Source organism: Rhinopithecus roxellana, chromosome 13, assembly GCF_007565055.1.
Source record: "Rhinopithecus roxellana isolate Shanxi Qingling chromosome 13, ASM756505v1, whole genome shotgun sequence".
NCBI classification, from domain to species: Eukaryota; Metazoa; Chordata; class Mammalia; order Primates; family Cercopithecidae; genus Rhinopithecus; species Rhinopithecus roxellana.
Genome location: NC_044561.1, coordinates 56143200 through 56431557, shown reverse-complemented (window position 1 = coordinate 56431557; position 288358 = coordinate 56143200).

Below are 288358 nucleotides of genomic sequence, written 5' to 3'. Positions count from 1 at the left end.
GGAGAGCTGCTTTGTGACATGTGCATTCCACTCACAGAGTTATACTTTTCTTCTCACAGAGGATAGGGGAATCCTGCTTGGAGAAAACGCTACCAGTGAACATTCTGGAGTATATGGAGGGCTGTGGTTAAAAAGGAAATATCCTCTGACAAAAATTGGAGAGAAGCTTTCTCTGAAACTGCTTTGTGATAGATATGTGTATTCATCTCACATAGATAAATCTTTCTTTCTATTATGCAGTTTTGAAACTGCGTCGTGGAAGGATTCCTGAAGGGACATTTGGGAGCACATTCAGGCCTGTGGGGAAATTGGAAATATCTTCAGTTAAACACTGGAAAGTAGCTTTATGAGAAAATGTTTTGCGATGTGTGCATTTCACTCAGGGAATTATACCTCTTTTCTCATAAGGCAGTGTTTGAACACTGTTCCTGTAAAACTCAAAAAGTGATAGTGATATTTTGCAGAGCAATGCAGACTATGGTGAAAAGTGTAATGTCCTGAAATAAAATTCAGAAAGAAGCGTTCCAAGAAACCTTTCTCTGAAATGTGCATTCATTTCAGAGAGTTAAAGCTTACACTACGTTGCCCAGTTTGGACACTCTGTCTTTTCGGAATCTGTGGAGGGATATTAAGTGGTGCCCGGAGGCTTCTGTTGAGAAATTAATCATCTTCCAATGAAAACTGGAGAGAAGCTTTGGGGAAACTGCTTTGTGATATGTGTATTCTTCCAATAGAGTTAAATCATTCTTTGGATTGAGAAGTTTGAAACCACTGTTTCTTTGGAATCTGAGCAAAGACATTTGGGAACCCTCTTAAGAATTTGCTGAAAAAGAAATACCCTCCAATAAAAACCAGATAGAATCTTTCTGTGAAGTGGCTCTAGGTCGCGTGAAGTCCACTCACACAGGTAAGCTTCTGTTTCATTGAGCAGTATTCTAATCCTGTTTTATTTTAGACAGCTAACAGATACTTGGGAGCGCTTTGAGGTTTACAGTGAAAACGGAAATATCTTCACACAGATACTGCAGCGAAGATTTCTGAGAAATTTCGTTGTGACGAATGCATTCCACTCCCAGAGTTATACTGTCCTTCTCATAGAGGATTTGGGAACCCCGTTTGGAGAAAAAGCTACCAGGGGCCATTCGGGAGTATATGGATGGCTATGTTGTAAAAGGAAATATCCTCAGACAAAAACTGGATAGAAGTTTTCTGATAAACTGCTCTGTTTTAAATATGTCTATTCATCTCACAAAGATAAAACTTTCTCTACATTACCCAGTTTTGAAACTGCGTCATGGAGGGATTCTCGAAGGGACATTCGGGAGCACATTCAGGATGGTGGGGAAATAGGAAATATCTTCAGAAAGAAACTGGGGTAAACCTTTCTGAAAAACTGCTTTAGATGTGTGCATTCCACTCGGAGTTATACCTCTTTTCTCATATGAGTGTTTGAACACTGTACCTGTAAAACTGAAAAAGTGATATTTCGCAGTGCATTGAAGACTATGGCGAAAAGTGAAATATCCTGAAATGAAACGCAGAAAAAGCATTCCAAGAAACTGCTCTCTGATGTGTGCATTCATTTCAGAGAGGTAAAACTTACATTACATTGAACAGTTTGGAAACTCTGTCTTTGAGGAATCTGTGAAGGGGTACTAAGTGTCGCCTGGAGGATTTGAGAGAAATTAATCATCTTCTGATGAAAACTGGAGAGAAGCTTTTAGGGCAACTGCTTTGAGATGTGTGTATTCATCTCACAGAGATAAATCATACTTTGGATTGAGGGTTTGAAATCACTGTTTCCATTTAAACTGAGAAAGGACCTTTGGGAACACTCATTAGAATATGCTGAAAAAGAAATATGGTCCGATAAAAACCAGAAGGAAACTTTCTGTGAAACTGCTCCAGGTCACATGAAGTCCACTCACACAGTTAAGCTTCTGTTTTCATTGAGAAGTATTCTAACACTGTTTTTGTTTAGTCTGCGAAGTGATACTAGGGAGCAGTTTGAGACTTACAGTGAAAACGGAATTATATTTAGATAGAAACTGGAGAGAAGATTTCCCAGGAGCTGGTTTGTAACGTGTGCACTCCACTCCCAGAGTTATACATTTCTACTTATAGAGGATTGGGGAATACCACTAGGAGAAAAAGCTACCAGGGGACATTCGGGAGTACATGGACGGCTATTGTGGAAAAGATATATCCTCAGACAAAAACTGGAAAGAAGCTTTCTGTGAAACTGCTTTGTGATAGATAAGTCTATTCCTGTCACATAGGTAAAACTTTTTTCTAATATGCAGTTATGAAACTGCGTCATGAACCATTGGCGAAGTGTCATTCAGGAGCATATTCAGGCTTGTGGGAAAAAAGCAGATATCTTCAGATAAAAACTGCAGAGAAGCTTTCTGAGAAACTGCTTTGTGATGTGTGCATTCCACTAAGGGAGTTATACCTCTTTCTCATAAGGCAGTGTTTGAAAACTGTTCCTGTAAACCTGAAAAGGTGATATTTTGCAGTACATTAAAAATTATGGCGAAAAGTTATATGTCCTGAATCGAAACCCAGAAACAAGCGTTCCAAGAAACGGCTCTCTGACGTGTATATTCACTTCACAGAGTTAAAGCTTACACTACGTTGCCCAGTTTGGAAACTCTGTCTTTGAGGAATCTGTAAAGGGATATTAAGTGGCGACCGGGGGCTTGTGCTGAGAAAGGAAATGTCTTCGGATGAATACTGGATAGAAGCTTTCAGAGGAACTGCTTTGTGATGTGTGTATTCATCTCATAGAGTCAAATCGTTCTTTAGATTGAGCAGTTTGAAATCACTGTTTCTGTGGAACCTGAGAAAAGACATTTGGAATCGCTCTGAAGAATATGCTGAAAAAGAAATACCCTCCATTGAAAACCAGAAGGAAACGTTCTGTGAAACTACTCTAGGTCACGTGAGTTCCACTCGTGCAGTTAAGATTCCGTTTTCATTGAGGGGCATAATAACACTCTTCTTGTTTAGTCTGTGATGTGATATTCGGTAGTGCTTAGAGGCTTACGGTGAGAACAGAAATATCTTCAGAGAGATACTGGAGAGAAGACTTCCCAGGAGCTGCTTTGTGACGTATGCTTTCCACTCAGAGAGTTATACTTTTCTTCTCATAGAGGATTGGGGTATTCCGTTTGGAGGAAAAGATACCAGGGGACATTTGGAAGTATATGGATGGCCGTGGTGAAAAAGGAAATATCCTCAGACAAAAACTGGAAAGAAGCTTTCTGTAACTGCTTTGTGATAGATATGTCTATTCATCTCACATAGATAAAACATTCTTTCTATTAGCAGTTTTGAAACTGCATCATGGACGGATTCGTGAAGGGACATTCGGGAGCACATTCAGTCCTGTGGGGTAATAGCAGATATATTCAGATAAAAACTGGAGAGAGGCTCACTGAGTAACTGTTTCGTGATGTATGCCTTCCACTCAGGGAGGCATACCTCTTTTCTCATAAGGCAGTGTTTGAACACTTTTCCCATAAAAATGAAAATGTGATACTTTGCAACTCATCAAAGACTATATCAAAAAGTGAAATATCCTGAAATAAAACCAGAAAGAAGTGTTCCAAGAAACTGCTCTCTGACGTGTGCATTCACTTCAGAGAGTTAAAGCTTACACTACATTGCTCAGTTTGAAAACTCTGTCTTTCAGTGATCTGTGAAGGGATATTAAGTGGCGCCCAGAGGCTTGTGGTGAGAAAGGAAACGTCTTCTGATGATAACTGGAGAGAAGCTCTCGGAGGAACTGCTTTGTGATGTGTGCATTTATCTCATAGAGTTAAATCATTATTTAAATTTAGCAGTTTGAAATCACTACATTTGTGAAATCTGAGAAAGAACATGTGAACCACTCCTAAGAATATGCTGAAAAAGAAATACTCTCTGATAAAAACCAGAAGTAAACATTGTGTGAAAATGCTCTAGGTCATGTGAAGTCCAGTCACACAGTTAAGCTTCTGTTTTCATTCAGCAGTATTCTAACACTGTTTTAGGTTAGTCAGCTAAGGGATACTCGGGAGCACATTGAGGCTAATGGTGAAAACGGAAATATCTTCAGGTAGATACTGGAGAGAAGATTTCCGGGGAGCTGCTGTGTGATGTGTTCATTCCACTCACAGAGTTTTACTTTTCTTGTCATAAATGTTTGGGAAATTTCGTTTGGAGGAATAGGTACCAGGGGTCATTCGGGAGTATATGGACAGCTAAGGTGAAAATGGAAATAACCTCAGACGAAAACTGGAAAGAAGTTTTCTGTGAAACTGCTTTGTGATAGATATGTGTATACATCTCACATAGATAAAACATAGTTTCTATTATGCACTTTTGAAACGACGTCACGGAAGGATTCACGAAGGGACATTCGGGAGCACATTCAGACTTGAGGGGAAATAGGAGATATCTTCAGATAAAAACTGCAGAGAAGCTTTCTGAGCAATGTATTTGTGATGTGTGCATCCCACTCAGGGAGCCATACCTCTTTTCACAGAAGGCAGTGTTTGAACACTGTTCTTGAAAAATTGAAAAAGTGATATGTTGCAGCGCATTGAAGACTATGGCGAAAAGTGATATATCCTGAAATAAAACCCAGAAGGAAGCATTCCGAGAAACTGCTCTCTGACGTGTGCATTCATTTCAGAGATTCAAAGTGTACACCATGTTACCCAGTTTGCAAACTCTGTCTTTGTGGAATCTGTGAAAGGATATTAAGAAGTGCCCAGAGGCTTTTGGTGAGAAAGGAAACGTTTTCCGAATAAAACAGAAGGGAAGCTTTTGGAGCAACTTCTTTGTGATGTGTGTATTCATCTCATAGAGTTAAATCATTCTTTGGATTGAGCAGTTTGAAATCACTGTTTCTGTGGAACCTGAGAAGGGATATTTGGTAATGCTCTTAAGAATATGCTAAAAGAAAAACCTTCTGAAAAAAACCAGAAGGAAACTCTCTGTGTTACTGTTCTAGGTCATGTGAATTCCACTCGCACAGTTAAGCTTCTCTTTTCATGGAGCATTATTTTAACACTGTTTTAGGTTAGTCAGCTAAGGGATACTCGGGATCATTTTGAGTCTTACGGTGAAAACGGAGATATCTTCAGATAGATACTCGAGAGAAGATTTCCTAGGAGCAGCTTTGAGATATGTACATTCCACTCACAGAGCTATACTTTTCTTTTCATAGAGGATTGGGGAATCCCGTTTGGAGAAAACGTTACCAGGGGACATTCAGTAGTATATGGACGGCTATGGTGAAAAAGGAAATATCCTGAGACAAAAACTGGAAGGAAGCTTTCTGTAAAACTGCTTTGGGATACATATGTCTATTCATCTCAAATAGATAAAACTTTTTTTCTATTATGCAGTTTTGAAACCACGTCATGGATGGATTCACGAAGGGCCACTCGGGAGCGTATTCAGGCCTGTGCAGAAGTAGGAAATATCTTCAAATAAAAACTGGGGAGAAGCTTTCTGAGAAACTGCTTTGTGATGTCAGCATTTCACACAGGGAGTTGTACTTCTTTTATCTTAAGGCAGTGTTTGAACACTGTTCTGGTAAAACTGAAAAAGTGATAACTTGCAGTGCATTGAACACTATGGCAATAAGTGAAATATCCTTAAATAAAACCCAGAAAGAAACGTTCCAAGAAACTGCTTTCTGACATGCGCATTCATTTCAGAGTTAAACCTTACACTACGTTGCCGAGTTTGGAAACTCTGTCTTTGAGGAGTCTGTGAAGGGATATGAAGTGGCTCCCAGATGCTTGTGGTGAGAAAAGAAACGTTTTCTGATGAAAACTGGAGAGAAGCTTTCAGAGCAACTGCTTTGTGATGTGTGTATTCATCTCATAGAGTTAAATCATTCTTTGGATTGAGCAGTTTGAAATCATTCTTTCTGTGGAATTTGAGAAAAGACATTTGGGAACACTCTTAAGAATAATCTGAAAAAGAAATACCCTTTGATAAAAACCAGAAGGAAACTTTCTGTGAAACTGCTCTAGGTCACGTGAAGTCCACTCTCACAGTTAAGTTTCTGTTTTCATTGAGCAGCATTCTAACACTGTTTTTGTTTAGTCTGTGAAGTGATACTCGGGAAAGCTTTGATACTTATGGTGAATACAGAAATATCTACAGATAGAAACTGGAGGGAACATTTCCAAGGAGCTGCTTTGTGATATGTACATTCCTCTCAAAGTGTTATACTTTTCTTCTCATAGAGTATTGGTTATTCCTGCTTGGAGAAAATGCTACCAGGGGACATTCGGGAGGATATGGACTGCTGTGGTGAAAAAGGAAATATCCTCAGACAAAAACTGGAAAGAAGCTTTCTGTGAAACTGCTTTGTGATAGATACATCTATTCATCTCACATAGATACAACCTTCTTTGTATTATGCAGTTTTGACAGAGTCATGGACAGATTCGAGCAAGGGACATTCGGGAGCACATTCAGGCCTGTGGGTAAATAGACATATCTTCAGATAAAAACTGTAGAGAAGCTTTATCAGAAACTGCTTTGTGATGTGTGCAATCCACTCAGGGAGTTATACCTCTTTTCTCATAAGACAGTGTTGGAACACTGTTCTTGTAAAGCAGAAAAAGTGATATTTTGCAGCACCTTGAAGACTATGGCGGAAAATGAAATATTCTGAAATAAATCCCAGAAAGAATTGTTCCAAGAAACTGCTCTCTGATGTGTGCATTCATTTCAAAGTGTTAAAGCTTACACTACGTTTCCCAGTTTGGAAACTGTGTCTTTGAGGAATCTGTGAAGCGATATTAAGTGGTGCCAGGGGGCTTGTGGTGAGAAAGGAAATGTCTTCCAATGAAAACTGGAGAGAAGCTTTTGGAGCAACTGCTTTGTGATGTGTGTATTCATCTCACAGAGTTAAATAATTCTTTAGATTGAGCTGTTTGAAATCACTGTTTTTGTGGAACGTGAAAAATCACATATGAGAATGCTTTTAAGAATATGCTCAAAAGCGTATACGCTTCAATAAAAACCACAAGGAAGCGTTCTCTGAAACTGCTCTAGGTCTCATGAAGTCCACTCACACAGTTAAACTTCTGTTTTCATTTAGCAGTATTCTAACACTGTTTTTGTTTAGTCAGCTAAGGAACACTCAGGAGCACTTTGAGGCTGATGGTGAAAATGGAAATATCTTCAGAGAGATACTGGAGAGTAGATTTCTGAGGAGCTGTTTTGTGATGTGCGCATTCCACTCACAGAATTATGTTTTTCTTCTGATAGAAGATAGGGGAATCATGCTTGTAGAAAATGCTACCAGGCGACATTCAGGAGTATATGGAGAGCTGGGATGAAAAAGGAAATATCCTCAACAAAAACTGGAAAGAAGCTTTCTATGAAAATGCTTTGTGATAGATATGTCTATTCATCACACATAGATAAATCTTTCTTTCTATTAAGCAGTTTTGAAACTGTGTCATTCACGGATTCGTGAAGGGACATTCGGGAGCACATGCAGGCCTGTGGGGAAATAGGAAATATCTTCAGAGAAAAACTGGAGAGAATAGTTTTGTGAAACTGCTTTTTGAAGTGTGCATTCCACTCAGGGAGTTTTACCTTTTTTCTCATAAGGCAGTATTAGAACAGTGTTCCTGTAAAACAGAAAAAGTGATATTTTGCAGCACATTGAAGACTATCGAGAAAAGTGAAATATCCTGAAATAAAACCCAAAAAGAAGCATTCCAAGAAACTGCTCTCCGACGTGTTCATTCACTACACAGAGTTAAAACTTACATGATGTTGTGAAGTTTGGAATGTCTGTCTTTGAGGAATCTGTGAAGGGATAGAAAGTGATGGCCGGAGCCTTGCCATGAGAAGGAAACGTATTCTGTTGAAAACTAGAGAGAAGCTTTCAGAGTAACTGCTTTGTGATGTGTATATTCATCTCAATGCGTTAAATAATTCTTTGGGATGAGCAGTTAGAAATCACTGTTTCTGTGGATCCTGAGAAAGGATATTTTGGAACACTCTTAAGAATATGCTGAAAAAGAAATACCCTCCAATAAAAACCAAAAGGAACCTTTCTGTGAAACTGCTCTATGTCACATGAAGTCCACTCGCACATTTAAGCTTTTGTTTTCATAGAGGAGTATTCTAACACTGTTTTACGTTAGTCAGCTGAGGGATATCGGGAGCAGTTTGAGGCTTATGGTGGAAACAGAAATATATTCAGATAGATACAAGAGAGAAGATTTCCGAGGAGCTGCTTTGTGACATGTGCATTCCACTCACAGAGTTATACTTTTCTTCTCATAGAGGTTTGGGGAATCTCATTTGGAGAAAAGGCTAACAGGAATATTTGGGAGTATATGTATGGCTATGGTGGAAAAGGAAATACCCTCAGACAAAAACTGGAAAGAAGTTTCTGTGAATCTGCTTTGTGATAGATATGTCATTTTATCTCACATAGATAAAACTTTCTTTCTATTATGCAGTTTTGAAACTGCATCATTGACGGATTCGCAAAGGGATATTTGGCAGCACATTCAGGCCTCTGGGGAAATCGGACATATCTTCAGATAAAAACTGGAGAGAAGTTTTCTGAGAAACTGCTTTGTGATGAGTGCATTCCACTCTGGGAAGTATACCTCTTTTCTCATAAGGCAGTATTTGAACACTGTTCCTGTAAAACTGAAAAACTGATATTTTGCATTGCATTGAAGAATATGGCGAAAAGTCAAATATACTGAAATAAAACCCAGAAAGAAGCGTTCCAAGAAACTCTCTGATGTGTGCATTCATTTCAGAGTGTTAAAGCTTACAATACGTTGCCCAGTTTGGAAACTCTGTCTTTGAGGAATCTGGGAAGGGATATTAAGTGGCGCCGGAGGCTTATGGTGAGAAAGAAATGTCTTCCGATGAAAACTGGAGAGAAACTTTGGGGGTAACTGCTTTGAAATGTGTGTATTCATCTCATAGATTTTAATCATTCTTTGGATTGAGCAGTTTGAAGTCATTGTTTCTGTGGAACTAGAGAAAGTGCATTTGTTAAGGCTCTTAAGAATATGCTGAAAAAGAAATACCCTCCAATACAAACCAAAAGGAAACTTTCTGGGAAACTGCTCTAGGTCTCGTGAAGTCTACTCCCACAGTTAGGCTTCTGTTTTAAGTGAGCGGTATTGCAACAGTGTTTTAGGTTAGTCAGCTAAGTGATACTTGGGAGCGCTTTGAGGCTTATGGTGAAAAACGGAAACATCTTCAGATAGAATCTGGAGAGAAGACTTGTGAGGAGCTGCTTTGTGATGTGTGCATTCCACGCACAGAGTTATACATTTCTTCTCATAGAGGATTGGGGATTCCGGCTTGGAGAAAACGCTACCAGGGGACATTCAGGAGTATATGGACGTCTACTGTGAAAAAGGAAATATCCTCAGACAGAAGCTGGAAAGAAACTTTCTGTGAAACTGCTTTGTGATACATATGTCTATTCCTCTCACAAAGATAAACCTTTCTTTCTATTACGCAGTTTTGAAACTGCGTAATGGAAGGATTCGTGAAGGGACGTTAGGGAGCACATTCAGGCCTGTGGGGAAATAGGAGTTATCTTCAGATGAAAACTGGAGAAAAGCTTTCTGAGAAACTGCTTTGTGATGTGGGCATTCCACTCAGGGAGTTACACCTCTTTTCTCATAAGGCAGTGTTTGTACACTCTTCCTGTGAAACTGAAAATGTGAAATTTTTCAGCGCATTGAAGACTCTGGCGAAAAGTGAAATATCCTGAAATAAAACCCAGAAAGAAGGGTTCCATGAAACTGATCTCTGACCTGGGCATTCATTTCAGATAATTAAAGCTTACAATACGTTGCCCCATTTGGAAAGTGTCTTTGAGGAATCTGTGAAGGGATATTAAGTGGCGCCCAGAGACTTGTAATGAGAAAGGAAACGTCTTCTGATGAAAACTGGAGAGAAGCTTTCAGAGCAACTGCTTATGATGTGTGTATTCATCTCATAGGGTTAAATCATTCTCTGGAATGAGCAGTTTGAAATCACTGTTTCTGTGTAACCTGAGAAAGGACATTTGGGAATGCTCTTAAGAATATGCTGAAAAAGAAATACCCTCTGATGAAAACAAGAAAAAAACTTTCTAAGAAACTGCTCTAGGTCAAGTGGAGTCCACTCACACAGTTAAGCTTCTGTTTCCATTGAGCAGTATTGAAACACTGTTTTTGTTTAGTCTGTGAAGTGATACTCGGGAGCGCTTTGAGGCTTACGGTGAAAAAGAAACTATCTTAAGATAGAAATTGGAGAGAAGGTTTCTGAGGAGTTGCTTTGTGATGTGTGTATTCCACTCAAAGAGTTATACGGTTCTTCTCATAGAGGATTGGGGAAATCCGTTTGGAGAAAACGCTACCATAGGAAATTCAGGGGTATATGGACTGCTATAGTTTAAAAGGAAATATCCTCAGACAAAACTCAAAAGAAGATTTCTGTGAAACTGCTTTTTGATAGATATGTCTATTCCTTTCACAAGATAAAACTTTATTTCTATTACGCAGTTTTGAAACTGCATCCCAGACGGATTCGCGAAGGGACATTCGTGAGCCCATTCATGCCTCTGAGGTAATAGGAAATATCTCCAGCTTAAAACTGGAGAGAAGCTTTCCGAGAAACTGCTTTATTAGGTGTGCATTCCACTCAGGGAGTTACACCTCTTTTCACATAAGACAGTGTATGAATATTGTTCCTGTAAAACTGAAGAAATGACATTTTACAGCACATTGTAGACTATGGCAAAAATGAAATATCCTGAAATAAAACCCAGAAAGAAGCATTCCAAGAGACTGTTGTTCGACGTGTGCATTCATTTCAGAGTTAAAGCATACACTATGTTGTCCAGTTTGGAATCTCCGTCTTTCAGGAATCTGTGAAGGGATATTAAGTGGCACCAGGAAGCCTGTGGTGATAAGGGGAATGTCTTCTGATAAAAACTGGAGAGAAGCCTTTGGAGCAACACTTTGTGATGTGTGTATTCATCTCACAAAGGTAAATCATTCTTTGGATTGAGCAGTTTGAAAACACTGTTTCTGTGCAACCTGATAAAGGATATTTGGGACCGCTCTTAAGAATATGCTAAAAAAGAAACACCCTCCATTAAAAACCAGAAGGAAACTTTCTGCATAAATTCTCTAGGTCACGTGAATTCCACTCACACAGTTTAGCTTCTGTTTTCATTGAGCAGTATTTTAACACTGTTTTATTTTAGTCAGCTAAGGGATACTCGGGAGCGCTTTGAGGCTTATGGTGAAAACGGAAATATCTTCAGATAGATACCAGAGAGAAGATCTCTGAGGATCTGCTTTGTGACGTGTGCATTCCACTCACAGGATTATCCTTTCCTTCTCATAGAGGATTGGGGAAACCTATTTGGAGAAAACGCTACCAGGGGCATTTGGGAGTATATGGACGGCTATGGTGGAAAAGGAAATATCCTCAGACAAAAACGGGAAAGAAGCTTTCTGTGCAATGGCTTTGTGATAGATATGTGTACTCATCTCACATAGATAAAACTTTCTTTCTGTTTCACCATTTTCAAACTGCCAAGGATGGATGCGCAAAGGGACATTCATGAGCACATTTAAGCCTGTGGGAAAATAGAGAATATCTTCAGATAAAAACTGTAAGGAAGCTTTCTGAGTAAATGCTTTTTGATGTGTGCATTCCACTCAGGGAGTTACACCTCTTTTCTCATAAGGCAGTGTTTGAATACTGTTCCTGTAAACTAAAAAGTTGTTATTTTGCAGTGCATTGAAGACCATGGTGAAAAGTGAAACATGGAAATTACACCCAGAAAAAAGCATTCCAAGAAACTGCCCTCTGAAATGTGCATTCATTTCAGACAGTTAAAGCTTATATTACGTTGCCTACTTTGCAAATTCGGTCTTTGAGGAATCTGTGAAGGGATATTAAGTGGCGCCCAGAAGGTTGTGGTGAGAAAGGAAACGTCTTCCGATGAAAACTGGAAAGAAGCTTTCGGAGCAACTGCTTTGTGATGTGTGTATTCATCTCATAGAGTTAAATCATTCTTTGGTTTGAGCAGTTTAAAATCTCTGCTTCTCTGGAACCTGTTAAAGTATATTTGTGAAAGTTCTAAAGAATATGCTGAAAAAGAAATACACTCCAATGAAAACCAGAAGGAAACTTTGTGTGTAACTGTTCTGGGTCAGGTGAATTCCACTCGCACGGTTAGGATTCTGTTTTCATTGAGCAGTATTCTCACAATGTTTTACGTTACTGAGCTAAGGGGTACTCGGGAGCGCTTTGAGGCTTATGGTGAAAATGGAAATATCATCAGATAGATTCTGGAGAGAAGATTTCCGAGGAGCTGCTCTGTGACGTGTGCATTCCATCACAGAGTTATACTTTTCTTCTCATGGAGGTTTGGGAAATCCCGCTTGGATAAAAAGCAACCAGAAACATTTGGGAGTATATGAATGGCTACGTTGGAAAAGAAAATATCCTCAGACAAAAACTGGAAAGAAGCTTTCTGTGAAACTGCTTTGTGATAAATATGTCTATTCTTCACACATAGAAAAAACTTTCTATCTATCATGCAGATTTGAAACTGCATCATGGTCGGATTCTCGAAGGGACATTCGGGAGCACTTTCAGGCCTGTGGGAAAGTCGAAAATATTTTCAGATAAAAATTGGAGAGAAGCTTTCTGAGAAGCTGCTTTCCAAACTGTGCATTCCACTCAGGGAGTTATACCTCTTTTCTCCTAAGACAAGTTTGAACATTGGTCCTGTAAAACTGAAAAAGTGATACTTTGCAGTGCATTGACGACTAAGGTGAAAAGTGAAATTTCCTGAAATAAAACCCAGAAAGAAGCATTCCAAGAAAGTGCTCTCTGACGTGTACATTCATTTCAGAGAATTAAAGCTTACAGTACGTTGCCCAGTTTGTAATCTCTGTCTTTCAGGAATCTGGGAAGGGATATAAAGTGGTGCCTGGAGGCTTGTGGGGAGAAAGGAAATGACTCCCGATGAAAACTGGAGAGAAGCTTTCAGAGCAACTGCTTTGTGGTTTTTTTATTCATCTCATACAGTAAAATAATTCTTTGAATTGAGCAGTTTGAAATCACTGTTTCTGTGGAACCTGAGAAAGGACATTTGGGAATGATATTAAAAAATATGCTGAAAAAGAAATACCCTCCGATAAAAACCAGAAGGAAACTTTCTGTGAAAATGCTTTAGGTCACATGAATTCCACTCACAGACTTAAGCTTCTGTTTTCATTGAGCAGTATTCTAACACTGTTTCAGGTTAGTCAGCTAAGGAATACTCGGGAGCGCTTTGAGGCTTGTGGTGAATACGGAAATGTCTTCAGATAGTTACTGGAGAGAAGATTTCCGAGGAGCTGTTTTGTGACGTGTGCATTCCACTCACAGAGTTATACTTTTATTCTCATACAGGATTGGGGAATCCCATTTGGAGAAAAAGCTACCAGGAGACATTTGGGAGTACATGGATGGCTATGGTGAAAAAGGAAATATCCTCAGACAAAATTGGAAAGAAACTTTCTGTGAGACTGCTTTGTGATACATATGTCTTTTCATCTCACATAGATAAAACTTTCTTTCTATTACTCAGTTTTGAAACAGCATAACGAACGGATTCGAGAGGATACCTTCAGGAGCACATTCAGGCCTGTAGTGAAATTGGAAATATCTTCAGCTAAAAACTGTAGAGAAGCTATCTGAGAAACTGCTTTGTGATGTGCGTATTCCACTGACGGAGCTGTATCTCTCCTGTCACAATGCAGTGCTTCAACACTGTTCCAGTAAAACTGAAGAAGCGATAATTTGCAGTGCATTGAAGACTATGGCGAAAAGTGAAATATCGTAAAAGAAAACACAGAAAGAAGCATTCAAAACATCTGCTCTCTGACGTGTGCATTAATTTCAGAGAGTTAAAGCTTACTCTACGTTGCCCAGTTTTGAAACGCTGACTTTGAGGTGTCTGTGAAGGGATATTAAGTGGCGCCCGGAGCCTTGTGGTAAGAAAGGAAACGTCTTCTGATGAAAACTGGGAAGAAGCTTTCAGAACAACTGCTTTGTGATGTGTGTATTCATCTCATAGAGTTAAATCCTTCCTTGGATTGAGCAGTTTGAAGTCACTGTTTCTGTGGAACCTCAGAAAGGACATTTGGGACTGCTCTTAAGAATATGCTGAAAAAGAAATACCCTCCGATGAAAATCAGAAGGAAACATTTTGTGAAACTGCTCTATGTCACGTGAAGTCCACCCACACAGTTAAGCTTCTGTTTTCATTGAGCAGTATTCTAACACTGTTTTTGTTTAGCCTGTGAAGTGAAATTTGGGAGCGCTTTGAGGCTTACGGTGAAAACGGAAATATCTTCAGATAGACACTGGAAAGAAGATTTCTCAGGAGCTGCTATGTGACGTGTGCATTCCACTCACAGAGTTAAACTTTTCTTCTCATGGAGGATTGGGGAATCCCATTTGGAGAAAAGGCTAACAGGGGAGAGCATGAATATATGGACGGATATGGTAAAAAAGGAAATATCCTCAGACAAAAACTGGAAAGATGTTTTCTGTGAAACCGCTTTGTGATAGATATGTCTATTCATTTCACATAGATAAAACTTGTTTTCTATTACACAGTTTTGAAAATGTGTCATGGACGGATTCGAGAAGGGACTTTTGGGAGGACATTCAGGCCTGGGGGGAAATAGAATATATCTTAAGATAAAACCAGGGAGAAGCTTTCTGAGAAACTGCTTTGTGATGTGTGCATTCCACGCAGGGAGTTATACGTCTTTTCTCATAAGGCGGTGTTTGAACACTGTTCCTGTAAAATTGGAAAAGTGATATTTTGCAGCGCATTGAAGACTATGGCGAAAAGCGAAATATACTGTAATAAAACCCATAAAGAAGCATTCATAGAAACAGCTTTCGAATGTGTGCATTCATTTCAGAGACTTAAAGCTTACACTACATTTCTGACTTTGGAAACTCTGTCTTGAGGAATATTTGAAGGGATGTTAAGTGATGCCCAGATGGTTGTGGTGAGAAAGGAAACGTCTTCCAAGGAAAACTGGAGAGAAGTTTTAGGAGCAACTGCTTTGTGATGTGTGTATTCATCTCATAGAGTTAAATCATTCTTTGGATTGCTCAGTTTGATATCACTGTTTCTGTGGGACAAGAGAAAGGACATTTGGGACCGCACTTAAGAATGTGCTTAAAAAGATATACCCTCCAATGAAAACCAGAAGGAAACTTTCTGTGAAACTGCTCTAGGTCACGTGAAATCCACTCACAGAGTTAAGCTTCTGTATTCATAGAGCAGTATTCTAACACTGTTTTAGGTTAGTCAGCTAAGGGATACTCAGGAGTTCTTTGAGGCTTACCGTGAAAATGGAAGTATCTTCAGAGAGATAATGGAGAGAAGATTTCCAAGGAACTGCTTTGTGACGTGTGCATTCCACTCACAGAATTTTACTTTTCTTCTCATAGGGAATTGTGGAATCCCGTTTGGAGAAAACGCTACCAGGGAACATTGGCGACTATATGGACGGCTATGGTGAAAAAGGAAATATCCTCAGACGAAAACTGGAAAGAAGTTTTCTGTGAAACTATTTTGTGATAGATATGTCTATCCCACCCAGACAGATAAAACTTTCTTTCTATTACACAGTATTGAAACTACGTCATGGATGGATTCGCGATGGGACATTAGGGCATACATTGAGGCCTGTGCGGAAATAAGATATATCCTCAGATAAAAACTGGAGAGAAGCTTTCCAAGAAAATGCTTTGTGATGTGTGCATTACACACAGGGAGTTATACCTCTTTTCTCACAAAACTGTTTGAACCCCGTTCCTGAAAAACTGAAAAATAATATTTTGCAGCACTTTGACGACTACGGCGAAAAGTTAAATATCCGAAAATAAAACCCAGAAAGAAGCATTCCAAGAAACTGCCCTCTGAAGTGTGCATTCATTTCTGAGAGTTTAAGCTTTCACTATGTTGCCTAGTTTGAAAATTCGGTCTTTGAGGAATCTGTGAAGGTTTTTTGAGTGGCACCCACAGGCTTGTGGTGAGAAAGGAAACGTCTTCCAATGAAAACTGGAGAGAAGCTTTCGTAGTAACTGCTTTGTGATGTGTGTATTCATCTCATAGAGTTAAATCATTCTTTGTATTGAGCAGTTTGAAATCTGTGTTTCTCTGGAAACTTATAAAGAATGTTTGTGAATGCTCAAAAGAATATGCTGAAAAAGAAAAACCCTCCAATAAAAACCAGAAAGAAATTTTCTGTGTAACTGTTCCAGGTCTCGTAAATTCCACTCACACAGTTAAGATTCTGTTTTCATTGAGCAGTATTCTCACACTCCTTTATGTTAGTGAGCTAAGTGACACTCTGGAGCATATTGAGGCTTATGGTGAAAACGGAAATATCTTCAGATAGATACTGGAGAGAAGATTTCCGAAGAGCTTCTTTGTGTCGTGTGCATTACATCACAGAGTTATACTTTTCTTCTCATAGAGGATTGGGGAATCCCGCTTGGATAAAAAGCAATTAGGGGACATTCAGGAGTATATGGACTTCTATGTTGGAAAAGGAAATATCCTTACACAAAAACTGGAAAGAAACTTTCTGTGAAACTGCTTTGTGACAAATGTGTCTTTTCATCTCACATAGATAAAACTTTCTATCTATTATTCAGTTTTGAAACTGCGTCATGGTCGGATTCTCGAAGGGACATTCGGGAGCACTTTCAGGCCTGTGGGAAAGTCAAAAATACCTTCAGATAAAAAGTGGAGAGAAGCTTTCTGAGAAACTGCTTAGTGATGTGAGTATTCCCTTCAGGGAGTTATACTTCTTTTCTCCTAAGACAGTGTTTCAACATTGTTTCTGTAAAACTGAAAAAGTGATACTTTGCAGTGCATTGAAGACTAGGGCGAAAAGTGAAATTTTCTGAAATAGAACCCAGAAAGAAACTTTCCAAGAAAGTGCTCTCTGAGGTGTGCATTCATTTCAAAGAGTTAAAGCTTACACTACATTGCCCAGTTTGGAAACTCTGTATTTGAGGAATCTGGGAAGGGATATTTAGTGGCACCCAGAGGATTATGGTGAGAAAGGAAATGCTTTCAATGAAAACTGGAAAGACGCTTTTGGAGCCACTGCTTTGTGATTTGTGTATTCATCTTATACAGTAAAATCATTCTTTGGATTGAGCAGATTGAAATCACTGTTTCTGTGATACCTGAGAAAGGATATTTGGGAACGCTTTTAAGAATATGCTGAAAAAGTAGTACCTTCCAATAAAAACCAGAAGGAAAATTTCTGTGAAACTGCTCTAGGTCACGTGAATTCCACGCCCACAGGTAAGCTTCTGATTTCATTTAGCAGTATTCTAACACTGTTTTAGATTAGTCAGCTAAGGGATACTTGGAATCACTTTTAGGCTTACAATGAAAACGGAAATATCTTCAGATAGATACTGGAGAGAAGATTTCCAAGGAGCTGCTTTGTGATGGGTGCATTCCACTCACAGAGTTATGCTTTTCTTCTCATAGAGGATTGGGGAATCCTCTGTGGAGAAAAAGATACCAGGAGATATTCGAGTGTATATGAATGGCTATGGTGAAAAAGGATGTATCCTCAGACTAAAACTAGAAAGAAGATTTCTGTGAAACTGCTCTGTGATAGAGATGTCTATTCATCTCACATAGATAAAACTTTCTTTCTATTACGCAGTTTGAAAATGCGTCATGGACAGATTCGCGAAGGGACTTTCGGGAGCACATTCAGGCCTGTGGGGAAAAAGGAGATATCTTCAGATAAAAACTGGAGAGAGTCTTTCTGTGAAACTGGCTTGTGATGTGTGCATTCCACTCAGTGAATTATACCTCTTTTCTCATAAGACAGTGTTTGAACAGTGTTCCTGTAAAACAGAAAAAGTGACATTTTGCAGCACATTGAAGACTATGGTGAAAAGAGAAATATCCAAAAATAAAACAAAAAAGTAGCATTCCAAGAAACTGCTCTCTGACGTGTGCATTCATTTCAGAGAGTTAAAACATACACTAGGTTGCCCAGTTTGGAAATTCTGTTTCTGAGGAATCTGTGAAGGGATATTAAATGGTGCCCAGAGGCTTGTGGTGAAAATGGAAACGTCTTCTGTTGAAAACTGGACAAAAGATTTTGGAGCAACTGCTTTGTGATGTGTGTACTCATCTCATAGAGGTAAATCATTCTTTAGATTGACCAGTTTGATATCACTGTTTCTGTCTATCCTGAGAAAGGACATTTGGGAACACTCTTAAGAATACGCTGAAAAGGAAATACCCACCGATAAAAACCAGAGGGAAACTTTCTGTGAAACCTCTCTACATCACCTGAATGCCACTTGCACCCTTAAGCTTCTGTTTTCATTGAGCAGTATTCTAACACTGTTTTAGGTTAGTCAGCTAAGGGATACTCGGGAGCGCTTTGAGGCTTACTTTGAAAACGGAAATATCTTCAGATAGATTCTGGAAAGATTTTCAAGGAGCTGCTTTGTGACGTGTGCATTCCACTCCCAGAGTTATACTTTTCTTCTGAAAGGAAATTGGGGAATTCCATTTGGAGGAAAAGCTACCAGGAGACATTCGGAAGTATATGGACGGCTATGGTGAAAAAGGAATTATCCTCAGACAAAAACTGAAAAGAAGGTTTCTATGAAACTGCTTAGTGATAGATATGTCTCTTCATCTCACATAAATAAAACTTTCTTTCTATTACACAGTTTCAAAACTGCGTCATGGACACATTTGCGACGGGACATTCGGGAGCACATTCAGGCCTGGGGTGTAATAGGAAATATCTTTGGATAAAAACTGGAGAGAAGATTTCTGAGAAACTGCTTTCTGATAGATATTTCTATTCTACTCACATAGATAAATCTCTATTTCTATTACGCAGTTTTGAAACTGCATCATGGATGCATTCGCGACGGAACATTTGGGAGCCCATTCATCCTCAGAGGAAATATGTAATAACTTCAGATAAGAACTGGAGAGAAGCTTTCTGAGAGTCAGCTATGTGATGTTTGCATTCCAATCAGCGAGTTATACCTCTTTTCTCAAAGGCAGTGTTTGAACACTGTTCTTGTAAAACTGAAACAGTGATATTTTGCAGTGCATTAAAGACTATGGTGAAAAGTGAAATATCCGGAAATACAACCCAGAAAGAAGTGTTTTATGAAACAGCTCTCTGACGTGTGCCTTCACTTCAGGGAGTTAAAGCTTACACTACGTTGCCCAGTTTGAAAACTTTTCTTTGAGAAATCAGTGTAGGGAAACTAAATGGCGTCCTAAGGCTTGTGTTGAGAAAGGAAACGTCTTCTGATGAAAACCAGAGGGAAGATTTTGGAGCAACTCTTTCTAATACGTGTATTCAACTCATACAGTTAACTCATTCTTTGAATTGAGCAGTTTAAAATCACTGTTTCTGTTGAAATTGAGAAAGGACATTAGGGAAAACTTTTAAGAATATGCTGATAAAGAAATACCCTCTGATGAAAACTGGAAGGAGACTTCTGTGAAACTGCTCTACGTCACCTGAATTTCACCTACACAGTTAAGCTTCTGTTTTCATTCAGCATTATTCTAACGTTGTTATAGGTTACTCAGCTAAGGAGTATTCGAAAGTGCTTGGAGACTTACGGTGAAAACGGAAATATCTTCAGATAGATACTGGAGAGAATATTTCTGAGGAGCAGCTTTGTGATGTGTGAATTCCACTCACAGAGTTATACTTTTCTTCTCATAGAGGATTGTAGTATTCCATTTGAAGTAAACGCTACCAGAGGACATTCAGGACTATATGGATGGTTTTGGTGAAAAAGGAAATATCCTCAAACAAAAACTGGAAAGAAGGTTTCTGTGAAACTTCTTTGGGACAGATATGTATATTCATGTCACATAGATAAAACTGTCTTTCTATTACGCAGTTTTGAAACTGCGTCATGGACGGATTCGCTAAGGGACATTCGGGAGGACATTGAGGCCTATGGTGAAATAGGAGATATCTTCAGATAAAAACTGGAGAGAAGCTTTCTGAGAAATTGCTTTGTGATGTGTGCATTCCACTCAGGGAGTTATATCTCTTTCCTCATAAGGCAGTGTTAGAACACTGTTCTTGTAAACTGAAAAAGTGATATTTTTCAGTACAGCAAAAAGTGAATTAACCAGAAATAAGGGATACTCGGGAGCCCATTGAGGCTTACGGTGAAAACTGAAATATCATCAATTAGTCACCGGAGAGATTTCCGAGGAGCTGCTTTGTGACTTGTGCATTTCACTCGGGGAGATATACCTCTTTTCTCATAAGGCAGTGTTAGAACACTGTTCCTGTAAAACTGTAAAAGTGATATTTTGCAGTGCATTGAAGACTATGGCGAAAAGTGAAATATCCTGAAATAAAACCCGGAAAGAAGCATTCCAAGAAACTGCTCTCTGACGTTTGCATTCATATCAGAGAGTTAAAGCTTACACTACGTTGCCCACTTTGGAAACTGTCTTTGAGGAATTTGTGAAGGAATATTAAGTGACGCCCTGAGGCTTGTGGTGAGAAAGGAAACGTCTTCTGATGAAAACTGGAGAGAAGCTTTCTGAGCAACTGCTTTCTGATGTGTGTATTCATCCCATAGAGTTAAATCATTCTTTGGAGTGAGCCGTTTGAAATCACTGTTTCTGTGGAACCTGAAAAAGGACATTTGCGAACGCTCTTAAGAATATGCTGAAAAAGAAATACCCTACGATAAAAACAGAAGGAAACTTTCTGTGAAACTGTTCTAGATCACGTGAATTCACCTCGCATAGTTGAGCTTCTGTTTCCATTGAGCTGTATTTTAACACTGTTTTAGGTTAGTCATCTAAGGGATACTTGGGAGCGCTTTGTGGCTTATTGTAAAAAGGAAATATCTTCAGATAGATACTGGAGAGAAGATTTCCGAGGAGCTACTTTGTGACGTGTGCATTCCACTTACAGTTATACTTTTCTTCTCATAGAGAATTGGGGATTTCCGTTTGGAGACATACCTTCTGAGTGACATTCAGGGTTATATGGACTGCTATGGTGAAAAAGGAAATTTCCTCAGACAAAAACTGAAAAGATGCTATCTTTGAAACTGCTTTGTGATAGATATGTCTATTCATCTCACATAGATAAAACTTTCTTTCTATTACGCAGTTTTGAAACTGCATCATGGATGGATTCACAAAGGGGCAATTGTGAGCAAATTTCGGCCCATGGGGAAGTAGAAAATATCTTCACATAAAAACTGGAGCGAAGCTTTTTGATAAATTGCTTTGTGATGTGAGCATTCCACTGAGGGAGTTATACCTCTTTTCTCATAAGGCAGTGTTTTAACATTGTTCCTGGGAAACTGAAAAAGTGATATTTTTCAGCACATTGAAGACTATGGCAAAAAGTGAAATATCCTGAAATGAAACCCAGAAAGAAGCATTGCAAGAAACTGCTCTCTGACGTGTGCATTCATCTCAGAGATTCAAAGTTTACACTACGTTATCCAGTTTGCAAACTCTGTCTTTGTGGAATCTCTGAAAGGATATTAAGAAGCGCCTGGAGGCTTTTGGTGAGAAAGGAAACGTCCTCAGATGAAAACTGGTGATACGCTTTCGGAGCAACTGCTTTGTGCCGTGTGTATTCATCTAATCGAGTTAAATCATTCTTTGAATTCATCAGTTTGAAATCACAGTTTCTGTGGAACCTAAGAAAGGACATTTGGGAACGCACTTAAGAATATTCTGAAAAAGAAACACCCTCTGATAAAAAAAGAAGGAAACTTTCTGTGAAACTGCTCTAGGTCATGTGAATTCCACTCTCACAGTTAAGCTTCTGTTTTCATTGAGCAGTATTCAAACACGGTTTTAGGTTTACCCACTAAGGGAAACTCGGGAGAACTTTGAGGCTTACAGTGAAAATGAAAATGTCTTCAGATAGACATTTGAGAGAAGATTTTCGAGAGGCTGCTTTGTGACGTGTGCATTCCCGTCACAGTGTTATACTTTTCGTCTCATAGAGGATTGGGGAATCCTGTTTGGATAAAAAGCTACCAGGGGACATTCAGGAGTATGTGGATGGCTATGGTGAAAAAGGAAATATCCTCAGACAAAAACCGGAAAGAAGATATCTGTGAAACTGTTTTTTGAAAGATGTGTCTATTCTTTTCATGTAGATAAAACTTTTTTTCTTCTATGCAGTTTTCAAATGGCGAGATGGATGGATTGGTGAAGGGACATTCGGGAACACATTCAGGCCTGTGGGGAAATAGGAAATAACTTCAGATAAAACTGGCGAGAAGCTTTCTGAATAACTGCTTTCTGATGTGTGCATTCCACTCAGGGAGTTTTACCACTTTTCTCATAAGGCAGTGTTTGAACACTGTTCCTGTAAAACTGAAAAACTGATATAGTGCAGTGCATTGAAGACTATGGCCAAAAGTGAAATATCCTGAAATAAAACCCAAAAAGAAGCATTTGAAGAAACTGCTCTCTGACGTGTGCATTCATTTCAGAGAGTTAAAACTTTCCCTACGTTGTCCAGTTTGGAAACTCTGTCATTGAGAAATCTGTGAAAGGACATTAAGTGGCGCCTGGAGGCTTTTGTTGAGAAAGGAATTGTCTTCCGATGAAAACTGGAGAGAAGCTTTCAGAGCAACCACTTTTTGATGTGTTTATTCATCTCATAGAGTTAAATCATTATTTGGATTGAGCAGTTTGAAGTCACTGTTTCTGGGGAACCTGAGAAAGGACATTTGAGACCACTCTTAAAAACATGCTGAAAAAGAAATACCCTCCGATAAAAACCAGAAGAAATCTTTCTGTGAAACTACTCTAGGTACCCTGAATTTCACTCACACAGATAAGCTTCTCTTTCCATTGAGCAGTATTCTAACTGTTTTTATTTAGTCTGTGAACTGATATACGAGAGCGATTTGAGGCTTATGGTGAAAAAGGAAATATCTTCAGAGAGAAACTGGAGAGAATACTTCTGAGGAGCTGCTTTGTGATGTTGCAGTCCACACACAGAGTTATACTTTTCTTCTCATAGAGGATTGGGGAATCCCGTTTGGAGAAAACACTACCAGGGTACACTCGGGAGTGCATGGATTGCTACAGTGAAAAATGAAATATCATCAGACAAAAAGTTTATAGAAGCTTTCTCTGAAACTGCTTCATCATACATATCTCTCTTCATCTCACATAAATAAAACTTTCTTTCTATTATGCAGTTTCGAAACTGTGTCATGGTCGGATTCGTGAAGAGTCATTCGGGAGCACTTTTAGGCCTATGGTGAAAAAGGAGATATCTTCAGATTAAAACTGGAGAGAAGCTTTCTGAGAAAATGCTTCAGGATGTGTGCATTCCACTTAGGGAGTTATACATCTTTACTCATAAGGGAGTGGTTGAACACTGTTCCCGTAAAACTGAAAAAGTGATATTTTGCAGTCCATTGAAGTCTATGGTGAAAAGTGAAATATTCTGAAATGAAAGCAAGAAAGAAGCATTCGAAGAAACTGCTCTCTGATGGTGCATTCACTTCACAGAGAGAAAGTTCACACTACATTCCCCAGTTTGGAAACTCTGTCTTTGAGCAATCTGTGAAGGGCTATTAAGTGGCTCCCGGAGGCTTGTGGTGAGAAAGGAAACATCCTCTGATGAAAACTGGAGAGAAGCTTTTGGAGCAACTGCTTCATGATATGTGTATTCATCTCATAAAGTTAAATCATTCTTTGGATTGAGCAGTTGGAAATCACTGTTTCTGTGGAACCTGAGAAAGGACATCTGGGAATGCTCTGAAGAATATTCTGAAAATGAAATATACTCCGATAAAAACCAGAAGGAAACTTTCTGTGAAACTGCTCTATTTCACGTGAATTCCACTCACACAGTAAAGCTTCTGTTTTCACTGAACATGATTCTAGCACGGCTTTAGGTTAGTCTGCTAAGGGACACTCAGGAGCGTTTTGAGGCTTATGGTGAAAACAGAAATATCTTCAAATAGATACTGGATAGAAGATTTCAAAGGAGCTGGTTTGTGACGTGTGCATTCCACTCACAGAGTTATACTTTTCTTCTCATAGAGGATTGGGGAATTACATTTGGAGAAAAAGCTACCAGGGACAGTCACGGGGATATGGAGAGCTATGTTGAAAAAGGAAATATCCTCAGACAAAAACTGGAAATAAGCTTTATGTGAAATTGCTTTGTAATAGGTATATCTACTTATCTCATATACATAAAACTTTCTTCCTATTATGCAATTTGGAAATTGTGTCATGGATGAATTCGCCAAGGGACATTCAGGAGCACATTCAGGCCTGTGGGGTAAAAGGAGTTATCTTCAGATAAAAACTGGAGAGAAGCTTTTTGAGAAACTGCTTTGTGATGTGTGCCTTCCACTCAGGCAGTTTTACCTCTTTTCTCATCAGGCAGTGTTTGAACACTGTTCCTGTAATACTGAAAAAGTGAGATTTTGCAGTGCATAGAAGACTATGGCAAAAAGTGAAATATCCTGAAGTAAAAGCCAGAAAGAAGCATTACAAGAAACTGCTCTCTGACGTGTGCATTTTTTTTCAGCGAGTTAAAGCTTACACTACGTTGCTCAGTTTGGAAAGTCTGTCTTTGAGCAATCTGTGAAGGGATATTAAGTGACTCCCGGAGGCTTGTGGTGAGAAAGTAAATGTCTTCTGATGAAAACTGGAGAGAAGCTTTCAGAGCAACTGCTTTGTGATGTGTGTATTCATCTCACAGAGTTAAATGATTCTTTTGAACGATCAATTTGAAATCACTATTTCTGTGGAACCTGAGAAAGGACATTCGGGAACGCTCTTGAAAACATGCTGAAAAAGATATACCCTCAGATAAAAACCAGAAGGAAATACTTTGTGAAACTGCTCTATGTCACGTGAAGTCCACTCTCACAGTTAACCTTCTGTTTTCACTGAGCAGAATTCTAACACTGTTTTCAGTTAGTCAGCCAAGAGATACTCGGGAGCACTTTGAGGCTTATGTTGAAAATGGAAATGTCTTCAGATAGATAATGGAGAGAAGATTTTTGAAGAGCTGCTTTGTGACATGTGCACTAAACTCACAGAGTTACGCTTTTCTTCTCATAGAGGATTGCAGAACCCCGTGTGGAGCAAATGCTACCAGGGGACATTCGGGTGTATATGGACAGCTATGGTGAAAAAGGAATTATCCTCAGACAAAAACCGTTAAGAAGCTTTCTGTAAAACTGCTTTGTGATAGATATGGCTATTCATCTCATGCAGAGAAAATATTCTTTCTATTACGCAGTTTTGAAACGGCGTCATGGACGGAATCGCAAAGGGACATTCGGAAGCACTTTCAGGCCTGTGGGGAAATGGGAAATATCTTCATATAAAAATTGGAGAGAAACTTTCTGAGAAACTGCTATGTAATGTGTGCAACCCACTCAGGGTGTTATAACTCTTTTCTCATAAGGCAGTGTTTCAACACTGTTCCTGAAAAACTGGAAAAGTGATATTTTGCAGCGCATTGAAGACTCTGGCAAAAAGTGAAATACCCTGAAATAAAACCCAGAAAGAAGCGATCCAAGAAACTGCTCTCTGTCGTGTGCATTCATTTCAGAGAGCTAAACTTTACAGTACATTGTCCAGTTTGGAATGTCTGTCTTTCAGGAATCTGTGAAGAGATATTAAGTGGCGTCTGGAGGCTTGTGGTGAGAAAGGAAATGCCTTCTGACGAAAACTGGAGGGAAGCTTTATGAACAACTAGTTTCTGATGATGTATTCATCTCATAGAATTAAATCATTCTTTGGATTGAGCAGTTTGAAATCACTGTTTCTGTGGAACCTGAGAAAGATAATTGGGAAGGCTGTTAGGAATATGCTGAAAAGGAAGTACCCTCCAAAAAAAAAAAAAAAAAAAAAAAAACAGAAGAAAACACTTTGTGAAACAACTCTAGGTCACGTGATGTCCACACACACAGTTAAGCTTCTGTTTTCATTGAGCAGTATTCTAACACTGAGCGCTTTGAGGCTTACGGTGAAAATGGAAATATCTTCAGATAGACACTGGATAGGTTTCTGAGGAGCTGCTTTTTGACGTGTGCATTCGACTCGCAGAGTTTTACTTTTCTTCTCATAGGGGATAGGGGAATCCTGCTTCGAGAAAATACTACCAGGGAACATTTGAGGATATATAGACGGCTATGGTGAAAAAGGAAATATACTCAGACAAAAAGTGGAAAGAAAATTTCTGTGAAACTACTTTGTGAGAGATACGTGTGTTCCACTCAGACAGATAAAACTTTCTTTCTATTACACAGTATTGAAACTGTGTCATGGACGGATTCACGAAGGTACATTAGGGAGTACATTCAGGCCTGTGGATAAATAAGAGATATCTTCAGATAAAAACTGGAGAGAAGCTTGCTGAGAAACTGCTTTGTGATGTGTGCATTCCACTCAGGGAGTTATACCTCTTTTTTCATAAGCCAGTGTTTGAACACTGTTCCTGTGAAACTGAAAAAGTGATATTTTGCTGCACATTGAAGACTATGGTGAAAAGTGAAATATCGGGAGATAAAACCCAGAAGGAAGCATTCCAACAAACTGCTCTCTGATGTGTGCATTCATTTCCGAAATTTGAAGCTTACGCAACATTGCCCAGTTTGGGAACTCTGTCTTTCAGGATTCTGTGAAGGGACATTAAGTGGCACAAGGAGGCTTGTGGTGAGAATGGAAACGTCTTTGGATGAAAATTGGACAGAAGATTTTGGGGCAACTGCTTTGTGATGTGTGTATTCATCTCATAGATTTGAATCATTCTTTGGATTGACCAGTTTGAAATCACTGTTTCTGTGGAATCTGAAAAAGGACATTTGGGAACCCTCTTAAGAATATGCTGAAAAAGAAATACCCTCTGATAAAAACCAGAAGGAAACTTTCTGTGAAACTCCTCTAGGTCACGTAAATTCCACTCGCACAGTTAAGCTTCTGTTTTCATTGAACAGTATTCTAACACTGTGTTAGGTTATTCAGCTAAGAGATACTCAGGAGCGCTTTGAGGCTTGTTGTCAAAAAAAAATCTTCAGATAGATACAGGAGAGAAGATTTCTGAGGAGCTGATTTGTGATGTGTGCATTCCACTCACAGAATTATACTTTTTTTCTCATAGATGATTGGGGAATCCCGTTTGGAGTAAAGCTTTCAGGGGATATTCCGGGTTATATGGACCACTATGGAGAAAAAGAAAATATCCTCAGAAAAAACTGTAAAGATGCTATCTTTGAAACTGCTTTGTGATACATATGTCTATTCATCTCACATAGATAAGACTTTTTTTTCTATTACGCAGTTTTGACTCTGCATCATGGATGGATTCGCGAAGGGACATTCAGGAGCACATTCCGGCATGTGGGGAAGAAGGAGATATCTACAGATAAAAACAGGAGAGAAGCTTTCTGAGAAAATGCTTTGTGATGAGTGCATTCCACTAAGGGTGTTATACCACTTTTCTCATAATGCAGTGTTTGAACACTGTTCCTGTAAAACAGAAAAAGTGATATTTTGTAGCAGATTCAAGACTATGGCAAAAATTGAAATATCCTGGAAAAAAACAAGAAAGAAGCGTTTCAACAAACTGTTTTCTGAGGTGTGCATTCATTTCAGAGGGTTAAAGCTTACATTACTTTGAACACTTTTGAAACTCTGTCTTTGCGAAATCTGTGAAGGGATATTAATTGGCACCTGGAGGGTGGAGGTGAGAAATTAAACATCTTCCGATGAAAACTGTAGGGAAACTTTTGGGGCAAGTGCTTTGTGATGTGTATATTCTTCTCATAGAGTTAAATCATTGTTTGGATTGAGCACTTCGAAATCCCTGTTTCTGTGGAACCTGAGAAAGGACATTTCGGAACACTCTTAAGAATATGCTGAAAAAGAAATACCCTCCAATAAAAACCAGAAAGTATCGTTCTGTGAAGCTGTTCTAGGTCATGTGAAGTCCACTTGTACAGGTAAGCTTCTGTTTTCATTGAGCAGTATTCTAACCCTGTTTTATTTCTGACAACTAAGGGATACTCGGGAGTGCTTTGAGGTTTATGGTGAAAATGGAAATATTATCAGATAGATACTGGAGAGGAGATTTCCGAGAAGAAACATTTTGACGAATGCATTCCACTCACAGACTTTTACTTTTCTTCCCTTAGAGGATTGGGGAATGCTATTGGGAGTAAAAGCTACCAGTGGACATTCGGGAGTATATGGACGGCTATGGTGAAAAAGGAAATATCCTCAGACAAAAAATGGAAACAAGCTTTCTTTTAAACTGCTTTGTTGTAGATATGGCTATCCATCTCACATAGATAAAACTTTCTCTATATTATTTAGTTTTGAAACTGCGTGATGGACGGATTTGCTAAGGGACATTTGGGAGGACAATCAGGTCTCTGGGGAAATAGGAAATATCTTCAGATAAATACTGAAGGGAAGCTTTCCCAAAAACTGCTTTTTGATGTGTACATTCCACTCAGGGAGTAATGCCTCTTTTCTCATAAGGCAATGTGTGAACACTGTTCCTGTAAAACTGAAAAAGAGATATTTTGCAGGGCGTTGAGGACTGCGGCGAAAAGTGAAATACCCTGGAATAAAACCCAGAAAGAGGAACTACAAGAAACTGCTCTCTGGCGTGTGCATTCTTTTCAGAGAATTAAATCTTACACTACGTTGCCCAGTTTGGAAACTCTGTCTTTGAGGAATCTGTGAATGGATATTATGTGGCGCCCAGAGGCTTGTGTTGAGAAAGGAAATGTCTTCCAATGAAAACTGAAGAGAAGCTTTTGGAGCATCTTCTTTGTGATGTGTTTATTCATCTCATAGAGTTAAATCATTCTTTGAATTGAGCAGTTTCAAATCACTGTTTCTGTGGAACCTGAGAGATGACATTTGGGAACACTCTTAAGGATATTCTGAAAAAGAATTACCCTCCAATAAAAAGCAGTAGGAAACTTTCTGTGAAACTGCTCTTGGTCACGTGAAGTCCACTCGCACAGTTAAGCTCGTCTTTTTATTGAACGGTATTCTAACACTGTTTTAGGTTAGTCAGCAAAAGGACACTCGGGAGCACTTTGAGGCTTACGGTAAAAAGGGAAATATCTTCACATAGATACTGGAGAGTAGATTTCCAAGGAGCTGCTTTGTGATGTGTGCATTCCACTCACAGAGTTACACTTTTCTTCTCATAGAAGTTTGGGTAATCCCGTTTGGAGTAAAAGCTACCAGGGGACATTCGGGAGTATATGGACGGCTATCATGAAAAAGAAAATATCTTCAGACAAAAATTGGAAAGAAACTTTCTGTGAAACTGCTTTGTAATAAATATGTCTATTCCTCTAACATAAATAAAATTTTCTTTCTATTGTGCAGTTTTGAAACTGCGTCATGGACGGATTCACGAAGAGACATTTGGGAGCACATTCGGGCCTGTGGGGAAGTAGTAGATAACTTCAGATAAAAACTGGAGAGAAGGTTTCTGAGAAACCGCTTTTTGATGTGTACGTTTCACTCAGGGCGTTATACCTCTTTTCTCATAAGGCAGTGTTTGAACACTGTTCCTGTAAAACGGTAAAATGATACTTTGCAGCGCATTGAAGACTTGGGCAAAAAGTGAAATACCCTGAAATAAAACCCAGAAAGAAGCATTCCAAGTAACTGCTCTCTGATGTGTGGATTCATTTCAGTGTTACATTACCTTGCCCAGTTTGGCAACTCTGTCTTTGACGAATCTCTGAAGATACATTAAGTGGCGGCTGGAGGCTTGTCGTGAGAAAGGATACGACTTCCGATGAAAACTGGAGAGAAGGTTTTGAAGCCACTGCCTTGTGGTGTGTGTATTCATCTTATAGAGTTAAAACATTCTTTGGATTGAGCGGTTTCAAATCACTGTTTCTGTGGAACATGAGAAATGACATTTGGGAATGCTCTTAAGAATATGCTGAAAAAAACACCCTCCGATAAAAAACAGAAGGAAACTTGCTGTGAAACTGTTCTAGGTCATGTGAAGTCCACTCTCACAATTAAGCTTCTGTTTTCATGGAAAATCATTCTTACACTGTTTTAGGTTACTCTGCTAAGGGATACTCGGGAGCGCTTTGAGGCTTACGGTGAAAGTGGAAATATCTTCAGATCGATCCCGGAGAGAAAATTTCCGAGGAGCTGATGTGTGACATGTGCATGTCACTCACACAGTTATGCTTTTCTTCTCATAGAGGATTTGCTAATCTTGTTTGGAGAAAAAGCTACTAGGGGACATTTGGTAGTATACGGATGGCTATGGTTGAAAATAAAATATCCAGAGATAAAACTGGAAAGAAGATTTCTGTGAAACTGCTTTGGGATAGATATGTCTATTCATCTAACATAGATAAAACATTTTTTCTATTACACAGTTTTGAAACTGCGTCATGGACGGATTTGTGAAGGGACATTGGTAGCACAACCGGGTCTGTGTGGAAATAGGATATATATTCAGACAAATACTGGGGAGAAGCTTTCTGAGAAACTATATGTGATGTGTGCATTCCACTCAGGGTATTATACCTCTTTTCTCATAAGGCAGCGTTTCAACACTGTTCCTTTAAAACTGAAGAAGTGATATTTTGCAGCGCCTTGAAGACTACAATGGAAAGTAAATTATCCTGAAATAAAACCCAGAAAGAAGCATTCCAAGAAACTGCTCTGTGAATGTGTATTCATTTCAGTGAGTTACATTTTACACTACGTTGTCAAGTTTGGAAACTGTCTTTGAGGCATCTATGAAGGGATATTATGCGGTGCCAGGAGACTTCTGATGAGAAAGGAAACGTCTTCTGATAAAAATTGGAGAGAAACTTTCGGAGCAACTGCTTTTGATGTGTGTATTCATCTCATAGATTTAAATCATTCTTTGGATTGAGGACTTTGAAATCTCTGTTTCTGTGAACCTGAGAAAGGACATTTGGGAACGCTTTTAAGAATGTGCTGAAAAAGAAATACCCTCCGACAAAAACCAGAAGGAAACTTTCCGTGAAACTGCTCTAGGTCATGTGAAGTCGACTCGCACAGTGAAGCTTCTGTTTTCATTGAGGAGTATTTTAACACTGTTTAAGCTTAGTCAGCTAATTGATACTTCCGAGCGCTTTGAGGCTTACGGTGAAAACGGAAATATCTTCAGAGAGATACTAGAGAGAAGATTTCTGAGGAGCCACTTTGTGGCGTGTACATTCCACTCACACTGTTTGACTTTTCTTCTCGTAGAGGATTGGGGAATCCCATTTGGAGAAAAAGGTACCAGGGGATATTTGGGAGTATATGGATGGCTATGGTGAAAAAGGAAATATGCTCAGACAAAAAGTGGAAAGTATCTTTCTGTGAAACTGCTTTGTGACAGATATATCTATTCATCTCACATAGATAAAACTTTCTATTACACAGTTTTGAAACTGCGTCTTGGACAGATTCACGAAGGGACATTCGGGAGAACATTCAGGCCTGTGGGGAAATAGGAAATATCTTCAGATAAAACCTGGAGAGAAGCTTTCTGAGAAACTACTTTGTGATGTCTGCATTTCACTCATTGAGTATACCTCTTATCTCATAAGGCAGTGTTTGAACACTGTTCCTTTAAAACAGATAAAGTGATATTTTGAACCGCATTGAAGACTCTGTCAAAAAGTGCAATATCCTTAAATAAAACCCAGAAAGAAGCATTCCAAGAAACTGCTCTCTGACGTGTGAATTCATTTCAGAGAGTTAAAACATACACTACGTTGCCCAGTTTGGAAACTCGGTCACTGAGGAATCTGTGAAGGGATATTAAGTGGTGCCCAGAGGCTTGTGGTGAGAAGGAAATGTCTTCTGATATATACTGGATACATATCTTCAGATATATACTGGAGAGAAGATTTCCGAGGAGCAATTTGTGACGTGTGCCTTTCATCACTAGTTACACTTTTCTTCTCATAGAGGATTGGGGAATCCCTTTTGGAGAAAATGCTACCAGGGGCCATTTGGGAGTAGATGAACGGCTATGGTGAAAAAGGAAATACCCTCAGACAAGAACTTATGGAAGCTTTTTGTGAAACTGCTTTGTGATAGCTATGTCTATTCCACTCACACAGATAAAACCTTCTTTCTATTACGCAGTTTTGAAACTGGGTCATGGACGGATTAGCGAAGGGACATTCAGGAGCACATTCATGCCTGTGGGGAAATACAAGTTATATTCAGATAAAAACTGGAGAGAGGCTTTCTGAGAAACTGCTTTGTTATGTGTGCCTCCACTCAGAGAGTTACCCTCTTTTCTCCTAAGGAAGTGTTGAAACACTGTTCCTGTGAAATTGAAAAAGTGATATTTTGCTGTGTCTTGAAGATTATGGTGAAAAGTTAAATATCCTGAAATAAACCTAGAAAGAAGTGTTCCAAGAAACTGTTCTCTGAGGTGTGCATTCATTTCAGAGAGTTAAATCTTACTCTATGTTGCCCAGTTTTGAAACTCTGTCTTTGAGGAATCTGTGAAGGGATATTAAGTGGCACCCGGAGGCTTGTTGTGAGAAAGAAATGTCTTCCGATGAAAATTGGAGAAAAGCTTTTGGAGCAACTGCTTTGTGATATGTGTATTCATCTCAAAGAGTTAAATCATTCTTCAGGAGTATAGGGACGGCTATGGTGTAAAAGGAAGTATCCTCAGACAAAATTGGAAAGAAGCTGTCTGTGAAACTACTTTGTTATAGATATGTCAACTTATCTCACATATATAAAACTTTCTATTACACAGTATTGAAACTGCGTCATGGACAGATTCGCGAAGGGACATTCCGGAGCACATTCATGCCTGTGGGGAAATAGGAAATATGTTCACATTAAAACTGGAGAGAAGATCTCTGAGAAACTGCTTTGTGATGTGTGTATTCCACTCAGGGAGTTATATCTCTTTTCTCATAAGACAGTGTTTGAACTCTGATCCTGTAAAACTGAAAAAGTGATTTTTTTCAGTGCTTTGAAGACTGTGGCAAAAAGTACAATATCCTGAAATTAAACCCACAAAGAAGCATTTCAACAAAATGCTCTCTGACATGTGCATTCATTTCAGAGCGTTAAGGCTTACACTGCATTGCCCAGTTTGGAAATTCTGTCGTTGAGGAATCTGTGAAGAGATATTAAGTGGTGCCCTGAGGCTTGTGGTGAGAAAGGAAGCGTCTTCCGATGAAAATCGGAGATAAGATTTCGGAGCAACTGCTTTGTGATGTGTGTATTCATCTTATAGAGTTAAATCATTCTTTGGATTGAGCAGTTTGAAATCACTGTTTCTGTGGAACCTGAGAAAAGACATTTGGGAATGCTCTTAAACATGTGCTAAAAAAGTAATACCCTCCGAAAAGAAACAGAAGGGAACTTGTTGTGAAACTTCTCTAGGTCACGTGAATTCCACTCGCACAGTTAAACTTCTGTTTTCATTGATCAGTATTCTAACGCTGTCTTTGTTGGGCCTCCTAAGTGGAATTCGGGAGCACTTGGAGGCTTATGGTGAAAATGGAAATATCTTCAGATAGATACTGAAAAGAAGGTTTCTCAGGAGCTGCTTTGTGTCGCTTGCATTCCACTCACAGAGTTAAACTTTTCTTCTCATAGAGGGTTCGGGAATCACGTTTGGAGAAAATGCTACCATGGGCTTTCAGGAGTATATGGACGGCTATGATGAAAAAGGAAATATCATCACAAAAAAACTGAAAAGATGCTTTCTGTGAAACTGCTTTGTGATAGATATGTCTATTCATCTCTCATAGATAAAACTTTCTTTCTCTTATGCAGTTTTGAAACTGCATTATGGACGTATTCGTGAAGGGACTTTCGGGAGCACATTCAGGCCTGAGAGGAAATAGAACATATCTTAAGATAAAACCGAAGAGAAGTTTTCTGAGAAACTGCTTTGTGATGTGTGCATTCCACTCAGGGAGTTATACCTCTTTTCTCATAAGACAGTGTTTGAACACTGTTCCTGTAAAACTGAAAAAGTGATATTTTGCAGTGTATTGAAAACTAGGGCGAAAAGTGAAATATCCTGAAATAAAACCCGGAAAGATGCATTCCAAGAAACTGCTCTCTGACGTCTGCATTTATGTAAGAGAGTTAAAGCATACACTACGTTGCCCACTTTGGAAACAGTCTTTGAGGAATCTGTGAAAAATAATTAAGTGGTGCCCGGAGGCTCGTGGTGAGAAAGAAAACGTCTACTGATGAAAACTCGAGAGAAGCTTTTGGAGCAACTGCTTTGTGATGCTTGTATTCATCTCATAGATTTAAATATTTCTTTGGTTTGAGCAGTTTGAAGTCACTGTTTCTGTGAAACCGGAGAAAGGACATTTGGGACCGCTCTTAAGAATATGTTGAAAAAGAAATACCCTCAGATGAAAACCAGCAGGAAACTTTCTGTGAAACTTCTCTAAGTCACTTGAATTCCACTCGCACAGGTAAGCTTCTGTTTTCGTGAGGCAGTATTCTAACACTGTTTTACGTTAGTCCACTGAAGGATATCAGGAGCAGTTTTAGTCTTATGGTGAAAACGGAAATATCTTCTGATAGATAGTGGAGAGAGGATCTCCGAGGAGCTGCTTTGTGATGTGTGCACTCAAGTCATGGAGTTATACTTTTCTTCTCATAGAGGATTGGGGAATCTAGTTTGGAGGAAACGTTAGCAGGGGAAATTCGGAAGTATATGGATGGCTATGGTGGAAAAGGAAATATCCTCCGACAAAAACTATAAGGAAGCTTTCTGTGAAACTGCTTTTTGATAAACATGTCTATTCATCTCACATAGATAAAACTTTCTCTCTATTACGCAGTTTTGTAACTGTGTCAAGGACAGTTTCATGAAGGGACATTTGGGAGCACATTCAGGCCTGTGGGGAAATTGGAGATATCTGCAGATAAAACCCGGAGAGAAGCTTTCTGAGAAACTGCTTTGTGATGTGTGCATGCCAGTCATGGAATTATATGTCTTTTCTTATTAGGCAGTGATTGAACACTGTTCCTGTAAAACTGAAAATGTGATACTTTGTCTCGCATTGAAGACTATGGTGGAGCATGAAGTATACTGAAATAAAACCACGAAAGATGCGTTCCAAAAAACTTCTCTCTGACGTGTGCATTCATTTCAGAGAGGTAAAGGTTACACTACATTGCCCAGTTTGGAAACTCTATCTTTGAGGAATCTGTGAATGGGTATTAAATGATGTCCGGAGTCTTGTAGTGAGAAAGGAAACGTCTTCCGATGAAAACTGGAGAGAAGCTTTCAGAGGAACTGCCTTGTGATGTGTGTATTCATCTCAAAGAGTTAAATCATTCTTCAGGAGCAAATGGATGGCTATGGTGAAAAAGGAAAAATCCTCAGACAAAAACTGGAAAGAAGCTTTCTGTGAAACTGCTTTGTGAGAGATACGTCTATTCATCTCACATAGATAAAACTTTCTTTCTATTATGTAGTTTTGTAACTACACTGTAGAAGGATTCCTGAAGGGACATTCGGGAACACATTCAGGCCTGTGGGGAAATAGGAGATATCTTCAGATAAAAACTGGAGAGGAGCTTTCTGAGAAACTGCTTTGTGATGTGTGCATTCCACTCAGGGAGTTATACCTCTTTTCTTATAAGGCAGTGTTTGTACACTCTTCCTGTGAAACTGAAAATGTAAAATTTTTCAGCGCATTGAAGATTGGCAAAAAGTGAAATAACCTGAAACAAAACCCATAAAGAAGCGTTCCAAGAAACTGCTCTCTGACCTGGGCATTCATTTCAGGGAATTAAAGCTTACACTACGTTGCCCAGTTTGGAAACTGTCTTTGAGGAATCTGTGAAGGGATATTAAGTGGCGCCCAGAGGCTTGTGGTGACAAAGAAAACGTCTTCCGATGAAAACTGGAGAGAAGCTTTTGGAGAACTGCTTGCGATGTGTGTATTCATCTCATAGGGTTAAATCATTCTCTGGATTGAGCAGTTTGAAATCAATGTTTCTGTGTAACCTGAGAAAGGACATTTTAGAATGCTCTTAAGAATATGTTGAAAAAGAAATACCCTCCAATGAAAACAAGAAGGGATGAGGGGTGGAGCAAGATGGCCAAATAGGAACAGCTCCAGTCTCCAACTCCAGGCATGAGCGACACAGAAGACCAGTGATTTCTGCATTTTCAACTGATGTACTGGGGTCATCTCACTGGGGAGTGCTGGACAATTGGTGCTGGTCAGCTTCTGCACCCTGACCAGCGAGAGCTGAAGCAGGGAAAGGCATTGCCTCACCTGGGAAGCACAAGGGGGAAGGGAATCCCTTTTCCTAGCCAGGGGAACTGAGACACACAACACCTGGAAAATCGGGTAATTCCCACCCCAATAATGTGCTTTAAGTAAACGGACACACCAGGAGATTATACCCACACCTGGCCGGGAAGAACCCACAGCCACGGAGCCTCCCTCATTTCTAGCACAGCAGTCTGCGATCTAACCGCAAGGCAACAGCGAGGCTGGGGGAGGGGCGCCCGCCATTGTTGAGGCTTAAGTAGGTAAACAAAGCCCCTGGGAAGCTCAAACTGGGTGGAGCTCACAGCAGCTCAAGGAAACCTGCCTGTCTCTGTAGACTCCACCTCTGGGGACAGGGCACAGCTAAAAAACAACAGGGGAAGCAGCAGAGGCCTGTGCAGACCCGAACGACTCTGTCTGACAGCTTTGAAGAGAGCAGTGGATCTCCCAACACGGAGGTTGAGATCTGAGAATGGACAGACTGCCTGCTCAAGTGGGTCCCTGACCCCTGAGTAGCCTCACTGGGAGACATCCCCCACTAGGGGCAGTCTGACACCCCACACCTCACAGGGTAGAGTACACCCCTGAGAGGAAGCTTCCAAAGTAAGAATCAGACAGGCACACTCACTGTTCAGCAATATTCTATCTTCCGCAACCTCTGCTGCTGATACCCAGGCAAACAGGGTCTGGAGTGGACCTCAAGCAATCTCCAACAGACCTACAGCTGAGGGTCCTGACTGTCAGAAGGAAAACTATCAAACAGGAAGGACACCTATACCAAAACCCCATCAGTACGTCACCATCATCAAAGACCAGAGACAGATAAAACCACAAAGATGGGGAAGAAGCAGGGCAGAAAAGCTGGAAATTCAAAAAATAAGAGTGCATCTCCTCATGCAAAGGAGCGCAGCTCATCGCCAGCAACGGATCAAAGCTGGTCAGAGAATGACTTTGACGAGATGAGAGAAGAAGGCTTCAGTCCATCAAACTTCTCAGAGCTAAAGGAGGAATTACGTACCCAGCACAAAGAAACTAAAATTCTTGAAAAAAGAGTGGAAGAATTGACAGCTAGACTAATTAATGCAGAGAAGGTCATTAATGAAATAACAGAGATGAAAACCATGACATGAGAAATACGTGACAAATCCACAAGCTTCAGTAACCGACTTGATCAACTGGAAGAAAGAGTATCAGCGATTGAGGATCAAATCAATGAAATGAAGTGAGAAGAGAAACCAAAACAAAAAAGAAGAAAAAGAAATGAACAAAGCCTACAAGAACTATGGGATTATGTAAAAAGAACAAATCTATGTCTGATTGGGCTGTCTGAAAGTGAGGGGGAAAATGGAACCAAGTTGAAAAACACTCTTCAGGATATCATCTAGGAGAACTTCCCCAACCTAGTAGGGCAGGTCAACATTCAAATTCAGGAAATACAGAGAACACCACAAAGATACTCCTAGAGAAGAGCAACTCCAAGACACATAATTGCCAAATTCACGAAAGTTGAAATGAAGGAAACCATCTTAAGGGCAGCCAGAGAGAAAGGTCGGGTTACTCACAAGTGGAAGCCCATCAGACTAACAGCAGACCTCTCGGCAGAAACTCTACAAGCCAGAAGAGAGTGGGGGCCAATATTCAACGTTCTTAAAGAAAAGAATTTTAAACCCAGAATTTCATATCCAGCCAAGCTAAGTTTCATCAGTGAAGGAGAAATAAAATCCTTTACAGATAAGCAAATGCTTAGAGATTTTGTCACCACCAGGCCTGCCTTACAAGAAACCCTGAAGGAAGCCGTAAACATGGAAAGGAACAACCGGTACCAGCCATTGCAAAAACATGCCAAAATGTAAAGACCATCGAGGCTAGGAAGAAACTGCATCAACTAACGAGCAAAATAACCAGTTAATATCATAATGGCAGGATCAAGTTCACACATAACAATATTAACCTTAAATGTCAATGGACTAAATTCTCCAATTAAAAGACACAGACTGGCAAACTGGATAAAGAGTCAAGACCCATTAGTCTGCTGTATTCAGGAGACCCATCTCACATGCAGAGACATACATAGGCTCAAAACAAGGGGATGGAGGAAGATCTACCAAGCAAATGGAGAACAAAAAAAAGCAGGGGTTGCAATCCTAGTCTCTGATAAAATAGACTTTAAACCATCAAAGATCAAAAGAGAAAAAGAAGGCCATTACATAATGGTAAAGGGATCAATTCAACAGGAAGAGGTAACTCTCCTAAATATATATGCACCCAATACAGGAGCACCCAAATTCATAAAGCAAGTCCTTAGAGACTTACAAAGAGACTTGGACTCCCATACAATAATAATGGGAGACTTCAACACTCCACTGTCAACATTAGACAGATCAACGGGACAGAAAGTTAACAAGGATATCCAGGAATTGAACTCATCTCTGCACCAAGCGGACCTAATAGACATCTATAGATCTCTCCACCCCAAATCAACAAAATATACATTCTTCTCAGCACCACATCGCACTTATTCCAAAATTGACCACATAATTGGAAGTAAAGCACTCCTTAGCAAATGTAAAAGAACAGAAATTATAACAAACTGTCTCTCAGAATACAGTGCAATCAAACTAGAACTCAGGACTGAAAAACTCAATCAAAACCGCTCAACTACATGGAAACTGAACAACCTGCTCCTGAATGACTACTGGGTACATAATGAAATGAAGGGAGAAATAAAGATGTTCTTTGAAACCAATGAGAACAAAGATACAAGATGCCAGAATCTCTGGGACACATTTAAAGCAGTGTGTAGAGCGAAATTTATAGCACTAAATGCCCACAAGAGAAAGCTGGAAAGATTTAAAATTGACACTCTAACATCACAATTAAAAGAACTGGAGAAGCAAGAGCAAACACATTCAAAAGCGAGCAGAAGGCAAGAAATAACTAAGATCAGAGCAGAACTGAAGGAGATAGAGACACAAAAAACCCTCCAAAAAATCAATGAATCCGGGAGTCAGTTTTTTGAAAAAATCAACAAAATTGACAGACCGCTAGCAAGACTAATAAAGAAGAAAAGAGAGAGGAATCAAATATATGCAACAAAAAATGATAAAGGGGATATCACCACGGACCCCACAGAAGTACAAACTATCATCAGAGAATACTATAAACCCCTCTACGCAAATCAACTAGAAAATCTAGAAGAAATGGATAATTTCCTGTTACACTCTTCCAAGACTAAACCAGGAAGAAGTTGAATCCCTGAATAGACCAATAGCAGGCTCTGAAATTGAGGCAATAATTAATAGCCTAGCAACCAAAAAAAGTCCAGGACCAGATGGATTCACAGCTGAATTCTACCAGAGGTACAAAGAGGAGCTGGTGTCATTCCTTCTGAAACTATTCTAATCAATTGAAAAAGAGGGAATCCTCCCTAACTCATTTTATGAGGCCAACACCATCCTGATACCAAAGCTTGGCAGAGACACAACATAAAAAGAGAATTTTAGACCAATATCCCTGATGAACATCGATGCAAAAATCCTCAATAAAATACTGGCAAACCGGATCCAGCAGCATATCAAAAACCTTATCAACCATGATCAAGTGGGCTTCATCCCTGGGATGCAAGGCTGGTTCAACATTCGCAAATCAATAAACGTAATCCAGCATATAAACGGAACTAAAGACAAGAACAACATGATGATCTCAATAGATGCAGAAAAGGCTTTTGACAAAATTCAACAGCCCTTCATGCTAAAAACGCTCAATAAATTCGGTATTGATGGAACGTACCTCAAAATAATAAGAGCTGTTTATGACAAACCCACAGCCAATATCATACTGAATGGGCAAAAACTGGAAAAATTCCCTTTGAAAACTGGCACAAGACAGGGATGCCCTCTCTCACCACTCCTATTCAACACAGTCTTGAAAGTTCTGGCTAGGGCAATCAGGCAAGAGAAAGAAATAAAGGGTATCCAGTTAGGAAAAGAAGTCAAATTGTCCCTGTTTGCAGATGACATGATTGTATATGTAGAAAACCCCATTGTCTCAGCCCAAAATCTCCTTAAGCTGATAAGCAACTTCAGCAAAGTCTCAGGATACAAAATCAATGTGCAAAAATCACAAGCATTCTTATACACCAGTAACAGACAAACAGAGAGCCAAATCATGAATGAACTTCCATTCACAATTGCTTCAAAGAAAATAAAATACCTAGGAATCCAACTTACAAGGGATGTAAAGGACCTCTTCAAGGAGAACTACAAACCACTGCTCAGTGAAATAAGAGGACACTAACAAATGGAATAACATACAATGCTCATGGATAGGAAGAACCAATATTGTGAAAATGGCCGTACTGCCCAAGGTTATTTATAGATTTAATGCCATCCCCATCAAGCTACCAATGAGTTTCTTCACAGAACTGGAAAAAACGGCTTTAAAGTTCATATGGAACCAAAAGAGAGCCCACATTGCCAAGACAATCCTAAGTCAAAAGAACAAAGCTAGAAGCATCACGCTACCTGACTTCAAACTATACTATAAGGCTGCTGTAACCAAAACAGCATGGTACTGGTACCAAGACAGAGATATAGACCAGTGGAGCAGAACAGATTCCTCAGAAATAATACCGCACGTCTACAACCATCTGATATTTGACAAACCTGAGAGAAGCAAGAAATGGGAAAAGGACTCCCTATTTAATAAATGGTGCTGGGAAAATTGGGTAGCCATAAGTAGAAAGCTGAAACTGAATCCCTTCCTTACTCCTTATGTGAAAATTAATTCAAGATGGATTAGAGACTTAAATGTTAGACCTCATACCATAAAAACCCTAGAGGAAAACCTAGGTAGTACCATTCAGGACATAGGAATGGGCAAGGACTTCTTGTCTAAAACGCCAAAAGCAACGGCAGCAAAAGCCAAAATTGACAAATGGGATATGATTAAACTAAAGAGCTTCTGCACAGCAAAAGAAACTACCATCAGAGTGAACAGGCAAAGTACAGAATGGGAGAAAATTTTTGCAATCTACTCATCTGACAAAGGGCTAATATCCAGAATCTACAAAGAACTCAAACAAATATACAAGAAAAAGCAAACAACCCCATCAAAAAGTGGGCAAAGGATATGAACAGACATTTCTCAAAAGAAGACATTCATACAGCCAACCGACACATGAAAAAATGCTCATCATCACTCGCCATCAGAGAAATGCAAATCAAAACCACAATGAGATACCATCTCACACCGGTTAGAATGGCAATCATTCAAAAGTCAGGAAACAACAGGTGCTGGAGAGGATGTGGAAAATAGGAACTTTTACACTGTTGGTGGTATTGTAAACTAGTTCAATCATTATGGAAAACAGTATGGCGATTCCTCAAGGATCTAGAACTAGATGTACCATATGACCCAGCCATCCCACTACTGGGTATGTACCCAAAGGATTATAAATCATGCTGTTATAAAGACACATGCACACGTATGTTTATTGCGGCACTATTCACAATAGCAAAGACTTGGAATCAACCCAAATGTCCATCTGTGACAGACTGGATTAAGAAATGTGGCACATATACACCATGGAATATTATGCAGCCATAAAAAAGGATGAGTTTGCATCCTTTGTAGACACATGGATGCAGCTGGAAACCATCGTTCTTAGCAAACTATCAGAAGAACAGAAAAACAAACACCGCGTGTTCTCACTCATAGGTGGGAACTGAACAATGAGATCACTTGGATTCGGGAAGGGGAACATCACGCATTGGGGCCTATCATGGGGAGGGGGGAGGGGGGAGGGATTGCATTGGGAGTTATACCTGATATAAATGACGAATTGATGGGTGCTGATGAGTTGATGGGTGCAGCACACCAACATGGCACAGGTATATATATGTAACAAACCTGCACGTTGTGCACAAGTACCCTAGAACTTAAAGTATAGTTTAAAAAAATTTTTTAAAAATAAAAAAAAAAAGAAAACAAGAAGGAAACTTTCTAAGCAACTGCTCTAGGTCACGTGTAGTCTACTCACACAGTTAAGCTTCTGTTTCCATTGAGCAGTATTGAAAGACTGTTTTTGTTTAGTCTGTGAAGTGATACTCAGGAGTGCTTTGAGGCTTACGGTGAAAATGAAACTATCTTCAGATAGAAACTGGAGAGAAGGTTTCCGAGAAGTTGCTTCATGACGTGTGTATTCCACTCACAGAGTTATATGGGTCTTCTCATAGAGGATTGGGGAAACCTGCCTGGAGAAAACGCTACCAGGTGAAATTCGGGGGTATATGGACAGCTATGGTTTAAAACGAAATATCCTCAGACAACAACTCGAAAGAAGATTTCTGTGAAAGTGCTTTGTGATAGATATGTCTATTCCTTTCACAAGATAAAACTTTATTTCTATTACGCAGTTTTGAAACAACATCCCAGACGGATTCGTGAAGGGACATTCTGGAGCCCATTCATGCCTGTGAGGTAATTGGAAATATGTCCATTTAAAACTGGAGATAAGCTTTCTAAGAAACTGCTTTGTGAGGTGTGCATTCCACTCAGTGAGTTACACCTCTTTTCACATCAGACTGTGTATGAATATTGTTCCTGTAAAACAGAAAAAGTGATATTTTACAGCACATTGGAGACTATGGCAAAAAGTTAAATATCCTGAAATGAAACCCAGAAAGAAGTGTTCCAAAAGCTGTTCTCTGACGTGTGCATTCATTTCAGAGTTAAATTGTACACTACTTTGCCCAGTTTGGAATCTCTGTCTTTGAGGAACCTGTGAAGGGATATTAAGTGGCACTGGGAAGCCTGTGGTGAGAATGGGAATGCCTTTTGATCAAAACTGGAGAGAAGCTTTTGGAGCAACACTTTCTGATGTCTCTATTCATCTCACAGAGATAAACCATCCTTTCGACTGAGCAGTTCGAAATCACTGTTTCTGTGCAACCTGATAAAGGATATTTGGGACCGCTCTTAAGAATTTGCTAAAAAAGAAACACCCTCCGAAAAAAACCAGAAGGAAACTTTCTGTGAAACTGCTCCAGATCACGTGAATTCTACTCACACGGTTTAGCTTCTGTTTTCATTGAGCAGTATTTTAACATTGTTTTATTTTAGTCAGCTAAGGGATACTCGGGAGCGCTTTGAGGCTTGTGGGGAAAACAGAAATATCTTCAGATAGATACCAGAGAGAAGATTTCCGAGGAGCTGCTTTGTAACATGTGTATTCCACCCACAGAGTTATACTTTTCTTCTCATGCGGATTGGGGAAACCCGTTTGGAGAAAACGCTACCAGGGCATTTACGAGTATACGGACAACTATGGTGGAAAAGGAAATATCCTCAGACAAAAACTGGAAACAAGCTTTCTGGGCCACTGCTTTGTGAAAGATATGTGTACTCATCTCCGATACATAAAACTTTCTTTCAATTTCATTGTTTTGAAACTGCGTCAAGGACGGATTCGCAAAGGGACATTTATGGGCACATTTAAGCCTGTGTGAAAATAGAGAAAATCTTCAGATAAAAACTGTAGAGAAGCTTTCTGAGAAACTGCTTTGTGATGTGTGCATTCCACTCAAGGAGTTACACCTCTTTTCTCATAAGGCAGTGTTTGAACACTGTTCTTGTAAAACCGAAAAAGTGATATTTTGCAGCACGTTGAAGACTATGGCGAAAAGTGAAAGATCTGGAAACAAAATCAAGAAAGAAGCATTTCAAGAAACTGCTTTCAGACTTGTGCTTTCATTTCAGAGAATTAAAGCTTACACTATGTTGCCCAGTTTGGAAATTCTGTTTTGAAGAATCTATGAAGGGATATTAAGTGGTGCCCAGAGTCTTGTGATTAGAAAGGAAACGTCTTCCAATGGAAACTGGAGAGAAGCTTTTGGAGTAACTACTTTGTGATATGTGCATTCATCTCAAAGAGTTAAATCATTCTGCAGGAGAATATGGACGGCAATGGTGAAAAAGGAAATATCCTCAGACAAAAACTGGAAAGATGCTTTCCATGAAACTGCTTTGTAATAGATAGGTCTATTCATCTCACATAGACAAAATTTCCTTTCTATTACAGTTTTGAAACTGCATCATGGACGGATTCGCGAACGGAAATTCGGGAGTACATTCAGATCAATGGGGAAATATGAGACACCTTCAGATAAAAATTGGAGAGAAGCTTTCTGAGAAACTACTTTGTGATGTGTGCATTACACCCAGGGAGTTATACCTCTTTTCTCATAAGGCAGTGTTTGAATACTGTTCCTGTAAGACTGAAAAGGTGATATTTTACAGTGCATTGAAGACTATGGCGAAAGTGAAATATGGAAATAAAACCCAGAAAAAAGCATTCCAAGAAACTGCCCTCTGACTTGTGCATTCATTTCCGAGATTTAAAACTTACATTACGTTGCCCAGTTTGGAAACTCTATCTTTGAAGAATCTGTGAAGGGATATTAAGTGGCACCTGTAGGTATGTGGTGAGAAAGGAAATGTCTTCCGATGAAAACTGGAGAGAAGCTTTTGGAGCAACTGATTTGTGATGTGTATATTCATCTCATAGAGTGAAATAATTCTTTGGATTGAGCAGTTTGCAATCTCTGCTTCTCTCGAACCTGTTAAAGTATATTTGTGAATGCTCTAAAGAACATGCGGAAAAAGAAATATCTTCCAATAAAAACCAGAAGGAAACTTTCTGTGTAACTGTTCTATGTCATGTGAATTCCACTCACACAGTTAAGGTTCTGTTTTCATTGAGCAGTATTCTCACACTGTTTTACATTAGTAAGCTAAGGGGTACTTGGAAGCGCTTTGAGGCTTATGGTGAAAAAGGAAATATCATCAGATAAATACTGGAGAGAAGATTTCCAAGGAGCTGCTTTGTGACATGTGCATTCCATCTCAGAGTTCTACTTTTCTTCTCATAGAAGATTGGGGAGTCCCGCTTGGATAAAAAGCAACTGGGGAACATTTGGAAGTATATGGATGGATACCTTGGAAAAGGAAATATCCTCAGACAAAAACTGGAAAGAAGCTTTCTGTGAAACTGCTTTGTGATAAATGTGTCTATTCTTGTCACATAGATAAAACGTTCTATCTATTATGCAGTTTTGAAACTGCTTCATGGTAGGATTCTCGAAGGGACATTCGGGAGCACTGTCAGGCTTGTGGGAAAGTCAAAAATATCCTCAGTTAAAAACTGGAGAGTAGCTTTCTGAGAAACTGCTTTCCAGTGTGTGCATTCCACTCAGGGAGTTATACCTCTTTTCTCCTAAGACAGTGTTTGAAAAATGTTCCTGTAAAACTGAAAAACCAATATTTTGCAGTGCATTGAAGACGATGTTGAAAAGTGAAACATCCTGAAATAAAACCCAGAAAGAAACTTTCCAAGAAAGTGCTCTCTGACGTGTGCATTCATTTCAGAGAGTTAAAGCTTTCACTACATTTCCCTGTTTGGAAACTCTGTCTTTGAGGAATCTGGGAAGGGATACTAAGTGGCACCCAGAGGCTTGTGGTGAGAAAGTTAATGACTTCCGTTGAAAAGTGGAAACTTCGGAGCAACTGCTTTGTGATTTGTGTATTCATCCCATAGAGTTAAATCATTCTTTGGATTGGGCAGTTTGAAATCACTGTTTCTGCAGAACCTGAAAAAGGACATTTGAGAACGCTCTCAAGAATATGCCGAAAAAGAAATACCCTCTGATAAAAACCAGAAGGAAACTTTCTGTGAAAATGTTCTAGGTCATGTGAATTCACATCGCAGAGGTTAGCTTCTCTTTCCATTGAGCAGTATTTTAACACTGTTTTAGGTTAGTCAGCTAAGGTATACTCGGGAGCGCTTTGAGGCTTACAGTAAAAGCGGAAATATCTTCAGATAGATACTGGAGAGAAGATTTCCGAGGAGCTGCTTTGCGACATGTACATTCCACCAACAGAGTTATACTTTTCTTTTCATAGAGGATTGAGAATCACGTTTGGAGAAACGCTACCTGGGGACATTCAGGATTATATGGACGGCTATGGAGAAAAAGGAAATGTCCTCAGACAAAAACTGGAAACAAGCTTTCTGTGAAACTGCTTTGGATTGATATGTCTCCTCATCTCACATAGATCAACATTTCCTTCTAATACACAGTTTTGAAATGGAGTCATGAACGGATTCGCGAAGGGACATTCGGGAGGGCATTCAGGCCAGTGGGGTAATAGGACATATCTTCAGATAAAAACTGGAGAGAAGCTTTCTGAGAAACTGGTTTGTAATGTGTGTATTCCACATAGGGAGTTATACCTCTTTTTTCATAAAGCAGTGTGTGAACACAGTTCTTGTAAAACTGAAAAAGTCATATTTGCAGCATTTTGAACACTCTGGCGAAAAGTGAAATATCTTGAAATAAAACCAAGAAAGAAGCGTTCCAAGAAACTGCTCTCTGACGTGTGCATTCATTTCAGAGAGTTAAAGCTTACACTATGTTTCCCAGTTTGGAAACTCTGTGACGTGTGCATTCATTTCAGAGAGTTAAAGCTTACACTTCACTGCTCAGTTTGGAAACTTTGAGGAATCTGTGAAGGGATATTAAGTGGCGCAAAGAGGCTTGTGGTGACAAAGGAAATGTCTTCTGTTGAAAGCAGGAGAGAATCTTTCAGAGCAACTGCTTTGGGATGTGTGTATTCATCTCAGAGAGTTAAGTCATGGTTTGATTTGAGCAGTTTCAAAACACTGTTTCTGTGGAATCTGAGAAAGGATATTTGGGAATGTGTTTAAGAATGTGCTGAAAAAGAAATACTCTCCAATAAAAACCAGAAGGAAACTTTCTGTGAAACTGCTCTAGGTCTCGTCAAGTCCACTCACTCAGTTAAGCTACTGTTTTCATTGAGCAGTATTCTAACACTGTTTAAGTTACTCAGCTAAGGTATATTCGAGAACGCTTTGAGGCTTATGGTGAAAACGGAAATATCTTCAGATAGATACTGGAGAGAAGATGTCTGAGGAGATGCTTTGTGAAGTGTGCGTTTCACTCACAGAGTTATACTTTTCTTCTCATAGAGGATAGGGGAATCCTGTTTGGAGAAAAAGCTACCAGGGGATATTCAGGAGTACATGGATGGCTACGGTGAAAAAGGAAATATCCACAGACAAATATTGGAAAGAAGCTTTCTGTGAAACTGCTTTATAATAAATATGTCTATTCATCTCACATGGATAAAAAATTTTTTCTATTGCGCAGTTTTCAAACTGTGTCATGGATGGATTCGCGAAAGGACATTCGGGAGCACAATCAGGCCTGCTGGGAAATAGGAAACGTCTTCAGATAAAAACTGGAGAGAAGCTTTCTGAGGAACTGTTTTCTGATGTGTGCATTCCACCAGGGAGTTCTATCTCTTTTCTCATAAGGCAGTGTTTGAACACTGTTCGTGTAATACTGAAAAAGTGATATTTTACATCGCATTGAAGGCTATGGCAAAAAATGAAATTTCCTAAAATACGACCTATAAAAAAGTATTCCAAGAAACTGCTCTGTGACGTCTGCATTCGCTTCAGAGTGTTAAAGATTACACTACATTTCCCAGTTTGGAAAATCTGTCTTTGAGGAATCTGTGAACGATATTAAGTGACGCCTGGAGGCTTGTGGTGAGAAAGAAAACATCAGTCCGAAGAACACTGGAGAGAAGCTTTTGAAGCAACTGCTTCATGATGTGTGTATTCATCTCATATAGTTAAATCATTCTTTGGATTGAGCATTTTGAAATCACTGTTTCTGTGTAACCTGAGAAAGGTCATTTGACCCCTCTTAAGAATATGCTAAAAAGAAATACCCTCCGATAAAAACCAGAAGGAAACTTTCTGTGAAACTGCTCTGGATCACGTGAAGTCCAGTCACACAGTTAAGCTTCTGTTTTCATTGAGCAGTATTCTAACACTGTTTTAGGTTAGTCAGCTAAGGGATACTCAGGAGCACTTTGAGGCTAACGGTAAAAACGGAAATATCTTCAAGTAGATACAGGAGAGAAGATTTCCGATGGGCTACTGTGTGACGTGTACATTCCACTCACAGAGTTATACTTTTCTTGTCATAGAGGTTTGGGGAATTCCGTTTGTAGAAAAAGCTACCAGGAGACTTTCAGGATTATATGGATTGTTAAGGTGTAAAAGGAAGTATCCTCAGACGAAAACTGTGAAGAAGCATTCTGTGAAACTACTTTGGGACTGATATATCTGTTCATCTCACATAGATAAAACATTCCTACTATTATGCAGTTTTGAAACTGCATCATGGACGGATTCGCAAGGGGACATTCGGGAGCACATTCAGGTCTCTTTGGAAATTGGAAATATCTTCAGATAAAAACTGGAGAGAAGCTATCTGAGAAACTGCTTTGTGATGTGCACATTCCACTGAGGGAGATGTACCTCTCTTGTCAAAAGACAGTGTTTGAACACTGTTCCAGTAAACTGAAAAAGTGATATTTTTTAGCGCATTGAAGACTATCGTGAAAATTGATATATCCTGTAGCAAAACATAGAAAGAAGCATTCAAAGAAACTGCTCTCTGTCGTGTGCATTCATTTAACAGTGATAAAGCTTACTATGTATTGCCGAGTTTGGAAACTCTGTCTTTGAGTATCTGTGAAGGGATATTAAGTGGCGTCTGGACGCTTGTGATAAGAAAGGAAACGACTTCTGATGAAAACTGGAAAGAAGCTTTCAGAGAAACTGCTTTGTGATGTGTGTACTCATCTCATAGAGTTAAATCATTCCTTGGATCGAGCAGTTTGAAGTCACTGTTTCTGTGGAATCTGAGAAAGGACATTTGGGACCGCTCTTAAGAATATGCTGAAAAAGAATTACCCTCTGATAAAAATCAGAAGGAAACATTTTGTGAAACTGCACTATGTCACGTGAAGTCCACACACACAGTTAAGCTTCCATTTTCATTGAACAGTATTCGAACACTGTTTTAGGTTAGTCACCTAAGGGATACTCGGGAGCACTTTCAGGCTTATGGTGAAAATGGAAATATGTTCAGATAGGTACTGGAGAGAAGATTTCCGAGAAGCTGCATTGTGGAGTGTGCATTCCTCTCACAGAGTTATGCTTTTCTTCTCATAGAAGATTGGGGAATCCCATTTGGAGAAAAAGCTACCAGAGGACATTTGGGGATATGTGGACGGCTATGGTGAAAAAGGCAATATCCTCAGTCAAAAACTGGAAAGAAGCTTTCTGTGAAACAACTTTGTGATAGATATATCTCCTCATGTCACATAGATAAAAATTTCTTTCTATTACGCAGTTTTGAAACTGCGTCATGGATGGATTCACGAAGGTACGTTAGGTAGCACATTCAGGCCCATGGTGAAATAGGAAATATCTTCAGATAAAAACTGGAGAGAAGCTATCTGAAAAACTGCTTTGTGATGTGTGCATTCCACTCAGGGAGTTTTACCTCTTTTCTCATAAGGCAGCATTCTAACCCTGTTCCTGTAAAACTGAAAAAGTGATATTTTGAAGCACATTGAAGACTATGGCGAAACGTTAAATATCCTGCAATAAAATCCAGAAAGAAGCATTTCAAGAAATTGCTCTCTGACATGTGCATTCATTTCAGAGAGTTAAAACTTACACTATGTTGCCCAGTTTGGAAACTCTGTCTTTGAGGAATCTGTGAAGGGATATTAAGTGGTGCCCGGAGGCTTGTGGTGAGAAAGGAAACGTCCTGTGATGAAAACTGGAAAGAAGCTTTCAGAGCAACCTCTTTGTGATGTGTGTATTCATCTCATAGAGTTAAATCATTCTTTGGATTGAGTAGTTTGAAATCACTGTTCCTGTGGAAACTGAGAAAGGACATGTGGGAATGCTCTTACGAATATGCTGAGAAAGAAATACCCTCTGATAAAAACCAGAAGGAAACTTTCTGTGAAACTGCTCTAGGTCACATGAAGTCCACTCACACAGTTATGCTTCTGTTTTCATTGAGCATTATTCTAACACTGTTTTACGTTAGTCAGCTGAGGGATATCAGGAGCAGTTTTAGGCTTATGCTGAAAACGGAAATATCTTCAGATAGATACTGGAGAGAGGATTTCCGAGGAGCTGCTTTGTGACGTGTGCACTCAACTCACAGAGTTATACTTTTCTACTCATAGATGATTGGGGGATCCCGTTTTCAGAAAACGCTACCAGGGGACATTCAGGAATATTTGGACAGCTATGGTGAAAAAATAAATATACTCAGACAAAACTGGAAACAAGCTTTATGTGAAACTGCTTTGTGATAGATATGATTTTTCATCACACATAGATAAACTTTCTATTACGCTGTTTTGAAGCTGTGTCATGGACGAATTCGTGAAGGGACTTTCGGGAGCTCATTCAGGCGTCTGGGGAAATAGGAGTTATCTTCAGATAAATACTGGAGAGAAAGTTTCCGAGAAACTGTTTTGTGATGTGTGCATTCCACTCAGGGAGTTATACCTTTTTTCTCATAAGGCTGTGTTTGAATACTGTTCTTGTAAAACTGAAAAAGTGATATTTTGCAGCCCTTTTACGACTATGGTGAAGAGTGAAATATCCGGAAATAAAACCAAGAAAGAAGCGTTCCAAGAAAGTGCTCTCCAACGTGTGCATTCATTTCAGAGAGTTAAAGCTTACACTACGTTTCCCAGTTTGGAAATTCTCTTTGAGGAATCTGTGAAGGGATATTAAGTGGTGCCTGGAGGGTTGTGGTGAGAAAGGAAACGGCTTCCGACGAAAACTGAAGAGAATCTTTTGGAGCAACTCCTTTGTGATGTGTGTATTCATCTCATAGAGTTAAAACATTATTTGCATTGAGCAGTTTGAAATTACTGTTTCTGTGGTACCTGAGAAAGGACATTTGGGAAGGCTCTTTAAAATATGCTGAAAAAGAAATACCCTCTGATAAAAACCAGAAGGAAACCTTCTGTTAAACTGCTGTAGGTCACGTGAGGTCCACTCACAGAGTTAAGCCTCTGTTTTCATTGAGCAATATTCTCACACTGTTTTAGGTTAGTCAGGTAAGGGATACTCGGGATTGATTTGAGTCTTACAGTGGAAACAGAAATATCTTCAGATAGATTCTGAAGAGAATATTTCCGAAGAACTGCTTTGTGACGTGTGCATTCCACACACAGAGTTATACTTTTCTTCTCTTAGAGGATTGGGGAATTCCATTTGTTGAAAAAGTTACCCTCCGACATTCGGGAGTACATGGACGACTAAGGTGAGAAAGGAAATATCCTCAGACAATAAGTAGAAAGAAGCTTTCTGTGAAACTGCTTTGTGATAGATATATCTATTTTTCTCACATAGATAAAACTTTTTCTCTATTACGCAGTTTTGAAACTGCATCATGGATGAATTCACGAAGGGACATTCGGGAACACATTCTGCCCTGTGGGGAAATAGGAGATATCTTCAGATAAAAACTGGAGACAAGCTTTCTGAGAAACTGCTTTGTGATGCGTGCATTTCACTCAGGGAGTTATACCACTTTTTTCATGAGGCAGTGTTTGAACACTGTTCCTGTAAAACTGAAAAAGTGATATTTTGCTGCACTTTGAAGACTATGGTGAAAAGTGAAATATCCTGAAATGAAAACCAGAAAGAAGCATTCCAAGAAACTGCTCTCTGACGTGTGCATTCACTTCAGAGAGTTAAAGCTTACACAACGTTGGCAAGTTTGGAAACTCTGTCTTTGAGGAATCTGTTGAGGGATATTAAGTGGTGCCCAGAGGCTTGTCATGATGAGGAAACGTGTTCTGTTAAAAACTGGAGAGAAGCTTTCAGAGCAACAGCTTTGTGATGTGTGTTTTCATCACATAGACATAAATAATTCTTTGGATTGAGCAGTTTGAAATCACTGTTTATGTGGGACCTGAGGAAGGACATATGGGAACGCTCTTAAGAATATGCTGAAAAAGAAATACCCACCAATAAAAACCAGAAGAAAACTTTCTGTGAAACCGCTCTGTGTCCTGTGAATTCCACTCCCCCAGTTAAGCTTCTGTTTTAATTGAGCAGTATTCTAACACTGTTTTAGGTTAGTCAGCTAAGGGAAACTCGGGGGCGCTTTGGGAATTTCAGTGAAAATGGTAAAATCTTCAGATACATATTGGATAAAAAATTTCTGGTGAGCTGCTTTGTAAAGTCTGCATTCCACTCACAGAGTTGTACTTTTCTTCTGCTACAGTGTTGGGACATCCTTCTTGCAGAAAAAACTACCAGAGGATATTCGGGAGTATGTGGACGGCAATGGTGAGAAAGGAAATATCCTCAGATGAAAACTGGAAAGAAGCTTTCTGTGAAACTGCTTTGTGATAGATAGGTGTATTCCATTCATCTAGATAAAATCTTCATTCTATTACACAGTTTTTAAAGTGCGTCATGGACAGATTCATGAAGGGATATTCGGGAGCACATTCAGGATTCTTTGGAATAAAGGAGATAACTTTCAATAAAAATTGGTGAGAAGCTTTCTAGGAAACTGCTTTGTGATGTGTGCCATCCACTCTGAGAGTTATACCTCTTTTTTCATAAGGCAGTGTTTGACCACTGTTCCTGTAAAACTGAAAAAGTGATATTATGCAGCCTATTGAAAAGTATAACGAAAAGTGAAATATCCCGAAATAAAACCCAGAAAGAAGCATTCCAAGAAACTGCTCTCTGAGGTGTACATTGGTTTCAGAGAGTTAAAGCATACACTACTTTGCCCAGTTTGGAAACTCTGTCTTTGAGGAATCTGTGAAGGGATATTAAGTGGTGCCTGGATTCTGGTGTTGAGAAAGGAATCGACTTCCGATGAGAACTGAAAAGAAGCTATCGGAGCAACTGCTTTGGGATGTGTACATTCATCTCATAGAGTCAAATCATTCTTTGGATTGAGCAGTTTGAAATCACCGTTTCTGTGGAACCTGAGAAAGGGCATTTGGGAACGCTCTCAAGAATATCCTGAAAAAGATGTACCCTCTGATAAAAACCAGAAAGAAACTTTCTGTGAAACTGCACGAGGTCCCATGAAGTCCATTTGCACAGTTAAGCTTCTGTTGTCATAGAGCAGTATTCTAACATGTTTTTGCTTAGTTAGCTAAGGGATACTCGGGAACACTTTGAGGCTTACAGTGAAAACGGAAACATCTTCAGATAGTTACTGGAGAGAAGATTTCCGAGGAGGTGCTTTGTGATGAGTGCATTCCACTCACAGATTTATACTTTTTTTCTCATAGAGGATTGGGGAATCCCGCTTGGAGAAAACCTTGCCTGGGGACATTCAGGAGTACATGGACGACTATGGTGAAAAAGTAAATTTCCTCAGACTAAAACTGGAAAGAAGTTTTCTATGAAACTGCTTTGTGATAGATATTTTATTCATCTCTCATAGCTAAATCTTTCTTTCTATTACGCAGTATTGTAACTGTGTCATGGGCGTTTTCACGAAGGGACATTCGGGAGCACATTCAGACTTGTGTGGAGATAGGAGTTATCTTCTGATAAAATCTGGAGAGAAGGTTTCTGAGAAACAGCTTTGTGATGTGTGCATTCCACTCAGGGAGTTATACCACTTTTATCATAAGGCAGTGTGTGAACACTGTTCCTGTAAAACTGAAAAAGTGGTATTTTGCAGCATATTGAAGACTATGGTGAAAAGTGAAATATGGAAATAAAAACCACCAAGAAGCATTCCAAGAAACTGCTCTTTGACGTGTCCATTCATTTCAGAGGTTTAAGCTTACACTACATTGCCCAGTTTGGGAACTCTGTCTTTGAGGAATCTGTGACGAGACATTAAGTGGCCCCTGGGAGGTTTGTGGTGAGAAAGGAAACGTCTTCCGATTAAAACTGGAGAGAAGATTTCAGAGCAACTGCTTTGTGATGTCTGTATTCATATCATAGATTTAAATCATTCTTTGGATTGAGCAGTTTGAAATCACTGTTTCTGTGGAACCTGAGAAAGGACATTTGAGAACGCTTTTAAGAATATGCTGAAAAAGAAATACCCTCTGATAAAAACGACAAGGGAACATTCTGTGAAACTGCACTATGTCACATGAAGTCCACTCCCACAGTTAAGCTTTTGTTTTCACTGAGCACTGTTCTAACACTGTTACAGGTTAGACAGCAAAGGGATACTCGGGAGCGCTTTGAAGCTTATGCTGAAAATTGAAATTTCTTCAGATAGAACCTGGAGAGAGGATTTTCAAGGAGCTGCTTGGTGACATGTGCATTCCACTCACAGAGATATGCTTTTCTTCTCAGAGAGGTTTGGAGAATCCTGCTTGGAGAAAACGTTACCAGGGGACATTCGGGAGTATATGGATGGCTATGGTGAAAAAGGGAATATCCTCAGACAAAAACTGTAAAGAAGCTTTCTGTGAAACTGCTTTGTGATAGATACATCTATTCATTTCACATAGATAAAACTTTCTTTCTATTATGCAGTTTTGAAACTGTGTCATTGCCGGATACGCAAATGGACATTCCCGATTACATTCAGGTCTTTGGGGAAATAGGAGATATCTTCAGATAAGTACTGGAGAGAAGCTTTCTGAGAAACTGCTTTGTCATGTGTGAATTCCACTCAGGGAGTCATACCTCTTTTCCCATTAATCAGTGTTTGAACACTGCTACTGTAAAATAAAAGTGATAATTTGCAGTGAATTGAAGGCTATGACAAAAAGTGAAATATCCTGAAACAAAACCCAGAAAGAAGGGTTCCAAGAAACTGCTCTCTGACGTGTGCATTAATTTCAGAGAGTTAAAGCTTACACTACATTGCCCAGTTGGAAACTCTGTCTTTGAGGAATCTGTGAAGGGATATTAAGTGGCGCCCAGAGGCTTGTGGTAAGAAAGGAAACGTCTTCCAATGAAAACTGGAAGGAAGCTTTCAGAGCAACTGCTTTGTGATGTGTGTGTTCATCTCATAGAATTAAATCATTCTTTGGATTGATCAGTTTGAGGTCACTGTTTCTGTGGAACCTAAGAAAGGACATATGGGACCGCTCTTAAGAATATGCTGAAAAAGAAATACCCTGTGATAAAAACCAGAAGGAAACGTTTTGTGAAACTGCTCTATATCACGTGAAGTCCACCCACACAGTTGAGCTTCTGTTTTCATTGAGCAGTATTCTAACACTGTTTCAGGTTAGTTACCTAAGGGATACTCGGGAGTGCTTTCAGGCTTGTGGTGAAGACGGAAATATCTTCAGATAGGTACCAGAGAGAAGATTTCCGAGAAGCTGCTTTGTGACCTGTGCATTCCTCTCACAGAGTTATACTTTTCTTCTCGTAGAGGATTGGGGAATCCTGTTTAGAGAAAAAGCTACCAGGGGGCCTTTGAGGGTATGTGGACGGCTAGGTTGGAAAAGGAAATATCCTAAGACAAAAACTGGAAAGAAGGTTTCTTTGAAACTGCTTTGCGTTAGATATGTCTACTCATCTAACATAGATAAAACTTCCTTTCTATTACACAGTTTTGAAACTGTGTCACGGAAGGATTCGTGAAGGGACATTTGGGAGCACATTCAGGCCTGTGGTGAAATAGGATATATCTTTAGATAAAAACTGAAGAGAAAGTTTCTGATAAACTGCTTTGTGATGTGCGCATTCCACTCAGGGAGTTATACCTCTTTTCTCATAAGACGGTATTTGAACACTGATCCTGTAAAACTGAAAATGTCATGTTTTGTAGTGCATTGAAGACTATGGCAAAAAGAGCAATATTATGAAATAAAACCCACAAAGAAGCGTTCCAACAAACTGCTGTCTGACGTGTGCATTCATTTCAGGCCGTTAAGGCTTACACTGCGTTGCCCAGTTTGAAAATTCTGTTTTTGAGGAATCTGTAAAGGGATATTAAGTGGTGCCCAGAGGCTTGTGGTGAGAAAGAAAACGTCCTCCGATGAAAACTGGAAATAAGATTTCGGAGCAACTGCTTTGAGATGTGTGTATTCATCTTACAGAGTTAAATCATTCTTTGGATTGAGCAGTTTGAAATCACTGTTTCTGTGGAACCTGAGAAAGGACATTTGGGAACGCTCTTAAGAATAAGCTGAAAAACAAATTCCCTCCGATTAAAACCGAAGGAATCTTGTTGTGAAACTGGCTCTAGATCACGTGAGTTCCACTCGAACAGTTAAGCTTTTGTTTTCATTGAGCAGTATTCTAACACTGTTTCTGTTTAGCCTGTGAAGTGAAATTCGGGAGCGCTTTGAGGCTTACAGTTAGAACGGAAATATCTTCAGATAGACACTGGAAAGAAGATTTCTCAGGAGCTGCTTTGTGACTTGTGCATTCCACTCACAGAGTTAAACTTTACTTCTCATAGATGATTGGTGAATCCCTTTTGGAGAAAGGGATAACAGGGGACATCGGGAGTAAATGGACGGCTATAGTGAATAAGGAAATATTCTCAGAGAAAAACTGGAAAGATGCTTTCTGTGAAACTGCTTTGTGATAGATATGTCTATTCATCTCACATAGATAAAACTTTTTTTCTATTACGCATTTTTGAAACTGCGTCATGTACGGATTCTTGAAGGGACTTTCGGGAGCTCATTCAAGCCTGTGGGGAAATAGGAAATATCTTCAGATAAAAACTGGAGAAAAGTTTTCTGAGAAACTGCTTTATCATGTGTGCATTCCTCTCAGGTATTTTTACCTCAATTCTCATACGGCAGTGTTTGAACACTGTTCCCGTAAAGCTGAAAAAGTGATATTTTGCAATGATATTTTGAAGACTATGGCAAAAAGTGAAATATCCTCAAATAAAACCCAGAAAGAAGTGATACAAGAAACTGCTTTCTGACGTGTGCATTCATTTCAGAGAGTTAAACCTAACACTACGTTGCCCACTTTGGAAACTGTCTTTGAGGAATCTGTGAAGGAATATTAAGTGGTTTCCAGAGGCTCATGGTGAGAAAGAAAACGTCTTCCGATGAAAACTGGAGAGAAGCTTTCAGAGCAACTGCTTTGTGATGGGTGTATTCATCTCAGAGTTAAATCATTCTTTGGTTTGAGCAGTTTGAAGTCACTGTTTCTGTGGAACCTGAGAAAGGACATTTAGGACAGCTCTTAAGAATATGTTGAAAAAGAAATACCCTCAGATGAAAACCAGAAGAAAACTTTCTGTGAAACTTCTCTAGGTCACTTGAATTCCACTCGCACAGGTAAGCTTCTGTTTTCATTGAGCAGTATTCTTACACTGTTTTAGGTTAGTCAGCTAAAGGATACTCAGGAGCGCTTTGAGACTTATGGTGAAAACGGAAATATCCTCAGGAAGGTACTGGAGATTAGATTTCTGAGGAGCTGCTCTGTGACGTGTGCATTCTACTCACAGAGGTATACTTTTCTTCTCATAGAAGATTGGGGAATACCATTTTTAGAAATAGCTACCGGGGACATTCAGGAGTATTTGCATGGCAATGGTAAAAAAGGAAATATCCTCAGACAAATAGTGAAAAGAAGGTTTTTATAAAACTGCTTTGTGATAGATATGTCTATTCATAACACATAGAAAATACTTTCTATTATGCAGTTTTTAAACAGCGTCATGGACGGATTGACAAAGAGACTTTCGGCAGCACATTCAGTCCTGCCAGGAAATAGGAGATATCTTCAGATAGAACCTGCAGAGAAGTTTTCTGAGAAACTGCTTTGTGATGTGGGCATTTGAATCAGGGAGTTATACCTCTTTTCTCATAAGACAGTGTTTCAACACTGTTCCTGTAAAACTGAAAAAGTGGTATTTTGCAGCGCATTGAAGACTATGGTGAAAAGTGAAATATCCTGAAATAAAACCCAGAAAGAAGCATTCCAAGAAACTGCTCGCTGACGCGTGCATTCATTTCAGAGAGTTAACGCTTTCACTACTTTGCTCAGGTGGTAAACTCTGTCTTTGAGGAATCTGTGAAGGGATATTATGTGGTGCCTGGAGGCTTGTGGTGAGAAATGAAATCTCTTCTGATCAAAACTGGAGAGAAGCTTTCACAGCAACTGCTTTGTGATATGTGTATTCATATAATAGAGGCAAATTACACTTTGGATTGATCAGTTTGAAATCATTGTTTCTGTAGAACTTGAGAAAGTGCATTTGGGACTGCTCCTAAGATTAGGCTGAAAAAGAAATACCCTCCATTAAAAACCAGAAGGAAACTTACTGTGAAACTGCTCTAGGTCACGTGAAATCCACTCGCACAGTTAAACTTCTGTTTTCTTTCAGCAGTATTCTAACACAGCTTTAGATTATGCAGCTAATGGATACTCAGGAATGCTTTGAGGCTTGGGGTGAAAACGGACGTATCTTCAGATAGACACTGGAGGAAAGATTTCCGAGAAGCTACTTTGTGACGTGTGCATTCCACTCACAGAGTTATACTTTTCTTCTCATAGAGGATTGGGGAATCCGGTTTGGAGGAAAAGCTACCATGGGACATTCAGGCATATATGGACGGCTACGGTGAAAAAGTAAACTTCCTCAGACAAAAACGAGAAGGAAGCTTTCTGTGAAACTGCTTTGTGATATATATGCCTATTCATCTCACTAGATTAAACTTTGATTCCGTTACGCAGTTTTGAAACTGCATCAAGGATGGATTCACAAAAGGATATTTGGGAGCACATTCAGGGCTGTGGGGAAATAGGAGATATCATCAGATAAAAACTGTAGAGAAGCTTTCTGTGAAACTGATTTGAAATACATGTTTCTATTCGTCTCAAATAGATAAAAAAAATTTTCTTATATGAAATTTTCAAAAGGCCCCATGGAGAGATTGGCGAAGGGACATTCGGGAACGCATTCAGGCCTGTGGTGAAATAGGAAATATCTTCAGGTTAAAACTGGAGAGAAGCTTTCTGAATAACTGCTTCGTGATGTGTGCATTCCACTCAGGGAGTATACGTCTTTTGTCAAAAGGCAATGTTTGAACACTGTTCCTGTAAACTCAATAAGTGATATTTTGCAGCGCATTGAACACTATGGCAGAATGTGAAATATCCTGAAATAAAATCTAGAAAGAAGAGTTCCAAGAAACTGCTCTCTGATGTGTGCATTCATTTCACAGAGATAAAGCTTACACTACGTTACCCAGTTTGGAAACTCTGTCTTTGAGGAATCTGTGAAGGGATATTAAGTGGCGCCCAGAGGCTTCTGGTGAGCTAGGAAATGTCTTCCATTGAAAACTGCAGAGAAGTTTTTGCAGCAACTGCTTTGTGATGTGTGTATTCATCTCATAGAGTTAAATCATACTTTGGATTCAGCAGTTGAAATCACAGTTTCTGTGAAACCTGAGAAAGGACATTTGGGAACGCTCTTAAGAATATGCTGAAAAAGAATTACTCTCCGTTGAAAAACAGAAGGAAACGTTCTTTGAAACTGCTCTAGGTCATGTGAATTCCACTCACACAGTTAAGTTTCTGTTTTCATTGAGCAGTATTCTAACACTGTTTTGTTTAGTCTGTAAAGTGATATTCGGGAGCGCTTAGAGGTTTACCGTGAAAACGGAAATATCTTCAGAGATATACTGGAGAGAAGATTTCCGAGGAGCTACTTTTTGATGTGTGCATTCCACTCACAGAGTTATACTTTTCTTCTCAAAGAGGATTGGGGAATTCTGTTTGGAGAAAAAGCTACCGGGAGACATTCGGGAGTATATGGACGGCTGTGGTGAAAAAGGATATGACCTGAGACGAAAACTGGAAAGAAGCTTTCTGTGAAACTGCTTTGTGATACATATGTCTATTCATCTCACATAGATAAAACTTTCTTTCTATTATGCAGTTTTGAATCTGCGTCATGGACGGATTGATGAAGGGACATTCGTGAGCACAATTAATCCTGTGGAAAAATTTTAGATATCTTCAAATAAAAACTGGAGAGAAGCTTTCTGAGTAACTGCTTTGTGAGGTTTCCCTTCCACTAAGGGAGTTATACCTCTTTTCTCATAAGGCTGTGTTTGAACACTGTACCTGTAAAAGTGAAAATGCGATACTTTGAAGCTCATTGAAGACTATGGCAGAAGCTCATTGGAGACTATGGCGGAAAGTGAAATATCCTGAAATAAAACCAAGAAAGAAGCGTTCCAAGAAACTGCACACTGACATATGCATTCATTTCAGAGAGTTAAAGCTTACGCCACATTGCCCAGTTTGGAAACTCCGTGACGTGTGAATTCATTTCAGAGAGTTAAAGTGTATAGTTCATTGCCCAGTTTGGAAACTTTGTCTTTGAGGAATCTGTGAAGGGATATTAAGTGGCGCCCAGAGGCTTGTGGTGAGAAAGGAAACGTTTTCCATTAAAAACTGGAGAGAAGCTTTCAGAGCAACTGCTTTGTGATGTGTGTATTCATCGCATAGAGTTAAGTAATTGTTTGGATTGAGCAGTTTCAAATCACTGTTTCTGTGGAACCTGAGAAAGGACATTTGGGAATGCTTTTAAGAATATGCTGAAAAGAAATACCCTCTGATTAAAACGACAGGGAATCTTTCGGTGAAACTGCTGTATGTCACGTGACGTCCAGTCACACAGTTAAGCTTCTGTTTCCATCGAGCAGTATTCTAACACTGTTTTGGGTTAGTCAGCTTAGAGATTCTCAGGAGCACTTTGAGGCTTAGGGTGAAAACGGAAATATCTTCAGATAGATACTGGAGAGACGACTTCCGAAGAGCTGCTTTGTAATGTGTGCATTACACTCACAGAGGTATACTTTTCTTGTGATAGAGGATTGTGGAATCCCGTTTGCAGAAAAACCTACCAGGGGACATTCGGGAGTATATGGATGGCTATGGTGAAAAAGGAAATACCCTCAGACAAAAACTGGAAATCATCTTTCTGTGAAACTGCTTTGTGATATATATGCCTATTCATCTCACATAGATGAAACTTTCTTTCTGTTATGCAGTTTTTACATTGCGTCATGAATGGATTCACGAAGGGACATTCGGGTGCACATTCAGGCCTCTGGGGAAATAGGAAATATCTTCAGATAAAAACTGAAGAAAATATTTCTGAGAAACTGCTTTGTGATGTGTGCATTCTCTCAGTGAGTTACACCTCTTTTCTCGTAAAGCAGTGTTTGAACACTGTTCCTGTAAAACTGAAAAAGTGTTATTTTGCAGCACCTTGAAGACTATTTCAAAAAGTGAAATATCCTGAAATAAAACCCAGGAAGAAGCATTCCAAGAAACTGCTCTCTGACGTGTGCATTCATTTCAGAGAGGTAAAGCTTATACTACGTTGCCCACTTTGGAAACTGTGTCTTTGAGGAATCTGTGAAAGGATATGAAGCGGCTTCCGGAGACTTGTGGTGAGGAATGTAACGTCTTCTGATGAAAACTGGGGAGAAGGTTTCGAAGCAACTGTTTTATGCTGTGTGTATTCATCTCATAAAGTTAAATCATTCCTTGGATTGAGCAGCTTGAAATCATTGTTTATGTGGAACCTGAGAAAGGGCATTTGGGAGCCCTCTTAAGAATATGTGAACAAGAAATACCCTCTGGTAAAAACCAGAAGGAAAGTTTTTGTGAAACTGCGCTAGGTCTTGTGAAGTCCACTCGCTCAGTTAAGCTTCTGTTTTCATTGAGCAGTATTCTAACACTGTTTAAGTTACTCAGCTAAGGTGCATTCAGGAACACTTTGAGGCTTATGGTGAAAACGGAAATCTCTTCAGATAGATGCTGGAGAGAAGAAATATGGAGTTGCTTTGTGATGTGTGCGTTTCACTCACAGAGTTACACTTTTCTTCTCATAGAGGATTGGGGAATCCCTTTTGGAGAAAAAGCTATCAGGGGACATTCATGAGTATATGGACGACTATGTTGAAAAAGGAAATATTCACAGACAAAAACTGGAAAGAAGGTTTCTGTGAAACTGCTTTGTAATAGATATATTGATTCATCTCTCATAGAGAAATCTTTCATTCTATTACGCAGTTTTGAAACTGCGTCACGAATGGATTCACAAAGGGACTTTCAGGAGCTCATTCAGGCCTGTGGGGAAACAGGAAAAAATCTTCAGATAAAAACTGGAAGCATTCTGAGGAACGGCTTTCTCATGTGTGCATTCCACTCAGGGAGTTACACCTCTTTTCACATAAGGCAGTGTTTGAACACTGTTCCTGTAAAACTGAAAAAGTGATATTTTGCAGCACATTGTAGACTATGGGGAAAAGTGAAATTTGCTGAAACAAAATCCAGAAAGAAACGTTCCACGAAACTGCTCTCTGATGTGTGCATTCATTTCAGAGAGGTGAAGCTTACACTACGTTGCCCAGTTTGGAAATTTTGTCTTTGAGCAATGTGTGAAGGGATATTTAGTGGCTTTGGAGGCTTGTGGTGAGGAAGGAAACGTCTTTAGATGAAAAATAGAGAGAAGCTTTTGGAGCGACTGCTTTCTGATGTGTGTATTCATCTCATAGAGTTAAATCATTCTTTGGATTGAGCAGTTAGAAATCACTGTTTCTGTGGAACTTGAGAAAAGGCATTTGGTAACGTTCTTAAGAATATGCTGAACAAGAAACACCCTCGAGTAAAACCAGAAGAAAATTTTCTGTGAAACTGCTCTAAGTCACGTGAAGTCCACTTGCACAGTTAGGCATCTCTTTCATTGATCAGTATTCTAAAACTGTTTAAGTTAGTCAGCTAAGTTATATTTGGGAGCGCTTTGAGGCTTACGGTGAAAGCCATTGAGGAGCTGCTTTCTGATGTGTGCATTCCACTCAAAGAGTTATACTTTTCTTCTCATAAAGGACTGGGGAATTCCGTCTGGAGAAAAAGCTACCATGAGATATGCGGGAGTATATGGATGGCTATGGTGAAAAAGGAAATATCATCCGACTAAAACTGGCAAGAAGCTTTCTGTAAAACTGCTTTGTGATAGATATGTTGATTCATCTCACATAGATAAAACGTTCTTTCTATTACGTGGTTTTAACACTGTTTATGTGGAACCTGAGCAAGAACATTTGGGAATGCTCTTAAGAATATGCTGAAAAAGAAATTAACCTCCAACAAAAAGTAGAAGGAAACCTTCTGTGAAACTGCTGTAGGTCACGTGAAGTCCAGTCGCACAGTTAAGCTTCTGTTTTCATTGAGTAGTATTCTCACACTGTTTTAGGTTACTCAGCTAAGGGATACTCGGGAGCACATTGAGGCTAGTGGTGAAAACGGAAATATCTTCAGGTAGATACTGGAGAGAAGATTTCTGAGGAGCTTCTGTGTGACTTGTGCATTACACTTGCAGAGTTATATTTTTCTTGCCATAGAGGTTTGGGGAATTCCGTTGGGAGAAAAAGCTCTCAGAGGACATTTGGGAGTATATGGACGGCTAAGGTGAAAAAGGAAATATCTTCAGATGAAAACTGTAAAGAAATTTTCTGTGCAATTGCTTAGTGTTAGATATGTGTATTCATCTAACATAGATAAAACCTTGTTGCTATTACACAGTTTTGAAACAGCATCATGGATGGATTCGCTAATAGACATTCGGAAGCACATTCAGGCTTGAGGGGAAACAGGAGATATCTTCATGTAAAAACTGGAAAGAAGTTTTCTGAGAAACTGCTTTGTGATGTGTGTATTTCACTCAGGCAGTTACACCTCTTTTCACATAAGGCAGTGTTTGAACACTGTTCCTGTAAAACTGAAAAAGTGATATTTTGCAGTGCGTTGAAGACTATGGCAAAATGTGAAATATCCTGAAATAAACCCAGAATGAAGCGTTCAAAAAACTGCTCTCAGACGTGTGCATTCATTTCAGATAGTTAAAGCTTACACTACGTTGTCCAGTTTGGAAACCCTGTCTTTGAGGAATCTGTGAATGGATATTAAGTGGCACCCAGAGGCTTCTGGTGAGAATGGAAACATCTTCCGATGAAAACTGGTCAGAAGATTTTGGAACAATTGCTTTGTGATGTGGGTATTCATCTCATAGGGTTCAATCATTCATTGGATTGAGCAGTTTGAAATCACTTTTTCTGTGGAAGCTGAGAAAGGACATTTGGGAACACTCTTAAGAATATGCTATAAAAGAAATACCCTCTGATGAAAACCACAAGGAACGTTTCTCAGAAACTGTTCTAGGTCACGTGGAGTTCACTGGCACAGGTGAGCTTCTGTTTACACTGAGCAGCATTCTAACACTGTTTTTGCTTAGTCTGCAAAGAGAAACTCGAGAGCGCTTTGAGGCTTACGGTAAAAACGAAACTATCTTCAGATAGAAAGTGGAGAGAAGCTTTCTGTGATACTGCTTTGTGATGTATGCATTCCACTCAGGAAGTTATACTTCTTTTCTCATGAGGCAGTGTTTGAACACTGTTCCTGTAAAACTGAAAAAGTGATGTTTTGCAGCACCTTGAAGACTATGGCGAAATGTGAAATATCCTGAAATAAAACACAAAAAGAAGCATTCCAAGAAACTGTTCTGTGACGTGTGCATTCACTTCAGAGAGTTAAAGCTTACACTAAATTGCCAAGTTTGGAAACTCTGTTTTTGAGGAATCTGTGAAGGGATATTAAGTTGCACCCAGAGGCTTGTGGTGTGAAAGGAAAAGTCTTCTAATGAAAACTGGAGAGAAGCTTTTGGAGCAACTGCCTTGGGATGTGTGTATTCATCTCATAGATATAAATCATTCTTTGGATTAAGCAGTTTGAAATCACTGTTTCTGTGGAACCTGGAAAGGACACTTTGGAACGCTATTAAGAATATGCTGAAAAGGAAATATACTCTGATAAAAAGCAGAAGAAAACTTTCTGGGAAACTGCTCTTGGTCACGTGAAGTCCACTCACACAGTTAAACTTATGTTTTCATTGAGCAGTATTCTCACACTCTATTAGGTTAGTCAGCTAAGCGATAAACGGGAACGCTTTGAGGCTAACGGTGAAAGCGGAAATATCTTCAGAGAGATACCGGAGAGAAGATTTCCGAGAAGCAGCTTTGTGACGTGTGCATTCCACTCACAGAGTTATACTTTTTTTCTCATAGAAGATTTAGGAATCTGGTTTTGTGAAAACTCTGTCAGGGACATTAGGGAGTATATGGATGGGTATGGCAAAAAAGTAAATATTCTTAGACAAAATCTGGAAAGATTTTTCTGTAACTGTTTTGTGATAGATATATCTATTCATCTCACATAGAGAGAACTACCCTTCTACTATGCAGTTTTGAAACTGCATCATGGATGGATTCAGAAAAGGACATTTGGGAGCACATTCACGCCTGTGGGAAAAGAGGAGATATCTTCAGATAAAAACTGGAGAGAAGCTTTCTGAGAAACTGCTTTGTGATGTGTGCATTCAACTCAATGAGTTATAGCTCTTTTCTCACAAGGCAGTGTTTGAACACTGTTCCTGTAAAACTGAAAAAGTGATATTGTGCAGCACTTTGAAGACTATGGCAAAAAAGTGAAATATCATGAAATATAACCCAGAAAGAAGCGTTCCAAGAAACTGCTTTCTAATACGTGCATTCATTTCAGAGAGTTAAACCCTACACTACGTTGCCCAGTTTGGAAACTCTGTCTTTCAGGAATCTGTGAAAGGATATTATTTGGTGACTGGAGACTTGTGGTGAGAAAGGAAAGGTCTTCCACTGAAAACTGGAAAGAAGCTTTTGGACCAACTGCTTTGTGATGTGTGTATTCATCTCATAGAGTTAAATCATTCTTTAAACTTAACAGTTTGAAATCATTGTTTCTCTGGAACCCGCAAAAGGACATTTGAGAATGCTCTTAAGAATATGATGAAAAAGAAATATACTCGGATGAAAACCAAAAGGAAACTTACGGTGAAACTGATCTAAGTCATGTGAAGTCCACTCACACAGTTAAGCTTGTGTTTTCATTGAGTAGTATTCTAACACACTTTTAGGTTAGTCAGTTAAGGGATACTCAGTAGGACTTTGAGGCTTATGGTGAAAACGGAAATATCTTCAGAGAGTAACTTGAAAGATTTCCGAGAGGCTGCTTTGTGATGTGTGCATTCCACTCAAATTTTTACTTTTCTTCCCATAGAGGATTGGGTAGTCCCTTTTGAAGAAAAGGCTACTAGGTGACATTTAGGTGCATATGGACTACTTTGGTGAAAAAGGAAATATCCTCAGAGAAAAACTGGAAAAAATCTTTCTGAGAAACTGCTTTGTCATAGGTATGTCTATTTATCTCACATAGATAAAACATTCTTTCTATTATGCAGTTTTGAAACTGTGTCATGGACAGATTAGCGAAAGGACATTCAGGAGCACAGTCAGGCCTGTGGGGAAATAGGAGATATCTTCAGATAAATACTGGAGAGAAGCTTTCTGAGAAACTGCTTTGTGATGTGGGCATTTCATTCAGGGAGTTATACCTCTTTTCTCCTGAGGCAGTGTATGAACACTGTTCCTGAAAACTGAAAAAGTGATATTTTGCAGCGCATTGAGGACTATAGCAAAAAGTGAAATATCCTGAAATAAAACCCAGAAAGAAGCGTTCCAAGAAACTGCTCTTTTTCCAAGAAACTTGCTCTTCGTTCCAAGAAACTGCTCTTCCAAGAAACGAAAAAGGAAATATCATCCGACACAAACTGAAGAGAAGATTTCTGTGAAACTGCTTTGTGATATGTCTATTAACCTATGTTAATAGGTTATGTCTATTAACCTAACATAGATAAAACTTTCTTTCTATTATGCAATTTTGAAGCTGCATCATGGACGGCTTCGTGAAGGGACATTCCGGAGCACATTCAGATCTGTGGTTAAACAGGAGATATCTTCAGCTAAAAACTGGAGAGAAGCTTTCAGAGAAACTGCTTTGTGATGTGTGCACTGCACTCAGGGAGTTATAACTCTTTTCTCATTAGGCAGTGTTTGAACACTGTTCCTGTAAAACCGAAAATGTGATCTTTTGCAGCACATTGAAGATTACGGGGAAAAGTGAAATATCCTGAAAGAAAACCCAAAAGAAGTGGTCCAAGAAACTGCTCTCTGACGTGTGCATTCATTTCAGAGTGTTAAAGCTTGAAATAGGTTGCCCAGTTTGGAAACTCTGTCTTTGAGGAATCTGTGAATGGATATTAAGTGGCACCCGGAGGCTTGTGGTGAGAAAGGAAGCACCCATCGATGAAAACTGGCGATAAGGTTTTGGAGCAACTGCTTTGTGCTGTGTGTATTCATCTAATAGAGTTAAATCATCCTTGGAATTCAGCAGTTTAAAATCAGTTTCTGTGGAACCTGAGAAAGGATATTTGGGAATCCACTTAAGATATTCTGAAAAAGAAACACTCCGTGATAAAAAAAAAAAAAAAAAAGAAGGAAACGTTCTGTGAAACTGCTCTAGGTCACGTGAATTCCACTCTCACAGTTAAGTTTCTGTTTTCATTGAGCAGTATTCTAACACGGTTTGAAGTTAGTCAGGTAAGGGATACTCGGGAGTGCTTTGAGGCTTACAGTGAAAACGGAAATATCATCAGATAGAAACTTGAGAGAAGATTTCTGAGAGGCGACTTTGTGATGTGTGCATTCCACTCACAGTGTTATAGTGGAATAGAGGATTCCACTATTTTTTGTCATAGAGGATTGGGGAATCCCATTTGTAGAAAAAGCTACCAGGGGACATTCGGGAGTATATATACGGCTATGGTGAAAAAAGAAATATCCTCAGACAAAAATTGGAAAGAAGCTTTCTGTGAAACTGATTTGTGATAGATGTATCTATTCATCTCACATAGATAAAACTTTTTTTCTTATATGCAGTTTTCAAACAGCACGATGGACGGTTTGGCGAAGGGACATTCGGGAACACATTCAGGCCTATGGGTAAAGAAAAAATATCTTCAGATAAAAAGCAGAGAAAAGTTTCTGAGAAACTGCTTTGTGATGTGTGCATTCCCCTCAGGGAGTTACACCTGTTTTCTCATAAAGCAGTGTTTGAACACTCTTCCTGTAAAACTGAAAAAGTGATATTTTGCAGTGCCTTGAAGACTATGGCAAAAAGTGTAAACTCCTGAAATAAAACAAAGAAAGATGTGTTCCAAGAAACTGCTCTCTGATGTGTGCATTCATTTAAGAGAGTTAAAGCATACACTATGTTGCCCAGTTTAGAAACTCTGTCTTTGAGGAATCTGTAAAGGGATATTAAGTGGCGCCCGGAGGCTTGTGGTTAGAAAGGAAACGTCTTCCAACGAAAATTGGAGAGAAGGTTTCAAAGAAACTGCTTTGTGATGTGTGTATTCATCTCATAGAGTTAAATCATTCTTTGGATTGAGCAGTTTGAAATCAGTGTTTCTGTGGAAGCTGAGAAAGAACATTTGGAATCGCTCTTAAGAATACGCTGAAAAAGAATTACCCCCCCATAAAAACCTGAAGGAACCTTTCTGTGAAACCGTTCTATGTTACGTGAATTCCACTCGCATATTTAAGCTTCTGTTTTCATTGAGCAGTATTCTAAGACTGTTTTAGGATAGACAGCTAAAGGATATCGGGAGCATTTTGAGGCTTATGGTGAAAACGGAAATATCTTCAGACAGATACTGGAGAGAAGATTTCCTGGAGCTGCTTTGTGACGTGTGCATTCCACTCACACAGTTATATTGTTCTTCTCATAGAGGATTGGGGAATCCCATTTGGAGGAAAAGCTACCAGTGGACATTCGGGAGTACATGGACGGCGACGGTGAAAAAGGAAATATCCTCATATAAAAACTGGAAGGAAGCTTTCTGTGAAACTGCTTTGGGGTAGATGTGTCTATTCATCTCATATAAATAACACTTTCTTTCTATTACGCAGTTTTGAAAGTGCGTCATGGACGGATTCACGAAGGGACATTTGGGAGCACATTCAAGCCTACAGTGATAAAGGAGATATCTTCGGGTAAAAACTGGAGAGAAGCTTTCTGATAAACTGCTTTCTGATATGTGCATTCCTCTCAGGGAGTTATGCCTCTTTTCTCGTAAGGCAGAGTTTGAACACTGTTCCTGTAAAACTGAAAAAGTGATATTTGCAGCGTTTTGAAGACTCTGGCAATAAGTGAAATATCCTGAAATATAAAGAAGAAAGAAGCATTTCAAGAAAGTGCTCTGTGACGTGTACATTCATATCAGAGAGTTAAAGCCTACACAACGTTGCCCAGTTCGGAAAATCCGTGACGTGTTCATTCATTTCTGAGAGTTAAAGTGTACACTTCATTGTTCAGTTTGGAAACTGTGTCTTTGAGGAATCTGTGAAGGGATATTAAGTGGCGCCTGCAGGCTTGTGGTGAGAAAGGAAACGTCTTCCGTTGAAAACTGGAGAGAAGCTTTTGGAGCAACTGCTTTGTGATGTGTGTATTCATCTCATAGAGCTAAGTCATTATTTGAATTTAGCAGTTTGAAATCACTACATCTGTGGAATCTGAAAAGGACATGTGAACCGCTTCTAAGAATATGCTGAAAAAGAAATACCCTCCGATAAAAAGCAGAAAGAAACTTTCTGTGATACTGCTCTAGATCACGTGAAGTCCACTCACACAGTTAAGCTTGTTTTCATTGAGCAGTATTCTAACACTGTTTTAGGTTAATAAGTTATGGGATACTCTGGAGCCCTTTTAGGCTTATGGTGAAAACGGAAATAACTTCAGAAAGATGCTGGAGAGAAGATTTTTGAGGAGGTGCTTGGTGACGTGTGCATTCCACCCACATAGTTACACTTTTCTACTCATAGAGGATTGGGGAGTCCCGTTTCAAGAAAAAGCTACCAGGAGACATTCGGGAGTATGTGGATGGCTATCGTGGAAAAGGAAATAGCCTCAGACAAAACTGGAGAGAAGCTTGCTGTGAAACTGCTTTGTGATAGATATGTCTATTCAAAACATATAGATAAAACTTTGTGTTACGCAGTTTTGAAATGGTGTGATGGACAGATTCGCCAAGGGACATTTGGGAGCACATTCAGGCTTGTGGGGAAATAGGAAATATCTTCAGATGAAAACTGGAGAGAAGCTTTCTGAGAAAATGAGTTGTGATGTGTGCATTCCACTCAGGTAGTTATACCTCTTTTCTTAAAAGGTAGTGCTTGAACACTGTTCCTGAACTGAAAAAGTGATATTTTGCAGTGCATTGAAGACTATGATGAAAATTGAAATATCCTGAATGAAACCCAGAAAGAAGCATTCAAAGAAACTGCTCTCTAACGTGTGCATTTGTTTCAGACAGTTAAAGGTTACACTACGTTGCCCAGTTTTTAAACTCTCTCTTTGAGGAATCTGTGAAGGGATATTAAGTGGCACCTGGAGGTTTGTGGTGAGAAAGGAAACGTCTTCTGATGAAAACTGGAGAGAAGCTTTTGGAGCAACTACTTTGTGATATGTGTATTCATGTCATAGAGCTAAATCATTCTTTGGATTGAGCAGTTAGAAATCACTGTTTCTGTGGGACCTGAGAAAGGACATTTGGGAACGCCCTTAAGAATATGCTGAAAACGAAATATCCTCTGATAAACGTGAAGGAAACTTTCTGTGAAAATGCTCTAGGTCACTTGAATTCCACTCAGATATTTAAGCTTCTGATTTCATTGAGTAATATTCTAATGCGGTTTTTGTTTAGCCCGGGAAGTGATATTCAGGAGCGATTGGAGGGTTACTGTGAAAAAAAAAGTCTTCAGAATGAAACTGGATAGAAGATTTCCAAGGAGCTTCTTTCTGACGTGTGCATTCCACTCACAAAGTTACACCTTTCTTCACAGAGAATATTGGGGAAACCCATTTGGAGAAAAAGCTATCAGGGGACATTTGGGAGTATAAGTACCACTATGGCGGAAAAATGAAATATCCTCAGGCACAAACTGGAGTGAAGATTTCTGTGAAACTGCTTTGTGATTGATATGTCTATTCACGTAACATAAATAAAAGTTTCTTTCTATTTCACAGTTCTGAAACTCCATCATGGATGGATTCACGAAAGGCAATTCGGGAGCACATTCAGGCCTGAGGTTAAATAGGAGGTATCTTCAGATAAAAACTGGAGAGAAGCTTTCAGAAAAACTGCTTTGTGATGTGTACATTCCACTCAGGGAGTTTTATCTCTTCTCTCATAAGGCAGTGTTTGGACACTGTTCCTGTAAAACTGAAAATGTGATATTTTGCTCTGCATTGAAGACTATGGGGAAAAGTGAAAAATTCTGAATTAAAACAAAGAAATACGTTTTCCAAGAAACTGCTCTCTGACGTGTGCATTCATTTCAGAGAACTAAAGCTTACACTACGTTGCCCAGTTTGGAAACTCTGTCTTTGAGATATCTGTGAAGGGGCATTAAGTGGCGCCCGGAGGCTTGTGGTGAGAAAGGAAACGTGTTCTGATGAAAACTGGAGAGAAGCTTTTGGAGCAACTGCTTGTGATGTGTGTATTCATCTCATATGGTTAAATCATTCTTTGGATTGAGCAGTTTGTAATCACTGTTTCTGTGGAAACTGAGAAAGGACATTTCAGAATGCTCTTAAGAATATGTTGAAAAAGAAATACCCTCTGATGAAAACAAGAAGGAAAGTTTCTAGGAAACTACTCTAGGTCACGTGGAGTTCACTTGCACAGTAAAGCTTCTGTTTCCATTGAGCAGTATTGTAACACTCTTTGTTTAGTCTGCGAAGTGATATTTGGGAGTGCTTTGAAGCTTATGGTGAAAATGAAACTATCTTCAGATAGAAACTGGAGAGATTTCTGAGGAGTTGCTTTGTGATGTGTGCATTCCACTCACAGAGTTTTCTGTTCTTCTCATACAGAATTGGGGAAACCCATTTGGAGAAAACGCTACCAGGGGAAATTCGGGAGTATATGGATTGCTGTGATGTAAAAGGAAATATCCTCAGACAGAAACTGAAAAGAAGATTTCTGTGAAGCTGCTTTGTGATAGATATGTCTACTCCTGTCACATAGATAAAACTTTATTTCTATTACGCAGTTTTGAAACTGCATCCCAGATGGTTTCACGAAGGGACATTCAGGAGCCCATTCATGCCTGTGGGGTAATAGGAAATATCTCCAGATTAAAACTGGAGAGAAGGTTTCTGAGAAACTGTTTTGTGACGTGTGCATTACACTCAGTGACTTACACCTCCTTTCACATAAGACAGAGTATGATCATTGTTCCAATAAAACTGAAAAAGTGATATTTTACAGCGCATTGAAGACTATGGCAAAAAGTGAAATATGCTGAAATAAAACCCAGAAAGAAGCATTCCAAGAAACTGCTCTCTGACGTGTGCATCATTTCAAAGAGTTAAAGCTTACACTACGTTTCCTAGTTTGGAATCTCTGTCTTTGAGGAATCTGTGAAGGGATAGTAAGTGACACACAGAAGCCTGTGGTGAGAAGGGGAATGTCTTCCGTTGAAAAATGGAGAGAAACTTTCAGAGCAACATTTTATGATGTCTGTATTCATCTCACAAAGTTAAATCGTACTTTGGATTGAACAGTTTGAAAATATTGTTTCTGTGCAACCTGATAAAAAATATTTGGGACCCCTCTTAACAATATGCTAAAAAATAAACACCCTCTGATAAAAGCCAGAAGGAAACTTTCTGTGAAACTGCTCTAAGTCATGTGAATTCCACTCGCACAGTTAAGTTTCTATTTTCATTGAGCAGTATTTTAACACTGTTTTATTTTAGTCAGCTAAGGGATACTTGGGAGCACTTTGAGTGTTATGGTGAAAATGGAAATATCTTCAGATAGATACTGGAGGGAAGATTTCCGAGAAGCTGCTTTTGTGACGTGTGTATTCCACTCACAGAGTTATACTTTTCTTCTTATAGAGGTTTGGGGAAACCCGTTTGGAAAAAAACGCTACCAGAAGCATTTGGGAATATATGGACGGCTGTGGTGGAAAAGGAAATATCATCAGACAAAAATTGGAAAGAAGCTTTCTGGGCAACTGCTTTGTGATAGATATGCGTACTCATCTCAATTAGATAAAACTTTCTTTATGTTTCACTGTTTTGAAACTGCGTCAAGGACGGATTCGCGAAGTGACATTCATGAGCACATTTTAGCCTGTGGGAAAATAGAGAATATCTTCAGATAAAAAATATAGAGAAGCTTTCTGAGAAACTGCTTTGTGATGTGTGCATTCCACTCAATGAGTTACACCTGTTTTCTCATAAGGCAGTGTTTGAACACTGTTCTTGTAAAACTGAGAAAGTGATAATTTGCAGCGCATTGAAGACTATGGGGAAAATTGAAATATCCAGAAACAAAACCCAGACAGAAGTGTTTCAAGAAACTGCTCTCTGACTTGTGCATTCATTTCAGAGAGGTAAAGCTTACACTACGTTGCCTAGTTTGGAAATTCTCTCTTTGAGGTATCTGTGAAGGGATATTAAATGGTGCCCAGAGGCTTCTGGTGAGAAAGGAAATGTCTTCCAATGGAAACTAGAGAGAAGCTTTTCGAATAACTACTTTGTGATGTGTGTTTTCAACTCAAAGAGTTCAATCATTCTTCGGGAGTATATGGACAGCTATGGTGAAAAAGGAAATATCCTCAGACAAAAACTGGAAAGATGCTTTCTGCGAAACTGCTTTGTGATAGATGTGTCTATTCATCTCACATAGACAAAACTTCCTTTCTATTATGCAGTTTTGAAACTCCTTCATGGACGGATTCATGAACTGACATTCGGGAGTACATTCAGGCCGATGGAGAAATAGGACATACCTTCAGATAAAAATTGGAGAGAAGCTTTCTGAGAAACTTCTTTGTGATGTGTGCATTCCACTCAGGGAGTTATACCTCTTTTCTCATAAGGCAGTGTTTGAACACTGTTCCTGTAAAACTGAAAAGGCGATATTTTGCAGCACATTGAAGACTATGGTGAAACGTGAAATATGAAAATAAAACCCAGAAAGAAGCGTTCCAAGAAACTGCTCTCTGACGTGTGCATTCATTTCAGAGATTTAAAACTACATTACGTTGCCCAGTTTGGAAACTCTATCTTTGAGGAATCTGTGAAGAGATATTTAGTGGCGCCCATAGGCTTGTGGTGAGAAAGGAAACGTCTTCTGATGAAAACTGGAGAGAAGCTTTCAGAGCTACTTCTTTGTGATGTGCATATTCTTCTCAGAGAGTTAAATCATTCTTTTGATTGAGCATTTTGAAATTACTTTTTCTGTGGAACCTGAAGAAGGACATTCGAGAACACTCTTAAGAACACGCAAAAAGAAATACTCTCCTACAAAACCCAGAAGGAAACTTTCTGTGAAACTGCTTTAGGTCAAGTGATAGCCCCTCACAGAGTTACACTTCTGTTTTCATTGAGCAGTATTCTAATACTGTTTTTGTTTAGTCTTCCAAGTGATACTCGGGAGTGATTGGAGGCTTACTATGAAAACGGAGATATCTTCAAATAGAAAATGCAGAGAAGATTTCTGAGGAGCTGGTTTGTGACGTGTGCATTCCACTCACAGAGTTATATTTTTCTTCTCATAGACGGTTGTGGAATCCCACTTGGAGAAATCGCTACCAGGGGACATTCGGGAGTATATGGATGGCTATGGTGAAAAAGGAAATATCCTCAGACAGAAACTGCAAAAAAGCTTTTAGTGACTCTGCGTTGTGAAAGATATGTGTATTCTTCTCACATAGATTAAACGTTCTTTCCATTACGCGGTTTTGAAACTGCATCAAGGATGGATTCGCTAATGGACATTCGAGAGCTCATTCAGGCCAGCGGGGTAATAGGAGATATCTTCAGATAAAAACGGGAGAGAAGCTTTCTGAGAAAATGCTTTGTGAAGTGTACATTTCACTCAGGGACATTTACCTCTTTCCCCATAAGGCAGTGATTGAACACTGTTCCTGTAAAACCGAAAAGGTGACATTGAAGACTATGGCAAAAAGTGAAATATCTGGAAATAAAACCCAGAAAGAAACGTTCCAAGAAACTGCTCTCTGAGATGTGCATTTATTTCCAAGGATTAAAGCTTACACTACGTTGCCCATTTTGGAAACTCTGTCTTTGAGGGGTCTGTGAGGGGATATTAAGTGGCGACCGGAGGCTTGTCGTGAGAAAGGGAACGTCTTCAGATGAAAACTGAAAAGAAGCTTTCGGAGCAACTGCTTTGTGATATGTGTACTCATCTCGTAGAATTAAATCATTCTTTGGATTGAGCATTTTGAAATCACTGTTTCTGTGGAACCTGAGAAAGGACATTTGGGAACGCTCTTAAGAATACGCTGAAAAAGATATACGCTCTGATAAAAACCAGAAGGAAACTTTCTGTGAAACTGCTCTAGGTCATATGAAGTCCACTTGCACAGTTAAGCTTCTGTTTTCATTGAGCAGTATTGTAACACTGTTTTTAGTTAGTCAGCTAAGGGATACTCGGGTGTGTTTTGAGGCTTATGGTGAAAACCGAAATATCTTCAGATAGATACTGGAGAGAAGGTTTCTGAGGAGCTGCTTTGTGATGTGTGCATTCCACCTACAGGGTTATGCTGTTCTTCTCATAGAGGATTGGGGACTCCTGTTTGGAGAGAACGCTACCCGGGGACTTTCGATAGTATATGTACTGTTATGGTGTAAAAGGATATAACCTCGAACAAAAACTGGAAAGAAGATTTCTGTGAAACTGCTTTGTAATTGATATGTCTATTCGTCTCACATCAATAAAACTTTCTTTCTATTACACAGTTTTGAAACTGCGTCATGGACGCATTCGTGATGGGACATTTGGGAGTACATACCGGCCTCTGAGGAAATATGTAATACCTTCAGATAAGAACTGGAGAGAAGCTTTTTGAGAAACGACTTTGTGATGTTTGCATTCCAATCAGCGAGTTATACCTCTTTTCTCATAAAGCAGTATTTGAACACTATTCCTGTAAAACTAAGAACGTGATATTTTGCATCACTTTGAAGACTATGGTGAAAAGTGAAATATCCTGAAATAAAACTCGGAAAGAAGCATTTGAAATAACTGCTCTGTGATGTATGCATTCACTTCAGAGAGTTAAAGCTTACACTATATTTCCCAGTTTGGAAACTATGTCTTTGAGATATCTGTGAAGAGATATTAAGTGGCGCCCAGAAGCTTGTAGTGAAAAGGTAAGCATTTTCCGATGAAAACTGGAGAGAATTTTTCAGAGCAATTGCCTTGTCATATGTGTATTCATCTCATACGGTTAAATCATTCCTTGGGTTGAGCAGTTTCAAAACACTGTTCCTGTGGAACCTGAGAAACGACATTTGGGAACATTCTTAAGAATATGCTGAAAAAGAAATACCCTAACAGGGGACATTCAGGAGTATATCGACAGCTATATTTAAAAAGAAATATCCTCAGACAAAAACTGGAAAGAAGCTTTCTGTGAAACTGCTTTTTGATAGATATATCTATTCATCTCACATAGATAAATATTCCTTTCTATTAGTCAATTTTGAAACTGCATCATGGACAGATTCGTGAAGGGACATTCGGGAGAACGTTCAGGCCCGTGGGGAAGTAGGCGATATCTTCATATAAAAACTGGAGGGAAACTTTCTGAGAAATTGCTTTGTGATGTGTGCATTACACTCACAGGGTTATACTTCTCTTCTCATAGAGGATTGGGGAATCAGGCTTGTAGAAAAAGCTACCAGTGGACATTCGGGAGTAAATGGATGGCTACGGTGAAAAAGGAAATATCCTCAGACAAAAACTGGAAAGAAGCTTTCTGTGAAACTGCTTTGTGATAGATATGTCAATTCACCTCACTAAGATAAAACTTTCTTTCCATTGTGCTCTTTTGAAAATGTGTCATGGATGGATTCACGAGGAGACATTTGGGAGCACATGCAGGCCTGTGGATAAATAGGAAATATATTCAGCTAAAAACTGGAGAGAAGCTTTCTGAGAAACTGCTTTGTGATGTGTGCATTCCACTCAGGGAGTTATACTTCTTTTCTCATAAGGCAGTGTTTGAACACTGTTCCAGTAAAACTGAAAAAGTGATATTTTGCAGCGCATTGAAGACTATGGCAAAAAGTGAAATTTCAGGAAAGAAAACCCAGGAAGAAACATTCCAAGACACGGCCTCTGACGTGTGCATTCATTTCAGAGAGCTAAAGCTTACCCTACATAGCACAGTTTGGAAACTCTGCTTTGAGGAATCTCTGAGGGGATATTAAGTGGCGCCCAGAGACTTGTGGTGAGAAAGGAAAGATCTTTCAATGAGAATTGGACAGAAGCTTTCAGAGCAACTGCTTTGGGATGTATGTATTCATCTCATAGATTTCAATCATTCTTTGGAATGAGCAGTTTGAAATCTCTGTTTCTCTGGAACCTAAAGAAGGACATTTGGGAACACTCTTAAGAATATGCAGAAAAAGAAATATGCTTCAAGAAAAATCAGAAGGAAACTGTCTGTGAAACTGCTGTAGGTCAAGTGAGATCCATTCACACAGTTAAACTTCTGTTTTCATTTAACAATATTCTCACACTGTTTTTGTTTAGCCTGCGAAGCTATACTCGGGAGTGTTTGAGGCTTACCGGGAAATTGGTGATATATTCCGATAGAAACTGCAGAGAAGATTTCCGAGGAGCTGCTTTGTTACATGTGCATTCCACTCACAGAGTTATACTTTTCATCTCATAGAGGATTCCGTAAACCTATTTGGAGAAAAAGATAACAGATACTTCTTTTCTCATAAAGCAGTGTTTGAACACTGTTCGTGTAAATCTGAAAAGGTGATATTTTGCAGCTCATTGAAAACTATGGCGAAAAGTAAAATATCCTGAAATAAAACCCAGAAAGAAGTGTTCCAAGAAACTGCTCTCTGATGTATGCATTCATTTCAGTGAGGTAAAGCTTACAGTACGTTGCCCAGTTTTGAATGTCTGTCTTTAAGAATCTATGAAGAGATATTTAGTGGCACCCGGAGACTTGTGGTGAAAAAGGAAATGTCTTCCGATGAAAACTGGAGAGAAGCTTTTGGAACAACTGATTTCTGATGAGTGTATTCGTCTCATAGAGTTAAATCATTCTTTGGATTGAGCAGTTTGAAATCACTGTTTCTGTGGAACCTGAGAAGGATATTTGGGAACGCTCTTAAGAATATGCTGAAAAAGAAATACCCTCCAAAAAAAATCAGAAGGAAACTGTTTGTGAAACTGCTCTAGGTCACGTGAAGTCCACTCACACGGTTAAGGTTCTATTTTCATTGAGCAGCATTCTAACACTGTTTGAGGTTTTCAGTTAAGGGATACTCGGGAGCGCTTTGAGACTTATGGTGAAAACGGAAATATCTTCAGATTGACACCAGATAAGTTTCCGATGAGCTGCTTTTTGACGTGTGCATTCCACTAACAGAGTTTTACTTTTCTTCTCATAGGGGTTTGGGGAATCCCGCTTGGAGAAAACGCTACCAGGGAACATTCGAGGGTATATGGACAGCCATGGTGAAAATGGAAATATACTCAGACAAAAAGTGGAAAGAAGATTTCTGTGAAACTACTTTGTGATAGATATGTGTATTCCACTCAGACAGATAAAACTTTCTTTCTCTTACACAGTATTGAAGCTCCGTCATGGACGGATTCAGGAAGGGACATTATCGAGTACATTCAGGCCTGAGGAGAAATAAGAAACTACTTTCTGATGCGTGCATCCACTCAGGGAGTTATACCTCCTTTCCCGTAAGCCAGTGTTTGAACACTGTTCCTCTGAAACTGAAAAAGTGATATTTTGCTGCATATTAAAACCTATGGCAAAAAGTGAAATATCAGGAAATAAAACCCAGAAGGAAGCATTTCAACAAACTGCTCTCTGATGTGTGCATTTATTTCCGAGTTTTAAAGATTACACTACATTGCCCAGTTTGGGAACTCTGTCTTTGTGGAATCTGTGAAGGGATATTAAGTGGCACAAGGAGGTTTGTGGTGAGAATGGAAACGTCTTTGGATGAAAATTGGACAGAAGTTTTTGGAGCAACTGCTTTGTGATGTGTATATTCACTTCATATATTTCAATCATTCTTTTGATTGACCAGTTTTTAAGCTTCTGTTTTCATTGAACAGTATTCTAACACTGTGTTAGATTATTCAGGGAAGGGATACTCAGGAGCGCTTTGAGGCTTATTGTAAAAAAGGAAATATCTTCAGATAGATGCTGGAGAAACGATTTCCGAGGAGCTGCTTTGTGACGTGTGCATTCCACTCACAGAGTTATACTTTTCTTCTCATAGATGATTCTAGAATCCCGTTTCGAGACAAAGCTTCCAGAGGACATTTGGTGTTATGTGGACCTCTATGCTGAAAAAGGAAATATCTTCAGACAAAAACTGAGAAAATATTATCTTTGAAATTGCTTTGTGATACATATGTCTATTCATCTCACTTAGATAAAACTTTATTTCTATTTCACAGTTTTCAAACTGCATCATGGATGGATTCACGAAGGGACATTTGGGAGCACATTCCAGCCTGTGGGGAAGAAGGAGATGTCTTCAGATAAAAACAGGAGAGGAGCTTTCTGAGAAACTGCTTTGTGATGAGTGCATTCCACTCAGGGTGTTATACCACTTTTCTCATAAAGCAGTGTTTGAACACCGTTCCTGTAAATCTGAAAAAGTGATATTTTGTAGCGCATTGAAGACTATGGTGAAAATTGAAATATACTGAAACAAAATAAAGAAGCATTTCAACAAACTGCTCTGTGACGTGTGCATTCATTTCAGAAAGTTAAAGCTTACATTACTTTGAACAGTTTGGAAACTCTGTCTTTGAGAAACCTGTGAAGGGATATTAAGTGGTGCCTGGAGGCTTGTGGTGAGAAATTAATGATCTTCCAATGAAAAATGGAGAGAAGCTTTTGGGGCAACAGGTTTCTGATGTGTGTATTCTTCTCATAGAGTTAAATCATTGTTTGGATTGAGCACTTTGAAAATCTCAGGTTTCTGTGCAACCTGAGAAAGGACATTTGGGAATGCTCTTAAAAATATGCTGAAACAGAAATACCCTCTGATAAAAACCAGAAAGTATCTTTCTGTGAAGCTGTTCTAGGTCACATGAAATCCACTTCTACAGGTAAGCTTCTGTTTTCATTGAGCAGTATTCTAACCCTGTTTTATTTTTGACAGCTAAGGGATACTTGGGATTGCTTTGAGGTTTACGGTGAAAATTGAAGTATTTTCAGATAGATACTAGAGAGGAGATTCCCGAGAAGAAGCATTGTGACGAATGCATTCCACTCACAGACTTTTACTTTTCTTCTCATAGAGAATAGGGAATCCCATTTGGAGAAAAAGCTACCAGGGGACTTTCGGGAGTTTATGGATGGCTATGGTGAAAAAGGAAATATCCTCAGACAAAAAATGGATACAAACTTTCTGAGAAACTGCTTTGTTGTATATATGTCTATCCATCTCAGATAGATATAACCTTCTTTATATTACTTAGTTTTGAAACTGCATGATGGATGGATTCACTAAGGGACATTCGGGAGGACAATCAGGTCTGTGGGGAAATAGGAAATATCTTCAGATAAATACTAAAGGGAAGCTTTCTCAGAAATTGCTTTCTGATGTGTACATTTCACTCAGGGAGTTATACCTCTTTTTTCATAAAGCAGTGTTTGAACATTGTTCCTGTAAAACTGAAAAAGAGATATTTTACAGGGCGTTGAAGACTGTGGTGAAAAGTGAAATACCCTGTAATAAAACCCAGATAGAAGCTCTCCACAAAACTGCTCTCTGACGTGTGCATTCTTTTCAGAGAGATAAATCTTACACTACGCTGTCCAGATTGGAAAATCTGTCTTTGAGGAATCTGAATGGATATTATGTGGCGCCCAGAGGCTTGTGGTGAGTAAGGAAAAGTCTTCTGATGAAAACTGGAGAGAAACTTTCTGAGCAACTGCTTTCTGATGTGTGTATTCATCCCGTAAAGTTAAATCATTCTTTGGATTGAGCCGTTTGAAATCACTGTTTCTATTTGGGAACACTCTTAAGAATATGCTGAAAAAGATATATCCGGAAATACAACCCAGAAAGAACTGTTCCAAGAAACAGCTCTCTGACGTGTGCCTTCACTTCAGCAAGTTAAAGCTTACACTACGTTGCCCAGTTTGGAAATTCTGTCTTTGAGGAATCAGTGTAGGGATATTAATTGGCGTCCGAAGGCTTGTGTTGAGAAAGGAAACATCTTACGATGAAAACTGGAGAGAAGCTGTTGAAGCAACTGCGTTGTGATGTGTGTATTCATCTTATAGTGTTAAAACATGCTTTAGATTGAGCGGTTTCAAATCACTGTTTCTGTGGAACCTGAGAAAGGAGAGTTGGGAAAGCTCTTAAGAATATGCTGATAAAGAAACACCCTCAGATAAAAACCAGAAGGAAACTTGCTGTGAAACTGTTCTAGGTCACGTTAAGTCCACGCTCACAATTAAGTTTCTGTTTTCATGGAACAGCATTCTTACACTATTTTAGGTTACTGAGCTAAGGGATACTCAGGAGCACTGTGAGGCTTACAGTAAAAGTGGAAATATCTTCAGATTGATATTGGAGAGAAGATTTCTGAGGAGCTGCTGTGTGACATGTGCATTCCACTCGAACAGTTATATTTTTCTTCTCATAGAGGATTTGCTAATCTTGTTTGGAGAAAAAGCTACCAGGGGACATTCGGGAGTATATGGACGGCTATGGTGGAAAAGAAAACATCCAGAGACAAAAGCTGGAAAGAAGCTTTCTGTGAAACTGCTTTGGGATAGATACATCTATTCATCTAACATAGATAAAACCTTTTTTCTATTACGTAGTTTCAAAACTGCGTCATGGACGGATTCGTGAAGGGACATCGGTAGCACAACCGGGTCTGTGTGGAAATAGGATATATATTCAGATAATTACTGGAGAGAAGCTTTCTGAGAAACTACTTTGTGATGTGTGCATTTCACTCAGGGAGTTATGCCTCTTTCCTCATAAGGCAGTGTTTCAACACTGTTTCTTTAAAACTGTAGAAGCGATATTTTGCAGGACATGGAAGACTACAATGAAAAGTAAAATATCCTGAAATATAACCCAGAAAGAAGCGTTTCAAGAAACTGCTCTCTTATGTGTGCATTCATTTCAGTGAGTTAAATTTTACACTACGTTGCCCAGTTTGGAAACTCTGTCTTTGAGGAATCTTTGAAGGGATTTTAAGTGGTGCCCAGAGACTTGTGATGAGAAAGGAAACGTCTTCCAATAAAAATTGGAGAGAAGACTTCGGAGCAACTGCTTTGTGATGTGTGTATTCATCTCATAGATTTAAATCATTCTTTGGATTGAGCAGTTTGAAATTGCTGTTTCTGTGGAACCTGAGAAAGGACATTTGGGAATGCTCTTAAGAATGTGCTGAAAAAGAAATACCCTCCAATAAAAAGCAGCAGGAAATTTTCTGGGAAACTGCTCTAGGTCACGTGAAGTCCACTTGCACAGTGAAGCTTCTGTTTTCATTGAGGAGTATTCTAATACTCTTTTAGCTTAGTCAGCTAAGTGATTCTTCAGAGCGCTTTGAGGCTTATGATGAAAACGGAAATATCTTCAGAGATATACAGGAGAGAAGATTTCTGAGGAGCTGCTTTGTGACGTGTACATTCCACTCACAATGTTTGACTTTTCTTCTCATAGAGAATTGGGGAATCACATTTGGAGAAAAAGCTACCAGGGGACATTCGGGAGTATATGAATGGCTATGCTGAAAAAAGAAATATGCTCAGACAAAAAGTGGAGAAAATCTTTCTGTGAAACCGTTTTGTGATAGATATGTCTATTCATCTCTCACAGATAAAACTTTCTATTACACAGTTTTAAAACTGCATCATGGATGGATTCGTGAATGGATATTCAGGAGAACATTCGGGCCTGTGGGGAAATAGGAAATATCTTCCGATAAAACCTGGAGAGAAGCTTTCTGAGAAACTGTTTTGTGATGTGTGCATTCCACTCATTGAGTATACCTCTTATCAAATAAGGCAGTGTTTGAACACTGTTCCGTTAAAACAAATAAAGTGATATTTTGAACCGCATTGAAGACTCTGTCAAAAAGTGAAATATCCTTAAATAAAACCAAGAAAGATGCATTCCAAGAAACTGCTCTCTGACGTGTGCATTCATTTCAGTGAGTTAAATCTTACATTACGTTTCCCAGTTTGTAATCTCTGTCTATGAGGAATCTGGGCAGGGATATTAAGTGGTGCCAGGAGGCTTGTGGTGAGAAAGGAAACGTCTTCCGATGAAAACTGGAGAGAAGCTTTCGGAGCAACTGCTTTGTGATATTTGTATCCATCTCATAGATTTGAAACATTGTTTGGATTGAGCAGTTTGAAATCACTGTTTCTGTGGAACCTGAGAAAGGACATTTGGGAACGCTCTTAAGAATATGATGAAAAAGAAATATCCTCCGATAAAAACCAGAAGGAAACTTTCTGTGAAACTTCTCTCGGTCACATGAAGCCCACTCGCACGGTGAAGCTTCTGTTTTCATTGAGCACTATTCTGACACTGTTTTAGCTTAGACAACTAAGAGATATTTGGGAGCACTTTGAGGCTAATGGTGAAAACGAAAATGTCTTCAGAGGAATACTGGAGAGAAGATTTCTGAGGAGCTGCTTTGTGACATGTGCATTCCACTCACAGAGTTATACTTTTCTTCTCAAAGAGATTTGGGAAATTCCATTTGGAGAAAAAGCTACCGAGAGACATTCAGGAGTATATGGACGGCTGTGGTGAAATAGGATATAACCTGAGACAAAAACTGGAAAGAAGCTTTCTGTGAAACTGCTTTGTGATACATATGTCTATTCCACTCACATAGACAAAACTTTCTTTCTATTACGAAGTTTTGAAAATGTGTCATGGATGGATTTGCATAGGAACCTTCGGGAGCACATTCAGGACTGTGGGGAAATAGGAGATATCTTCAGAAAAAACTGGAGAGAAGCTTTCTGAGAAACTGCTTTGTGATTTGTGCATTCCACTGAGGGAGTTATACCTCTTTTCTCATAAAGTAGTGTTTGAACACTGTTCCTGTAAAACTGAAAAAGTGATATTTTGCAGCGCATTGAAGACTCTGGCAAAAAGTCAAATATCCTGAAATAAAACCCAGAAAGAAGCATTCCAAGAAACTGCTCTCTGACGTGTCCATTCATTTCAGAGAGTTAAAGCTTACACTATGTTGCCCAGTTTGGAAACTCTGTCTTTGAAGGATCTCGGAATGGATATCAAGTTTGATATCAATGGATATCAAACCCAGAGGCTTGTGATGAGCAAGGAAGAGTCATCTGATGCAAACTGGAGAGAAGCTGTCGGAGCAACTGCTTTGTAATGTGTGTATTCATCTCATAGGGTTAAATGATCCTTTGGATTGAACAGCATGAAATCACTCTTTCTGTAGAACCTGAGAAAGGACATTTGGGAACGCTCTTAAGAATATGCTGAAAAAGAAATACCCTCTGATAAAAAACAGAAGGAAACTTTCTGTGAAACTACTCTAGGTCTCATGAAGTCCACTCACACAAATAAGCTTGTGTTTTCATTGAACATCATTCTAACACTGTTTTAGGTTAGTCACCTAAGGGATACTCGGGAGTGCTTTGAGGCTTATGGTGAAAGCAGAAATATCTTGAGATACACACTGGAGAGAAGATTTCCGAGGAGCTGCTTTGTGACGTGTGCATTCCACTCACAGAGTTACACATTTCTTTACATAGCGGATTGGGGAATCCCGTTTCGAAAAAAAGCTACCAGGGGCTTTCGGGATTATATTGACGGCTATGATGGAAAAGGAAATATCCTCAGACAAAAATTGGAAAGAAGCTTTCTGGGCAACTGCTTTGGGATAGATATATCTATTCATTTCACATAGATAAAACTTTCTTTATATTACGGAGATTAGGAACTGTGTCATGTATAGATTTCTGAAAGGACATTCAGGAGCACATTCATGCCTGTGGGGAAATAGGAGATATCTTCAGAAAAACTCTGGAGAGAAGCTTTCTGAGGAACTGTTTTGTGATGTATGCATTCCACTCTGGGAGTTATACCTCTTTTCTCACAAGGCAGAGTTTGAACACTGTTCTTTTAAAACTGAAAAAGTAATATTTCGGAGTACATGGAAGACTACGGTGAAAAGTGAAATATCCTGAAAAAAAACCCCAGAAGTAAGTGTACCAAGAAACTGCACTCTGAGGTGTGCATTCATTTCAGAGAGTTCAATCTTACTCTACATTTCCTATTTTGGAAAATCTGCCTTGAGGATTCTGCGAATGGATATTTGTTGTGACTGGAGGCCATTGGAGAGCAAGAAAATGTCTTCCCTTGAAAACTGCATAGAAAATTTCTGAACAACTGCTTTTTATGTGTGTATTCATCTGTGAGAGTTAGATCATTCTTCGGATTAAGCAGTTTTAAATTACTCTTTCTGTCAACCTGAGAAAAGACATTTGGGAACGCTCTTAAGAATATGCTGAAAAATAAATACCCTCCAATAAAAACCATAAGGAAACTTTTTGTGAAACTGCTCTAGGTCACGTGAATTCCACTTGCACAAGTAAGCTTCTGTATTCATTGAGCAGTATTCTAACACTGTTTTTGATTAGTCAGCTAAGGGATATTTGGGAGCGCTTTGAGGCTTATAGTGAAAATGGAAATATATTCAGATAGATACTGGAGAGAAAATTTCCAAGGAGCTGTTTGGTGACGTGTGCATTCCTATCACAGAGTTATTTTTTTTTCTCATAGAGGATTGCAGAATTTCATTTGGATAAAAAATTACCAGGGGACATTCAGGTATATTTGGACAGCTATGTTGAAATAGGAAATATCTGCAGGCAAAGACTGGACAGAAGCTTTCTGTGAAACTGCTTTGGGATAGATATGTCTATTCATCTCACATAGATAAAACTTTCTTTCTAATACGCAGTTTTGAAACTTCGTCATGGATGGATTCATAAAGGGACATTCGGGAGCACATTCAGGCCTGTGGGGAAATAGGAGATATCGTCTTATAAAAACTGGAGAGAAGCTTTCTGAGAAACTGCTTTGTGATGTGTGCATTCCACTCAGGGATTTATACCTCTTTCCTCCTAAGGCAGTGATTGAACACTGTTCATGTAAACCTGAAAAGGTGATATTTTGTAGCACTTTGAAAACTTTGGCGAAAAGTTAAATATCCTGAAATAAAACACAAAAGGAAGTGTTCCAAGAAACTGCTCTCTGACGTGTGCATTCATTTCAGAGAGCTAAAGCTTACACTACATTTCCCAGTTTGGAAAATGTGTCTTTGAGCAATCTATGAACGGAAATTAAGTGGCACCCGGAGGCTTGTGGTGTGAACGAAAATGTCTCTCGATGATATCTGGAAAGAAGCTTTCGGGGCAACTGCTTTGTGATCTGTGTATTCATCTCATAGAGTGAAATCATTCTTTGGATTGAGCAGTTTGAAATCACTGTTTCTGTGAAACCTGAGAAAGGACCTTTGGGAATGCTCTCAAGAATATGCTGAAAAAGAAATACCCTCTGATAAAAACCAGAAGGAAACTGTTTGTGAAACTGCTCTACATCCCATGAAGTCAACTCGCACAGGTGAGCTTCTGTTTTCACTGAGCAGCATTCTTACCCTATTGTAGGTTAGTCAGCTAAGGGATATTCGGCAGCGCTTTGAGGCTTATGGTGAAAACGGAAATATCTTCAGATAGATACTGGAAAGATGTCTCAGTTGCTGCTTTCTGACGTGTGCATTCCACTCATAGAATTATACTTTTCTTCTCATAGAGGATTTGTTTGGAGGAAAAGTGACCAGGGGACATTCGGTAGTATATGGATGGCTATGGTGATAAAGGAAATATTCTCAGACAAAGACTGGATAGAAGCTTTCTGTGAAACTGTTTTGGGATAGATATGTCTATTCTTCTCACATTGATAAAACTTTCTTTCTATTAAGCAATTTTGAAACTATGTCATGGACGTATTCGTGAAGTGACATTCGGGAGCACTATCACACTTGTGGGGAAATAGGATATATCTTCAAATAAAGACTGGAGAGAAGCTTGTTGAGAAGTGCTTTGTGATATGTGCATTCCATCAGGGAGTTATATCTCTTTTTTCATAAGGGAGTGTTTGAACACTGTTCCTGTAAAGCTGAAAAAGTGATATTTTGCAGGGCATCGAAGACTGTGGCAAAAAGTGAAATAAATTGGAATAAAACCCAGAAAGAAGCGTTCCAAGAATCTGCTCTCTGACGTGTGCATTCATTTCAGAGAGTAAAGCTTTCACTATGGTGCCCAGTTTGGAAAATCTGTCTTTGAGGAATCTGTGAACGGACATTTAGTGGTGCCCGGAGGCTTGTGGTGAAAAAGGAAATGTCTTCCGATGAAAACTTGAGAGATGTTTTTGGAGCAACTTCTTTGTGATGTGTGTGTTCATCTCATAGAATGAAATCATTCTTTGGATTGAGCAGTTTGAAATCACTGTTTCTGTGGAACCTGAGCAAAGACATTTGGGAATGCTTTTAAAAATATGCTGAAAAAGAAATACATTACGATAAAAACCAGAAGGAAACTTTCTGTGAAACTGCTCTAGGTCATGTGAAATCCACTCGCACAGTAAAGCTTCTGTTTTCATTGAGCAGTTATCTAACACTCTTTTAGGTTAGTCTGCTAAGGGATACTCGGATTCGCTTTGGGGCTTATGGTGAAAATGGAAATATCTTCAGATAGATACTGGAGAGAAGATTTCCGAGGAGCTGCTTTGTGACCTGTGCATTCCACCCACAGAGATTTACTTTTCTTCTTATAGAGGATTGTGGAATCCCGTTTGGAGAAAACGCTACCAGGGGACATTCTGGACTATATGGATGGCTATGGTGAAAAGGAAACATTCTCAGAGAAAAACTGGAAAGAAACTTTCTGTGAAACTGCTTTGTGGTGTATATGTATATTCGTCTCACATGGATAAAAGTTCCTTTCTATTACACAGTTTTGAAACGCCGCCATGGACGGATTTGGGAAGGAACATTCGGAAGCATATTCAGGACTCTGAGGTAATAGGAAATATATTAAGATAAAAAATAGAAAGAAGAATTCTGAGAAACTGCTTTGTGATGTGTGCATTCCACTCAGGGAGATATACATCTTTTCTCATGAGGCAGTGTTTGAGCACTGTTCCTTAAAATTGAAAAAGTGATATTTTACAGCACATTGAAGACTATGACGAAAAGTTAAATATCCTGAAATAAAACCCAAAAAGAAGCGTTTTAAGAAACTGCTCTCTGATGTGTACATTCATTTTACAGATTTAGAGCTTACACTACGTTGCCCAGTTAGGAAACTGTCTTTGAGGAATCTGTGAAGGCATATTAAGTGGTGCACATATGCTTGTGATGAAAAAGGAAACGTCTTTGGATGAAAACTGGAGAGAAGCTTTCATAGCAGCTGCTGTGTGATGCGTGTATTCATCTCATAGAGTTAAAAAATTCCTTGGATTCAGCCGTTTGAAATCACTGTTTCTGTTGAACCTGAAAAAAGACATTTGGGAATGCTCTTAAGAATATGCTGAAAAAGAAATACTCTGATAAAAAGCAGAAAGAAACTTTCTGTGAAACTGTTGTAGGTCACGTGAATTCCACTTGCACAGTTAAGCTTCTGTTTTCATCGAACAGTATTCTAACACTGTTTAAGGCTAGTCAACTAAGGGATACTCGGAAGCGCTTTGAGGCTTATGGTGAGAACGGGAATGTCTTCAGAGAGACACTGGAGTGAAGATTTCCTAGGAGCAGCCTTGAGAAGTGTACATTCCACTCACAGAGTTCTAGTTTTCTTTTCATAGAAGATGGGGGAATTCCATTTGGAGGAAAAGCTTCGAGGGGACATTCGGGAGTACATGGACGGCCAAGGTGAAAAAGGAAATATCCTCAGACAAAAACTGGAAAGAAGGTTTCTGTGAAAATGCTTTGTGATAGATATGTCTATTCATCTCACATATGTAAATCTTTCTCTCTATTACGCAGTTTTGAAAATGCATCATGGACGGATTTGTGAAGGGATATTCGGGAGAACATTCAGGCCTGTGTGGAAATAGGAAATATCTCCAGATAAACACTGGAGAGAAGCTTTCTGAGGAATTGCTTTGTGACGTGTGCATTCTACTCAGGGAGTTATAACTCTTTTCTCATAAGGCAGTCTTTGAACACTGTTCCTGTAAAACTGAAAAAGTGACATTTTGCAGCGCATTGAAGACTATGGCAAAAAGTGAATCATCCTGAAATAAAGCCCAGAAACCAGCATTCCAAGAAACTGCTCTCTGAAGTGTGCATTCATTTCAGAGTGTTACAACGTACAGTTCGTTGCCCAGTAAGGAAACTCTGTCTTTGAGGAATCTGTGAATGGGTATTTAGTCACGCCCGGAGGTTTGTGGTAAGAAAGGAAACATCTTCCGATGAAAACTGGAGAGAAGCTTTCAGAGCAACTGCTTTGGGGTGTGTATATTCATCTCTTAGGGTTAAATCATTCTTTGGATTGAGCAGTTTGAAATCATGGTTTCTGTGGATCCTGAGAAAGGACATTTTTGAATGCTCTAAATAATATGCTGAAAAAGAAATACCATCTGATAAAAATCAGAAGGAATCTTTCAGTGAAACTGCTCAAGGTCATGTGAATTACACTCACACAGTTAAGTTTCTGCTTTCATTGAGCAGTATTCTCACACTGTTTTAGGTTAGTCAGCTAAGGGATACTCGGGAGCTCTTTGAACTTATGGTGAAAACGGGAGTATCTTCAGATATATACTGGAGAGAAGATTTACAAGGAGCACTTTGTGACATGTTCATTCCATCATTAGTTACACTTTTTTTCTCAAAGAGGATTGGGGAATCCCTTTTGGAGAAAATGCTACCAGGGGCCATTCGGGAGTAGATGAAGGGCTATGGTGAAAAAGGAAATACCCTTAGACAAAAACTGGATAGAAGCTTTCTGTGAAAGTGCTTTGTGATAGATATGTCTATTCCACTCACATAGATAAAACTTTCTTTCTATTACGCAGTTTTGAAACTGCATCATGGACCGATAAGTGAAGGGACATTCGGGAGCACATTCATGCCTGTGGGGAAATACGAGTTATATTCAGATAAAAACTGGAGAGAGGTTTTCTGACAAACTGCTTTGTGATGGGTGCCTCCACTCAGAGAGTTTTCTCCCTTTTCTCGTAAGGCAGTGTTGAAACACTGTTCCTGTGAAACTGAAAAAGTGATATTTTGCTGCGTCTTGAAGACTATAGTGAAAAGTTAAATATCCTGAAATAAAACTCAGAAAGATGTGTTCCAAGAAACCTTTCTCTGAAATGTGCATTCATTTCAGAGAGTTAAAGCTTACTCTACATTGCCCACTTCGGAAACCCTGTATTTTAGGAATCTGTGAAGGATATTAAGTGGAGCCTGGGGGCTTGTCGTGAGAAAGAAATACCTTCTGATGAAAACTGGAGAGAAGCCTTTGGAGCAACTCCTTTGTGATATGTGTATTCATCTCAAAGAGTTAAATCATTTTCTGGGAGTATATGGACAGCTATGGTGTAAAAGGAAATATCCTCAGACAAAATTGGAAAGGAGTTTTCTGTGAAACTACTTTGTGATAGATATGTCTACTTATCTCACATAGATAAAACTTTCTTTCTATTACGCAGTTTTGAAACTGCGTCATGGACGGACTCTCGAAGGGACATTCGTGAGCACATTGATGCCTGTGGGGAAATGGGACATATCTTCAGATAAAAACTGGAGAGAAGCATTCTGAGAAACTGCTTTCTGATGTGTGTATTCCACTCAGGGAGTTATACCTCTTTTCTCATAAGACAGTGTTTGAACTCTGATCCTGTAAAACTGAAAAAGTGATGTTTTTCAGTACTTTGAATACCATGGCAAAAAGTGCAATATCCTGATATAAAACCAACAAAGAAGCGTTCCAACAAACTGCTCTCTGACGTGTGCATTCATTTCAGAGCATTAAGGCTTACACTACGTTGCCCAGTTTGGAAATTCTGTCTTTGATGAATCTGTGAAGGGATATTAAGTGGCGCCCTGAGGCTTGTGGTGAGAAAGGAAACATCTTCCGATGAAAACCAGAGATAAGGTTTCGGAGCAACTGCTTTGTGTTGTGTGTATTCATCTTATAGAGTTAAATCATTCTATGGATTGAGCAGTTTGAAGTCACTGTTTCTTTGGAACCTGAGAAAGGACATTTGGGAATGCTCTTAAAAATGTGCTGAAAAAGAAATACCCTCCGATATAATCCAGAAGGGGACTTGTTGTGAAACTTCTCTAGGTCACGTGAATTTCACTTGCACAGTTAAACTTCTGTTTTAATTGAGTAGTATTCTAAGACTGCTTTTGTTTTGCCTGCAAAGTGAAATTCGGGAGTGCTTTGAGGCTTATGGTGATAACGGAAATATCTTCAGATAGATACTGAAAAGAAGATTTCTCAGGAGCTGCTTTTTGACGTGTGCATTCCACTCACAGGGATAAACTTTTCTTCTCATAGAGGGTTGGGGAATCCCAATTGGAGAAAATGCTACCAGGGGCATTCAAGCGTATATGGACAGCTATGGTGAAAAAGGAAATATCATCAGACAAAAACTGGAAGGAAGCTTTCTGTGAAACTGCTTTGTGATAGATATGTCTATTCATCTCACATAGATAAAACTTTCTTTCTATTAGCAGTTTTGAAACTGCATCATCGACGGATTCGTGAAGGGACTTTTGGGAACAAATTCAGGCCTGAGGCAAAATAGAAAATATCTTAAGATAAAACCAGAGAGAAGCTTTCTGAGAAACTGCTTTGTGATGTGTGCATTCCACTCAGGGAGTTATACCTCTTTTCTCATAAGAGAATGTTTGAACACTGTTCCTGTAAAACTGAAAAAGTGATATTTGGCAGCGCTTTAAAGACTATGGCAAACAGTGTAATATCCTGTAATAAAATCCAGGAAGAAGTGCTCGGAGAAAAACCTCTCGGACGTAAGCATTCATTTCAGAGACCTAAAGCTTACACTATGTTGCCCAGTTTGGAAACTCTTTCTTTGAGGAATTTGTGAAGGGATACTAAGTGGCGCCTGGAGGGCTGTGGTGAGTAAGGAAACGTCTTCCGAGAAAAACTGGAGAGAAGCTTTCGGGGCAACTGCTTTGTGATGTGTGTATTCATCTCATAGAGTTAAATCATTCTTTGGATTGTGCAGTTTGAAATCACTGTTTCTGTGAGACCTGAGCAAAGACATTTGGGACCGCTCTTAAGAATATGCTGAAAAAAAAATACCCTTCAATAAAAACCAGAAGGAAACTTTCTGTGAAACTGCTCTAGGTCACGTGAAGTCCACTTGCACAGTTAAGCTACTCTTTTCATTGGACAGTATTCTAACACTGTTTTAGGTTCGTCAGCTAAGGGAGAGTTGGGAGTGCATTAAGGCTTACGGTGAAAACGGAAACATCTTCAGATAGGTACTGAAGAGAAGATTTTCGAGGAGCTGCTTAGTGACGTGTGCATTCCACTCACCGAGTTATACTTTTCTTCTCATAAAGGACTGGGTAATCCCCCTTGGAGAAAACGCTACCAGGTAACATTCGGGAATACATGGACGTCTATGGTGAAAAAGGAAATATCCACAGACAAAAACTGGAAAGAAGCTTTATGTGAAAGCACTTTATGATAGATATGTCTATTCCACTCACAGAGATAAAATTTTCTTTCTATTACACAGTATTGAAACTGCATCATGGACGGATTCATGAAGGGACATTAGGGACCACTTTCAAGCCTGTGAAGAAATAGGAGGTATCTTCAGGTAAAAACTGGATAGAAGCATTCTGAGAAATTACTTTGTGATGTGTGCATTCCACTCAGGGAGTTATACCTCTTTGTGATGTGTGTATTCAACTCATAGAGTTAAATCATTCTTTGGATTGAGCAGTTAAAAATCACTGTTTCTGTGGATTCTGAGAAAGGACATTAGGGAAGACTTTAAAGAATATGCTGAAAAAGAAATACCCTCCGATGAAAACCGGAAGGAGACTTCTGTGAAACTGATCTATGTCAGCTGAATTCCAATTGAACATTTAAGCTTCTGTTTTCATTGAGCAGTGTTCTAACGCTGTTTCAGGTTAGTCAGCTAAGGGATACTCAGAAGCGCTTGGAGACTTATAGTGAAAACGGAAATATCTTCAGGTAGATACTGGCGAGAATATTTCTGAAGAACTGCTTTGTGACATGTGAATTCCACTCACAGAGTTGTACTTTTCTTCTCATAGAGGATTGAGGTATTATGTTTGGTATAAATGCTACCAGGGGACATTCGGGAGTATATGGACAGCTGTGGTGAAAAAAGAAATATCCTCCGACAAAAACTGGAAAGAAGATTTCTGTGAAATTGCTTTGTGATAGATATGTCTATTCATCTCACATAGATACAACTTTCTTTCTATAACGAGGTTTTGAAACTGCATCATGGACGGATTTGCAAGCGACATTTGGGAGCACATTCAGGCCTGTGGGGAATTAGGAGATATCTTCAGATAAAACCTGGAAAGAAGCTTTCTGAGAAACTGCTTTGTGATGTGTGCATTCTGCTCAGGGAGTTATACCTCTTTTCTCATAAGGCAGTGTTTGAACACTGTTCCTGTAAAACTGAAAAAGTGATATTTAGTAGCGCATTGCAGACTATGGCAAAAAGTGAAATATCCTGAAATAAAACCCAGAAAGAAGCATTCCAAGAAACTTCTCTCTGACGTGTGCATTCATTTCAATGATTTAAAGCTAACGCTACGTTGCCCAGCTTGGAAACTCTGCCTTTGAGCAATCTGTGAAGGGATATTCAGTGTCGCCCGGAGGCTGGTGATGAGAAAGTAATCATCTTCCTATGAAAACTGGAGAGGGGTTTTCGGAGCAACTGCCTTGTGATGCACATATTCATCTCATACACTTAAGTCATTCTTTGGGTTGAGCAGTTTTAAATCACTGTTTCTGTGGAACCTGAGAAACCGTATTTGGGAACGCTCTTAAAAATATACTAAAAATAAAGTACTCTCCCATAATTACCGGAAGGAAACTTTCTGTGAAACTGCTCTAGGTCACGTGAATTCCACTCGCACAGTTAAGCTTCTCTTTTCTTTAAGCAGTATTTTCACACTGTTTTAGGTTAGTCAGCTAAGGGATATTCGGGGGCGCTTTGAGACTTATGGTTAAAACGGAAATATCTTCAGATAGATACTGGAGAGAAGATTTCCGAGGAGCTGTTTGTGATGTGTGCATTCCACTCACAGAATTATACTTTTCCTCTTATAAAGTATTGGGGAATCCCGTTTGGAGAAAAAGCTACCAGGGGACATTTGGGGGTATTTGGACAGCTATGGTGAAAAAGGAAATATCCTCAGACAAAAGCTTAAAACAAGCTTTCTGTGAATTAGCTTTGTGATAGATATGTCTATTTATCTCACATAGATAAAACTTTCTTTGTTTTACACAGTTTTTAAACTTCTTCATGGATGGATTCGTGAAGGGACATTCAGGAGCACTTACAGGCCTTCGGGGAAATAGGCGATATCTTCGGATAAGGACTGAAGAGAAGCTTTCTGAGAAACTGCTTTGTGATGTGTGCATTCCACTCAGGGAGTTATACCTCTTTTCTCATAAGGCAGTGTTTGAACACTGTTCCTGTAAAATAAAAATAGGGATATTTTGCAGTGCATTGAACTTTATGGCAAAACGTGAAATATCCTGAAATGAAAACCAGAAAGAAGCATTCCAAGAAACTGCTCTCTGACGTGTGCCTTCATTTCAGAGAGTCATAGTTTACACTACGTTGCCCAGTTTGGAAACTCTGTCTTTTAGGAATCTGTGAAGTGATATTAAGTGGGGCTTGGAGGCTTGTGGTGAGAAAGGAAACGTCTTCCGATGAAAACTGGAGAGAAGCTTTCGGAGCATCTGCCTTGTGATGTGTATATTCATCTCAGAGAGTTAAATCATTCTTTGGATTGAGTAGTTTGAAATCACTGTTTCAGTGGAACCTAGAAAGGAAATTTGTGAATGTGCTTAAAAATATGCTGAAAAATAATTACCCTCCAATAAAAACTGGAAAGAAACTTTCAGTAAAACTGCACTAGGTCACATGCATTCCACTTGCACAGTTAAGCCTTTGTTTTCATTTAGCAGTATTCTCACAATGTTTTAAGTCAGTCAGCTAAGGGATACTGTGAAATGCTTTGAGGCTTATGGTGAAAACGGAAATATCTTCAGAGAGATGATTTCAGAGGAGCTGCTTTGTGATGTGTGCATTCCATTACAGAGTTATAGTTTTCTTCTCATAGAGGACTGGGGAGTCCCTTTTCAGAAAAAGCTACCAGGGGACATTTGGCAGTATATGGAATGCTATGTTGAAAAAGGAATTATCCTCAGACAAAAACTGGAAAGAAGCTTTCTGTGAAATTGCATTGTGATAGATATGTCTTTTCATATCTCATAAGTAAAACTTTCATTCTATTACATAGTATTGAAATGGCGTCATAGACAAATTCACGAAAGTACATTCGGGAGCAGATTCAGGACTGTGGGGAAATTGGAAATCTCTTCAGATTAAAACAGGAGAAAAGCTTTCTGAGAAACTGCGTTGTGATGAGTGCCTTCCACTCAGAGAGTTATACCTTTTTTTCTCATAAGGCAGTGTTTGAATGTTGTCCCTGTAAAACGAAGAAAGGGATATTTTGCAGCTCATTGAAGGCTATGGCAAAATTTGAAATATCCTGTATTAAAACCAAGAAAGAAACTTTCTAGTAAACTGCTCTTTGACTCTTGCATTCATATCAGAGAGTTAAAGTTTACACTACATTGCACAGTTTGGAAACTTCATCTTTTAGCAATCTGTGAAGGGGTATTAAGTGGCTCCCGGAGTCTTGTGGTGAGAAAGGAAACGTCTTCTGATGAAAGCTGAAGGGAAGCATTTGGAGCAACTGCTTTGTGATGTGTGTATTCATCTCATAGAGTTAAATCATTCATTGTTTGATTTCACAAAAAACAGTTTGAAATCACTGTTTCTGAGGAACCTGAGAAAGGACATTTGGGAACGCTCCTAAGAGTATGTTGAAAAACAAATTCTCTCCAATAAAAACCAGAAGGAAACTTTCTTTGAAACGGCTCTAAGTCACTTGAAGTCCACTCACACAGTTAAGCTTCTGTTTTCATTGTGCGGTATTCTCACACTGTTTTAGGTTTGTCAGTTAAAGGATACTAGGGAGTGCTTCTAGACTTAAGGTGAAAACGGAAATATCTTCAGATAGCTACCGGAGGACAGATTTCCGAGGAGCTGCTATGTGACATGTGCATTCCACTCACAGAGTTATACTTTTCTTCTCATAGAGAAGTGGGTAGACCCGTTTGGAGAAAATGCTACCAGGGGATTTTCGGGAGTATATGGATGGCAATGGTGAAAAAGGAAATATCGTCAGACAAGAACTGGAAAGCTTTCTGTGAAACTGCTTTTTGATAAATATATCTCTTCTTCCCACATAGATAAAGCTTTCTTTCTATTAGGCAATTTTCAAACTGCGTCATTGACGGATTTGCGAAGGGACATTCGTGGAAACATTCAGGCCTGTGGGGAAATCGGCGATATCTTCAGATAAAAACTGCAGAGAAAATTTCTGAGAAACTGCTATGTGATGTGCGCTTTCCACTCACAGAATTATACTTTTCTTCTCATAGAGAATTGGGGATTCAAGCTTGGAGAAAACGCTACCAGTGGACATTCTGGATTATATGGATGGCTACGGTGAAAAAGGAAATATCCTCAGAAAAAAACTGGAGGGAAGCTTTCTCTGAAACTGCTTTGTAAAAGATATGTCTATTCATCTCACATAGATAAAACTGATAAAATTTTCTTTCTATTACTCACTTTTCAAACTGCATCGTGGACGGATTCGTGAAGAGATATTTGGGAGCACATTCATTCCTGTGGGAAATAGGAGATATCTTCAGATAAAAACTGGAGAGAAGCTTTCTGAGAAACTGCATTGTGATGTGAGCATTTCACTCAGGGAGTTATACCTCTTTTTTCATAAGGCAATGTTTGAACACTGTTCCTGTAAAACTGAAAAACTGATATTTTGCAGCACATTGGACACTACAGTGAAAAGTGAAATGTCCTGAAATAAAATCGAGATAGAAGCGTTCCAAAAAACTGCTCTCTGATGTGTGCATTCACTTCAGAGTGTTAAAGCTTACATTCGGGAGCACTTTGAGGCTTTCTGTGAAAATGATAATATCTTCAGGTAGATACTGGAGAGAAGATTTCCGAGGAGCTGCTTTGTGACCTGTAAATTCCACTCACAGAGTTATACTTTTCTTCTCATAGAGGATTGGCGAATTCCGATTGGAGTAAACGCTATCAGGGGACATTTGGGAGCATATGGACGGCTTCGGTGAGAAGGAAATATCCTTAGACAAAAACTGGATAGAAGATTTCTGTGAAACTGCTTTGGGATAGATATATCTATTCATCTCACATAGATCAAACTGTCATTCTATTATGCAGATTTGAATCTGCATCATGGACGGATTCCTGAAGGGACTTTTGGGAGGACACTCAGGCCTACGGTGAAAAAGGAGATATTTTCAGATAAAATCTGGAGAGAAGCTTTCTGAGAAATTCCCTTGTGATGTGTGCATTCCACCAAGGGAGTTAAACCTTTTCTCTCATAAGGCAGTTTTTGAACACTGCTCTTGTAAAACTGAAAATGTAATGTTTTGCAGTGCATTGGAGACTATGGTGAAGAGTGAATTTTTCTGAAATAAAACCAAGAAAGAATGGTTCCAAGAAACTGCTCCCTGTCGTTTGCATTCATTTCAGAAAGGTAAAGCTTGCACTTGTAGCCCAGTTTGGAAACTCTCTCTTTCACGAATCTGTGAAGGGATATTATGTGGCACCCAGAGGCTTGTGGTGAGAAAGAAACCATCTTCCGATGAAAACAGGAGAGAAGTTTTTGGAGCAACTGCTTTGGGATGTGTGTATTCATCCCATAGAGTTACAGGATACTTTGGATTGGTCAGTTTGAAATCATTGTTTTTGTGCAACCTTAGAAAGGACATTTGGGAACGCTCTTAAGAATATGCTGAAAAAGAAATACTCTCCGATAAAACCAGAAAGAATCTTTCTGTGAAACTGCTCTAGGGCACGTGAAGTCCACTTGCACAGTTAAGCTTCTGTTTTCATTGAGCAGTATGCTAACACTGTTTTAGGTTAGTCAGCTAAGTGATACTGGGCAGCGCTTTGAGGTTTATGGTGAAAACGGAAATATCTTCAGATAGATATTGGAGAGAAAATTTCTGAGGAGCAGCTTTGTGACGGCTGCATTGGCTCACAGAGTTATATTTTTCTTCTCATAGAGGGTTGGGTAATCCCGTTTGGAGAAAAAGCTACCAGGGGACATTCGGGAGTATATGTACGGCTATGGTGAAAAATGAAATATCCTCAGAGACTAACTGCAAAGAAGCTTTCAGAGAAACTGGTATGTGGTAGATATGTCTATTCATCTCACATAGATAAAACTTACTCTATATTACCCTATTTTGAAACTGCGACAAGGACAGATTCCCAAAAGGACATTCAGGAGCACATTCAGGCATGTGGTGAAATTAGAGGTATCTTCAGATAAAAACTGGAGAGAAGCATTCTGAAGAACTGCTTTGTGATGTTTACATTCCACTCAGGGAGTTATACCTCTTTTCTCATAAGGCAGTGTTTGAACACTGTTCCTCTAAGCCTGAAAACGTGATATTTTGCAGCGCATTGAAGACTATGGTGAAAAGTGAAATATCCAGATATAAAACCCAGAAAGCACCATTCCAAGAAACTGTTCTCTGATGCATGCATTTATTTCAGAGAGTTAAAGCTTACACTACGTGGCCCAGTTTGGAAACTCTGTCTCTGAGTTGTCTGTGAAGGGATATTAAGTGGTGCCCGGAGGATTGCAGTGAAAATGGAAACTTCTTCCGATGAAAACTAGAGAGAAGCTTTCGGAGCAACTGCTTTGTGATGTGTGTATTCATTTCCTAGAGTTAAATCATTCTTTGGATTGAGAGCTTGAAATCTCTGTTTCTGTGGAACCTGAGAAAGGACATTTGGGAAAGCTCTTAAGAATATGCTGAAAAACATATACCCTCCAATAAAAACCAGAAGGAAACATTCTGTGAAACTGTTGTAGGTCACGTGAGTGCACTCACACAGTAAAGCTTCTGTTTTCATTGAGCAGTATTCTGACACTGTTTTAGGTTTTTCAGCTAAGGGATACACAGAACCACTTTGAGGCTTATGGTGAAAACGGAAATATCTTCAGTTAGATAGTGGAGAGAAGATTTTCGAAGAACTCTTTGTGACGTGTGCAGTCCACTCACAGAGTTTAACTTTTCTTCACATAGAGGATTGCGGAATCCCATTTGGAGAAAAAGCTACCAGGGGATATTCGGGAGTATATGGATGGCTATGTTGAAAAAGGAAATATCCTCAGACAAAAACTGCAAAGAAGCTTACTGTGAAACTGCTTTGTGATAGATATATCTATTCATCTCACATAGATAAAACTTTCTTTCTATTATGCAGTTTTCAAGCGGCATCATGGATGGATTCATGAAAGGACATTCGGGAGCACATTCAGGCCTGTGGGGAAATATGAGCTATTTTCAGATAAAAACTGTAGAGAAGCTTTCTGAGAAAATGCTTTTTGATGTGTGCATTCCACTCAGGGAGTTATGCCTCCTTTCTCATAAGGCAGAGTTTGAACACTGTTACTGTAAAACTGAAAAAGTGATATTTTGCAATGTTTTTAAGACTGTGGTGAAAAGTGAAATATCCGGAAATAAAATCCAGAAAGAAGTGTTCCATGAAACTCCTTTGTGACATGTGCATTCATTTCAGAGAGTTAAAGATAACACTACATGGCCCAGTTTGGAAACTCTGTCTTTGACAAATCTATGAAGGGATATTAAGTGGAGCCTGGAGTCTTGTGTTGAGAAAGGAAACGTCTTCCGATGAAAACTGGAGAGAAGCTTTCGGAGAAACTGCCTTGTGATGTGTGTATTCATCTCATTGAGTTATACCATCCTTTCGATTGAGCAGTGTGAAATCACTGTTTCTGTGGAATGTGAGAAAGGATATTTCAGAATGCTGTTAAGAATATACTGAAAAAGAAATACCCCTCGATAAAAAACAGAAGTAAACTTTCTTTGAAACTGCTCTAGGTCTCGTGAGTTCCACTCGCCCAGTTAAGCTTCTGATTTCATTGAGCAGTATTCTAAATCTGTTTAAGGTTAGTCAGCTGAGGGATACTCGGGAGCACTTTGAGGCTTAAGGTGAATACGGAAATATCTTCAGATAGTTACTGGATAGAAGATTTCTGAGGAGCTGCTTTGTTACTTATGCATTCCACGCACAGAGTTATACTTTTATTCTAATACAGGATTGGGGAATCCTGTTTGGAGAAGTAATCTACTAGGAGACATTTGGGAGTATATTGTTGACTATGGTGAAAAAGGTAATATCCTCAGACAGAAACTGGAAAGAAGATTTCTGTGAAACTGCTTTGTGACAGATATGTCTCTTCATCTCACATAGATAAAACTTTCTTTCTATTACGCAGTTTTGAAACGACGTCATGGACGGATTTGCCAAGGGACATTTGGGAACACATTCAGGACTGTGGGGAAATAGGAAATATCTTCAGATAAAAAGTGGAGAGAAGCTTTCTGAGAAACTGAATTGTGATGTGTGCATTCCACTCAGGTAGTTGTACCTCTTTTCTCGTGTGGTAGTATTTGAACACTGTTCCTGTAAAACGAAAAAATGTGATATTTTGAAGTGTATTGAAGACTATGGCGAAAAGTGAAATATCCTGAAATAAAACACAGAAAGAAGCGTTCCAAGAATTTGCTCTCAGACGAGTGCATTGATTTCAGAGAGTTAAAGCTTACACTATGTTGCCCAGCTTGGAAACTCTGTCTTTGAGGAATTTGTGAAGGGATATTAAGTGGTGCCCAGATTCTTGTGGTGAGAAAGGAAATATCTTTCAATGAAACTGGAGAGAAGTTTTTGAAGCAACTGTTTTGTGATGTGTGTATTCATCTCATAGATTTAAATCATTCTTTGGATTGAGCAGTTTGAAATTACTGTTGCTGTGGAACCTGAGAAAGGACATTAGGGACTGCTCTTAAGAACATGCTGAAAAAGAAATACCCTCCGATAAAAACCAGAAGGAAATTTTCTGTGAAACTGATCTAGGTCACATGAAGTCCACTCGCACTGTTAAGCTCCTGTTTTCATTGAGAAGAATTCTAACGCTGTTTCCTTTCAGTCAGCTAAGGGATACTGGGGAGCACATTGAAGCTTATGGTGAAAATAGAAAAATCTTCAGATAGATACTGGAGAGAAGATTTCCAAGGAGCTGCTTAGTGACATGTGCATTCCACTCACCGAGTTATACTTTTCTTCTCAGGAGGATTGGGGAATCCGATTTGGAGAAAACGCTACGAGGGGACATTTGGGAGTATATGGACGGCTATCGTAAAAGAGGAAATATCCCCAGAAAAAAACTGGAAAGAAGGTTTGTGTGAAACTGCTTTGTGATAGATATGTCTATTCATCTCACACAGATAAAACTTTTTTCTATTGCAGAGTTTTGACACTGCGTCATGAACAGATTCACGAAGGTACATTGGGGAGCACATTCAGGTCTGTTAGGAAATAGGAGAGATCTTCAGATAAAAACCAGAGAGAAGCTTTCTGAGAAACTGATTTCTGATGTGTGCATTCCACTCAGGGAGTTATAACTCTTTTTTCATAAGGCAGTGTTTTAACACTGTTCCTGTAAACCTGAAAAAGTGATATTTTCCAGCGCATTGAAGACTATTGCGAAAAGTGAAATATCCTGAAATAAAATCCAGAAAGAAGCGTTCCAAAAAACTGCTCTCTGATGTGTGCATTCACTTCAGAGAGGTAAAGCTTACACTAAGTCGCCCAGTTTGGAAACTCTGTCTTTGAGGAATCTGTGAAGGGATATTAAGTGCGCATGGAGGCTTGTGGTGAGAATGGAAATGTTTTCCAGATGTAAATTGGACAGAAGCTTTTGGAGCAACTGCTTTGTAATGTGTGTATTCATCTCATATTTTCAATCATTCTTTGGATTGACCAGTTTGAAATCACTGTTTTTGTGGGACCTGAGAAAGAACATTTGGGAACACTCTTAAGAATATGTTGAAAAATAAATACCCTCCGAAAAAAACCAGAAGGAAATTTTCGGTGAAACAGCTCTAGGTCACATGAATTCCAGTTGCACAGTTAAGCATCAGTTTTCATTGAGTAGTATTCTACCACTGTTTTAGTTTAGTCAGCTAAGGGATACTCGGGAGCACTTTGAGGCTTATAGTAAAAAGGAAATATCTTCAGATAGATACTGGAGAGAATATTTCCAAGGAGCTGCCTTGTGACGTGTGCATTCCGCTCACAGCGTTATACTTTTCTTGTCATAGAGGATTGGGGAATCCCGTTTGTAGACAATGTTTTCAGGTGACATTCGGGGTTATAAGGACTGCTATGGTGAAAAAGGAAATATCCTCAGACAAAAACTGAAAAGATGCTATCTTTGAAACTGCTTTGTGATACATATGTCTATTCATCTTACATAGATAAAACTTTCTTTCTATTACAAAGTTTTGAAACTGCATCACGGACTTATTCACGAAGGGACATTCAGGAGCACATTCGCCCCTGTGGGGAAATAGGGAATATCTTGAGATAAACACTGGAGAGAAGCTTTCTCAGAAACTTCTTTGTGATGGTGCATGTCACTCAGGTTATTATACCTCTTATCTCCCAAGGCAGTGTTTGCCTTGGGAAATATCTTCAGATAAAAAGTGGAGAGAAGCTTTCTGAGAAACTGAATTGTGATGTGTGCATTCCACTCAGGTAGTTTTACCTCTTTTCTCATGTGGTAGTATTTGAACACTGTTCCTGTAAAACGTAAAAATGTGATATTTTGAAGTGTATTGAAGACTATGGCGAAAAGTGAAATATCCTGAAATAAAACCAAGAAAGAAGCGTTCCAACAAGCTGTTCTCTGACATGTGCATTCATTTAAGAGTGTTAAAGCTTACACTACGTTTTCCAGTTTGGAAACTCTGTCTTTGAGGAACCTGTGAAGGGATATTAAGTGGCGTCTGGAGGCTTGTGGTGAGAAATTAATCATCTTCTGATGAAAACTTGCGAGAAGCTGTTGGGGCAACTGCTTTTTGAGGTGTTATCATTCTCATAGAGTTAAATCATTGTTTAGATTGAGCAGTTAGAAATCTCTGTTTCCCTGGAACCTGAGAAAGGACATTTGGGAATGCTCTTAAGAATATGCTGAAAAAGAAATACCCTCTGATAAATACCAGAAGGAAACTTTCTCTGAAACTGCTCTAGGTCACGTGAAGTCCACTCGCACATTTAAGTTGTTGTTTTCATTGAGCAGTATTCTAACACTGTTTTAGGTTAGTACGTTAAGTGATATTCGGGAGCGCTTTGAGGCTTATGATGAAAAAGGAAATATCTTCAGATAGATACTGGAGAGATTTCTGAGGAGCTGCTTTGAGACATGTGCATTCCACTCAAAGAGTTATACCTTTCTTCACAGAGAATATTGGGGAATCCCTTTTGGAGAAAAAGTTACCAGGGGACATTCGTGAGTATATGAATGGCTATGGTGAAAAAGGAAATATCCTCAGACAAAAACTGGAGAGAAGCTTTCTGAGAAACTGCTATGTGATGTGTGCATTTGACTCAGAGAGTTATAATTCTTTTCTAATAAGGCAGTGTTTGAACACTTTTCCTGTAAAACTGAAAAAGTGAAAATTTGCAGCGCATTGAAGACTATGGAGAAAAGTGAAATGTCCTGAGATAACACCTGAAAAGGAACGTTCCAAGAAACTGTTGTCTGACGTGAGTATTCATTTCAGAGAATTAAGGCTTATGCTACATTGCCCAGTTTGGAAACTGTCTTTCAGGAATCTGTGAAGGGATATTAAGTGGCACTCAGAGGCTTGTGGTGAGAAAGGAAATGTATTCGGGAGAAAACTAGAGAGAATCTTTTGGAGGAACTACTTTGTGATGTGTGTATTCATCTCATAGAGTAAAATGATTCTTTGGATTGAGGACTTTGAATTCACTGTATCTTTGAAACCTGAGAAGGATATTTGGGACCGCTTTTAAGAATATGCTGAAAAATAAATTCCCTCCGATAAAAACTTTCTGTGATTCTGCTCTAGATCATGTGAATTCCTCTCGCACAGTTAAGCTTCTGCTTTCATTGAGCAGTATTCTAACACTGTTTTAGGTTAGTCAGCTAAGGGATATTTGGGAGCCCTTTGAGGCTTATGGTGAAAACGGAAATATCTTCAGAAACATACTAGAAAGAAGATTACCAAAGAGTTGCTTTGCAACGTGTGCATTCCACTCACAGAGTTATACTTTCTACTCATAGAGGATTGGGGAATCCCATTTGGAGAAAACACTACCAGGGGACATTTGGGAGTATATGGATGGCTACAGTGAAAAAGGAAATATCCTCAGACAAAAACTGGAAAGAAACTTTCTGTGAATCTGTTTTGTGATAGATATGTCTCTTCATCTCACATAGATAAATTTTCTATTACGCATTTTTGAAACTGCATCATGGACAGATTCGCGAAGGGAAATTTCGGAGAACATGCAGGCCTGTGGGAAAATAGGAGATATCTTCAGATAAAAACCGGAGAGAACCTTTCTTAGAAACTGCTTTGTGATGCGTTCATTCCATTCAGGGAGTTATATATCTTTTCTCATAAGGTAGTGTTTGACCACTCCTCCTGTAAAACTGAAAAAAGATATGTTTTGCAGTGCATTGAAGACTATGACGAAAAGTGAAATAACCTGAAATAAAAACCAGAAGGAAGCATTGCAAGAAACTCCTCCCTGACGTGTGCATTCATTTCAGAGAGTTAAAGCTTACACTACCTTCCCCAGTTTGGAAACTCTGTCTTTGAGGAATCTGTGAAGGGAAATTAAGAGGCGCCCGGAGGCTTGTGGTGAGAAAGGAAAAGTCTTCCGATGAAAACTGGAGAGAAGCTTTTGGAGCAACTGCTTTGTGATGTGTGAATTCATCTCACAGATTTTAATCACTCTTTAGATTGAGCATTTTGAAATCACTCTTTCTGTGGAACCTGAGAAAGTACATTTCTGATCGCTCAAGAATATGCTGAAAAAGAAATACCCTTCGAAAAAAAACAGAAGGAAATGTTATGTCAAACTGCATTAGATCACCTGAATTCCACTAGGACAGTTAAGTTTCTCTTTTCATTGAACAATATTGTAACACTGTTTTAGATTACTCAGCTAAGGCATACTCGGAAGTGTTTTGTGGCTTATGGTGAAAACAGAAATCTCTTCAAATAGATACCAGAGAGAAGATTCCCGAGGTGCTGCTTTATGACGTGTGCATTCTACTAAGAGTTATAGTTTTCCTCTCGTAGAGGATTGGGGAGTTCTGTTTGGAGAAAAAGTTACCAGGGGACATTCGGGAGTATATGATTGGCTAGGGTGTAAAAGGAAATAGCCTCAGAAACAAATTGGAAAGAGGCTTTCTGCGAAACTGCTTTCTGATAGATATATCTATTCATCTGACATAGATAAAACTTTCTTTCTATTACGCAGTTTTAAAATTGCGTCATGGACGGATTCGCGTTGGGACATTTGGGAGCACATTCAGGCCTGTGGTGTAATAGGAAATATCTTCAGATAAAAACTGGAGAGAAGCTTTCTGAGAAACTGCTTTGTGATGCGTGCATTCCACTATGGGATTTATATCCCTTCACGCTATTAGGGGACATTCGGGAGTATATGGATGACTATAGTGATAAAGGAAATATCTTCAGACAAAAAGTGGAAAGATGCTTTCTGTGAAACTGCTTTGTGATAGATTTGTCTACTCATCTCACATAGAAAAAACTTTCTATTATGCAGTTTTTAAATGATGTCATGGATGGATGTGCAAAGGGACATTCAGGAGCACATTCAGACCTTTGGGGAAATAGGAGATACCTTCAGAGAAAAACTGGAGAGAAGCTTTCTGAGAAACTGCTTTTTGATGTGTGCATTCCACTCAGGGAGTTATACCTCTTTTCTCTTAAGGCAGTGTTTGAACACTGTTCCTGTTAAACAGATGTAGTGATATTTTGCAGCGCATTGAAGGCTATGGTGAAAAGTGAAATATCCTGAAATGAAACCCAGAAAGAAGCGGTAAAAGAAACTGCTCTCTGACATGTCCACTCATTTACAGAGTGGTATAGCTCACACTGCATTGCCCGGTTTGGAACCTCTGTCTTTGAGGAATCTGTGTAGGGATATTAAGCGGCACCTGGGGGCTTGTGGTGAGAAGGGAAACGTCTTCTGATGAAAACTGTAGAAAAGCTTTCAGAGCAACTGTTTTGTCGTGTGTGTATTCATCTCAGTGTTAAATCATTCTTTGGATTGAGCAGTTTGAAATCACTGTTTCTGTGGAAGACAAGAAAGAACATTTGGGAACACTCTTAAGATTATGCTGAAAAAGAAATACCCTCCGATAAAAACCAGAAGCAAACATTCTGTGAAACTGCTCTAGGTCATGTGAAGTCCACTTGGACAGTTAAGCTTCTGTTTTCATTGAGCAGTGTTTTAACACTGTTTTAGGTTAGTCAGCTAAGGGATACTCGGGAGCGCTTTGAGGCTTATGGTGAAAACGGAAATATTTTCAGATAGATACTGGAGAGAAGATTTCTGAGGAGCTTCTTTGTGACGGGTGCATGCCACTCACAGAGTTTTACTTTCGTTCTCAGAGGGAATTGGGGATCCTGCTTGGAGAAAATGCTACAAGGGAACATTCGAGAGTTTTTGGACCGCTATGGTGATAAAGGAAATATCCTAAGACAAATACTCGTAAAAGATTTATGTGAAACTACTTTGTGAAAGATATGTCTATTTCACTCAGACAGATAAAACTTTCTTTCTATTACACAGTATTGAAACTGCGTCATGGACAGATTCACGAAGGGATATTTGGGAGTACATTCAGACCTGTGGGGAAATTAGAGATATCCTCAGATAAAAAATGAGGAGAAGCTTTCTGAGAAACTGCCTCGTGATGTGTGCATTCCACTCAGGAAGTTATACTGTACTTGTCATAAGGCAGTGTTTGAACACTGTTCCTGTAAAACTGAAATATTGATATTTTGCAGCTCATTGAAGACTACGGCAAAAAGTGAAATATACGGAAACAAAACCCTGAAAGAAGTCTTTTAGGAATCTGGTGTCTGAAGTGTTCATATATTTCAGAGACTCAAAGCTTACACTACATTGCCCAGTTTGGAAACTCGGTCTTTGAGGAATCTGTGAAGGGATATTAAGTGGCACTCAGAGGCTTGTGGTGAGAAAGGAAACGTCTTCCGATGAAAACTGGGGAGAAACTTTTGGAGCAACCGCATTGTGATGTCTGTATTCATCTCATAGATTTAAATAATTCTTTGGATCGAGCAGTTTGAAATCACTGTTTCTGTGGAACCTGATAAAGGATATTTGTGAATGATCTAAAGAATATGCTGAAAAAGAAATACCTCTGATATAAACCAGAAGAAAACATTTTGTGTATTTTTTCTAGGTCACGTGAATTCCACTCACATAGTTAACCTTCTGTTTTTATTGAGCAGTATTCTCACACTGTTTTAGGTTAGTCAACTAAGGGATACTCGGGAGTGTTTTGAGGCTTATGGTGAAAACGGAAATAGCTGCAGATAGATACTGGAGAGAAGATTTCCGAGGAGCTTCTTTGTGAGGTGTGCATTGCACTCAGAGTTATACTTTTCTTCTCATAGAGGATTGGGGAATCCCTTTTGGAGTAAATGCCACCAGGTGACATTCCGGGTTATATGGAAGGCTATGATGAAAAAGGAAATATCCTCAGACAGAAACTGGAAAACAGCTTTCTGTGACTCTGTGTTGTGATAGATATGTCTATTCATCTCACATAGATTAAATGTTCTTTCCATTATGCAGTTTTCAAACTGTGTCAAGGATGGATTCGTGAAAGGACATCCAGGAGCACATTCAGGGCTGTGGGAAAACAGGAGATATCTTCAGATAAAAAGTGGAGAGAAGCTCTCTGAACAAATGCTTTGTGATGTGTGTATTTATCTCAGAAGATAAATTATTCTTTGGATTGAGCAGTTTGAAATCAGTGTTTCTGTGGAACCTGAGAATGGACATTTGGGAATGCTCTTAAGAATATGCTGAAAAGGAAATACCCTCTGATAAGAACCAGAAGGAAACTTTCTGTGAAACTGCTCTAGGTCATGTGAAGTCCACTCTCATAGCTAAGCTTCTGTTTTCATCGAACAGTATTCTAACACTGTTTTTGTTTAGTCTGCAAAGTGGTACTCGTGAGCACTATGAAGCTTACGGTGAAAACGGAAATATCCTAGGATAGAAACTGGAGAGAAAATTTCCGGGGTGCTGCTTTGTGACATGTGCATTCCACTCACAGAGTTATACTTTTCTTCTTACAGAAGATAGGGGAATCCTGCTTGGAGAAAACGCTGCCAGGGAACATTCGGGAATATACGAGGGGCTGTGGTGTAAAAGGAAATATCCTCTGACAAAAATTGGAAAGAAGCTTTCTCTGAAACTACTTTGTGATAGATATATCTATTCATCTCACATAGATAAATTTTCTTTCTATTATGCAGTTTTGAAACTGCGTCATGGAAGGATTCCCAAAGGGACATTAGGGAGCTCATTCAGGCCTGTAGGGAAATATGAGATATCTTCAGACCAAAACTGGAGAGAAGCTTTCTGAGAAACTGCTATGTGATGTTTGCATTCCACTCAGGGAGTTATACCTCTTGTCTCATAAGGCAGTGTTTAAACACTGTTCCTGTAAAACTCAAAAAGTGATATTTTGCAGAGCAATGCAGACTAAGGTGAAAAGTGAAATGTCCTGAAATAAAATTCAGAAAGAAGCATTCCAAGAAACTTTTCTCTGACGTGTGCATTCATTTCAGAGAGTTAAAGCTTACACACGTTGTCCAGTTTGGATACTCCGTCTTTGCGGGATCTGTGAGGGGATATTAAGTGGCGCCCAGAGGCTTGTGTTGAGAAATTAATCATCTTCCAATGAAAACTGGAGACAAGCTTTGGGGCAACCACTTTGTGATATGTGTATTCTTCTCATAGAGTTAAATCATTCTTTGGATTGAGCAGTTTGAAACCACTGTTTCTTTGGAACCTGAGAAAGGACATTTGGGAACGCTCTTAACAATATGCTGAAAAAGAAATACTCTCTGATAAAAAACAGAAAGAATCTTTCTGAGAAGTTGCTCTAGGTCACGTAAAGTCCACTCACACATGTAAGCTTCTGTTTCGTTGAGCAGTATTCTAATCCTGTTTTATTTTAGACAGCTAAGGTATACTCTGGAGCGCTTTGAGGTTTACAGTGAAAACGGAAATATCTTCAGACAGATACTGGAGTGAAGATTTCCGAGAAATTTCGTTGTGATGAGTGCATTCCACTCAGAGTTATACTCCTCTTTTCATAGAGGATTTGGGAATCCTGTTTGGAGAAAAAGCTACCAGGGGCCATTCAGGAGTATATGGACGGCTATGGTGAAATACGAAATATCCTCAGATAAAAACTGGATAGAAGTTTTCTGATGAACTGCTTTGTTATAAATATGTCTATTCATCTCACAAAGATAAAACTTTCTCTATATTATCCAGTTTTGAAACTGCATCGTGGAGGGAATCTTGAAGGGACATTCAGGAGCACATTCAGAATGGAGGGGAAATAGGAAATATCTTCAAAAAGAAACTGGGGAAGGCTTTCTGAAAAACTGCTTTAGTTGTGGGCATTCCACTTAGGGAGTTATGAATCTTTTCTCATAAGGCAGTGTTTGAGCACTGCACCTGTAAAAATATGCTCTGATAAAAATCAGAAGAAAACTTTCTGTGAAACTGCTCTAGATCACGTGAAGTCCACTCACACAGTTAAGCTTCTGTTTTCATTGAACTGTATTCTAACACTGTTTTAGGTTAGTCAGCTAAGGGATATTGGGGAGTGCTTTGAGGCTTATTGTGAAAACGGAAACATCTTCAGATGGATGCTGTGGAGAAGATTTCCAAGGAGCGGCTTTTTGACGTGTGCATTCCAACCAAGAGTCATAGAGGATTGGGGAATCCCACTTGGAGAAAACGTTGCCAGGGGACATTTGGGAGTATATGGACAGCTATGGTGAAAAAGGAAATATCCTCAGGCAAAAAGTGGAAAGAAGCTTTCTGTGAAACTGCTTTGTGATAGATATGTCTATTCCTCTCACATAGATAAAACTTTCTTTCTATTACACAGTTTTGAAACTGCATCCTGGATGGATTCCCGAAGGGACATTGGGGAGCTTATTCAAACCTGTGGGTAAATAGGAGATATCTTCAAAGAAAAACTGGAGAGAAGATTTGTGAGAAACTGCTTTGTGATGTGTGCATTCCACTCAGGGAGTTATACCTGTTTTCTCATAAGACAGTGTTTAAACACTGTTCCTGTAAACTGAAAAAGTCGTATTTTGCAGTGCATTGAAGGCTGTGGTGAAAAGTGAAATATCCTGAAATAAAACCCAGAAAAAAGGATTCCAAGTAACAGTTATTTGATGTGTGCATTGATTTTGAAGAGTTACACCTTATACTACGTTGTCCAGTTTGGAAACTCTGTCTCTATTCGTCTCACATAGATAAAGCATTCTTTCTATTACACAGTTTTTAAACTGTGTCATAGACGGATTCGGGAAGGGACATTCGGGAGCACATTCATGCCTTTGGGGAAATAGGAAATATCTCCAGATAAAAACTGAAGAGAAGTTTTTTCAGAAACTGCTTTGTGATGTGTGCAATCCACTCAGAGAGTTATACCTCCTTTCACATAAGGCAGTGTTTCAACACTGTTCCTGTAAAACTGAAAGGGTGATATTTTGCAGCGCAATGAAGACTATGGCAAAAAGTGAAATATCCTGAAATAAAACCCAGAAGAAGCCCTCAAAGAAACTGCTCTCTGACGTGTGCATTCATTTCAGATAGTTAAAGCTTACACTACGTTGCTCAGTTTGGAAACCATGTCTTTGAGGAATCTGTGAAGGGATATTAAGTGGGGCACGGAGGCTTGTGGTGAGAAAGGAAACATCTTCCTATGAAAATTGGACAGAAGCTTTTGGAGCAACTGCTTTGTGATGTGGGTATTCATCTCATAGAGTTCAATCATTCTTTGGATTGAGCAGTTTGAAATCACTGTTTCTGTGGGACCTGAGAAAGGCCATTTGGGAACACTCTTTAAAATATGCTGAAAAAGAAATACCCACCGTTAAAAACCAGAAGGAAACTTTCTGTGAAACTGCTTTAGGTCACGTGAGGTCCACTCGCACTGTTATGCTTCTGTTTTCATTGAGCAATATCCTCACACTGTTTTAGGTTAGTCATCTAAGGGATACCTGGGAGCACTTTGAGGCTTAAGGTGAAAATGGAAATATCTTCAGACAAATACAGGAAAGAAGATTATCGAGGAGCTGCTTTGTGACATGTGCATTCCACTCACGGAGTTATACTTTTCTTCTCAAAGAGGAATTTGAAACCCCGCTTGGAGAAAATATTGCCAGGGGACATTCAGGGTATATGGACGGCTACCGTGAAAAAGGAAATATCCTCATACAAAAAGGAGAAAGAAGTTTTTGTGAAAGTGCTTTGTGATAGGTATGTGTTTTCATCTCACATAGATAAAGCTTTCTTTCTATTACGATGTTTTGAAACTGTGTCATGGATGTATTCGTGAAAGGACTTTCAGGAGCACATTCAAGCCTGTGGGGAAATAGGAGTTATCTTCAGATAAAAACTGGAGAGAAGTTTTCTAAGAAACTGCTTTGTGATGTGTGTATTCATCTCACAGAGTTAAATCATTCTTTTGATTGAGCAGTTTGTAATCATTGTTTCTGTAGAATCTGAGAAAGGACATTTGGGAACGCTCTTAAGAATATACTGAAAAAGAAATACCCTCTGATAAAAAGCAGAAGGAAACCTTCTGTGAAACTGCTCTAGGTCATGTGAAGTCCAGTCACACAGTTAAGCTTGTGTTTTCATTGAGCAGTATTCTAACACTGTTTTAGGTTAGTCAGCTAAGGGATACTTGAGAGCACATTGAGGCTAACGGTGTAAACGGAAATATCTTCAGGTGGATAGTGTAGAGAAGATTTTTGAGGAGCTGCTATGTGACGTGTGCATTCCACTTGCAGAGTTATATTTTTCTTGCCATAGAGGTTTGGGGAATTCCGTTGGGAGAAAAAGCTATGAGAGGACATTGGGAAGTATATGGATGGCTAAGGTGAAAAAGAAAATATCCTCAGACGAAAGCTGGAAAGAAGTTTTCTGTGAAATTGCTTTGTGATAGATATGTGTATTCATCTCACATAGATAAAACATTCTTTCTATTACACAGTTTTGAAATGGTGTCATGGAAGGATTTGCAAAGGGACATTCGGAAGCACATTCAGGCCTGAGGGGAAATAGGAGATATCTTCAGGTAAAAACTGGAGAGAAGTTTTCTGAGAAACTGCTTTGTGATGTGTGCAGTCCACTCAGGAAGTTATACCTCTTTTCACATAAGGCAGTGTTTCAACAGTGTTCCTGTAAAACTGAAAGGGCGATATTTTGCAGCGCAATGAAGACTATGTCAAAAAGTGCAATATCCTGAAATAAAATCCAGAAAGAAGCATTCAAAGAACCTGCTCTCTGACGTGTGCATTCATTTCAGATAGTGAAAGCTTACACTACATTGCCCAGTTTGGAAACTCTGTCTTTGAGGAATCTGTGAAGGGATATTAAGTGGCGCCCAGAGGCTTGTGGTGAAAATGGAAACATCTTCCTATGAAAATTGGACAGAAGCTTTTGGAGCAACTGCTTTGTGATGTGGGTATTCATCTCATAGAGTTCAATCATTCTTTGGATTGAGTAGTATGAAATCACTGTTTCTGTGGAACCTGCGAAAGGCCATTTGGGAATGCTCTTTAAAACATGCTGAAAAAGAAATACCCTCTGATAAAAATCAGAAGGAAATATTCTGTGAAACTGCTTTAGGTCATGAGAGGTCCACTCGCACAGTTAAGCTTCTGTTTTCATTGAGCAACATTCTCACACTGTTTTAGGTTAGTCAGCTACGGGATACTTAGGATCGCTTTGAGTCTTATGGTGGAAAGGGAAATATCTTCAGATAGATTCTGAAGTGAATATTTCCAAAGAACTGCTTTGTGACATGTGCATTCCACACACAGAGTTATACTTTTCTTCTCATAGAGGATTGGGGAATTCCGTTTGGTGAAAAAGCTACCAGCGGACATTCAGGAGTACATGGATGACTCGTGAGAACAAAAATATGCTCAGACAAAAAGTGGAAAGAAGCTTTCTCTGATACTGCTTTGTGATAGATATATCTATTCCTCTCACATAGATAAAACTTTCCTTCCATTACGCAGTTTTGCAACTGCGTCATGGACGGATTTGTGAAGGGACATTCGGGAACGCAGTCAGCCCTGTGGGGAAATAGGAGATATCTTCAGATAAAAACTGTAGAGAAGTTTTCTGAGAAACTGCTTGTGATGTGTGCATTTCACTCAGTGAGTTATACCACTTTTTTCCTGAGGCAGTGTTTGAACATTCTTCCTGTAAAACTGAAAAAGTGATATTTTGTTGCACATTGAAGACTGTGGCCAAAAGTGCAATATCCTGAAATAAAACCCAGAAAGAAGCGTTCCAAGAAACTGCTCTTTGATGTGTGCATTCAATTCAGAGAGTTAAAGCTTACACGACGTTGCCAAGTTTGGAAACTCTGTCTTTGAGGAATCTGTGAAAGGATATTAAGCAGCAACCAGAGGCTTATCATGAGAAGGAAATGCATTTTGTTGGAAACTGGAGAGAAGCTTTCAGAGCAACTGCTTTGTGATGTGTGTATTCATCTCATAGGCTTAAATCATTCTTTGGATTGAGCAGTTTGAAATCACTGATTCTCTGGAACCTGAGGAAGGACATTTGGGAACACTCTAAACAATATGCTGAAAAAGAAATACAGTCCGATAAAAATCAGAAGGAAACATTCTGTGAAACTGCTCTAAGTCACATGAAGTCCACTCCCACAGTTAAGCCTCTGTTTTCATTGAGCAGTATTCTAACACTCTTTTACGTTAGTCAGCGAGGGATATCAGGAGCAGTTTTAGGGTTACGGTGAAAACGGATATAGCTTCAGATAGACCCTGGAAAAAAGATTTCTGAGGAGCTGTGTTGTGACGTGTACATTCCACTCATGGAGTTATACTTTTCTTCTCATAGAGTATTGGGGAATGCTGTTTGGAGAACACCCTAGCAGGGACATTCGGAAACATATGGATGGCTATGGTGGAAAAGGAAATATCCTCAGACAAAAACTGGAAACAAGCTTTCTTTGAAACTGCTTTGTGATTAATCTGTCTATTCATCACACATAAATAAAACTTTGTTTCTATTACGCAGTTTTCAAACTGCATCATGGACGGATTTGCGAATGGACTTTTGGGAGCACATTCAGGCCTGTGGAGAAATAGGAGATATCTACAGATAAATCCTGAAGAGAAGCTTTCTGAGAAACTGCTTTGTGATGTGTGCATTCCACTCAGGGAGATATATCTCTTTTCTCATAATTCAGTGTTTGAACACTGTTCCTGTAAAACTGAAAATGTGATACCTTGCTTCGCATTGAAGACTATGGCGAAAAGTGAAATATCCTGAAATAAAACTTCAGAATCACACGTTCCAACAAACATCTCTCTGTCGTGTGCATTTATTTCAGAGAGTAAAAGCTTACACTACGTTGCCCAGTTTGGAAACTCTGTCTCTGAGGAATCTGTTAAGGGATATTAAGTGGCATTCGGAGTCTTGTGGTGAGAAAGGAAACGTCTTCCAATGAAAACTGGAGAGAATATTTTGAGCAACTGCTTTGTGATGTATGTATTCCTCTCGTAGAAATAAATCATTCTTTTGATTGAGCAGTTTGAAATCACTCTTTCTGTGGAACCTGGGAAAGGATATTTGTGACGAATCTTAAGAATTTGCTAAAAAAGGAAAACCCTCCGATAAACAGCAGAAGGAAACATTCTGTGAAATCTCTCTAGGTTACGTGAATTCCACACACACAGTTAAGCTTCTGTTTTCATGGAGCAGTATTCCAACACTGTTTTAGGTTAGTCAGCTAAGGGACACTTGTGAGCGCTTTGAGGCTTATGGTGATAAAGGAAATATCTTCAGATACATAACGGAGAGAAGATTTCCGAGGAGCCGCTCTGTGTCGTGTGCATTCCACTCACAGAGTTATACTTTTCTTCTCATAGAGGATTGTGGAACTCCATTTGGAGAATACACTACCAGGGACATTCTTGAGTATATGGATGGCTATAGTGGAAAAGGAAATATCCTCAGACAAAAACTGGAAAGAAGCTCTCTGTGAATCTGCTTTGTGAAAGATATGTCTATTCATCTCACATAGATAATCTTTTTTTCTATTATGCAGTTTTGAAACTGCGTTTTGGATGGATTCGCGAAGGGACCTTAGGGAGCACATTCTTGTGTGTGGGGAAATAGGAGATATTTTCAGATAAAAACTGGAGAGTACCTTTCTGAGAAACTGCTTTGTGATGTGTGCATTCCACTCAGGGAGTTATACCTTTTTTCTCATAACGCAGTGTTTATACACTCTTCCTGTGAAACTGAAACTGTGAAATTTTTCAGCGCATTGAAAACTGTGGCAAAAAGTGAAACATCCTGAAATAAAACCCAGAAAGAATCATTCCAAGAAACTGCTCTGTGATGCCTGCATTCATTTCAGAGAGTTAAAGCTTACACTATGTTGCCCAGTTTGGAAACTGTCTTTGAGGAATCTGTGCAGGGTTATTACGTGGTGCCCAGAGTCTTGTAGTGAGAAAGGAAACGTCTTTCGATGAAAACTGGAGAGAAGCTTTTGGAGCCACTGCTTGTGATGGGTGTATTCATCTCATAGAGTTAAATCGTTCTTTGGATTGATCGTTTGATTACCGTTTCTGTGGAACCTGAGAAAGGACATTTGGGAACTCTCTTAAGAATATGCTGAAAAAGAAATACCCCCCGATAAAAAACCAGAAGGAAACTTTCTGTGAAACTGCTCTAGGTCATGTGAAGTCCACTCACACATTTAAGCTTCTGTTTTTATTGAGCAATATTCTCACACTGTTTTAGATTAGTCAGCTTATGGATACCCAGGAGCATATTGAGGCTCATGGTGAAAATTGAAATATCGTCAGATGGATATTGGAGAGGAGATTATCGAGGAGCTGCTTTGTGACGTGTGCACTCCACCCACAGAGTTATAATTTTCTTCTCATAGAGGATTGGAGAATCCCGTTTATAGAAAAAGCTACCAGGGGACATTCGGGATTATACGGATGGATATGGTGAAAAATAAACTATTCTCAGACAAAAAGTGGAAAGCTTTCTGTGAAACTGCTTTGTGATAGATATGTCTTTTCATCTCACACAGATAAAACTTTCTTTCTGTTACGCAGTTTTGAAATTGCATCATGGATGGGTTCATGAAAGGACTTTCGGGAGCACATTCAGGCCTGTGGGAAACTAGGAGTTATCTTCAGAGATAAACTGGAGAGAAGTTTTCTCAGAAACTGCTTTGTGATTTGTGAATTCTACTGAGGAGGTTATACCTCTTTTCACATAAGGCGGTGTTTGAATACTGTTCCTGTAATACTGAAAAAGTGATATTTTGCAGCGCATTGAAGACTATGGCGAAAAGTGAAATATCCTGAAATAAAACACAGAAAGAAGCGTACAAAATCCTGCTCTCTGAAGTGTGCATTCCTTTCAGGTAGTTAAAGCTTACACTATCTTGCCCATCTTGGAAACCCTGTTTTGGAGGAATCTGTGAATGGATATTAAGTGGCACCCGGAGGCTTCTGATGAGAATGGAAACATCTTCCGATGAAAATTGGACAGAAAGTTTTGGAACAACTGCTTTGTGATGCGGGTATTCATCTCATGGAGTTCAATCATTCTTTGGATTGAGCAGTTTGAAATCACTTTTTCTGTGGAAGCTGGGAAAGGACATTTGGGAACACTCTTAAGAATATGCTGAAAAAGAAATACCCTCCAATAAAAACCAGAAGGAAACTTTCTAAGAAACTACTCTAAATCATGTGGAGTCCACTGGCACAGTTAAGCTTCTGTTTCCACTGAGCAGTATTCTAAAACTGTTTTAGCTTAGTCTGTGAAGTGAAACTCGGGAGCGCTTTGAGGCTTACAGTGAAAACGAAACTATCTTCAGATAGAAACTGGAGAGAAGCTTTCTCAGAAACTGCTTTGTGATGTGTGCATTTCACTCAGGGAGTTATACCTCTTTTCTCCTAAGGCAGTGTTGAACATTGTTCCTGAAAATTGAAAAAGTGATATTTTGCAGTGCATTGAAGACTATGGCAAAAAGTGAAATATCCTGAAATAAAACCCAGAAAGAAACTTTCCAAGAAACTACTCTCTAACGTGTGCATTCATTTCACAGATTTAAAGCTTACACTACGTTGCCCAGTTGGGAAACTCAGTCTTTGAGGAATCTGTGAAGGGATATTAAGTGACGGATGGAGGCTTGTGGTGAGAAAGGAAACGACTTCCGATGAACACTGGGAAGAAACCTTCAGAGAAACTGCTTTGTGATGTGTGTATTCATGTCATAGACCTAAATCATGCTTTTGATTGGGCAGCTTGAAATCACTGTTTCTGTGGGACCTGAGAAAGGACATTTGGGAATGCCCTTAAGAATATGCTGAAAAAGAAATACCCTCTGATGAACCAGAGGGAAACTTTTTGTGAATCCGCTCTAGGTAAGCTGAATTCTACTCGCACAGTTAAGCTTCTGTTTTCATTGAGCAGTATTCTAACACTGTTTTAGGTTAGTCAGCTAAGGGATACTCGGGAGTGCTTTGGGGTTACTCTGAAAACGGAAATATCTTCAGATAGATACTGGAGAAAAGATTTTCAAAGAGTTGCTTTGTGAGGTGTGCATTCCACTCCCAGAGTTATACTTTTCTTCTCATAGGGAATTGGGAAATTTCGTTTGTAAGAAAAGCTACCAAAGGACATTCGGGAGTATATGGATGGCCATAGTGAAAAACGAAATATCCTCAGACAAAAACTGAAAGAAGCTTACTATGAAACTGCTTTGTGATAGATATGTCTCTTCAACTCACATAGATAAAACTTTCTTTCTATTACGCATTTTGAAACTGTGTCATGGATGCATTCGCGATGGGAGACTCGGGAGCACATTCAGGCCTGGGGGGAAATAGGAAATATCTTCAGATAAAAACTGGAGAGAAGCTTTCTGAGAAACTGCTTTGTGATAGATATGTCTATACATCTCACATAGATAAAACTTTATTTCTATTACGCAGTTTTAAAACTGCGTCATGGATGCATTTGCAACGGGACATTTGGGAGCACATTTCAGCCTCTGAGGAAATATATAATACCTTCAGATAAGAACTGGAGAGAAGCTTTCTGAGGAACGGCTATGTGATGTTTGCATTCCAATCAGCGAGTTATACCTCTTTTCTCATAAGGTAGTGTTTGAATACTGTTCTTCTAAAACTGAAAAGGTGATATTTTACAGTGCATTGAAGACTATGGTGAAAAGTGAAATATCTGGAAATATACAACCCAGGAAGATGTGTTCCATGGAACAGCTCTATGACGTGTGCCTTCACTTCAGACAGTGAAAGCTTCCACTACATTACCCAGTTTGGAAACTCTGTGTCTGAGGAATCAGTGTAGGGAAATTAAATGGTGTCCGAAGGCTTGTGTTGAGAAAGGAAACGTCTTCCGATGAAAACCGGAGAGAAGCTTTTGGAGCAACTCTTTCTGATACGTGTATTCAACTCATAGAGTTAATTCATTCTTTGGATTGAGCAGTTTAAAATCACTGTTTCTGTGGAACCTGAGAAAGGACATTAGGGAACACTTTTAAGCATATGCTGAAAAAGAAATACCCTCCGATGAAAACAGGAAGGAGATTTCTGTGAAACTGCTCTACATCACCTGAATTTCACTCTCACAGTTAAGCTTCTGTTTTCATTCAGCAGTATTCTAACGTTGTTTTAGGTTAGTCAGTTAAGGGATATTCAAAAGCGCTTGGAGACTTATGGTGAAAAGGAAAATATCTTCAGATAGATACTGGAGATAATATTTCTAAGGAGCTCCTTTGTGATGTGTGAATTCCACTCACAGAGTTAAACTTCTCTTCTCATAGAAGACTGGCATATTCCATTTGAAGTAAATGTTACCAGAGGACATTCAGAATTATATGGATGGCATCAGTGAAAAAGGAAATGACCTCAGACAAAACCTGGAAAGAAGATTTCTGTGAAACTTCTATGGGACAGATATGTCTATTCATCTCACATAGATAAAACTGTCTTTCTATTACACAGTTTTGAAACTATATAATGGATGGATTCTCGAAGGGACATTCAGGAGGACTTTCAGGCCTATGGTGAAAAAGGAAATATCTTCAGATAAAAACTGGAGAGAATTTTTCTGAGAAATTGCTTTGTGATGTGTGCATTCCACTCAGGGAGTTATATCTCCTTTCTCATAAGGCAGAGTTTGAACACTGTTCTTGTAAAACTGAAAAAGTGATATTTTGCAGTACATTGAAGACTACAGCAAAAAGTGAAATAACCAGAAATAAAACCCAGAAAAAAGAGATGCAAGAAACGGCTCTCTGACGTGTGCATTCATTTCAGAGAGTTAAAGCTTACGCTACGTTGCCCAGTTTGGAAACTCTGTCTTTGAGGAATCTGTGAATGTTATTATGGGTCACCCAGAGGCTTGTGGTGAGAAATGAAACGTCTTCGATGAAAACTGGAGAGAAGCTTTTGGAGCAACTGCCTTGTGATGTGTGTATTCATCTCATAGAGTTAAACCATTCTTTGGATTGAGCAGTCTGAAATCACCGTTTCTGTGGAACTTGAGAAAGTGCATTTGGTACCGCTCTTAAAATATGCTGAAAAAGAATGCCCTCCAACAAAAACCATAAGGAAACTTTCTGTGAAAGTGCTCAGGGGCACGTGAATTCCACTCGCAGAGTTAAACTTCTGTTTTCATTGAGCAGTATTCTAACACTGGTTTAGGTTAATCAGCTAACGGATACTCGGGAATGCTGTGAGGCTTGGGGTGAAAACGGAAATATATTCAGATAGATACGGGAGGGAAGATTTCCGAGGAGCTGCTTTTTGATGTGTGCATTCCACTCACAGAGTTATGCTTTTCTTCTCATAGAGGATTGGGGAATCCCGTTTGGAGAAAAAGCTACCAGGGGACATTCAGGAATACACAGACGGCTATGGTGAAAAATGAAACATCCTCAGACAAAAACTGGAAAGAAGCTTTTTCTGAAACTGCTTTGTGATAGATATATCTATTCTTCTCACATAGATTAAACTTTCTTTCCATTACACAGTTTTGAAACTGCGTCAAGGATGGATTCCTGACAGGACATTCGGGAGCACATTCAGGGCTGTGGGGAAATAAGATATCTTCAGATAAAAACTGGAGAGAAGCTTTCGGAGCAACTGCTTTGTGATGCGTGTATTCATCTCATAAAGTTAAATCATTCCTTGGATTGAACGCTATGAAATCACTGTTTCTGTGGAAACTGAGAAAGGACTATTGGGAACGTTCCTAAGAATATGCTGAAAAAGTAATACCCTCTGATAAAAACCAGAAGGAAACTTTCTGTGAAACTGCTCTAAGTCACGTGAAGTCCACTTGTACAGTTAAGCTTCTGTTTTCATTGAGCAGTATTCTAAAACTGTTTTTGTTTAGTCTGTGATGTGATAGTCGGGAGCGGTTTGAGATTTAGGGTGAAAACGAAAATATCTTCAGATAGAAACTGGAGAGACGATTTTCGAGGAGCTGCTTGTGACATGTACATTCCACTCACACAGTTATGCATTTCTCCTCATAGGGGATTGGGGAATCCCACTTGGAGAACATGCTACCTGGGGACATTCTGGAATATATGGACGGCTATGGTGAAAAAGGAAATATCCTCAGACTAAAACTGGAAGGAAGCTTTCTGTGAAACTGCTTTATGATAGATATGGCTATCCCACTCACATAGATAAAACTTTCATTCTTTTACACAGTTTTGAAACTTCGTCATGGACAGACTCGTGAAGGGGTATTTAGGAGCACATTCAGGCCTGTGAGGAAATAAAAGATATATTTAGATAAAAACTGGAGAGAAGCTTTCTGTGAAACTGCTTTGTGATGTGTGCATTCCACTCAGAAAGTTATACCTGTTTTCTCATAAGGCAGTGTTTGAACACTGTTCTTTAAAACTGAAAAAGTGATATTAGGCAGTTTATTGAAGACTATGGCGAAAAGTGAAATATGGAAATAAAACCCAGAAAGAAGCATTCGAAGAAACTGCTCTCTAACGTGTGAATTCATTTCAGAGAGTTAAAGCTTACACTCCGTTGCCCAGTTTGGAAACTCTCTCTTGGAGAAATCTGTGAAGGGATATTAAGTGGCATACAGAGGCTTCTGGTGAGAAAGAAATCATCTTCCAATGAAAACTGGAGAGAAGCTTTGGAGTAACTGCTTTGTAATGTGTGTATTCATCTCATAGATTTTAATGATTCTTTGGATTGAGCAGTTCGAAGTCACTTTTTTTGTGGAACCTGAGAAAGGACATTTCGGAACGCTATTAAGAATATACTGAAAAAGAAATGCCCTCCAATGAAAACCAGAAGGAATCTTTCTGTGAAACCTTTCTGTGAAGTCCACTTGCACAGTTAAGCTTCTGCTTTCACTGAGCAGTATTCTAACACTCTTTTAGGTTTGTCAGCTAAGGGATACTTGAGAGCACTTTGAGGCCTATGGTGAAAACAAAAATATCTTCATATAGAAACTAGAGAGAAGATTTCCGAGGAAGTGCTTTGTGATGTGTGCATTCCACTCACAGAGTTATACCTTTCTTCTGATAGAGGATTGGGGAATCCCGCTTGGAGAAAACATTGCCAGGGGACATTCAGGAATATATGGATGGCTACGGTGAAAAAGGAAATACCCTCAGACCAAAACTGGAAAGAAACTTTCTGTGAAACTGGTTTGTGATAGATACGACTATTCATCTCACACAGATAATACTTAATTTCTATTATGCAGTTTTGAACCTGCATCATGGATGGATTCGTGAAGGGACATTTGGGAGCACATTCAGGCCTGTGGGGAAATTGAAAATATCTTCAGATAAAAACTGGAAAAAAGCATTCTGAGAAATTGCTTTGTGATGTGAGCATTCAACTCAGAGAAGTATGCCTTTTTTCTCATAAGGCAGTGTTTGAACACTCTTCCTGTAAAACTGAATAAGTGATATTTTGCAGTGCATGGAAGACTATGGAGAAAAGTGAAATATCCTGAAATAAAACCGAGAAAGAAACTTTCCAAGAAACTGCTCAATGACGTGTGCATTCATGTCACAGATTTAAAACTTACACTAGGTTCCCCAGTTTGGAAACTCTGTCTTTGTGGAATCTGTAAAGGGATATTAAGTGACGCCCGAAGTCTTGTGAGAAAGGAAACGTCTTCTGATGAAAACTGGAGAGAAGCTTTCGGAGCAAATGTTTTGTGATGTGTGCATTTATCTCATAGAGTTAAATCATACTTTGGATTGAGCAGTTTGAAATCATTGTTTCTGTGGAACCTGAGAAAGGACATCTGGGAATGCTCTAAAGAATATGCTGAAAAAGAAATGCCCTCGGATAAAAACCAGAAGAAAACTTTCTGTGAAACTACTCTAAGTTACGTGAAGTCAACTCACACAGTTAAGCTTCTGTTTTTTTTGAGCAGTATTCTAACACTCTTTAAGTTTGATCAGCTAAGGGATACTCAGGAGTGCCTTCAGGGTTATGGTGAAAACAGAAATATCCTCAGATATATACTGGTGAAAAAATTTCTGTTTAGCTGCTTTGTGACGTGTGCATTCCACTCACAGAGTTACACTTTTGTACTCATAGAGGATTGGGGAATCCCAATTGTAGTGAAAGCAACCAGGGGCCATTCGGGAGTATATGGACTTCTATGGCGAAAAAGGAAATATCCTCGGACAAAAACTGAAAAGAAGCTTTTTGTGAAACTGCTTTGTGATAGATATGTCTTTTCATCTCACATAGATAAAACTTTCTTTCTACTATGCTGTTTTGAAACTGCGTCATGGATGGATTCATGAAAGGACTTTCAGGAGCATATTCAGGCCTGTGGGGAGATAGGAGTTATCTTCAGATAAAAACTGGAGAGAAGTTTTCTGAGAAACTGCTTTGTGAGGAGTGATTTCCACTCAGGAAGTTATATCTCTTTTCACATAAGGTAGTGTTTGAACACTGTTCCTGTAAAACTGAAAAAGTGATATTTTGCAGCACATTGAAGACAATGGTAAAAAGTGAAATATGGAAATTAAACCCAGAAAGAAGTGTTAAAAAAACTGCTCTTTGATGTGTGCATTCATTTCAGATATTTAAGGCACTACATTGCCCAGTTTGGAAAGTCTGTCTTTGGGGAATCTGTGAATAGATATTAAGTGGCACCTGGATGCTTGTGGTGAGAATGGAAAATCTTCCTATGAAAATAGGACAGAAGCTTTTGGAGCAAATGCTTTGTGATGTGGGTATTCATCTCATAGAGGTCTATCATTCTTTGGATTGAGCAGTTTGAAATCACTTTTTCTGTGGAACCTGAGAAAGGACACTTGGGAACGCGCTTAAGAATATGCTGAAAAAGGAATGCCCTCTGATGAAAACCAGAAGGAAACTTTTTGTGAAACAGCTCTAGGTCACATGAAGTCCACTCACACAGTTAAGCTTCTGCTTTCATTGAGCAGTATTCTAACACTATTTTAGGTTAGTCAGCTAAAGGATACTCGGGAGCGCTTTGAGGTCTATGGTGAAAACAAAAATATCTTCATATAGAAACTGGAGAGAAGATTTCTGAGGAGGTGCTTTGTGATGTGTGCATTCCACTCACAGAGTTATACTTTTATTGTGATAGAGGATCGGGGAATCCCCCTTGGAGAAAACTTTGCCAGGGGACATTCAGGAATATATGGATGGCTACAGTGAAATAGGAAATACCCTCAGACCAAAACTGGAAAGAAACTTTCTGTGAAACTGGTTTGTGATAGATACGACTATTCATCTCACATAAATAAAACTTTCTTTCTATTACACAGTTTTGAAACTGCGTCATGGATGGATTCGCCAAAGGATATTTGGGAGCACATTCAGGCCTGTGCAGAAACAGGAGATATCATCAGATAAATACTGGAGAGAAGCTTTCTGAGACTGCTTAGTGATGTGTGCATTCCACTCAGGGAGTTATACTTCTTTTCTCATAGGCAGTGTTTGAACACTGTTCCTGTTAAACTGAAAAAGTGATATTTTGCAGCGCATTGAAGACTATGGTGAAAAGTAAAATATCCTGAAATAAAACCCGAAAAGAAGTGTTTCAAGAAACTGTTTTCTGACCTATGCATTCAATTCAGAGAGTTAAAGCTTACACTACATTTTCCAGTTTGGAAACTCTGTCTTTGAGGAATCTGTGAATGATATTATGGGTCTCCCAGGGGCTTGTGGTAAGGAAGGAAACGTCTTCAGATGAAAACTGGTAAGAAGCTTTTGGAGCAACTGCCTTGTGATGTGTGTATTCATTTCATAGAGTTAAACCATACTTTGGATTGAGCAGTTTGAAATCACTGTTTCTCTGGGACTTGAGAAAGTCCATTTGGGAACACTCTTTAAAATATGCTGAAAAAGAAATACCCACCGTTAAAAACCAGAAGGAAAATTTCTGTGAAAGTGCTCTACGTCATGTGAATTCCACTCTCACAGTTAAACTTCTGTGTTCATTGAGCAGTATTCTAACACTGTTTTAGGTTAGTCAGATAAGGGATACTCAGGAGTGCTTTGAGGCTTATGATGAAAACGGAAATATCTTCAGATAGATACTGAAGAGAAGATCTCCAAGGAGCCGTTTTGTGATGTGTGCATTCCACTCACAGGGTTGTACTTTTCTTCTTATATAGGATTGGTGAATCCCGCTTGGAGAAATAGGTACCAAGGGAGTTTCGGGAGTATATGGACGGCTATGGTGAAAAATGAAATATCCTCAGACAAAAACTTGAAAGAAGCTTTCTGTGAAACTGCTTTGTGATAGGTGTGTCTATTCATTTCACATTGATAAAATTATCTTTCTATTACGCAGTTTTGAAATTGCATCCTGGACGGATTCACGAAGGGACATATGGGAGCACATTCAGGCCTGTGGGGAAATAGGAGATATCTTCAGATAAAAACTGCAGAGAAGCCTTCTGAGAAACTGCTTTGTGATTTGTGCATTCCACTCAGGGAGTTGGACATCTTCTCTCATAAGGCAATGTTTCAAAACTGTTCTTGTAAAACTGAAAAAGTGATATTTTGCAGCGCATTGAAGACTATGGTGGAAAGTGAAATATCCTGAAATAAAACAAGAACGAAGAGTTCCAAGAAACTTCTCTCTGACATGTGAATTCATTTCCGAGAGTTAAAGCTTACACTACGTTGCTGAATTTGGAAACTCTGTCTTTGAGGAATCTGTTAAGGGATATTAAGTAGTGCCCGGAGGCTTGTGGTGGGAAAGGAAATGTCTTCCAATGAAAACTGGAGCAAAGCTTTCAGAACAACTGCTTTGTGATGTGTGTATTCACCTCATAGAGATAAATCATTCTTCGGATTGAGCAGTTTGAAATCACTGTTTCTCTGAAATCCGAGAAAGTATATTGGGAACACTCTTAAGAATATGCTGAAAAAGAAATACCTTCCGATAAAATCAGAAGGAAACTTTCTGTGAAACTGCTCTAGGTCACGTGAAGTTCACTCGCCCCGTTAAACTTCTGTTTTCATTGAGCAATATTCTAATGCTATTTTTGTTTAGTCCATGAAGTGATATTCAGGAGCGTTTTGAGACTTACTGTTAAAAAAAAAAAAACTGTCTTCAGATAGAAATTGTAGAAAAGTTTTGGGAGGCAGAGACGGGCAGATCATGAAGTCAGGAGATCTAGACCATCCTGGCTAACCCAGTGAAGCCTCATCTCTAGTAAAAAAATACAAAATACGAGACAGGCGAGCTGGCAGGTGCCTGTAGTCTCAGCCTCTTGGGAGGCTGAGGCAGGAGAATGGCATGATCCCGGGAGGTGGAGCTTGCAGGGAGCTGAGATCCAGCCACTGCACTCCAGCCTGGGTGAAAGAGCGAGACTCCATCTCAAAAAAAAAAAAATACTGGAAAGAAGATTTCCGAGGAGCTGCTTTGTGACGTGTGCATTCCACTCACAGAGTTATACCTTTCTTCACAGAGAATATTGGGGAATCCCATTTGGATAAAAAGCTACCAGGGGACATTAGGGGATACATGTACTGCTATGGTGAAAAAGGAAATATCCTCAGACAAAAACTGGAAAGAAGATTTCTGAGAAACTGCTTTGTGATAGATATGTCTATTCATCTAACATAGATAAAACTTTCTTTCTATTACACTTTCAAAACGCAGTTTTGAAACTGCGTCATGGACGGATTCGTGAAGGGACATTTGGGAGCACATTCAGGCCTGTGGCTAAATAGGAGATATCTTCAGAGAAAAACTGGAGAGAAGCTTTCTGAGAAACTGTTTTGTGATGTGTGTGTTCCACTCAGGGAGTTATACTTCTTTTCTCATAAGTCAGTGTTTGAAAACTGTTCCTATATAACTGAAAAAGTGATATTTTGCAACGCATTGAAGACTACGGGGAAAAGTGAAATATCCTGGAAAAAAAACCCAGAAAGAAGCATTACAAAAAAGTGCTCTCTGACGTGTGCATTCATTTCAGAGTGTTAAAGCTTACAATACGTTGCCCAGTGTGGAAACTCTGTTTTTGAGGAATCTGTGAAGGGATATAAAATGGCGCCCAGAGGCTTGTTGTGAGAAAGGAAACGTCTTCCGATGAAAACTGGAGAGAAGCTTTTGGAGCAACTGTTTTGTGATATTTGTATTCATCTCATAGAGTTAAATAATTACTTGGATTGGGCAGTTTGAGATCACTGTTTCTGTTTAACCTGAGAAAGGACATTTGGGAATGCTCTTAATAATGTGCTTAAAAGAAATACCTTCCCATAAAAACCAGAAGTAGACTTTCTGTGAAACTGCTCTAGGTCACATGAAGTCCACTCGCACATTTAAGCTTCTGTTTTCATTGAGCAATATTCTAACACTGTTTTTGTTTAGTCTGCGAAATGATACTTGGGAGTGGTTTGAGGCTTACGGTGAAAATGGAAATATCTTCAGATAGAAACTGGAAAGAACTTTTCTGAGGAGCTGCTTTGTGACATGTGCATTCCACTCACACAGTTATACTTTTCTTCTCAGAGAGTATTGGGATATTCCGCTTGGAGAAAACACTCCCAGGGGACTTTCTGGAGTATATGGATGGCAAAAGTGAAAAAGGAAATATCCTCAGACAAAAACTGGAAAGAAGCTTTCTGTGAAACTGCTTTGTGATACATATGTCTATTCATCTCACATAGATAAAACATTCTTTCTATTACACAGTTTTTAAACTGCGTCATGGATGGATTCGCAAAGGAATGTTCGGAAGCACATTCAGGAATGTGGAGAAATAGGAGATACCTTTAGATAAAACTTGGGAGAAGCTTTCTGAGAAACTGCTTTGTGATGTAAGCATTCCACTCAGGGAGTTTTACCTCTTTTCTCATAAGGCAGTGTTTGAAAACTGTTCCTGTAAATCTGAAAAAGTGATATTTTGCAGCTCACTGAAAACTATGGAGAAAAGTGAAATATCCTGAAATAAAACCCGGAAAGATGCGTTTCAAGAAACTACTCTCTCACGTGTGCATTCATGTAAGAGAGATAAAGCTTACATTACGTTGCCCACTTTGGAAACTCTGTCTTTGAGGAATCTGTGAAGGGATATTAAGTGGCGTCCAGAGGCTCATGGTGAGAAACAAAACGTCTTCCGATGAAAACTGGAGAGAAGCTTTTGGAGCAAATGCTTTGTGATGCATGTATTCATCTCATAGAGTTAAATCATTCTTTGGTTTGAGCAGTTTGAAATCACTGTTTCTTTGGAACCTGATAAAGGACATTTGAGACTGCTCTTAAGAATATGTTGAAAAAGAAATGCCCTCGGATGAAAACCATCAGGAAACTCTCTGTGAAACTTCTCTAGGTCACTTGAATTCCACTCACACAGATAAGTTTTTGTTTTCATTGAGCAACATTCGTTAGATTGAGCAGTTTGAAGTTACCGTTTCTGTGGAACATGAGAAAGGACATTTGGAACCACTCTTAAGAATATGCTGAAAAAGAAATACCCTCTGATTAAAACCAGAAGGAATGTTTCTGTGATACAGCTCTAGGTCACATGAAATACAATCACACAGAGAAGCTTCTGTTTTCATTGAGCTGTGTTCTAACACTGCTTTATTTTAGTCCACTAAGGAACTCTCGAGAGCACTTTAAGGCTTATAGTGAAAATGGAAATATCTTCAGATAGATACCAGAGAGAAGTTTTCTGAGAAGCTGTCTTGTGACATTTGCATTCCACTCACTCAATTATAATTTTCTTCTCATAGAGGATTGGAGAATCCCGTTTGGAGAAAACGTTACCAGGAGACATTCAAGGTTATATGGATGGCTATGGTGGAAAAGAAAATATCCTCAGACAAAATCTGGAAAGAATCTTTCTGAGAAACTGCTGTTTGATAGATATATCTATTCAACTCACATATATAATTTTTTTTCCATTATGCAGTTTTGAAACTGCATCATGAATGGATTCACGAAGGGACATATGGGAGTACATTCAGGCCTGTGGGGAAATAGGAAATATCTTCAGAGAAAAACTGGAGAGAAGCTTTCTGAGAAACTGCTTTGTGATGTATGTATTGCACTCAGGGAGTTATACCTCTTTCTCATATGGCAGTGTTTGAACACTGTTCCTATAAAACTAAAAAAGTGATATTTTGCAGCCCATTGAAGACTCTAGTGAAGAGTGAAAAATACGGAAATAAAACCCAGAAAGAAGTATTCTAAGAAACTGCTCTCTGACGTGTGCATTCATTTCAGAGTGTTAAGGCTTACACTATGTTGCCCAGTTTGGAAACTCTGTCTTTGAGGCATCTGTGAAGGGATATTAAGTGTCGCCCAGAGGCTTGTGGTGAGAAATGAAACGTCTTGCGATGAACACTGGAGAGAAGCTATCAAAGCAGCTGCTTTGTGATGTCTGTACTCATCTCATAGTCTTTAACCATTCTTTGGATCAAGCAGTTTGAAATCACTGTTTCTATGAAACCTGAGAAAGGACGTTTGGGAACACTCTTAAGAATATGCTGAAAAAGAAATACCCTCCAGAAAAAAACAGAAAGAAACTTTCTATGACGCTGCTCTAGGTCATGTGAATTCCACTCGTACAGTTAAGGTTCTGTTTTCATTGAGCAGTGTTCTAACACTGTTTTTGTTTAGTCTGCGAAGTGATACTCTGGAGCGCTTTTAGGCTTACAGTGAAAGCGGAAATATCTTCAGATAGAAACTGGAGAGACGATTTTCGAGGGGCTGCTTTGTGACATCCTATATGATGCAGTTTCAAAACAGTGTAATAGAAAGAAAATTTTATCTATGTGAGATGAATAGACATATATATCACAAAGCACTTTCACAGAAAGCTTCTTTCCAGTTTTTGTCTGAGGATGTTTCCTTTTTCATAGTAGCCGTCCATATATTCCCAAATGTCCCTTGGTAGCTTCTTCTCCAAAATATATACCCAAATCCTCCATGAGAATAAAAGTAAAACTTTGTGAGTGGAATGCACACGTCACAAAGCAGCTCCTCAAAAATTTTCTCTCCAGTGTCTATCTGGAGATATTTCCATTTTCACCATAAGCCTCAAAGTGCTCCCGAGTATCCCTTACCTGACTAACCTAAAACAGTGATAGAATACTGCTCAATGAAAACAGAAGCTTAACTCTGTGAGATGAATTCACGTGACCTAGAACAGTTTCACAGAAAGTTTCCTTCTGGTTGTTATTGGAGGGTATTTCTTTTTCAGCATATTCTTAAGAGCGTTCCCAAATGTCCTTTCTCATATTCCACAGAAAGAGTGATTTCAAACTGCTCAGTCCATAGAATGACTGAAGTGTATGAGCTTAATACCCACATCATAAAACAGTTGCTCTAAAAGCTTCTGTCCAATTTTCATCAGAAGATGATTCCGTTCTCACCACAAGCCTCCGGGCCCCACTTAATATCCCTTCGCAGATTTCTCACAGACAGAGTTTTCAATCTGGCAACCTAGTGTAAGCTTTAATTCTCTGAAATGAATGAACACGTCAGAGAGCAGTTTGTTGGAACACTTCTTTCTGGGTTTTATTTCAGGATATTTCTCTTTTCACCATAGAATTCAATGTACTGCAGAATATCAGTTTTTTAGTTTTACAGTAACAGTGTTCAAACTGCCTTATGAGTAAAGAGGTATAAATTCCTGAGTGGAATGTACTCATCAGAAAGCAGTTCCTCAGAAAGTTTCTCTTCATTTTTTATCTGAATATATCTCCTATTTCCCCACAGGCCTAAATGTGCTCCCAAATGTCCCTTCATGAATCCGTCCATGACAGAGTTTCAAAACTCTATAATACAGAAGTTTTATCTAAGTGAGATGAATTGACATATCTATCACAAAGCAGTTTCAGAGAAAGCTTCTTTCCAGTTTTTGTCTGAGGACATTTCCTTTTTCACCATAGCCATCCATATACTTCTGAATGTCTCCTGGTAATGTATTCTCCAAGCGGGATTCTCCAAACCTCTATAAGTAGAAAAATATACCTCTGTGAGTGGAACGCACACGTCACAAAGCAGCTCCACGGAAATCTTCTCTTCAGTGTCTATCTGGAGATATTTCCATTTTCACCATAAGCCTCAAAGTGCTCCCGAGTATCCCTTACCTGACTAACCTAAAACAGTGATAGAATACTGCTCAATGAAAACAGAAGCTTAACTCTGTGAGATGAATTCACGTGACCTAGAACAGTTTCACAGAAAGTTTCCTTCTGGTTGTTATTGGAGGGTATTTCTTTTTCAGCATATTCTTAAGAGCGTTCCCAAATGTCCTTTCTCATATTCCACAGAAAGAGTGATTTCAAACTGCTCAGTCCATAGAATGACTGAAGTGTATGAGCTTAATACCCACATCATAAAACAGTTGCTCTAAAAGCTTCTGTCCAATTTTCATCAGAAGATGATTCCGTTCTCACCACAAGCCTCCGGGCCCCACTTAATATCCCTTCGCAGATTTCTCACAGACAGAGTTTTCAATCTGGCAACCTAGTGTAAGCTTTAATTCTCTGAAATGAATGAACACGTCAGAGAGCAGTTTGTTGGAACACTTCTTTCTGGGTTTTATTTCAGGATATTTCTCTTTTCACCATAGAATTCAATGTACTGCAGAATATCAGTTTTTTAGTTTTACAGTAACAGTGTTCAAACTGCCTTATGAGTAAAGAGGTATAAATTCCTGAGTGGAATGTACTCATCAGAAAGCAGTTCCTCAGAAAGTTTCTCTTCATTTTTTATCTGAATATATCTCCTATTTCCCCACAGGCCTAAATGTGCTCCCAAATGTCCCTTCATGAATCCGTCCATGACAGAGTTTCAAAACTCTATAATACAGAAGTTTTATCTAAGTGAGATGAATTGACATATCTATCACAAAGCAGTTTCAGAGAAAGCTTCTTTCCAGTTTTTGTCTGAGGACATTTCCTTTTTCACCATAGCCATCCATATACTTCTGAATGTCTCCTGGTAATGTATTCTCCAAGCGGGATTCTCCAAACCTCTATAAGTAGAAAAATATACCTCTGTGAGTGGAACGCACACGTCACAAAGCAGCTCCACGGAAATCTTCTCTTCAGTTTCTATCTGAAGATATTTCCGTTTTCACCGTAAGCCTCAAACCACTACCGAGTATCCCTTTGCTGACTAATCAAAAACAATGTTAGAATACTGCTCAATGAAAACGATGCTTAACTGTGTGAGTGGACTTCAGGTGACCTAGAGCAGTTTATCAGAAAGTTTCCTCCTGGTTTTTATCCGAGAATATTTCTTTTTCAGCATATTCTTAAGAGCATTCCCAAATGTCCTTTCTCAGGTTCCACAGAAACAGTGATTTCAAACTGTTCAATCCAAGTAATGATTTAACTCTATGAGATGAATACACACATCACAAAGCAGTTGCTCCGAAAGTTTCTCTCCAGTTTTCATCGGAAGACATTCCTTTCTCCCCACAAGCCTCCGGGCGCCACTTAATATCCTTTCACAGATTCCTGAAAGCCAGAGTTTCCAAAATGGGTGACATAGTGTAAGCTTTAACAATCTGAAATGAATGCACATGTCAAAGAGCAGTTACTTCGAACGCTTCTTTCTAGGTTTTATTTCAGGATATTTCAGTTTTTGCCATAATCTTCAATGCACTGAAAAATATTACTTTTTCAGTTTACAGGAATAGTGTTCAAACACTGCCCTCTGAGAAAAGAGGTATAACTCCCCGAGTGGAATGCACACATCACAAAGTAGTTTCTCAGAAAACTTCTCTCCAGTTTTAATCTGAAGATATCGCCTATTTCTACACAGGCCTGAAAATGTTCCTGAATATCTCTTCATGAATCAGTCCATGAGGCAGTTTCAAAACTGTGTAATAGAAAGAAGGTTTTATCTTTGTGAGAGGAATAGCAAATTTATCACAAAGCAGTTTCACAGAAAGTTTCTTTCCAATTTTTGTCTGAGGACATTTCCTCTTTCATCACAGCCGTCCATATACTTCCGAATGTCCTTTGGTAGCTTTTTCACCAAATGGAATTTCCCAATCCTCTACGAGAAGAAAAGTTTAACTCTGTGTGTGTTTAATGCACATGTCACAAAACATTCCCTGGGAAATCTTCTATCCAGTATCTATCTGAAGATATTTCCATTTTCACCGGAAGCCTCAAAGCGCTACTGAGTATCCCTTAGCTGACTAACCTAAAACAGTGTTAGAATACTGCTCAATAAAAACAGAAGCTTATCTGTGCGAGTGGACTTCAGGTGACCTAGAGCAGTTTCACAGAAAGTTTCCTTCTGCTTTTTACCGGAGGGTATTTCTTTTTCAGCATATTCTTAAGAGCATTCCCTAATGTCCTTTCTCGGGTTCCACATGCACAGTAATTTCAAACTCCTCAATCCAAAGAATGATTAAACTCTATGAGATAAATACACACATCAAAAAGCAGTTGCTCCAAAGCCTTCTCTCTAATTTGCAGCAGCAGACGTTTCCTTTCTCACCACAAGCCTCCGGGTACCACTTAATATCCATTCACATATTCTTCAAACACAGAGTTTCCAACTTAGCAACATATTGTAAGCTTTAACTCTCTGATATGAATGCACACGTGGAGAGCAGTTTCTTCGAACGCTTCTTTCTGGGTTTCATTTCAGGATATTTCACTTTTCACCATACTGTTCAATGTGCTGCAAAATATAAGTTTTTCAGTTTTACAGGAACTGTGTTCAAACACTGCTTTATGGAAAAAGAGGTACAACTCCCTATGTGGAATGCACACATCACAAAGCACTTTCTCAGAAACCTTCTCTCCAGTTTTTATCTGAAGTTATGTCGTATTTCCCCACTGACCTGAATGTGCTCCCGAATGTCCCTTCACGAATCCGTCCATGATGCCGTTTCAAAACTGCCTATTAGAAAGAAATGTTAATCTATGTGAGATGAAGAGACATATCAATCCAAAGCAGTTTCACAGAAATCTTCTTTGCAGTTTTTGTCTGAAGATATTTCCTTTTTCACCAGAGCCGTCCATATACTCCTGAATGTCCCCTAGTTGCTTTTCCTCCAAGTGGAATTACGCAATACTCTTTGAGAAGAAAAGTATAACACTGTGAGTGGATTGCAAACTTCACAAAGCAGCTCCTCGGAAATCTTCTCTCCATTATCTATCTGAAGATATTTCCGTTTTCACCATAAGCCTCAAAGTGCTGCCGAATAAACCTCAGCTGAGTAACTTAAACAGTGTTAGAATACTGTTCAATGAAAACAGAAGCTTTACTGTGGGAGTGGAATTCACGTGACCTAGAGCAGTTTCACAGAAAGTTTCTTTCCGGTTTTTATCGAAGGGTATTCCTTTTTCAGCATATTCTTAAGAGCATTCCCAAATGTCCTTTCTTAGGTTGCACAGAAACAGTGATTTCAAACTGCTCGATCCAAAGAATGATTTAACTCTATGAGGTGAATACACACATCACAAAGCAGTTGCTCCGAAAGCTTCTCTCTAGTTTTCTTCGGAAGACGTTTTCTTTCTCACCACCAGCCAACGGGCGCCACTTAATATCCCTTCACAGATTCCTCAGAGACAGAGTTTCCAAACTGGGCAACGTAGGGTAAGCTTTACCTCTCTGAAGTGAATACACACGTCAGAGTGCAGTTTCTTGAAATGCTTCTTTCTGAGTTTTATTCCCGGATATTTCACTCTTCACCAAGGTCTTAAAGGGGCTGCAAATTATCACTTTTTCAGTTTTATAGGAACAATGTTCAAACACTGCCTTATGAGAAAAAAGGTATAACTCCCTAAGTGGAATGCACACATTGCCAAGCAGTTTTTCGGAAAATTTCTCTCTAGTATTGATCTGAAGATAACTCTTATTTCCCCACAGGCCTGAATGTGCTCCCAAATGTCCCTTCACGAATTCATCCATGATGCAGTTTCAAAACAATGTAAGAGAAAGAAAGTTTTATCTATGTGTGATGAAAAGACATATCTATCACAAAGCAGTTTCACAGAAAGCTTCTTTCCATTTCTTGTCTTAGGATATCTCCTTTTTCACCATAGCCATCCATATATTCCTGAATGTCCTCTGGCAACGTTTTCAACAAGCGGGGTTCCCCCATCCTCTGTGAGAAGAAAAGTATAACTCTGTGAGAGGAATGCACATGTCACAAAGCAACTCCTCGGAAATCTTCTCTCCAATGTTTATCTGAAAACTCTCTCATTTTCACCATAAACTTCAAAGCGCTCCCGAGTATCCCTTAGCTGACTAACCTAAAAGAGTGTTAGAATACTACTCAATGAAAACAGAAGCTTTACTGTGTGAGTGAAATTCGGGTGATGTAGAGCGGTTTCACAGAAAGTTTCCTTCAGGTTTTTAATCGATGGGTATTTCTTTTTCAGCATATTTTTAAAAGCGTTCTCAATATCCTTTCTCAGGTTAGACAGAAAGAGTGATTTCAAACTGCTCATTCCAAAGAATGAATAAAATCTATGAGAGGAATACATACATCACAAAGCAGTTGCTCTGAAAGCTTCTGTCCAGTTTTCATTGGAAGTCGTTTCCTTTCTCACCACAAGCCTCCGGGCACCACTTCATATCCCTCCACAGATTCCTCAAAGACCGAGTTTCCAAACTGGACAGCGTAGTGTAAGTTTTATCTCTGAAGTGAATACACACGTCGGAGAGCAGTTTCTTGGAATGCTTTTCTTGTTTTATTTTTGGATATGTCACTTCTCGTCATAGTCTTCAATGCGCTGCAAATGATCACTTTTTCAGTTTTACGGGAACAATGTTCAAACACTGCCTTATGAGAAAAGAGCTATAACTCCCTGAGTGGAATGCACACTTCACAAACCAGTTTCACAGAAAGCGTCTCTCTAGTTTTTATCTGAAGATATCTTCTTTTTCCCCACAGGCCTGAATGTGCCCCCGAATGTCCTTTCATGAATCCATCCATGATGCAGTTTCAAAGCTGTGTAATAGAAAGAAAGTTTTATCTATTTGAGATGAGTAGACATATTTATGACAAAGCAGTTTTACAGAAAGCTTCTTTCCAGTTTGTCTGTGGATATTTCCTTTTTCACCATAGCTGTCCATATACTCCTGAATGTCCCCTGGTAGCTTTTTCTCCAAACGAGATTCCCCAATCCTCTCTGAGAAGAAAAGTGTAACTCTGTGAGTGAAATGCACACGTCACAAAGCACCTCCTAGGAAATCTACTCTCCAGTATCTATCTGAAGATATTTCTGTTTTCACCATAAGCCTCAAAGCGCTGCCGAATATACCTCAGCTGACTAACTTAAAGAGTGTTAGAATACTGCTCAATGAAAACAGAAGCTTAACTGTGTGAGTGGACTTCACGTGACCTAGAGCAGTTTCACAGAAAGTATTCTTCTGGTTTTTACCGGAGGGTATTTCTTGTTCTGCATATCTTAAGAGCATTCCCAAATGCCCTTTCTCACGTTCCACAGAAACAGTGATTTCAAACTGCTCAATCCAAAGTATGATTTACCTCTATGAGATCAACACACACATCACAAAGCAGTTGCTTCAAAAGCTTCTCTCCAGTTTTCATCGGAAGACATTTCCTTCCTCACCACAAGCCTCCGAAGCCACCCAATATCTCTTCACAGATTCCTCAAAGACAGAATTTCCAATATGGGCAGCGAAGTGAAAGCTTTACCTTCGGAAATGAATGCACAGGTCAAAGAGCAATTTCTTGGAATGCTTCTTTCTGAATTTTATTTCAGGATATTTCCCTTTTCCCCATAGTCCTCAATGTGCTGCAAAATATCACTTTTTTAGTTAAACAGGAACAGTGTTCAAACACTGCCTCATGAGAAAAGAGATGTAACTCCCTGAGTGTAATGCACCCATCAGAAAGCACTTCCCCAGAAAGCTTCTCTCCAGTTTTTATCTGAAGATATTTCCTGTTTCCCCACAGGCCTGAATGTGCTCCGGAATGTCCCTTCACGAATCCGTTCATGACACAGCTTCAATCTGCGTAATAGAAAAAAAAGTTTTATCTATGAGAGATGAATGGACATATCTATCACAAAGCAGTTTCACAGAAACCTTCTTTTCAGTTTATGTTTGTGGATATTTCCTTTTTCACCATAGCCGTCCATATACTCCTGAATGTCCCCTGGTAGCTTTTTGTCCAAAGGGGATACCCCAATCCTCTATAAGAAGAAAAGTATAACTGTGAGTGAAATGCACACGTCACAAAGCAGCTCCTCAGAAATCTTCTCTCCAGTATCTATCTGAAGATATTTCCGTTTTCACCATAAGCCCCAAAGCACTCCCAAATATACCTTAGCCGAGTAACTTAAACAGTGTTAGAATACTGCTTAATGAAAACAGAAGCTGGGAAGGGGTGGAGCAAGATGGCCGAATAGGAACAGCTCCAGTCTCCAACTCCCAGCACCAACGACACAGAAGACCGGTGATTTCTGCATTTTCAACTGAGGTACTGGGGTCATCTCACTAGGGAGTGCCGGACAATCGGTGCTGGTCAGCTGCTGCAGCCTAACCAGCGAGAGCTGAAGCAGGGCGAGGCATCGCCTCCCCTGGGAAGTGCAAGGGGGAAGGGAATCCCTTTTCCTAGCCAGGGAAACAGAGACACACAACACCTGGAAAATCGGGTAACTCCCACCCCAATACCGCACTTTAAGCAAGGGCACACCAGAAGAATATATCCCTCACCTGTTGGGAGGGTCCCACGCCCACGGAGCCTCCCTCATTATTAACACAGCAGTCTGCGTCGATCTAACCCCAAGGCAGCAGCGAGGCTGGGGGAGGGGCGCCCGCCATTGCTGAGGCTTAAGTAGGTAAACAAAGCCGCTGGGAAGCTCGAACTGGGTGGAGCTCACAGCAGCTCAAGGAAACCTGCCTGTCTCTATAGACTCCACCTCTGGGGGCAGGGCTCAGCTAAAACACAACAGGGGAAACAGCACAGGCCTGAGCAGACGCGAACGACTGTGTCTGACAGCTTTGAAGAGAGCAGTGGATCTCCCAACACGGAGGTTGAGATCTGAGAACGGACAGACTGCCTGCTCAAGTGGGTCACTGACCACTGAGTAGCATAAGTGGGAGACATCCCTCACTAGGGGCAGTCTGACACCCCACACCTCACAGGGTGGAGTACACCCCTGAGAGGAAGCTTCCAAAGTAAGAATCAGACAGGCACACTCGCTGTTCAACAATATTCTATCTTCTGCAACCTCTGCTGCTGATACCCAGGCAAACAGGGTCTGGAGTGGACCTCAAGCAATCTCCAACAAACCTATAGCTGAGGGTCCTGACTGTCAGAAGGAAAACTATCAAACAGGAAGGACACTTATACCAAAACCCCATTAGTACGTCACCATCATCAAAGACCAGAGACAGATAAAACCACAAAGATGGGGAAAAAGCAGGGCAGAAAACCTGGAAATTCAAAAAATAAGAGCGCATCTCCCCCTGCAAAGGAGCGCAGCCCATCGCCAGCAACGGATCGAAGTTGGTCAGAGAATGACTTTGACGAGATGAGAGAAGAAGGCTTCAGTCCATCAAACTTCTCAGAGCTAAAGGAGGAATTATGTACCCAGCGCAAAGAAACTAAAAATCTTGAAAAAAGAGTGGAAGAATTGACAGCTAGACTAATTAATGCAGAGAAGGTCATAAACGAAATGACAGAGATGAAAACCATGACACGAGAAATACGTGACAAATGCACAAGCTTCACTAACCGACTCGATCAACTGGAAGAAAGAGTATCAGCGATTGAGGATCAAATGAATGAAATAAAGTGAGACGAGAAACCAAAAGGAAAAAGAAGAAAAAGCAATGAACAAAGCCTACAAGAAGTATGGGATTATGTAAAAAGACCAAATCTACGTCTGATTGGGGTGCCTGAAAGTGAGGGGGAAAATGGAACCAAACTGGAAAACACTCTTCAGGATATCATCCAGAAGAACTTCCCCAACCTAGTAGGGCAGGCCAACATTCAAATTCAGGAAATACAGAGAACACCACAAAGATACTCCTCGAGAAGAGTAACTCCAAGACACATAATTGCCAGATTCACCAAAGTTGAAATGAAGGAAAAAATCTTAAGGGCAGCCAGAGAGAAAGGTCGGGTTACCCACAAAGGGAAGCCCATCAGACTAACAGCAGATCTCTCGGCAGAAACTCTACAAGCCAGAAGAGAGTGGGGGCCAATATTCAACGTTCTTAAAGAAAAGAATTTTCAACCCAGAATTTCATATCCAGCCAAACTAAGTTTCATAAGTGAAGGAGAAATAAAATCCTTTACAGAGAAGCAAATGCTTAGAGATTTTGTCACCACCAGGCCTGCCTTACAAGAGACCCTGAAGGAAGCCCTAAACATGGAAAGGAACAACCGGTACCAGCCATTACAAAAACATGCCAAAATGTAAAGACCATCGAGGCTAGGAAGAAACTACATCAACTAACGAGCAAAATAACCAGTTAATATCATAATGGCAGGATCAAGTTCACACATAACAATATTAACCTTAAATGTCAATGGACTAAATGCTCCAATTAAAAGACACAGACTGGCAAACTGGATAAAGAGTCAAGACCCATCAGTCTGCTGTATTCAGGAGACCCATCTCACATGCAGAGACATACATAGGCTCAAAATAAAGGGATGGAGGAAGATCTACCAAGCAAATGGAGAACAAAAAAAAGCAGGGGTTGCAATCCTAGTCTCTGATAAAACAGACTTTAAACCATCAAAGAACAAAAGAGACAAAGAATGCCATTACATAATGGTAAAGGGATCAATTCACCAGGAAGAGCTAACTCTCCTAAATATATATGCACCCAATACAGGAGCACCCAGATTCATAAAGCAAGTCCTTAGAGACTTACAAAGAGACTTAGACTCCCATACAATAATAATGGGAGACTTCAACACTCCACTGTCAACATTAGACAGATCAACAAGACAGAAAGTTAACAAGGATATCCAGGAATTGAACTCATCTCTGCACCAAGCGGACCTAATAGACATCTATAGAACTCTCCACCCCAAATCAACAGAATATACATTCTTCTCAGCACCACATCGCACTTATTCCAAAATTGACCACATAATTGGAAGTAAAGCACTCCTCAGCAAATGTACAAGAACAGAAATTATAACAAACTGTCTCTCAGACCACAGTGCAATCAAACTAGAACTCAGGACTAAGAAACTCAATCAAAACCGCTCAACTACATGGAAACTGAAAAACCTGCTCCTGAATGACTACTGGGTACATAATGAAATGAAGGCAGAAATAAAGATGTTCTTTGAAACCAATGAGAACAAAGATACAACATACCAGAATCTCTGGGACACATTTAAAGCAGTGTGTAGAGGGAAATTTATAGCACTAAATGCCCACAAGAGAAAGCTGGAAAGATCTAAAATTGACACTCTAACATCACAATTAAAAGAACTAGAGAGGCCAGAGCAAACACATTCAAAAGCTAGCAGAAGGCAAGAAATAACTAAGATCAGAGCAGAACTGAAGGAGATAGAGACACAAAAACCCTCCAAAAAATCATTGAATCCAGGAGTTGGTTTTTTGAAAAGATCAACAAAATTGACAGACCACTAGCAAGACTAATAAAGAAGAAAAGAGAGAGGAATCAAATAGATGCAATAAAAAATGATAAAGGGGATATCACCACCGACCCCAAAGAAATACAAACTACCATCAGAGAATACTATAAACACCTCTATGCAAATCAACTAGAAAATCTAGAAGAAATGGATAATTTCCTGGACACTTACACTCTCCCAACACTAAACAAGGAAGAAGTTGAATCCCTGAATAGACCAATAGCAGGCTCTGAAACTGAGGCAACAATTAATAGCCTACCCACCAAAAAAAGTTCAGGACCAGATGGATTCACAGCTGAATTCGACCAGAGGTACAAGGAGGAGCTGGTACCTTTCCTTCTGAAACTATTCCAATCAATAGAAAAAGAGGGAATCCTCCCTAACTCATTTTATGAGGCCAACATCATCCTGATACCAAAGCCTGGAAGAGACACAACAAAAAAAGAGAATTTTAGACCAATATCCCTGATGAACATCGATGCAAAAATCCTCAATAAAATACTGGCCAACCGCATTCAGCAGCACATCAAAAAGCTTATCCACCATGATCAAGTGGGCTTCATCCCTGGGATGCAAGGCTGGTTCAACATTCGCAAATCAATAAACATAATCCAGCATATAAACAGAACCAAAGACAAGAACCACCTGATGATCTCAATAGATGCAGAAAAGGCTTTTGACAAAATTCAACAGCCCTTCATGCTAAAAACGCTCAATAAATTCGGTATTGATGGAACGTACCTCAAAATAATAAGAGCTATTTATGACAATCCCACAGCTAATATCATACTGAATGGGCAAAAACTGGAAAAATTCCCTTTGAAAACTGGTACAAGACAGGGATGCCCTCTCTCACCACTCCTATTCAACATAGTGTTGGAAGTTCTGGCTAGGGCAATCAGGCAAGAGAAAGAAATCAAGGGTATCCAGTTAGGAAAAGAAGAAGTCAAATTGTCCCTGTTTGCAGATGACATGATTGTATATTTAGAAAACCCCATTATCTCAGCCCAAAATCTCCTTAAGCTGATAAGCAACTTCAACAAAGTCTCAGGATACAAAATTAATGTGCAAAAATCACAAGCATTCTTATGCACTAGTGACAGACAAGCAGAGACCCAAATCAGGAATGAACTTCCATTCACAATTGCTTCAAAGAGAATAAAATACATAGGAATCCACCTTACAAGGGATGTAAAGGACCTCTTCTAGGGGAACTGCAAACAAATGCTCAGTGAAATCAGAGGACACAAACAAACGGAAGAACATACCATGCTCATGGATAGGAAGAATCAATATCGTGAAAATGGCCATACTTCCCAAGGTTATTTATAGATTCAATGCCATCCCCATCAAGCTACCAATGAGTTTCTTCACAGAATTGGAAAAAACTGCTTTAAAGTTCATATGGAACCAAAAAAGAGCCCGCATTGCCAAGACAATCCAAGTCAAAAGAACAAAGCTGGAAGCGTCACGCTACCTGACTTCAAACTATACTACAAGGCTACAGTAACCAAAACAGCATGGTACTGGTACCAAAGCAGAGATATAGATCAATGGAACAGAACAGAGTCCTCAGAAATAATACCACACATCTACAGCCATCTGATCTTTGACAAACCTGGGAGAAACAAGAAATGGGGAAAGGATTCCCTATTTAATAAATGGTGCTGGGAAAATTGGCTAGCCATAAGTAGAAATCTGAAACTGGATTCTTTCCTTTCTCCTTATACGAAGATTAATTCAAGATGGATTAGAGACTTAAATGTGAGACCTAATACCATAAAAACCCTAGAAGAAAATCTAGGTAGTACCATTCAGGACATAGGCATGGTCAAGGACTTCATGTCTAAAACACCAAAAGCAACGCCAGCAAAAGCCAAAATTGACAAATGGGATCTAATTAAACTAAAGAGCTTCTGCACAGCAAAAGAAACTACCATCAGAGTCAACAGGCAACCTACAGAATGGGAGAAAATTTTTGCAATCTACTCATCTGACAAAGGGCTAATATCCAGAATCTACAAAGAACTCAAACAAATATACAAGAAAAAAGACAAACAACCCCATAAAAAAGTGGGCAAAGAATACGAACAGACATTTCTCAAAAGAAGACATTCATACAGCCAACAGACACATGAAAAAATGCTCATCATCACTCGCCATCAGAGAAATGCAAATCAAAACCACAATGAGATACCATCTCACACCGGTTAGAATGGCAATCATTAAGAAGTCAGGAAACAACAGGTGTTGGAGAGGTTGTGGAGAAATAGGAACACTTTTACACTGTTGGTGTGATTGTAAACTAGTTTAACCATTATGGAAAACAGTATGGCAATTCCTCAAGGATCTAGACCTAGATGTACCATATGACCCAGCCATCCCACTACTGGGTATATACCCAAAGGATTATAAATTATTCTACTACAAAGACACATGCACACATATGTTTATTGCAGCACTATTCACAGTAGCAAAGACTTGGAATCAACCCAAAAGTCCATCTGTGACAGACTGGATTAAGAAATTGTGACACATATACACCATGGAATACTATGCAGCCATAAAAAAGGATGAGTTTGCGTCCTTTGTAGGGACATGGATGCAGCTGGAAACCATCATTCTTAGCAAACTATCACAAGAAGAGAAAACCAAACACCGCATGTTCTCACTCATAGGTGGGAACTGAACAATGAGATCACTTGGACTCGGGAAGGGGAACATCACACACTGGGGCCGATCATGGGGAGGGGGGAGTGGGGAGGGATTGCATTGGGGAGTCATACATGATATAAATGATGAATTGATGGATGCTGACGAGTTGATGGGTGCAGCACCCCAACATGGCACAAATATACATATGTAACAAACCTGCACGTTATGCACATGTACCCTAGAACTTAAAGTATAATAAAAAAATTAAAAAAAAAACGAAAGATAACAGAAGCTTAACTGAGTGAGTGGACTTCACATGACCTAGAGCCGTTTCACAGAAAGTTTCCGTCTTTTTTTTTTTACCAGATAGTATTTCTTTTTCAGCATATTCTTAAGAGCGTTCCTATATGCCCTTTCTCAGGTTCCACAGAATCAGTGATTTCAAACTGCTCAATCCAAAGAATGATTTAACTGTATGAGATGAATACACACATCAAAAAGCAGTTGCTCCGATAGCTTCTCTCCAGTTTTTATCTGAAGATTTCTCCTATTTCCCCACAGGCCTGAATGTGTTCCCAAATGTCCGTTCATTAATCCGTCCATGACGATGTTTCAAACCTGCGTAATAGAAGAAATTTTATGTATGGGATATGAATAGACATATCTATCACAAAGAATTTTCACAGAAAGTTTCTTTCCAGTTTTTATCTGCGGTTATTTCCTTTTTCATTATAGCCATCCATATTCTCCTGATTGTCCCTTGTAGTGTTTTCTCCAAATGGGATTCCCCAATCCTCTATGAGAAGAAAAGAATAACTCTGTGATTGGAATGCACATGTCACAAAGCAGCTCCATGGAAATCTGCTTTCCAGTGTCTTTCTGAAGATATTTCTGTTTTCACCATAAGCCTGAAAGTGCTCCTGAGTAGCCCTTAGCTGAATAACCTAAAACAGCCTGAGAATAATGCTCAATGAAAACAAGAGATTAACTGTGTGAGTAGAATTCATGTTACCTAGAGAAATTTCACAGAAAGTTTCCTTCCGTTTTTTATCGGAGGGTATTTCTTTTTCAGCATATTCTTAAGAGTGTTCCTAAATGTACTTTCTCGGGATCCACAGAAACAGTATTTTGAAACTGCTCAATCCAAAGAATGATTTGACTCTATGAGATGAATACACACATTACAAAGCAATTGCTCCGAAAACTTCTCTCCAGTTTTCATCGGAAGTCACTTATTTTTTCACCACAAGCCTCCCGGCGCCACTTAACATCCCTTCAGTGATTCCTAACAGACAGAGTTTCCAAACTGGGAAATGTAGTGGAAGCTTTAACTCTCTGAAAGGAATGCACACGTCAGAAAGCAGCTTCTAGAAATGCTTCTTTCCGGGTTTTATTTCAGGATATTTCACTTTACGCCATAGTCTTCAAGGTGCTGCAAAATATCACTTTTTCAGTTTTACAGGAACAGTGTTCAAACACTGGTAGTCTGAGAAAAGAGTTAAAACTTCCTGAGTGGAATGCACACATCACAAAGCAGTTTCTCAGAAATCTTCTCTCCCTAGTTTATCTGAAGATTTTACATATTTCCCCAGAGGCCTGAATGTGCTCCCAAATGTCCCATCGTAAATGCATCCATGACACAGTTTTAAAACAGCATAATAGGAAGAAAGTTTTAGCTATGTGAGATGAAGAGACATGTCTATCACAAAGAAGTTTCATAGATAGCTTCTTTCCAGTTTTTGTGTGAGGATACTTCCTTTTTCACCATGGCCGTCCACATACTCCCAAATGTCCCCTGGTACCTTTCTCTCCAAACGGGATTTCTCAACCCTCTATGAGAAGAAAAGTATAAATCTCTAAGTGGAATGCACATGTCACAAAGCAGCTGCTCTGAATGATTCTCTCCAGTTTTCATCGGAAGATATTTCCTTTCTCACCTCTGCGCTCCACTTAATATTCCTTCAGAGGTTCCTCAAAGACAGGGTTTCCAAACTGGACAGCGTAGTGTTAGCTTTAAATCTCTGAAATGAATGCATACGTCTGAGAGCAGTTTCCTCTAATGCTTCCTTCTGGGTGTTATTTCAGGATATTTCACTTTTCACCATAGTCTTCATTGTGCTGCAAAATATCACTTTTTCTGTATTACAGGAACAGTGTTCAAACACTGCTTTATGGGAAAAGAGGTATAACCCCCTGAGTGGAAAACACACATCACAAAGCAGTTTCTCAGAAAACTTCTCTCCAGTTTTTATCTGAAGATATCTCCTATTTCCAATTAGGCCTGATTGTGCTCACAAATGTCCCTTCGCGTATCCGTCCATTACGCTGTTTCAAAACTGCATAATAAAAGAAAGGTTTGTCTATATGAGGTGAATAGACATACCTATCACAATGCAGTTTCACAGAAAGCTTCTTTCCAGTTTGTGTCTGAGAATATTCCCTTTTCCACCATAGCTATCTATGTACTCCCGAATGTCCCCTGGTTGTTTTTTCTCCAAACGGGTTTCCCCAGTGTGGTATGAGAGGAAACGTATAACTCTGTGAGTGGAATGCACACGTCACAATGCAGCTCTTTGGAAATCTCTCCAGTTTCTATATGAAGATATTTCCGTGTTCACCATAAGCCTCAAAGTGCTTCTGAGCAGTCCTTAGCTGACTAACCTAAAAGATTGTTAGAATACTGCTCAATGAAAAAAGAAGCTTAACTGTGCAAGTGGACTTCACGTGACCTAGAGCAGTTTCACAGAAAATTTCCTTCTGGTTTTTACATGAGGGTATTTCTTCTTCAGCATATTCTTAAGTGCCTTCCAAATTTTCTTTCTCAACTTCCACAGGAACAGTAATTTCAAACTGCTCAATCCAAAGAATGATTAAACTCTATGAGATAAACACACACATCACAAAGCAGTTGCTCCGAAGGCTTCTCTCCAGTTTTCATCAGAAGACATTTCCTTTCACACCAGAAGCCTCCAGGAGCCACTTAATATCCCTTCACAGAGTCTTCAAAGACAGAGTTTCCAAACTGGGCAACATAGTGTAAGCTTTAACTCTCTGATAGGAATGCACACGTCGAGAGCAGTTTCTTCAAACGCTTCTTTCTGGGTTTTATTTCAGGGTATTTCACTTTTCACCACAGTCTTCAATGCGCTGTAAAATATAAGTTTTTCAGTTTTACAGGAACTGTGTTCAAACACTGCTTTATGAAAAAGGAGGTAAAACTCCCTATGTGGAATGCAGACATCACAAAGTAGTTTCTCAGAAAGCTTCTCTCCAGTTTTTATCTGAAGATATGTCCTATTTCCCCACTGGCCTGAATGTGCTCCCAAATGTCCCTTCGTGAATCCGTGCATGACGCCATTTCAAAACTGCATATTAGAAAGAAATGTTTATCTATGTGAGATGAAGAGACATATCAATACAAAGCAGTTTCACAGAAAGCTTCTTTCCAGTGTTTGTCCGAGGATGTTTCCTTTTTCACCGGAGCTGTCTGTAAACTTCCGAATGTCCCCTGGTTGCTTTTCCTCCAAGTGGAATTACCCAATCCTCTATGAGTAAAAAAGTATAACTCTGTGAATGGAATGCAAAGGTCTCAAAGCAGCTCCTGGGAAATCTTTTCTCCAGTATCTATCTGAAGATATTTCCGTTTACACCATAAGCCTCAAAGCACTCCCGAGTATCCCTTAGCTGACTAACCTACAACAGTGTTAGAATAGTGTTAAATGAAAATATAACTTAACTGTGCGAGTGGAATTCTCATGACCTAGAGCAGTTTCACAGAAAGTTTCCTTCTGGTTTTTATTGAAGAGTATTTCTTTTTCAGCATATTCTTAAGCGCGTTCCCAAATGTCCTTTCTCAGGTTCCACAGAAACAGTGAATTCAAACTGCTCACTCCAAAGAATGAATTAACTTTATGAGATGAATACACACATCACAAAACAGTTGCTCCGAAAGCTTCTCTCCAGTTTTCTTCGGAAGACGTTTCCTTTCTCACCACAAGCCTCTGGGCGCCACTAAATATCCCTTCACAGATTCCTCAAAGACAGAGTTTCAAAACTGGGCAACGTACTGTAAGCTTTCCCTCTCTGAAATGCATGCACACGTCAGAGAGCAGTTTCTTGGAACACTTCTTTCTGGGTTTTATTTCCATATTTCTCTTTTGGCCATAGTCTTGCATAAGCTGCAAATTATGACTTTTTCAGTTTTACAGGAACAGTGTTCAAACACTGCCTTATGAGAAAAGAGGTATGACTCCCTGAGTGGAATGCACACATCACAAAGACATTTGTCAGAAAACTTCTCTCCAATTTTTGTCTGAAGATATCTCCTATTTCCCATCAAGCCTGAATGTGCTCCTGAATGTCACTTCGCAAATCCTTCCATGATGCCATTACAAAAGTGCTTAATAGAAAGAATGTTTCATCTATGTGAGATGAATACACATATCTATCACAAAGCAGCTTTACAGAAGACTTCTTTCCAGTTTTCATCTGAGGTTATTTCCTTTTTCACCTTAGCCATCCATATACTCCCGAATGTTCCCTGGTAGCTTTTCCTCCAAACGGAATTCCCCAAACCTCTATGACAAGAAAAGTATAACTCTGTGAGTGGAATGCACACGTCACACAGCAGCTCCTCGGAAATCTTCTCTCCATTATTTACCTGAACATATTTCCGTTTTCACCATTAGCCTCAAGGCGCTCCCGAGTATCCCTTAGCTGACTAACCTAAAACTGTGTTAGAATACTGCTGAATGAAAACAGAAGCTTAACTCTACAACTGGACTTCATGTGACCTAGAGAGGCTTCACAGAAGGTTTCCTTCTGCTTTTTATCGGAGTGTATTTCTTTTTCAGCATACTGTTAAGTGTTTTCCCAAATGTCCTTTCTCAGCTTCCACAGAAACAATGATTTCAAACCGCTAAATCCAAAGAATGATTTAACTCTATGAGATGAACACACACATAACAAAGCACTTGCTCCAAAATCTTCTCCCCAGTTTCCATCGGAAAACGTTTTCTTTCTCACAACAAGACTTCAGGCGTCACTTAATATCCCTTCACAGATTCCTCAAAGACAGAGTTTCCAAACTGGGCTATGTAGGGGAACTTTTAACTCTCTGAAATGAGTGCACACGTAAGAGAACAGTTTCTTGGAACGCTTCTTTCTGGGTTTTATTTCAGGATATTTAGCTTTTCACCATAGTTTTCAATGCACTGCAAAAATCACCTTTTGAGTTTTACAGGAACAGTGTTCAAACACTGCTTTATGAGAAGAGAAGTATAACTCTCTGAGTGGAATGTACACATCACAAAGCAGTTTCTCAAAAAGCTTCTCTCCAGTTTTTATCTGAAGATATCTCCTATTTCCCCACTGGCCTGAATGTACTCTTGAATGTCCATTTGCGAATCTGTCCATGACGCGATTTCAAAACTGCATATTCGAAGGAAGTTTTGTCTATGTGAGATGAATGGGCATATCGATCACAAAGCAGTTTCACAGAAAGAATCTTTCCAGTTTTTGTTTGAAAATATTTTCTTTTCCATCATGGCCGTCCATATACTCCCGAAGAATGATTAAACCCTTTGAGATGAATACACATATCACAATGTAGTTGTTCCAAAAACTTCTCTTCAGTTTCCATTGGAAGACATTTCCTTTCTCACCAGAAGCCTCCGGTCACTACTTCATATCCCTTCAAAGATAACTCAAAGACAGAATTTCCAAACTGGGTAACGTAGTGTAAGCTTTAACTCTATGAAATGAATGCACAAGTCAGAGAGCAGTTTCTTGAAACGTTTCTTTCTGGGTTTTGTTTCCGGATATTTCACTTTTCACCATAGTCTTCCATATGCTGCAAAATATCACTTTTCAGGTTTACAAGAACAGTGTTCAAACACCACCTTATGAGAAAAGAGGTGTAACTCCTTGAGTGGAACGCACACATCAAAAAGCAGTTTCTCAGAAAGCTTCTCTACAGTTTTTATCTGAAGATATTCTCTATTTTCCCACAGGCTTAAATGTGCTCATGAATGTTCCTTCGCGAATCCGTCCTTGACGCAGTTTCAAAGCAGAGAAATTTAAAGAAAATTTTCTCTATCTGAGATGAGTACACATATCTATCACAAAGCAGTTGCACAGAAAGTTTCTTTCCAGTTTTTGTCTGAGGATATTTCCTTTGCCACCACAGCCGTCCGTATACTCACGAATTTCCCCTGGTAGTGTTTTCTCTAAATGGGTTTCCCTAATCTTCTATGAGAAGAACACTCTAACCCTGTGAGTGGAATGCACAAGTCAGAAAGCAACTACTCAGAAATCTTCTCTCCAGTTTCTATCTGAAGAGAGTTTCATTTTCACCGTAAGCCTCAAAGTGCTCCCGAGTAACACTTCATTGACTAAGCAAAAACAGTGTTAGAATACTGCTCAATGAAAACAGAAGCTTAACTGTGCGAGTGGAATTCACTTGACCTAGAGTAGTTACACAGAAAGTTTCCTTCTGGTTTTTATTGGAGGATATTTCTTTTTCAGCATATTCTTAAGAGCAGTCCCAAATGTCCTTTCTCAGGTTCCACAGAAACAGTGATTTCAAACTGCTCAATCCAAAGAATGATTTTAATCTATGAGATGAATACACACATCACAAAGAAGTTGCTCCGAAAGCTTCTCTACAGTTTTCATCGAAAAACGTTTCCTTTCTCACCACAAGCCTCTGGAAGCCACTTAATATCTCTTCACAGAATCGTCAAAGACAGAATTTCCAAACTGAGCAACGTAGTGTAAGGTTTATCTCTCTGAAATGAATGCAAATGTTGGAGAGCAGTTTATTGGAATGCTTCTTTCTGGGTTTTATTTCTGGATATTTCACTCTTCACCATAGTCTTCAAAGGGCTGTAAATTATCACTTTTTCAGTTTTACAGGAGCAGTGTTCAAACACTGCCTTATGAGAAAAGAGATAAAACTCCCTGAGTGGAATGCACACATCTGAAAGCAGTTTCTTGGAAAGCTTTTCTGCAGTTTTTATCTGAAGATAACTCCTATTTCCCCACAGGCCTGAATGTGCTCCCGAAAGTCCTTTCGTGAATCCATCCATGACGTAGTTTCAAAACAGCATAATAGAATGAAAGTTTTATCTATGTGAGATGAAAAGACATATCTATCACAAAGCAGTTTCACAGAAAGCTTCTTTCCAGTTTTTATCTGAGGATATTTCCTTTTTCACCATAGCAGTCCATATAATCCCAAATGTCCCCTGGTTGCTTTTTCTCCAAACGGAATTCCCCAGTCCTCTATGAGAAGAAAAGTATAACTATGTGAGTGGAGTGCACATGTCACAAAGCAGCTCCTCGAAAATCTTCTCTCCACTATCTATCTGAAGATATTTTCGTTTTCACCGTTAGCCTCAATGTGCTCCCGAGTATCCCTTAGCTGACTAACCTAAACCAGTGTTAGAATACTGCTGAATGAAAAGAGCTTAACTGTGCAATTGGACTTCACGTGACCTAGAGCACTTTCACAGAGGATTCCTTCTGCTTTTTATTGGAGGGTATTTCTTTTTCAGCATATTATTAAGAGCAGTGCCAAATGTCCTTTCTCAGGTTCCACAGAAACAATGATTACAATCCGCTCAATCCAAGAATGATTTGACTCTGTGAGATGAATACACACATCACAAAGCAGTTGCTCTGAAAGTTTTTCTCCAGTTTTCATTGGAAGACTTTTCCTTTCTCACAAGCAGCCTCCGGGAGTCACTTAACATCCCTTCAGAGATTCCTCAAAGACGGAGTTTCCAAACTGGGGAACGTAGTATAACCTTTAACTTTCTGAAACGAATGCAAACATAAGAGAGCAGTTTCTTGTAACGCTTCTTTCTGGATTTTGTTTCAGGGTATTTCACTTTTCGCCATAGTTTTCAATGCGCTGCAAAATATCACTTTTTCAGTTCTACAGGAACAGTGTTCAAACACTGCTTTATGAGAAACGAAATATAACTCTCTCAGTTGATTGCACATATCAAAAAGCAGTTTCTCAAAATGCTTCTCTCCAATTTTTATCTGAAGATATTTCCTATTTCCCAAAAGGCATGAATGTGCTCCCTAATGTTCCTTCACGAATCCGTCCATGACGCAGTTTAAAAACTGTGTAATAGAAAGAAAGTTTTATCTATGTGAGATGCATAGACATATCTCTCACAAAGCAGTTTTTACAGAAAACTTCTCCCCAGTTTTTGTCTGAGGATATTTCCTTTTACACCACAGCCCTCCATATACTTCCGAAAGTCCCCTGGTAGCGTTTTCTCCAAGCGGGATTCCCAAGTCCTCTATGAGAAGAAAAGTATAACTCTGTGAGTGGAATACACATGTCACATAGCAGCTCCTCGAAAATTGTCTCTCTAGTATCTGTCTGAAGATATTTCTGGTTTCACTTTAAGCCTCAAAGCGGTTACAAGTAACACTTTGCAGGCTAAACAAAAACTGTGTTAGAATACTGCTCAATGAAAACAGAAGCTTAACTGTATGAGTGGACTTCACGTGACCCAGAGCAGTTTCACAGAAAGTTTCCTCCTGGTTATTATCAGAGGGTATTCCTTTTTCAGAGTATTCTTAAGAGCATTCCCAAATGTCCTTTCTCAGGTTCCACAGAAACAGTGATTTCAAAATGCTCAATCCAAAAAATGATTTAATTATATGAGATGAGTACACATATCACAAAAGAGTAGCTCCGAAAGCTTCTTTCCAGTTTTCATCGGAAGACGTTTCCTTTCTCACCACAATCCTCCAGTCGCCACTTAACATCCCTTCACAGACCCCTCAAAGACAGAGTTTCCAAAATGGGCAACGTAGTGTGAGGTTTAACTCTTGGAAAAAAATGCACAGGCCAGAGAGCAGTTTCTTGGAACGCATCTTTCTGGGATTTATTTCCGGATATTTCACTTTTGCCATCGTTTTCCATGTGCTGCAAAATATGACATTTTCAGTTTTACAGGAACAGTGTTCAAACATTGCCTTATGAGAAAAGAGGTATAATTCCCTGAGTGGAATGCACACATCACAAAGCAGTTTCTCAAAAAGCTTCTCCAGTTTTTATCTGAAGATATGTCCTATTTCCCCACAGGCTTGAATGGGCTCCCAAATGTCCCTTCGCGAATCCATCCATGGCACAGTTTAAAAACTGCGTAATAAAAAGAACGTTTTATCTATGTGAGATAAATAGACACATCTATCACAAAGCAGTTACACAGAAAGTTTCTTTCCAGTATTTGTCTGAGGATATTTCCTTTTTCACCATAACCATCCATTTATCCATGATAGTCCCCTGGTACTCTTTTCTCCAAATGGGATTCCCCAATCCACTATGAGTAGAAAAGTATAACTGTGAGTGGAATGCACATGTCACAAAGCAGCTGCTTGGAATTATTTTACCAGCATCTATCTGAAGATATTTCCATTTTCACTGTAAGCCTCAAAGTGCTCCCGAGTATCCCTTAGCTGACTAACCTAAAACAGTGTTAGAATATTGCTCAATGAAAACAGATGCTTAACTGTGCAGGTCGACTTCATGTAACCTAGAGCAGTTTCACAGAATGTTCTCTTCTGGTTTTTCTCGGAGGGTATTTCTTTTTCAGAATATTCTTAAAAGTATTCCCAAATGTCCTATCTCAGGTTCGAAAGAAATAGTGACTTCAAACTGCTCAATCCAAAGAATGATTTAACTCTATATGAAAACACACATCACAAAGCAGTTGCTTCGAAAGCTTCTCTCCAGTTTTCATCAGAAAATGTTTCCTTTCTGAGACAAGCCTCTGGGAGCCGCTTAATATCCCTTCACAGATTTCTCAAAGACAGAATTTTCAAACTGGGCAACCTAGTGTAAGATTTATCTCTCTGAAATTAATGCACACGTTGGAGAGCAGTTTCTAGGAACGCATCTTTCTGGGTTTTATTTTTGGGTGTTTCACTCTTCACCATAGTCTTCAAAGGGCTGCAAAATGTCAGTTTTTCAGTTTTACCGGAACAGTGTTCAAATACTGCCTTGTGTGAAAAGAGGTAAAACTCCCTGAGTGGAATGCACCCATCTCAAAGCATTTTCTCGGAAAGCTTCTCTCCAGTTTTTATATGAAGATAACTTCTATTTTCCCACAGGCCTGAATGTGCTCCCGAAAGTCTCTTCATGAATCATCCATGATGCAGTTTCAAAACAGCGTAATAGAATGAAAGTTTTATCTATGTGAGATAAAAAGACATATCTATCACAAAGCAGTTTGCAGAAAGCGTTTTTCCAGTTTTTGTCTGAGGATATTTCCTTTTCCACCATAGCCATCCATGTACTCCCGAATGTCCCCTGGTAGCTTTTTCTCCAAACGGGATTCCCCAATCCTCTGTGAGAAGAAAATTATAACTCTATGAGTGGATCACACACTTCACAAAACCATTCCTCAGAAATTTTCTCTCCAGTGTCTATCTGAAGATATTTCCTTTTTCACCATAAGCCTCAAAATGCTCCCGGTTATTCCTTAGCTGAAATACCTCAAACAGTGTGAGAATACTGATTAACGAAAAGAGAAGCTTAACTGTGTGAGTGGACTTCACGTGACCTAGCGTAGTTACACAAAAAGTTTCCTTCTAGTTTTTATCAGAGGGTATTTCTTTTTCAGCGTATTTTAAAGAGCGTTCCCAAATGGCCTTTCTCAGGTTCCACAGAAAGAGTGATTTCAAATTGCTCAATCCAAAGAATGATTTAACTCTATGAGATGATACACACATCACAAAACTGTTGCTCCGAAAAATTCCCTTCAGTTTTCATCAGAAGACATTTCCTTTCTCACCACAAGCCTCCAGGCGCCACTTAATATCCTTTCACAGATTCCTCAAAGACACGATTTCCAAACTGGGCAATGTAGTGTAAGCTTTAACTATCTGAAATGAATGCACACGTCAGAGAGCACTTTTTGGGAATACTTCTTTCTGGGTTTTATTTCCGGATATTTCACTTTTCGCCATTGTCTTCAATGTGTTGCAAAATATCACTTTTTCAGTTTTACGGGAACAGTGTTCAAACACTGCCTTATGAGAAAGGAGGTAAAACTCCCTGAGTGGAATGCACACATTACAAATCAGTTTCTCAGAAAGCTTCTCTCCAGTTTTTATCTGAAGATATCTCCTATTTTCCCACAGGCCTGAATGTGTTCCCGAATTCCCTTCGCGAATCCATCCATGATGCAGTTTGAAAGCTGTGAAATAGAAAGTTTTACTTTTGTGAGATAAATAGGCAGATCTATCACAAAGAACTTTCACAGAAAACTTCTTTCCAGTTTTTGTCTGAGGATATTTCCTTTTTCACCATAGACGTCCATATACCCAAATGTCCCCTGGTAGCTATTTCTCAAAACGGGATTCACCTATCCTCTATGAGTAGAAAAGTATAACTCTGTGAGTGGAATGCACACATCACAAAGCAGCTCCTCTGAAATCTTCTCTCCAGTATATATCTGAAGATATTTTGGTTTCCACCATAAGCCACAAAGTGCTCCTGAGCATCCCTTAGTGGAATAACCTAAAACAGTATTAGAGTACTACTAAATGATTACAGAAGTTTGTATGTGTGAGTGGATTTCATGTGACATAGGGCAGTTTCACAGAAATTTTCCTTCTGGTTTTTATTGGAGGGTATTTCTTTTTCAGCATATTGTTAAGAGCATTCCCAAATGTCCTTTCTCAGGTTCCACAGAAACAGTGATTTCAAACTGCTCAATCCAAAGAGTGATTTCACTCTATGAGATGAATACACACATCCAAAGCATTTGCTCCAAAAGCTTCTCTCCAATTTAAATCCTAGGACGTTTCTTTACTCAACACAAGCCTCCAGCCCTACTAAATGTCTTTTCACAGATTCCTCAAAGACAGAATTTTCAAACTGGGCAACGTAGTGTAAGCTTTTTTCTCTGAAATCAATGCACACGTCAGAGAGCAGTTTCTTAGAATGCTTCTTTCTGGGTTTCATTCCAGGATATTTCACTTTTTGCCACAGTCTTCGATGCGCTGCAAAATAACAGTTTTTCAGTTTTACAGGAAGAGTGTTCAAACACTGCCTTATGAGAAAAGAGGTATAAATCACTGAGTGAAATGCACACATCACAAAGCAGTTTCTGAATAAGCTTCTCTCCAGTTTTTATCTGAAGATATTTCCAATTTTCCCACAGGCCTAAATGTGCTCTCAAATGTCCCTTTGCGAATCCGTCCATGAGGCAGTTTTAAACCTGCATAATAGAAAGAAAGTTTTATCTATGTGAGATGAATAGACACATTTATCACAAAGCAGTTTCATAGAAAGCTTCTTTCCAGTTTTTGTCTGAGGATATTTTCTTGCTCACCTGAGCCGTCCATATACTCCCGAGTGTCCCCTGGTAGCTTTTCCTCCAGACGGGATTCCCCAATCCTCTATGAGAAGAAAAGTATAACTCTGTGAGTGGAATGCACATGTCGCAAAGCAGCTCCTCAGAAATCTTCTCTCCAGTATTTCTCTGAAAATATTTCCGTTTTCACTGTAAGCCTCAAAGTGCTCCCAAGTATCCATTAGCTGACTAACCTAAAACAGTGTTAGAATACTGCTCAATGAAAACAGAAGCTTAACTGTGCAAGTGGACTTCACGTCACCTGGAGGAGTTTCACAGAAAGTTCCTTCTGGTTTTTAACTTAGAGTATGTCTTGTTCAGCATATTCTTAAGAGCCGTGCAAATGTCCTTTCTCAGGTTCCACAGAAACAGTGATTTCAAACTGCTCAATCCAAAGAATGATTTAACAATGTGAGATGAATACTCACATCACAAAGCAGTTGCTCTGAAAGCATCTCCAGTTTTTTTCGGAAGTCGTTTCCTTTCTCACCACAAGCAGCTGGGTGCCACTTAATATCCTTCACAGATTCCTCAATGACAGAGTTTCCAAACTGGGTAACGTAGTGTAAATTTTAACACTCTTAAAGGAATGCTCACGTCACAGAGCAGTTTCTTAGAACGCTTCTTTCTGGATTTTATTTCAGGATATTGCACTTTTCCCCATAGTCTTCAATGGGCTGCAAAATATCCCTTTTTCAGTTGTACAGGAAGAGTGTTCAAACACTGCCTTATGAAGAAAGAGTTATAACTCCCTGAGTGGAATTCACACATCACAAAGCTGTTTTTCAGAAAGCTTCTCTCCATTTTTTATATGAAGATATCTCCTATTTAACCACAGGCCTGAATGTGCTCCCAAATGTCCCTTCGCGAATTTGTCCATGACGCATTCCAAAACCACGTAAAGGGAAAAAGCTATTATCTATGTGAGATGAATAGACATGTCTATCACAAAACAGTTTCACAGAATGCTCTTTCCGGTATTTCTCTGAGTAGATTTCCTTTTTCACCATGAAATCCATATACCCCTGAATGTCCCCTGGTAACTTCTTCTCCAAACGGGATTCCTCAATCCTCTTTGATAAGAAAAGCTTAAATCTATGAATTGAATGCACAGGTCACAAATCAGCTCCTCAGAAATATTCTCTCTGGTTTCTATATGAAGATATTTTCGTTTTCACCATAAGCCTCAGAGCATTTCCTGGTATACCTTGGCTCACTAACTTAAAACAGGGTTACAATACTGTTGAGTGAAAACAGAAGCTTAATTGTGCGAGTGGAATTCATGCGCCCTAGAGCAGTTTCACAGAATATTTCCTTCTGGTTTTTATCGGAAGGTATTTCATTTTCAGCATATTCATAAGAGGGGTCCCAAATGTCCTTTCTCAGGTTCCACAGAAACAGTGATTTCAAACTGCTCAATCCAAAGAATGACTTAACCCTATGAGATGAATACACACATCATGAAGCAGTAGCCCTGGAAGCATCTCTCCAGTTTTCATCGGAATAGGTTTCCTTTCTCACCACAAGCCTCCGGGCGCCACTTAATATCCCTTCACAGATTCCTCAAAGACATAGTTTCCAGACTGGGCAATATAGTGTAAGCTTTAACTCTCTGAAATGAATTCACACGTCAGAGAGGAGTTTCTCGAAATGCTTCTTTCTGGGTTTTATTTCAGGATACTTCACTTTTCGCCATAGTCTTCAATGCGTTGCAAAATATCAGTTTTTCAGTTTTACAGAAACAGTGTTCAAACACTTCCTTATGAGAAAAGAGGTATAACTCCCTGAGGTAAATGCACACATCACAAAGCAGTTTCTCAGAAGACTTCTCTCCAGCTTTTATCTAAAGATATTTCCTATTACCCCACAGGCCTGAAAGTGCTCCCAAATGTCCCTTTGTGAATCCGTCCATGACGTATTTTCAAAACTGCATAGTAGAAAGAATGTTTTATCTAAGTGGAATGAATAGACATATCTATCACAAAGCGTTTTCACAGAAAGCTTCCTTCCAGTTTTTGTCTGAGCGTATTTCCATTTTCACCATAGACGTCCATATACTGCTGAATGTCCCAGGTACCTTTTTCTCCAAACGGGATTCCCCAATCCTCTCAGGGAAGAAAAGTGTTACTCTGTGAGTAGAATGCACACGTCACAAAGCAGATCCTCGGAAATCTACTCTCGAGTATCTATCTGAAGATATTTCCATTTTCAATGTAAGCCTGAAAGCGCTCCCGAGTATCGCTTAGTTGACTAACCTAAAACGGTGTTAGAATACTGCTTAATGAAAACAGAAGCATAACTGTGTGAGTGGAATACACATGATCTAGAGTAGTTTCACAGAAACATTCCCTCTGGATTTTATTGGGGGGTATTTCTTTTTCAGCATATTCTTAAAAGCATTTGCAAATGTCCTTTCTCGGGTTCCACAGAAACACTGAATTAAAACTGCTCAATCCAAAGAATGATTTAACTCTATGAGATGAATACACATATCACAAAGCAGTTGTTCTGAAAGCTTTACATCGGAAGACGTTTTTTCTCACCACAAGCCTGCGGGCATCACTTAATATCCCTTCAGAGATTCCTCAAAGATTGAGTTTCTAAACTGGGCAACGTAGTGTATGCTTTAACTCTCTGAAATGAATTCACACGTCAGAGAACACTTTCTTGCAAAGCTTCTTTCTGTATTTTATTACAGGATAGCTCACTTTTCGCCATAGTCTTCAATGCACTGCAAAATATCACTTTTTCAGTTTTACAGAAACAGTGTTCAAACACTGCCTTATGAGAAAAGAGGTATAACTCCCAGGGTGGAATACACACATCAAAAAGCAGTTTCTCAGAAAGCTTCTTTCCCATTTTTATCTGAAGTTATCTGCTTTTTCACTATAGGCCTGAATGTACTCCAGAATGTCCCTTCGCGAATTCATCCATGACGCAGTTTCAGAACTGCATAATAGAAAAAAAGTTTTATCTATGTCAGATGAATAGACATATCACAAAACAGTTTCACATAAAGCTTCTTTCCAATTTTGTCTGAGGATATTTCCTTTTCCACCATAGCCATCCATATACTCCCGAATGTCCCCTGGTAGCTTTTTCTCCAAACGACATTCCCCAATCCTCTATGAGAATCAAAGTATAACTATGTGAGTGGAATGCACACGTCACAAAGCAGCTCCTCGGAAATCTTCTCTGAAGTATCTATCTGAAGATATTTCCATTTCTACCGTAAGCCAGAAATCGCTCCCGAGTATCCCTTAGCTGCCTAACCTAAAACAGTGTTAGAATACTTCTCAATTAAAACAGAAGCTTAACTGTGCAAGTGGAATTCACGTTACCTAGAGAAGTTTCACAGAAAGTTTCCTTCTGGTTTTTATCGGAGGGTATTTCTTTTTCAGCATATTCTTAAGAGCATTCTCAAAGGTCCTTTCTCAGGTTCCACAGCAAGAGTGATTTCAAACTGATCAATTCAAAGAATGATTTGACTCTATGATATGAATACAAAAAATAAAAAAGCAATTGTCCCAAAAGCTTCTCTTCAGTTTTCATCGGAAACCATTTCTTTCTCACCACAAGCCCCCAGGGCCACTTTATATCCCTTCACAGATTATTCAAAGACAAAGTTTCCAAACTGGGCAACATAGGATAAGCTTTATCTCTCTCAAATGAATGCACACGTCAAAGAGCAGTTTCTTGGAACTCTTCTTTCTGTGTTTTATTGCAAGTTATTTCACTTTTTGCCATAGTCTTCAATGCGCTGAAAAATATCACAATTTCAGTTTTACAGGAATAGCGTTCAAACACTGACTTATGAGTAAAGAAGTAAAAATCCATTAGTGGAATGCACACATCACCAAGCAGTTTCTCAGAAAGCATTTCTCCAGTTTTTATCTGAAGATATTTCCTATTACACCACAGACCTGAATGTGCTCCACAATGCTCCTTTGCGAATCCCTCCATGACGCACTTTCAAAACTGTGTAATAGAAAGAAAGATTTATCTATGACAGATGAATAGATATATATATATCAGATAGCAGTTTCGAAGAAAGCCTCTTTCCAATTTTTGTCTGAGGCTATTTTCTTTTCCACCGTAGCTGTCCATATACTCCCAAATGTTCCTAGTAGCTTTTTCTCTAAATGGACTCCCCATTCCTCTATGAGAAGAAAAGTATATCTCTGAGTGGAATGCACACGTCACAAAGCAGCACCTCGGAAATCTTCTCTCCAGTATCTATCTGAAGATATTTCTGTTTTCACCATAAGCCACAAAGCACTTCCGATTACCCCATAGCTGACTAACCTAAAACAGTGTTACAATACTGCTCAATGAAAACAGGAGCTTAACTGTCCCAGAGGAATTCAGATGATCTAAAGCAGTTTGGCATAACGTTTCCTTCTGATTTTTTTCAAACGTTATGTCTTTTTCAGGATATTCTTAAGATGGATCACAAATGTACTTTCTCAGGTTCCACAGAAAGAGTGATTTCAAACTGCTCATTTCAAAGAATGAATAAAATCTATGAGAGGAATACACACATCACAAAGCAGTTGCTTCGAAAGCTTCTCTCCAGTTTTCATCAGAAGACGTTTCCTTTCTCACCACAAGCCTCCGGGCATCTCTTAATATCCCTTCACAGATCACTCAAAGACAGAGTTTCCAAACTGGGGAACGTAGTGTAAGCATTAACTCTCTCAAATGAATGCACACGTCAGGGAGCAGTTTCTTGGAATGCTTCTTTCTGGTTTTCATTTCAGGATATATCACTTTTTGCCAGAGTCTTCAATGCACTGCAAAATATCACTTTTTCAGTTTTACAGGAACAGTGTTCAAACACTGCCTTATGAGAAAAGACTTATAACTCCCTGAGTGGAATGCACACATCACAAAGCAGTTTCCAAAAAGCTTCTCTCCAGTTTTTATCTGAAGATATTTCCTATTTCCCCACAGACCTGATTGTGCTCCCGAATGTCCCTTCGCCTATCCGTCCATGATGCAGTTTCAAAACTGCATAATAGAAAGAAAGTTTTATCTATGTGAGATGAATAGACATACCTATCACAAAGCAATTTCATAGAAAAATTATTTCCAGTTTTTGTCTGAGGATATTTCCTTTTTCACAATAGCCATCCATATACTCCCGAATTTCCCCTAGTCACTTTTCTGCAAACAGTATTCCCCAATCCTCTATGAGAAGAAAAGTATAACTCTGTGAGTGGAATGCACTCGTCACAAAGCAGATCCTCGGAAATCTTCTCTCCAATATCCATCTGAAGATATTTCCGATTTCACCATAAGCCTCAAAGCGCTCCCGAGTATCCCGTAGCTGACTAACCTAAAACAGTGTTAGAATACTGCTCAATAAAAACGGGAGCTTAACTGTGCGGTGGACTTCATGTGACCTAGAACAGTTTCACAGAATGTTTCCTTCTGGTTTTTATTAGAGGGTATTTCTTTTTCAGCATATTTTTAAGAGCGTTCCTAAATATCCTTTCTCAGCTTCCTCAGAAACAGTGTTTTGAAACCACTCAATCCAAAGAATGATTCAACTCTATGAGATAAATACACACATCACAAAGCAGTTGCTCCGAGAGCTTCTCTCCAGTTTCATCGGAAGACGTTTCCTTTCTCAGCACAAGCATCTGGGTGCCACTTAATATCCCTTCACAGATTTCTCAAAGACAGAATTTCCACCAGGACAACTTTGTGTAAACTTTAACTCCCTGAAATGAATGCAGATGTCAGAGAACAGTTTCTTGGAACGCTTCTTACTGGGTTTTATTTCAGGATATCTCACTTTTCGCCATAGTCTTCTAGACGCTGCAAAATATCACTTTTTCAGTTTTACAGGAAGTGTTCAAACACTGCCTTATGGGAAAATAGGTATAACACCCTGAATGGAATGCACAATCACAAAACAGTTTCTCAGAACGCTTCTCTCCAGTTTTTATCTGAAGATATCTCCTATTATCCCACAGGCCTGAATGTGCTCCCAAATGTCCCTTTATGAATCCGTCCATGACGTAGTTTCAAAACTGTGTAATAGAAAGAAAGTTTTATCTATGAGAGGTGAATAAACATACCTATCCCAAAGCAGTTTCACAGATAATTTCTTTCCAATTTTTGTCTGAGGATATTTCCTTTTTCACCATAACCGTCCATATAATCCCGAGTTTCCCCTGGTAGCTTTTCCTCCAAACGGGATTCCCCAATTCTCTCTGAGTAGAAAAGTGTAACTCTGTGAGTGGAATGCACATGTCACCAAGCAGCTCCTCAGAAATCTTCTCTCCAGTATATATCTGTAGATATTTCCGTTTTCACCATAAGCCTCAAATGATTTTGAGTATCCCCTAAATGACAAAACTAAAACGGTGGTAGAATACTGCTCAATGGAGACAGAAGTTTAACTGTGCAAGTGGACTTCACTTGACCTACAGCAGTTTCACAGAAAGTTTCCTTCTGGTTTTTATCGGAAGGTGTTTCTTTTTCTGCCTATACTTAAGAGCATTCCCAAAGGTCCTTTCTCAATTCCACAGAAACAGTGATTTCAAACTGCTCAATCCAAAGAATGCTTTAACTCTATGAGATGAATACACACATCACAAAGCAGTTGCTCCGAAAGCTTCTCTCCAGTTTTGATCAGAAGATGTTTCCTTTCTCACGTAAGCCTCCAGGCTCCACTAAATATCCCTTCACAGATTACTCAGAGACAGAGTTTCAAAACTGGGCAATATAATGTAAGCTTTCCTTCTCTGAAATGAATGCACCCGGCAGAGAGTAGTTTCTTGGAACGCTTGTTTCTGGGTTTTATTTCAGAATATTTCACTTTTTGCAATAGTCTTCAATGTGCTGTAAAATATCACTTTTTCAGTTTTACAGGAACAGTGTTCAAACAATGTCTTATGTGAAAAGAGGTACAACTCCCTGAGTGGATTGCCCACATCACAAACCTGTTTCTAAGAAAGCTTCTCTCCAGTTTTTATCCGAAAATAATTCCTATTTCACCACAGACCTGAATGTGCTCCCGAATGTCCCTTCACGAATACGTCCATGACGCAGTTTCAAAACTGTGTAATAGAACGTTTTATCTATGTGAGATGAATAGATATATGTATCACAAAACAGTTTCACAGAAAGCTTCTTTTCAGTTTTTGTGTGAGGATACGTTCTTTTCCACCATAGCTGTTCAAATACTCCCGAATATGCCCCCTGGTAGCATTTTTCTCCAAACGGGATTCTCCATCCTCTATGAGAAGAAAGGTATAATTCTGAGAGTGGAATGCAGAAGTCACAAAGCAGCTCCTCGGAAATGTTTTCTCCACAATCTATCTGAAGATATTTCCGTTTTCACTGTAAGCCTCAATGCTCTCCCTAGTATCCCTTAGCTGAATAACGTAAAGCAGTGTTAGAATACTGCTTAATGAAAACAGAATCTTAACTGTGCAAGTGGAATTCACGTGACCTAGAGAAATTTCACAGAAAGTTTTCTTCTGTTTTTTATTGGAGGGTATTTCTTTTCCAACATATTCTTAGATGCATTCCCGAATGTCCTTTCTCAGTTTCCACAGAAAAAGTGATTTCAAACTGCTCAATCCAAAGAATGATTTAACTCTATGAGATGAATACACACATCCCAAAGCAGTTGCTCCAAAAGCTTCTCTCCAGTTTTCATTGGAAGACGTTTCTTTTCTCACCACAAGCCTTCAGGCGCCACTTAATATCCCTTCAAAGATTCCTCAAAGACAGAGTTTCCAAACAGGGCAAGGTAGTGTAAGCTTTAACTCTCTAGAATGAATGCATATGTCATTGATCAGTTTCTTGGAATGCTTCTTTCTGGTTTTTATTTCCCATTATTTCACTTTTCGCCAGAGTCTTCAATGCACTGCAAAGTATCACTTTTTCAATTTTACAGGAACAGTGTTCAAACACGGCCTTATGAGAAAAGACTTATAACTCCCTGAGTGGAACGCACACATCACAATGCAGTTTCCAGAAAGATTCTCTCCAGTTTTTATCTGAAGATATTTCCTATTTCCCCACAGGCCTGATTGTGCTCCTGAAAGTCCCTTCGCATATCCATCCATGATGCAGTTTCAAAACTGCGTAATAGAAAGGAAGTTTTATCTATGTGAGATGAATAGACATGTCTATCACAAAACAATTTCAAAGAAAGCTTCTTTCCAGTTTCTGTCTGAGGATATTTCCTTTTTCACCATTGCCTTCCATATAAACCTAAACGTCTCCTAGTAGCTTTTTCTCCAAAAGGGATTCCCCAGTCCTCTATGAGAAGATAAGTAAAACTCTTTGAGTGTAATACACACGTCACAAAGCAGCCTCTTGGAAATCTTCTCTCAAGTTACTATCTGAAGATATTTCCGTTTTCACCGTAAGCCTCAAAGCGCTCCTTAGTGTCCCTTAAATGACTAACCTAAAAGTATGCTAGAATACTGCTCAATGAAAACAGAAGCTTAACTGTGCGAATGGACTTCACATGACCTAGAGCAGTTTCACAGAACGTTTCCTTCTGGGTTTCAACGGAGGGTAATTCTATTTCAGCATATCGTTAACAGCTATCCCATATGTCCTTTCTCAGGTTCCACAGAAACAGTGATTTCAAACTGTTCAATCCAAAGAATGATTTAGCTCTATGAGATGAATACACACATCACAAAGCAGTTGCCCTGAAAATTTCTCTGCAGTATTCATCGGAAGACTTTTCCTTTCTCAACACAAGCATCCGGGTGAAACATAATATCCCTTCACAGATTCCTCAAAGACAGAGTTTCCAAACTGGGCAATGTAGTGCAAGTTTTAACTCTCTGAAATGAATGCATACGTCAGAGAGCAGTTTCTTGGAACGCTTCTTTCTGGGTTTTCTTTCAGGATATCTTAGTTTACTCCATAGTCTTCCATGCACTGCAAAATATCACTTTTTCAGTTTTACAGGAACAGTATTCACACACCGCCTTATGAGAAAAGAGTTACAACTCCCTGAGTGGAAGGTACACATCACAAAGCAGTTTCTCAGAAATCTTTTCTCCGGTTTTTATCTGAAGATATCTCCTATTTCCCCACAAGCCTGAATGAGCTCCCAAATATCCCTTCGTGAATCCATCCATGATGCAGTTTCAAAACAGCGTAATAGAAACAAAGTTTTATTTATGTGAGTGGAATAGACATAACTGTCACGAAGGAGTTTCTTTTTTTTTTTTTTAAATTATACTTTAAGTTCTAGGGTACATGTGCATAACGTGCAGGTTTGTTACATATGTATACTTATGCCATGTTGGTGTGCTGCACCCATCAACTCGTCAACATCCATCAATTCATCATTTATATCATGTATGACTCCCCAATGCAATCCCTCCCCACTCCCCCCTCCCCATGATAGGCCCCAGTGTGTGATGTTCCCCATCCCGAGTCCAAGTGATCTCATTGTTCAGTTCCCACCTATGAGTGAGAACATGCGGTGTTTGGTTTTCTCTTCTTGTGATAGTTTGCTAAGAATGATGGTTTCCAGCTGCATCCATGTCCCTACAAAGGACGCAAACTCATCCATTTTTATGGCTGCATAGTATTCCATGGTGTATATGTGCCACATTTTCTTAATCCAGTCTGTCACAGATGGACATTTGGATTGATTCCAAGTCTTTGCTGTTGTGAATAGTGCTGCAAAAAACATATGTATGCATGTGTCTTTGTAGTAGAATAATTTATAATCCTTTGGGTATATACCCAGTAGTGGGATGGCTGAGTCATATGATACATCTAGTTCTAGATCCTTGAGGAATTGCCATACTGTTTTCCATAATGGTTGAACTAGTTTACAATCCCACCAACAGTGTAAAAGTGTTCCTATTTCTCCACATCCTCTCCAACACCTATTGTTTCCTGACTTCTTCTTTTTTTTTTTTTTTTGAGATGGAGTCTCGCTGTGTCGCCCAGGCGGGAGTGCAGTGGCGCGATCTTGGCTCACTGCAAGCTCCGCCTCCCGGGTTCCCGCCATTCTCCCGCCTCAGCCTCCGAGTAGCTGGGACTACAGGCGCCTGCCACCGTGCCCAGCTAGTTTTTTTTTTTTTTTTTTTGTATTTTTAGTAGAGATGGGGTTTCACCGTGTTAGCCAGGAGGGTCTCGATCTCCTGACCTCGTGATCCACCCGCCTCGCCCTCCCAAAGTGCTGGGATTACAGGCTTGAGCCAACGCGCCCGGCCACCTGACTTCTTAATTATTGCCATTTTAATTGGTGTGAGATGGTATCTCATTGTGGTTTTGATTTGCATTTCTCTGATGGCGAGTGATGATGAGCATTTTTTCATGTGTCTTTTGGCTGTATGAATGTCTTCTTTTGAGAAATGTCTGTTCATATACTTTCCCCACTTTTTGATGGGGTTGTTTGTTTTTTTCTTGTATATTTGTTCGAGTTCTTTGTAGGTTCTGGATATTAGCCCTTTGTCAGAAGAGTAGGTTGCAAAAATTTTCTCCCATTCTGTAGGTTGCCTGTTCACTCTGATGGTAGTTTCTTTTGCTGTGCAAAAGCTCTTTAGTTTAACCAGATCCCATTTGTCAATTTTGGCTTCTGCTGCCGTTGCTTTTGGTGTTTTAGACATGAAGTCCTTGCCCATTCCTATGTCCTGAATGGTACTACCTAGATTTTCTTCTAGGGTTTTTATGGTATTAGGTCTAACATTTAAGTCTCTAATCCATGTTGAATTAATCTTCGTATAAGGGGTAAGGAAAGGATCCAGTTTCAGCTTTCTCCTTATGGCTAGCCAATTTTCCCAGCACCATTTATTAAATAGGGAATCCTTTCCCCATTTCTTGTTTCTCTCAGGTTTGTCAAAGATCAGATGGCTGTAGATGTGCGATATTATTTCTGAGGACTCTGTTCTGTTCCATTGGTATATATCTGTGTTTTGGTGTCAGTACCATGCTGTTTTGGTTACTGTAGCCTTGTAGTATAGTTTGAAGTCAGGTAGCGTGACGCCTCCAGCTTTGTCCTTTTGACATAGGATTGTCTTGGCAATGCGGGCTCTTTTTTGGTTCCATATGAACTTTAAAGCAGTTTTTTCCAATTCTGTGAAGAAACTCATTGGTAGCTTGATGGGGATGGCATTGAATCTGTAAATAACCTTGGGCAGTATGGCCATTTTCACGACATTGATTCTTCCTATCCATGAGCATGGTATGTTCTTCCATTTGTTTGTGTCCTCTTTTATTTCACTGAGCAGTGGTTTGTAGTTCTCCTTGAAGAGGTCCTTTACATCCCTTGTAAGCTGGATTCCTAGGTATTTGATTCTCTCTGAAGCAATTGTGAATGGAAGTTCATTCCTGATTTGGCTCTCTGCTTGTCTGTTACTGGTGTATAAGAATGTTTGTGATTTTGGCACATTAATTTTTTTATCCTGAGACTTTGTTGAAGTTGCTTATCAGCTTAAGGAGATTTTGGGCTGAGACAATGGGGTTTTCTAAATATACAATCATGTCATCTGCAAACAGGGACAATTTGACTTCTTCTTTTCCTAACTGGATACACTTGATTTCTTTCTCTTGCCTGATTGCCCTAGCCAGAACTTCCAACACTATTTTGAATAGGAGTGGTGAGAGAGGGTATCCCTGTCTTGTGCCAGTTTTCAAAGGGAATTTTTCCCGTTTTTTCCCATTCAGAATGATATTAGCTGTGGGTTTGTCATAAATAGCTCTTATTATTTTGAGGTACGTTCCATCAATACCGAATTTATTGAGCGTTTTTAGCATGAAGGGCTGTTGAATTTTTTCAAAAGCCTTTTCTGCATCTATTGAGATAATCATGTGGTTCTTGTCTTTGGTTCTGTTTATATGCTGGATTATGTTTATTGATATGCAAATGTTGAACCAGCCTTGCATCCCAGGGATGAAGCCCACTCGATCATGGTGGATAAGCTTTTTGATGTGCTGCTGAATCCGGTTTGTCAGTATTTTATTGAGGATTTTTGCATCGATGTTCATCAGGGATATTGGTCTAAAATTCTCTTTTTTTGTTGTGTCTCTGCCAGGCTTTGGTATCAGGATGATATTGTCCTCATAAAATGAGTTATGGAGGATTCCCTCTTTTTCTATGGATTGGAATAGTTTCAGAAGCAATGGTACCAGCTCCTCCTTGTACCTCTGGTAGAATTCAGCTGTGAATCCATCTGGTCCTGGATTTTTTGGTTGGTAGGCTATTAATTGTTGCCTCAGTTTCAGAGCCTGCTATTGGTCTATTCAGGGATTCAACGTCTTCCTGGTTTAGCCTTGGGAGAGTGTAAGTGTCCAGGAAATTATCCATTTCTTCTAGATTTTCTAGTTGATTTGCGTAGAGGCGTTTATAGTACTCTCTGATGGTTGTTTGTATTTCTGTGGGGTCAGTGGTGATATCCCCTTTATCATTTTTTATTGCGTCTATTTGATTCCTCTCTTTTTTCTGCTTTATTAGCCTTGCTAGCGGTCTGTCAATTTTATTGATCTTTTCAAAAAACCAACTCCTGGATTCATTGATTTTTTGGAGGGTTTTTTTGTGTCTCTATCTCCTTCAGTTATGCTCTGATCTTAGTTATTTCTTGCCTTCTGCTAGCTTTTGAATGTGTTTGCTCTGGCCTCTCTAGTTCTCTTAATTGTGATGTTAGAGTGTCAATTTTAGATCTTTCCTGCTTTCTCTTGTCGGCATTTAGTGCTATAAATTTCCCTCTACACACTGCTTTAAATGTGTCCCAGAGATTCTGATATGTTGTATCTTTGTTGTCATTGGTTTCAAAGAACATCTTTATTTCTGCTTTCATTTCGTTATGTACCCAGTAGTCATTCAGGAGCAGGTTGTTCAGTTTCCATGTAGTTAAGCGGTTTTGATTGAGTTTCTTAGTCCTGAGTTCTAGTTTGATTGCACTGTGGTCTGAGAGACAGTTTGTTATAATTTCTGTTCTTGTACATTTGCTGAGGAGTGCTTTACTTCCAATTATGTGGTCAATTTTGGAATAAGTGCGATGTGGTGCTGAGAAGAATGTATATTCTGTTGATTTGGGGTGGAGAGTTCTATAGATGTCTTTTAGGTCCGCTTGGTGCAGAGATGAGTTCAATTCCTGGATCTCCTTGTTAACTTTCTGTCTTGTTGATCTGTCTAATGTTGACAGTGGATTGTTGAAGTCTCCCATTATTATTGTATGGGAGTCTAAGTCTCTTTGTAAGTCTCTAAGGACTTGCTTTATGAATCTGGGTGCTCCTGTATTGGGTGCATATATATTTAGGAGAGTTAGCTCTTCCTGGTGAATTGATCCCTTTACCATTATGTAATGACCTTCTTTGTCTCTTTTGATCTTTGATGGTTTAAAGTCTGTTTTATTGGAGACTAGGATTGCAACCCCTGCTTTTTTTTTGTTCTCCATTTGCTTGGTAGATCTTCCTCCATCCCTTTATTTTGAGCCTATGTATGTCTCTGCATGTGAGATGGGTCTCCTGAATACAGCAGACTGATGGGTCTTGACTCTTTATCCAGTTTGCCAGTCTGTGTCTTTTAATTGGAGCATTTAGTCCATTTACATTTAAGGTTAACATTGTTATGTGTGAACTTGATCCTGCCATTATGATATTAACTGGTTATTTTGCTCGTTAGTTGATGCAGTTTCTTCCTAGCCTCGATGGTCTTTACATTTTGGCATGTTTTTGTAATGGCTGGTACCAGTTGTTCCTTTCCATGTTTAGGGCTTCCTTCAGGGTCTCTTGTAAGGCAGGCCTGGTGGTGACAAAATCTCTAAGCATTTGCTTATCTGTAAAGGATTTTATTTCTCCTTCACTGATGAAACTTAGTTTGGCTGGATATGAAATTCTGGGTTGAAAATTCTTTTCTTTAAGAATGTTGAATATTGGCCCCCACTCTCTTCTGGCTTGTAGAGTTTCTGCCGAGAGATCTGCTGTTTGTCTGATGGGCTTCCCTTTGTGGGTAACCCGACCTTTCTCTCTGGCTGCCCTTAAGATTTTTTCCTTCATTTCAACTTTGGTGAATCTGGCAATTATGTGTCTTGGAGTTGCTCTTCTGGAGGAGTATCTTTGTGGCGTTCTCTGTATTTCCTGAGTTTGAATGTTGGCCTGCCCTACTAGGTTGGGGAAGTTCTCCTGGATGATATCTGAAGAGTATTTTCCAACTTGATTCCATTTTCCCCCTCACTTTCAGGCACCCCAATCAGACGTAGATTTGGTCTTTTTACGTAATCCCATACTTCTTGCAGGCTTTGTTCATTTCTTTTTCTTCTTTTTTCTTTTGTTTTCTCTTCTCGCTTCATTTCATTCATTTGATCTTCAATCGCTGATACTCTTTCTTCCAGTTGATCGAGTCGGTTACTGAAGCTTGTGGATTTGTCACGTATTTCTCGTGTCATGGTTGTCATCTCTGTCATTGCATTTATGATCTTTTCTGCATTAATTAGTCTAGCTGTCAATTCTTCCACTCTTTTTTCAAGATTTTTAGTTTCTTTGTTCTGGGTACATAATTCCTCCTTTAGCTCTGAGAAGTTTGAGGGACTGAAGCCTTCTTCTCTCATCTCGTCACAGTCATTCTCTGACAAGCTTTGATCCGTTGCTGGCGATGGGCTGCACTCCTGTGCAGGGGGACATGCGCTCTTATTTTTTGAAATTCCAGCTTTTCTGCCCTGCTTTTTCCCCATCTTTGTGGTTTTATCTGTCTCTGGTCTTTGATGATGGTGACATACTGATGGGGTTTCGGTGTAGGTATCCTTCCTGTTTGATAGTTTTCCTTCTGACTGTCAGGACCCTCAGCTATAGGTCTGTTGGAGATTGCTTGAGGTCCACTCCAGACCCTGTTTGCCTGGGTATCAGCAGCAGACGTTGCCGAAGACAGAATATTGCTGAACAGCAAGTGTACCTGTCTGATTCTTCCTTTGGAAGCTTCCTCTCAGGGGTGTATTCCACCCTGTGAGGTGTGGGGTGTCAGACTGCCCCTAGTGGGGGATGTCTCCCAGCTAGGCTGCTCACGGGTCAGGGACCCACCTAAGCAGGCAGTCTGTCCGTTCTCAGATCTCAACCTCCACTTTGGGAGTTCCATGGCTCCCCCCAAAGCTGTCAGACAGAGTCGTTCGCATCTGCACTGGCCCCGCTGCTTCCCCTGTTGGACTTTAGCTGTCTGCTGTCCCCAGAGGTGGAGTCTACAGAGACAGGCAGGCTTCCTTGAGCTGCTGTGAGCTCCACCCAGTTCGAGCTTCCCAGCGGGTTTATCTACTTAAGCCTCAGCAATGGCGGGCGCCCCTCCCCCAGCCTCGCTGTCTTGCGGATAGATCACCACAGACTGCTGTGTTAGCAGTGAGAGAGGCTCCATGGGCGTGGGGCCCTCCCGGCCAGGTGTGGGATATATTCTCCTGGTGTGCCTGTTTGCTTAAAGGGCGGTATTGGGGTGGGAGTTACCCGATTTTCCAGATGTTGTGTGTCTCAGTTCCCCTGGCTAGGAAAACGGATTCCCTTCCCCCTTGCGCTTCCAGGTGAGGCGATGCCTCGCCCTGCTTCAGCTCTCGCTGGTCAGGCTGCAGCAGCTGACCAGCACCAATTGTCCGGCACTCCCTAGTGAGATGACCCCAGTACCTCAGTTGAAAATGCGGAAATCACCCGTCATCTGTGTCACTCGCGCTGGGAGTTGGAGACTGGAGCTGTTCCTATTCGGCCATCTTGCTCGGCCCTCGAGAAACTTCCTTATGATATGTGAATTCACCCCACATTGTTACACCTTTCATTTCATGGGGCAGTTTTGTGGCACTGGTTTTGGGGAATCTGAGAAGAGATACTTTGAACTGCATTGAAGCAAATAGTGAAACGTAAATATCCTCAGGTAATAACTAGGAAGAAGCTTTCTGGGAAACTGCTTTGTGATATGTGAATTAATCTGACAAAGTTAGAGCATACCTTTCACTGTTTTCATGGTAACTTCTATAGGATAGTTTGGATTGCATAAAAGCCTACAGTGACATAGGAAATATCCTCAGATAAAAACTAGAAGGATGCTTTCTGAGAAAGTTCTTTGTGATGTGTGATTTCATCTCACAGAGCTACACCATTTTTTTTCAAGGAGCAGTTTGCTAACACTGTTTTCGTGGAATCTGCAAAGGGATATTTTGGAGCATATTGGTGCATTTAGTGGAAAAGGAAATATCCTCAGCTAATAAATAGAAAGAATCTTTCTGAGAGACTGCTTTGTGATGTGTGATTTTATCTCATAGAATTACACGTTCTTTCCTTTAGCAGTCTGGTAACACTGGTTTCATGGAATCTGTAATAGGATTATTGGGAGCACATTGAAACCTAAGGTGACAAAGGAAATATCCTCAGATAAAACCTAAAAGGATGCTTTCAAGAAACTGCCTTGTGATGGATGAATTCAAGTCACAGATAACACTATTATTTTCATTGAGAAGTTTGCTAACACTTTCTTCGTTTAATCTGCAATGGGATATTTGATAGTCCGTGAGGACTATGATGAAAAAGGAAACATCCTCAGATAAAAACTGGAAAGAAGCTCTTTCAGAAACTGCTTTGTGATGTGTGAATTCATCGGACAGAGTGGCACTGTTCTTTTCATTAAGCAGTTTGATAACATTGTTTTTATGGTATCTGCACTGGGATATTTGGGAGCACATTGAAGCCTATGGTGACAAAGGAAATACCCTCCGATAAAAATGAGAAAGAAGGTTTCTGAAAAACTTCTTTGTGATGTGTGATTTCAACTTACAGAGTTATGATTTTTTTTTCATGGAGCAGTTTGATAACACTGTTTTTGTGGAATTTGTAAAGTGATATTTGGGAGAACATTGAGGCCTATACTGATAAAGAAAATATCCTCAGAAGAAAACTAGAAAGAAGCTTTCTGAAAAACTTCTTTGTGATGTATGAATTCATCTCACAGAGTTACAGCATTCTTTCCCTGAGCTGTCTGAAAACACTGGTTTTGTGAAACCTGTAATAGGATATTTGAGACTGCCTTAAATCCTATGGTGACAAAGGAAATATCCTCAGATAAAAACCAAAGCGAAGCTTTCTGAGTATCTGCGTTGTGATGTGTGAATCCATCTCACACAGTTACACCATTCTTTCCATGGAGAAGTTTCCTAACACTTTTTTCACTTAATCTGCAAAGGGATATTCAGGCGTGAATTGAGAAATATGGTGAAAGAGCAAATATCCTCAGATAAAAACTATAAAGAAGTTATCTGAGAAACATTGAGGAATATGGTGAAAAGGGAAATATCCTCAGACAAAAACTAGAAACAAGCTTTCAGAGAAACAGCTATGTGATGTGTGAATTCATCTCACAGAGTTACACTGTTCTTTGCATTGAGCAGTGTGCTTACACTGTTTACTTGGAATCTGCAATGTGATATTTTGGAGCACATTGAAGCTGACAGAGATGAAGGAAATATCCTCCTATAAAAATTAGAAAGAATCTTTCTAAGAAACTCCTTTTTGATGTGTGAATTCTTCTCACAGAGTTACACTGGTATTTTCATTGAGAATATTGCTAACACTTTTTTCGTGGAATCTGTGATGGGATACTCCAGAGCATGTTGAGGAATATGGTGAAAAGGTAATATCCTCAGATAAAACCTGGAAACAAGCTTTCTGACAAACAGCTTTGTGATGTGTGAATTCATCTCTCAGAGTTACACTGTTCTTTGCACTGAGAAGTTTGCTTACACTGTTTTCTTGGAATCTACAATCTGATATTTCAGAGTGCATTGACACTTATAGAGACAAAGGAAATATCCTAATATAAAAACTCGAAAGAAGCTTTCTGAGAGACTTCTTTCTGATGTGTGAATTCAGCTCACAGGATTACACGATGTCTTCATGGATCAATTTGCTAGCACTGTTTTTGGGGAATCTGAGGAGGGATATTTTGGATCGCATTGAAGCCAATGGTGACAAAGGAAACATCCTTAGATAAAAATTAGAAAGAAGCTTTCTGAGGGAGTTATTCGTGATGTGTGAATTCATCTCAGAGTGTTGCACCTTTCTTCTCATGGAGCAATTTGCTAACACTGTTTTCATGGAATCTGCGAAGGGATATTTGAGAGTGCTTTGAAGCTTATGGCGATAAAGGAAATATCCTCAGGCAATAACTAAAAGGAAGTTTTCTGAGAAACCACTTTGTGATTAGTAAATTCATGTCAGAGGGTTACATGATTCCCTTCATGGGTCACTTTGCTACCACTGTTTTTGGGGAATCTGAGGAAGGATATTTTGGATAGTAATGAAGCCAATGGTGACAAAAGACACATCGTTAGATAAAATCTAGAAAGAAGCTCTGAGAAAGTTATTTATGATGTGTGAATTCATCTCACAGAGGTGCACCTTTCTTTTCATGGAGCAGTTTGCTACAACTGTTTCTGTGGAATCTGCAAAAGGATATTTGGGAGTGCAGTGAGGCCCATGGTGAAATATTGTCAGGAAATATCATCAGATAAAAACTATAAAGGAGCTTTCTGATAAACTGCTTTGTGATGTTTGAATTCATCTCACAGAATTACACTGTTCTTTCCATTGAGAAGTTGTCTAACTCTGTTGTTGTGGAATCTGCAATGGGTTATTTCATAGCGGATTGAAGCTTAGGGTGACAATGAAATGTCCACAGACAAAGGAAAAAGAAGCTTTTGGAGAAACTGTTTTTTGATCTGTGAATTCATCTCACAGATTTACAAGATTCTCTTCATATAGAAGTTTGGTAGCACCTTTTTGGGGGAATCTTAGAAGGGATACCATTGACGCCTATGGTGACAAAGGGAGTATCCTCAGATAAAATCTAGAAAGAAGCTTTCTGAGAAATTTCGTTGTGATGTGTGAATTCATATCACCAATTTGCACCTTTTTTCATGGAGCAGTTTGCTAACACTGTTTTTGTGGAATCTGCAAAGGGATATTTTGGAGCGAATTGAGGCCTATAGTGAAAAATGGAATACCCTCAGATAAAAACGAGAAAGAAGCTTCCTGAGAAACCACTTTGTGATGTGGTAATTCATCTCAAAGAGGTAAAATATTCTTTTCATGGAGCAGTTTGGTAGCACTGTTTTTGGGGAATCTAAGAAGGAATATTTTGGATCTCATTGAAGCCTATGGTGACAAAGGATATCTACTCACATCAATACTAGAAAGAAGCTTTCTGAAAAAGTTCTTTGTGTTATGTGAATTCATCTCAAAGAGCTACACCTTTCTTTCATGGATCAGTTAACTAACACAGTTTTCATGGAAACTGCAATGGGATGTTTTGGAGCATATTGAGGACTATAATGTAAAAGGAAATATCCTCAGATAAAAAGTAGAAAGAAGCTCTCTGAGAAACTGCTTTGTGATGTGTAAATTCATGTAACAGAATTATACCACTATTTTCATTGAGCAGTTTGATAACACTGTTTTCATGGAATCTGCAATAGGACACTTGGGAGCACATTGAAGCCTATGATGATAAATGATATAGCCTCAGATAAAAACCAGAAAGAAGTCTTCTGAGTAACTGCTTGTGATCTGTGAATTCATCCTACAGAGTTACACTGTCCTTTTCATTGTGTAGTTTGCTAATGCTGTTTTCTTGTAATCCACAATGGGATATTTTGGAGCACATTGAAGTTTATGGTGACAAAGAAGATATCCTCAGATAGAAACTAGAAAGAAACTTTCCGAGAAACTGCTTTCTGATTTCTGAATTCATCTCACTGAGTAACACTTTTCTTATTATGGAGCAATTTGGTAGCACTGTTTTTGGGCCATCTAAGAAGGGAAATTTTGGATCGTCTTGAAGCTTATGGTGACAAAGGAAATAGCCTCAGATAAATACTAGAAAGAAGCTTTCTGTGAAACTTCTTCGTGATGTGTGAATGCATCTCACAAAGTTACACCTTTCTTTTCATGGAACCATTTTCTAACACCGTTTTTGTGGAGTCTGCAAAGGGATATTTGGGAGTGCATTGAGGCCTGTAGTAAAAAAGGAAATATCCTCAGATAATTAGTAGCAAGAAACTTTTTGAGAAACTGCTTTGTAATGTGTGAATTTAACTACAGATTTACACTGTTCCTTTCTTTGAGCAGTGTGCTAACACTGTTTTCTTGATATCTTAAATGTGATACTTTGGAGCATGTTGAAGATTATGGTGACAAAGGAAATACCCTCAGACAAAAATTAGAAAGAAGCTTTGTAAGAAACTGCTTTATGATTCGTGAATTATTCTCACAGACCTACACGATTCTTTTCATGGATGAGTTTGATAGCACTCTTTTAGGGAAGCTGAGAATGGATATTATGGTGACAAAGGGAATATCCTCAGATAAAATCTAGAAAGAATTTTCTGAGAAAGTGTATTTGGATGTGTGAAATCATCTAAATTATTTACAACTTTCTTTTCATGGAGCAGTGTGCTAACACTGTTATCGTGGAATCTGCAAAGGGATATTTCAGAGCACACTGAGGCCTATAGTGAGAGAGCAAATATCCTTAGATAAAAACTAGAAAGAAGCTTCCTGAGAAACCGTTTTATAATGTGTGAATTCATCTCACAGAGTTACAGGATGATTTTCACGGATCAGTTTGGTAGCTCTGTTTTTAGGGTATCTCAGGAGGGATATTTTGGATTTCCCTGTATTGTATGATGACAAAGAAAACATGCTCAGATAAAAACTAGAAAGCAGATTTCTGAGAAAGTTCTTTGTGATGTGTGAATTTATCTCACAGGGTTGCAACGTTCTTTTCATTGAACAGTTTGCTAACACCGTTTCCTTGGAATCCACAATGGGATGTTTCAGAGTGCATTGAAGCTTATATTGACAAACGAAATATCCTCCGACAAAAACTAGAATGACATTTTCTGAGAAACTGCCTTCTGATTTGTGAATTACACCTCACAGAGTTACACCTGTCTTTTCTTGGAACAGTTTGGCAGCACTGTTTTTGGGGAATCTGAGAGCGATATTTTGGATCCCATTGAAGCCTACGGTGACACAGGAAATATCCTCAGATAAATACTCGAAAGAAGCTTTCTGAGAAACTGCTTTGTGATTTGTGAATTTATCACACAGAGTTACACCGTTCTTTTCATACAGCAGCTTGCTAACACTGTTTTCGTGGAAAATGCAATAGGGTGTTTGGGAGCACATTGAAGCCTATGGTGATAAAGGAAATATTCTCAGATAAAAACCAAAAAGAAGAGTCTGAGAACCTACTTTGTGATGTGAGAATACATCTCACAGGGTTACAATGTTATTTTCATTGAGCAGTCTGCTAACACTATTTTCTTGGAATCTGTAAAGGGATTTTTCAAAGTGCATTGAAGCTTATGGTGACAAAGGGAATATCCTTGTAGAAAAACTAGAAAGAAAGTTTCTGAGAAACTGCTTTCCGATGTGTGAATTCATCTCACAGAGTTACACATTACTTTCATGGAACAGTCTGTTAGCACTGTTTTTCTGGAATCTGAGAAGGGATACTTTGGATCACATTGAAGCCTACGCTGACAAAGGAAATATCTTCAAATTAAAACTTGAAAGAAGCTTTCTGTGAAACTGCTTTTTGGTGTGTGAATTCATCTCACAGAGATACACCTTTCTCTTCATGAAGCAGTTTGCTAACAGTGTTTTCGTGGAATCTGCAAAGTGATGTTTGGTAGCGCATTGAGACCTACTTTGAAAAAGGAAATATCCTCAGGTAGAAACTAGAAAAAAGTTTTCTCAGGAACTGCTTTTGGATGTGTGAATTCATCTTACAGAGTTACACTTTCGTTTCTTGGAGCAGTCTGTTACTGCTTTTGGGGAACCTGAGAAGGGATATTTTGGATCGCATTGAAGCCTAGGATGACAAGGAAATATCCTCAGGTAAAAACAAGAAAGAAGTTTCTGAGACACTGCTTTGTGACTTGTGAATTCATCACACAGAGTTACATCGTTCTTTTCATGAAGCAGTTTGCTCACACTCCTTTGGTGGAATGTGCAAAGGGATATTTGGGAGCAATTTGAGGCCTATAGTGGCAAAGGAAATATCCTCAGATAAAAACCAAAAACAAGCCTTTGAGAAACTACTTTGTGATGTGTGAATACATCTCACAGAGTTACAATGTTATTTCCATTGAGCAGTCAGCTAACACTGTTTTCTTGGAATACGTTAAGGGGTATTTTTGAGAATATCGAAGCTTATGGTGACAAAGGAAATATCCTCAGAGAAAAACTAGAAAAAATGTTTCTGAAGAACTGCTGTCTGATGTGTGAATTCATTTCACAGAATTACACATTCCCTTCATGGAGCGTTCTGTTACCACTGGTTTTGGTGAATCTGAGAAGGGATACTTTGCATCACATTAAAGCCTATGCAGACAAAGGAAATATCCTCAAATAAAAAGTAGAAAGAAGCTTTCTGAGAAAATTCTTTGTGATGTGAGAATTCATCCCACCGAGTTACACCTCTCTCTTCAGGAAGCTGTTTGGTAACACTGTTTTCTTGAAATCTGCTAAGTGATATTTCGTAGTGCATTGATGCCTATGGTGAAAAACGAAATATACACAGATAAAAACTAGAAAGAAGCTTTCTGAGAAACTGCATTGTGATGTGTGAATACATCTCACAGATCCAACTTCTTTTCTTTGAGTCGTTTGCTAACACTGTTTTCTTGGAATCTGCAATGGGATATTTCTTAGCACAATGAAGGTTAAGGTGAAAAAGGAAATATCCTCAGATAAAAACTAGCAAGAGGCTTTCTCAGAGACTGCTTTGCATTGGCTTAATAAATCTCACAGAGTTACACATTTCTTTACATTGAGCAGTCTGCTAACACGGTTTTCCTGGAATCAGCTTTAGGCTATTTGGGAGCCAATTGAAGCCTATGGTGACATGGAGATATCCTCATATAAAAACTAGAAAGAAACTTTCTGAGAAACTGCTTTGGATGTGTGTATTCATCTCACAGAGTTACACGACTGTTTTCATGGATCACTGTGTTAGCACTCTTTTTGGGAACCTGAGATGGCATATTTTGGATTGCATTGAAGCCTATGCTGACAAAGGCAATATCCTGAAATAAAAAGTAGAAAGAAATTTTCTGAGAAACTTCTTGCAGATGTGTGAATTCATTTCACAGAGTTACAACTTTCTAGTCATCAAGCAGTTTGCTAACACTGTTTTTGAGGAATCTGCAAAGTGATATTTTGGAACTCATTGAGGCCTATGGTGACAAAGGTAATATCCTCAGATAAAAACTGGATAGAATCTTCCTCAGAAAGTTCTTTGTGATGTGTGAATTCATCTCACAGAGTTACACCTTTCCTTTCATGGAACGGTTTCCTAACCCTGTTTTTGTGGAATCTGCCAAGGAATGAGTGGGAGCACTTTGAGGCTGATAGTGAAAAATGAAATAACCTCAGATAAAACCTAGAATGAAGCTTTCTGAGAATCGGCCTTGTTACGTGTAAGTTCATCTCACAGTTACACAGTTCTTTTCAAACATCAGTCTGCTAAAACTGTTTTTGTGGAAACTGCAATAGAATGTTGGGAGTGCTTTGAAGCATATGGTGACAAAGGAAATACCCTCAGATAAAAACTGAAAAGAAGTTTTTTAAAAACTGCTTTGGATGTGTGAATTCAACTCACAGATTTACACGATTCAATTCATGGATCACTTTATTAGCAATGCTTTTTGGAAATCTGAGAAGTGAAATTTTGGATTGCATTGAATCCTATTGTGATAAGGAAATATACTCCGAGAAAAACCAGAAAGAAGCCTCCTGAGAAATTTCTTTGTGATGTGTGAATTCATCTCACAGTATTTCACGTTTCTCTTCATATAGAAGTTTCCTAACACTGTTTTCATGGAATCTACTAAAGGATATTTGGGAGCGAATTGAAAGAAATATTGTCAGATAAAAACAAGAAAGAATTGTTCTGAGAAACTGAATTGTGATGTGTGAATGCATCTCTCAGAGTTGCAGTATTCTCTTCATTGATCAGGTTGATAACACTGTTTTTTTTTTTTTTTTTAATCTGCAATGGTACATTTCTTAGTGCAATGAAGCTTATGGTGACAAAAGAAATATCCTCAGATAAACACCAAAAAGAAAGCTTCTGAGAAACTCCTTTGGATGTGTGAATTCATCTCACAAAGTTACACAATTATTTTCTTGGATCACTTTATTAGCACTGATTTCAGGGAATCTCAGAAGGGATAATTTTGCTCACATTGCAGCCTATGGTGACAAAGGAAATATCCTCAGATAAAAACTGGAAGGAAGCTTTCTGAGAAAAGTTCTTTGTGATGTGTGAATTCATCTCACAGAGTTACCCCTTTCTTTTCATGCAGCAGTTTGCTAACTCTGTTTTCATGGAATCAGCCAATGGATATTTGGCAGCACTTTGAGGCCCATAGTGAAAAGGGAAATATCCTCAGATAAAAACTAGAAAGAAGCTTTCTGAGAAACTGCTTTGTGATGTGTGAATATATCTCACAGAGTTACAGTGTTCTTTTCATTGAGCAGTCTGCTAACACTGTTTTCTTGGAATCTGCAAAGGGATATTTTAGAGTGCATTGAAGCCAATGGTGACAAAGGAAATACATTCAGATAAATAGTGAAAGAAAGCTTTCTGAGAAACTGCTTTGGATGTGTGAATTCGTCCCACAGAGTTACACGATACATTTCTTGGATCACTTTACTAGCCCTGCTTTTGGGGAATCTGAGAAGGGATATTTTGGATTGCATTGAAGCCTATGGTGATGAAGGAAATATCCGCACATAAAAACCAAAAGAAACCTTCTGAGAAACTGCTTTGTGATGGTTGAATATATCTCACAGAGTTACAGTGTACTTTTTATTCAGCTTTCTGCTAACATTATTTTCTTGGAATCCCCAAAAGGATATTTCAGAGCGCATTGAAGCTTATTTTGACAAAGATAATATCCTCAGAGACCAACTAGAATGAAGGTTTCCGAGAAATTTCTTTGTGATGTGTGAATTCATCTCACAGAGTTACACAGTCCTTTCATGCAGCAGTTTGTTACCTTTGTTTTTGGAGTATCAGAGAAGGGATACTTTGGATCGCATTGAAGCCTATGTTGGCAAAGGAAATATCCTCAAAGAAAAACTAGAAAGAAGCTTTCTGAGAAACTTCTTTGTGATGTTTGAATTCATCTCACAGTGTTACATGATTCTATCATTGATCACTTTGTTAGCACTGGTTTTGGGGAATCTGAGAAGGGATATTTTGGATCGTATTGAAGCCTATGGTTACAAGGGAATATATTCCAATAAAACCTGGAAAGAAGCTTTCTGAGGAGCTTCTTTGTGATGTTCGAATTCATCTCACAGTGTTTCCCCTTTCTCTTCATGAAGCACTTTGCTAACAGTGTTTTTGTGGGATCTTCAAAGTGATATTTTGGAGTGCATTGAGGCCTATGGTGAAAAAGGAAATACCCTCAGACAAAAACTAGAAAGAAGTTTTCTGAAAAACTGCATTGTGATGTGTGAATACATCTTACAGTTATACTGTTCTTTTCATCGAGCAGTTTGCTAACACTGTTAGAATATTTGGGAGCGTGTTGAAGCCTATGGGGAAAAAGGAAGTATGCTCTGATAAAAACCAAAAAGAAGCTTTCTGAGAAAGTTCTTTGGATGTGTAAATTCATCTCGTGGAGTTACATGATTCTTTTCATGGATCAATTTGATAGCACTGTTTTTGAGAAATCTGAGAAGGGATATTTTGGATCGCATTGAAGCCTAAGGTGACAAGGAAATATCCTCAGGTAAAACTGGAAAGAAGCTTTCTGAGAAAGTTCTTTAAGATGTCTGAATTCATCTCACAGAGTTACACCTTTCTTTTCATGGAGCAGTTTGCTAACACTGTTTTCATTGAATCTGCAAAGGGATATTTGGGAGCACTTTGAGGCATATAGTGAAAAAGGAAATATCCTCAGATAAAAAGTAGAAAGACACTTTCTGAGAAACTTCTTTGTATTATGTCAGTTCATCTGCCAGAGTTACATCGTTGTTTTCATGCAGTAGTTTGCCAACATTGTTTTCGTGGAAAATGCAATAGGATGTTTGGGAGCGCATTGAACCCTATGGTGACAAAGGAAATATCCTCAGACAAAAACCAAAAGAAGCCTTCTTAGAAATTGCTTTGTGACGTGTGAATACATCTCACAGAGTTACAATGTTCTGTTCATGGATCAGTTTGCTAACACTGTTTTCTTGGAATCTGTATAGGGATATTTCACGGCACATTGAAGTTATGGGGACAAAGGAAATGTTCTCAGAAAAAAATTGGAAAGAAGGCTTCTGAGAATCTGCTTTCTGATGTGTGAATTCATCTCACAGAGTTAAACCACTCATTCATGAAGGAGTTTGGTTACACTGTTTTTGTGGTATCTCAGGAGTGATATCTTGGATATCATAGAATTCTAAGGTGAGAAATAAAATATCCTCAGATTAAAACTGGAGAGAAGCCTTCTCAGAAACTCCTTGCAGTGTGTGGATTCATCTCAGAGAGTTAAACCATTGTTTTCAATGAGAAGTTTGCTATCCCTGTTTTTGCAACATTTGCAATGAGATATACAGGAGCACATCGAGGCTCGTGTTTATAAAGGAAATATCCTCGGATAAAAAGAAGAAAGAAGCTTTCTGAGAAATGGCTTTGTGATCTGTGAATTCATTACACAGAGTGACACTATCTTTTTCAAGGAGCAGTTTGCTAGAACTGTATCTGTTCAACCTGAGAAAGGATAGTTTGGATCGCTTTGAAGTCTATGGTAACAAAGGAAATATCCTCAGTAAAAACTAAAAAAAACTTCATGAGAAACTGCTTTGTGAAGAGTATATTCATCTCACAGTGATACACTTTTCGTTACATTGAGCAGTTTGCTAACACTGTTTTCGTGGAATCTGCAATTGTATATTCCGAGGGCATTGAGTCCTATGGTGAAAAATTAAAATCCTTAGCTAAAAACTGGAGAAAAGCCTTCTGAGAAACTCCTTTGTGACTTGTGAATTCATCTCCCAGAGCTACATCACACTTTTTATTGAGACGTTTCCGAAAAATATTTTCACGGAATCTGGAATGAGATACATGGGAGGGCATGTAGGCCTGAAATATCCCCAGAGAAAAACAAGAAAGAAGCTTTTTGAGAAATTTCTTCGTGATGTGTGAATTCACCTCACAGATTTACACTACTCTTTCATGGATCCGTTTGCTAGCACTGTTTTTGTGGAATCTGAGAAGGGATATTTTTGATTCCTTTGAAGCCTATGGTGACAAGCAAAATATCCTCAGATAAAATCCAGAAAGATTCTTTCTGAGAAACTGCTTTGTGATGTGTAAATTCGTCTCACATTGTTACACAACTCTTTCATGGAGCCCTTTGTTGGACTGTTATTGTGGAATCTGAGAAGGGATATTTTGGATTGCTTTGATGCATATGGTGAAAAAGGAAATAAACTCAAATAAAACCCAGAACGAAACTTTCCGAGAAACAACTTTGTGATTTGTGCATTCATCTCACAGAATTACACCACAATTTCGTGGAGCCGTTGGCTAGCAGTGTTGCTGTGGAATCTGAAGAGGTATATTTTTGATGCGTTGAAGCCTATGCTGACAAAGGAAATATCCTCAGATAAAAACCAGAAAGAAGCTTTCTGAAAAACTGTTTTGGAAATGTGAATTCATCTCACAGATTTATTACACTTTCATGGAGACGTTTGCTAGCACTGTTTTTGTGGATTCTGAGAAGGGATATTTTGGATTGCTTTGAAGACTATGGTGACAAAGGAAATATCCTCAGATAAAAACTAGAAAGAAGCTTTCTATGAAACTGCTTTGTGATGTGTGAATTCGTCTCACAGAGTTACACCCCTCTTTCATGATGGAATTTGCTAGCACTGTTTTGTGGAAGCACAGAAGTGATATTTTGGATAGCATGGAATCCTATAGTGAGAAATGAAATATCCTGAGATAAAAATTGGACAGAAGCATTCTCAGAAATAAGCTCTCTGAGAATATCTCTGCAATTTGTGAATTCATCTCACAGAGTTACACCACTCTCTCATGTAGCCATTGGCTAGCAATGTTTTTGTGGAATGTGAGAAGCTGTATTTTTGATTGCTTTGAAGTCTGTGGTAACAAAGCGAATATAATCAGATATAAACCAGAAAGAAGCTTTCTGAGAAACTGCTTTGTGACGTGTGAATTCATCTCATAAATTAACAACACTCTTTCATGGAAGAGTTTGATAGCACTGATTTTCTGGAATCACAGAGGTGATATCTTGGATAGCATTGAATTCCATGGTGAAAAATGGAATTTCTTCAGATAAAAACTGGAGAGAAGTCTTCTCAGAAACTGCTTTGTGGAGTTTGAATTCATCTCACAGAGTTACAACACTGCTTTCATTGAGAACTTTGCTAACACTGTTTTCACAGAATCTGCAATGAGATATTTGTGAGCACACTGAGGCCTGAAATATCCTCAGATAAAAACAAGAAAGAAGCTTTCTGAGAAACTGATTTCTGATGTGTGAATTCATGTCACAGAGGTACACTACTCCTTCATGGAGCCGTTTGCTAGCAGTGATTTTGTGGAATCTGAGAAGGGATATTTTTGATCATATTGACGACTATGGTGACAAAGGAAATATCCTCAGATAAAAGCCAGAAAGAAGCTTTCTGAAAAACTGCTATGTGATGTGTCAATTCCACTCACAGAGTTACATCACTCATTCATAGAGTCATTGGCTAGCAATGTTTTGTGGAATATGAGAAGTAATATTTTGGATCACTTTGAAGCCTATGGTGGCAAAGGAAATATTCTCAGGTAAAAACTAGAAAGAAGCATTCTGAGAACCTACTTTGTGATGGGTGAATGCATCTCACAGACATGCAGCACTTTTTCATGGAGCAGTTTGCTAGCACTCTTTTTGTGGAATCACACAAGTGATATTGTGGATAGCATAGAAGTCTATGGTGAGAAATGAAATATCCTCAGATAAAAACTGAACAGAAGTCTTCTCAGAAACTGCTTTGTGGTGTGTGAATTCATCTCACAGAGTTACACCATTGCTTTCATTGAGAAATTAGTAAACACTGTTTTTACAGAACCTGCAATTAGATAAACGGGAGTGCATTGAGGCCGTGTTTAAAAAGGAAATATACTCGGATAAAATGAAGAAAGAAGCTTTCTGAGAAACTACTTTGTGATGTGGGAATTTATATCACAGTGTTACACAACCCTTTCATGGAGCAGTTTCTAGCACTGTTTTTGTGGCATCTGAGAAGGGATATTTTGGATGCCTATGAAGCCTATTGTGACAAAGAAAATATCCTCAGATAAAAATTAGAAAGAAGCCTTGTGAGAAACTGCTCTGTGATGTGTGAATTCATCTCACAGAGTTACACTACTCTTTCATGGAGCCATTTGTAACCACTTTTTTTTTGGAATCTGAGAAATGATATTTTTTATTTCCTTGAAGCCTATGTTGACCAAGGAAATATCCTTAGATAAAATCCAGAAAGAAGCTTTCTGAGAAACTGCCTTGTGATGTGTGAATCCATCTCACAGTGTTACACAATTCTTTCATGGAGCTGGTTGCTAGCACTGTTTTTGTAGAATATGAGAAGGGATATTTTTGATCACTTTGAAGCCTATGGTGACAAAGGAAATATCCTCAGATAAAAACCAGAAAGAAGCTTTTTTAGAGGCAGCTGTGTGATTTGTGAATTCATCTCACAGAGTTACACCACTCTTTCATGAAACCATTGGCTAGCACTGCTTTTGTGAAATCTGAGAATGGATAGTTTGAAACGCATTGAAGCCTATGGTAACAAAGGAAATAACCTCAGATAAAAACCAGAAAGAAGGTTTCTGAGTAACTGCTTTGTGATGGGTGAATTCATCTCACAGTGTTACAAAACTCTGTCATGGATCCGTTTGCTAGCACTGTTTTTGTGGAATCTGAGAGGTGATATTTTGGATCACTTTGAAGCCTATGGTGACAAAGGAAATATTCTCTGGTAAAAACTAGAAAGAAGTTTTCTGAGAAACTGCTTTGTGATGTGTGAATTCAACTCACAGAGTTACACTACTCTTTCCTGGAGGAGTTTGCTAGCACTGTTTTTGTGGAAGTATAGAAGTGACATTTTCAATAGCATAGAATCCTATGGTGAGAAATGAAATTTCTCAGGTAAAAACTACAGAGAAGCCTTTTCAGAAATGCTTTGTGGTGTGTGAATTCATCTCACAGAGTTACACCATTGCACTCATTGAGAAATTTGCTAACACTGTGTTTGCAGAATCTGCTATGACATATACGGGAGTGCATTGAGGCCTGTGTGTAAAAAGGAAATATCCTCAGAAAAAAAAGAAGGAGGAAGCTTTCTGAGAAACTACTTTTTGATGTGTGAATTCATCTCACAGTGTTACACAACACTTTCATGGAGTGGTTTGCTGGCACTGTTTTCTTGGAATCTGAGAAGGGACATTTTGGATCTCTTTGAAGCCTATTGTGACAAAGGAAATATTTTCAGATAAAAACCAGAAAGAAGCTTTCAAAGTAAATGCTTTGTGATGTGTGAATTCACCTCACAGAGTTACACTACTTTTTCATGGAGCGGTTTGCTAGCACTGATTTTGTGGAATCTGAGAAGGGATATTTTTTATTGCTTTGAAGCCTATGATGACGAAGGAAATATCCACAGGTAAAATTCAGATAGAGGTTTTCTGAAAAAGTGACTTGTAATTTGTGAATTCATCTCAAACTGTTGCACAACTCCTTCCTGGAGCCGTTTGCTAGCACTGTTTTTGTGGAATTAGAAAGGATATTTTGGATCACATTGAAGCCTATTGTGACAAAGGAAATATCCACAGATAAAAACCAGAAAGGACTTTTCTCAGAAACAGCTTTGTGATTTGTGAATTCATCTTACAAAGTTACACCACCCTTTCGTGTAGCCGTTGGCTAGCACTGTTTTGTGGAATCTGAGAAGGGATATTTTTTATTGATTTGAAGCCTATGTTGACAGCAGAAATATCCTCTGATAAAAACTACAAAGAAGCTTTCCGAGAAACTGCTTTGGTATATGTGAATTCATCCCACAGGGTTACACTACTGTTTCATGGAACCGATTGCTAGGACTGTTTTTGTGGAATCTGAGAAGGGATATTTTGGATTGCTTTGAAGCCTATGGTGACAATGGAAGTATCCTCTTATAAAAACAAAAAGAAGCTTTCTGAGAAGCTCCTTTGGGATGTGTGAATTCATCTCACAAATTAACAACATTCTTTCATGGACGAATTTGGTAGCACTGTTTTTGTGGACTCTCAGAAGTGATGTCTTGGATAGCATTGAATCCCTTGGTGAATAATCAAATATCCTCAATTAAAAACTGGAGAGAAGCCTTCTCAGAAACTGCTTTATGGTGTGTGAATTCATCTCACAGAGTTACAACACTGCTTTCTTTGAGAAGTTTACTAACACTGTTTTCACACAATCTGCAGTGAGACATATGGGAGCACATTGAGGCCTGAAATATCCTCAGAGAAAAACAAGAGAGAAGCTTTTTGAGAAACTGCTTTGTGATGTGTGAATTCAACTCAGAGTTACACTAATCTTTCATGGAGCCGTTTGCTAGCACTGTTTTTGTGGAATCTCAGAAGGTATAATTTTGATTGCTTTGAAGCCTATGGTGACAAAGGAAATATCCGCAGATAAATTCCAGCAAAAAAGCTTTCTGAAAAACTGCTTTGTAATGTGTGAATTCATCTCAGAGTGTTACACAACTCTTTCATGGATCCGTTTGCTAGCACTATTTTTGTGGAATCTGAGAAGTGATATTTTGGATCACTTTGAAGCCTATGGTGACAAAGGAAATATCCTCAGATAAAACTTGAAAAAGCTTTATGGTAAACTGCTTTGGGAGCAGTGTATCCATCCCACAGAGATACACCTTTTGTTACATTGAGCAATTTGCTAACACTGTTTGCTTTTTCTTTTCTTTTTTTTTTTTTTTGAGACGGAGTCTCGCTCTGTCACCCAGGCTGGAGTGCAGTGGCCGGATCTCAGCTCACTGCAACCTCCGCCTCCCAGGTTCCCACCATTCTCCTCTCTCAGCCTCCCGGCTAACACTGTTTTCATGGAAATTGCCATGGGATATTCTGAGGGCATTGAGTCCTACAGTGAAAACTTAAATATCCATAGATAAATACCGGAGGGAGGCCTTCTGAGAAGTTGTTTTGTGATATGTGAATTCATCTCACAGAGCTACACTACTCTTTTCCTTGAGAAGTTTCCAAACAACATTGTCACGGATTCTGCAATGAGAAATACGGGAGTGCATTGAGGCCTGAAATATTCTCAGATAAAATCAAGAAAGAAGCTTTCTGAGAAACAGCCTTGTGATGTGTGTGTTACACCACTCTTTCTTGTAGCCGTTTGCTAGAACTATTTTTGTGGAATCTGAGAAGTGACATTTTTTATCACTTTGAAGTGTATGTTGACAAAGGAAATATCCTCCGACAAAAACTTGAAAGAAGCCTTCTGAGAAACTGCTTTGTGATGGGGGAGTTCATCTCACAGAGTTACACTACCCTTTCATGGAGCTGTATGCTAACACTGTTTTTGTGGAATCTGAGAAGGGATATTTTTGATCGCTTTGAAGCCTACTGTGACAAAGGACATATTCTGATAAAATCCAGATAGAAGCTTTCTGAGAAACTGCTTTCTGATGTGGGAATTCATCTCACTGTGTTACACAACTCTTTCATGAAGCCGTTTGCTAGCACTGTTTTTGTGGAATCTGAGAAGTGATATTTTGGATCACTTTGAAACATATGGTGACGTAGGAAATATCCTCAGATAAAAAGTAGAAAAAAGCCTTCTGAGAAACTGCTTCATGATGTGTGAATTCATCTTACAGTGTTACACTACTCTTTCATGGATCCATTTGCCAGCACTGTTTTTGTGGATTCTGAGAAGGGATAGCTTGATTGCATTGAAGCCTATGGTGACAAGGGAAATATCCTCAGATAAAAATCAGAAAGAAGCTTTCTGAGTAACAGTTTCATGATTTATGAGTTCATCTCACAGAGTTACACCACTCTCTCATGGGGCTATTGGCTAGCACTGTTCTTGTGGAATCTGAGAGCGGATATTTTGGATCACTTTGAAGTCTATGGTGACAAAGGAAATAACCCCAGATGAAGACCAGAAAGAAGCTTTCTGAGAAACTGCTTTGTGACGTGTGAATTCATCTCACAGAGTTACACTACTCTTTCATTGAGCCATTGTTAGCACTGTTTTTGTGGAATTGGAGAAGGGATAATTTCGATCACTTTGAAGCCTATGGTGACAAGGGAAATATGTGCAGATAAAATCCAAAAACAGCCTTTCTGATAAACTGCTTTGTAATGTGTGAATTCTTCTCAAAGTGTTACACAACTCTTTCATGGAGCCATTGGCTAGCACAGTTTTTGTGGAATCTGAGAAGGGATAATTTTTATCACTTTGAAGCCTATGGTTCCAAAGAAGTATCCTCCGAGAAAAACTAGAAAGAAACTTTCTGAGAAACTGCTTTGTGATGTGTGAATTCATCTCAGAGTTTTACACCTTTCTTTTCATGGAGCAGTTTGCTAACACTATTTTCGCAGAATCTGCAAAGGGATATTGAGGCCTTTTTTGAAAAAGGAAATATCCTCAGACAAAAATTAGAAGGAAGCTTTCTGAGAAATGCCTTTTTGATTTGTGAATTCATCTCACAGTGTTACCCGATTCTTTTCAGGGAGCAGTTTGTTAGCACTGTTTTCTTGGAATCCACAATGGGATATTTTGGAGTGCATTGAAGCTTATGGTGAAAAAGGAAATATCCTAACATAAAAACTAGAAAGAAGCTTTCTGAGAAAGTCCTTTGTGATATGTTAATTCATTTCACAGAATTACCCATTTTTTTTCCATGGAGCAGTTTGTTAGTACTGTTTTGGGGTTATATGAGGAGGGAAATTTTGGATCGGGTGACAAATGAAATATCCTCAGACAAAAACTACAAAGAAGCATTCTGAGAAACTTCTTTGGGATGTATGAATTCATCTCACAGAGTTCCACTGTTCTTTTCTTTGAGCAGATTGCTAACACTGTTTTCATGGAATCTGCAATAGGATATTTGAGAGCACATTGAAGCCTATGGTGACAAAGGTAATAGCCTCATATAAAAACGGAAAAGAAGCTTTCTGAGAATCTGCTTTGTGATGTGTCAATTTGTCTCACAGAGATACACTGCTCTTTTCATTGAGCAGTTTGCTAACACTATTTTCATTTAATCTGCTCTAGGATTTTTGAGAGCATATTGAAACCTATGGTGACAAATTAAATATCCTCAGATTAAAACCGAGAAGAAAATTTCTGGAAAAACACTTTATGATGTGTCAATTTATCTCACAGAGTTGCACCATTCCTTTCATTGAGAAGTTTGCTAACACTATATGCTGGAATTTGTAATGGGATATTTCAGAGCACATTGAAGTTTATGGTGACAAATGAAATATCCTCAGACTAAAACTAGAGAGAAGGTTTGTGAGAAACCACTTTGTGATGTGTTATTTCTGTTCACAGAGTTACATGGTTCTTTTCATGGATCAGTTTGGTAGCACTGTTTTTGGGGAATCTGAGAAGGGATATTTTGGATCACATTGAAGCCAATGGTGAGAAAGCAAATAACCTCAGACAAAAATGAAGAAGAAGCTTTCTGAGAAGCATTTTTGTGATGTGTGAATTTATCTCATGGAGTTACACCCCTCTTTTCATGGGGCAGTTTGCTAACACTATTTTCATGAAATCTGCATTAGGATCGTCCAGAGCTCATTGAGGACTATAGTGAAAAAGGTAATATCCTCATGTTAAAATTTGAAAGAAACTTCCTGAGAAACCACTTTGTGAAGAGCTATTTCATCTCACAGAGGTACACAAACATTTTCATGAATCAGATTGTAGCAGTGTTTTTGGGGTATTTGAGAAGGGATATTTTGGATCTCATTGAAGCCTAAGGTGACAAAGGAAATATCTTCAGATAAAAAGTATAAATAATCTTTCTGAGAAAGTTCTTTGTGATGTGTGAATTCATCTCACAGAGTTAAACCTTTCTTCTCATGGACCAATTTGATAACACTGTTTTTGTGGCATCTACAGTAGAATATTTGGGATCGCATTGAATCCTATGGTGACAAATTAACTATCTGCAGATAAAAACTTAAAAGATGCTTTCTGTGAAACGATTTGTGATGTGTGAATTCACCTCACAGTGTTACACCATTCTTTTCATTGAGAAGTTTGCGAAAACTTTTTTCAATTACTCTTCAATGGGATATTCGAGAGCACATTGAGGAATATGGTGAAAAAGTAAATATCCTCAGATAAAACTAGAAAGAAATTTCTTCAAAACTGCGTTGTGATATGTGAATTCATTGCACAGAGTCATACCATTTTTTTCATGGAACTTTTGGTAGCACTGTTTTTGGGGAATCTGGGAGGGAATATTTTGGATGGCATTGAAGCCAGTGGTGACAAAGCAATTCCCCTCAGATAAGAACTAGAAAGAAGCTCTCTGAGAAATTTCTAGGTGATGTGTGAATTCATCTCACAGGGTTACACCTTCGTTTTCAGGGAGCAGTTGCTAACACTGTTTTTCTGCAATCTGCAAAGGGATATTTGGGAGTGCATTGTGAACTATGGTGAAAAAGGAAATATCCTCAGGTAAAAACTAGAAAGAAGCTTTCTGAGAAACAGCTTTGTGATGCATGAATTCCTCCAACAGAGATACACCTCTGTTTTCATGGAGCAGGTTTATAGCACTGTTTTTGCAGAACCTCAGATGGGATATTTTTAATTGCATTGAAGCCTATGGTGTCAAAGGAAATATCCTCTGACAAAAACTAGAAAGAAGTTTTGAGAAAGTTCTCTGTGATGTGTGAATTCATCTCACAGAGTAGCACCTTTCATTTCATGGAGCAGTTTTCTAACACTGTTATTGTGGAATCTGCAAAGGGATATTTGGGAGTTCATTGAGGTCTATAGTGAAATAGGAAATATCCTCCTATAAAAAGGGGAAAGAAGCATTCTGAGAAATTGATTTCTGATTTGTTAATTCCTCTGACAGACTTACATGAGTCTTTTCATGGATCATTTGGTAGCACGGTTTTTTGGGAATCCGAGAAAGCATATTTTAGACTGCATTGACGCATGCGTTGACAAAGGAAATATCCTCAGAAAAACACTAGAAAGAAACATTCTGAGAAAGTCCTTGGCAATGTTTGAATTCATCTCACAGAGTTACACCATTCTTTCCATATTTCAGTTTGATCACACTGTTCCTTTGAAATCTGCAATAGGATATTTGGGAGCACATTGAAGCCAATATTGACAAAGGAAATATCCTCAGATAAAAACGAGAAAGAAGCTTTCTGAGAAACTGCTTTGTGATGTGTGAATTCATCTCACAGAGATACATCTTTGTTTTCATGGGCCAGTGCGCTAACATGGTTTTCTTGAGGTCTGCAATGTGATATTTTGGTGGACATTGAAGATTATGGTGACAAAGGAAGTATCCTCAGACAAAACGTAGAAAGAAGCCTTCCGAGGAAGTTCTTTGTGATCTGTGAATTTATCTCACAGAGGATCACCTTTGTTTCCATGGAGCAGTTTCCTAACACCGTTTTCATGGAATCTGCAAAGGGATATTTGGGAGTGCATTGAGGTCTATGGTAAAAAAGGAAATATCCTCAGATAGCATCTAGATAAAGGTTTTCTGAGAAACCGCTTCGTGATGTGGATATTTTATTTTATTTTATTTTACTTTTCTCTCTGAAAAGCACTACTTTATTTCATGTGCAAATATAAAATATTTTCCCAGCACTCTTTTAATTAATCTGGAGAAATACAAAATAAAATGTCATTAATGATTTATATGGAGAAAGAATTATCCTAGAGGGTTCAGGTATGTTGTCCATTTTGAATAAAGGTGCATGAATTGGACTGAAATAACCTGTTCCATCCATTTTTAATACCAACCATTAGCCCAGAACTGGGCTGGGAATGCTTGGACCTCCACAAAATAAGTAACATGAAGATAGAATATCCATACTCAGGGAGCTTCCAGACAAATTAAGGAGGTAAGAGATGTTCATAGAATTATTACTAAGCTATAAACTTTGACTTTGAGTGTCAAAGAAGTTTCATTAAGAGGAATTCACTTTGTCTAAAACTATGGAGCGTATCTTCACAGAGGGTGGAACATGAGAGTACAGAAAATGAATAAGACATTTTTAAGGTTAGAGGATGGGAAACAGGAAGGCAAAACTATGGAAACACAACTGTGGTTACAGCCTGAATGAGACATCCATTTTAAAAGTTTTTGTCTATAAACTGACTTCTACCATAAGCCCTTTTGATTTTAAAATATCAAGCAGAATGTATAAAGCTAACTATGGAAAGTTAATAGGGCAATGCCAGGGTAGCCTTTCTTTACCCATTTCATGTATGGTCCCACTTGGGCTGCTGAAAAGGAACTTGGTCCTGGGATGGGTGATGAACATCTATGGTTCATCTACCTCTGACTGAATTCCAAAATCAAACGTGATTTTTCAAATATACCCTCTTACTTTGGATTCGTTCATTCTTTTCCCTTCCATTCATCTTGAAAATTAAGAGTTGAGTATTGACATGTAATGTGTGCTGACCCCTTTCCAGAATAAAGATGAGATCTAATTCTTTTTTTATAGTTAGTTTAAAGTTTTCTTTCTAACTCAATGAAACCATTAGAAAACTGTGCATCTGAACTGTAGTATTTTAGTCTTTCATGAAACTGTTTTCTTTTTATTTTGAGGATTATTTATTTATTTATTTATTTATTTATTTTTTATTATACTTTATGTTCTAGGGTACATGTGCACAACGTGCAGGTTTGTTACATATGTGTACTTGTACCATGTTGGTGTGCTGCACCCATCAACTCGTCAGCACACTTCAACTCGTCATTTACATCAGGTATAACTCTCAATACCATCCCCCCCTTCCATACTCCCCATAATAGGCCCTGGTGTGTTATGTTCCCCTAACAGAGTCCAAGTGATCTCATTGTTCAATTCCCATCTATGAGTGAGAAGATGTGGTGTTTGGTTTTCTGTTCTTGTGATAGCTTGCTGAGAAAGTTCTTTGTGATGTGTGAATTCATCACACAGATTTATACCTTTCTTTCCTTGGAGAGGTTTGCTAAGACTGTTTTCATGTAATCTGCAAAAGGATTAATGGGAGCACACTGAGGCCTATAATGAAAAAAGGAATATCCTCAACTTTCTTTCCAGTGAACAGTTTGCTAAAACTGTTTTCATGTAATCTTCAAGGGGATATTTGGGAGCGCATTGTGGCCTATGGTGAAAAACTAAATATCCTCAGATAGAAACCTAAAAGAAGCGTTCTGAGAAACTGCTTTGTGAGGTGTGAATTCATCTCACGTAGCTACACTATACTTTTCACTCAGCAGTTTGCTAACACTGTTTTCTTGGAATGTGCAGTGGGATACAACAGAGCACATTGAAGATTATGGTGACAAAGGAAATATCCTCAGATAAAAACTAAAAATAAGCTTTCTGAGAAACTGTTTTGTGATATCTGAATTCTTCTCACAGAGTTACAATGTTTTTTTCATTGAGAAGTTGGCTAACACTTTTCTCGTAAATCTGCAGTGGGATATTCAGGCGCACATTCAGGAATATAGTGAAAAGGAAATATACTCAGATAAATTTAGAAAGAAATTTTCTGAGAGACAGCATTGTGATATGTGAATAACACTTTTCTCGTTTAATCTGCAGTGGGATATTCAGGCACACATTCGGGAATATAGTGAAAAGGAAATATCCTCAGATTAATATTAGAAAGAAAGTTTCTGAGAAACAGCTTTGTGATGTGTTAATTCACCTCACAGAGTTGCATAATTATTTTCATGTATCATTAGTAACACTGTTTTGGGGGGAATCTGAGAAGGCATATTTGGATTGCATGGAAGCCTGTGTTGACAAAGGAAATATCATCAGATAAAAACTAGAAAGAATCTTTCTGAGAAAGTTCTTTGTGATGTGTGAATTCATCTCACATTCCTTTTCGTGAATCAGTTTCCTAACATTGTTTTCATGGAATTTGCAAAGGGATATTTGGGATCAGTTTGAAGCCTGTAGTGAAAAAGGAAGTATCATCAGAAAAAAACGAGAAAGAAGCTTTCTGAGAAATTGCTTTGTGATGCGTGAATTCATCTCACAGTTTTACACAGTTCTGTACAATAAGTAGTTTGATAACACTGTTTTCGTGGAATCTGCAATATGATATAGTTGAATGCATTGAAGCCTATGGTGACAAAGGAAATATCCTCTGATAAAAACCAAACAGATACTTTCTGAGAAACTGCTTTGTGATGTGTGAATTCATCTCACAGAGTTGCACTCTTCCTTTAATTGAGCAGTATACTGACACTATTTCCATGGAATCTGCAAAGGCATATTTCAGAGCCCATTGAGGCTTATTGTGACAATGGAAATATCCTCAGAGAAAAATTGGAAAGAAGTTTTATGAGAAACCGCTTTGTGGTGTGTTAATTCATCACACAGAGTTACACGATTCTTTTCATGAAGCAGTTTCACAGAGTTTTGGGGGAATCTGGGAAAGGATATTTTGGAACGTATTGAAGCCTATGTTGAAAAGGAAATGTCATCAGATAAATCTAGAAAGACGCTTTCTGAGAAAGTTATTTGTGATGTATTCAATTCATCTCACAGAGTTACAACTTTTTCAATAGAGCAGTTTGTTAAAACTGTTTTCGTGTAATCTTCAAGGGTATATTTCAGAGTGCATGATGAAAAACTAAATATCCTCAGATAAAAACCAAAAAGAAGCATTCTGATAAACTATTTTTTGATGTGTGAATTCATCTCACAGTGTTACACTGTTCTTTTCATTGAGCAGCTTGCTAACACTGTTTTCTTGGAATCTGCAATGATATATTTTAGAGTGCATTGAACTCTATGGTGAAAAACTAAATATCCTCAGATAAAAACTAGAGAGAAGCTTTTTGAGAAACTGCTTTACGATGCATGAATTCATCTCACAGAGTTACACCGTTTTTTCAATGAGCTGTTTGAAAACACTGTTTTTGTGGTATCTGGAAAGGGATATTTGGGAGCACTTTGTGGTCCATGGTGAAAAAGAAAATATCCTCACATAAAAACTTGAAAGAAACTTTCTGAGAAACTGCTTTTTGATGTGTGAATTCATCTCACAGGGTTACACTTTTCTTTTCATTGAACTGTTTGCTAACACTGTTTTCTGGGCATCTGCAATGGGATATTTCAGAGGGCATTGAAGTTTATGGTGACAAAGGAAATATCCTCACACAAAAACTAGAAAGAAACTTTCTGAGAAACTACTTTGTGATTTCTGAATTCATCTCACGGACTTACATGATTCTTTTCATGGAGCAGATTGGTTGCACTCTTTTTGGAGAATCTGAGAAGGGATATTTCAGATCACATTGTTGCACATGTTGACATATCATGTCAGATAAAAGAAAGAGATTTTTGATGTGAATTTTCATCTCACAGAGTTACTCCTTATTTTTCATGGAGCAGTTTGCTAAAACTATTTTTGTGTAATCTTCAAGGGCATATTTTGGAATGCATTGAGACCTATGGTGAAAAACTAAATGTCCTCAGATAAAAATGAGAAAGAAGCCTTCTGAGAAACCGCTTTGTGATGTGTAAGTGCATCTCACAATTTTATACTGTTCTTTTGCTTGAGCATTTTGATAAAATTTTTTTTGGAATCTGCAAGGGGATATTTGGGAGCAAATTGAGGCCTAGACTGAAAAAGGAAATATCCTCACATAAAAACTAGATAGAAGCTTTCTGAGAAACTACTTTGTGATGTGTGAATTCAAATCACAGAGTTACACTGTCCTTTTCATTCAGCAGTTTGCTAATACTGTTTTCTTGGAATTTGTGATGGGATATTTCAGAGTGCATTGAGGCTAAGGGTGACAAAGGAAATATCCCCATATAAAAACTAGAAATAAGAGTTCTGAAAAACTGCCTTGTGATTTGTGAATTCCTCTCACAGAGTTACACGATTCTATACATGGAACAGTTTGATAGCACTGCTTTTATGGAATCTGCAAAGGGATATTTGGGAACTCCTAGAGGTGTACGGTGAAAAAAGAAATAACTTCGGATAAAAACTGGAGAGAAGTTTATCAAGAAATTGTTTTTGATGTGTTTATTTTATTCATCTCATAGAGTTTAACCTTTTTGTTGATTGAGCACTTAGGCATCACTATTTTTGTGGTATCTGAGAGGATATATGTGGGAGCCCATTGAAGCCTATGATGAAAAAGGAAATATCATCAGATTTATACTAGAAAGAAACTTTCTAAGAGACTGCTTTGTAATGGGTGAATTTATCTCACAGAGTTACACCTTTCTTTTCATTGAGCAATTTGGTGGCACTGTTTTCGCAGAATCTGAAGAGGGATATTTGGGAGCACATTGAAGACTAAGGTAAAAAAAGACAATTCTTCTGATAGAAACTGGAAAGAAGTTTTCTGAGAAACTACTTTATGATGTGTGTATTCATTTCATAGAGCTAAACGTTTCTGTGGAGGAGCACTTTGGCTTCAATGTTTTTGTGGTGTCTGAGAAGGGGTATTTGGGAGACCATTGAAGCCTATTGTGGAAAAGGAAATATTCTCAGATAAAAAATAGAAAGAAGCTTTCTGATAATCTACTTTCTAATTTGTGAATTTACCTCAGACTTATAATTTCCTTTCATGGAGCAGTTTGTTAACAGTGATTTTGTGGAATCTGTGAAAGGATATTTTGGATCACGTTCAAGCCTATGCTGACAAACGAAATATCCTCAGATAAAACTTCAAACAAGCTTTCTGAGAAAAAACTTTACAATGGATGAATTTAGTTCACATAGGTAAACGTTTCTTTTCAATGCACAGTTTGGTAGCACTGGTTTTGTGGCATTGGCAGAGGAATATTTCAGAGCACATAGAGGCCTAAGGTGAAAAAAGAATATTCTTCAGGTAAAAACTGCAAATAAGCATTCTGAGAAACTCCTTTGTGAGGTTTGCATTCATCTCATGGAGGTAAACGTTTATGTTGAGTGACCACTTTGGTATCACTCTTTTTGTGGTGTTTGAGAAGGGATATTTGGGATCGCATTGAAGCCTATGGTGGAAAATGATATATCCTGATATAAAAACTAGAAAGAAACTTTCTGAGAAACTGCTTTGTAATGTATTATTTCATTTAACAGAGTTACACACTTGGCAGTTTGGTAGCACTGTTTTTGGGAAATCTAAGAAGGGATAATTTGGATTGCATTGAAGCCTATGATGACAAAGGAACTATCCTCAAATTAAAATTAGAAAGAAGGTTTCTGAGAAAGTTCTTTGTGATGTGTCAATTCATGTCACAGAGTTACACCTTTCTTTTCATGGAGTAGTTTGCCAACACTGTTTTCATGCAATCTGCAAAGGGATTTTTTAGAGTGCATTGAGGCCTATATTGAAGAACGAAATGTACTCAGATAAAAACTACAAAGAAGCTTTCTGACAAACTGCTTTGTAATGTGTTATTTCATCTATAAGAGTTACATAATTGGTAGTTTGGTAGCACTGTTTTTGGAAATCTGAGAAAGGGATAATTTGGATTGCATTGAAGCCTATGATGACAAAGGAAATATCCTCAGATTAAAACCAGAAAGAAGGTTTCTGAGAAAGTTCTTTGTGATGTGTCAATTCATGTCACAGAGTTACACCTTTCTTTTCATGGAGCAGTTTGCCAACACTGCTTTTGTGTAATCTCCAAAGGGATTTTTGGGAGTGCATTGAGGCCTATAGTGAAAAAGGAAATGTACTCAGATAAGAACTAGAACGAAGCTTTCTGAGAAACTGCTTTGTGATGTGTGAATTCATCTCACAGAGTGACAACGTTCTTTTCATTCAGCAGTTTGGTAACAATGTTTTCATGAAATCTTCAATAGGATATTTTGGAGCACATTGAAGCCTATGGTGACATTCAAAATATCCCCAGATAAAAACCAGAAAGAAGCTTTCTTAGAAACTGCTTTGGGATGTGTGAATTCATCTCACAGAGTTGCACTGTTCTTTTCATTGATCATTTTGCTACCACTGTTTTCTTGAAATCTGCAATGGGATACTTTGGAGTGCATTGATGCTTAGGGTGAAAAGGAAATATCCTCAAACAAAAACTAGAAAGAAGTTTTCTGAGAAACTGCTAGTGACTTGTGATTTCATCTCACAGAGTTACACGATTCTTAGCATGGAGCAGTTTGGTAGCCCTGATTTTATGGAATCTGTAAAGGTATATTTGGGAGCTCCCAGAAGCCTACAGTGAAAAAGGATATAACGACAGATTAAAACTAGAGAGAAGCTGTTCCAGAAATGGTTTCATTATGTGTATTCATCTCATAGAGTTGAACTTCTTTGTTGATTGAACAGTTCAGCACTATTGTTTTTGCCCTATCAGAGAGCAGATATTTATGAACACATTGAAGTCTACAGTGAAAAAGAAATATACTCCTATTTGAACTAGAAATGAAGCTTTCTGAGAAACTGCTTTGTGATGGGTGAACTCATCTCAGAGAGTTCCACCTTTCTTTTCATGGAGCAGTTTGTTAGCACTGTTTTTGGTGGAATCTGCAGAGGGATACTTGGGAACACATAGAGGTCTAAGGTGAAAAAAGAAAATTTTTCAGGTAAAAACTGGAGAGAAGATTTCTGAGACACTCTTTGTGATGTGTGCATTTATCTCATAGAGCTAAAAGTTTCTATTGAGGGAACACTTTGGTATTACTGTTTTTGTGGTTTTTGAGAAGGGATATTTGGAAGCACATTGAAGTCTATAGTGGAAAAGGAAATATCCTCAGATAAAAACTAGAAAGAAGGTTCCTGAGAAACTGCTTTGTGATGAGTCAATTTATCTCACAGAGTTACATCATTCTTTTCATGGAGCAGTTTGTTAGCACTGTTTTTGTGGAATCTACAGAGGGATAATTGGGAGCGCATAGAGGTCTAAACTGAAAAAAGAAATTTCTTCAGGTAACAACAAGAAAGAAACTTTTGGAGAAAGTCCTTCATGATGTGTGCATTCATCTCCTAGAGCTAAACGTTTCTCTTGAGGGAGCACTTTGGCATCACTGTTTTTGTGGTGTCTGAGAAGGGATATTTGGGAGCACATTGAAGCCTATGGTGGAAAAGGAAATATCCTCATATAAAAACTAGAAAGAAGCTTTCTTCAAAAGTGTTTTGTGATATGTAAATTCATGTAACAGAGTTACACGATTATTTTCATGGATCACTTTGGTAGCACTGTTTTTGGGGAATCTAAGAACAGATATTATGGATCACATTGAAGCCTATGGTGACAAAGCAATATCCTCATATAAAAACTAGAAACAAGCTTTCTGAGAAAGTTCTTTGTGATGTGTGAATTCATCTCACAGAGTTACACCTTTCTCTTCATGGAGCAGTTTTCTGACACTGTTTTCATGGAATCTGCAAACAGATATCTGGGAGCGCATTGATGTCTATGGCAAAAAGGGAAATATTCTCAGATAAAAACTAGAAAGAAGGTTTCTGAGAAGCTGCAATCTGATGTGTGAATGTATCTCACAGGGTTACATTGTTCTTTTACTAGAGCAGTTTGCTAACACTGTTTTCTTGGAATCTGCAATGGGATACTTAGTGCAATGAAGCTTATGGTGACAAAGGAAATATGCTCAGATATAAACTAGAAAGAAGATTTCTGAGAAACTGCTTTGTAATGGGTTAATTCATCTCACAGAGTTTCACCTTTCTCTTCATGAAACAGTTTGCTAACACTGTTTTTGTGGAATCTGCAAAGTGATATTTGGGAGCGCTTTGAGGCCTATGGTGAAAAAGGAAATATCCTCAGGTAAAAACTAGAAAGAAGCGTTGGGAGAAACTGCATTGTGATGTGTGAATGCATCTCACAGAGTTACACTGTTCTTTTCATTGAGCAATTTGCTAACACTGTTTTCTACGAAGCTGCAATGAGATATTTCTTAGTGCAATGAAGACTATGATGACAAAGGAAATATTCTGAGATAAAAACACTGTTTCATGGAATCTGTTTTAGGATATTTGGGAGTACATTGAAGCCTATGGGGACAAAGGAATTATCCTCAGATAAAAACCAAATAGAAACCTTCTGAGAAACTGCTTTGTGATGTATGAATACATCTCACGGAGTTACAGAGTTCTCTATATTGAGCAGTCTGCTAATTCTGTTTTCTTGGAATCTTCAAAGGGATAATTTGGAGTGCATTGAAGCTTATGATGACAAAGGAAATATCCCCAGAGACAATCTAGAAAGAAGGTTTCTGAGAAACTGCTTTCTGATGTGTGAATTCATCTCACAGAATCACACATTCCTTTCATGGAGTAGTTTGTTACCACTGTTTTGGGGAATGTGAGAAGGGATATTTTGGATTGCAGTGAAGCCTACGTTGACAAAGGAAATATCCTCAAATAACAACTACAAAGAAGCTTTTTGAAGAACTTCCTTGTGATGTGTGAATTCATCCCACACAGTTACACGTTTCTCTTCATGAAGCAGTTTGCTAACACTGTTTTCGTGGAATATGCAAAGTGATATTTGGGAGCGCATTGAGGAATATGGTGAAGTGATGGGTTAATCCATCTCATAGAGTTACACCATTCTTTTTTTTTGCAGTCTGCTCACACTGTTTTCCTGGAATCTGCATTAGGATACGTGGGAGCACATTGAAGTCTACAGTGACAATGAAAATATTCTGAGATAAAAACTAGAATGAAGCTTTCTGAGAAAGTGCTTTGAATGTGTGAATTCATCTCACAGAGTTTCTAGACTCTTTTCATGGATCACTTTGTTAGCACTGTTTTTGGGGAATCTGAGAAGGAATATTTTGGATCGCATTAAAGCCTATGATGACAAGGAAATATACTCTGATAAAACGTGGAAAGAAGCTTTCTGAGAAACTTCTTTTGGATGTGTGAATTCATCTCACAGTGTTTCACCTTTCTGTTCATGAAACAGTTGGCTAACACTATTTTCGTGGAATCTTCAAAGTGATATTTTGGACTGCATTGAGGCTTGTGGTGAAAAAGGAAATATCCACGGATAAAAAATAGAAAGAAGGTTTCTAAGAAACTGCATTGTGATTTGTGAATGCATCTCACAGAGTTACACTGTTCTTTTCATTGAACAGTTTGCTACACTGTTTTCTTGGAAACTACAATGGGATATTTCTTAGTGCAATGAAGCTTATGGTGACAAAGGAAATATCCTTAGATAAAAACTAGAAAAAATCTTTCTGAGAAACTTCTTTGTGATGTGTGAATTCATCTCACAGAGTTACATCTTTCTCTTCAAGAAGCCCTTTGCTAATACTGTTTTCATAGAATCTGCAAAGGGATATTTGTTAGCACATTGAGTCCTATGTTGATGAAGAAAATATCTTCAGATAAAAACTAGAAAGAAGCTTTCTGAGAAACTACTTTGTGATGGGTTAATTCAATTCACAGTGTTACACTGTTCTTTTAATTGAGCAGTCTGCTAACACTCTTTTCGTGGAATCTGCATTAGGATATGTTGGAGAGCATTGAAGCCTAGGGTGATAAAGGAAATATCCTCAGAGAAAAAACAAAAACGAAGCCTTCTGAGAAACTCCTTTGTGATGTGTGAATACATCTCACAGAGTTACAGTGTTCTTTTTATTGAGCAGTCTGCTAACACTGTTTACTTGGAATCCACAAGGGGATATTTCAGAGTGCATTGAAGCTTACTGTGACAAAGGAAATATCCTCCGAGATAAACTAGAAAGAAGCTTACCGAGAAACTGGTTTGTGATGGATTAATTCATCCCACAGAATTGCACCATTCATTTCATTGAACAGTCTGCTAACACTGTTTTTGTGGAATCTGCATTAGGATATTTGTGAGCCTATGGTGACAGAGGAAATATAATCAGATAATAATCGAAAAGAAACTTTCTGAGAAACTGCTTTGGAAGCTTGAATTCATCGCACAGAGTTACACCATTCTTCTCATGCAGCAGTTTGCTAACACAGTTTTCGTGGAAAATGCAACAGGATGTTTGTGCGGGAATTGAATCCTATGGTGACAAAAAATATCCGCAGATAAAAAACACAAAGAAGCCTTCTGAGAAACTGCTTTGCGATGTGTGAGTACATCTCACAGAGTTACAGTGTTATTTGCATTGAGCAGTCTGCTAAAACTGTTTTCTTGGAAAGCATAAAGGGATATTTCACAGTGCATTGAAGCTTATGGTGACAAAGGAAATATCTTCAGAGAAAAAGTATAAAGAAGGTTTCTCAGAATCTGATATCTGATGTGTGAATTCATATCACAGAGTTACATGATTCATTTTATGCATCACTTTGTTAGCACTGTTTTTGGGGAATCTTAAAAGGGATATTTTGGATCACATTGAAGCCTATGCAAACAAAGGGAATATCCTCAGATAAAAACCAGAAAGAAGATTTGTGAGAAACTTCTTTGTGATGTATGAATTCATCTCACAGAGATATACCTTTTTCTTCATGCAGCAGTTTGCTAACACTGTTTTTGTGGAATCTGCAAAGTGATATTTGGAAGCACTTTGAGGTCTATGGTGAAAAAGGAAATATCCTCAGATAAAAACTAGAAAAAAGCTTTCTGAGAAACTGCATTGTGATATGTGAATGCATCTCACAGAGTTACACTGTTCTGTTCGTACATCAGTTTGCTAACACTGTTTTCTTGAAATCTGCAATGGGATATTTCTTAGTGCAATGAAGCTTATGGTGACAAAGGAAATATCCTCAGATAAAAACTAGGAAGATGCTTTCTGAGAAACTGCTTGTGATAGGTTAATTCATCTCAGCGATTTACATCGTTTTTGTCAATGAGAAGTCTGCTAACATTGTTTTCGTGGAATCTGTGTTAGGATATTTGATAGTGCATTGAAACCTACGGGGACAAAAGAAATATCCTCAGACAAAAACAAAAAAGAAACTTTCTTAGAAACTGCTTTGGATGTGTGAATTCGTCTCACAGAGTTACACGATTCTTTTCATGGATCACTTTTCTTGCCCAGTTTATGGGGAATCTCAGAAGGAATATTTGGAATGCATTGAAATATATGCTGACAAGGAAATATCCTCACATAAAAACTGGAAAAAAGCTTTCTGAGAAAGTTCTTTTTGATGTATGAATTCATCTCACAGAGATGCACCTTTCTTTTCATGGGGCAGTTTTCTAACACTGCTTTCATGGAATCTGCAAAGGGATATTTGGGAGTGCTTTGAATCCTATGGTGAAAAAGGAAATATCCTCAGATAAAAACTAGAAAGAAGCTTTCTGAGAAACTTCTTTGTGATGTGTGAATTCATCTCACAGAGTTACACCATTGTTTTCATACAACAGTTTGCTAACACTGTTTTCATGGAAAATGCAATAGGATGTTTGGGAGCGCATTGAACACTTTGGTGACAAAGGAGATATCCTCAGATAAAAATCACAAAGAAGATTTCTGAGAAACTGCTTTGTGATGTGGGAATATATTTCACAGAGTTACAGTGTTCTTTTCATTGAACAGTCTGCTAACATTGTTTTCTTGAAATGCGTAAAGAGATATTTCACAGCACATTGAAGCTCATGGTAGCAATGGAAATATTCTCAGACAAAAACCAGAAGGAAGGCTTCTGAGAATCTGCTTTCTTATGTGTGAATTCATCTCACAGAGGTACACCAGTCTTTCATGGAGGAGTTTGCTAGCACTGTTTTTGTGAAATCTAAGGAGTGATATCTTGGATAGCATAGAATTATATGGTGAGAAATGAGATATCCTCAGATAAAAACTGGAGAGAAGCCTTCTGCTTTGTGGTGTGTGAATTCGTCTCAGAGAGTTACACCATTGCTTTCATTGAGAAGTTTGCTAACACTATTTTTGCAGAATCTGCAATGAGATATTCGTTAGCACATGGAGGCTCATGCTTAAAAAGGAAATATCCTCTGATAAAAGAAGAAAGAAGCTTTCTGAGAAATGGCTTTTTGATCTGTGAATTCATTACACAAGGTTACACTATTCTTTCAAGCAGCAGTTTGCAAGAACTGTATTTGTACAATCTGAGAAGGGATAGTTTGGATTGCTTTGAAGCCTATGGTAACAAAAGATATATCTTCAGTAAAAACTACAAAAAGCTTTATGAGAAACTGCTTTGGGATGAGTGTATTCATCTCACAGAGATACACTTTTCGTTACACTGAGCAGTGTGTTGACACTTTTTGTGGAATCTGCCATTGTATATTCCGAGGGCATTGAGTCCTACGTTAAAAACTAAACTATCCTTAGATAAAAACTTGAGATAAGCCTTCTGAGAAACTGCTTTGTGATGTGTGAATTCATCTCATGGAGCTACACCACTCTATTCCTTGAGACGTTTCATAACAATATGTTTGCAGAATCTGCAATGAGATATACGGGAACACATTGAGGACTGAAATATCCTCAGATAAAACAAGAAAGAAGACTTCCGAGAATCTGCTTTCTGATGTACGAATTCACCATACAGAATTACACTACCCTTTCATGGAGTTGCTTGCTAGCATGGTTTTTGTGGAATCCGAGAAGGGATATTTTTGATCACTTTGAAGCCTATGATGACAAAGGAAATATCCTCAGATAAAATTCAGAAAGAAGGTTTCTGAGAAACTGCTTTGTGATGTGTGAATTCATCTCACAGTGTTACACAACTCTTTCATGGAGCCGTCTGCTAGCACTGTTTTAGTGGAATATGAGAAGGGATATTTTGGATCACTTTGAAGCCTATGGTGACAAAGGAAATATCCTCAGATAAAAACCAGAAAGAAGTTTTCTGAGAAACTCTTTGTGATTTCTGAATTCATCTGAGATTTACATCACTCTTCCTTGGAGCCACTGGCTAGCACTGGTTTTGTGGAAACTGACAAGTAATATTTTGGATCATTTTATGCACATGGTAACAAAGGAAACATCCTCAGAAAAAAAACTAGAAACAAGCTTTCTGAGAAATTGCTTTGTGCACTGTGAATTCATCTCATAATGTTACACCACACTTTTCTGGAGGAGTTTACTATCACTGTTTTTGTGGAATCTCAGATGTGATATTTTGGATAGCATTGAATTCAGTGGTGAAAAATGAAATATCCTCAGACATAAACTGGAGAGAAGCCTTCTCAGAATCTGCTTTGTGGTGTGTGTATTTATCTCACAGAGTTACATCATTGCTTTCATTGAGAAGTTTGCTAACACTGTTTTCACAGTATCTGCAATGAGACACATGGGAGTGCATTGGGCCCTGAAATATCCTCAGATAAAGGCAAGAAAGAAGTTTCTGAGAAACTGCTTTGTAATGTGTGAATTCATCTCACAGTGTTACACAACTCTTTCATGGAGCTGTTTGCTAGCACTCTTTTTGTGGAATCTGAGAAAGGATACTTTTTTATCGCTTTGATGCCTATGGTAAGAAAGGAAATATCCTCAGATGAAAACCATAAAGAAGCTTTCTGAGAAACTGCATTGTGACCTGTGTATTCATCTCACAGTATATCACCACTCTTATGTGGAGCCATTGGCTAACACTGTTTTTGTGGAATGTGAGATGGAATATTTTTGATCTCTTTGAAGTTTATGGTGACAAAGAAATATCCCCAGATAAAAATTATAAAGAAGCTTTCTGATAGACTGCTTTGCGATGTGTGAATTCATCTCACAGGTTTACACCACTCTTTCATGGAGGAATTTGCTAGCACTGTTTTTGTCGAATTACAGAAATGATATTTTGGATAGCATAGAATCCTAGGGTGAGAAATGAAATATCCTCAGATAAAAACTGGACAGAAGCCTTCTCAGAAACTGCTTTGTGGTGTATGAATTCATCTCATAGAGTTACACCATTGCTTTCATTGTGAAGTTTGCTAACACTTTTTTCACAAAATCTGCAATGAGGTATACAGGAGCACATTGAGGCCTGTGTTTATAAAGGAAACATCTTCGGATAAAAAGAAAAAAGAAGTTTTGTGAGAAACTGCTTTGTGATGTGAGAATTCATCACACAGAGTTACACTACTCTTTCATGAAGCAGTTTGCCAGCATTGTATTTATGGAATCTGAGAAAAGACATTTTGGAATGCTTTGAAGCCTAACGTAAGAAAGGAAATATCCTCAGATAAAACTAGAAAAGCTTTGTGAGAAACTGCTTTGTGATGAGTGTATTCATCTCACAGCGATACACTTTTCGTTACATTGAGCAGTTTGTTAACACTGTTTTCATGGAATCTGCCATAGGATTGAGTCCTATGGTGAAAAATTAAATATCCTTAGATAAAAATTGGAGGGAAGCATTCTGAGAAACTGCTTTGTGATGTGTACATACATCTCACAGATATACATAATACTTTTTATTGAGAAGTTATCTAACAATATTTTTGAGGAATCTGCAATGAGATATATGGTAGCGCATTGAGTCCCATGTTTAAATAGGAAATATCCTCAGATAATAACAAGAAAGAAGCTTTCTGAGAAACTACTTTGTGATTTGCGATTTCATCTCACAACATTTCACCACTCTTTCATGGACCCGATGGCTAGCACTGTTTTTGTGGAATCTGAGAAGTGATATTTTGGATTGCTTTGAAGCCTATGGTGAAAATGGAAATATATACAGATAAAAACTAGAAAGAATCTCTCTGAGAAACTGCTTTGTGATGTGTGATTCATCTCACAGTATTACACAACTCTTTCATGGAGCCATTTGCTAGAACTGTTTTTCTTCATTCTGAGAAGGGATGTTTTTGTTCACTTTGATGCCTATGGTGACAAAGGAAATATCCTCAGATAAAAAGTAGAAATTATTTTTCTATTTTTTTTCTACTGCTTTGCAATGTGGGAATTTAACTCACAGAGTTATACTTTCTTTTTCATTGAGCAGTTTACTAACACTATTTTCTTGGAATCTGCGATGGAATAGTTCAGATCACATTGAAACTCATAGTGACAAAGGAAATATCCTCATATAATAATTAGAGAGAAGCTTTCTGAGAAAACGCTTGGTGATGTGTTCATTTATCTCACAGAGTTACAGGGTTCTTTTCATGGATCAGTTGGGAAGAACTGTTTTTGAGGAATCTGAGAAGGGATATTTTGGATTGCATTGAAACTCATGGTGACAAAGGAAATATCTTCAGGTAAAAACTAGAAAGAAGCTTTCTGAGAAAGTTATTTGCGATGTGTGAATTTATCTCACAGAGTTACACTTTAATTTTCTTGCAGCAATTTGCTAACACTGATTTCATAGAATCTGCCATAGGATATTTGGGGGTGCATTCAAGCCTATGGTGACAAAGTAAATCTCCTCAGACAAAAACCAACAACAAACTGCACTGGGATATTTTGGAGACAATTGAAGCTTATGGTGACAAATGAAATATCCTCAGGTAAAAACTAGAAATAAGCTGTCTGAGAAACTGCTTTGTAATTTCTGAATTCAACTCACAGAGCTACAGGATACTTTTCATGGAGCAGTTTATTAGCCCTGTTTTAGGGGAATCAGAGAAGGTATATTTCGGATTGTATTGAAGTCAATGGTGACAAAGGAAATATCCTCAGGCAAAAGCTGGAAAGAAAATTTCTGAGAAAGTTCTTTGTGATGAGTGAATTCATCTCACAGAGTTACACCTTTCTTTTCATGGAGCCATTTTCTAACACTGTTTTCTTTGAATTTGCAAAGGGATATTTGGGAATGCATTGAGGCTTATGGTGAAAAGCTAAATATCTTCAGAAAAAAACTAGAAAGAAGTTTTCTGAGAATCTGCTTTGTGTATTGTGAATTCCTCTCATAGTGTTACTCTGTTCTTTTCATTGAGCAGTTTGCTAACACTCTTTTCACAGAATCTGCAAAGAGATATTTGAATGCCCATTGAGGTCTAAAGTGAAAAAATATATATGCTCAGATGAAAAATATAAAGAAGCTTTTCTGAGAAATTGTTTTGTGATGTGTGAAAACATCTCACAGAGATACATGATTGTTTTCATGGATCGCTTTGGTAGCACCGTGTTTGTGGAATCTGAAAGGGATAATTTGGATTGCATGGAAGCCTATGGTGACAAAGGAAATATTCTCAGATAAAAACCAGAAAGAAGCATTCTGAGAAAGTTCTTCATGATGTGTGAATTAATCTCACAGAGTTACAGCTATCTGTTCATGGAGCAGTTTGCTAACTCTGTTTTTGTGGATTCTGCTGAGGGATATATGGGAGCACATTGAGGCATATGGTGAAAAAGGAAATATCCTGAGACGAAATCAAGAAAGGATCTTTCTGAGCAACTGCTTTTTGATGTGTGAATTCAACTCATGGTGTTACACTGTGAGCAGTTTTCTAACACTGTTTTATTGGAATCTGGAATGGGATATTTTGGAGCATATTGAAGCTTATGGTGACATAGTAAATATCCTCATAGATAAAGGATAAATAAGCATTCTGAGAAACTGATTTGTGATGTGTTAATTCATCTCATAAAGTCACATGATTCTTTTCATGGATCAGTTTGGTAGTACTGTTTTTGGGGAATCTGAGAAGGGATATTTTTGATTGCATTGAAGCCTATGGTGAAAAAAGAAATGTCCTCAGACAAAAAACTAGAAATAAGCTTTCTGAGAAATTTCTTTGTGATGTGTGAATTCACCTCACAGAGGTACATGATTCTTTTAATGGAGCAGTTTGGTAGCACTGTTTTTGGGGAATCTGAGAAGAGATATTTCGGATTGCACTTCAGTCTATGTTGACAAAGGAAATACCCTCATATAAAAACTACAAAGAAGCGTTCTGAGAAAGCTCTTTGTGATGTGTGAATTCATCTTGCAGAGTTACACCTTTGTTTTCCTGGAGACGTTTGTTAACACTGTTTTCGTGGAATCTTCAAAGGTATACCTGGGAGTGCATTGAGGCCTATGATGAAAAACTAAATATCCTCAGATAAAATTAGAAAGAAGCTTTCTGGGAAACTACTATGTGATGTGTGAATTCATCTCACAGTGTTACATGGTTCTTTTCCTTGAGCAATTTGCTAACACTGACTTCATGGAATCTGCAAAGGGACATTTGGGACAGCATTGATGACGATAGTGTAAAAGGAAATATCCTCACATAAAAACAAAAAACAAGCTTTCTGAGAAACTACTTTGTGATGTGTGAATTTATCTCACAGAGTTACACCATTCTTTTCATTGAACTCTTTGAAAACACTGTTTTCATGGAATCTGCAAAGGGATATTTGGGAGCACATTGAGGCCAGTGGTGAAAAAGGAAATATCCTCAGATAAAATCGAGAGAGAAACTTTCTGAGAAACTGATCTTTGATGTGTGAATTCATCTCATACTGTTACACTGTTCTTTTCATTGAGCAGTTTGCTGACACTATTTTCTTGGAATCTGCCATGGGATATTTCAGAGCACCTTGAAGCTTATGGTGACAAATGAAATATCCTCAGACAAAAACTAGAAAGAAGTTTTCTGAGAAACTGCTTTGTTATTTGTGAATTCGTTTCAGAGGTTTACAAGATTCTTTTCATGGAGCAGTCTGGTAGCACTGTTTCTGGGGAATCTGTGAAGGGATATTTTGGATTGCTTTGAAGCCTATGTTGACAAAGGAAATACCCTCAGATAAAAACTAGAAAGAAGCATTCTGAGAAAGTTCTTTGAGATGTTTGAATTAATCTTCCAGAGTTACAACATTCTTTTCATGGAGCCCTGTGTTAAGAATGTTTTCATATAATCTGAAAAGGGATATTTGGGAGTGCATTGAGGAATATAATGACAAAGGAAATATCCCTACAAAAAAAGCAGAAAGAAACTTTCTGAGAAACTGCTTTGTGATGTGTGAATTCATCTCACAGAGTTACACTGTTCTTTTCATGGAGCATTTGCTAACACTGTTCTCATGGAATCTGCAATGGTATACCTCCAAGTGCATTGAAGCTTATGGTGGCAAAGTAAATAACCTCAGATACAAACTACAAAGAAGCGTGCTGAGAAACTGCGTTGTGATGTATCTTACAGAATTACACCGTTTTCTTCTTTGAGCTGTTTGAAAACACTGTTTCTGTGGAATCTGCAAAGGGATGTTTGGGAGCACATTGAGGCCTATGGTGAAAAAGGAAATACCCTCAGATGCAAAGTAGAAAGAAGCTTTCTGAGAAACTGCTTTTTGATGTGTGAATTCATCTCACAGAGTTTCATTGTTATTTTCATTGAGCAGTTTGCTAACACTGTTTTCTATGAATCTGCAATGGGATATTTTGTAATGCATTGAAGATTATGGTGACAAATGAAATATCCTCAGACAAAAACTGGAAAGAAGCTTCCTGAGAAACTGCTTTGTGATTTTTGAATTCATCTCACAGAGTCACATGATTCTTTTCGTGGATCAGTTTGATAGCACTGTTTTTGGGGAATCTGTGAAGGTATATTTGAGATCACTTTGAAGCCTATGGTGAGAAAGGAAACATCTGCAGATGAAAACTAGAAGGAAGCTTTCTGAGGAAGTAATTTCTGATGTGTGAATTCATCTCACAATGTTACAACTTTCTTTTCATGGAACTGTTTACTATCACTCCTTTCATGGAATCTGCAAGGGGATATTTGGGAGCACATTGAGGCCTACGGTGAAAAACTAAATATTCTCAGATAAAAACTAGAAGGAAGCTTTCTGAGAAACTGTTTTGTCATGTGTGAATTCATCTCTCAGAGTTACACTGTTCTTTTCGTTGAACAGTTAGTTAACACTGTTTTAGTGGAATCTGCAAAGGGGTATTTGGGAGAGCTTTGAGGTCTACAGTGAAAAAGCAAATATCCTCAGATAAAAACTAGAAAAAAGCTTTCTGAGAAACTGCTTTGTGATGTTTGAATTCATCCCACAGAATTGCACCATAATTTTCATTGTGCTGTTTGATAATACTGTTTTCATTGGAATCTGCTATAGGATATTTGGGATTGCATTGATGCCTGTGGTGACAAACGAATTATCCTCAGACAAAAACCAAAAAGAAGCTTTCTGTGAAACTGCTTTGTGATGTGTGAATTCATCTCACGGAGTTACACCTTTCTTATCATGGAGCAGTTTGGTAGCATTGATTTTGGGGAATCTGAAAAAGGATAGTTTGGATTTCATTGAAGCATATGGTGACAAAGGAAATATCCTCAGAAAAAACTAGAAGGAATCTTTCTGGCAAATTTCTTTGTGATGTGTCTTTTCATCTCACAGAGTAACACCTTTCATTTCATGTAGCCGTTTGCAAACACTGTTTTTGTGGAATCTAGAAAGGGATATTTGGGAGCGAGTTGAGGCCTGTCATGGAAAGGAAATATCCTTATATAAAAGGTAGATAGAATCTTTGTGAGAATCCGCTTTATGATGTGTGAATTCATCTCACAAAGTTACACTGTTCTTGTCATTGAGCAGTTTGCTAACACTCTTTCCTTGGAATCTGCAAGGGGATATTTTTGAGTGCATCAAAGCTTATTTTTACAAAGGAAATATTCTCATATATAAACTAGAGAAATGGCTTTTTGATGTGTTACTTCATCTCACAGAGTTACACGATTCGTTTCATAAACCAGTTTTGTAGAACTGCTCTTGGGGAATCTGTGAAAGGATATTCAGGAGTGTAATGAGGAATACGGTGAAAAATGAAATATCCTCATAAAAAATAAAAAAGAAGATTTCTCAGAAATGGCTTTGTGATGTATGGATTTATCTCACAGAGTTACCCCATTGTTTTTATTGAGACGTTTGCTAACAATTTTTTCATGGAATCTGCAACTGGATATTTCAGAGAGCATTGAGGACTATGAAGAAAAAGGAAACATCCTCTGATAAAAACCAGAAAGAAGCTTTCTGAGAAACTAGTTTCTGATGTGTGTATTCCCCTCAAAGAGTTAAATCTTTCTTTTCATTGAGCAGTTTGCTAACAATGTTTTCGTGGAATCTGCAAAGTTATATTTGGGAGCACATTCAAGCCTACAGTGAAAAAGGAAGTATCCTCAGATAAAAACTAGAAAGAAGCTTTCTGGGAAAGTTCTTTCTGATGTGTGAATTCATCTCACAGTGTTACACCTTTCTATTCATGGAGCAGTGTGCTAACACTGTTTTCGTGGAAAATGCAATGGGATATTTGGGAGCATATTGAGGCCTATTGTGAAAAAGGAAATATCCTCAGATACAAACTAGAAAGAAGCTTTCTGAGAAACTGCTTTGTTATGTGAGAATTCATCTCACAGAGTTACACTGTTCTTTTCACTGAGCAGTTTGCTAACCCTGTTTTCTTGGAACCCATAATGGGATATCTCAGAGCACATTGAAGTATATGGTGATAAATGCAATAACTCAGACAAAAACCGAAAAGAAGCGTTCTATGAGACTGCTTTGTGATGTCGAAATTCATCTCACAGTGTTGCACCTTTCCTTGCATGATGCAGTTTGGTAGCACTGATTTTGGATTGCATTGAAACCTGTGATGATAAAGGAAATATCCTCAGAAAAAAACTAAAAAGAAGCTTTCTGATAAACTTTTTTGTGATCCGTGTATTCATGTCACAGAGTAACACCTTTCTTTTCATGGAGTAATTTCCCAGCAGTGTTTTCATGGAATCTACAAAGGGATATTTGGGAACAAGTAGAGGCCTATGGTAAAAAGAAAATATCCTCAGATAAAAACTAGAAAGAAGCTTTGTAAGAAACTACTTTGTTATTTGTGAATTCATCTCACAGTGGTACATGATTCTTTTCATGGAGGAGTTTTGTAGCACTGTTTTTGGGGAATCTGAGTATGAATAGTTTCGATTGCATTGAAGCTTATTGTGACAAAAGAAATATCCTCAGATAAAAACTAGAAAGAAGCTTTCTGAGAAAGTTCTTTTTGACATGTGAATTCATGTCACAGAGTTACACGTTTTGTTTCATGGAGCAGATGATAACACTGTTTTCATGGAATCTGCAATAGCATATTTGGGAGCACACTGAAGCCTATGGTGACAACGGAAGTATCCTGAGACAAAAAAAAAGGAAGCTTTCTAAGAAAGTGCCTTGTGATGTGTGAATTCACCTCACAGATTTGAAACTTTATTTTCATGCAGGAGTTTACTGACATTGTTTTTGTGCAATCTGCAAAGGGATATTCCTGTGTGCCTTGAGGAATATGTTGAAAAAGTAAATATCCTCAGATAAAAACCAAAAGCAGCTTTCTAAGAAACTGCTTTGTGATGTGTGAATTCATATCCCAGAGTTACAGTGTTCTTTTCAGTGAGCAGTTTGTTATCACTGTTTTTCTTGGAATCTCATTGGGATATTTCAGAGAGCATTGAAGCTTATAGTGACAAAGAAAATTCCTCAGACAAAAACTAGGAAGAAACTTCCTGAGAAACTGCTTTGATATGTGTTAATTCATCTCACAGTGTTACACGTTTCTTTTCATGCAGCGATTTGGTAGCATCCTTTTTGGGAAATCAGAGAAGGGATAGTTTGCATTGCATTGAATCCTATGGTGACAAAGGAAATATCCTTAGAAAAAACTAGAAAGAAGCTTTCTGAGAGACATCTTGGTGATGTTTGAATTCATCACACAGATTTACACCTTTCTTTCCATGGAACAGTTTGCTAACTGTTTTTGTGTAATCTGCAATTGATACATGGGAGCGCATTGAGTCCTATGGTGAAAACCAAATATTCTCGCATAAAAACTGGAAAGTACCTTCCTGAGAATCCGCTTTGTGATGTGTGATTTCATCTCACAGTCACACCGTTATTTTCATTGAGCAGTTTTCTAACACTGTTTTCATGGAGTCTGCAATGGGATATGTGGGAGTAGATAGAGGCCTATGGAGAAAAAGGAAATATCCTGAGATAAAAACTAGAAAGTAGCTTTCTGAATAACTGCTTTGTGATGTTTGAGTTACTCTCACAAAGTTACACTGTTGCTTGCATTGAGCAGATTGATAACACTGTTTTCATGGAATCTGTAATAGGATATTTGGTAGTGCTTTGAAGCTTATGGTGACACAGGAAATATCCCCAGAAAAAAAAAAAAGAAAGAAACCTTCTGTGAAACTGCTTTATGTTGCATGAATTCATCTCACAGATTTACACCTTTCCTTTCATTGAGAAATTTGCTAACACTTTTTTCATGGAATCTGTAGTGGGATATTAAGGAGCAGTTAGGAATATGATGAAAAAGGAAATATCCTCAGATAATAACTAGAAAGAAGCTTTCTGAGAAACTGCTTTGTGATGTGTGATTCATCTCAGAGAGTTACAATGTTGTTCTCATTGAGCAATTTGCTAACACTGTTTTTTGGAATCTACAATTGGGTATTTCACAGCACATTGAAGCTTATTGTGACAAAGGAAATATCCTCATATACAAACTAGGTAGAAGTTTTCTGAGAAACTCCTTTGTGATTTGTGAATTTATCCCATAGAGCTTCACCATTGTTTTCATGGAGCAGTTTAGTAGCACTGTTTTTGGGGAATTGAGATGAGATATTTTGGACCGCTTTGAAGCATATGGTGAAAAAGGAAACATCCTCAGATAAAAACTACAAAGAATCCTTCTGAGAAACTTCTTTGTGGTGTGTGTATTCATCTCACAGAGTAGCACGATTCTTGTCTTGGAACAGTTTGTTAAAATTGTTTTCATGGAATCTCAAATAGGATATTCAGGAGCACATTGAAGTCTATGGTGGCAAAGGAAATATTTTCAGACAAAAACCAAAAAGAAGCATTCTTAGAAAATGCTTTTTGGTGTGTGAATTTGTCTCACTGATTTACATCATTTTTTTCATGCAACAGTTTGCTAACACTATTTTCGTGGAATCTGAAAAGGGATATGCAGTTCAATGAAGCCTGTATTGAAAAAGGAAATATCCTTAGACAAAAAGTAGAAAGAAGCTTTCTATGAAGCCGCTTTCTGACTTGTGAATTCATCTTACAGATTTACACGATTCTTTTCATGGAACAGCTTGGTAACACTGTTTTTGGGAATCTGATAAGGGATATTTTGGATCACATTGAAGCCTATGGTGACAAACGGAATATTCACAGATAAAAACTAGATAGAAGCTTTCTGAGAAACAGATTTACAATGTGTGTATTCACCTAAAAGAGTAGCACAATTCTTTTCTTGGAGCAGTTTGCTAAAACACTTTTTTCTTGGAATCCTCAATGGGATATTTCAGAGTGCATTGAAGCTTGTGGTGACTGCTCAGTGAAATAAAAGAGAACACAAAGAAATGGAAGAACATTCCATGCTCATGGATGGGAAGAATCAATATTGTGAAAATGGCCATACTGCCCAAGGTCATTTATAGATTCAATGCCATCCCCATCAAGCTACCAATGACTTTCTTCACAGAATTGGAAAAAACTGCTTTAAAGTTCATTTGGAACCAAAAAAAAGGCCTGCATTGCCAAGAAAATCCTAGGTCAAAAGAACAAAGCTGGAGGCATCACGCTGCCTGACTTCAAACTATACTATAAGGCTACAGTAACCAAAACAGCATGGTACTGGTACCAAAACAGAGATATAGACCAATGGAACAGAACAGAGTCCTCAGAAATAATATCGCACATCTACAGTCATCTGATCTTTGACAAACCTGACAAAAACAAGAAATGGTAAAAGGATTACCTATTTAATAAATGGTGCTGGGAAAATTGGCTAGCCATAAGTAGAAAGCTGAAACTGGATCCTTTCCTTACTCCTTATACGAAAATTAATTCAAGATGGATTAGAGACTTAAATGTTAGACCTAATACCATAAAAACCCTAGAAGAAAACCTAGGGAATACCATTCAGGACATAGGCATGGGCAAGGACTTCATGTCTAAAACACCAAAAGCAACGGCAACAAAAGCAAAAATTGGCAAATGGGATCTAATTAAACTAAAGAGCTTCTGCACAGCAAAAGAAACTACCATCAAAGTGAACAGGCAACCTACAGAATGGGAGAAAATTTTTGCAGTCTACTCATCTGACAAAGGGCTAATATCCAGAAACTACAAAGAACTCAAACTAATTCACAAGAGAAGAAAAACCTATCAAAAATTGGGCAAAGTATATGAACAGACATTTCTCAAAAGACGGCATTCATACAGCCAAAAATAAATGCAAATCAAAACCACAATGAGATACCATCTCACACCAGTTAGAATGGCAATCATTAAAAACTCAGGAAACGACAGGTCCTGGAGAAGATGTAGAGAAATAAGAACACTTTTACACTGTTGGTGGGATTGTAAACTAGTTCAACCATTATGGAAAACAGTATGACGATTGCCCAAGGATCTGGAACTAGAAATACCATGTGACCCAGCAATCCCATTACTGGGGATATACCCAAAGGATTATAAATCATACTGCTGTAAAGACACACTCACATGTGTGTTTATTACGGCAAAATTCACAATAGCAAAGTCGTGGAATCAACCCAAATGTCCATCAGTGACAGACTGGATTAAGAAAATGTGGCACATATACACCATGGAATACCATGCAGCCATAAGAAAGGATGAGTTTGTGTCGTTTGTAGGGACATGGATGCAACTGGAAACCATCATTCTCAGCAAACTATCACAATAACAGAAAACCAAGCACCACATGTCCTCACTCTTAGGTGGGAATTGTACATTGAGATCACTTGGACTTGGGAAGGGGAACAACACACACAGGGGCCTATTGTGGGGAGGGGGGAAGGGTGAGGGTTAACATTCGGAATTATACTTGAGGTAAATGACGAGTTGAAGGCTGCTGATGAGTTGATGGGTGCAGCACATCAACATGGCACATGCATACATATGTAACAAAACTGCACGTTGTGCACATGTACCCTAGAACTTAAAGTATAATAAAAAATAAAATAAAAATAAATAAAATACTACTTTTAGCACTGGACTAGGTATGGGGTATACAGTACGGAACAAAGCAAAAAAAACAAGAGAAAGGAAATATCCTAATACAAAAACTAGAAAGAAGCTTTCTGAGAAATTTCTTTGTGAAGGGTTAATTCATCTCACAGAGTTACCAATTTTTTTTCATGGAACAATTTGTTATTACTGCTTTTGGTAATATGAGCAGCGATAATTTGAATCACATTGAAGACGCATGGTAACAAACAAAATATCCTCAGATAAAAACTAGAAAGAAGCATTCTGAGAAACTTCTATGTGATGTGTGAATTCATCTCACAGAGTTACACTATTCTTTTCATTGAGCAGTCCGCTAACATTGTTTTCATGGAATCTACAGTAGGATATTTTGGAGTGCATTGAAGCCTGTGGTGACAAAGGAAATGTCCTCAGATAAAAACAGAAAAGAAGGTTTCTAAGAAACTGCTTTGTGATGTGTCAATTTTCCCACAGAATTACACTGTTATTTTCATTGAGTAGCTTGCTAACACTGTTTTCCTAGAAAATGCAATGGGATATTTTTGGGCACATTGAAGGTTACGTTGGCAAAGGAAATATGCTCAGACTAAAACTAGAAAGATGTTTCTGACAAACTGCTTTCTAATTTCCGAATTCATCTCACAGACTTACAATTTCCTTTCATGGAGCAGTTTGTTGGTGCTGTTTTTGGGGAATCTGAGAAGGGATATTTTCGATCTCGTTGAAGCCAATGGTGCTAAGGGAAATATCCTCATATAAAAAATAGAAAGCTTTCTGGGAAACTGCTTTGTGATGTGTGTATTCATCTCACAGAGTAGCAAGATTCTTTTCTTGGAGCAGTTTATTAAAACTGTTTTCATGAAATCTACAATAGGATATTTGGGAGCACATTGAAGCCTATGATGACCATGGAAATATCCTGACAAAACACCAAAAAGCAGCTTTCTTAGAAACTGCTTTGTGGTGTGTGAATTCATCTCACAGATTCACACCTTTCTTTTGGTGGAGCAGTTCCCTAACACTATTTTTGTGGAATCTCCAAAGGGATATTCACGAGTGCAATGAGGTCTGTGGTGAAAAAGGAAATAGCCTCAGAAAAAAACTAGAAAGAACATTTCTATGAAAATGCTTTCTGATTTGTGAAAACATCTCACAGATTTACATGATTCTTTTCATGGAGCATTTTGGGAGCACTGTTTTTGAAGAATCTGAGAACGGCTACTTTGGAAGGTATTGAAGCCTATGGTAACAAAGGGAATATTCTCAGATAAAAACCAGATAGAAGCTTTCTGAGAAACTGGCTTGTGATGTAGGTATTCATCTCTCAGTGTAGCAAGAATTTTTTCTTGGAGCAGGTTGCTAAAACTCTTTTTGTGGAATCTGCAAAGTGATATTTCGGAGGGTATTTTGGAATATAGTGAAAAAGGAAATATCCTCACATAAAAACTAGAAAGAAGCTTTCTGAGAAACAGTTTTGTGATGTGAGAATCATCTCACAGAGTTTCTGAGAAACAGTTTTGTGATGTGAGAATCATCTCACAGAGTTGCACCACACTTTTCATGAAGCAGTTTGGTAGCACTGTTTTTGGGGAATTTGAGAAGGGATATTTTGAATGCATTGAAGCCTATGTTGACAAAGGAAATAACCTCAGATAAAAACTAGAAAGAAGCTTTCTGAGAAACTGCTTTGTGATGTGCAAATTCGTCTCAGAGGGTTATACCGTTCTTTTCATTGAGCAGTTTTATAACACTGTTTTCGTGGAATCTGCACTAGGATGTTTGGGAGTACATTGAAGCCTATGGTGACAAATTAAGTATCCTCAGATTAAAATAGAGAAGAAGCATTCTGTGAAAGTGCTTTGTGATGTGTCAATTTATCTCACAGAGTAACACTGTTCTTTTCATTGAGAAGTTTGCTAACACTGTTTTCTCGCAATCTGTAATAGGATATTTCAGAGCACATTGAAATTTATGGTGACAAAGGAAATAACCTCAGACAAAAATTAGAGACACGCTTTCTGAGAAACTACTTAGTGATGTGTTAATTTTGCTCACAGAGTTAAACCCTCTTTTCATGGAACAGTTTGCTAACACTATTTTCATGGAATCTGCAATAGGATAGGCCAGAGTGCATTGAGGCATACAGTGACAAAGGAAATATCCTCATATTAAAATTAGAAAGAAGCTTTCTGAGAAACTGCTTTGTGATGTGTTATTTTGTCTCACAGAGGTACACATTCATTCTCATGTAACAGATTGCAGCAGTGTTTTTGAGGTATCTGAGAAGGCATATTTTGGATCTCTTTGAAGCCTATGGTGACAAATGAATTATTTTCAGATAAAATGTATAGAGAATGCTTCTGAGAAAGTTCTTTGTTTTGTGGGAATTAATCTCACAGAGTTAAACCTTTCTTCTCACTGACCAGTTTGATAACACTGTTTTCGTGGAGTGTGCAGTAGGATATTTGGGAGCGCATTGAATTATTTCACAGAAAGAAGCTTTCTGTGAAATGGTTTGTGAGGTGTGAATTCACCTCACAGAGTTACACTATCTTTTTCATTGAGAAGTTTGCTAAAAATTCCTTCATTTATTCTGCTATGGGATATTCAACAGCGCATTGAGGAATATGGTGAAAAGGTAAAAATCCTCAGATAAAAACTAGAAAGAAGTTTTTAAAGAAACTGTATTGTGATATGTGAATTCATTCCACAGAGTTAAACTGTTCTTTCCATGGAACAGTTTGGCAGCACTGTTTTTGGGGAATCTGATAGGGGATATTTTAGATCACATTGAGGCCAGTGGTGACAAAGGAAATCCCCTCAGAAAAGAACTAGCAAGAAGGTTTCTGAGAAAGTTCTTTGTGATGTTTGAATTCATCTCACAGGGTTACACCTTTCTTTCCTGGAGTAGTTTGCTAACACTCTTTTTCAGGAATCTGCAAAGGGATATTTGGGAGCGCATTATGAACTATGGTGAAAAAGGAAATATTCTTAGATGATAACTGGAAAGAAGCTTTCTGAGAAACAGCTTTGTGATGTGTGAATTCCTCTCACAGATATTCACCTCTGTTTTAATGGAGCAGTTTGGTTGCACAGTTTTTGGGGAATCTGAGAAGGGATATTGTCAGTTGCATTGAAGCCTATGTTGAGAAAGGAAATAGCCTCAGCAAAAACTAGAAAACAGTTTTGTGAGGAAGCTCTTTGTGATGTGTGAATTCGTCTCACAGAATTACACCTTTCTTTTCATGGAACAGTTTTCTAACACTGTTTTCGTGGAATCTGCAAAGGGATATTTGGGAGTACACTGAGGCCTATAGTGAGATAGGAAATATCCTCAGATACAAGTGGAAGAAGCATTCTGAGAAACCGCTTAGTGATGTGGTAATTCCTCTCACAGAGCTACGTGAGTCTTTTCATGGGTCATTTGGTAGCACTTTTTTGGGGGAATCTGAGAAGGCATAATTTGGAATGCACTGAAGCCTGTGTTGACAAAGGAAATATCCTCAGAAAAAAACTAGAGAGAAACATTCTGAGAAAGTCCTTTATGATGTGTGAATTCATCTCACAGAGTTACACCATTCTTTTCATAGATCAGTTTGATCACACTGTTTTTTGAAATCTACAATAAGATATTTAGGAGTACATTGAAGCCAATGTTGACAAAGGAAATATCCTCAGATAAAATCTAGAAAGCAGCTTTCTGAGAAACTGCTTTGTGATGTGTTAATTTATCTCACATAGTTACATCTTTCTTTTCATGAGGCAGTTTGCTCACACGGTTCTCTTGGGATCTACAATGGGATATTTCAGAGGGCATTGAAGCCTATGGTGACAAAGGAAATATCCTGACAAAAAAAGAAAGAAGCTTAATGAGAAACTTCTTTGTGATTTCTGGTTTCATCTCACAGAGTCACAGGACACATTTCATGGAGCAACTTGGTAGTGCTGTTTTTGGGGAATCTGAGAAGGAATATTTTTTGGATTCCTTTGAAGCTTTTGGTGACAAAGAAAATATCCTCAGACAAAAACTAGAAAGAAGTCTTTTGAGGAACTCCTTTGTGATCTGTGTTTTCATCTCACAGAGGATTACCTTTGTTTTCATTGAGCAGTTTCCTAACACTGTTTTTGTGGAATCTGCAAAAGCATATTTGGGAGTTCCTTGAAGCCTATGGTTAAAAAGGAAATATCCTCAGATACAATCTAGAAAAAGCCTTTCTGAGAAACTGCTTTGTGAAGTTTGCATTCATCTCATTGAGTTATATGTTCTTTTCATTGACAAGTTTGCTAACACTCTTTTCTTGGAATCTGCAATGGGGTATTTCTAAGTGCATTGCAGTTTATGCTGACAAAGAAAATATCCTCATATAAAAACTAGAAAGAAGCTTTCTGAGAAACCACTTTGTAATGTGTCAATTCATCTCACAGAGTTACACAATTCATTTCATGGATAAGTTTCATAGCACTATTTTGGGGACTCTGAGAAAGGATATTTTGGATCGCATTGAAGACTATGGTGACAAAGGAAGTATCCTCAGATGAAAACTAGAAGGAAGCTGTCTGAGAAAGTTTTTTGGTGATGGATGAATTCATCTCACAGAGTTACACTGTTCTTTTCTTTGATCAGTTTGATAACACTGTTTTTGTGGAATCTGCACTAGGGTATTTGGGAGCGCATTGAAGCCTATGGTGACAAAGGAACCATCCTCAGATAAAACTGAGAAGCTTTCTGTGAAAGTGTTTGTGATGTGTCAATTTATCTCTCAGAACTACACTGTTCTTTTCATTGAGAAGTTTGCTAACACTGTTTTATTGGAAGCTGTGATGGGATATTTCAGAGCACATTGAAGCTAATAGAGACAAAGAAAATATCCTCGGACAAAAAGTAGAGAAAAGCTTTCTGAGAAACTGCTTTGATTTGTGAATTCATCTCAAAGAGTAACACGATTCTTTTCATGGATCATTTTTGTAGCGCTGTTTTTGGAGAATCTGAGATGGGATATTTTACATTGCATTGAGGCCTACGGTGACAAAGGAAATATTCTCAGATGAAAACTAGAAAGAAGCTTTCTGAGAATGTTCTTTGTGATGTGTGAATTCATCTCTCAGAGGTACAGCATTCTTTTCATTGAGCAGTTTGATAACACTGTTTTCGTTGAATCTGCAAAGTGATATTTGGGTACACATTGAGGGCTATCTTGAAAAAGGAAGGATCCACAGATAAAAACTAGAAAGAATCTTTCTGAGAAACTTCTTTGTGATGTGTGAATTCATCTCTCAGAGGTAGAGCATTCTTTTCATTGAGAGTTTGCTAACACTGTTTTCGTTGAATCTGCAAAGTGATATTTGGGTACACATTGAGGGCTATCTTGAAAAAGGACGGATCCACAGATAAAAACTAGAAAGAATCTTTCTGAGAAACTTCTTTGTGATGTGTGAATTCATCTCTCAGAGTTGCACTCTTTTCATTGAGCAGTTTGCAAACGCTTTTTCTTGGAATCTACAATGGGCTATTTTGGAGTGCATTGACGCTTATGCTGACATAGGAAATATCCTCAGACAAAATTTAGAAAGAAGCCATGTGAGAAACCGCTGTGTGATGTGTTAATTCATCTCACAGAGTTACACTTTTTTTTCTTAAATTAGTTTGATAGCACTTTTTTGGGGAATCTGAGAGGAATATTTTATTTTATTTTTTTTTATTTTCTTCCTTCTGAAAAGCAGTACTTTATTTCATGTGCAAATAAAAAATGATTTTCCCAGTGTTATTTTAATTAATTTGGAAAAATACAAAATAAAATGTCATTAATGATTTTTATGGAGAAATATTCATCCTAGAGTGCTCAGGTAGGTTGTTCATTTTGAATAAATGCATATGAATTGGACTCAAATAAGCTGTTCCATCCACCTTTAATGCCTACTATTAGCCCAGGACTGGGCTGGAAATGCTTTGGCTTCCACAAAATAAGTAACATGAATATAGAATATACATAATCAGGGAGCTTTCAGACCAATTAAGGAGGTAAGACATGTTCATGGAATAATTAGTAAGCTACAAACTTTGACTTTGAGTGTCAAGGAAGTTTCATTAAGAGGAATTCACTTTGTATAAAACTGTGGAGCAGATCTTCACAGAGGGTAGAACATGAGAGTCCAGGAAATGAATAAGAAATTTATAGGGTTAGAGGATGGGAAACAGGAAGGCAAAACTATGGGAACACAGCTGTGGTTTCAGACTGAATGAGACATCCATTTTAAAAGTTTTCATCTATAAACTGACTTCTACCAGAAGCTCTCTTGATTTTAAAGTATCGAGCAGAATGTATAAAGTTAACTATGGAAAGTTAATAGGGCAATACCAGGGTAGCCTTGTTTTACCCATTTCATGTATGGTCCCACTTGGGCTACTGAAAAGGAACTTGGTCCTGGGATGGGTGATAAACATCTATGGTTCATCTGCCTCTGACTGAATTTCAAATTCAAGCGTGATTTTAAAAAACTACCCTCTTGCTTTGGATTCATTCATTCTTTTCCATTCCATTCATCTAGAAAATCGAGAGTTGAATATTGACATGCAATTTGTGCTGACTCCTTTCCAGAATAAAGATGAGATCTAATTTTTTTTAGTTAGTTTAAACTTTTCTTTCTAACTCAACGAAACCATTAGAAAGCTGTGCATTTGAACTGTAGTATTTTAGTCATTCGTGAAAGTGGTTTTTTTTTTGAGGATTATTATTATTTTTTATTTATTTATTTATTATTTTTTATTATACTCTAAGTTATGGGGTACATGTGCACAACCTGCAGATTTGTTACATGTGTATACTTGTGCCATGTTTCTGTGCTGCACCCATCAACTCATCAGCACACTTCAACTAGTCATTTACAAGAGGTATAACTCCCAATGCCATCCCTCCACCCACTCCCCTCCCCAAAATAGGCCCCATTGTGTGATGTTCCCTTCCAGAGTCCACGTGTTCTCATTGTTCAGTTCACACCTATGAGTGAGATAATGCAGTGTTTGGTTTTCTGTTCTTACGATAGTTTGCTGAGAAAGTTTTTTGTGATGTGTGAATTCACCACACAGAGTTATACCTTTCTTTCCATGGAGCAGTTTCTTGACATTGTTTTCGTGGAATCTGCAAAGGGATATGTGGGAGTGCATTGAGGCCTATAGTGAAAAAGGAAATATCCTCAGATAAAAACTAGAAAGAAGCTTTTTGAGAAACTGATTTCTGACGTGTGAATTCACCTAATGAGTTACACTGTTCTTTTCATTGAGCAATTTGCTAACACTGCTTTTGTGGAATCTGCAAAGGGATATTTGGGAGCATATTGAGGCCTATAGTTAAAAAGGAAATGTCCTCAGTTAAAAACTAGAAACTTTCTGAGAAACTGCTTTGTAATGTGTGAATTCATCAAACACAGTTGCACCATACTTTTCATTGAGCAGTTTGCTAACACTGTTTTCATGGAATCTGCAAAGGGATATATGGGAGCACATTGACGACAATGGTGAAAAAGGAAATATCCTCAAATAATAAGTAGAAAGAAGCTTCCTGAGAAACTGCTTTGTGATGTATGAATTCATCATCCAGAGTTACAGTGTTTTTTTCATTGAGCAGTATGCTAACCCTGTTTTCGAGGAATCTGCAAAGGGACATTTTGCAGTCCATTTAAATTTAAGTGACAAAGGAAATATGCATATATAAGAACTAGAAAGAGGCTTTCTGAGAAACCACTTTGTGATGTGTTAATTCATCTCACAGAGTTACACAATTCTTTTCATTTGGCTGTTTGGTAGCACTGTTTTTGTGGAATCTGAGAAGGGATATTTCGGATCGCATTGAAGCCTATCTTGACAAAGGAAATAAAATCAGGTAAAAACTAGAAAGAAACATTCTGAGAAAGTTCCTTGTAATGCCGAAATTCCTCTCAAATAGTTAAACCTTTCTTTCATGCAGCCATTTGCTAACACTGTTTTCGTGGAAACTGCAAAGGGATATTGGGGAGCACAGTGAAGCCTATATTGAAAAACTAAATATCCTCAGATAAAAATTAGGAATAAATTTTCTGAGAAACTGCCTTGTGGTGTGTTAATTCATCTCAGTATTAAACTGTACTTTTCAATGAGTAGTTTGCTAACTGTTTTCATTGAATCTGAAAAGGAATATCTGGGAGCACATTGAGTCTTATAGTGAAAAAGGAAATATCCTCACATAAAAACCAGAAATAAGTTTTCTGAGAAAGTATTTTGTGATGTGTGAACTCATCTCACAGCGTTACACCATTCTTTTCATTGCGCAGTTTGCTAACACTGTTTTCATGGAATCTACAAAGGGATATTTTAAAGCACATGAAGCTTAAGGTGACAAAGGAAATACCCTCATATAAAAACTAGAAAGATGCTTTCTGAGGAAACACTTTCTGATGTGCTAATTCTTTTCACAGAGTTACAGGATTCTTTTCATGGAGCAGTTTGGTAATTCTGTTTTTATCAATCTGAGAAGGGATACTTTGGATCACTTTGAAACCTATGGTGACAAAGGAAATATCCTCAAATAAAAACTAGAAAGAAGCTTTGTGAAAAAGTTCTTTCTCACATGTGAATTCATCTCACAGAGTTACACCTTTCTTTTCATGAAGCAGTTATCTAACACTGTTTTTGTGGAATCTACAAAGGAATATTTGGGAGCACTTTGAGGCCTATAGTGAAAAAGGACGTATCCTCAGAAAAAAACTAGAATGAAGCTTTCTGAAAAACTGCTTTGTGAGGTTTGAATTCATCTGGCAGAGTTATACCTTCTCTTCCATGGATCAGTTTGCTAGGACAGTTTTTGTGGAATCTGCAAACGGATATTTTGGAGGACATTGAGGCCCATGGTGAAAAAAGAGACATCCTCAGATAAAAACTAGAAAGAAGCTTTCTGAGAAAGTTCTTTGTGATATTTGAATTCATCTCATAAAGTTACACCTTTCTTTTGATGGAGCAGTTTGATAACACTGTTTTTGTGTAATCTGCAAGGGGATATTAGGGAGTGCATTGAGGCCTATAGCGAAAAGCTAAATAGCCTCAGGTAAACGCTAGAAAGAAGATTCGCGAGAAACTGTTTTGTGATGTGTGAATTCATCTCACAGAGATACAATTTTCTTTTCATGGAGAAGTTTGATATCACTGTTTTTGGGGAATCTCAGAAGGGATATTTTAAATGGCATTGAAGCCAATGGTGAAAATGGAGATATCGTCAGATAAAAACTACAAAGAAGATTCTGAGAAACTTCTTCATGGTGTGTGAATTCATCTCACACAGTTACACATTTGTTTTCATGGAGTAGCTTGCTAACACTGTTTTAGTGGAATCTACAAAGAGATATTGGGAGGGCTTCGAGGCCTTTAGTGAAAAAACAAATATCCTCACATAAAAATTAGAAAGAAGCTTCGTGAGAAACTGCTTTGTGATGTGTGAATTCATCTCACAGAGTTAGACTGTTCTTTTCATTGACCAGTTTGCTACCTCTATTTTTGTGGTATCTGCAAAGGGACATTTTGGAGCACATTGAAGCTTTAGGTGACAAAAGAAATATCCTCATATAAGAGCTATAAAGATGCATTCTGAGAAAACGCATTTTGACTTGTTAATTCACGTCACAGAGTTACACAATTTTTTTCATTTAGCAGTTTGATAGCACTGTTTTGGGGGTTGTGGGAAGGGATAATTTCGATCGCATTGAAGCCTATGGTGACAAAGGAAATATCCTCAGACAATAACCAAAAAGGGGCTTTCTGAGAAAGTGGTTTGTGATGTGTGAATTCAACTCACAGTGTAACACTGATGTTTTCACTGAGCAGTTTGCTAACACTGTTTCCATGGAATCTCCAAAGGGATATTTGGGAGCACATTGAGCCCTATGGTAAAATAGGACATATCCTCAGATAAAAACTAGAAAGAAAGTTTTTGAGAAACTGGTTTGTGATGTATGAATTCATCTCACAGTGTTACACTGTTCTTTTTATTGAGCAGCTTGCCAACAATGTTTTCTTGGAATCTTACATGGAATATTTCAGAGCACATTGAAGCTTATAGTGACATAGGAAATATAATCATAGAAAAAGTAGAAAGATGCTTTCTGAGAAACTGATTTGTGATGCGTTAATTCATCTCACAGTTACATGATTCTTCTCATGGATCAGTTTGGCATCACTGTTTTTGGGGAATCTGAGAAAGGATATTTTTAATCACATTGAAGTCTATGGTGACAAAGGAAATATCCTCAGACAAAAACTACAAAGACGCTTTCTGAGAAATTTCTTTGTGATGTGTGAATTCATCTCACAGAGTTGCATGATTCTTTTCATGGAGAAGTTTGGTAAAACTGTTTTTTGGGAATCTGAGAAGGGATATTTGTGATTGCTTTGAAGCCTATGTTATCTAAGGAAATACCCTCAGATAAAAGCTAGAAAGAAGCATTCTTAGAAAATTCTTTGTGACATGTGAATTCATCTCACAGAGTTACACCTTTCTTTTCATGGAGCCATTTGCTAGCACTCTTTTCATGGTGTCTGCAAGGGATATTTTGGAGCAAATTGAGGCCTATGGTGAAAAATAAATATCCTCAGGTAAAAATTGGAAAGAAGCTTCATGAGAAACTGCTTTGTGATGTTTGAATTCATCACACGGAGTTACATGATTCACTTCTTGGAGCAGTTTGCTAACCCTGTCTCCATGGAATCTGCATTAGGATATTTGGGAGTGATTTGAAACATATGATGACAAACGAAATATCCTCAGACAAAAAGCAAGAAGCTTTCTGAGAAACTGTTTTGTGATCTGTGAATTCATCTCACACAGTTACACTATTCTTTTCGTGGATCAGTTAGGTAGCACTGTTTTTGGGGAATCTGAGAAGGGATACTTCGGATAGCATTGAAGACTATGGTGACAAATGAAATGTCCTCATTTGAAAACCAGAAAGAAGCTTTCTGAGAAAGTTTTTGGTGATGTGTGAATTCATCTCACAAAGGTACCCCATTCTTTTCATGGAGAAGATTCCTAACACTGTTTCCATGGAATCTGCAAAGAGATATTTGGGAACGTATTGAGACCTATGGTGAAAATGGAAATATCCTCAGATAAAAACTAGAAAGAAGCATTCCGAGAAATTGCTTTGTGATGTGTGAATTCTTCTTACAGATTTACAGTGTTCTGTTCATTGGACAGTTTGCTAACACCATTTTGTTGGAATCTGCAGTGGGATATTTTGAAGTGCATTAAAGCTTATGGTGGCAAAGGAATAATCCTCAGATAAAAACTAGAAAGAAGCTTTCTGTAAAACCACATTATGATGTGTTAATTCATCTCACAGAATGACACGATTCATTTCATGATCCAGTTTGCTAGCACTCTTTCTGGGGAATCCAAGAAGGGATATTTTGGATCACATTGAAGCCTATGGTGTCAAAAGAAATAACCTCACCTCAGTTAAAAACTAGAAAGAAGTTTTCTGAGAAAGTTCTTTGAGAAGTTTGAATTCATCTCACAGATTTACACCTTTCTTTTCATGAAGCAATTTGCTAACACCATTTTCGTGGAACCTGCAAAGGGATATTTGGGAGTGCATTGAGGCCTTCGGTAACAAAGGAAACATCCTCAGATAAAAAATAGAAAGAAGCTTTCAGAGAGACTCCTTTGTGATGTGTGAATTCATCTCACAATTCGTCTCACAGAATTACACTGTTGTTTTCATTGAGCAGTTTGCCAACACTGTTTTCTTGAAATCTGCAATGGGATATTTCTGAGTGCATTCATGCTTACAGTGACAAATTAAATGATATCATATAAAAACTTGAAATAAGCTTTCTGAGAAACTGCTTTTTGATTTGTTATTTCATTCCCCAAGGTTACACGACTCTTTTCATGAATCAGTGTGCTAGCAGTGTTTTTGGGGTGTCTGAGAAGGAATAATTTGGATCGCATTGAAGGCCATGGAGACAAAGGAAATCCTCGTATAAAAGCTGGAAAGAAGCTCTGAGAAACCTCTTTGTGATGTGTTAATTCATGTCACAGTGTTACACATTTCTTTTCTTGGAGCACTTTGCTATCACTGTTTTCGTGGAATCTGCAGAGGGATATTTGGAAGCACATTGAGCTCTATGGTGAAAAGGAAAGTATGTTAATATAAAAAACTAGAAAGAACCTTTCTGAGAAACTTCTTTGTGATGTGTGAATTCAAATCAAAAGGTTACACCTTTCTATTCATGGGGCACTTTGCTATGAATCTTTTTGTGTAATCTGCAATAAGATATTTGGGAGCACATTGAGGCCTATGCTGAAAAAGGAAATATCCTCAGATAAAAATGAGAAAGAACTTTTCTGAAAAACTGCTTTATGATGTGTTAATTAATCTCGCAGAGTTACATGATTATTTTCATGCATCAGTTTGGTAGCACTGTTTTTGGATAATCTGAGAAGGGATACTTTGGATCGCATTGAAGTCTATGTTTACTAAGGAAATATCTTCAGATAAAAACTAGACAGAAGCTTTCGGAGAAACTTCTTTTTGATGTGTGATTTCATCTCACAGTGTTACACCTTTCTTTTCATGGAGTAGCTTTGTAGCACTCTTTTTGGGGTATCTGATAAGGGGTATTTCCCTTGTGTGAATTCATCTTATAGAGTTACATTATTCTTTTCATTGAGCAGTTTGATAACACTCTTTTCGTGGAATCTGCAATCTGATATTTCTGTGCTCATTGAAGCTTTTGTTGACAAAGTAAATATCAATTCTTTTCATGAAGCAGTTTGGTAGCACTGTTTTTCGTGCATCTGAGAAGGGATATTTTGGTTCACAATGAAACCTGTGGTGACAAGAAAGTATCCTCAGATGAAAACTAGGAAGAGGCTTTCTTGAAAGTCCTTTGTGATGTGTGAATTCATCTCACACTGTCACACCTTTCTTTTCATGGAGCAGTTTTCAAATATTGTTTTCATGGAATCTGTAAAGGTATATTTCTGAACCCTATGAGGCCTATGATGAATAAGGAAATATCCTCAGATAAAAACTAGAAAGAAGCTTTCTGTGAAACTGCTCTGTGAGGTGTAAATTCATCTCACAGAATTACACTGTTCTTTTCATTTACCAGTTTGTTAACACTCTTTTCTTAGATTCTGCAATGGGATATTTCTGACTGAATTGAAGCTTATGGTGACAAAGGAAATATCCTCATATAAAAACCAGAAAGAAGCATATTGAGAAACCGCTTTTTGATGTGTTAACTCATCTCACAGTGTTACACGATTCTTTTCATGCATCATTTTGGTAGCACTGTTATTGGGGGATCTGATAAAGCATATTTTTAATGGCTTTGAAGCCTATGGTGACAAAGAAAATATACTCAGATAAAAACTAGAAAGAAGCTTTCTGTGAAACTGCTCTGTGAGGTGTAAATTCATCTCACAGAATTACACTGTTCTTTTCATTTACCAGTTTGTTAACACTCTTTTCTTAGATTCTGCAATGGGATATTTCTGACTGAATTGAAGCTTATGGTGACAAAGGAAATATCCTCATATAAAAACCAGAAAGAAGCATATTGAGAAACCGCTTTTTGATGTGTTAACTCATCTCACAGTGTTACACGATTCTTTTCATGCATCATTTTGGTAGCACTGTTATTGGGGGATCTGATAAAGCATATTTTTAATGGCTTTGAAGCCTATGGTGACAAAGAAAATATACTCAGATAAAAACTAGAAAGAAGCTTTCTGAGAAAGAATGTTTCTGTGAATTCATCTCACAAAGTTACACTGTTGTTTGCATGGAGCAGTTTGATAACATTACTTTCATTGGATCTGTAATAGGATATTTGGGAGTGTATTGAAGTCCATGGTGACAAATAAAATATCCTAAGGATAACCAAAAATAAGCTTTCAGAGAAACTGCTTTGTGATGTGAGAATTCATCTCATTGATTTACCCATTTCTTTCCTGGAAGCTGTTTGCTAACACTATTTCCGTGGAATCTGCAGAGGGCTGCTCACGAGCGCATTGAGGCAAACAATGAAAAAGGAAATATCCTCAGAAGAAAATTAGAAAGAAACTTTCTGAGATATTGCCATGTGATCTGTGAATTCATCTCACAGAGCTACATGATTTTTTTCATGGAGCAGTTTTGTAGCACTGGTCTTGGGGAATCTGAGAAGGGATATTTTGCATCGCATTGTAGCCTATGATGACAAAGGAACTATCCTCAGATAGTATCTAGAAAGAAACTTTCTGATAAACTTCTTTGTGATGTGTGAATTCATCTCACAGAGTTACATTGTTCTTTCATTGAAAAGTTTGCTAACACTTTTTTTGTGGAATCGGATGCAATATTCCGGATTGCATTGACAAAGAGGGTGAATAAGGAAATATCCTCAGATAAAAAACTAGAAAGAGTCTTTCTGAGAAAAAACTTTGTGATGTGTGAATTCACCTAACACAGTTACACCATTCCTTTCATGGAGCAGTTTAGTAGCACTGTTCTTTTGGAATCTGAGAAGAGATATTTTGGACCGCATTGAAGCCTAAGGTGATAAAGGAAATATCCTCAGACAAAAACCAAAAAGAATCTTTCTGTGAAATGGCTTTGTGATGTGTGAATTCATCTCACTGGGTAACACTGTTCTTTTCATTGATCAGTTTGCTAATACTTTTTTTGTATAAACTGCAATGTGATATTCGGGAGCGCATTGAGGAATACAGTGACAAAGGAAATGTACTCAGATGAAAATGAGAAAGAAGCTTTCAGAGAAACTCCTTTGTGATGTGTGCATTCATCTCATAGAGGTAAATTATTCTGTTGAGGGAGCACTTTCGCATCACTGTTTTTGTGGTGTCTGAGAATGGATATTTGAGAGTGCATTGAAGCCTATGGTGGCAAAGGAAATATCCTCTGAGAAAAAGCAAAAGGAAGCTTTATGAGAAAGTGCTTTCCAGTGTTTGAATTAATCTCACAGATTTACATCGTGCTTTTCATGTAGCAGTTTGCTATCACTATTTTCATGGAATCTACAAATGGATATTCACATGCTCATTGAGGCAAACAGTGAAAAAGGAAATATCCTCAGACAAAAACTAGAAAGAAGCTTTATGAGAATCTGCTTTGTAATTTGTGAATGCATCTCACAGAGTTGCATGATTCTTTTCATGGAGCAGTTTGGTAGCCCTTTTTTGGAGAATCAGAGAAGGGATAATTTGGATTGCATTGAAGCCTATGGTGACAAAGGAAATATCCTCAGATAAAATCTAGAAGAAACATTCTTAGAAACTTCTTTGTGATATGAGAATTCATCTCATGGAGTTACACTGTTCTTTTCATTGAGAAGTTTGGCAATAATTTTTTCGTGAAATCTGTGATGGGATATTCTGGAGCACATTGAGACCTGTGATGAAAAAGGAAATATTTTCAGATAAAACTAGAAACAAGCTTTCTGAGAAACAGCTGTTTGATGTGTGCATTCATCTGACAGAGTTACACTATTCTTTTCATGGAGATGTTCAGTAACACTGTTTTTGGGGAATCTGAGAAGGGATATTTTGGATTGCATTGAAGCCTGTGGTGACAAATATAATATCTTCTGATCAAAATAAGAAATAAGCTTTCTGAGAAATTTCTTTATGATGTGTGAATTCATGGTGTAACAGAGTTACACCATACTTTTCATGGAGAAGTTTGGTAGCACTGTTTATGCGGAATCTGAGAAGGGATATTTTGGATCTTCTGATAAAAACAAGAAAGAAGATTTCTGAGAAATTTATTTGTGATGTGTGAATTCATTCCACAGAGTTATATTGTTCTTTTCATGGAGAAGTTTGGAAACACTGTTTTTGATGGATCTGCAAAGGGATATTTGGGAGCACATTGAGGAATATGGTGAAAAAGGAAGTATCCTCAGAAAAAAACTAGAAACAAACTTTCTGAGATACCGTTTTGTGACGTGTGAGTTCATCTCACGGATTTCCACTTTTCCTTTAATTAATCAGTTTACTAACACTGTTTTCTTGGAACCTTCAATGGGATATTTTGGAGCATATTGAAGCTTATGGTGACAATGGAAACATCTCCATATAAAAACCAGAGAGAAGCTCTCTGAGAAACCACTTTGTGATTTTTAAGTTTATCTCACAGAGTTACATGATTCTTTTCACGGATCAGTTTGGTAGCACTGTTTTCTTGGACTCTGCAATAGGATATTTGGGAGTGCTTTGAAGCCTATGGTGAAAATCAAATGTCCTTAGATAAAAACCAAAAAGAAGCTTTCTGAGAAACTGCTTTGTGATGGGTGAATTCATGTCACAGAGTTACACTGTACTTTTCATTGAGCAGATTGCTAACACTGTGATCTTGGAATTGGCAACGGGATATTTTGGTGTGCATTCAAGCTTTGGGTGACAAAGAAAATATCCTTAGACAAAAACTAGAAAGAAGCTTTCTAAGAAACTGCTTTGTGATTTGCAAAATCACCTCACAGAGTTATACAATTGTTTTCATGGAGCAGTTTGATAGCACTGTTTTTATGGAATCTGCAAAGGGATATTTGGGAGATCCTAGAGACCTACGTTGAAAAAGGAAATAACTTCAGATAAAAACTGGAGAGAAGTTTTTGAGAAACAGTTTTGTGATGTGTCTATTCATCTCATAGAGTTTAACACTTTTCTTGATTGAGAAGTTCAGCATCACAGTTTTTGTGGTATCTGAGAAGAGACATTTGGGAGCACATTGAAGTCTATAGTGAAAAAGGAAATATTCTGAGTTAAACTAGAAAGAAGTTTTCTGAGAAACAGCTTTTTGGTATGTGAATTCAACTCACAGAGTTACACCTTTCTTTTCATTGAGCAGTTTGGTAACACTGTTTTTGTGGAATCTGCAAAGAGATATTCAGCAGCACATAGAGTCTAATGATGAAACAGGAAATATCTTCCAGAAAAACTGGAGAGAAGCTTTCTGATAAACTCCTTTGTGATGTGTGCGTTCACCTCACCGAGCTAAACGTTTTTATTGAGAGGGCAGTTTGGCATCACTGTTTTTGTGTTGTCTGAGAAGGGATATTTGGCAAAGCTTTTAAGTCTTCAGTGGAAAAGGAAATATCCTCATATATAAACTAGAAAGAATCTTCCTGAGAAAATACTATGTGCTGGGTCACTTTAGCTGACAGAGTTACATCATTCATTTTCATAGAGGAGTTTGTTAGCAATGTTTCTATGGAATTAGCAGGGGGATATTTTGGAGCGCATGGAGGCCTAAGGTGAAAAAACAAAATGCTTCAGGTAACAACTGGAGAGAAGCTTTCGGAGAAACTCCTTGTAATATGTTCATTAGTTTCAAAGAGATAAGCATTTCTGTTGAGGGAGCACTCTGGCATCACTGTTTTTGTGGTGTCTGAGAAGGGATATTTAGGAGTGCATTGAAGCCTATAGTGGAAAAGGAAATATCCTCAGAAAAAATCTGGAAAGAAGCTTCCTGAGAAAATACTTTGTGATGGGTGAATTTATCTCACAGAATTAAAACTTTCTTTTCATTGCACAGTTTGGTAGCACTGTTTTTGTGGAATCTGCAGTGGGATATTTGGGAGTGCATAGAGTCCTAATGGGAAAAAGAAAAACTCTTCAGGTAAAACCTGAAGAGAAGCTTTCTGAGAAGCTCCTTCATGATGTATGCATTCATCTCATAGAGTTAAACGTTTCAGTTGAGGGAACACTTTGACATCACTCTTTCTGTGGTGTCTGAGAAGGGATATTTTGGAATGCATTGAAGCTTATGGTGGAAAAGGAAATATCCACATATAAAATCTGGAAGGAATCTTTCTGAGAAACTGCTTTGTGATGTGTTAATTCATTTCAGAGTTACACAATCCTTTTCAAGGAGCAATTTGGTAACACTGTTTTTGTTGAATCTAAGAAGGGATATTTTGGATCGCATTGAAACCTTTGCTGACAAAGGAAATATCCTCAGATAAAAACAAGAAAGAAGCTTTCCGAGAAAGTTCCTTGTGATGTGTGAATTCATCTCACAGAGTTACACCCTTCTTTTCATGGAGCAGTTTGGTAACACTGTTTTCGTGGAATCTACGAAGGTATATGTTGGAGTGCTTTGAAGCTTATGGTGGAAAAGGAAACATTCTCAGATAAAAACTAGAAAGAAGCTTTCTGAGGAACTACTTTGAGATATGTAAATCCATTTCACAGAGTTACAAAGTTCTTTTCATTCAGCAATTTGCTAACAATGTTTTCGTGGAATATGCATAGGATATTAAGGATCACATTGAAGCCTACAGTGACAAAGGAAATATCCTTAGTTAAATACCAAAAAGATGCTTTCTGAGAAACTGCTTTTTGATGTGTGAATTCAACTCACAGAGTTACACTATTATTTTCATTGAGTAGTATGCTTACACGGTTTTCTTGGAATCTCCAATGGGATATTTTTGAGCATATTGAAGCTTAGGGTAACAAATGAAATATCCTCTGACAAAAACTAAAAGGAAGCTCTCTGAGAAACTGCTTTGTGATTTTTGATTTAATCTCAAAAATCTCACAGAGTTACATGATTATTTTCAAGGAGCAGCTTGATCTCACTGTTTGTATGGAATCTGCAATGTTGAAAAAGGAAATATCCTCAGATTTAAACTAGAAAGAAGTGGATGGTGAAAAAGGAAATCTGTAGATAAAAACTAGAAAGAAATTTTCTGAGAAATTTCTTTGTGATGGGTGAATTTATCACACAGAGTTACACCTTTATTTTCTTTGAGCCATTTGGTAGTACTGTTTTTGTGAAATCTACAAATGGATATTAGGGAGCTCCTAGAGGTCTTCGGTGAAAAATGAAGTAACTTCAGATAAAAACTGGAGAAAAGTTTTGCAAGAAGCGGTTTTTTATGGGTCTATTCATCTCATGGAGTTTAACCTTTTTGTTGATTGAGCAGTTCGGCGTCATTGTTTTAGTGGTATAGGAGAAAAGATATTTGGAGCACATTGAAGCCTATGGTTAAAAAGGAAATATCCTCAGATTTGAACTAGAAAGAACATTTCTGAGAAACTGCTTTGGGATGGGTGAATTCATCTCACAGGCTTACACATTTCTTTTAATTGAGCAGTTTGGTAACACTGTCTTTGTGGAATCTGCAAAGGGATATTTGGGAGCATGTAGAGTCCAATGGCAAAAAAGGAAATATCTTCAGGTAAAAACTGGAGAGAAGCTTTCTGAGAAACTCCTTTCTAGTGTGTACATTCATCTCATAGAGCTAAACATTTCTGTTGAGGGAGTACTTTGGCATCACTCTTTTTGTGATGTCTTAGAAGGGGTAATTGGGAGCGCTTTGAAGAATATGGTGGAATAGGAAATATCCTCAGATAACAATTAGAAAGAAGCTTCCTGAGAAACTCCTTTTTGATGGGTGAATTCTTCTCACGGAGTTAAAACCTTCTTTTCATTGTGCAGTTTGGTAGCACTGTTTTTGTGAAATCTGCAGTGGGATATTTGGGAGCGCATAGATGCCTTAGATGAAAAAAGAAAATTCTTCATGTAAAAAACTGGAGAGAATCTCTTGGAGAAATTCCTTTCTGATATGAGCATTCGTCTCATGGAAGTAAACATTTCTGTTGAGGGAGTACTTTGGCATCACTGTTTTTGTGGTGTCAAAAAAAGGAAAATTTTGGAGTGCATTGAAGCCTGCGGTGGAAAAGGAAATATCCTCAGATAAAATGTACACAGAAACTTCCTGAGAAACTGCTTTGTGATGGATCAATTTATCTCACAGAGTTACATCATTCTTTTCATGGAGTTGTTTGTTAGCACTAGGGGACTAAGATGAAGAAAGAAATTTCTTCAGGTAACAACTGGAGAGGAGCTTTTGGAGAAACTCCTTTGTGATGTGTGCATTCATCTCATAGAGCGCTACGTTTCTGTTAAGGGAGCATTTTGGCATCATTGTCGTTGTGCTGTCTGAGAAGGGATATTTTGGAGCGCATTGAGGCTTATGGAGAAAAACGAAATATCCTCAGACAAAAAAAAGAAAAAAGCTTTCTGGCAAACTGCTTTTTGATGTGCTATTTCATCTCACAGAGCTGCATGATCCTTTTCTAGGATCAGTTTGGTAGCACTGTGTTTGGGGAATCTGAGAAGGGATATTTTTGATCACATTGAAGCCTACGGTGAAAAACTGCTTTGTGATGTGTGTATTGATCTCACAGAGTTACAGAATTCAATTCTTGGAGCAGTTAGCTAACACTGTTTTCATAGAATCTGCAATGGGATAATTAGGAACACATTGAAACCTATGGTGACAGAGGAAATATTCTCAGACAAAACCAAAAAAAAAAAAAAAACTTTCTGTGAAACTGCTTGTGATATGTGAATTCATCTCAGAGATTCACACTTTTTTTTTCAGGCAGCAGTTTGCTAACACTACTTTCATGTAATCTGCAAAGGAATATTTGTGAGCGTATTGAGGCCTACAGTGAAAAAATAAATATCCTCATACAAAAATTAGAAAGAAACGTTCTGAGAAATGGCTTTATGATTTATGAATTCATCTCAGAGAGTTACACAATTATTTTATGGAGTAGTTTGATAGCACTGATTTTGGGGAATCTGAGAAAGGATATTTCAGATTGCATTGAAGCCTTTAGTTACAAAGGAAATATCCTCATATAAAAACTAGAAAGAAGCATTTTGAGAAACTTATTTTTGATGTGTGAATTCACCTCACTGAATTACACCAATCTTTTCATTGAGAATTTTGCTAACACTTTTCTCATGGAATCTGCAATGGAATATTCGGGAGTGCATTGAGGTATATGGTGAAAAAGTAAATATCCTCAGAAAAAAACTGGAAAGAAGCTTTCTGAGAAACCACTTTGTGATGTGTTAATTAATCTCACAGAGTTTCAAGAGTCTTTTCATGCATCATTTTGATAGCACTCTTTTTGGGGAATCTGAGAAGGGAGACTTTGCATTATATTGAAGCCTATGGGGACAAAGAAATATCCTCAGATTAAAACCGGAAAGCAGCTTTCTGAGAAACTGCTTTATGGTGTGTGAATTCATCTCAGAGTAACACATTTCTTTTCATGGAGCAGTTGTTAACTCTGTTTATGTGGATTCTACAATGTGATATTTGTGAGCTAATTGAGACCTATGTTGAAAAAGGAAATATCCTCAAATGAAAACTAAAAAGAAGCTTTCTGATAAATTGCTTTGTGACTTGTGGATTCATCTCAAAGAGGTACACCTTTCTTTACATGGAGCCGTATGCTAACACTGTTTTGATGGAATCTGCAATAGGATATTTGGGAGCACATTGACGCCTATGCTGTAAAGGAAATATACTCAGATAAAAACGGAAAAGAAGCTTTCTGAGAAACTGCTTTCTGATGTGTGAATTCATCTCATGGAGTAACACTGCTGTGTTAATTGTGCAGTTTGCTAACACTGTTTTCTTGGAATCTGCAATGGGATATTTTGGAGCACATTGAGGTTGCTGGTGACAAAGGAAATATCCTCAGAAAAAAAACTAGAAAGAAGCTTTCTGGGAAACTGCTTTGTAATTTGTGAATTCACCTCAGAGTTACAGGATTCTTTTCATAGAACAGTTTGGTTCCACTGTTTTGGGGGAATCTGAGAAGGGATATTTTGGATCACATTGAAGCATATGGTGACAAAGAAAATATCCTCAGATTAAAACTAGAAAGCAGCTTTCTGAGAAAGTTATTTGAGATGTGTGAATTCATCTCACAGAGGTACACTTTTCTTTTCATGGAGCAGTTGATAACACTGTTTTAGTGGTGTCTGCAAAGGGATATTTAGGAGCCCCTTGGGGCCTATGGTAAAATAGGAAGTATCCTCAAATTAAAACTAATAAGAAGGTTTCTGAGAACCGGCTTTGTGAAGTGTGAATTCATCTTACAGAATTACACCATTCTTTTCATTAAGTAGTTTGATAACACTGTTTTTATGTAATCTACAGTAGGATATTTGGGAGCACATTGAAGCCTTTGATGACAAAGGAACTATCGTCAGATAAAAGCAAAAAGAAGCTTTCTGTGAAGCGGCTTTGTGATGTGTGAATTCACCTCATAGAGTTACACATTTCTTTTCATGGATAAGTGTGTTAACAGTGTTTTCTTGGAATCTGCTAAGGGATATTTGGGATTGCTTTGAGGCCTAAGGTGCAAAAGGCAATATCCTCAGATAAAAAGTAGAAAGAAGCTTTCTGAGAAACTGTTTTGTGATTTGTGAATTCATCTCACAGAGTTACACTGTTCTTTTCATTGAGCAGTTTGCTAACACTATTTTCTTGGAATCTGCAATGGTATATTTCAGAGCTCATTGAAGCTGATGGTGAAAAAGAAAATATCCTCATATAAAAACAAGAAAGAAGCATTCAGAGAAACGGCTTTGTGATGTTGTAATTCATGTCACAGAGCTACATGATTCTTTTCGTGGGACAGACTGTTAGCAATGTTTTTGGGGAATCTGAGAAAGAATATTTTGGATGGCATTAAAGCCTACGGTGACAAAGGAAATAAAATCATATAAAAACTGGAAAGAAGCTTTATGAGAAACTCTTTTGTGATTCGTTAATTCATCTCCCTGAGGTATACCTGTCTTTTCATGGAGCAGATTGCTAACACTGTTTTTGTGGAATCTACACAGGGATACTGTGGAGTGCATTGAGGCATATATTGAAAAAGCAAATATCCTGAGGTAAAAATTAGAAAAAACCATTCTGAGAAACTGTTTGTGATGTGCGATTTCATTTCACAGAGATACAACGTTCTTTTCTTTGGGCAGATAGGTAACACTGCTTTCATGGAATCTGCAATAGGGTATTTGGGAGTGCATTGAAGCCTATGGTGACAAAGGAAATATCCACAGATAAAAACCATAAAGAAGGTTTCTGAGAAACTTCATTATGTTGTGTGAATTCATCTCACAGATATACACTGTTATTTTCATAGAGCAGTTTGGTAACCTTGTTTTTGGGGGATCTTAGAAGGGATATTTAGGATCACATTGAAGCCTATGGAGACAAAGGAAATATCCTGAGATTAAAACTAGAAAGAAACTTTCTGAGAAAGCCCTTTGTGATGTATGGACTTATCTCACACTGTTACACCTTTCTTTTCATGGAGCAGTTTGCTAATACTGTTTTCGTGCAATCTGCAAAGGGATATTTGGGAGCGCACTGAGTCGTCTGGTGAAAATGGAAATATCCCCAGATATAAACAAGAAAGAAGCTTTCAGACAAAGTTCTTTGTGATGTGGGAATTCATCTCACACAGTTACACCTTACTTTTCATGGAGCAGTTTGCTAACCCTATTTTTATGGAACCTGCAAAGGGATATTTTGGAGTGCATTGAGGCATATGTTGGTAAAGGAAATATCCTCAGATAAAAACTAGAAAGAAGCTTTCTGAGAAACTGCTTTGTGATGTGTGAATTCATCTCATAGAGTTACAATGTTTTCATTGAGCAGTTTGCTAACACTGTTTTCTTGGAATCTGCAATGGGATATTTCAGAGTGCACTGAGGCTTATGGTGATAAAGAAAATATCTTCATATTAAAACTAGAAATAAGCTTTCTGAGAAACCACTTTTGGATGTGTTACATCATCTCACAGTGTTACACGATTCTTTTCATGGATCACTTTGCCAGCATTGCTTTGGGGAAATCTGAAAAAGGATATTTTGGATGGCATTGTTGCCTATCGTTACTAAGGAAATATCCTCAGATAAAAAGTAGCAAGTAGTTTTCCAAGATAGTTCCTTGTGATGTGTCAAATTGTCTCACAGAGATACACCCTTCTTTTCATGAGGCAGTTTGCTAACAGAGTTTTCGTGGCATCTGCAAAGGGACACTTGGGAGTGCATTGAAGCCTATAATGTAAAAGGAAATATCCTCAGATAAAAACTAGAAAGATGCTTTCTGAGAAACTGCTATGTGATTTGTGTTCACGCATAGCACAGAGTTACACAGAGTTACACAGTTCCTTTCATTGAACAGTTTGATAACACTGTTTTCTTGCATGCTGCAATGGGATATTTTGGAACGTGTTGAAGGCTATGGTGCCAAAGGAAATATCCTCATATAAAAACTAGAAAGAAACTTTCAGAGACACCAGTTTGTGATGTTTATTTCATATCACAGATTTACATGATTCTTTCCATGGATCAGTTTGGTAGCAGTGTGTTTGGGGAATCTGAGATGGGACATTTTGAATTGTATTGAAGCCTACATTGACAAAGGAAACATTTTCATATAAAAACTGGAAAGAGTCTTTGTGAGAAACCACTCTGTGATGTGTTAATTGATCTAATAGAGTTACCCCACACTTTTCATGAAGTAGTTTTGTAACACTGCTTTTGGGGAACTTGAGAAGGGACATTTTGAATTGCATTGAAGCCTATGGTGGCAAAGGAAATAACCTCAGATAAAAACTAGAAAGAAGCTTTCTGAGAAACTGCTTTGTGATGTGTGAATCCATCTCAGAGATTTACACCTTTCTTTTCAAGGAGCAGTTTGCTAACACTGTTTTCCTGGAATCCACACAGGGTTATTTGGGAGTGAATTGAGGCCTAAGGTGTAAAAGCAAATATCCTCAGATAAGAATTGTAAAGTTTTCTGAGAATGTTCTTTGTGATGTGTGAGTTCATCTCAGGGAGTTACACCTTTCTTTTCTTGGAGCACTTTGCTAACTCTGTTTTCGTTGAATCTGCAAAGGGACATTTGGGAGCGCTTTGAGGCCTATAGTGAAAAAACAGATATCCTCAGAGAAAAAATAGGAATAAGCTTTCTGAGAAACTGCTTTGTGATGTGTGAATTCAACTCACACAGTTACACGGTTCTTTTCATTCAGCAGTTTGCCAGCACTGTTTTCTTGGAATCTACAATGGGATATTTAGGAGCACTTTGAAACTTATTGTAATAAAAGAAATATCCTCAGAAAAAAAACTAGAAAAAAGGTTTCTGAGATACCACTTTATGATTTGTGAATTCATCTTTCAGGGTTACACGACACTTTTCATGGAACAGTTTGGTAGCACTGCTACTGGGTAAGCTGAGAAGAAATATTTTGGATTGTATTGAAGTCTATGGTGACAACAGAAATATCCTCTGATAAAAAGTAGAAAGAACCTTTCTGAGAAAGTTCTTTGTGATGTGTGAATTCATTACACAGAGTTACAATTGTCGCTTCATGAAGCAGTTTGCTAACACTGTGTTCGTAGAATGTGCAAATGGATATTTGGGTGCGCATTGAGACCTATGGTGAAAAAGGACATTTCCTCACATGAAAACTAGAAAGAAGCTTTCTGAGAAACTGCTTTGTGATGTGTGAATTCAACTCACATATTTACACTGTTCTTTCCAATGAACAGTTTGCCAAAATGGTTTTCTTGGAGTCTGCAATGGCAAATTTCGGAAAGTATTGAAGCTTATTGTGAAAAGGAAATATCCTGAGACAAAAAATAAAAATAAGCTTTTTGAGAAACTGCTTTGTGACATATGAATACATTCAGAGAGTTACACTGTTCTTTTCATTGAGAAGTTTGCTAACCATGTTTTCTTGGAATTTGCAATGGTATATTTGAGAGTGCATTGAAGCTTATGGTGACAAGAGAACTAATCTCATATAATAACTAGAGAGCAGTTTTCTGAGAAACGGTTTTGTGATTTGTGAATTCATCTCACAGAGTTACATGATTCTTTCAAAGGAGCAGTTTGGTAGCACTGTTTCTGGGAAATCTGAGAAGGGATATTTTGGATCTCATTGAAGCCTATGATGTCTAAGGAAATATCCTCAGACAAAAACTGGAAGAAGCTTTCTGAGAAAGTTCTTCGTGATGTGTGAATTTATCTCACTGAATGAGACCTTTCCTTTCATGGAGCAGTTTGATAACACTATTTTCATGGAATCTGCAAAGGGATATTCAGGTGTTCATTGATGCCTATGGTGACAAAGGAAATATCTTCATGGAAAAACCAAAGAAACTTTCTGAGAATCTGCTTTCTGGTGTGTGAATTCAACTCAAAGAATTACACTGTTCTTTTTATTGAGCAGTTTGCTAACACTGTTTTCTTGTAATCTTCCATGGGATATTTTGAAGCGCATTGAAACTTAGTGTGGAAAAGGAAATATCCTCAGACAAAACCTAGAAAGAAATTTTCTGAGAGACTGCTCTGTGATTTCTGAATTCATTACACAGAGTTACATGATTATTTTCATCTAGCAGTTTGGTAAACCTGTTTTTGGGGAACGTGAGAGGAGATATTTTGGATCACATTGAAGCCTACACTTACAAAGGAAATATCCTTAGATAAAAAACTAAAAAAAGCTATCTGAGAAACTAAATGTTTTGGGATGTCTGAGTTCATCTAACAGAGTTACATTGTTCTTTTCAATGTGCAGTTTGCTAGCACTATTTTCTTGGAATCTTCAATGGTATATTTTCGAGTGCATTGAAGCTTATGGTGACAAAGGAAATATCCTCAGACAATAACTAGAACGAAGGTTTCTGAGAAACTCCTTTGTGATTTGTGAATTCATCTCAGAATTGCACAATCCTTTCATGGAGCAGTTTGGTAGCACAGTTTTTGGGGAATCTGAGAAGGGATATAGTGGATCTCATTGAAGCCTATGGTGACAAAGGAAATATATTCATATAAAAGCTAGAAAGATTTCTAAGAAACTGCTGTGAGATGTGTTAATTCATCTCACAGCATAACATGATTCTTTTCATGGATTAAGCTGTTAGCACTGTTTTTGGGGAATCTGAGAAAGTATATTTTTTAATGCCTTGAAGTCGATGGTGACAAAGGAAATATTCCCACCTAAAAACTAGAAAGAAGCTTTCTGTGCAAGTTCTTTTTGTTGTGTGAATTCTTCTCACAGAGTTACACCTTACTTTTCATGGAGCAGTTTGCTAATACAGTTTTTGTGGAATCTGTAAAGGGATACTTGGGAGTGCTTTGAGGCCTATAGTGAAAAAGAAAATATACTCAGAGAAAAACTAAAGAGAATCTTTCTGAGAAACTGCTTTGGGGTGTGTGAATTCAACACAGAGAGTTACACTCTTCTTTTCATGGGGAAGTTTGCTAAAACCGTTTTTTTGGAATCTACAATGACTTATTTCAGAACACAATGAAGCTTATTGTGAAAAGGGAAATATCCTAAGACAAAAACTAGAAAAAAGGTTTCTGAGAAACTGCTTTGTGATCTGTGAATTCATGTCAGAGAGTTACACTGTTCTTTTCATTGAGCAGTTTACTAACACTGTTTTCTTGGAATCTGCAATGGGATATTTCCGAGTGCATTGAAGCCTATGGTGACAAAGGACATATCCTCAGACAAAAACTAGAAATAAGCAATGTGAGAAAGTTCTTTGAGATGTATGAATTCATCTCACATAGTTACATGTTTCCTTTCATGGGACAGTTTGCTATCAAAGTTTTTGTGGAATCTATAAAGGGATACAAGGGAGTGCATTGAGGCCTATATTGAAAAAGGAAATATACTCACAGAAAAACCAAAAATAAGCTTTCTGAGAAACTGATTTTTGATGTGTAAATTCATCTTACTGAGTTACACTATTCTTTTCATTGAGCAGATTGATAACACTGTTTTCGTGGATTCTGCAGTAGGATACTTAGGAGTGCATTGAAGCCAATGGAGGCAAAGAAAGTATAATCAGATAAAAAGCAAATAGAAGCATTCTGAGAAACTGCTTTGTGATATGTGAATTCAGTTCACAGAGTTACACTGTTCTTTTCATTGAGCAGTTTTTAAACGCTGTTACCTTGGAATCTGCAATGGGATATTTCAGAGCACATTGAAACTTACTGTGAAAAAGGAATAATCCTCAGACAGAAACTAGATAGATACTTTCTGAGAAAATACTTTGTGATTTGTGAATTCTTCTCACAGAGTCACACGATTCTTTTCTTGGATCAGTTTGATATCACTGTTTTTGGGAAATCTGAGAAGGGTAGTTTTGGATTTCATTGAAGCTTATGGTGACAAAAGAAATATCCTCAGATATAAACTAGAAAGAAGCTTTCTGAGAAGGCTCTTTGTGATGTGTGAATTCATAGCACAGAGTTGCAACTTTCTTTATATGGAGCAGTTTGGTATCACTGTTTTCGTGGAATCTGTAAAGGGATATTTGGGAGCACATTGAGACCTAGGGTAAAAAATGAAATGTTCTTAGATTAAAAACTAGAAAGAAGCTTTCTGAGAAATTTCTTTGTGATGTGTGAATCCATCTCAGAGAGGTACACTGTTCTATTCCAAGCCGTTTGCTCACACTGTATTGTTGGAATCTGCAATGGGATATTTCAAAGCACATTGAAACTTATGGTAAAAAAGAAAACATCCTCATATAAAAACTAGAAAGAAGCTTTTTGAGAAACGGCTTTATAATATGTTAATTCATCTCATAGAGTTACACGATTGTTTTCATGGTTCAGTTTGGTAGCACTGTTTTTGGGGAATCTGAGAAGGGATATTTTCAATCGCATTAAAGCCTACGGTGACTAAGGAAATATAATCAGGTAAAAATGAGAAAGAGGCTTTCTGAGAAAGTTCTTTGTGATATGTGAATTCATCTCACAGAGTACACTGTTCTTTTCATGGCGCAGTTTGCTAACACAATTTTTGTGGAATCTGCAAAGGGATATTTGCGAGCTCATTGAGGATTATAGTGAAAGAGTAAATATCCTCATAGTAAAACGAGAAAGAAGCATTCTGAGAAACTGTTTCATTTTGTGTGAATTCATCTCACAGAGTTACACCTTTCTTTTCATGGAGCAGATTGCTAACACTGTTTTCGTTGAGTCTGCAAAGGGATATTTGGTAATGCATTGAGGCCTATGGTGGAAAAGAAATTATCCTCAGATAAAAACTAGAAAGAAGCTTTCTGAGAAAGTTCTTTGTATTGTGTGAATTCATCTCACAGAGTTGCAGATTTCTTTTCATGGATCAGTTTGCTAACACAGTTTTCGTGGAATCTGCAAAGGGATATTTGGGAACACATTGAGACATGTAGCGAAATAGAATATATCCTCATAGGAAAACCAAAAAGAAGCTTTCTGAAAGACTGTTTTGTAATGTGTGAATTCGCCTCACAGAGTTACACTGTACATTTCATTGAGCAGTTTGATAACACTGTTTTCATGGAATCTACACTAGGGTATTTGGGAGTGCTTTGAAACCTATGATGACAAAGAAATTATCCTCAGAGAAATACCAAAAATAAGCTTTCTGAGAAACTACTTTGTGATGTGTGAATTCAACTCACATACTTACATTGAGCAGTTTGTTAACACTGTTTTCTTGGAAATTAGAGTGAGATATTTTGGAGCACATTGAAACTTATTGTGAAAAGGGAAATATCCTCAGACAAAAACTAGAAATATACTATCTGAGACACTGTTTTGTTATTTTTGAACTCATATCACAGAATTATACGATTCTTTTCTTAGATCAGATTGGTAGCACTGTTTTTAGGGAACCTGAGAAGGGAAATTTTGGATCCCTTTGACGCCTTTGGTGAGAGAGGAAATATCCTCAGTTAAAAACTATAATGAAGCTTATTGAGAAAGTTATTTTTGATGTTTCAATTCATCTCACAGAGTTACACCTTTCTTTTCATGGAACAGTCTGATAACACTCTTTGTGTGGAATCTACAAAGTGATATTTGGGAGCACATTGAGGCCTATAGTTAAAAAAGAAGTATCCTCAGATAAAAAACAGAAAAGAGCTTTCTGAGAAACTGCTTTGTGATGTGTGAATTCCTCTCAAAGAGTTACACCGTTCTATTCACTGAGCAGCTTAATAACCAGTTTTCGTGAATTCTACAGTAGGATATTTGGGAGATCATTGAAGCCTATGGTGACAAAGGAAATATACTCAGATAAAAACCAAAAAAAAAGCTTTCTGAGAAACTGCGTTGTGTTGTCAATTCATCTCACAGGATTATGCTGCTCTTTTCATTGTGCAGTTTACTAACACTGTTTTCTTGCAATCTGCAATGAGATATTTCGGAGTGCATTGAATCTTTGGTGACAAAAGGAATATCCTCATATGAAAGCTAGAAATAGGATTTCTGAGAAACCACCTTGTGAAGTGTTAATTCATCTCACAGTGTTACACGATACTTCTCATGGGTCACTTTGTTAGCACTGTTTTTGTGGTATCTGAGAAGGGATAATTTGGATCCCATTGAAGCCTACGGTGACTAAGAAAATGTCCCCAGATAAAAACTGGTAAGAAGGAGGGCGGAGCAAGATGGCCGAATAGGAACAGCTCCAGTCTCCAACTCCCAGCGTGAGCGACACAGAGACCGGTGATTTCTGCATTTTCAACTGAGGTACTGGGGTCATCTCACTGGGGAGTGCTGGACAATCGGTGCTGGTCAGCTGCTGCAGCCCGACCAGCGAGAGCTGAAGCAGGGCGAGGCATTGCCTCACCTGGGAAGCGCAAGGGGGAAGGGAATCCCTTTTCCTAGCCTGGGAAACTGAGACACACAACACCTGGAAAATCGGGAAATTCCCACCCCAATATTGCGCTTTAAGCAAATGGGCATACCAGGAGATTATACCCACACCTGGCCAGGAGGGTTCCATGGCCACAGAGCCTCCCTCATTGATAGCACACCAGTCTGTGATCTAACCGCAAGGACGCAGCGAGGCTGGGGGAGGGGCGCCCGCCATTGCTGATACTTAAGTAGGTAAACAAACCCGCTGGGAAGCTCAAACTGGGTGGAGCTCACAGCATCTCAAGGAAACGTGCCTGTCTCTGTAGTCTCCACCTCTGGGGACAGGGCACAGCTAAACAACAACAGGGGAAGCAGCAGAGGCCTGTGCAGACCCGAACGACTCTGTCTGACAGCTTTGAAGAGAGCAGTGGATCTCCCAACACAGAGGTTGAGATCTGAGAATGGACAGACTGCCTGCTCAAGTGGGTCCCTGACCCCTGAGTAGCCTCACTGGGAGACATCCCCCACTAGGGGCAGTCTGACACCCCACACCTCACAGGGTGGAGTACACCTCTGAGAGGAAGCTTCCAAAGTAAGAATCAGACAGGTACACTCACTGTTCAGCAATATTCTATCTTCTGCAACCTCTGCTGCTGATACCCAGGCAAACAGGGTCTGGAGTGGACCTCAAGCAATCTCCAACAGACCTACAGCTGAGGGTCCTGACTGTTAGAAGGAAAACTATCAAACAGAAAGGACACCTATACCAAACCCCATCAGTACATCACCATCATCAAAGACCAGAGGCAAATAAAACCACAAAGATGGGGAAGAAGCAGGGCAGAAAAGCTGGAAATTCAAAAAGTAAGAGCACATCTCCCCTTACAAAGGAGTGCAGCTCATCGTCAGCAACGGATCAAAGCGGGTCAGAGAATGACTTTGACGAGATGAGAGAAGAAGGCTTCAGTACATCAAACTTCTCAGAGCTAAAGGAGGAATTACGTACAGAGCACAAATAAACAAAAAAATCTTGAAAAAAGAGTGGAAGAATTGACAGCTAGACTAATTAATGCAGAGAAGGTCATAAAAAAAATGACAGAGATGAAAGCCATGACACGAGAAATATGTGACAGATGCACAAGCTTCAGTAACCGACTTGATCAACTGGAACAAAGAGTATCAGCGATTGAGGGTCAAATGAATGAAATGAAGCGAGAAGAGAAACTAAAAGAAAAAAGAAGAGAAAGAAATGAACAAAGCCTGCAAGAAGTATGGGATTATGTAAAAAGACCAAATCTACGTCTGATTGGGGTGCCTGAAAGTGAGGGGAAAAATGGAACCAAGTTGGAAAACACTCTTCAGGAGAACTTCCCCAACCTAGTAGGGCAGGCCAACACTCAAATTCAATAAATACAGAGAACACCACAAAGATACTCCTCGAGAAGAGCAACTCCAAGACACATAATTGCCAGATTCAGCAAAGTTGAAATGAAGGAAAAAATCTTAAGGGCAGCCAGAGAGAAAGGTCGGGTTACCCACAAAGGGAAGCCCATCAGACTAACAGCAGATCTCTCGGCAGAAACTCTACAAGCCAGAAGAGAGTGGGGACAAATATTCAACGTTCTTAAAGAAAAGAATTTTAAACCCAGAATTTCATATCCAGCCAAACTAAGTTTCATAAGTGAAGGAGAAATAAAATCCTTTACAGATAAGCAAATGCTTAGAGATTTTGTCACCACCAGGCCAGCCTTACAAGAGACCCTGAAGGAAACCCTAAACATGGAAAGGAACAACCGGTACCACCCATTGCAAAAACATGCCAAAATGTAAAGACCATCGAGGCTAGGAAGAAACTGCATCAAATAACGAGCAAAATAACCAGTTAATATCATAATGGCAGGATCAAGTTCACACATAACAATATTAACCTTAAATGTCAATGGACTAAATGCTCCAATTAAAAGACACAGACTGGCAAACTGGATAAAGAGTCAAGACCCATCAGTCTGCTGTATTCAGGAGACCCATCTCACATGCAGAGACATACATAGGCTCAAAATAAAGGGATGGAGGAAGATCTACAAAGCAAATAGAGAGAAAAAAAAAGCAGAGGTTGCAATCCTAGTCTCTGATAAAATAGACTTTAAACCATCAAAGATGAAAAAAGACAAAGAAGGCCATTTCATAATGGTAAAGGGATCAAATAAACAGGAAGAGGTAACACTCCTAAATATATATGCACCCAATACAGGAGCACCCAGATTCATAAAGCAAGTCCTTAGAGACTTACAAGGAGACTTAGACTCCCATATAATAATAATGGGAGACTTCAACACTCCACTGTCAACATTAGACAGATCAACAAGACAGAAAGTTAACAAGGATATACAGGAATTGAACTCATCTCTGCAGTAAGCAGATCTAAGAGACATCTATAGAACTCTCCACCCCAAATCAACAGAATATACATTCTTCTCAGCACCACATCGCACTTATTCCAAAATTGACCACATAATCGGAAGTAAAGCACTCCTTAGCAAATGTACAAGAACAGAAATGATAACAAACTGTCTCTCAGACCACAGTGCAATCAAACTAGTACTCAGGACTAAGAAACTCAATCAAAACCGCTCAACCACATGGAAACTGAACAACCTGTTCCTGAATGACTACTGGGTACATAACGAAATGAAGGCAGAAATAAAGATGTTCTTTGAAACCAATGAGAACAAAGATACAACATAGCAGAATCTCTGGGACACATTTAAAGCGGTGTGTAGAGGGAAATTTATAGCACTAAATGCCCACAAGAGAAAGCAGGAAAGATCTAAAATTGACACTCTAACATCACAATGAAAAGAACTAGAGAGGCAAGAGCAAACACATTCAAAAGCTAGCAGAAGGCAAGAAATAACTAAGATCAGAGCAGAACTGAAGGAGATAGAGACACAAAAAACCCTCCAAAAAATCAGTGAATCCAGGAGTTGGTTTTTTGAAAAGATCAACAAAATTGACAGACTGCTAGCAAGACTAATAAAGAAGAAATTCTAGATTTTCTAGTTGATTTGCGTAGAGGTGTTTATAGTATTCTCTGATGGTAGTTTGTATTTCTGTGGGATCGGTGGTGATATCCTCTTTATCATTTTTTATTGCATCTATTTTATTCCTCTCTCTTTTCTTCTTTATTAGTCTTGCTAGCAGTCTGTCAATTTTGTTGATCTTTTCAAAAAACCAACTCCTGGATTCACTGATTTTTTGGAGGGTTTTTTGTGTCTCTATCTCCTTCAGCACTCTCCCAAGACTAAACAAGGAAGAAGTTGAATCCCTGAATAGACCAATAGCAGGCTCTGAAATTGAGGCAATAATTAATAGCCTACCCACCAAAAAAAGTTCAGGACCAGATGGATTCACAGCTGAATTCGACCAGAGGTACAAGGAGGAGCTGGTACCATTCCTTCTGAAACTATTCCAATCAATAGAAAAAGAGGGAATCCTCCATAACTCATTTTATGAGGCCAACATCATCCTGATACCAAAGCCTGGCTGAGACACAACAAAAAAGAGAATTTTAGACCAATATCCCTGATGAACATCGATGCAAAAATCCTCAATAAAATACTGGCAAACCGGATTTAGCAGCACATCAAAAAGCTTATCCACCATGATCAAGTGGGCTTCATCCCTGGGATGCAAGGCTAGTTCAACATTCGCAAATCAATAAACATAATCCAGCATATAAACAGAACCAAAGACAAGAACCACATGATGATCTCAATAGATGCAGAAAAGGCTTTTGACAAAATTCAACAGCCCTTCATGCTAAAAATGCTGAATAAATTCGATATTGATGGAACGTGCCTCAAAATAATAGGAGCTATTAATGACAAACCCACAGCCAATATATAAAATGGGCAAAAACGGGAAAAATTCCCTTTGAAAACTGGCACAAGACAGGGATACCCTCTCTCACCACTCCTATTCAACATAGTGTTGGAAGTTTTGACTAGGGCAATCAGGCAAGAGAAATAAATAAAGGGAATCCAGTTAGGAAAAGAAGAAGTCAAATTGTCCCTGTTTGCAGATGACATGATTGTATATTTAGAAAATCCTATTGTCTCAGCCCAAAATCTCCTTAAGCTGATAAGCAACTTCAACAAAGTCTCAGGATACAAAATTAATGTGCAAAAATCACAAGCAATCTTATACGCCAGTAACAGACAAACAGACAGCCAAATCATGAATGAACTTCCATTCACAATTGCTTCAAAGAGAATAAAATACCTAGGAATCCAACTTACAAGGGATGTAAAGGACCTCTTCAAGGAGAATTACAAACCACTGCTCAGTGAAATAAAAGAGGACACTAACAAATGGAAGAACACACCATGCTCATGGATAGGAAGAATCAATATCGTGAAAATGGCCATACTTCCCAAGGTTATTTATAGATTCAATGCCATCCCCATCAAGCTACCAATGAGTTTCTTCACAGAATTGGAAAAAAACTGCTTTAAAGTTCATATGGAACCAAAAAAGAGCCCGCATTGTCAAGACAATCCTAAGTCAAAAGAACAAAGCTGGAGGCGTCACGCTACCTGACTTCAAACTGTACTACAAGGCTACAGTAACCAAAACAGCATGGTACTGGTACCAAAACAGAGATATAGGCCAATGGAACAGAACAGAGTCCTCAGAAATAATAGCACACATCTACAGCCATCTGATCTTTGACAAACCTGAGAGAAACAAGTAATGGGGAAAGGATTCCCTATTTAATAAATGGTGCTGGGAAAATTGACTAGCCATAAGTAGAAAGCTGAATCTGGATCCTTTCCGTACTCCTTATACAAAAATTAATTCAAGATGGATTAGAGACTTAAATGTTAGACCTAATACCACAAAAACCCTGGAAGAAAATCTAGGTAGTACCATTCAGGACATAGGCATGGGCATGGACTTCATGTCTAAAACACCAAAAGCAATGGTAGCAAAAGCCAAAATTGACAAATGGGATCTAATTAAACTAAAGAGCTTCTGCACAGCAAAAGAAACTACCATCAGAGTCAACAGGCAACCTACAGAATGGGAGAAAATTTTTGTAATATACTCATCTGACAAAGGGCTAATATCCAGAACCTACAAAGAACTCAAACAAATATACAAGAAAAAAACAAACAACCCCATCAAAAAGTGGGCAAGGGATATGAACAGACATTTCTCAAAAGAAGACATTCATACAGCCAACAGACACATGAAAAAATGCTCATCATCACTGGCCATCAGAGAAATGCAAATCAAAACCACAATGAGATACCATCTCACACCAGTTAGAATGGTAATCATTAAAAAGTCAGGAAACAACAGGTGCCAGAGAGGATGTGGAGAAATAGGAACACTTTTAAACTGTTGGTGGGATTCTAAACTAGTTCAACCATTATGGAAAACAGTATGGCGATTCCTCAAGGATCTAGAACTAGATGTACCATATGACCCAGCCATCCCATTACTGGGTATATACCCAAAGGATTATAAATCATGCTGCTATAAAGACACATGCACACCTATGTTTTTTGCGGCACTCTTCACAATAGTAAAGACTTGGAATCAACCCAAAAGTCCATCTGTGAGAGACTGAATTAAGAAAATGTGGCACATATACACCATGGAATATTATGCTGCCATAAAAAAGAATGAGTTTGCGTCTTTGTAGGGACATGGATGCAGCTGGAAACCATCATTCTTAGCAAACTATCACAAGAACAGAAAACCAAACACTGCCTGTTCTCACTCATAGGTGGGAACTGAACAATGACATCACTTGGACTCGGGAAGGGGAACATCACACATCGGGGCCTATCATGGGGAGGGGGATGGGGGAGGGATTGCATTGGGAGTTATACCTCATATAAATGACAAATTGATGTGTGCTGACGAGTTGATGGGTGCAGCACACCAACATGGCAGAAGTATACATATGTAACAAGCCTGCATGTTATGCACATGTACCCTAGAACTTAAAGTATAATAAAAAAATGAATAAATAGCCAAAAAAATGGTAAGAAGCATTCTGAGAAATTTCTTTATGATGTGTGAATGCATCTCACAGGGCTACAACTTTATTTTTATGGAGCAGTTTGCTAACACTGTTTTCGTGAAATCTGCAAAGAGACCTTTTGGAGTGCATTGAGGCTATAGTGAGAAAGGAATTATCCTCAGAAAAACATGAAAAAGAAGATTTCTCAAAAACTGCTTCATGACGTGTGTATTCATCTCACAGAGCTACACCATTCTTTTCAATGAGCAGTTTGATAACACTTTTCTCGTGGAATCTGCAATAGGATATTAGGGAGCACAATGAAGCCTGTGGTGACAAAGGAAATATCCTCAGATAAAAACCAAAAAGGAGCTTTCTGAGAAACTGCGTTGTGTTGTGTCAATTCATCTCACAGGGTCACACTCTTCTTTTAATTGAGCAGTTTACTAACACTGTTTCCTTGGAATCAGCAATAGGATATTTTGGACCGCATTGAAGCTTATGGTGACAGAGAAAATATCCTCAGACCAAAACTAGAAGGAAGCTTTCTGAGAAACTGGTTTATGAAAACAGTACAGGACATTTTGGATTGCCTTGAAGCCTATGGTGACAATGGAAATATCCTCAGATGAAAATTATAAAGAAGCTTTCTGAGAATCTTCTTCATGATGTGGGAATTCATTTTACACTCTTCCCCCTTTCTTTCATTGAACAGCTTGCTGACTTTCTGTGGAATCTGCAAATGGATGTTTTGGAATGCATTGAGGCCTATAGTGAAAAGGGAAATATCCTCAGATAAAAACTAGAAAGAAGCTTTCTGAGAAAATGGTGATGATATGTGAACTCATATCACAGAGGTACACTGTTCTCTTCATTTAGCAGTCTGCTTACAGTGTTTTCTTGAAATTTGCCATGGGATATTTTGGAGTGCATTGAAGCTTATGGTGACAAAAAAAATATCCTCAGACAAAAACGAAAAGGAAGCTGTCTGAGAAACTGCTTTGTGATTTATGTATTAATATCACAGAGTTACAAGATTCCTTTCATGGAGCAGTTTGCTATTACTGTTTTTGGGGAATCTGTCATTGGATATTTTGCATCACATTGAAGACTATGTTGACAAAGGAATTATCCTCAGGTAAAATTTATGAAGAAGCTTTCTGAGAAACTTCTTTGTGATGTGGGAATTCATCTCATAGGGTTACCCCTTTCTTTCCATGGAGCAGTATGCTAACACTGTTTTTGTGGAATCTGCAAAGGGATATTTGGGAGCGAATTTAGGCCTCTGGTGAAAAAGGAAATATCCTCAGATAAAAACTAGAAAGAAGCTTTCTGAGAAACGGCTTTGTGATGGGTGAATTCATCTCACAGTGTTACACTGTTTGCTTCAATTAGCAGTATGCTAACACGGCTGTCTTGTAACTGCAATGGGATATTTCCAAGTGCATTGAAGCTTATGGTGACAAAGGAAATATCATCATATAACAATTAGAGAGCACTTTTCTGAGAATCTGCTTTGTGATGTTTGAATTCATGGCACAGAGTTACACTGTTTTTTTCATGGAGGAGTTTACTAACACTGTTTTCTTGAAATCTACAATGGCATATTTTGGAACATATTGAAGCTTGTGGTGACCAAGGAAATATCCTCATATAAAAACTAGAAAAAAGCAATCTGAGAAACTGCTTTATTATGTGTTAATTCATGTCACAGTGTTACACGATTCTTTTCATGGATCAGTTTGGTAGCACTGTTTGTGGGGCATCTGAGAAAGGATATTTAGGATCACCGTGAGGCCTATGGTGACTAAGGGAATATCCTCAGATAAAAACTAGAAAAAAGAGCTCTGAGAATCTTCTTTGGAATGTGTGAATTCAACTCACAGAGATACACTTTTCTTTTCATGGAGCAGTTTGAGAGCGCTGTTTTAGGGGAATCTGCATAGGGATATTTGGGAGTGCATTGAGGCCTATGGTGTCAAAGTAAATATCCTGAGATTAAAACTAGAAAAAGCTTTCAGAGAAACTGTTTTGTAATGTGTGAATTCATCTCACAGTGGTACATAATTCTTTTCATTGAGCAGTTTGATAACACAGTTGTCTTGGAATGTGCAATAGTATATCCGGGAGTGCATTGAAGCCTATGGTGACAAAGGAAATATCCTCAGATGAAAACCAAAAAGAAGCTTTCTGAGAAACTGTTATGTGATGTGTTAACTCATCTCACAGAGTTACACTATTCTTTTCATGGAACAGTTTGGTAGCACTGTTTTGAGGAATCAGCAAAGGGATATTTTGGATCATATTGAAGCCTAAGGTGACAAAGGAAATATCCTCAGTTAAAAACTAGAAAGAAGCTTTCTGGAAACTCCTTTGTGATGTGTGAATTCATCTCACAGCATTACACATTTCTTTTTATAGAGCTGTTTCCTAACATTCTATTCGTGGAATCTACAAACTGATATTTGGGAGCACATTGAGGCCTATGGTGAAAAAGGACATATCTTCATAGAAAAACTAGAAAGAAGCCTTCTGAGAAACTGCTTTGTGATGTGTGAATTCATCTCACAGAGTTACACTGTTCTTCTTCATGAGTAATTTGCTAAGACTGTTTTCTTGGAATCTGAAATGGAATATTCAGGAGCGCATTGAAATTTATGGTGACAAAGAAAGTATCCTCATATAAAAAATAGAAAGAAGTTTTCTGAGAAACTGCTTTGTGATGTGTTAATTCATCTCGCAGAGTTACACGATTCTTTTCATGGATCAGTTTGGTAGTATTGTTTTTGGTGAATCTGAGTCGGGATATTTTGGATCACTTTGAAGACTGTGGTGACAAAGGAAATATCCTCAGATTAAAACTAGGAAGAATATTTCTGAGAAAGTTCTTTGTGATGTGTGAATTCATCTCACAGAGTTACATCTTTCCTCTCATGGATCAGTTTGCTAACACTGTTTTCGTGGAATCTGCAAAGGGATATTTGCGAGTACATTGAGTCCTGTGCTTAAAAAGGAATTATTCTCAGATAAAAGCTAGAAATAAATTTTCTAAGAAACTGGTTGTGATGCGTGAATTCATTTCACAGAGTTACACTGTTCTTTTCAGTGAACAGTTTGTTTGGAAACCCTATTTTCTTGGAATCTGCAATGGGATTTTTCAGAGTGCATTGAAACTTAAGGTGACAAACGAAATACCATCATATAAAAAATAGAAAGAAGCTTTCTGAGAAACTACTTTGTGATTTGTGAATTTATCTCACAGATTTACACGATTCTTTTCTTGGAGCACATTGGTAGCACTGTTTTGTGGAATATGAAAAGGAATATTTTTGATCGCATTGAAGTCTATTGTGATGAAAGAAATATCCTCAGATTAAAACTACAAAGAAGCTTTCTGAGATCCCACGCTGTAATGTGTTTATTCATTTCACAGAGTTACATGATTCTTTTCATGGATCAGTTTTGTAGCACTGTGTTTGAGGAATCTCAGAAAGGATATTTTGGATCGCATTAAAGCCTAAGGTGACAGAGGAAATATCCTCAGATAAAAACTAGAACGAAAGTTTTTGAGAAAGTTCTTTGTGATGTATGAATTCAACTCACAGTTTTACAGCTTTCTTTTCATAGGGCAGTTTGCTAACACTGTTTTCTTGGAATCTGCAATGGGATATTTCAGAGCACATTGGGGCTTATGGCGAAAAAGAAAATATCCTCAGATAAAATCTAGAAAGAAGCTTTCTGTGAAACTGCATTGTGATGAGTTAATTCATCTCACAGAGTTATACCGTTCTTCTCATTCAGCAGTTTGATAAGTCTGTTACGTGGATTCTGCAATAGGATATTCAGGAGCACTTTGAAGTCTATTGTGACAAAGAAAATATAATCAAATAATAATCAAAAAGAAGTTTCCAGAGAAATGGCTTTGTGGTATGTTAATTCATATCATGGAGTTACGCAATTCTTTTCAAGGATCATTTTTGTAGCACTGTTTTTCGGAATATTAGCAGAGATATTTTGGATTGCACTGAAATCTATGGTGGTCAAGGAAATATCCTCAGATAAAAACTACAAAGAAACTTTCTGAGAGAGTTCCTTGTGATGTATGAATTCATATAATGGAGATACACCTTTCTTTTTGTGGAGCAGTTTGGTAACACTTTATTCATTGAAACCACAAAAGGATAATTGGGAGCGCATTGAGATCTATAGTGAAAAAAGAAATATCCTCAGATAAAAACTAGAAAGAGGCATTCTGAGAAACTGCTTTGTGATGTGTGAATTCATCTCAAGCAGTTACACCATTCTTTTCATTGAACAGTTTGATAAAACTGCTTTTGTAGAATCGGCAATAAGATATTTGGGAGAGCATTGAAGCCTATGGTGACAAAGGAAATATCCACAGACAAAAATCAAAAAGAAGCCTACTGAGAAACTGCTTTGTGATGTGTGAAATCATCTCACAGAGTTACACTATTCTTTTCATTGAGCAGTTTGCTAACACTGTTTCCTTGGAATCTGCAATGGGATATTTCAGAGTGCATTGAGGCTTATGGTGATAAAGAAAATACCCTCATCTAAAAACTAGAAATAAGCTTTCTGAGAAACCGCTTGGTATTGTGTTAATTCACCTCACAATGTTACATGATACTTTTCGTGGATCAGTTTGGTAGCCTGGTCTTTGAAGAATATGAGAAGGGATATTTTGGATCGCATTGAAGCCTACGGTGACTAAGGAAATATCTTCAGATAACAACTGGAAATAAACTTTCTGAGAAACTCCTTTGTGAGGTGTGAATGTATCTCACAGAGTTACACCTTTATTTTTATGGGTCAGTTTGCTAACACTGTTTTCTTGGAATCTGCAAAGGGACATTTTGTAGTGCATTGAGGCCAATAGCGAAAAAGGAAATATCCTCAGAAAAAAAATGAGAGAGAAGTTTTCTGAGATACTGCTTTGCAATGTGTGAATTCACCACACAGAGCTACACTGTTCTTTTCAATGAGCAGTTTGAAAGCACTTTTCTCGTAGAATCTACTATGGAATATTTGGGAGCGCATTGAATCCTGTGGTGACAAAGGAAATATCTTCAGATAAAATCCAAAAAACTTTCTGAGAAGCTGTTGTGTTGTGTCAATTCATCTCAATGTGTTACACTGTTATTTTCATTGAGCAGTTTGCTAACACTGTATTCTTGGAATCTGCAATGGGATATTTTGGAGTGCATTGAAGCTTACACTGCCAAAGAAATATCATCATATAAAAACTAGAATCTTTCTGAGGAGCTGCTTTTTGATGCATTAATTTATCTCACAGAGTTACATGATTCTTTTCATGAATCACTTTGGTAGCACTGTTTTTGGGGAATCCACGAAGGTATATTTTGGATTAAATTGAAGCCTATGGTGACAAGGGAAACATCCTCAGATAATAACTATAAAAAAGCTTTCTGATAAAGTTCTTTGTGATGTGTGAATTCATCTCACAGATTTACACCTTTATTTTCATGTAGCAGTATGTTAACACTGTTTTTTTGGGAATCTGCATTGGGATACTTCGTTGCGCATTGAAGCTTACATTGACAAAGGAAATATATTAATATAAAAATTCGAAAGTAGCTTTCTGAGAAACTTCTTTGTGATGTGTTAATTCATCTCACAGAGTTACATGGTTCTTTTCATGGATCAATTTTTTAGCATTGGTTTTTGGGTACGTGAGTAGGGATATTTTGGATAGCACTGAAGGCTAGAATGACAAAGAAATTATCCTCAGATAAAAGCCAGAAATAAGCTTTCTGAGAAAGGTTTTTGGGATGTGTGATTTCATCTCACAGAGTTACATCTTTGTTTTCATAGAGCAGTGTGTTTAACACTGTTTTCTTGGAATCTGCAAGGGGATATCTGGGAGCATACTGAGACCTATAGTGGAAAAGGAAATATCCTCAGATAAAACTACAAAGAATATTTCTGAGAAACTTGTTTGTTATGGGTGAATTCTTCTTACATTGTTACACCGTACTTTTCTTTGAGACGTATGATAACACTGTTTTCCTGGAGTCTGCAATGGGATATTTGGGAGTGCATCGAAGCCTATGGTGACAAAGAAAATATCCCCATAGAAAAACCAAAAAGAAGCTTTCTGAGAAACTGCTCTGTGATGTGTGAATTCAACTCACAAAGTTGCACTGTACTTTTCATTGAACAGTTTACTAACACTGTTTTCTTGCAATCTACAATGGGATATTTCAGAGTGCATTGAAGTTTATTGTGAAAAAGTGAGTATCCTCAGACAAAAACTAGATAGAAACATTCTGAGAAACTGTTTCGTGATTTGTGAATTCATAACACAGTGTTACATGATTCTTCTCATGGATCAGTTTGATAGAACTTTTTATGGGGAATCTGAGAAGGGATATTTTGGATCACATTGAAGCCTATGGTGACAAAGGAAATATTCTCGGATAAAAACTATGAAAACTATAAAGAAGCTTTCTGAGAAAGTTCTTTTTGATGTGTGAATTCATTTCACAGAGTTACACGTTTCTTTACATGGAAAAGTTTGCTAACACTGTTTTGGTGAAATCTGCAAGTGGATATTTGGGAGTGCATTGAGGTGTATACTGAAAAAGGAAATATCTTCGTAGAAAAACTAGAAATAAGCTTACTGAGAATTAGCTTTGTGATGTTTGAATTCAATGCACAGAGTTTGACTATTGTTTTCATGGAGTAGTTAGCTAACACTGCTTTCTTGGAATCTACAATGGCATATTTCAGAGTGCAGTGAAGCTTAGTGTGAAAAAGGAAATATCCTCAGGCAAAAGCTAGAAAGAAACTTTCAGAGAAGCTGCTTGTGATATGTGAATTCATGTCAGAGAATTACACGGTTTTTTTCATTGAGCAGTTTGCTAACACTGTTTTCTTAGAATTTGCAATGGAATATTTCAGAGCGCATTGAAGCTTATGGTGACAAAGGAAATATACTCATATAAAAACTAGAAAGAATCTTTCAAAGAAATCACTTTGGGATGTGTTAATTCATCTGACAAAGGTACACGATTCTTTTCATGGATCAGTATGGTAGCAGTGTTATTGGGGAATCTAAGAAGAGATATTTTGGATCACATTGAAGCCTATGGTGACTAAGGACATATCCTCAGATAAAAACTAGAAAGAGTCTATATGAGAAAGTTCTTTGTGATGTGTGAATTCATTTCACAGAGTTACACTTTTCTTATCATGGGGGAGTTTGCTCACACAGTTTTTGTGGAATTGGCAAAGGAATATTTGGGAATGCATTGAGGCCTATAGTGAAACAGAAAATATCCTCATAGGAAAACCGAAAGGAAGCTTTCTGAGAAACCGTTTTGTAATGTGTGAACTCATCTCACAGAGTTACACCATTCTTTTTATTGAGCAGTATGATAACACTGTTTTTGTGGAATTTGCAATAGGATATTTGGGAGTGCATTGAAGCCTTAGGTGACAAAGGAAATATCCTCATAGAAAATTCAAAAAGAAGTTTTCTGAGAGACTACTTTGTGATGTGTGAATTCAGTTCACAGAGTTACAGTCTTCCTTTCACTGAGCAATTTGTTAACACTGTTTTCGTGGAATCTGCAATGAGATATTTTGGAGTGCATTGAAACTTGTTGTGAAAAAGGAAATATAATCAAAGACTAGAAATATATTTTCTGAGAGAGTGCTTTGTTATTTTTGAATTCATCTCACTGAGTTACATCATTCTTTTCATAGATCAGTTTGATAGCACTTTATTTGGGCAAGGTGAGAAGGGATATTTTGGATATCATTGAAGTCTATGTTATCTAGGGAAATATCCTCAGAAAAAAGTATAAACGAGCTTTCTGAGTAAGTACTTTGTGATGTGTGAATTCATCCCACAGAGACATATCTTCGTTTTCATGGAGCAGTTTGCTAAAATTGTTTTCGTGGAATCTGTAAAGGGATATTTGGGAGCGCATTGAGGTCTATGGTGAAAAGGAAATATACTCACATAAAAATTAGAAAGAAGTTTTCTGAGTAATTGATTTGTGATGGGTGAATTCATCTCACAGAACTACACTGTGCTTTTCTTCGAGCCGTTTGATATCACTATTTTCATGGAGTCTGCAATAGAATATTTGGCAGTGCATTGAAACCTATGGTGACAGGGGAAATATCCTCAGACAAAAATTCGAAAGAATCTTTCTGAGAAACTGCTTTGTGATATATGAATTCATCTCACAGCATTACCCTGTTCTTTTCATTAAGCAGTCTGCTAACGCTGTTTTCTTGGAATCTGCAATGGGATATTTTGGAGTGCATGGAAACTTACGGTTACAGAGTAACATCTTTCTTTTCATGGAGCAGTTTGGTAGCCCTGTTTTGGGGGCATCTGAGAAGCACTGTTTTGGATCACAGTGAAGCTTTTGGTGTCAAAGGAAATATCCTGAGATTTAAACTAGAAAGAAGCATTCAGAGAGACTGCTTTGTGATGTGCGAATTCATCTCACAGAGTTACACCTTTCTTTTCGTGGACCAGTTTGCTAATACTATTTTCTTGGAGTCTGCAATGGGATATTTGGGAGTGAACTGAGGCCTATGGTGAAAAAGGAAACATCCTCAGATTAAAACTAGAAAGAAGGTTTCTGAGAACGTGTTTTGTGGAGTGTGTATTCATCTCACAGAGTTAGAGTATTGTTTTCATTGTGCAGTTTGCTAACGCTGTTTTCTAGGTATCTGCAGTGGGATATGTAGGAGTGCATTGAAGTTTATGGTGAAAAGGAAATTCATTCATATAAAAACTAGAAAGAAGCTTTCTGAGAAACTGCTTTGTGATATATTAATTCATCTCACAGAGTTACATGATTTTTTCATGGATCAATTTTTTAGCACTGTTTTTGGGGAATCTGAGTAGGAATAGTTTGGATCACATTGAATCCTATGGTGACAAAGGAAGTATCCTCAGATAAAAAGTTGAAAGACGCTTTCTGAGAAATAACTTTGTGATATGTGAATTCATCTCATAGTCACACCACTGTTTTTATGGAGCAGTTTGGTAGCACTGTTTTTGGGGAATCTGAGAAGGGAAATTTTGAATTGCATTTAAGCCTCTGGTGACAAAGGAAATATCCTCGGATAACCAAAAGAAGTTTTCTGTGAAACTACTGTGTGATGTGTGAATTCTTCCTACAGAGTTATACCATTCTGTTCATTGAGAAGTTTGCTAACTCTTTTTCATGGAATTTGCAATAGGATATTACAGAGCGCTCTGAGGAATATGGTGTAAAAGAATATATGCTGAGTGAAAAACTAGAAAGAAGCTTTCTGAGAAACAGCTTTGTGATGTATGAATTCATCTCACATAGTTACACTATTCTTTTCAAGGACAATTTTGGTCGCACTGTTTTTGAGGAATCTGAGAAGAGATATTTTGAATTGCATTGAAAACTACTGTGACAAACAAAATATCCTCAGACAGAAACCAAATAGAAGCTATCTGAGAAACTGCTTTGTGATGTGTGAATTCATCTTGGAGATTTACACCTTTCTTTTAATGGAGCAGTAAGCTAACAGTATTTTCTTGGAAACTGCAATGGGATATTTCTGAGAGCATTGATGTTTATAGTGACAAAACAATTATCCTCGGATAAATCTAAAAAGATGCTTTCTGAAAAAATTCTCTGTAATGGGTGGATGATCTCACAGAATACACCTTTCTTTTCCTGGAGTAGTTTGTTAACACTCCTTCCATGGAATATGTAAAGGGATATTTGGGAGCACATTGAGGCCTATTGTGAAAAAGGAACTATGCTTAGATAAAAACTAGAAAGAAGCCCTCTGAGAAACTGCTTTTTGATGTGTGAATTCACCTGACAGAGTTACACTGTTCTTTTCATTGAGCAGTTTGCTAACACTCTTTTCTTGGAATTTGCAATGGGATATTATGCATCACATTGAGGCCTGTAGTGAAAAAGTAAATATCCTCAGATAAAACTAGAATGAAGATTTCTGAGAAAGTGATTTGTGATGTGTGAATTCATGTTAATGAGTTACACTGTTCTTTTCATTGAGCAGTTTGATAACACTGTTTTCCTGGAATTTGCAATAGGATATTTGGGAGCACACTGAAGCCAATGGTGACAAAAGAAATATCCAAGGAGAAAAACTAGAAAGAAGCTTTCTGAGAAACTGTTTTGTCATTTAAGAATTCACCTCACCGAATTACAGAATTCTCTTCATGGAGAAGTTTGGTCGTACTGTTTTTTGGGAATCTGAGAAGGGATATATTGGATCGCATTGAAGCCTATGGTGACAAAGGAAATATTCTCAGACAAAAGGTAGAAAGAAGCTTTCTGAGAAGGGACTTTGTTTTGTGTGAATACATCTCACGGAGTTACACCTCAATTTTCATGTAGCAGTTTGCTAACACTGTTCTAATGGAATCTGCCAATTGATATTTCAGAGTACATTGAGGCCTATGGTGAGAAAGTAAATATCCTCAGACAGAAAGTTGAAGGAAGCTTTCTGAGAAACTCCTTGGTGATGTGTTAATTCATCTCACAGAGTTACACAGTGCTTTTCATGGAGAAGTTTGCTAACACTGTTTTCTTGGAATCTGCAATGGGATATTTTGGATTGCATTGAAGGTTAATATGACAAAGGAAACATTCTCAGACAAAAAATATAAAGACAATTTCTGAGAAACTGCTTTTTGATTTCTGAATTCATATCACAGACTTACATGATCCTTCTCATGGAGCAGTTTGGTAACACTGTTTTTGGGGAACCTGAGAAGGGATATTTTGGATCACATTAAAGCCTATGGTGAAAAACAAAGTATCCTCAGATAAAAACTAGAATGAAGCTTTCTGAGAAAGGACTTTGTGATATGTGAATTCGTCTTACATCGTTACACCTTTCTTTTCATGGAACAGTTTGCATAAACTGTTTTCATGGAATGTGCCATGGGATATTTGGGAGCGCATTGAGGCCGATGGTGTGAAAGGAAATGTCCTCAGATAAAAACTAGAAGGAAGCTTTCTGAGAAAACACTTTGTGATACATTAATTCATCTCAAATAGTTAAATGATTACTTTCATAGATCAGATTGGGAGCTCATTTGGGGAATCTGTAAAGGGATATTTTGGATTGCTTTGAAGCCTACGGTGACAAAGTAAGTATCCTCAGATAAAAACTAGAAAGAATCTTTCTGAGAAACTTCTTTGTGATGTGTGAATTCATCACACAGAGTTACACTTTTCTTTTCAAGGAACAGCTTTCTAACACTCTTGTCGTGGAATTGGCAAAGGGATATTTGGGAGCTCATTGAGGTCTGTTGTGAAAAATTAAATATCCTCAGATATAAACGAGAAAGAAGCTTTCAGAGAAACGGCTTTGTGATGTGTTAATTCATCTCACAGAGTTACACGATTCTTTTCATATATCAGTTTTGTAACACTGTTTTGGGGAAGTCTGAGAAGGGATATTTTGGATCTCTTTGAAGCCTATGGTGGCAAAGGAAATACTCTTACATCAAAACTAGAAACGAGCATTCTGAGAAATTTCTTTTTTAAGTGAGAATTCATCTCACAGAGTTGCACTTTTCTTTTCAAGGAGCAGTTTTCTAACACTGTTTTTGTGTAGTCTGCAAAGGAATATTTGCAAGCACATTGAGGCCTAGGATGCAAAACTAAATATCCTCAGATAAAAACTAGAAAAAAGCTTTCTGAGAGACTGCTTTGTGATGTGTGAATTCATCGCACAGAATTACATGACTCTTTTCATAGATCAGTTTGGTGGCACTATTTTTGGGGATTCTGAGAAGGGATATTTTGAATTGCATTGAAGCATACGTTGAAAAAGGAAATATCCTCAGAAAAAAACTAAAAAGAAACTTTCTGAGAAGGTTTTTCGTGATGTTCAAGTTCATCTCACAGAGTTACACTTTTCTTTTCATGGAGTCATTTGGTAACACTATTTTCGTGAAATATGCAAAGAGATTTTGGGAGCATATTGAGGACTATAGGCAAAATGGAAATATCCTCAGACAAAAACTGGAAAGAAGTTTCCTGAGAAACTACTTTGTTATGAGTGAATTCATCTCATAGAGTTACACCATCTTTTCATTGAGCATTCTGATACCACTGTTTTCATGGAGTCTGCAATAGGTTATTTGGGAACACATTGAGGGCTATGGTGACTAAGGAAATATCCTCAGATAAAAACCCACAAGAAGTTTTCTGAGAAACTGCTTTCTGTTGTTTAAATTTATCTCACAGAGTTACACTGTTCTTTTAATTGAGCAGTTTGCTGACACTGTTTTCTTGGAATCTGTAATGGGGTATTTCAGAATGCATTGAAGCTTATGGTGACAAACGAAATATCCTTAGACAAAAAATAGAAAGAAGCTTTCTGAGAAACTGATTTGTGATTTGTGAATTCATCACACTGAGTTACACCTTTCTTTCCATGGAGCAGTTTACTAACACTGTTTACATGGAAACTGTAAAGTGATATTTGGCTGCAACTTGAGGCCTATGGTGAAATAGGAAATATCTTCAGGTAAAAACTAGAAAGAAGCTTTCTGAGAAACTGCTTTGTGATGTGTGAATTCATATCACAGAGTTTCACTGTTCTTTTCATTGAGCAGTTTGCTAACAGTGTTTTTGTGTTATCTGCAAAGGAATATATGGGATTTCATTGAGATATTTGGTGATAAATTAAATATCTTCAGATAAAAACTAGAGGAAAGGTGTCTGAGAAACTGCTTTGTGTTGTGCTAATTCATCTGACAGAGTTACATGATTCCCTTCATGGAGCAGTTTGGTAGCACTGTTTTTGGGGTATCTGAGAAGGGATATTTTGGATCGCCTCGAAGACTATGGTGAAAAAGAAAATATCCTCAGAAAAAAAGTAGAAAGAAGCTTTCTGAGAAAGGACATTGTGATGTGTGAATTCATGCCACAGTGTTACACCTTTTTTTTCATGTAGCAGTCTGCTAATATTGTTTTCTTTGAATCTGCAGTGGGATATTTGGGAGTGCATTGAGGCCTAAAGTGAAAAAAGAAATATCCTAAGATAAAAACTAGAAAGAAATGTTCTGAGAAACTACTTTGTGATATGTGAATTCATCTCAGAGAATTATACAGTTCTTTTCACTGAGCAGTTTGGTAACACTGTTTTCGTTAAATCTACAATAGGATATTTGGGATCACATTGAGGCCTACGGTGAAAAAGGAAATATGCTGAGTTAAAAACTTGAAACAATCTTTCTGAGAAATTCCTTTTGATGTGTGAATTCATCTCACAGTGTCACCCTGTTCTTTTCATTGAGCAGTTTGCTAACATTATTTTCTTGGAATCTGCAATTTGATATTATGGAGTGCATTGAAGCTTATGGTGACAAAGGAATTATCCTCGTATGAAAAATGGAAAGAAGCTTTCTGAGAAACTGCCTTGTGATGTGATAATTCACCTCACAGAGTTACATGATTCTTTTCATGGATCTGTTTGGTAGCACTGTTTTTAGGCAATCTGAGAAGGGATATTTTGGATCATAGTGAAGCCTATGGTGACAAAGGGAGTATCCTCAGATAAAAACCAGAAAGAAACTTTCTGAGAAAGACCTTTGTGATGTCTGAATTCATCTCACAGTGTTACACCTCTATTTTCATGGGGCAGTTTGCTAATCCTGTTTCCGTGGAATCTTCAATAGGATATTTTGGTGCACATGGAAGCCTATGGTGACAATAGGAATTATCCTCAGACAAAAAACCAAAAAGAAGCAGTCTGAGAAACTACTTTGTGATGTGTGAATTCATCTCACAGAGTTACACCTCTATTTTCATGGAGAAGTTTGCTAACACTGTTTTTGTGGAATCTGCAAAGGAATATTTGGGAGTACGTTCAGACCTACAGTGAGAAATGAAATATCCCCAGATAAAAACTAGAAGGAAGCTTTCTGAGAAACTGTTTTGTGATATGTGAATTCAACTTACAGGGTTACACTGTACTTTGCATTGATCAGTTTGCTTACACTTTTTTCTTGGAATCTGAACTCTTATATTTCTTAGCACATTGAAGTTTATGGTGACAAAGGAAATGTACTCATAGATAAACCAAAAAGAAGCTTTCTGAGAAACTGTTTGTGATGTGTGAATTCATCTCACAGAGTAACACCATTCATTTCATTTAGTAGTTTGATCACACTGTTATTGTGGAAACTGCTATAGGATATTTGGGAGTGCATTGAAGCCTTGGTGAGAAAACATATATCCTCATAGATAAACGAAAAGGAAGCTTTCTGAGAAACTGCTTTGTGTTATGTGAATTCCTCTCACAGTGTTATACTGTTCTTTTCATTGAGCAGTTTCCTAACACTGCTTTCTTGGTATCTTAAAAGGGATATTTTGGAGCACAGTGAAAATTATGGTGACATAGGAACCATCCTCATAGAAAAAGTAGAAAGAAGCTTCCTGAGTAACCACTTTGTGATGTACTAATTCATCTCACAGAGTTACAAGATTCTTTTCATGGATCACACTGACAGCACTGTTTTTGGGGAATCTGAAAAGGGATATTTTGGATCACATTGAACCCTATGGTGACAAAGAAAATATCCTCACATAAAAATTAGAAAGAAGCTTTATGAGAAACTGTTTTGCACTGTGTGAATTCATCTCACAGAGTTACACATTTCTTTCTTTGCATGGAGTGGTTGGTAACACTGTTTTCGTGGAAACTGCAAAGGGATATCTGGGAGCATATTGATGCTTATGGTGAAAAATGTAATATCCTCAGATAAAAACAAGAAAGGAGCTGTCTGAGAAACTATTTTGTAACGTGTGAATTCATCTCACAGAGATACAGAATTCTTTTCATGAATTATTATGATAGCACTGTTTTTGGCAAATTGGAGGAGGGATATTTTAGATCTCATTGAAGCCTATGCTGACAAAATAAATATCCTCAGATAAAAACTAGAAAGAAGCTTTCTGAGAATCTGCTTTGTGATGTGTGAATTCATTTCATAGAAATGTTCTTTCCAGGGAGCAGTTTGCTAACACTGTTTTAGTGGAATCTGCAAAGTTATATTTGGAGCACATGGAGGCCTATAGTTAAAAAGTAAATATCCTCGGATAAAAACTAGAAAGAAACTTTCTGAGACACTGCTTTGAGATGTGGGAATTAATCTTGTTGAATGACACTGTTCTTTTCAGTGAGTATTTTATTTTCTTTTGCTAACACTCTTTTCATTTGCTAACACTGTTTTCGTGCAATCTACAAAGGTATATTTCAGAGCACATTGAAACTTAAGGTGACAAAGAAAATACCCTCATACAAAACAAAAAAAAGAGGCTTTCTGAGAAACCCATTTGTGATGTTTCAATTTTTCCCACTGAACTAAATGATTCTTTTCTGGATCAATTTGGTAGCACTGTTGTGGGGAATCTGAGGGGATATTTTCGATTGCACTGAAGCCTAAGGTGACAAAGGTAATATCCTCATATAAAAAATACAAATAAGCTTTCTGAGAAAGTTTCTTGTAATGTGTGAATTCACCTCTCAGAGTTACACCTTTCTTTTCGTGGAGCACTTTGATAACACTGCTTTCTTGGAATCTGAAAAGGGGTATTTGTGAGCTCATTGAAGCTTATGGTGACAAAGGATATACCCTCATATAAAAACTAGAAAGAAGCTTTCTGAGAAACTGTTTTGTGATGTGTGAATTCATCTTACAGAGTAACACTGTACACTACATTGAGAAGTTTGCTAATGCTGTTTCTTTGGAGTCTGCAATGGTATATTTCAAAGCGCATGGAAGCTTATGGTGACAAAGGAAATATCCTCAGACAAAACTAGAAAGAAGTTTTCTGAGAAATTACTTTGTGATTTGTGAATTCATCTCACAGAGTCACAGCGTTCTTTTCATTAGGCATTTTGCAAGCACTGTTTTCGTGGAATCTGCAAGGGAAAATTCGGAGCGCATTCAAACTTTTGGTGAAAAAGGGAATATCCTCCGAAAAAAACTAGAAGGAAGCTTTCTGAGGAACTGCTTTATGATATGGGAATTCACCTCACAGAGTTACATGATTCTTTTCATGGAGCAGTTTAATAGAACTGTTTTTGTGGAATCTGAGAAGGGATATTTTGGATCTCATTGAATCCTATGGTGACTAAGGAAATATTGTAAGATGAAAACTAGAAAGAAGCTTTATGAAAAACTGCTTTCTGATGTGTGAATTAATCTCACAGAGTACACTGTTCTTTTCATTGAGCAGTTCGCTAACACTGTTTTCATACAATCTGCAAAAGGATTTTTGGAGTGCATTGAGGCCTATGTTGAAAAAGAAAATATCCTCAGATAAAGACTGAAAAGAAGCTTTCTGCGAAACTGCTGTGTGATGTGTGAATTTATTTCATAAAGTTACACCATTCTTTTCATAGAGCAGTTTGCTAACACTGTTTTCGAGGATTCTGCAAAGGGATAATTTGGAGCACATTGAAGCTAATGGTGACAAAGGAAATATCCTCAGACAAAAACTAGAAAGATGCTTTCTGGGAAACTGCTTTGTGATTTTTGAACTCATCTCACAGAGTTACATGATTATTTTCATTAAGCAGTTTGGTAGCACTGTTTTTGGGGGAATTTGAGAAAGGATATTTTGAATCGCAGTGATGCCTATGGTGACAAAGGAAATATCCTCAGTTAAAAACCAAAAAGAAGCTTTATGAGAAACTGCTTTGTGTTGTGTCAATTCATCTCACGGAGTTACACCTTTCTTTCTATGGAGTAGTTTGCTAACACTGTTTTCGTGGAATCTGCAATAGGATACTTGGAAGCACTTTGAAGCCTATGGTGACTGAGGAAATATCCTCAGACAAAACCAAAAATAATTTTTCTGAAAAACTGCTTTGTGATGTGTGAATTCATCTCACAGATTTTTCAGTTTTCTGTCATGGAGCAGCTTGCTAATACTGTTTTCATGGAATCTGAAAGGGATTGTTCACAAGTTCATTGAGGAATATGTTGAAAAAGGAAATATAATCATAAAAAACTAGAAAGAAGCTTTCTGTGAAACTGCTTTGTGATGTGTCAATTCATCTCACACAGTTATACTGTTCTTTTCATTGAGAAGTTTGCTATCACTTTTTTTGTGGAATCTGCAATGGGATATTCTGGAGTGCATTGAGGAATATGGAGAAAAAAGGAAATATCCTCAGATAAATACTACAAAGAAGCTGTCTGAGAAACAGCTTTGTGATGTATGAATTCATCTCACATAGTTGCACCATTCTTTTCATGGAGCAGTTTGGCAGCACTGTTTTTGGGGAATCTGAGAAGGGATATTATGGATTTCATGGAAGCCTGGGGTGACAAAGAAAATATCCTCAGATAAAAACTAGAAAGAAACTTTCTTAGAAACTTCTTTGTGATGTGTGTGTTCATCTCACAGAGTATCACCTTTCTTTTCATAGGACAGATTGCTAACTCAGTTTTGGTGGAATCTGCAAAGGGATGTTTGGGAGTGCATTGAGGCCTAAGGTGAAAAAGGAAATATCCTCAGAGAAAAACTAGAAAGAAGCTTTCTGTGAACCTGCTTTGTGATGTGTGAATTCATCTTACATATTTACACTGTTCATTTCATTCAGTCATTTGCTAACACTGCTTACGTGGAGTCTACAATGGGATTCTTTGGAGCACATTGAAGCTTATGGTGACAAAGGAAATATCCTCATATAAAAAACAGGAAGAAATTTATGAGAAATTCTTCTGTGATGTGTTAATTCATCTCAGAGAGTTACAGGATTATTTTAATGGCTCAGCTTTTGGGGAATCTGAGATGGGATATTTTGGATCATTTTGAAGCCTACAGTGACAAAGGAGATATCCTCAGACAAAAACTAGAAAGAATCATTCTGAGAAAGTCCTTTGTGATGTTTGATTTCATGTCACAGATTTACACCTTTCCATTCATGAAGCCATTTGCCAACACTGTTTTCTTCGAATCTACGAAGGGATATTTGGGAGTGCTTTGAGGCCTGTAGTGAAAAACGAAATATACTGAGATAAAACCTAGAAAGAAGATTTGTGAGAAACTGCTTTGTGACATGTGAATTCATCTTACAGAGACACACCATTCTTTACATTGAGCAGTTTGATAACACTGTTATTGTGGAATCTGCAAAAGGATATTTGAGAACGCAATGAAACCTGTGGTGACAAAGGAAATATTCTCAGTTGAAGGCCAAAAAGAAGCTTTCTAAGAAACTGATTTGTGTTATGTCAATTCATCTCATAGAGTTACGCCTTTGTTTCCATGGAGCAGTTTGCTAACACTGTTTTCATGGAATCTGCAATAGGATATTTGGGAGTGCTTTGAAGCCTATGGTGACTGAGGAAATATCCTCAGAGAAAAAACAAAAAAAACTCTCTGAGAAACTGCTTTGTGATATGTGAATTCATCTCACAGATTTACACTTTTTATTTCATGGAGCAGTTTCCTAATACTATTTTCGTGGAATCTGAAAAGGGATATTCGCAAATGCATTGAGGAATATGTTGAAAAAGGAAATATACTCTTACAAAAACTAGAAAGAAGCTTTCTGTGAAACTGCTTTGTGATGTGCCAATTTATCTCACAGAGTTATACCGTTCTTTTCATTGATAAGTTTGCCATCCTTTTTTTTGTGGAATCTACAGTGGGATATTCTGGAGCACTTTGAGGAATATGAACAAAAAGGAAATATCCTCAGATAAATACTAGAAAGATGCTTTCTGATAAACAGCTTTGCGATGTATGAATTCATCTCCCATAGTTACACCATTATTTTCTTGGGTCAGTTGGCAGCACTGTTTTTAGGGAATTTGAGAAGGGATATTTTGGATCTCATGGAATCTTAGGGTGACAAAGGAAATGTCCTCAGATAAAAACTAGAAAGAAGTTTCCTCAGGAACTTATTTGTGATGTGTGTATTCATCTCAAAGAGTGTAACCTTTCTGTACATGGAGCAGATTGCTAACACAGTTTTGGTAGAATCTGCAAAGGGATGTTTGGTAGCACATTGAGGCCTATGGTGAAAAAGGAAATATCCTCAGAGAAAAAGTAGAAAGAAGCTTTCTGAGAAACTGCTTTGTGATATGTAAATTCATCTTACATACTTACACTGTCCATTTCTTTGAGCCGTTTGCTAACACTGTTTTCCTGGAGTCTACAATGGGATATTTTAGTGCGCATTGAAGCTTATGGTGACAAAGGAAATATCTTCATATAAAAACTAGAAAGAAATTTCTGAGAAACCATTTTGTAATGTGTTAATTTATCTCACTGAGTTACATGATTCTTATAATGGATCAGCTTTTGGGGAATCTGAGAAGTGATATTTTGGATCACACTGAAGCCTATGGTGACAAAGGAATATCCTCAGATAAAGACTAGAAAGAATCATTCTGAGAAAGTTCTTTGTGATGTTTGAATTCATGTCACAGATTTACACCTTTCCATTCATGAAGCCGTTTGCTAACACTGCTTTCATTGAATCTACAAAGGCATATTTGGGAGTGCATTGAGGCCTATAGTGAAAAAGGAAATATACTCAGATAAAAACTAGAAAAAACATTTCTAAGAAACTGCTTTGTGATGTGTGAATTCATCTTACAGAGATACACCGTTCTTTTCATTGAGCAGATTGATAACACTTTTTGTGGAATCTGCAATAGGATATTTGAGAGCACATTGAAACCTGTGGTGACAAAGGAAATATCCTCAGTTAAAAACCAAAAAGAAGCTTTCCAAGAGACTGCTTTGTGTTATGTCAATTCATCTCACAGAGTTTTGCCTTTGTTTCCATGGAGCAGTTTGCTAACACTGTTTTCGTGGAATCTGCAATAGGATATTTGGGAACGCATTGAAACCTATGGTGACTAAGGATATATCCTAAGAGAAAATCCACAAAGAATCTTTCTGAGAAATTGCTTTGTGATGTGTGAATTTATCTCACAGATTTACATTTTTCTTTCATGCAGCAGCTTGCTAATATTGTTTTCGTGGAATCTGAAAAGGAATATTTGCGAGTGCATTGAATAATATGTTGAAAAAGGAAATATACTCATACAAACACTAGAAAAACCTTTCTATGGAACTACTTTGTGATTTGTCAATTTATCTCACAGAGTTACACAGGTCTCTTCATTGGAAAGTTTGCTATCACTTTTTTCATGGAATACACAATGGGACAACCGTGAATGCATTGAGGCCTAAGGTGAAAAATGAAATATCCTCAGACAATATATAGAAAGAAGCTCTCTTAGAAAATCCTTTGTGATTTTTGAATTCATCTCACAGAGTTACACTCTTCTTTTCATGGAGCAGTTTGATAACACCTTTTTCGTGGAAAATGCAAGAGTATATTTTGGACACTTTGTAGCTTATGGAACATAGGAAATATCTTCATAAAAAAAGTAGAAAGAAACTTTCTAAGAAACCACTTTGTGATATACTAATTCATATCACAGAGGTACATCATTCTTTTCATTGATCAGTTTGGTAGCACTGTGTTGGGGGAGTCTGAGAAAGGATATTTTGAATCGCTTTGGAGACTAAGGTGACAAAGGAAATATCCTCTGATAAAAACTAGAAAGAAGGTTTCTGAGAAAGTTTTCTGTGATGTGTGAAATCATCTCACAGAGTTACACCTTTCTTTACATGGAGCCATTTGCTAACACTGTTTTCGTGGTATCTGAAAAGGGATATTTTGGAGTGCATTGAGGGCTATGGTGAAAAACTAAATATCCTCAGATAAAAAATAGAAAGAAGTTTTCTGAGAAACTGCACTGTGATGTGTGAATTCATTTGAAACAGTTTCACCATACATTTCATAGATCAGCTTGCGAACACTGGTTTCATGCAATCTGCAAAGGGATATTTGGGAGTGCATTAAGGCCTATGGTGAAAAAGGAAATATCCTCAGAGAAAAACTAGAAAGAAGCTTTCTGAGAAACTGCTTTGTGTTGTGTGATTCATCTCACGGAGTTACACTGTTCTTTTCATTGAGCAGTTTGATAACACTGTTTTCGTGGAATCTTTACTAGAATATATGGGAGCGCATTGAAGGCTACGGGTCCCAAGGGAACCTTCTCAGACAAAAAACAAATAGAATGTTCCTGAGAAACTGCTTTGTGATGTGTGAGCTCATCTCACCAAGTTACAATGTACTTTTCATTCATCAGTTTGCTAACACTGTTTTCTTGGATTCTGCAAGGGGATATTTTGGAGAGAATTGATGCTTATGGTGACAAAGGAAATATCCTCAGACAAAAACTAAAGAGTAGCTATCTGAGAAACTGCTTTTAATTTGTGAAATCATCTCACAGAGTGGTACTGCTGCTCTTTTCATTGAACTGTTTGATCACACTCTTTTTGTGGAATCTACAAAGGGATATTTGAGAGTGCATTGAGGTCTATGATAACAAAGGAAATATCCTCAGATAAAAACTAGGAAGAAACTTTCTGAGAAACTGTTTTCTGATGTGTGAATTGATGTTACAGAGTTACATGATTCCTTTCTTTTAGCAGTTTGCTAATACTGTTTTCGAGTAATCTGTAATAATATACTTGGGAGCGAATTGAGGCCTATGGTGAAAAAAGAAATATCGTCATGTAAAACCTAGAAAGAACCTTTCTCAGATAGCTCTTTTTGATGTGTGAATTCATGTCACAGTTACAACATTCTTTTGATGGAGCAGTTTGCCAACACTGTTTTCATGGAATCTGCAAATGGATATTTGGAAACACATTGAGGCCGATGATGAAAAAACTAAATATCTTCCAACAAAATGTAGAAAGAAGATCTCTGAGAAAATGCTTTGTGATGTGGAAATTCATCGCACAGAGTTACGCTGTTCTTTCATTGAGCAGTTTGCTAACACTCTTTTCTTGGATTCTGCAAAGGGATATTTCAGAGTCCATTGAAGCTTATGGTCATAGAGAAAATATCTTCAGACAATAGCTAGAAATAAACTTTCTGAGAATCTTCTTTGTATTTTTTGAATTCATCTCACAGAGTTACACCATTTTTTTTAATGGAGCAGTTTGGTAGCACTCTTTTTGGGGAATGTGAGAACAGATATTTTGGACCCCATTGAAGCCTACGGTGACAAAAGAAATACCCTCAGACAAAAAGTACAAAGAAGCTTTCTGTGAAAGCTCTTTGTGATGTGTAAATTCATCTCACAGATTTACACATTTCTTTTCATGGAACAGTTTGCTAACACTGTTTTCATGGAATCTGCAAAGGGATAAACGCGACAGTATTGAGGTCTATGGTTAAAAAGGCAATATCCTCAGGTAAAAAATAGAAAGAAGCTTTCTGAGAAAGTGCTTTGTGATATGTGCATTTATCTCCCAGAGTTACAATTTTCAGGGATCAGTTTGCTAAAACAATTTTCTTGAAATCTGCAGTGGGACACTTACTAGCGCTATGCAGCTTACAGTGACAAAGGAAATATCATCAGACAAAAACGTGAAAGAAGTTTCTGAGAAATTGCTTTCTGATATGTGACTTCATCTCACAGAGTTACACCACTATTTCCTGTGACAGTTTGCTAGCATTGTGTTTGTGGATTCTGAGAACTGATATTTCGGATGGGTTTGAAGAGTACAAGGACAAAGGAAATATCTTCTGAGAAAAACCGGAATGAAGCTTTCTGAGAAACTGCTTTGTGATGTCTGAATTCATTTCAAAGTGTTACACCACTCTTTCATGGAGGAGTTTGCTAGCACTGACTTTGTGGAATCTCAGAAGTGATATCTTGGATCTCGTTGAACACCATGCGGAATAAGGAAATATCCTCAGACAAATCTGCAGAGAAGCCTTCTCAGAAACTTCTTTCTTGTGGGAGAATTCAGCTCACAGGCTCTCATTATTGTTTTCATTGAGAAGCTTGCTAACAGTGTTTTCGCAGAATCCTCAATAAGACACACGGTGGCGCTCTGAGACCACAAATAAGCTTAGCTCAACCAATAAAGAAGCCTTCTGAGAAACTGCTTTGTGATGTGTGAATTAAACTCATGGAGTTGCACCTGTAGTTCATGGAGCCGTTTGCTAGCCCTGTTTTTGAGGAATCTGAGGACTGATCTTTTGGATCCCTTTGAAGACTATAGGACCAAAGTAAGTATCCTCCGATAAAAAGGAGAAAGAAGCTTTTTGAGAAACTGCTTAGTTATCTGTGAATTCATCTCACAGAGTTCCACCTTTTCCCTCAAGAAGCCGTTTGCTAAGACAGTTCTTGTGGAATTTGCAAAGTGACATTTGGAAGCCCATGGAGGGCTGTGGTGATAAAGAAAATATCCTCAGATAAAAACTGGAAAGAAGCGTTCTGAAAAACTGCATTGTGACATGTGAATGCAACTCACATAGTTACACTTTCCTTTTCATTGATCCGTTTGCTAACAGTGTTTTCTTGAAATCTGCATTGGGATATTACTCAGTGTAATGCAGCTTACAGTGACAAAGGAAATATCCTCAAATGAAAACAAGAAAGTAGCTTTCTGAGAAACTTCTTTGTGATATGTGAATTCATCTCACCGAGTTACATCTTTATCTTCACAAAGCAGTTTCCTCACACTGTTTTCGTGGATTCGGCAAAGTGATATTTGGGGGCTCATTGAGGGCTGTGTTGAAAAAGGAAATATCCCCAGAGAAAAACTAGAAAGAAGCGTTCTGAGAACCGGCATTGGGATGCGTGAATGCAACTCACAGAGTTACAGTTTGCTCTTCAGAGATCAGTTTGCTAACACAGTTTTCGTGAATTCTGCCATGTGATACTCCTTAGCGCTATGCAGTTTACAGTGACAAAGGAAATATCCTCAGTTAGAAACGTGAAAGAAGCATTGTGAGAAACTTCCTTGTGATATGTGAATCCATCTCACAGAGATACACCTTAGTCTTCAGGAAACAGTTTGCTAACACTGTTTTCGTGGAATCTGCAAAGTGTTATTTGGGAGCACATTGAGGCCTATGGTGGAAAAGGTAATAACCTCAGATAAAAACTGGAAAGAAGCGTTCTGAGAAACTGCATTGTGACATATGAATGCAACTCACAGAGTTACACTTTTCTCTTCAGGGATCAGTTTCCTAGCACAGTTTTCTTGAAATCTGCAGTGGGATACTTCCTAGCGCTATGCAGCTTACAGAGAAAAAGGAAATATCCTCAGAAAAAAACGTGAAAGAAGGTTTCTGAGAAATTGCTTTATGATATGTGACTTCATCTCACAGAATTACACCACTATTTCATGCAGCATTTTGCTAGCATTGTGTTTGTGGATTCTGAGAACTGATATTTCGGAAGGGTTTGAAGAGTACAAGGACAAAGGAAATATCTTCCGAGAGAAACCGGAATGAAGCTTTCTGAGAAACTGCTTTGTGATGTATGAATTCATTTCAATGTGTTACACCACTCTTTCATGGAGGAGTTTGCTAGAACTGACTTTGTGGAATCTCAGAAGTGATATCTTGGATCTCGTTGAACACCATGGTGAATAAGGAAATATCCTCAGACAAATCTGAGCTTCCGCAAAGACCGTGTTAATGGACTGCTCCATGAAACGTAAGTGTAACTCTGTGAGATGAATTCACACATCACCAAGAAGTCTCTAAGAAACTTTTACAATTTTACAAACGTGTAACTCTGTGAGTTGCATTCACGCATCACAATGCAGTTTCTCGGAAGGCTTCTTTCCCGTTTTCATCTGAGGATATTTACAATTTCACCATAGCCCTCAAGGAGCTCCCAAATATCACTTTGCAGAATCCACGACAACAGTGTTAGCAAAGTATTCCAAGAAGGGAAGGGTGGACCCGTGTGATGAAGTCACACATCAGAAAGCAAATCTCAGAAAGCTTCTCTCTAGTTATTATCTGAGGATATTTCCCTCTTCACCAAGGAACCAAATTGGCTCCCAAATATAACTTTGCAGATTCCACGAAAAGAGTGTTAGCAAACTTGTTCCTGAGGATCAAGTTTAACTCTGTGAGATGAATTCACAGATCACAAAGAAGTTTCTCAGAAAGCTTCTTTCTCGTTTTTGACTGATGATATTTCCTTTATCAGCGTAGGCCTCAATGCGGTCCAAAGTAGCCTTTCTCAGGTTCCTCAGAGATAGTGTTATGGACTGTTCCACGAAACATAAGTGTAATTCGGTGAGATGAATTGACACATCACCAAGAAATTTCTAAGAAAGCTTCTTTCCAGTTTTGTCCTGAGGACATTTCCTTTGTCACCATAATCTTCATTGCGCTAAGAAGTATGCCATTGCAGATTTCAAGAAAACTGTGTTAGCAAACTGATCACTGAAGAGAAACGTGTAACTCTGTGAGTTGCATTCACACATCACAATGCAGTTTTTCAGAAGGCTTCTTTCCAGTTTTTATCTGAGGATATTTCCTTTTTCACCAAAGCCCTCAATGAGCTCCCAAATATCACTTAGCAGAATCCACGAAAACAGTGTTAGCAAACTGTTCCAAGAAGGGAAGGGTGGAACGCGGTGTGATTAAGTCACACATGAGAAAGCAATCTCTCAGAAAGCTTCTCACTAATTATTGTGTGAGGATATTTCCTTTTTCACCATGGGCCCCAATGGGCTCCCAAATATCACTTTGCAGATTCCACGAAAAGATTGTTAGCAAACTGCTTCCTGAGGACTAAGTTGTAACTCTGTGAGATAAATTCACACATCACAAAGAAGTTTCTCAGAAAGCTTCTTTCACTTTTGAACTGATGATATTTCCTTTATCAGCGTAGGCCTCAATGCGATGAAAAGTAGCTCTTCTCAGGTTCCTCAAAGACAGTGTTAATGGACTGCTCCATGAAAACTCAGTGTAACTCTGCGAGATGAATTCACACATCACGAAGAAGTTTCTAAGAAAGCTTCTTTCTACTCTTCATCTGAGAATATTTCCTTTGTCACCATAAGCTTTATTGCACTAAGAAATATCCCATTGCAGATTGCAATGAAACTGTGTTAGCAAACTGATCACTGAAGAGAAACGTGTAACTCTGCGAGTTGCATTCACACATTGCAATGCAGTTTCTCAGAAGGCTTCTTTCCAGTTTTTATCTGAGGATATTTGCTCAATGAGCTCCCACATATCACTTTGCAGAATCCACGACAACAGTGTTAGCAAACTGTTCCAAGAAGGGCAGGGTGGAACTCTGTGTCATGAAGTCAGACATCAGAAAGCAATCTCTCAGAAAGCTTCTCTCTAGTTATTATTCGAGGATATTTCCTTTTTCAACTTGGACCCCAATGAGCTTCCAAATATCACTTTGCAGATTCCACAAAAAGAGTGTTAGCAAACTGCTTCCTGAGGACTAAATTGTAACTCTGTGAGATAAATTAACAGATCACAAAGAAGTTTCTGAGAAAGCTTCTTTCACGTTTTAAACTGATGATATTTCCTTTATCAGCGTAGGCCTCAATGCGATCGAAAATAGACCTTCTAGGGTCCTCAAAGAAAGTGTTAATGGACTGCTCCACGAAACATAAGTGTAACTCTGCGAGATGAACTCACACATCACCAAGTAGTTTCTAGGAAACCTTCTTTCTAGTTTTCATCTGAGGATATTTCCTTTGTCACCGTAAGCTTCATTACGCTAAGAGGTGTCCCATTGCAGATTTCAAGGAAACTGTGTTAGCAAACTAATCCATGAAGAGAAATGTGAAACTCTGTGAGTAACTTTCACAAATCGCAATGCAGTTTCTCAGAAGGCTTCTTTCCAGTTTTTATCTGAGGATATTTCGTTTTCCACTGTATCTCTCAATGATCTCCCAAATATCACTTTGCAGAATCCACGACAAAAGTGTCAGCAAAATGTTCCAAGAAGGGAATGGTGGAACTCTGTGTGATGAAGTCACACATGAGAAAGCAATCTCTAAGTAAGCTTCTCTCTAGTTATTATCTGACGATATTTACGTTTTCACCATGGGCCCCAACTGGCTCCCAAATATCACTTTGCATATTCCATGAAAAGAGTGTTAGCAAACTGCTTCCTGAGGACTAAGCTGTAACTCTGTGAGATGAATTCACAGATCACAAAGAAGTTTCTCAGAAAGCTTCCTTCACTTTTTCAACTGATGATGTTTCCTTTGGCAGCGTAGGCCTCAATGCGATCAAAAGTAGCCCTTCTCAGATTCCTCAGAGACAGTGTTATTGGACTGCTGCATGAAACATAGATGTAACTGTGTGAGATGAATTCACACATCACCGAGAAGCTTCTAAGAAAGCTTCCTTCTAGTTTTTATCTGAAGATATTTCCTTTGTCACCCTAAGCTTCATTGCGCTAAGAATTATCCCACTGCAGATTTCAAGAAAACTGTGTTAGCTAACTCCTCACTGAAGAGAAACGTGTAATTCTGTGAGTTGCATTCACATACCGCAATGCAGTTTCTCGGAAGGCTTCTTTTCAGTTTTTATCTGAGGATATTTTCTTTTTCACCATAGCTTTCAATGAGCTCCCAAATATCACTTTGCAGAATCCATGACAACAGTGTTAGCAAACTGTTCCAAGAAGGGAAGGGTGGAACTCTGTGTGAAGTCACACATCAGAAAGCAATCTCTCAGAAACATTCTCTGTACTTATTATCTTAGGATGTTTCCTTTTTCACCATGGGTGCCAATGGGCTACCAAATAGCAGTGTTCAGAATCCACGACAACTGTGTTAGCAAACTATTAAAAGAAGGGAAGGGTGGATCTCTGTGAGTTGCATTCATACATCGCAATGCAGTTTCTCTGAAGGCTTCTTTCCATTTTTTTTCTGAGGATATTTCCTTTTTCACCGTAGCCTTCAATGAGCTCCAAAATATTACTTTGCAGAATCCATGACAACAGTGTTAGCAAACTGTTCCAAGAAGGGAAGGGTGGAACTATGTGCGATGAAGTCGCACATCAGAAAGCAATCACTCAGAAAGCTTCTTCCTAGTTACTATCTGAGGATATTTCCTTTTTCACCTTGGGTCTCAATTGGCTCCCAAATATCACTTTGCAGATTCCACGAAAAGAGTGTTAGCAAACTGATTCATGAGCACTAAGTTGTAACTCTGTGAAATGAATTCACAGATCACAAAGAAGTTTCTCAGAAAGCTCCTTTCACGTTTTTAACTGATGATATTTCCTTTTTCAGCGTAGGCCTCAAAGCGATCCAATGTAGCCCTTTTCACAATATCTAAAGACAGTGTTAACGGACTGCTCCATGAAACATAAGTGTAACTCTGTGAGATGAATTCACAGATCACAAAGAAGTTTCTCAGAAAGCTTCTTTCACGTTTTTAACTGATGATATTGTCTTTATCAGCATAAGCCTCAATGCGATCCAAAGCAGCCCTTCTCAGGTTCCTCAAGGACAGTGTTAACGGACTGCCCGATGAAACAAAAGTGTAACTCTGTGAGATGAATTCACACATCACAAGGAAGTTTCTACGAAAGCTTCTTTCTGGTTTTTATGTGAGGATATTTCCGTTGTGACCGTAAGTTCATTACGCTAAGTATCCCGTTGCAGATTTCAAGAAAACTGTGTTAGCAAACTGATCACTGAAGGGAAACGTGTAACACTGTGAGTTGCATTCACACATGGCAATGCAGTTTCTCAGAAGGCTTCTTTCCAGTTTTTATTTGAGGATATTTCCTTTTTCACCATAGCCCTCAATGAGATAACAAATATCACTTTGAAGAATCCATGACAACAGTGTGAGCAAACTGTTCCAAGAAGGGAAGGGTGGAACTCTGTGTGATGAAGTCACACATCAGAAAGCATCTCTCAGTTAGCTTCTTTCTAGTTACTATCTGAGGATATTTCCTTTTTCACCATAGGTCCCAATTTGCTTGCAAATATCTCTTTGCAGATTCCATGAAAAGAGTGGTAGCAAACTGCTTCATGAGGACAAACTTGTATCTCTGTGAGATGAATTCATCGATCACAAAGAAGTTTTTCAGGAAGCTTCTTTCACGTTTTTAACAGATGATATTTCATTTATCAGCCTAGGACTCTATGAGATCCAACGTTGCCCTTCTCATGTTCCTCAAAGACAGTGTTAATGGACTGCTCCGTGAAACATAAGTGTAACTTTGTGAGATGAATTCACACATCACCAAGAAGTTTCTAAGAAACCTTCCTTCTAGTTTTTATCTGAGGATATTTCCTTTGTCACCGTAAGATTCATTGCGCCAAGAACTACCAAATTGCAGATTTCAAGAAAACTGCGTTTGCAAACTGATCACTGAAGAGAAACGTGTAACTCTGTGAGTTGCATTCACACATCGCAATGCAGTTTCTCAGAAGGCTTCTTTCCAGTTTTTATCTGAGGATATTTCCTTTTTCACAATAGCCCTCAATGAGCTTCCAAATGTCACTTGGCAGATTCCACGAAAAGGGTGTTAGCACACTGCTTCATGAGGACAAACTTGTATCTCTGTGAGATGAATTCATAGATCACAAAGAAGTTTCTCAGAAAGCTTCTTTCACGTTTTTAACTGATGATATTTCATTTATCAGCATAGGCCTCAATGCGATCCAAAGTAGCCCTTCTCAGGGTCCTCAAAGTCAGTGTTAACAGACTGCTCCATGAAACATAAGTATAACTCTGTGAGATGAATTCAGAAATCACAAAGAAGTTTCTAAGAAAGCTTCTTTCTAGTTTTTATCTGAGGGTATTTCCTTTGTGACGGTAAGCTTCATTGCGCTAAGAAGTATCCCATTGCAGATTTCAAGAAAACTGTGTTAACAAACTGATCACTGAAGAGAAACGTGTAATTCTGTGAGTTGCATTCACATATTGCAATGCAGTTTCTCAGAAGGCTTCTTTCCAGTTTTTATCTGAGGATATTTCCTTTTTCACCTTAGCCCTCTATGAGCTCCCAAGTATCACTTTGCAGAATCCACAACAACAGTGTTAGCAAACTGTTAGAAGAAAGGAAGGGTGGAAATCTGTGTGATGAAATCACACATCAGAAAGCAATCTCTCAGAAAGCTTCTTTGTAGTTATTATCTGAGGATATTTCCTTTTTCACCATGGGTCCCAATTGGCTCCCAAATATCACTTTGCAGATTCCACGAGAACAGTGTTAGCAAACTGCTGTTTGAAGACAAAGTTGTAACTCGGTGAGACTAATTCACGTGTCATAAACAAGTTTCTCAGAAAGCTACTTTCTAGCTTTTATCTGAGGATATTTCCTTTGTCACCATAACCTTCCTTGCGCTAGGAAATATCCCAAGGCAGATTTCAAGGAAACAGGGTTTGGGAGGGGATCCATGAAAAGGAAAGATTGACTCTCTGAGTTGCATTCACATGTCACAAAGCAGTTTCTCAGAACGCCTCTTTCCAGTTTTTATCTGAGAATATCTCCTTTTTTACCATAGCATTCACTGGGCTCCCAAATATCACTTTGCAAATTCCACGAGAACGGTCTTAGCGAAGGGCTTCATGAGGGGAAAGGTGTAACTCGGTGAGATGAATTCACAGTTCACAAAGAAGTTTCTCAGAAAGTCAGAAAGCTTCTTTCTCTTTTTTATCGGCGGATTTCATTTGGACCTAGAGTCTTCAAAGGGATCCGAAATATCAGTTCTCAGATTCCACAAAAACGGGGCTAGCCAGCGGCTCCACGAAATACCGCTGCAACTCAGTGAGTTGATTCCGCACATCACAAAGCAGTTTCTCAGAAAGCGGCTTTCTTTTGGAGCTGAGTTTATTTGTGGTCTCAGAGCGCCACCTTGTGTCTTATTGCAGATTCTTTGAAAACACTCAACAAGCTTCTCAATGAAAAAACAATGAGGAAACTCTGTAAGCTGAATTCACCCACAACCAAGACGTTTCTGAGAGGGCTTCTCTGCAGAGTTCTCTGAGGATATTTCAGTATTCAGCATGGGATTCAATGATATCCAAGATGTCACTGTTGAGATTCCACAAAATGAGTGCTAGCAAACTCCTCCGTGAAAGAGTGGTGTAACGCTGTGAAATGAATTCACACATCACAAAGCAGTTTCTCAGAAAGCTTCATTCCGGTTTTTCTTGGAGGATATTTCCTTTGTCCTTACACTCTTCAAACCCATCCGAAATATCAGTTCTCAGAATCCACAAAGACAGTGCTAGCAAACGGCTGCATGAAATAGTAGTGTAATAGTGTAACTCTGTGAGATGAAATCACATATCAGAAAGTAAGCTCTCAGAAAGCTTCCTTCACGTTTTCATCTGAGGATATTTCATTTCTCACTGCAAGCTGCATAGCACTATGAAGTATCCCATCACAGATTTCAAGAAAACTGTATTAGCAAACTGCTGACTGAAGAGAAAAGTGTAACTCTGTGAGTTGCATTCATACATCGCAGTGCAGTTCTTCAGAACGCTTCTTTCCAGTATTTATCTGAGGATATTTCCTTTTTCACCCTAGCCCACAAGGAGCTCCCAAATTTCACTTTTCAGAATCCACAAAAAGAGTGTTAGAAAACTGCTATAAGAATGGAAAGGTGAAACTCTGTGTGATGAATTCACTCATCAGAAAGCTATCTCTCAGAAAGCTTCTTTCTAGTTATTATCTGAGGATATTTCCTTTTTCACCATCGGCCTCAATGCACTCCCAAATATCACTTTGCAGATTCCACGAAAACACTGTCAGCAAACTGCTTCATGAAGACTAAGTTGTAACTCTGTGAGAAGAATTCACATATCACAGAGAAGTTTCTCAGAAAGCTTCCTTCACATTTTTAATTGAGGATATTTCCTTTTTCAGCCTAGTCCTCAATGCGACCCAAAGTAGTTCTTGTCAGGTTCCTCAAAGGCAGTGTTAATCGACTGCTCCACGAAACATAAGTGTAACTCTGTGAGATGAATTCACACATCACAAAGAAGTTTCTAAGAAAGCTTCTTTCTAGTTTTTACCTGAGGATATTTCCTATGTCACCATAAGCTTCATTGCGCTAAGAAGAATCCTGTTGCAGGTTTCAAGAAAAGTGTGTTAAGAAACTGTTGACTGAAGAGAAAAGTGTAACACTGTGAGTTGCATTCACACATCGCAATGCAGTTTTTCAGAACTCTTCTTTCCATTTTTTATCTGAGGATATTTCCTTTCTCACCACAAGCTGCATAGCGCTATGAAGTGTCCCATCGCAGATTTCAAGGAAACTGTATTAGCAAACTGAAGACTGAAGAGAAAAGTGTAACTCTGTGAGTTGCATTCACACATGGCAGTGCAGTTCTTCAGAACGCTTCTTTCCAGTTTTTATCTGAGGGTATTTCCTTTTTCTCCGTAGGCCTCAGTGCACTCCCAAATATCACTTTGCAGATTCCACGAAAACACTGTCAACAAACTGCTTCATGAAGACTAAGTTGTAACTCTGTGAGACGAATTCACCTATCACAGAGAAGTTTCTCACAAAGCTTCCTTCACGTTTTTAATTGAGAATATTTCCTTTATCAGCGTAGGCCTCAATGCCTCCCAAAGTAGCCCTTCTGGGTTTCCTCAAAGACAGTCTTAATTGACTGCTCCATGAAACGTAAGTGAAACTCTGTGAGATGACTTCACATATCACCAAGAAGTTTCTTAGAAAGCTTCTTCTATTTTTTATCTGAGGATATTTCCTTGGACACTGTAGGTTCCATTGTGCTAAGAAGTATCCCATTGCAAATTTCAAGAAAACTGTGTGAGCAAACTGATGACTGAAGAGAAAAGTGCAACTCTGTGAATTGCAGTCACACATCGCAATGCAATTTCTCAGAACACTTCTTTTCAGTCTTTATCTGAGGATATTTCCGTTTTCACAATGGGCCTCAATGCACTCCCAAATATCACTTTGCAGATTTCACTAGAACAGTGTTAGCAAACTTCTTCGTGAAGACAAAGTTTTAACTCGGTGAGATGAATTCATATATCACAAAGATGTTTCTCAGAAAGCTACTTTCTAGTTTTTATTTGAGAATATTTCCTTTGTCACCATAAGCTTCATTGCGCTAGAAACATCCCAATGCAGATTTCAAGAAAAGAATGTTAGCAAAGGGATCAATGAAAAGGAAAGTGTAACTCTGTGAGTTGCATTCACGTTTCACAATGAAGTTTCTCAGAACGCTTCTTTCCAGTTTTTATCTGAGGAGTTTTCCTTTTTCACCATAGCCCTCAATGAGCTACCAAATATCACTTTGCAGAATCCATGAAAACACTGTTAGTAAACTGCTATAAGAAGGGAAAGGTGAAACTCTTTGTGATGAATTCACACATCAGAAAGCAATCTGTCGGAAAGATTCTTTCTAGTTATTAACTGAGGACATTTCCTTTCTCACCGCAAGCGGTATAGCGCAAAGAAGTATGCCATTGCAGATTTCAAGAAAACTGTGTTAGCAAACTGATCACTGAAGAGAAAAGTGCAACTCTGTGAGTTGCATTCACACATCACAATGCAGTTTCTCAGAACACTTCTTTCCAGTTTTATCTGAGGATGTTTCCTTTTTCACCATAGCCCTCAATGCGCTCCCAAATATCACTTTGCAGAATCCACAAAAACAGTGTTAGCACACTGCTACGTGAAGACTAAGGTGTA